Source organism: Sander lucioperca, chromosome 12, assembly GCF_008315115.2.
Source record: "Sander lucioperca isolate FBNREF2018 chromosome 12, SLUC_FBN_1.2, whole genome shotgun sequence".
Lineage (NCBI taxonomy): Eukaryota > Metazoa > Chordata > Actinopteri > Perciformes > Percidae > Sander > Sander lucioperca.
Window position 1 is genome coordinate 9,172,569 of NC_050184.1, and position 263,366 is coordinate 9,435,934.

General features: G+C 39.9%; 9 protein-coding genes and 2 long non-coding RNA genes across 42 annotated transcripts; 6 read left to right on the top strand and 5 right to left on the bottom strand.

The window, feature by feature from the left end:
- Nucleotides 1-4,690: 4,690 nt before the first annotated feature.
- LOC116040957 (transketolase) lies at nucleotides 4,691-22,202 on the bottom strand. Its single transcript, XM_031286704.2, has 14 exons — nucleotides 21,904-22,202; nucleotides 20,219-20,336; nucleotides 19,651-19,764; nucleotides 18,350-18,447; nucleotides 14,443-14,634; nucleotides 13,957-14,075; nucleotides 12,302-12,498; nucleotides 11,940-12,104; nucleotides 10,479-10,635; nucleotides 8,937-9,067; nucleotides 8,672-8,755; nucleotides 8,283-8,376; nucleotides 8,046-8,168; nucleotides 4,691-5,479 (listed from the first exon to the last, which is right to left on the bottom strand). The coding sequence occupies exons 1-14, from the start codon at nucleotides 22,008-22,010 to the stop codon at nucleotides 5,292-5,294; spliced, it is 1,887 nt and encodes a 628-aa protein (XP_031142564.1). The 5' UTR covers nucleotides 22,011-22,202; the 3' UTR covers nucleotides 4,691-5,291.
- Nucleotides 22,203-23,659: 1,457 nt separating this feature from the next.
- Nucleotides 23,660-35,649, bottom strand: dcp1a (decapping mRNA 1A). 3 transcript variants are annotated; one of them, XR_004102799.2, is made up of 10 exons: nucleotides 35,451-35,649; nucleotides 35,033-35,073; nucleotides 33,978-34,105; nucleotides 30,980-31,046; nucleotides 30,080-30,218; nucleotides 29,618-29,713; nucleotides 28,229-28,843; nucleotides 27,819-28,043; nucleotides 26,027-26,210; nucleotides 23,660-24,740 (listed from the first exon to the last, which is right to left on the bottom strand). XR_004102799.2 is itself a non-coding variant. In XM_031286684.2 (9 exons), the coding sequence occupies exons 1-9, from the start codon at nucleotides 35,580-35,582 to the stop codon at nucleotides 26,130-26,132; spliced, it is 1,524 nt and encodes a 507-aa protein (XP_031142544.1). In that variant the 5' UTR covers nucleotides 35,583-35,649; the 3' UTR covers nucleotides 23,860-26,129. The 3 variants fall into 3 exon arrangements, 1 of the variants encoding a protein (XP_031142544.1); XR_004102797.2 differs by having other exon boundaries at nucleotides 23,860-24,740; nucleotides 25,080-26,210; XM_031286684.2 differs by having other exon boundaries at nucleotides 23,860-26,210.
- Nucleotides 35,650-36,470: 821 nt separating this feature from the next.
- On the top strand, nucleotides 36,471-121,585 carry cacna1db (calcium channel, voltage-dependent, L type, alpha 1D subunit, b). 20 transcript variants are annotated; one of them, XM_036007733.1, is made up of 51 exons: nucleotides 36,475-36,625; nucleotides 39,792-40,257; nucleotides 40,973-41,078; nucleotides 70,784-70,923; nucleotides 71,647-71,789; nucleotides 72,936-73,088; nucleotides 74,289-74,485; nucleotides 76,867-76,970; nucleotides 78,392-78,561; nucleotides 84,007-84,081; nucleotides 86,202-86,286; nucleotides 86,405-86,431; nucleotides 86,939-87,099; nucleotides 87,231-87,456; nucleotides 88,243-88,450; nucleotides 89,957-90,077; nucleotides 90,244-90,358; nucleotides 90,502-90,562; nucleotides 90,643-90,703; nucleotides 90,957-91,101; nucleotides 91,325-91,454; nucleotides 96,171-96,230; nucleotides 97,760-97,866; nucleotides 98,056-98,143; nucleotides 98,243-98,350; nucleotides 98,438-98,490; nucleotides 98,595-98,741; nucleotides 99,047-99,248; nucleotides 99,627-99,785; nucleotides 100,227-100,337; nucleotides 100,727-100,804; nucleotides 101,474-101,557; nucleotides 104,491-104,532; nucleotides 105,373-105,501; nucleotides 105,934-105,999; nucleotides 106,441-106,532; nucleotides 106,656-106,815; nucleotides 106,947-107,074; nucleotides 107,332-107,428; nucleotides 107,621-107,723; nucleotides 109,221-109,322; nucleotides 113,625-113,761; nucleotides 114,803-114,919; nucleotides 115,575-116,017; nucleotides 117,469-117,495; nucleotides 117,806-117,946; nucleotides 118,700-118,857; nucleotides 119,257-119,369; nucleotides 119,546-119,680; nucleotides 119,990-120,175; nucleotides 120,645-121,585. In XM_036007733.1, exons 1-51 carry the CDS (start codon nucleotides 36,592-36,594, stop codon nucleotides 120,948-120,950), a joined length of 6,807 nt encoding a protein of 2,268 aa, XP_035863626.1. In that variant the 5' UTR covers nucleotides 36,475-36,591; the 3' UTR covers nucleotides 120,951-121,585. The 20 variants fall into 20 exon arrangements, with proteins under 20 accessions (XP_035863641.1, XP_035863626.1, XP_035863627.1 ...); XM_036007734.1 differs by lacking the exon at nucleotides 96,171-96,230 and adding an exon at nucleotides 96,317-96,376 and having other exon boundaries at nucleotides 120,645-120,950; XM_036007735.1 differs by lacking the exon at nucleotides 36,475-36,625 and adding an exon at nucleotides 37,388-37,681.
- LOC118496357 lies at nucleotides 116,027-116,761 on the top strand. The gene is made up of 3 exons (XR_004898909.1): nucleotides 116,027-116,451; nucleotides 116,483-116,620; nucleotides 116,661-116,761. It is a non-coding gene; the product is annotated as an uncharacterized LOC118496357 (long non-coding RNA).
- Nucleotides 121,586-125,534: 3,949 nt separating the features above from the next.
- chdh (choline dehydrogenase) lies at nucleotides 125,535-137,792 on the bottom strand. Its single transcript, XM_031286122.2, has 10 exons — nucleotides 137,683-137,792; nucleotides 134,857-135,298; nucleotides 134,111-134,341; nucleotides 133,115-133,281; nucleotides 132,877-133,028; nucleotides 132,622-132,751; nucleotides 132,173-132,307; nucleotides 129,812-129,954; nucleotides 128,295-128,397; nucleotides 125,535-128,185 (listed from the first exon to the last, which is right to left on the bottom strand). The coding sequence occupies exons 2-10, from the start codon at nucleotides 135,267-135,269 to the stop codon at nucleotides 127,767-127,769; spliced, it is 1,893 nt and encodes a 630-aa protein (XP_031141982.1). The 5' UTR covers nucleotides 135,270-135,298; nucleotides 137,683-137,792; the 3' UTR covers nucleotides 125,535-127,766.
- On the top strand, nucleotides 137,774-142,287 carry LOC116040628. Of its 9 annotated transcripts, none has more exons than XM_031286123.2 (11): nucleotides 137,774-137,986; nucleotides 138,078-138,102; nucleotides 138,396-138,512; nucleotides 139,167-139,270; nucleotides 139,435-139,564; nucleotides 139,835-139,876; nucleotides 140,003-140,020; nucleotides 140,114-140,221; nucleotides 140,684-140,967; nucleotides 141,061-141,599; nucleotides 141,776-142,287. In XM_031286123.2, the coding sequence occupies exons 1-10, from the start codon at nucleotides 137,921-137,923 to the stop codon at nucleotides 141,478-141,480; spliced, it is 1,314 nt and encodes a 437-aa protein (XP_031141983.1). In that variant the 5' UTR covers nucleotides 137,774-137,920; the 3' UTR covers nucleotides 141,481-141,599; nucleotides 141,776-142,287. The 9 variants fall into 9 exon arrangements, with proteins under 9 accessions (XP_031141983.1, XP_035863647.1, XP_035863648.1 ...); XM_036007754.1 differs by having other exon boundaries at nucleotides 141,073-141,599; XM_036007755.1 differs by having other exon boundaries at nucleotides 140,684-140,958; nucleotides 141,073-141,599.
- Nucleotides 142,288-155,566: 13,279 nt separating this feature from the next.
- actr8 (actin related protein 8) lies at nucleotides 155,567-160,796 on the top strand. Of its 2 annotated transcripts, XR_004899004.1 has the most exons (14): nucleotides 155,567-155,853; nucleotides 156,427-156,597; nucleotides 156,727-156,837; nucleotides 157,065-157,169; nucleotides 157,312-157,485; nucleotides 157,626-157,719; nucleotides 157,928-158,060; nucleotides 158,491-158,644; nucleotides 158,846-158,941; nucleotides 159,085-159,225; nucleotides 159,349-159,658; nucleotides 159,778-159,941; nucleotides 160,175-160,383; nucleotides 160,441-160,796. XR_004899004.1 is itself a non-coding variant. In XM_031286431.2 (13 exons), exons 1-13 carry the CDS (start codon nucleotides 155,719-155,721, stop codon nucleotides 160,316-160,318), a joined length of 1,932 nt encoding a protein of 643 aa, XP_031142291.1. In that variant the 5' UTR covers nucleotides 155,567-155,718; the 3' UTR covers nucleotides 160,319-160,796. The 2 variants fall into 2 exon arrangements, 1 of the variants encoding a protein (XP_031142291.1); XM_031286431.2 differs by having other exon boundaries at nucleotides 160,175-160,796.
- Nucleotides 160,797-161,160: 364 nt separating this feature from the next.
- Nucleotides 161,161-164,253, bottom strand: selenok (selenoprotein K). Its single transcript, XM_031286433.2, has 5 exons — nucleotides 164,122-164,253; nucleotides 163,509-163,593; nucleotides 163,079-163,153; nucleotides 161,760-161,855; nucleotides 161,161-161,520 (listed from the first exon to the last, which is right to left on the bottom strand). Exons 1-4 carry the CDS (start codon nucleotides 164,216-164,218, stop codon nucleotides 161,765-161,767), a joined length of 348 nt encoding a protein of 115 aa, XP_031142293.1. The 5' UTR covers nucleotides 164,219-164,253; the 3' UTR covers nucleotides 161,161-161,520; nucleotides 161,760-161,764.
- Nucleotides 164,254-165,523: 1,270 nt separating this feature from the next.
- On the bottom strand, nucleotides 165,524-170,570 carry LOC116040790. 2 transcript variants are annotated; one of them, XR_004102765.2, is made up of 4 exons: nucleotides 170,480-170,570; nucleotides 169,769-170,226; nucleotides 165,796-167,620; nucleotides 165,524-165,762 (listed from the first exon to the last, which is right to left on the bottom strand). It is a non-coding gene; the product is annotated as an uncharacterized LOC116040790 (long non-coding RNA). The 2 variants fall into 2 exon arrangements; XR_004899005.1 differs by lacking the exons at nucleotides 169,769-170,226; nucleotides 170,480-170,570 and adding an exon at nucleotides 168,093-168,517 and having other exon boundaries at nucleotides 165,526-165,762.
- A 14,802-nt stretch (nucleotides 170,571-185,372) lies between these two features.
- On the top strand, nucleotides 185,373-199,314 carry LOC116040959 (tastin-like). Its single transcript, XM_036008227.1, has 5 exons — nucleotides 185,373-185,616; nucleotides 193,059-193,203; nucleotides 195,791-195,895; nucleotides 197,172-197,276; nucleotides 199,110-199,314. Exons 2-5 carry the CDS (start codon nucleotides 193,166-193,168, stop codon nucleotides 199,216-199,218), a joined length of 357 nt encoding a protein of 118 aa, XP_035864120.1. The 5' UTR covers nucleotides 185,373-185,616; nucleotides 193,059-193,165; the 3' UTR covers nucleotides 199,219-199,314.
- Nucleotides 199,315-200,448: 1,134 nt separating this feature from the next.
- On the top strand, nucleotides 200,449-220,454 carry LOC116040941. Its single transcript, XM_036008226.1, has 12 exons — nucleotides 200,449-200,578; nucleotides 203,088-203,192; nucleotides 205,038-205,142; nucleotides 206,697-206,741; nucleotides 206,938-206,984; nucleotides 207,209-207,835; nucleotides 208,156-208,884; nucleotides 211,742-213,539; nucleotides 217,007-217,183; nucleotides 217,847-218,023; nucleotides 218,887-218,933; nucleotides 219,184-220,454. Exons 5-12 carry the CDS (start codon nucleotides 206,948-206,950, stop codon nucleotides 219,741-219,743), a joined length of 4,152 nt encoding a protein of 1,383 aa, XP_035864119.1. The 5' UTR covers nucleotides 200,449-200,578; nucleotides 203,088-203,192; nucleotides 205,038-205,142; nucleotides 206,697-206,741; nucleotides 206,938-206,947; the 3' UTR covers nucleotides 219,744-220,454.
- The last annotated feature ends 42,912 nt before the right edge of the window (nucleotides 220,455-263,366 follow it).

Sequence of the window (263,366 nt, forward strand, 5' to 3'; positions counted from 1 at the left end):
TAGATGGCCGTCAGGACCAGCCTGTCTGCACTCCCAGCACCTACAGTGTGCTGATATGAACATGCATACTATACATGCATACACAATCTGTCAGTCCCTTTTTCTTTTCTCCCTCACACACACTCCCAGCTGCCACACTTTGTGCACCTCAAAGAACAGACAAGCTCCTGCTGCGCAATAGGAGCGAGGTCAAAGGTTGTGCCAGATATCACATCCAATCTTCTGTGGTCCTTCTCACCAGCTGAAGTTCAGTCAGCAGTTTCAGTACAAAGGAGTGAAGTACAGGAAGACCACACTATTAGTCAGAAGAAGGTAAAGTAGTGAGAATAGTTGGAAAAGTGGGAATGGTTTTAATTAGAATGAATTTCATTGAAATGTTGAATAATACCAATAATGTACAAAACAAAAGTAGAATATTTTAAGTTATTTTTAAAGAAAAGTCATAGAACAGGTATGTCAAAAGAAGTGACAAAAAGTCATATTATAGCATGTTAAAAAAAGTGATGAAAAAGTCTTAGTATGGTTTATTGAAAAAAGTGATAAGGTCATAGCATAATATTTCGGGGAAAAACTCATAATATAGTATATAGAAAAAAAATGATAAAAATCATTGTATAGTTTGTCAAAAAAAGTCATGAAAAATAAATAGTATAGTATGTTCGGAAAAAAGTCATAAAAAAGTCATGGTATAGTATGTTTAAAAAAGTCATAGCATAGTATGTCCAAAATTGTCAAAGTATAGTATGTTGAAAATATTGTAAAAAACTCATAGTATAGCATTTCGAAAAAAGCCATTAAAAAGTAATAGTTGAAAAAGTCCAAGTATAGTATGTCGAAAGTCATAATAAATATCATGGTATGGCATGTCAAAAAAATTATAAAACAGTCAAAGTATAGTACGTATAAAAAAGTGATAAAAAAAAAGTCAGTATGGCCAAAATTGTCTTAGTATAGAAAGTTGAAAAACGTAAAGTAGTGAGAATAGTTGGAAAAGTGGGAATGGTTTTAATTAGTATGAATTTCATTGAAATGTTTAATAATATCAATACTGTATTAAACAAAAGTGGAATATTTTAAGGTTTAAAAAAAAAAGTCATAGCATGTCAAAAAGTCATAGTATGTCAAAAGAAGTGATAAAAAGTCATATTATAGCATGTTGAAAAAAGTGATGAAAAAATCATAGTATAGTTTATCAAAAAAAGTCATGAAGTCATAGTATACAGTTGAAAAGTCATAAAATAGTCCTAGTTTAGTATGTCGAAAAAAGTCATAGTATAGTAAGTCAAAAAGTGATGAAAAAGTAGCTTTTTGGTAGAGCATGATCCCCATGTAGAGAGGCTCAGTCCTTGCAGCAGCGGCCGCGGGTTCAATTCCGACCTGCGGCCGTTTGCTGCTTGTCATTCCCCCTCCCTGTCAAAGCTGTCCTATCAAATAAAGGCCTAAAATGCCAATACAAATCCTAAAAAGTCATAGTTTAGTATGTTGAAAAAAGTGATAAAAACTCATATTACAGCATGTCCAAAAAAAGTCGAAGTATATGTTGAAAAAAAGTGATGAAAAAAGTCATGGTATAGTATGTTGAAAAAAATCATAGTATAGTATGTTGAAAAAAGTGATAAAAAGTCATAGTATAGTATGTTGAAAAAAGTGATAAATAAGTCATATATTATGTAAAAAAAAGTCATAGTATGTCAAAGAAAGGCTGGAAGAACATGCAAACTTCACACAAAAAATCCCAGCCCGGACTAGGATTCAAACCAGGGCTCAGTGACAGCAGTCACTACTTGCTGGAGCAGTGCCAAAGTCATAGTATAGAATATAAAAAAATGATATATAGTATATCGAAAAAGTCATAGTATAGTATGTTGAAAAAAAGTCAAAAAAAGTAATTGTAATGTATATCATAAAAGGTCAAAAACAGAAGTGATAAAAAAGTCATAGTATTGTATGTCGAAAAAAACGTCATAAAAAGGGCCAGCCCGGACTGTGAATTAAACCTGGGTCAGAGTCTGCATTGCGTACTTTCTGGTTGCCTGTTGGAGCAGTGAAAACAACTGAGCCACTGTGCCACTAAAAGAAATGATGTTGAAAACAGTCATAGCATAGCATGTCAAAAATGTCATTAAAAGTCATTGAATAGTATGTCGAAAAATGTGATAAAAAAGCCAGTATAGCACGTCGAAAAAAGGTCATAGTTTAGTATGTTGAAAACAGTAATACAAAAAGCATAGTATAGAATGTTAAAAAAAGTGATAAAAAAAGTCATAGTATGTATGTCGAAAAAAATCATAGTATAGTATGTTGAAAGAAACATCAGCCCAGACTAGGAATCAAACCTGGATCAGAGTCTGCAATGACTACTTGCTGATTGGAGCAGCGCAAACCACTGAGCCACTGTGCCACAAAAGAAATTACATTGAAAACACTCATAGCATAGTATGTTTAATAAAAGGCGATTAAAAAGTCATAGTATGGTATGTTCGAAAAAAGTCAATGTATAGTATGTCAAAAAGTCATAAAAAGTCATAGTATAGTATATGTCGGAAAAAGTCATAGTAGAAAATGTTGAAAAAAATCATAGTATATATATTAAAAAAGTCATGGTATAGTATATCGAAAACAGTCATAGTACAGTATGTCGAAAAAAGTAATGAAAAAGTCATGGTATAGTGTATCGAAAAAGTCATAAAAAAGTCATAGTATTGTATGTTGAAAAAAACGTCATGAAAAGGGCCAGCCTGGACTGGGAATCGAACCTTGGTCAGAGTCTGCATTGCCTACTTGCTGGTGCTAGGTGGAGCAGTACTAACAACTGAGCCACTGTGCCACTGAAATATATTATGTGAAAACAGTCATAGCATGACAAGCATCATAAAAATAGTCACAGTATATAGCATGTCAAAAAAAACAGTCATAACAAAGTCATAGTATAGTATATCTATCTGAGATTAACTGAAAGAGCCCTGGAAAACTTAACATTGAAAAAGCCCGAAAAAAAACCTAAACAATACGTGGTATCAATATAATGACCTCACCGTGAGCCCCAGAAAGCATTTGCGGACACATTGATGAATCATTTTTGTGGATAAAGTAAAAAAATGTGGGCATATCAGCGATGTGAAAAACAGGTACTCTGTGCTATCATCCAGAAATGTTGAGGATGTTTAATAAGAGCTGTCAATGAAGGAATGCTTGTGGCTTTTGTCATTTGGAGGCTCACTGAGCCAAATGTATAAGTCATATGCTTAAATGAGCACATTGGCTGAAAGTAGACAAGTATATCTAGATTTTGATGTATAAATGGTGTGTGAGAAGTAAGAATTGTGGCCATGAGAGCAAGTTAAAGAGAAAGTTTTAAGGCAATGTTCTCTCTCTTTTGCATTGTAGCTGTGACATCACCCACACACCTTAAAAACGCAGAAAAAGCCTAAAGAAGCACTAAACTTAAACAGTGATAACACAAACTGTAAAATATATAGAAAAGCTGAATAATTGTCTACTAGCTGAAGATTTTGTGAATAGTTTAAAGTTTGAATGACATCTGTAGGTGAAAATTTGTGGGAGGAGTAGCATTTAGAAGAGGAAAAAGCTTGAAGAGGATTTAAAGATTGCTCCACTGACTTTAAAAAGAAAAAAAGCTTAATATTTGAAAAACTATGAATGGTGGAGAAAAGTTGAACACAAGCACAAATGTCTTTAAAGAGCTGAACATTTGATATTTGAATGGTTTTTGTAGCTGAAAATGTTCAGAAGTAGTAGGCGACTGAAAATCAAACTGCTGAATCAGCATTCACACAATAAACTTATCAGTTACTTGCTTTATGAAAAGAATTTATAAACAATAAAACTGACTTTTGCTCTTTTCAGTTTCACTCACAGGTTTCACAGCTACAGTCAGTGGCAGGGCATTATAGCTTCTGTTGGCTAATGTTACAGAACATTGCATGAATATTACTGCATAAAAGACCATACTGAGCAGTTTGCTGAAATCATGACTTTTTAGTATTTGTGCTAAACAAAATTGAGAACCACTTGTTAAAAAAACAGGTCATAGTGTGACTCTGGGCCAAAAACTCTGCAGGGAACCTTTAAGTGTTCAAAATATAAAAAAATGTCTTGCACATAATCTTAAACTATATTAAAAAAACAGGTGTTACTAATAACATTAACAATGGCTCTGTTCAGGTCAAATGCCCCTCTAAGTCATGGCAGGGAGTCAGCATGTACAGGACCCTGAAACTGAAGCATCATTTATTTTATTATTTACACCTGTGCTTTTCCTGCTGTGACAAGTCCAACCAGCATCTGGCACTAGGCATCTTCAATTGGTGCATACCTATTAAAGATTAAACTATTCTGGTATTCTTGTGAATATGCAAGTAAAACAAAATGTGTTTTTGGTGTACAGTTGTCCAACTGTTGTCATCACTAGAGCTACGCTGCTTGACTAAACATGAAGATTCTTTATCAAAAGTTTCAGCCATGGGCTACAGAAGCAATATTACTTCATGAGAAATAATGGATGTGGTTTAGGCAGTATATTTTCTTTTGAATTTTTATATAGGCTACTTGTATGCAATCTTGAAAAAAATGTTATCCAGATGTGAGCGAATAGGATGATGTAAAAATAAAGAAAACAGGTTTTGCACACTGCAACCACAACCTACAAGAAAGACTTCCGACACAAGTATTGTGAAGAAACCATCCCTTTATTGATGTGAAGCAGTCCCATCCAAGTCAGAGTCAAAAGGGTTAAAAACAGTCAGTGCTCAAACAGACCAAACCAGAGTTTCTCCACACCCTACTGGATCTAGTGGGGTGGGATTTACAGAGTCGTACTGGGTGCAGACGCACGAAACGCTGCGCTGAAGAAGTGAGAGGGGTTCCACTGAAAATATAAAAAGACTTCACTTTACTCCAAACCACGTTCACTGCTTTTACTGAAACACTACAGCAGTACCAGAACTTTCTCTGGGAGGTAGGAAGGGCTTAGAGGGTTGAGGTGCGGATGTGTGTGAAGGGAAGGGGTGTGTTTACACAAACTAATGGGATAAAAATCTGGGGTGTCAAAACCACATCGATGACAGTTAGAGAAAAACCATGTTATCTTTTTTTTTTTTTTTTTTTCAAACAAATGCTTTTTGTTTAATGAGAAGGAGAGCATGAGTGGGCTAGAAGGGCTTCCCCTCCTTCTGTGTCGGTTTATTTGTTTGTTGTCTCCATGGTGATCGCCAGTTAACCACGGAGTCCTTTACCATATTGTTGCCGGTGCTGCCACTGCTGCAGCGCTCTTACTTGGCGTTGGCGGAGCTGCTGAGCACCTTGCGGACTGCCTGAGTGATGGCGTCGCGGTCGATGCCAAAGATACGGAGCAGCTCTTGGGGCTTGCCGCTGCGTGGCACCTGGGAAACTGCCAGGCGGTGGACGGTGAAGCCGGTCTCGTTTATTACTGCCGAGCACACTGCCTCACCTAGACCACCTAAGGAATCAGAATATACAGTAGTCAGCACTATTGATTAAAAGGGCCAATTCCCCCAAATCACACACCAACAAAACATTGTTTTTGTTCTAGAATCTCTCCTAATATTCAGATTAAACTCTCTCATTTGTTATTTAATCCTCCTCCTTTTGATTTCCACCATTCTGTCATCTTGAATCTCATGAGCTTCACGGGTGATTGAGCTTTGCAGCGATGTGATGTAGACTGACAGGACGAACAACACCCTCCCTTGACTTGCTCACTCCTCCTCTGTCTCACTTTCACCCCCTTAAGTCTCTCCTCTCCCTCCAATCCTCCCCTCCTCTATCACTCTTTTTTTAACTTCTCACTCAAAACTGTCATTCAAACATTTCTGATTGAGTAAACATGAAAGCTGAGGAATGAGAAAAAGAGAAAGGCATTATATGTTCTTCACTACTACATTTTTCACAGCCCTTTGTTGATGTGCTGGCTGGCACTGGTGTTTGAGAGAGCGACAGAGAAAGTGACATCCTAACCTCATTATCTGCAAATTCTATCTATGCTTTGAATTTTTCGTGTGTTATGTTGGAATGTTTCTAAAATGCCTACATGTATATGGCAATTTCTCAGTTTTTTGTGTGTGCTGTTGGAAATCCAACACACATCTGGTGAAAACATAAAAAGTGCAAAAGGTGGTGTGATGGCTCTGGAGAAAGTTTGGAAAAGACAAATTCCTCGGAATAACACGTCTTGTAACCACGTTACAACCACGTTGTTACAATCTGTACTATTTCTAAAACATTTCACTGTGAACATTACAGTAGCGTAGAATGTAGTATGTAGTAGTATGCATTATTTATGGGTGGCCAAAGTCATGCATCACTTGGGTTAGCTTTGTGCTAGCTTTTACTGGTGAATGTAATTTCTCACAGAGGGCTTGTTTTAACAGTTTTTCTAAAAAGCTAAAAAAAAAAATTACACTGGTTTTCTGTTCATATTCTCACATAATCAGGTACCCACTACTGAGAGTAAAACCATCATTCATCAGACTCTTCCGAAAGACTGATGAAAGAAATCCTCTTTACATGATCTGACCAAGGAAAGTGAACAAGTTACCACGGGACCTCAGCTTCTACTTCCTTCATTTGACTTTCTCCAACATTGAATGAAATAAAATAAAAAAATCTGTTATGAGGAAACGGTTTGGAGATGCCTTCTGTTGAGAGGGATATTGCCCTCTGCACGCCATTTACCCATCTGTACACTACATCCCTCTGTTCCCTGGATACCACTTGGTTTTCATACTCTGCCAAGTGCCAACACACGCATACACCAAATAATGTTATGCTCTTGGACTGCCTTTCTTTATATGTGCAGCTTCCACACACATGGACATATTATCACTCCTGCAAACATTTTACATTTTCGCTTGCATGTGATCAACCACTCGCGTAAATCCAATTAAAAGTGTGTGTGTGTGTGTGTGTGTGTGTGTGTGTGTGTGTGTGTGTGTCACCAAACAACGGTGTCATCTCCCTTTTTTGTTTTTGCTCTATCGTGGCAAACAGGCAGATGTAATCTCAACGGGCAATTAAATCAGCTACATGTAGGACAAAAGAAAAAAACATACAAACATAATTCTAGACACTCGTTTTTGTCATGCTGGTACTGTATGTAGGTCAGCGAGAGCCCAAAGCCAGAGCTGAAATTAAGAAACCCTGACAGGCTCTCCCAGCTCCTCCTCCTTCCCCCTCCCCCTCCCCTCCCCCATTCTCTCCTCTACTGTTTTGATCCATTTCACCTTTTCTATATCTTCAATCTGTCTCTTCATACCCACAACTTTCACCCAAATTCTGTGCCACTTATAGCATCCCTATACCTCTGTCCTCTTCCTCCTCATGCTGCTCTTCCCTCTCCTCCCTTTCTCAGACTCCAGCTTCCTCAGGGCTTCTCTATCTTCAGACAGACCTTTGTCCTTTGCTGCTCCAGGCATTTTTATTCATGACCACAAACACGCAAGCAGCTGCATAACAATCCTTATGCCTGCTAGTTAAAGCTGTCGTGCTAATGTAGGGACCCCACGCAAATGTGACTGTCCCGATTCTAATTGGACATGATTCAGTAGATTTATGCAATAGAGTGTCACTTTAAATTGCTCTATATTATTTGAACCTGTCGAAAAGTATAATGTTTAACATATTATAAAATGTCACTGTATGCGACATCATGCAGCAACATTCTGTGTCCAGAAATTGAAATTCTTGGAAATTGAGATTACTTTGTGACCAATGTGTTTCTGGCATTTTATGAGAATAGTATATCTGTCAATAGGACAATATAAATCAAACCAATAGCAAATCATAATTCCAGGACTATACCACAGGAAACAAAATGTAATTATCACCAATATGGCCTCCCTGTGGTTTAAAAATCATTTAAAGTTTTCATTTGTAAATGTTTAATTTGATCTATTGGAGAGTGTGTAGTGGAAAGAGGATATGTGACACAGGTCAGAGTTGAATCCTGGGTGTTGTAGGCTGACACATTTGTTTTGTATTTGGACGGTCTATTTGCGACTCTTCACCTTCATAGTAGTGGTCCTCCACTGTGATGATGCGTCCTCTGGTGGCCCTGGCGTTGTCGATGATGGTCTTGGAGTCCAGGGGTTTGATGGTGAATGGGTCAATCACACGAATGTTAATTCTTTCTGAGGGAGGAGAGAAGAATGTGGAGGATGCACCTCAGTCCAACTGATGTAAAGACTGTATACTTTCATGCTGACATTGGCAAGTTTCTTTTGTTTTGTCTTTTTTTTTTATACCTTTCTTCAGCTGTTCAGCAGCAGCCAGAGCCTCATGGAGGGTCACTCCTGCTCCAATCACAGTCACATGGTCGTCATTGGTTTTAAACACGACCTGAGTGGGAAGGGAAGAGATATTTGTATGTGGACTCCATATGGAAACGTGCACACAGTCCAGTCAGAAGACTTTGTATAGGTATAGCATTTTGGATAATTAGCGAGACAAGGACACCATTACAAACTCACAGAAACTATACAAAACACAGCAAGACAAGACACCGACACACATTCGACCAACTGACAGTAGAAATTACGTGATGTCGCAGCAGAGCATGCACCGAGAATTAGTCATTTGTGATAATGAGGGAGTCCAAAGAGCATGAAATAGTTTATAAAACACTGCTACAAACCTTAGCCTGACCAACATGGAAGTCCTCATTGCAGCTGTAAATGATGTTGTTCTCTGGGCGGCTTGTTCGGATGAAACACAAACCCTGAAACAAACAAGAAATCTAAATGGCTCCATACTTTTTAACACAAAAAAAACTGAAAGATTGAATCCCACACATCTTAATATGATGGAGCTTTTACACTGCTCTAAACCTTTAAATTTATTTCTTTTAAGGATGTCAATTTTCAACTCTTTCATTTCTTACTGCAGGTGACTATGGGTACCTTTGTGTTGGCGGCGAGCTCCACAGCTTTCTCAGTGGAGACACCGTCGCTAGGGTAGAAGACAGTTGCCGTGGGAATGGCTCTAAACATGGCCAGATCCTCCAGACCCATCTGAGAGGGCCCATCCTCGCCTAAATGTACACACATATCCACACCAAACAGACAAAAGTCAAGTACAGTAAGACTCACATGTTTATTAATGTAGACTGGAAGATAAATTCTGGTAGACTGGCATGCATACAGTCTGGAAAGGTGTGCATGCAATGTACCTGAAGAGGTGGAGGAGAAGGAGAAAGAGGAGGAGGAGGAGGAGGAGGAAGAGGTGAAAGAGGATCAGGCTGCTCTGTCATCACCTCCATGACACAGAGAAAGTGAGAGGGAGGAGGTGAGGAGGAAGAGTGCTGATACCAGGAGAGGAAGATGGACAACAGAACAACAGAGGAGGTGAGAAGTTGGGGGGCAAAAGGTTTGGGATCAGGAAAATTAAAACAGACATAGTGAGGAGCAGTTCAACCCACTGCAGTGAATTTAAAGCAGCCACAAGATCTGATAAAACAATAAAGAATTCAATATCTTCTGCAGTTACAGATCAGCTTAGGTTGATTTTCATTTGACATGCATTGTGCACATGTTGGACTTTTTCTTTGACCAAGCTACTCATTTGAAAAATATTATCAGTTTGACTTTATATCTTTCAGTGCAGGGGTCTGCAATGTTTTTTTTAAACCAAGGACCCCTTAACTGAGAGAGCAGGGACCCCCTACTACATACTGTATATTGTATACAACGAAGTTGCATATTAAACTGGGCCTACAATTACAATACTTTTTTTGCATAGAAAACTAAGCTATAGAATTATAATTTTTGGCATGATTTAATTATTTATATGTTATAATTTATGATAAATCATCTTTAAATGTTAAACATCCATGTGGCACAGTGAATCCTTTGGGATATACTGTATCTGTGGGTGGCTATCTTAGTGACCACCTTTCCTATAGGCCAGTAAGCCTATCATCAGTGGGGATTTATATTTGCTAATAACACGTTGGATTCATTTTAAGACATTTTAATTTTTGAAAAAAACTTAAAAAAATTAACAATAATTTGGAGGCCCCCCTGCATTGACTCTGAGGACCCCCTAGGGGTCTCGGACCCCCTGTTGAAGAGCTCTGCTTCAGTGTGCTGAATCACTCCATAAGCAGAATTGTGTCAAACTGGATTGAAGAAAAAGGAGTAGTGAGAGGAAAGGCGGATCACAGTGAATGTCATAATGATATAATATCAGACAGTGGCTGGCATACAAGATCGCTCCATAATGATAACTCCTTCAAAGCACATCTTGCGACAAATGTTATACGCTAACAAAATGTTCACTACCCTAAGATGTAATCATAATATCATGTTTGTCTTCCTTCTCTCATCAGAATGCCATTATACAATCCTCCTAATCCTACAAAGCCACAATGATACAATGATGAGTGGGAAAAAGTCAGTAAAAGGACTTTAAAATGAACCGCTGAAAGGTCACAGGTCACTGACCAATAGAGACACCACAGTGGGAGCCGCAGAGGTTGATGTTGCTCTCAGAGATGCTGGCCATGCGGAGCTGGTCGTAGGCCCGGCTGAAGAACGTGGCGAAGGTGCTGGCAAACACCACGTTACGGTCGCGCACGGCACAACCTATGGCCACGCTCACCTGCAAGAGAGGACAGAGAGATAGAATGGAGGGAAAAGGAGGAGGTACAAAATTGGCATGGTTTGACACAACATTTTGTACCGACATTCATAATCCCAAGAGGATAAATCCTGTTTACTTTGGTGATACTCTAACACTTCCTCTAGCGCCACCATTAAATTGTATTTTGGTTTTTAGTGAAATGTCTAAACTTTACTAACTTCCAATGTGCATGGAAAAGTGAAAAAGTCTTGTCACAAGTTCAGCAACACTTGTAGTATAAAGAACAACTTTATTGTGAGTATTTCGACTTGTGGCCAATTGTTCTCACAAGTGTTGCAAATCACATCATCAGCCTCAGCTGTACTTTGTGTTTAGTAATAATTAGCAAATGTTTGTAATGCTAACACGCTAACTAATGAAGAATATGGTAAACATTAAACATGCTTAGCATTGGCCTGTCAGCATGCTGACGTTGCCATTTAGGCCAAAGTACAGTCTTAGGAGAGCCTTGGTGGCAGAGTGGTTACAGAGCATAGCATGTCATACCCCCCCAACAAAATGCAGTCTTACAGAGATGCTAGTGTAGCTGTAACTTCTTTATCCTATTTAAATAAGCCATCAAAAACAAATATTATTTGATGTTTTACATTCAGTACATGCAAAAATTATTTACTAATTTATGAGGTTAAAACCAACCAACTCTTTGAAATGTCAAGAAGAATCATGACAGATAGAAATATGTACATTTTAATTGAGAAGGCAAAAATTTCAAAATTCATCACTCAAACCCCTATTGCAGCATGATAAGAACATTTGCAGACCACACTTTCATCTGTAACTGTAAGTAATTTAGCAGTACACAGTTAGCCTTACTGTTATTAAAATGCTCTGAAAAACTCAAAGAGCACAATGACACTTATATTTCATGGTTAATCATGACAATGCACATTTTTAACTAATCCCGACAGACAATGACACACTGTGATTGGCCTGTTGTTGCTGTGTGGAAGGACCCTTCAAGTATTCATAATGATGCTGATGTTAGTAAAACTAGAATATGTACACTAGAAGGTGGTTATGTTAATGCTACTCAAGGGATGACGTGACAGCAACACCACCTCAAATAAATTGTGACATAGCGGAAGGTAAACAAATATTAGAAAAAGTGATATTTATTTTAATACTTACGACATAAAATGAACCTGATATGACATATATTGCCAGAACCAAATGACCTTATTTTATTAATTATATGGAAGTTTTAACAGCCTGTATGATCCAAAATCTCTCTAGCCATCTAACTGAAGAGGTCTCTTTCTCACCATGTTCTGCTCTGCGATGTAGCACTCCACGTAGCGGTTAGGGTGTTCGTTCTTAAAGAGCTCAGAGAAGGTGGAGTTTTTGGTGTCCCCATCTAGAGCCACCACTTGGTCGTTGTAACGGCCCAGCTTGGCCAGAGCCATGCCATACGCTTTCCTCGTAGCAATCTGGTTACACAGGGACAAACAGACAACCAATCAGTAGTAGATACTCCAGCTTGGCGGAAGCTTCGTTGTATTCCATCTGAAAAGTTGTGCCATTAAATCAAATTTGTTTATGCCAATTTAACACAATTTAATAGCCAAATGATGGGTTTTTAAGGTTATTCAAGACATCTGAGCTTGTCTGCCACCACTGATCATACCTTGTCTCCAGTTTTGTAGCTGGGTGCACTTGGCATGCGGATGTTGCGGAGGCTGACAGGTGATGCATCCTCAGTGGGCGGAGCAGGATACAGGCGCTTGTTGCAGCTGATGATGCGGCTCTGCATCTCCTTGATCACGCTGTCGGCCATGTCTTTGGGCAGGGGTTTCCCGTGCCAGCCCATCTTATCCTCAGCCGCTGAAAGACACACAAACACAACTGAGGACTAGAGCAAACGAGTACATCTGTTACTGTGCAGTATAAGACATGATAATAACAACATATTACAGCTTGGAGGTAACAAAAACAAACTTTTTATTAATAAAATAAGAATGGTGACAAACAAGTCACAAAGAAAAATTGACTGCTTACGTGATCAAAATTGCTTCATATATGCTGTCAAATTTTCACATGTTAAAAGTGGCAGATTTTAACTGATAAAGCATAATCCCGTGAGGATTAACAGGCTCATAATTGCACCTTCAGAGATGACCTGTATTTGCTTTTGGTTATTAAGGAAGTTTAGATACTTTTTTTAAAGATTTTTTTTTTGGGCATTTTTAGGCCTTTATTTTCACATGACAGATGAAGACATGAAAGGGGAGAGAGGGGGAATAACATGCAGCAAAGGGCCGCTGGTCGGAGTCGAACCCGCGGCCGCTGCGTCGAGGAGTAAACCTCCATATATGTGCGCCTGCTCTACCAACCGAGCCAACCCGGCCACGTTTAGATACATTTTTGACGCACCTGAAAATATAAAATACATATACTCTATAAACTAAATTCCTCCTGATATCCTTTACAGTATACGTATCACCTTCACATTTATGCATGTGCATAAAATAAACCATGGCCAGCTGTCACACTCATAACCGTTCACTTCAGTGGGTTCCAACAGGCTACTTCGAAGATCAAAATGTTAGAATGAAGAGGCCACAGGTCTATAACAACACTCACCATTTCTGACAAAATTGTATGTATACAAAGACGTACTCCTCTCTTAGACACACACATGTTGCTTTTATAACAACTGTCTTTTTACCTTTCTCTCTCCATACGCACATGGTCACACACACACACTGCCCCTTACCGTTATCACAACACAAGCACAATGGGCTGTTGCTGTGAGTGTATCCTACACATTCTGAGGGATTACTGAGCTGCAGCAGCTAAAACACTGAAGCGCTGCCTGGATTACAGCGAGTTAGGGCCACTCTGCACTGGCGGCGGGTATCCAGGCAGCTAAAAAAACTTCTGACAGAAATATTATTCCCAGTGAGTTGCCACCGTTTTACCTAGTCATCATTTAGAAACTGGTTTTTGGAGCAGGTTCGTGATAAACGCCAAATGTCATGATTATGAAATATGGTGTGTGTTATGATTATTCTGAATTGTTCTGCTTGAAATATGTTAGGTCATTGATAGATTGATGTCCATATTTGAAAGAGAGACATCTAGGCACAAAAAAGTAGGTAACTGATCCATGGTGCACACTCAACAGAACAACAGTCTTTTTTTTTTTTTTTTTTTTTTTTTTATAAAAAAAGGACACACATGTGAAAACTTTACTTAAACTCTACACATTACAGGATAAAAACACACTGATATTTGAATTCACATACAGTGGATCACTGCGTGTGTTCCTGATTGTTGTACCTGGGATGCCCTTGCCCTTGATAGTCTTAGCGATGATGGCAAGTGGCTGGTGGCGGGGCTGACTCAGCACCTTACACAGCTCCTCCACACTGTGGCCATCCACAATGATGGCATGCCAGCTGGGAAAACAGAGGAGATCAAACTTTAAATGCAGTCCTACAGGTGCGTTTTTTATGAATAAATATAACTCTGGGTACCGTTTTCTTTATGGAATAATCCTACTGGAATTCCTGCAGGCCCCTAAAATCAACACCACCTGCCAGCATGTTAGCATTTTAGCTCATATCAGTGCTCTGCAAGTGTTGGATAGAGGGATGACATGCAGCAGGCCAGATTTGACACCAACCCATGGATTGATTATCAAAGTCAAAAATTGTCTGAATATTTTGGCACTAAAGGATACACATTCGCCTGACACTTAAGATATTCAGATGCACAAATAACCACCAACCCACCCACCCTCGCCCTCTGACTCCCCCTTCTCACCCAAAGGCCTCACAGCGTCGCTGGTACTTCTCTACATGGTGCTGGAGTGGAGCCGGGTCGCTCTGACCCAGGCGGTTGATGTCCAAAATGGCCACCAGGTTGTCTAGTTGGTAGTATGAGGCGAAGGCCATGGCCTCCCACACCGAGCCCTCGGACAGCTCTCCATCACCCAGCAGGCAGAACACCTGATAGCTACAAACAAAGAGAGATTTTGACAAAATGTGGAACTTATTAAGACAGACTAAGAGAGAAGAAAGAGATTCATTTTCCATATCAGCTCCATTATCCCTCTTGGCACATTCTCCCATCTACTGACCCTATAGGGCTCAATGTGACAGCTGACCCCCACACCTAAACACACACACACACAGATCAAACAGTCACACAAACACACACTCCACTCCCCCCCGCTGAGCTCTGATCATCCTCACTAGTTGTTCCTGCGGCGTAACGACTCCTGACAGCTTTCCAGTCAAACAGACACATTCTCATTAAAGCTGGAAGATAGGCTGAGTCAAGCTGCATTACTCCACGCATTCCAACCTCAAGAAAACACACGGCACAGAAAGAAAAGAGAGGAAGGGAGGAATGCCACAGAGGTGGAGATGGAGAGAGGGGGAGAAAAGAAGTAGAGATTTGTGGCTGGAGGGGGAAACATTAATAACCAGATAGACTGATCTCTAAAGGTCGGTTTCTGAAATGTGTCCGCTGAAACTATCCGTATTGAAATATACAGATGCTTTGAATTAAATCTGGAAAAAAGTGGCAGCTTGTGTCCATTATCTCAGGAAAGATATATTATATATATAGATATATTATATAAGATATATATATATATATATATATATCTATATATATATCTATATATATATCTATCTATATATATATTAGTGCTGTTAAACGATTAAAATATTTAATCGTGATTAATCACATTAATGTCATAGTTAACTCGCAATTAATCGCACATTTTTATCTATTCTAAATGTCCCTAGATTTGTTTTTGTCCCATTATTTTTTCTCATTTTAATGCCCTTATCAACATGGAAAAGTGGATCGGCTTGCTTTGTGCTTTTGTCGAATTCGCATCAGCTGTGTGCTTGGCCATCAAGTGGTATTTCAGACAGGACTGTTGTTTTGTTTCCGGTCTAGCTAGATCCGGTGTGGTGTTGTAGTTTTTCTAATGTTACTAGTTTTTGCAACAGCATGTGAAAAAAACTAAAATAAAAGTTTTCTATGCCAAAAAGAACGTTAATCTCGCGATAAAAAAATTGAGGCCGTTAAAATGGGTTTGCGTTAACGCCGTTAATAACGCGTTTAATAACGCGTTTAACTGACAATGTCAGTTATTAACGGCGTTAACGCAAACCCATTTTTATTTATATATATATATATATATATATATATATATATATATATATAGTTGTAGTAATAGAGTTCTTATGGCTGATAATTTCAGCAACTCAGTTTGTACAGTGAGACCAGATGTTGAAATAAAATGACGGATAACTCATCTTTTAGATATTTTTGAAATGTTTAAAATCTTTAATTAACTGAGAAAATTCAGGATCATTGCGAATGCAGCTAACATTGTATTGGTCTAAAGGAACAGGATAAAAAAGGTAAGGCTCCTCTCTATTCTAAGTTTGGATTCAAGGAATCTTTAGCTACTTCAGTTCACTTTACCTTATCTGGGGATAAAAGCATATCAAAAGAGAGTGTGAAAAATGACAAAGTTCAGGTCACCTTAAGGTTTGGATAGAAACTAAAATGTCGATCTTTGTCATATTTTTTATTAAAATATAGAATGCTTGCCATTTGAAGGCATTTGTTGCATTCCTTTTTTCCAAATATATGCATGTGTATAATAAAGATCTAATGTTTAAGCCACTGTGTAAGTCAACGTATGAAGTCGGCTTAGTCTTCATTCTTTTCAATTCTGAGGTTTTCAAATTTTTAAGTATCAGTGGTAAAAGTTGCAGATTCTGTCAAAGGTGAAACCAATATGGTACAAGATCAAGAAGTCTGAAGGGCATCCTGCACAACTACAGCAGGTTGAGCCAGTGCTTCAGCTACAGGAGTAAAGTAAAGTAACCCATAAGGAGGTGTGAGGAGTGTGTGTGTATGTGTGTGTGTGTGTGTGTGTGTGTGTGTGTGTGAGTGAGAGTGTGTGTGTGCGTGCTTGTCTTTTATCCTGTCTTTGCAAGGTGAGAATAACAGATCAAGACAAGGCGATACCTCTCCTTGAACACAGCCCAAACCCGTCCAACTGGCGCACACGATCGCACGTACGTACGCACGCACGCACGCCAACACAAAGCCAACGTAGAAGAAACTTCCAGCCAATACACTCTGTGATGAATTGCATTATCTCCTGGGTTTTGGAGCAAAGCATGAACAAGCATCAGGAGGAACCCTGCATGAGTTTGAGCCAATAATCTCATAGTTACACATTTACAACTACACAGTATTGAACCAGAGTCACATCAAGCATGAAGCAACAAACAGTGTCAGTCATTTAGTTTCTGCTGATAAGTGAATTTGACGGGTTCATTCATGTATCGTATTTTAATAAACGCCACCCTAAGAGAAGCTGAGGGTTGTTTGCTTGTTGATTCATTTCCTTCTACAGTGTGACCAGAAATAATATAAAATGAATAATAAATAAGACATATTCCTGCTGCTCCACTCAGCAGTGTAGGTTGTGTGTATGCGTGTATGGCTCTAGGATGGTTGAGATAGTAGCCACTCAGCAGTTTTTGTTTCAGATTATGTTATGAGACCAGTAATGCAGCCTTCTAAATTGAGTGCTGAGCCGTGTTGCAGTGAGTTAGCTTTACAAGCTGGGCAATGCGTACGCCCTTTTGCATGCATGCACAACCACACACAGCGTCCACAATCACATGTACGGTGTATAAATATAATCTAACTTGAATACATAGATGCCACAGAAGCACAGTGCTGGATTTTGCCATTTTTTTGGCGAGAGGATGGGTGAGGCAAAGAGATGAGGGAGGAGCTGTGCTCTTGCATGTGTGATTATTAGAGCAGAAACAATCGAGTGCACACAGAATGCAGAGAGAGAGATATCAAGGCCAGCCAACTCAGATTGCAAGTACGGCATTCCCTATATGCCTGTTTTACTGTGTCTGTTATGTGTAAAAACAAAAACAGTCCAGTCTGTCCACAATGAAATTTGTCAAACTATGTGCTTGGATTTTGGAGTTCAGCTTGGACGCCTTTGTATTATATCCATTTTCTATGAAAATGTGAATGGCATTCGTTCCCATCTCTCTCTCTCTATTGTTGGACTGTTCACCATGTGGCACTTTCTAGATCACATCAGAACAAAAGAGACACGCGAGGACTGATCTGCAACCATGCTACATTTAGCTGAATAGTAGATGACCACTGTGCATTTCAGGCCTGTTAATCTATTTTGATACAAGTATGTTCGAAACCATCAACAGTGAATATAAAAGATTAAAAAAAAATAAAAAAAATAATCAATTTAGAAAAGAAAAATCTATGATTTCTTTTACCACTTGATTTCTTCCTGGAGTCGTTTCTGATCTCAGATTACTGAACAGATACCCTCATTCAATCCTGATCTGAAGGTAAAACTGATCAGAGGTCAGATCTCCTGGCTCTCTGACTGGCTGCCTAAATGTCAACCCAGACCAGGCCCGTCAGGTGGGGTTTGATCCAAAGTTGAAAGACTGAAATGTAACATGTCAGCACGGCTCACTGCAGCGTACATTATGTCATGCATAATTTCATACCGTCTACCTTAATATGTGCAGATGCAAGCAGGGCTGCTGTGCTCCTTCATGTATGTCTTCCGCATGTTGGAGAGCCTCTGTGTAACAATTTGTGTGTGTGTGTGTGTGTATTTTTGTGTGTATGTTACCTGGCCTTGTCAAAGTATTTTCCAGTGTAGGCCATTCCACAGGCAGCTCCCAGCCCCTGACCTAGAGATCCAGTGGCCACATCCACAAACTGCTGCTTCTGTTAAAACACACAGAAATTACAGTGGATGGATTTTTTTATATTACTTAACATGAAAAAGTCATGTCGCTACACTCTAGCAGTGTGTCAGTATCTGGGTTTATGTGAACACAGTGACTTATTAATGTCTGCAGCAGAGGAGAAAGGAGCCGAGGACGGACCATCTCTGTCACACAAGAACATCTTTGTCACCATGTCTCTGCCTGCATACAGTTTGTCTGTTATGTGTGTTCATGTCTCTATACAGTCCTTCCAGAAAAATGTGGAGTATTTTTGTGATCGTTGCAGGCAAAAATCCTTGATTATGCCGCACATTTTCTTAAAAAATGCAGACTTTGGCTGATATGCAGTGAATTATGCATTCGCATAATCGCGTTTTTCTGGAGGGACTGTCTTTATGAACCGAATGTGCAGCAAGTATACATGTTATGTTCGAAAGTAGTCATTCACAAACTTTTTGTCTTCAAGAGGTTAAACTATTCAGTATTTTAGAGGGCCAAAAGGCAAAGATTACAGTAGAGGCTAGACAACCGAAACTGGATTTTTGTGTGTTGCAGAAAGATATTTATTATTCTTTTTCACTGTTGGATGGTCTTAATCCCCAGGTTGGAAACCACTGTTCAAAAGCTCTTTGCCTCTATTTTTATAGTGAGAGAAATATTCAAACCATTTCTTGCAGGAAAAATTTGACTACGCTAAATTGCTAAGAGAAAGACAGTGAAATGCTACTGCATATATGAACGTTTTAGTATGGCTACATCCAGTAACGTACGTATTTCCTTGGTCATGTCATATCAATATTTTAAGATTCTTAGATGCCGTCAAAAGGTTTGCCAATAGCCCAAGTAAGCTCCAGCAAGCAGAGTATGACAGACGGCTACATGTAGGAGAAGGCCGGGAGCAAAGTAAAACTTAACTTGCAATATTATCTTTGAGTTGGTAAAATATATCAGGAAACAGCTTAGGGAACTGTTTTGAAGTCAAATCAGAAAGATTCTGATGTGTTAATGGGTAGAGATCCGGCTATGAGCGTTACTGGCTTTCACAACATCTATTTAACATCTAAATACCAGTAAAATATCCTGAATTAACACACAGAATGGTTGTGTAAGGGTTTTAATGCATTCCTAATGCATATATGTGTAAGTTGGAATAAATGACTTTCAGACCCAGAACTTCCTGCAGGTCTGAACGTCACCTCACCGGCACAGGGTGTCCCTCGAGGATGGAGTCGACCTTGCGGAGGTTGAGGAGCTCATTCTCCTTCAGATAACCCGTCTCCGCCCACACGGCGTACAGCACGGGGGCCGCATGGCCCTGAGGAGGCAGAGGTGAAAGGTTAAGAGTGTAAAATCACATACTGTATATCTGATTTGCCTGTGCTGGAGATATAACTGTTATCTTATAAATGTAAGGGAGCTATCCTGTTTTTACATCTCTAATTTACATTTTTCCTCTGCACCAAGAGTTTCCCGCTAAATTAATTGTGAGAGAACAAAGAATAAAATTTCATTCTGAAGTGTGTGCGCGTCAAATTAGACATGACAATTGGCAAAGTCTGGAATTTGCCACTGGCACCTTACAGACATCAAACAATATAATAACGAAATATGCATTTAAACGTCTAAACATGCGCACATTTTTCCAATATGTGTCACTTTATAATTAGTAAATCAGTTATTTTAGCTGTTCCTATGTGTGTTGTCTCTGTGCGTGCATCAGAGGAACACCTGCCACCCATACATCTACAGTATATGGGTGTGTGTGTTACCTTGGAGAGGATGAAGCGGTCGTTGTTGGGGTTACGGGGGTCTTCAGGTCGGTACTTCATGGTATGAAAGAACAGCACAGACATGATCTCTGCCACGCTGCAACATGATGTGGGATGACTGCAACAAAAATGATGGCGAGAGAAGAAATAAATAAACAGCAATCAAATTAAAATCTTAATGTGCCTCCTGATTCCTCAGTTTAAAACTATAAGCATGTTCAGAGCATACTGTCCATACACAGATACAGAAAAAGGAGAAAAAAAGGCAAAGACAAAGTGGCAATCAGAAGTGGTGTTTGACTCCTTGTGAACTTGGATGCCTGGGTTAATTCATGCCAGACCAACTGTAGTCAGAGAGTTATGTAAGACAGACAGTACACTAGTGAGACTGACTTTATCAGGGTCAGTCAGTAAGTACATAATACAGTATCTCTCACTCTCAAACACACACAATAAGAGTAAATGCCCCCCTCCCACTCTCCCTCATACATGCACACACATACATACAGCACAAAGGCATAATTCAATGTGTAGTCCCAAACTGTTAAAGTCAAGACAATTTAAGACAAAATAGGTTAGGATGACATTTTGTCTTAAATGTTTTTAATCTCTTTATTTTCAAACCACATGCCAATAATACCTCACTCAGGCCTTCTCCATAATGGCATTTCCCTTACTCTCCTGAAATGGAAAATGTGATCAAATAATCATAAATGAGTAAAAGCAGAAACCAGGTGAAGATGATGAATAAGCATGAAATTAGTTTCACGTATCCTACAATTACTTTTTTATTTTAATCTGTTATTTTCTATCACTCTAGCTTTGCCGCTTGGTTGTCAATTGTGTTTTTATTTTGAAATTTCTCACCGGACGTAGTTTCCTATTTAATTCTAGCTACTTAACATTTCTGTGACAAGCTGCACCTGCGCACGCTCGGACGCAGACGCTGCGGAAGAAGCGAGTCCGTACCTTCCCGTCTCATTCTGCTTCCACTACATACCAAGTCGACCACCGAGCTGGCTGCACGGGATCAAGCACCGATCTAGTCTCTGCTCCTCCTCTGTTGCATAACCGATCACAGAGTAGGCTACGCAAAGGGTTAAGGGAGAGCGCGCAACACCGGTGCACATGCTGCAATTTATGCCGAACCTCCAAATCCGACACGATTTAATAAATATGTTATGATTTGTGCAAAACAAACACGCATGTTAATTTAATAAGTCCCATTGTTTTCAGAAACTTAACACGTTCGTAAACTGAAATACAGATGCGAAAATGCCAAACAAAAAGACATTTACACCTCACACCTTTCTTGAGAAGTGCCTAAATTACGCACAACGCATGTTGGCACAGACTTGTTTTACGCTCAGCGAAAATAAATAGGACAATCTAGTAGGACAATCTAGTAAAGTTCGTCCGTTTTGGCACACCACACGGGACGCAAATATTGTGATATTCTGCATCTGTAGCTTTATGCTGCTGGTCCTCCTGCACGCATCTGCTGGGGACAGTCAGTCCATCGGGGAAACAGGCTTCGTGTTCCGTTTAAAAACGCGTCCTGCTTTATAATTTGACCTTTAAACAGACAGGTGCATGAATCATACAGCAACTGGCCCAGGGCAGTAACCTTGTTTTGTGTCATATTTCCAGGCTATATATCTCCAGCTCTGTTCAATTTCTCTTACCCGCTGCCCGCTGCAGTTGTCGCCTTAATGGAGTTGATCCGGAGCCGGGTGGCGATGTTCCTGAGCGCCTGCACAGTCTGCTGGTCCGGTTTATGGTAGTCTTCCATCTGGCCAAAGAAGATCACACGCGCACACAAGCCGGTTAAATAGTTAAGAGTTAAAAGTCCGCGGTCTGCTGTCCTGAGAATAAAGGCGATGAGTGTGCAGTGGAGGATAGCAGGGGTTAAAAAGAGGCAGTGGTGTTTAACTTGAGAGACTGACAGGAGGGCGGGGGGCGTGTTTATAAGCCTATGAATATGGCTAATCTAATCTACAGTTACTCCAAACTGTCACGCATGAGCACAGCCAATAGGAGGAGGGCTTTGGACTGCGACCAAGGCCACACGCACACTCGCACGCTCCGGCACACTCTGGTCAGGGACGCTCAGGTTCAACCTCAATAGCGGCATAGCGCCATATTTTTTCTACTGACATTTTCTGAGGGAAGTTAAGACACAGACTTTCATCAATTCAGGAGTAAAAATAATAATGCAAACAACTTCGTACAGTGTTGTGGCCATCTCAAGATTAATTCATTTCAAACAGACGGAATTGTAAAATATAAAAGCAAAGTAGGCTGTATAGTTGAGTCATAAAAGGTTTATATAGGAACTACAGGAACATAAATCCACACATACGCTAATGGACTTTTCTTGTAGTTGTCACCATGAAACTAAGTTGTAGTCATACATCACATGCACCTGTATCACCAAGAAATCTCCTCTACTTTCAGTGCATATGGTATTTGAACAAAGTGCAGAATTATATGGTATGCTTGGCTTGAGTATTAAAAAGGATAATCCATTTTTTAAGTGGATCTAAGGATGTTTTTCAGGAGAAAAAGTGATCAGCAGAGGGTCTATGGTCTAATTTAAATGTATTCTGGTGTGATTTACATGAAAAAGCATGAAGACCGAACATTATACACATACATAGATACAGTTGAGTGTAATATAAACACATCCCTCATTAAACAATTAAGTGTACCTGTCCCGTGAAGCTATGGCATTTACATGAAGAGAGGAAGGAAGGGTGACATGCAAAAGGATTCTTTTTGCATGTCACCCACCCTTCCTTCCTTTTAAATGAAGGATCACAAATGGCAGTAATCTTACCTTAATGACATTTCCCACTGAGGCGGACCGGATTAGCTGCAGTACAAACCAGCTACACCTGCAACACGCAAGCCATTCAGGTCAGAACTGACACAGCTCTTAGACAGCAGAGGACCAGGGAGGGTATTTTAAAATGGAAAATAATAACCTTCTCCTTGTCAATCTAGTTACTCAATATCTGAGAAGTAGACATTTGTTTTGTCACTTAATCCGAGAGAGACTCACAGATCAAGTTATCTGATGAAATGAACCCTTGCATGGCCTGATACCAACTGATAACAATTTAATGTGGACAGAGTTCTATTAACACTAGAGTACAACAGATAAACAGTGAGCACCTAGTGACATCTGGTGGTCAAAAAGAGAATCTGCATCAGAGGAAACCATCTGTCAAAATGGAGGGAAAAATTGATTCTCTTAATTGATGCTCTATTAAAAGACTGGCAGAAACCTTCTTTAGAAAATGTTAATTTTGAGTCACAAGATTGTCCAGTTTATAACATACAAAAATTTATAAATCACATTCCAGTTTAAAATCGTTAAAGCTTTTTTTCGAAGCTGACAGCGGCTGTTTGCAGCAGCAAATTAAAAACAAACAACTCTATTATCAACTCTTTAATATCACAAAATAGTCAAAATAAACCAAATTATGTACAGTGGCAACAATCTTGGAAAATGTATATAATTTGCAAAGACTTTCTCAATATCATATATCTGGCCAGTAAGATAAATTATACCAAAGCGTAAAATAACCTTAAAATGTTAAATATGTGACCGGGATTAAAAAAACTCTACATTTCAATTATTCTTCGTGTGTGTGTTTATTCAACCAACACATGCCAGAAGTGTTGGCAAGATTACATCTGCAAATGAAAATTATAACGGGGAAAAGAAGTGTACAAATCATTTGATTTGCTCCCATGTCTTTAACAGTTGGTACTGAAAACATGTGTATCTGAGTTCAACCTAAATATGCTGGACACAGAAGAAAACAAGACTGGCACATACATACTGCGAGTAATGAAATACATTCAAATAGCAGGACCAAATGCAAGTTGTGGTATCACAATCAAGACCGGTATTAATGCAGGAATTCAAATCACTCCTTCAGTTATTTACACATGTTGATTACATTACTTTCTGCATATTCCATGACTGAAATGAAAATATTTAAAAAGAGCCATAATCTCTGCAATTCATGTTTGCAAAACCTAAAAAAAGAAGTACTTAGTTTTCCATGTGGAATGACTTGGTATATTGATTGCTTAGATAACTATAGTATAGACATGTGATCAGTAACGTGTGAAAAAGTAGCCTCATGATCATCCATGAGCTGACAACTGATGTCAAACATCACTGTACCATTTGTTGTTCTCATGCGTTTACATTATTTTTAGACTTTTGTAATGGTCTTGTATGTGCTGAACATTTTGTGGTAAATGAAACATATTGGTAATCTGTGTGGGTGTTCAAAAATGCCCACAAGCCACATAAACCTTTTTTTTCTAAATCTTTGAAAGCTTATTTTCTGATGTACATTAGATCAGTTTTCTTTGTTCACAAACTGCATTAAAAGCCACACAGCGTTACACAGCGTTGCACATGATGAGGAGACAGATGTGCTTCTTCCTGTTCCCACTGCGGTCTGCAGGGTGTACGGTTTTGTGCTGCAGTAGCCTTTTACTGCAAAAAACGACAAGTTACCACAATTAATTTTGCCTTTGAGTCTTTGTGACTTTAAGACTTAACTGTGGGCTGGAAAAATAAATTTAGAAACAGGAATGGAGGTAGTATATAGATTTCAACATTAGGTGGATTACTGGTATAAACTGGTTTGAAACATACTGAAGCTATCAAAAGCACATCAGTCCCCTATGTTTTAAGCCATTTACTATTAAAGGTGTAAATGTAAACAATAATCCTAAATTAATAGCAATTTGTGTATTTTTTCTCATGACATAAAATTATACATCATTGCAGAACCAAAACCCAGAGGTTCAGATACATTTAGCTCTACTGTACCATCCTAAAGTATCCCAAAATGTCATCTATTGCACGTTCCCCTCCAAGGACATCAAGCACTGAGCTCAGCTGGTGGAGGAGAGATGAACGGCACAGACGAGGGGAAAGACAAAAAGAGAGAGAAAGAGTAAGGACAGGGAGAAATGTCGAGAAAGGAAAGGGAGCAAAGAACTTGGCTTGTGCGTTCGTCTCGGTGTCTTCATGAAAACGTCACAGTCTGTAACATAACATTAAAAAAAAAAAAAATCAGCCGAGAGGAACTGATTCTTAGAGTGAGCTGCAAGTGCTTCTCCAAAAAAGAATGGTTCTTTATCTTCCTTGGACAAGGGCTGAAAAAAACCTCAACAAAAACAAATGCCACAAAAACGATGATGGCTGTTCGTACAGGTCTCAGCATTACTACAAGGGAGAAGGTTAAAAAAAAAAAAAACGCCACACAGTGGGACAGACCCCCAAAACAGTTCTGAGGTCCCCAGCACAGAGGTATTTCTCTTAATAAGCAGTGTTAAGTGTGTTATCACTGTTCCCATACATTCGCACTGCGAGAAGTCCAAAGACGTGAGATGAGTAAGAGAAACAGCGTCTGCGATTCCAAAAATTGTCTTTCCCAAGGCCAAAAGTCAATGACGGTGGCTCCGTCCTCAAACCAGCAGCAGCTAAATCTTCCAGTATGTGGCCAACTGTTTTATTATATTTATAATGTAAAAATGAGAAACCAAGGCCACACTGGGAAGTTTTATCCCATCCTTTTCTCCCACAGTAGCTCTGTTTTGACTAAGCAGACATAAAGTTCATCCAAGGTAACGCAAGTAGCCAGGAAAGCATCAGTGTTCAGGTAAGTTCAAGTTCGGAGTCAGGAACAAAGGATTAAATGGCACGCTGCATGCTATAATAACCCTTAGAACAGACTAGTTTTGAAGAGTTGTGGTGTACAGTGTGTAAAAAACCTGTTATCTGCACTGCTTTTAACTCCCATTAACTTCTGGATTCTTCAAAAGGTTACAAAGGGGCGGTAGCACTGAAAGTGTCAGTGGTGATGGTTGAAGTAGACTATAGTTTCATGTTGCTGAAGTCCTTGGACAGACTCTGCAGGTAAGCATCATGAATGGCACTGAGGAACTCTGGGTCATTCTAGACGGGGAGGAAGTAAACAAGAGCAGAATGAACAAACTACATACAACTGTTAATACGTCCAAATTATTTTGAAGGTGGGACTTTTAAAGTAAAAGATTCACATTGAAAGACTCCAAACGTAACAGCAGCATCTCTACTCAGAATCAGGGTCACCGTTAGTATTCACACAACACCGTCAAATGTTTTCCTTGGAACCGTTTCTTAATAAAACTGTATATAGTGAGGTCTGTAGATTACCCTGATTAACATGGATACTGTTTCTGGAAAGACAAGTTGCTATTGCATTATTTAAATGTCATTTTTAAATTATCTGAGCACCATAAATTACATTACATTCACCATATTAGGGCAGAGGCAGAAAGACAGAACTCTCTAAAACTCGACTTTGCCACTTTCGACCAAAAAGTTCCAGGAATTATGGAACCAGAGGAACTAAACCACGGACTAAAAGTCCCTTTTACGTATTCTTGTTTGAGTTTCCACAGCGTCCATGCATTCAGTTGCTGAACTATCAGTTAGTACTAGCTCTAGAGTACCGACTGTTTGGAAACCATACAGGAACCAAATTTAATCCCTGGTTCCTCTGGTCTAATGGCAGCTTTAGGGCGTTTTCACACATACCTCATTTGGTTCGGACTTTTTTGTTTGATCCGAACCAAAATTACCGGTATGAAACCTCCCCCGGACCGGATCAAAAGACCAAATTTTGGTCCGATAAGAAGAGGTGGTCTCGGTCCGGACCAAACTGATGGTCCGGTTCGTTTATAGTGTGAAAGCATTTTTTGGATGGTTCGGACTTACGGACCAAATACAAGAAGCTCTGGCTGACTCTCCTTGTGTTACAAGACCGGGGAAGCTCCTTTATGGAATAGTGGTGCTTAGTGTGTAGGCTACATGAGAGAGTGAGAGTGACGGTGAATGCGCTCAGAGCAGACAGCTGTCGGCTATAAGAGCAGAGAATACATCAGCAGTTTACTTGTTAAGTGGTAGTAAATGTACAGTGTAGGTTTCCGTTTGTCTCTGAATAAATGCTCCGGAAAGAAAGTTCCTGTGTCTTGCTTTTCAACATCACAACAAAACAAAAAGAGCCGTGGCAGTAGGGGAGAGCAGCAGTCAGTTGAAAAACCTCCGACACAGAGAGGATACGAGAGGACGGGGAAGCCCGTCAACAAACCAATCAATTATAAGTATCTGGAGACGCAGCTCACGTATGTGATGACGGCAGGACGTAGTTTTGTCATGTATAGATCTTTAGTGCGCTTGCATAACTGCAGTGTGAAACCAAAACTTACCGGATAAGATGTACACAATGTAACAAAAACATGAACCTAGGTTCTGACTTTCAGGTGTGAAAACGCCCTTAGTTTCTGTGTTCCTCAAAGGATTCTTGGTCCCATGAGAAAGTTCTACGCTCTAAAATTAGAGCAAAAATCCATGTTTACTAGCTCTTTTTGTAATTTGGGTGACTGACCCTTTAACTTTACACTAGAGTCTTTTCATTTTGAAATTGTAATGTAAGGTAATGGACAAAGCTTTAGCTTCCAAGTTTTTCCTCTGCAACGTGCCAACAGTAATGCTTTTATGTATTTTACGCCCTTTGTGTACCTTAATAAGGTGTATCAGAGTATCTTGCAGCTGTGTTATGCTGCAGGCTGCTTGTGGAGGCTCTAAAGCTGCTACAGAGGAGGAGGAGGAGGGCTCGGAGGGGGCAGGAGGGACCACTGATGCTGCTGCTGTCGTCTTATTGATGGACTGCTGGAAGACGCTGGGGGAGAGGAGCACAGAATTTGCCGGCCTTGGAACAGCAAGACCTGGACTAATGGGGACAGCCTGAGAATAGAAAAGGAAAGATGGGGAGAGACAAAGGAAAATAAATGATACAAGAACAAACAATATGCTGGATTATAATCTAATTTGTTGCAGTATAAAGTATACCTGACAGACAAAACACTGTTGAGGGTAATATCAACAAGCAGATCCACAAAAACAGCTGCTTAGAAAGTTGTTGAACTCACAGACATTGGTTTGATCAAGTTTGGAGGCTGAGAGAAAACATCCATCTCCTTGCCGTGCTGAAGAATATGTTTCCCCATTGGCTCTTGGAAGCTGCGGGGTGGGAACAGCATGCTTGGCAGGAAGTTTGGTGCGAGGATGGGTTTGTGGATGTCCGAATTCACAGATGGCACTGCTGCTTTGAGGGTGTTGAGTATCTCCTGTCCCAAATAGGTCGTAGGAGCTGCTGATGGGGCTGCAGGACCAGGGAGAGCACGAGGTTCTGAGCCAGCTGGAAGCACCATGAGAGGGGAGACTGAGCACTGAGGTTGGGGGTCTGACCTGGGGACCACTGACTGAAAAACAGGGCTGGGGTGTAGCGCGTACGGAGCTGGGAGCAGGCCGTGGACTTGGTGCCGCTGACTTGAACCAGGGTCCTGGGATGTGACATGGGGAGGAAAGAGTGGGTGTTGGCGGGCTGGAGAGGGATAAGACTGGTTCTGGAGGTAAGCAGTGGAGGGGTCACTGGAAGCAGTGGTGGTGTTCTGAGTGGGCATGGTGGGTAGAGAGGGGTCCTTAGGGAGGGACGAGCCAAAGAGCTCCTCAACTGTGATCTGCTTCACCATTGTATGAGCGCTCTGGTGGGTAAAAAGAACAAATCTGTGAGCTGTGGAACTTAAACGCATACAAAACAGTGCTGAAACAATGAGAAATCCTCAAAGAAATATGAGGATGCAAAATTGAACTCCGAGAACTTAAGATGGGCATTGTTCACCATTTTTTGACATTCGATATATTAAGCAATGAACTGATTAATTAAAAAAAAAAAAAAAATCATATGGGGAGGGAATAATAAGGGGACCCCATGTGGTTTAGGGGTAAAATGCAGACAATGAATTGTGTAATAACGGCACAAAAATGAAAAGATCTGTTAATGGAAAATAGAACCAACTATCAGGAGCCAACCAAAAGTAAGCAAGATCAGTATCACGTATAAACTCTCCACTTAACTGAAATCTGAACATAAAAAGGCAGTGCTCAGCTCCTTCTTGCCTGAATTTCTAGGTATTCATCAAGAAAATGCATTTTGCATTCCATTTTCTGCTCTCATAAAATAATCTTTGTCAAACTAAATTGTCAATAAACTGTTAAAGTCAGCCCTTTGCCTGATATAAAACCCAGAGACTGGGTGAGTGTATATATATATCTGTTTGCAACATAACCTATATAATCAGCAGCTTTCTGTTGCCAAATGCTCAACCGTATATGGGGTGACAGTGACTCCTGAGATAAAAAACATGCACCATCTCTTTGTCCTCCTCAACAGTCTTCATATGTAAGAGTAAAATCAACGTATATAAAAAATGAATAAATATCAGACCTTTGCACACATGTTTGTGTAACGTAGGTACCTTTTCTGGTTGCGGTGTGCTGTGGGCATGCTCTGTGGCGTTGATGGCTGATTTCACATTAGGCTCTGCGGACACATCTGTTTCACCTGTTAGAGCCTGCATCACACACACACAAAAATGAATGGTATTTCTAATTTTTCAAGGCCAGAGGATAAATACATGGTCTAAAAACAACTGGACAATGCATACATTTTAACTTCAACCCTCGATGCTTAAACAGATGCCCCCAGACCTGAAATAATCCCAGATTTAGTACCCCTGTAATCTCAGATATGCGTATGTGTGATTCATGAGTCTGTCTCTGTTGAGTCAGACCTGTGAAGTATTTCAGTCAGTGTTTAAAAAAGGTATGGATGCAATAAAAAACTTCAAATGCTAAATTTGTATTCAGGCCATGGAAAGTCTGTGATCCAAGGTCACGTTTTTGTATGTATAATCTGCACTGTGTGTTTGCCTCCTCACTCTCTGGTATTCCTCCTTGGCTTTGCTGAGCAGTTCTAGGATGTCGATGGGCCGTGGTTCTGCGACACCATTGGTCTTTCCAGGCTCTGCCCTCTCTGGCGACTCTCTTCGGGCATGGTCTGCTTCTTGTTTCATAATCCTGGGGGAGAATTAAAGCGTGACATTTAGTCTGAATCAGAATCAGCTTTATTGGCCAGGTTTGCGTAGAGAAACAAGGAATTTGACTCCAGTAATCACTGAAAATACTAAGAATAAAAACAGAGTTGACGGTAAGAATATAAAAAAAATAGTGTACAGTATAACAATACAATTTACAATTTTACAAAAAATATACAAAAGAGAGGGAAGGAACAGTGCAGTATTGGTCAACAGACTGAGATTTTAGGATTTAAATATGAGTACAGTGCAAGGCAGATCAGTGCAATGGTAATATATTAATAACAATATTGTAATTGTAGGACTGAAATAGACATGAGGTAGATGAGCAGTACAGTGGTGGTTGACTTTGTTCAGTGCGAGGGTTGGGGCTATTTCTGAGTGTTCAACAGAGTGACTGCTTGGGGAAAGAAACTGTCTCTGTGTCGGCTGGTTTTGGCGAACAGTGCCCTGTATCGCCTACCAGAGGGACGGAGGTTGAACAGTTTGTGACCAGGATGTGAGGGGTCTGCAGAGATTTTTGCTGCCCTTTTCCTGACCCTGGACCGGTACAGGTCCTGGATGGAGGGAAGGTCAGTTCACCCAACTGTTATTTGCTTTGTCAAATGCGGATTTAAATACTCCTTGTGATGAAGGTAGAGTTGCTTCCAAAGCTAACACCTAATGGGTGAAAAAACTTTGACGTGCTAACAGTGTACTGTCCTATCTGAAAACACAAATAGGGTTACATGTCTGGCTACTTACTTGGCCATCAGCTGAGCGATGCGTTGACAGTCCCTCTTGTCATAGAACCAAATACTGTAGATACCCACTGCAAAAACACAAATGCTGTATATTACAATGCATGTAGCGGAGGCAGCATTACATTAGACAAAACTCTTACACATAGAAAAACCTTATAACCAACCAAAATAATTATACAACCTTCTACATTTTGTTTAAGATTCAGTTTTAAAACAACACAATAGGATCATATCACAATACAATTAGACCAAAAGTCAATATATGATAATATATAGTTATTGCCCAGGCCTACTGTAAATGGCTGGAACTAAGCATTTATCACTATGATTAATCTCAATGCAGCATATCAACTGGGCAGCGTGCCCAGCTGCTGTATAAAGTTGTTTTAAAAACAATAATTCTACCAAGTGCAAGAAGCACTGTACAAAAACCAAGCATCACTTCAACTTTAATGTCTGTACTCATTTGAACCAGTATATACTGAATCAGTATGTTTACATGCCCACCCATATTCCACTATTATTCCGAATATGACAATATCCTGAATTGATACAGGTCATGTAAACAGCATACATGTATTCCGGTTGGATATTCCGAATAAGGCCTTTATCCGAATATATTCCGAAGACACGTGGGATATTCCGGTATTATTCAGGTTTTAGAGGCATTCTTTGGACGTGCATACAGCACATTCGGAATATGCGTCTCAATCTGGGTTTTTAACCACAGGCTTATGGTCAGCTCTGTGCGTTGCTATGGCTTCTGTACACAAACCAACCAGCCAACAGTTTGCAAGGCTGGAGACCCGATAAGAAGGAGAAACACAGCTACTTTTAAACATCATCAAAGACTTGGATATCAACAGGTTTTTGATATGCACAGACATCACTACGCCGACCTTTTTAAGAAGCTGGTTGAAGGAATGAAAGTGTTGTTTTGCACGGTTACATGTAAACAGGAATATTAGTGGAATACTCACTTTCATTAGCCATGTAAACAGCTTAGTCAGAGTATCGTCTTTTTCGGAATTAGGGCAAAAAATTGAATATTATGTGCATGTAAACGTAGCCAGTGTGTCTGCACTGGGAAAAACTGAAAGATGAAGTCATCATCACCCAAAGGGAAGGGACTACTTGTTAATAAAATGTACAAATAAAAACAAACTGTATGCCTGCAGTTTTTGCTCAAACAATAATTATTTATTTTACATTGTTTGTGTGTAATGTGTGTCTGTGTGTGTGATGAAATACTGACGTTTTCAAGGTCCCTCAAGAGGCTGAGGTAACCTAGCTACCGGAGTGTTTGCCTCCCTGTAGCATCTAGTGCTACCAAGGGGAATATTGAGAGTTGTAAACAGGTGTGTGTTTCCAAGTACACTGATCTCTCTAAAACGGCATTCTAAGTTTGAGTACACTTGTAAACCTTAGGCAGTGAGTTCACCTGGACACAAACATTAATTATCAAAATCTCTCTGAAGAACCCATCCTCCCTGTGTTAGACTCTTCCATCAAGCTTTTATCTTGCTCCTGATCAGTCTTCAGCTTTTCTTCTTTGCACTTTCTAGTTCATAACAGGAGGAGGAGTCTTAGAATCATCTTGAAGATACATTTCTCTCTCTCTTTGGACCTGGAATCTATACCACAACAACCACACCTTCACAGGAGCACAATCGCAAAAACAGACACTACATGCTGACCAATTGATGTCTGAGAACTACCAAAAGCCAGTAAGTTGCATTACTGAAGAGCACTAATGGACTGAAAAACAATCTGGGTGACAGAACTACACAAGCAATAAAAAAACAGCCAATGGAATAAAAACCAGTGGAGGACACCATCAGTGAAAATTTACTTTGAGCAGTCTTCCAGAGGTGACGGACAGCTGGCAGAGGTTGGAAGTGCCTCCAACAAAACCTGAGGAATATCGTCAACCAGTGTTTTACGCAACAACTCTGCGCAGTTCTATTGGTCTGCAACTCAACCCACTCGGAGGAGTTAACATGCTAAAAGCACTTGAACTCAAGTGAAGCTACCGGAGAAGTGGCTCTGGCCTGAATACACTCAAGAAATTACATCATGTCTTCCATACCAGGCAGGCTGATGGGCAAACCAAGTCCAAAAGGGGAGCAATCTACTTTGACGTTGACCCTGGCCATGTTATTTTTTCTCATAAGCAAACAAATGGGGAAACAGTCTAATTCCTTATTCATTGCCTTGATGAAACTCCTGCTCAGACTTCTTATTGATTACCTCGGTGGCAACGCTGTCAGTTACTTTCTTAAGATGTGAGGTTTTTCATCAACCCTTTCTTTTTCCCTTACTTCCTGCAGAACCCTTATCCATAAAGGCTAGAGGGGTTTGTCGGCAGCATTGGAACCTCACTGGATAACGCCATCAGCAAAAGCAAAACTTAGATAATTAAATAAATATCAAGAAGTAGTCAGATTCATAATCAAACCAATAGGTCTTTTTGGCTGTTGACCCAATGCAGAATAACAACTGTGGCCAAACCGAGCTGAAACTGTTGCCGTCTGGTAGTCCTGCGTAAGGGCCATGAGTGGAAAAACCTCGTCACAAGAACTTTTCTTGCTAAATGTGACTCCCAGATGCCAAAATGACTTCAAGCAAAAGGGAAAAGAGATGTTCCAGAGAACGTTGGGGAGTTGTTTGTTCAGCATTTTCAGAGGTAACATTATTTTCTGTTCCATCTTGTGTGTGTGATACTGAATGTCATCAACACCTACACAGCCGCCTACTTGCCAAATATGCACAGTGTGTACATTTATTTGACAGCATCTTCTGTGACACAGCAGTGTTTCATAGCAGTTGAGCAGACACCTAACAGACACAGCTTCTGTAGCTAAAAAACACTACACGATATTCCCATTGACAGTAGAGGATTTTTGACACACATTACAATTACAGTCCACCCAGACATAAATATGTCCGTACTCTGTGTGATAGCTACCGTTTTAGAGCCTATTCTACTAAATACTCACAGTTGCCGTTCCTATAGAGCAGGAAGGGATCCTGCAGCTGGAACTCCAGGTCTTTGTTGATCGGCTCCACTAGGTTCTCTGTGCTCAGTCGGTTCATGATGGTGAAACCATGGTGAGGCGAGGCAGACCTTGGATGAACAAAGATTGTAAACACTAAGATAATACTCTGGCAGTACAAAACATAACCATCACCTCCCTGATAGCACTTTACAACACCTTGCGCACTCTATTTGCGCACTATTTAGTAAAAGCTTTAAAATCTTACTTTTTCATGACCAAAAACTAGCAAACCTTTTTGACTTGCATCATTTTGAAATACAATAATCTAAATGAATATATGGAAAGGTAAAGTAATCTTTTATAAATAAATATAATCACTATTAAAATTGTATTTACATTTTCTGGTAACTGATGAAACAAAAGTGTTTGGTTGTGGGAGATGACTGTTGGTAAACAGTGATGATATACAATATATCCATTATTGATTAATCAACTATTTGGTTCTATAATTAACTGATGCATTATTTTGTATATTTATTTAGACTTATTTAGTTTAACCAAGCCAAAAAAACTGAACATAAAGAGTAAGGCAAACAAACAAATCTATCTATCTATCTATCTATCTATCTATCTATCTATCTATCTATATATATATATATATCTATATCTATATCTATATATATATATATACACACACACACACGTCTTACACACACACGTCTTTTCTTTCTAAACAATGTGCTTTCGATCTCAAAACTATAGACAAATATACAATCCCATGGAGTCTAATAAATAACCACTGTGTGCACAGGGCTGTAATAAAAAGCAAACAAGAGTTAATAAGATACGTCTCTAAACCATAGACTGTATAAAATATAAAATAGCTCTAAACGAACCACAGTAAATGGTTGTTTACAAAGACTGCGGCCTACACACGTGCGGCGTGCGCAGAATACGTCAAACGGCAGCGCAAAAAAACGTAACTCTAGTCAAGTAAACAACCTTCATGGTCGTTGTGTTAAATTGTTAACATCAAAAACAAATGAAATGCTTACCTTGCATAAACAAACAGGGTGCCCTCGATTTCGGTCTTCTCCTGAAATGACAAATTACGTTATGTGTCAAAAAGAACAATCCGCTAACGTTAATCGAAAACGTGCTAAATAATAGCAACGACCGCAGACTTTTAGCGTCACTAGCTAACTTATGTTAGCTCAGGTAAGATAACGTTACTTTTTAACAGGAAAGTAATGGAAACACTGACAGAAAGACACTGGTATCAAACCGGTATGCCAATTAACATATATGGATAAATTACAGTTTGACAAATACTAACAATTAACACAATTCTTAGTGTTTTCTAATGTTTTTATCAAGGAGCTAGCATTAGCATGCTAAGTGAATAACGTTACTTAGCTAGCATACTTTTGATGACTATTCACGAAACTGTTCCGGGTCTTTTGACAAACTTACCCATTCGTTCGCTTTGGAGTTGAAGTTGTAAAGAGCCACCTGGCCGGTAACATCGAGCAGCCTGTTAATGTACGGGTCTTGTCTCTGTAGAGCTGCTAAACTCATCATTTGTCCAGCATTTACGGTCTCCATCTTGTATGTGATTGTTGCTCCCGCACGGACGGATTTCTGGAGACACACGCATAACTTCCGCTGTCCCCGGAAATGACAGCTTTCAAAACATTTCTGAGAGATTTATTTATTCCGCAGAGATTATTTTATTATATAAAATCTGAAACATAATATAGGCCTAGGTCATTCTCAATTTGTTAGAGTGCCGTTTAAACGAAATATTTGTAGGAAATGATGGCCATGCCTTATGATCTTAGCCTAAGCCAGTGTGCTTTCTAAAATTAAACAGGTTAGCCTATATTACAAATAAACAAAATAAATGGAATTAAAATAATGATGCTCTTTGTTTTAGGTGCAAAATTAGCAATAATGTACAATAATTTGGCCAAATAATTTGCTAACTGCTTGGTGTGTGTAAACCTAATTAAATTAGGCTAAATTAAATTAAATTAAACCAATAAAACTAGCTTTACAATTCAGAAAGACATCGTATTAGTCAAGGGGACAATCAGCTGTGGGAGATAGCCTAGTTCTGATGATTTTTAGACACATTTGACTTTCATAATAATAAGTGAACCAAAGACAGAGATCATGTTTCTAAGAATTAAAGCTAGGCCATGTCGAAGTGAATTCCCAAAATCAAAATACCAAAAGCTCGTGACAAAAATATAAAATCAAGTGTGTCCATGGGCTTCCCCCCAATGCTTTTGTAATTATTTGAATATTTTACTTTAAAACCATCATCATCAAGATATAAACTTCGAAAGATAAACATACAATTCTCTGCTCGGTTATTTGGTCCAGTTGAGCTGCAGCTGCCTGCCTCATCTGCCTCTGTTGAGGGAACATTGGAGCAGAGATTATAATCGGAGGATTACGCGCTACCGTGAAACAGTTATCCTGCAGGCACAGGTAATCCAATCACTGTAACCTTCCAGCACAGCTCCGACAACCCATTTCCTCTCGAATCGCCGCGGAGTGAGGGCAGAAAACGGCGCTATGAGGCCCCAGAGAAGAGCCAGGTGACAGAATGCCGTTTATTATAAGGGGAAGACCCCTGAGGGGTAAGTCCAAGGACCTGGAAGAAACTCTGTAGGGCTTAAAGGATAGGATGAGGACATGGTGTTTATCGGGCTAACCAGAAATTACCCTGACAGGGTATAAATCAGAGTAATATAGCCTACAGAGCCTACTGTGTAACTACTTTTTTCACTGATCTGAATGATTTTTTGCATCATAATGAGACTGTGATATGGCTGCACGTAAAACATTGAACGAAAACATGGGCAGACATATGGATTAGGCAGATTCAGTAGGCCTAGGCGGCTACGTGTTGTTAAATGCTGTTTTAGCCATTGTTTTTAAATTATGTTTTTGTCTTATAGGCCTATACATTTAAAAAAAAAAAAAAACAGACGTAAGGTTTAATTTTGAGAGACCAAACTTGGACGTGACGTGGCCTTAATTTGTGAGTGTCTCTCTGTGTCTGGCACTGTGTCACATGCTTAATGTAGCCTATATAAACATTGTTAATATAATATATGCAACTAATTATTAGTAAAATGGCTTTACTGGTTTGTTGTAATCTCCCCAGTTTTTTATAAAGATGGATTTCTTGTCTCCATTCACATCATAATTTATTCGTGACTATTTTGGAAGACTTTGTCCGTCTAAAAACATTTGGCAATGCTGCCAGACTCCATTATTGAGTTGAGATGTTTAATAAAATACGCGCTTTCGACGTATAGGCTAGTGGGCAGCAACAGGTGCATATCCAGTTTGGATGTGATTCCAGTAGCTGCCGTCTGTGATTGCTCTAACTTGTTTCTGTCCATCTCCAGACTGTGAGAATAATTGACAGCAGTGGATTGACTGCTGCTGTCAGCGCGTCCCCTCGGATCCGCCGTGAATCTGCAGGCGGGCACCCGGATGTGGCGAAAATGTTTGGCGCTCCTCTCTCAGGGTTTGCGCTGAAAACATTTTATAATTCAGGTTAACGGATCGGTTCAGGCTCGCGCGTTGACACCTTTGGATGTTTTTCTTCCAACGATGAGTTGGATTTAAAACGAACATTTTCAATGTGGATTCGAGGATGCAAGAAGCAGATGAACAGTCTGAAGGTAAAAACCGTGCGTGGAGCGCAGGAGGAGAGTTGGAGCGCTGCGAGAGAGGAGAGTGGGCGAGAGCGCCCGTTTGGTTTATTCTATTGATGTCTGTTAATTCTGTGTAATTATATGATCTAAGTTGTGTCTGCGTCCAGGATTTCCCCCCAACTTATTGTAGTCAACAGATTGAGAATTGACATTATAAGCGCTTGTTCTAGCTGCGTGATTGTAATGACAGCAGGCGTGAAATCCATTGGGAAACGAGTTGCTGCTAGTTGTCCGAAAAATGGTTGACTATGTTTGGTCTAATATTTGTCAAGTGGTCGTTTTTGAACCATGCAACAGCTTGGGGAGGATGCTTTAGATTGGTGCGCCCTAGACGTGGTGCAAACAAACACATAGTGACATAGGTCAAAGTAAAGTCGAGCACAACTGCAGATAGTCAACAGTTGTTGTACAGCACCATGACAGATGTGCGACGTCCAGCAGAACTGCTGAGATTATTCCTGTTACATCCCAGAAATGGCAGAGAAGCTGAAAGATTTCCCTTGCTATTTTACAGCTGTTATGTCGTGGAATGAGGAAGGGCGGCTGCCCTGCAGAGTTATTATTCTCCTAATTCAATTTGTGTTGAAATAGCCTATGTTTTCAGTAAAACAGTCAAAAATAGATAAATCACTTGAATTCAGGCAACAGATCAACATTAGTTTTTAAATCTCATTTGTTCACCCTTTGTTCATGAGGGGCTTCATTCAACTTTCCCTCTCTCTGTCTTTCTCCGTCTTTAACAGTTATGGTGTTTTGAGATACATTTCTGATGAATGATCAGTGTTTTTTTTTTATTGGATCATCTCAGTGTGAGAGCTGTTTCAGTCAGATGACATAAAACGTTGGTTAGCTGTGATAGTAGTCTGATGATTCTGCTGTAGAGCTGCAGTGAACCAAAGTGACTGTGTCAAGGGCACTGTCTTTTTCACTCGTGGTTTGCATTGATTTTAATGACTCTGTCTGTCATTAATGCAGGCTGTCCTGCTCTCTCTCTCTTCCACACTCTTTCAAACCAATCTTCTTCTTCTTCTTCTTCTTCTTCTTCTTCTTCTTCTTCTTCTTCTTCTTCTTCTTCTCCTCACTTTTTGTCCATCTTGTTTCTACATATTTTCCTTCAAATTCAAATTCAGCTTTCATCTTCTGTTTTCCTGGTAGACAGTTACATACATTGTCAGCACATATTAAAGTTGTACAAGGCAGTATTTTAATGGGAAATTACACTGCTCCTATGAATAAATGAAGTTCTTTCACTCTGCTCACAAACATGGAAAACTTGTCATCTATAAAAATTGAAATACAGTATACATCCTTTACCTCACAACAAGTTACTTATTATTGCATCCCTATAGGCCTATTCTAATACAATTTCAGCAGTATATGACATTAATTATTTTCATTGTCGATTAATCTGTTGATTATTTTCCCGATTAATCGATTAGTTGTTTGGTCAATAAAATGTCAGAAAATGGTAGAAAATGGTGACATTTTTTCCAAAGCCCAGGATGACGTCCTCAAATGTCTTGTTTTGTCCACAACTCAAAGATATTCAGTTTACTGTCATAGAGGAGTAAAGAAACTAGAAAATATTCACATTTAAGAAGCTGGAATCAGAGAATTTCTACCTTTTCCAATAAAAAATGACTTAAAATCGATCATCAAAATAGTTATCGATTAATTTAATAGTTGACAAATAATCCGATAAATCGTTGCAGCTCCAGTTAAATGACACCTATAATTTTGAGTTGTTAATGTTAAAGCTGCTATGTGTAGAATTTGGGGCCTCCTAGTGGTGGCATTAAAACGACACAGTGGCAGACAGCAATGTACATAGCAATAACTAGGGAGGAATGGACTGAGAGCAATATATAGACTGCATTTTCAGTAAGGTTGTTTAATTATTCTACAAATAAAACTGTAGGTAGGCCTAATCATTAACAGCTGGTTTCCTGAAATGCAGACACAACATCAGCAGTTGCCATGGGGACATGATGTTGGCACATGTTTTTGTTTAAACTCACACATTTACAGTCTCAAAATGTTATCACCATTTTGTCTGTTTCCCACCCTCTCCCTCCAGGGGCACAGCATGCCAGCAAAAGGACCACTCACTCCACCGACGCCTCGGCTCTCTGGTCAGAAAGCCACACCCATCTGCACCAGCTCCATCCAACTGAGCCCTTGCAGGCCCCGCCCAGCACTGGAAAGCCCGTCGGCTCCTCTTGCGGCCTCCTCGGGTCCAACAGTGGCATTCAGGACCCCGATGGCACTGGTTCCGGTGTTAGCCCCGTCCTCGCTTGGCATACCGCCATTAGCGCTGCTCGCCAGGCGCAGGGCGATGTTGCAAAGCCCGAGATAAGTTCACAGCCCTCAGTGTGCACCACTGGACCAGCTCCTGTGGGCTCACTAGCACAGAGGAAGAGGCAGCAGTACGCCAAAAGCAAAAAGCAGGGAGGTTCTACAAACAGCAGGCCACCCAGAGCTCTGTTCTGCCTCACCCTAAACAACCCGATCCGCAGAGCTTGCATCAGCCTGGTGGAGTGGAAGTATCCTTTAGCCCTGAGACAGAGGCTCTGGTTAAATGGATGGATGGCAGATGCTTTGGGTGTCTGCATGGATTATGCTTGTTTGTTTGGATAGATTGCTTCATAGCTTAGTGAATGGATGGTTGGGAGGTTAATGAATGAATGTATCCTTAAATGAACTTAATCTGCCCTGGTACCTTGGACCATAACTAATATTGTTACAATAAATATGGCCTGTAGGCTACAAGTGCTGAACTTTAAATACATAAAAGATAGCTTTGTGCGAAAGATCAGTTGGGTTGATCGATGAATTATTTAATGAGATAGGCATACTGATTAATGAATGAATGGATGAATTAGTAAATTAATAAATAATGGAACAAATATGCTTTATTTGTTAGCTTTTGATATTTTCTTAGGCTTTACACCTTATTCAATTGTTATCAGGTGCATTTAATTGCATTGTTATATTACTTTGGTGTGTACCACAGTAGGTTTTTCTCTACCACTGTGAGAAAGACAAGGAAAACAAGAAGACTTTTTCAGAGAAAATGCAAGGATTCATCAAAAAAGACACAAAATACACAATATAAATAAGCACAGCTGTTATTAACTTAATCACCTTAAATGTACGATGCCCTGCTAGGTCCAAGGATTTACTAACTTCTAAAACTATATATATTTTTTAATGTCTTTGTTTGAGATAACTATGTTCCTTAACAGTTTCTTTTTCCAGACCATTTGATATCTTTATACTGCTGTCTATTTTTGCCAACTGTGTGGCCTTAGCCATTTACATCCCCTTCCCCGGAGACGACTCCAACTCTACCAACCAAGAACTGGTGAGTGGCACTGGAAAATACAGAACCAAGGCTTGGTGATGTAATGGATAAACTGGGGTTTGCTGAAGTAAATTGTACATCCCTTATTACACACTACTGCCATGTTTATATCCCTGTTGTTGTAAAAATGCAAATTTTTTCACATCTGTAAGAGTAAAATACATACACATAAAAAAAGCAGTGGAAATAGGAAGATCAGCAAAAATTTAATTAAAAAAGTGCCTTTTTAGTTTACTTTAGAAGCAGTGAGAACATTCAGAACAAGCTTGGTGTTGCCTGTCATTGATGCCACAGCACTTGAATTTGTTTGAATACAAGAGATGCCTTCACATTTTTCTTACTTAACCCTAGTGGTATCAAGCCATACAGATAGTTTAGTTTTTTTCACACATGCACTGTGCTGCTAGCTGCTCGTGCCTCTATTTGTCATCAGCCAATGACACACAAAGGCTATAGACATAACACCTTTGAATGAGTGTGACTGGCTTGACGTGTCCGTTGCGTCAGAGGGCTTTCCCAGCAATATTTGGATAGATGTGTCGGGTTTCACAGTTTTGTTGACACACACAATTAATGGTGCATGCACACACACACACACACACACACACACACACACACGCACAGCGGGTCATCCCTCTGTGTTTCACAGCAGCTCCCCATGGTGCGAGAGCAGCACTGAGGTGAAAAGACAGAGAGGCAGTGAGAGTAGAAATGCAGTTTGTTTTGGTGCCTCCATAATTACAGTGTATTCTTACAGCATTAAACCATTAACAAAATAATAATATATAACTTTATTTTACAGACTTAAGGTCCAGATAAAAAAGTACACATAACATATTACAATTATGACAATTATAATTACCAGTGAATACAATATGAATATATATATATATATATATATATAGATTTGATTACGTGTTACACCCAAATGATATTCTTTTTTAAATCTACAGCAAAGCAAGCAGTTTAATATTTCTTTACTAAGACTATTGCTGTGAAATACAAGAGTACGAAATCTTGTTCTAAGTATGTATTTGTATGTGTGAAATTCATGAAAAAACGTTTTACTCAGAGGCCTTTTTCACAGCGGACATTTTGACTTGTCATAGTAGAAAAAGCACAGGTGTTAGTAATGCCATTAACGATGACTCTGTTCTATTGAAGTGTCTTAGTAAGTCATGCCAGTGTGACAGTGAGTCAGCATGCATAATACCAGGATCCTGAAACTGAAGCAGCTAAATGGAATTTAGCCATCATCACTTGTATTATTTGCACCTGTGCTTTTACTACCACGACCTGTCAAAAGGCCAGTTTGGTAGGACAGGTGTTGTCACTTATCTTTGCTTGATTAGACCTCTTGAGTGTGCTTGATTGACATTTCCCCCCAATGTCCTGTTAGGGTGGTTGCATCTGTTTGGATGGGACGCGTATCATTCTTAAAAATTCATGAAATCTGAGCTCACTTAATTCCCAGCATTACTCTGCCACATTTCAACTGGAGCAGAGGTCTAATTAGCCAGAATAACGGTACACCTGTGTGGGTGTGTCTTCAGAATCAGGAACATTTTGCTCATGACTAACTACCCGTCTTATGCTGCATCATACAATATTGGCAGAATGGGAAAACCTCCTATTGTTTATTATTATTCCAAGATGGTTTAGCCTTAAAGTCACATCATATAAACACAATAAATTCCCTGTTTTGTTTTTCGAGTAAAACCAGATATAAACAAATGGTGTTTAGCTTCTTTCTAAATTTGCTGTAGAGACTAAATTAGAGTTGCAGTTGGATTTTACTTGAATGTAATTGCAGTGATGGTGACTTTTCAGCTTTTTGCCAGTAGTTTGTTTACACTTATGTAGTTATTTTCATCAAGAATATCAGAAATTAATATCTCCAACTCAGAATAAAAACTCAGAGGTTTTTGCCCCTTGGCTGCTCGTAATTACGGTCGGACATAAACGCTGCATTACACACAATTCAGGTTTTTGAGAAAGACATTTGTAATCAGCATGTAGTTTATTAGCTAGGTCAACAGTTTATTATTGGATTCTCTTTTTGTTGTTGTGTTGGTGTGATGGTCAACAAAATGTGGGACTTTGTCACTGGGGTCGCTCCCGTTTCCAACCGACAGTCAACATTGGTTTCTTTTAAACATAACCACCATTTTTCCAATTGTAAAAAAGTAGTACCTTTAACCCCAAAATTGGGCTTTAATGTCCTTGTTGTTGTGTGATGTTTGTGTTTGTAATCAGAACAAAAGTAGACAGAACAAATAAAGTCTAAAAAAAAGACATTGAGACCCTGCATGTGCTTGTGCTGTAGAGAATTTGTGGGTATATTCACTTTACTTCAACAAAAATCATTTCACCGCAGATGTTTTGCCAAAAGAGCAGTTTCATTTCTTTGTTAGTAGTTTAATCCTGCAAGTGTAGCAATGTCCTCAGAAAACTTGTCATGCAGTGCAAACATTTGTATTTTTCTTTGAGGCTGGCAAGTGACTTCATATGGGATTGTGTGTGTGTGTGTGTGTGTGTGTTACAGTGATAGACGGAAACCGAAACGTGGCATTTTCCCTCAACAGATGGGGATTATTCACTGTCCAAATCATCACTCACTGCTCAATGTACAGTGTGTGTGTGTCTGCGTGTGAATGTGCAGCTTTGTTTGGTCACCGTAAATATTTTATCAGTGGTGTAAATAATGTATTGTTTTACTAACTATGGTAATAATTATATGTACTTTAGATAGAGACTGACCTTGTTTCATTGTGGTCGTTGTTGATATACTGTGGTTTTACATAGAATTGGTTATTCACAGGGTAGGTGCTTGTAGGAAATCTTTCATTTGATTTTATGCAGAGCACAGAATTTGAATCTCAGAATTTGATTGATTGTGTCCATTCAATAAATGCAATCTTTGGCATTTGCACATTTAATGGCAGCCACTGTGTGAAATAGTTAAGAAGTTAAGAAATAAATGTTGCTTTTTAACTTACTTCTGCAAAATGCTTTGAAAATGCTATGCAACATTATGCTCGATATTCTGCTCAAATTTGAAAAGCTTATGAAGTGGTCCTTTGGTCCAATAGCAATTAATTGAAAAATGTAAAGTAAATGTTCCACTCAAACCAGTATTTCAAAAGTATCAAAGTGTCCATAGCACTTTCTCAAACCACTTCTGCAACATAATCCATTTCTCCTCTGTTCACCCGCATTATGTTCCAAATATAGCTAAATGCACCACTTAAATTGGTTGCTATGTAAGCAAACATATTTTAACAATATACATTTACAGACCATTAACAACATATTCTAAAGAGGCCAAATGTGTGTTTCCTTTTAATTCATTCAAGTTCTGGGGAACATGGGTTGTCTCTCTCACCCAAGTAGTATTTCCACAACTACAGCTTCATCCTTTTTTAGAGAGCGTGTAGGAGTTTGATCGGCTCCTTCATAGCAAAGGATGGGAAAGAGGAAGAGAAATAGACAGCTCGGGGACAGCTACGGCAGCTAGAATAGGTCCTCACATGAACTTGCTATGAAAATGAGTAGAAAGTGGTTTTATTATTTGTTTTCTGGCATCAACTCGTATTGCATTATATCCATATGCACTTTAGTAATTCTCCAGGTTATTAAGTCAGTTGTGGATTCTAGCTGCTTAGCTAATTCAGTTTTATGCTACAGCTTTCAAAATGCCATGGCATACAAATAACAAAATCTTCACTGTGTTTGATGACCTTATTATGTTTATGCTTGATTTTCAAGCTGAACTTGGCGACTGCATGAATAGTAGGTACCAAAATAATCTAAAAATATGTGGGATGGTTTGGAAAAAGGTCTGCAGTAAGTGTATTTGACCTCTAGCCATTTCTGCTCCTTTGTTTTAAATAAGATTTTGTATCCCATTCATACAAGTAGAACATATCATTTAGGACTGTTGGTAAACTTGTGTGTTCAGTGAAGAAATGTCACTGCTCGTTCTGAGTTTATGGGTCTGTGCTACCGTTTATTTGAGTATGTTTTATTTTATATAAGAGATTGTGTGCGAGTGTGGGGACTGAGTGTGCAGGAGGAGAGAGAAAGTGTGTGTGTGTGTGTGTGTGTGTGTGTGTGTGTGTGTGTGTGTGTGTACGAGTTGTGTGTGTGAGTGTCGAGGTTGAGGGATTAAGCTGGGCAGTGGATTAGTCGTCAGTAAATGAGTGGAGGTTGCAGAGAGAGAGGGGCGAAAGAGAGAGATGGATGGATGGATGGGAGGATTGGTGGATGGGTGGAGAGATGTAGGGCGGGAGCTTATAAGTGGGAGGGTCCATCCATCCATCCATCCATCCATCTGCCAAATTAATGTCTTTATATGTTTATTTCATTACATTTATTTGTCAGGGGCCATGTTCAAAACCATTACTCTTGAACAAAAAGCAGAGATGCTCTGTATCAGTTAGCTATGAGTTACTTTTCATCAGGTGTAAAACTAAACGCCCAAATCAGAATTTGACAACATGATAAGTACATGATTATCCTTGCAAAAGGCTTAACATTTTTTTCTTCAGATTTTCACAAAAATAATGAGTATAACAGATTTTCATCTTGTTCTAGCCACCATCGTTTAAAGGTCCAATGTGTAGGAATTTCTCCCATCTAGTGTTGAGATCATATATCGCAATCAACTCTCTCGCACCACGCAGTTCAAAGTACGTATTACAGCTACGGTAGCCTTCACGCTTCAAAAAGCCGGTCTCTTGCTCTTTTCAATATCCTTCTTTTTCTGGGCGAAGAAGAAGATTCCTGTTCCTGAAATTTGGATTTTGAATATGTGTGGTCCTCCATGTTTCCTTCTTCAAACTTGGCGGGGCCGGGAAGCAACGATACCCATTAGCAGCATTAGCAGCACCTGTGAGTTTATCATTGTTATAGCGAAAACGCGAAAGGCGGAGCAATATGTCCTGTATGTCCCTTACCGGCTAACGTATTTCAAGATGGCGCATGAATATGGAGCGTCTACCCATAGACAGTATATAAGAGTGGACCAACAGATCCCGTTGCTCTGGACGGAGACCAGTGAAGGATATTAGAAGCACTTTTCCAGTGAGCGCCGAGCGTTACTGCGCAGCCTCCAACTGAGAGAGACGACGTAAATGTGACGTGAGCAACCTGTCTGAAAGTTGTAAGTCTTCTGGTAGCTGTGCCAAGAGAAATCTCAATCATTCCCAATCTTGCAGAGATGGAGAGCGTAGGTATATGTAAGGAGATAACATAGACACAGGCTAATTATTGCTAACTAAAATGCTAGTTAACATTAGTAATTAAACTTAAACAGCTAATGTAAGTCGAAACTGTCTGCGAGCTTCTCCTGTACTATACGGTAATTCCTCTACTATGCGCCAGTACGTCCCATGGTTATGACACAATCGTTAGCCTATTTTTACAAAAACGTCTGCTACGGAGCCATAACGTGAGGTACAAGGTAATGGAGATTTTTATACATTGTCGTGTTTCTTTAGAAATAAACAATGGACAAATGAAGTCTTTAAACGCTTCAGATGTAAAGTTATTCGCTGTCAAAGTGGCGTCAAAATTAATAGTCAATGGAATGCTAACGGGGGGTGAGTGCTTATTAGCATCAAAATGGCGCCATAGGAGGTTCGGGTTGTGAGGAGACGCTTACCCCCTTGCGTCTACCCCAGTTCATGTGAATGCAAATGTAAAATTTCATGAAAAAGGACAAGTTTGTGAACGGGCAACACAGATTTTGATAATGAACAACTAAACACTTTACACACTGGACCTTTAAAGTAAGCAGGTAAAACAGCTCAGAATAGGATTCCAGTTAAGAGTTAAAAGTGGAGAAATAAGTTGGGGAGAAACCACAACAGAGCCTCTCATTATGCAACAAAAATAATTAGATAAATAAATAAAAAAATAATAAATAAACAAAACTGCCAAAAAAAACAGTGAAACAAAATATTTGTGCAAATGGCATTGATGCAATCTGACCAGTTTAACTTGGAGTTATGCAAGAGGACATTAACAAAAGAAAGAAATATGTGTAGAACTCGATTAGCTTTTTTTGTAGAGACTCCTCACTCAGTTTAGACTCTCAAGCACTGATCGTAACTGAAATGTGTTCAAACAAACAGGAGAAGTGCAAGTTCATCAAAATAATGTGATATGTTTTGTTATTCTGCATGTGTTTCTGACATACTGTAGCTGTCAGCTCATGTTGATTTTGCTCATGAATTACATGCTAGGATAGATATCGGAAGCCATTCAAAATATAACATGCCAGAAGCAATTTGAAATTGATCATGAAGGCCTCGGTTTTCTTACATGTGACCTTTTGTTTTGTGTGTTGCTCCCACTCTCGTATCATGCTCTCTCTTCATCTCTTCATTACTCTCAGATTACTAATCTGTCTTTCTATCTACTTAACTGGCTCAGTCTCGTCCTACACTTTCCATTCTTGTTTTCCTCTCCGTCTTCTCTCCTCTATTTAACACACCCCACCTCCTTTTCTCTCCACTCCCCCACCCCCACCTCCTCTTCCTGTGCAGAGTGGAGAATGATTAATTTCCCATTAAGCCGGTTAGTGATTTAGCAGACTTATGACGGCCCATTTGACCGCTAGCTGACTAACATACACGGTTGATCAGCTCACAGTCCCATAAGAGTCCTATATTAATCTGCTGTATGAGTGTAGTAAGAGGCGGTGTGTGTGTGTGTGTGTGTGTGTGTGTGTGTGTGTGTGTGTGTGTGTGTGTGTGTGTGTGTGTGTGCACGCTCTATCTGAGCACCTGCTGTATATAGAAACCTGGCATGAAGTGAAGGGAGCAGCTGTGATAGTCAATGAGAAATGTATTGTAAGTGCTATAGTGCATTGAGGATGTTTTAAATTGATACACTAGTCTGTGGATAATTAGCAACAATAAAAAGAAGTAGAATGAAAAGACTGACTTGTAATTATAAGCAGATTTGTTTATATTCTATACATTAAAAATGTCTTCAGAGTATCATAAGATGAAGTCAGTTACCCGTAACTGGTTGTGTATGCATTCTGTCCTCATCTATGGAATCCATTTTAACTGCATGTTGGTGAGCCTTCACATGAACAGCATGAGTCAGAGATCAAAGGGTAAGTAAGATTTTGGCTAATGCAGGGTTGGATATCGGAGTTGAAAGCATGGTAACAAACCACATAATTGTCTGATTAAAACCATAGGCAGACTCTGCAGCAGGAGTGTATCACTGTGCCTGAGTCATGACGTCTAGTAAAGCACGCAACAGGAAACATCCAGATTCAGACTTCACCTAAATTTCATTTACTTAAAAAAAAATGTTATAGCTAATTCTTTTAAACCTGCCTGCAAAAATGAAATCTCCATGGTAATTCTTCCAGCCCAATTTCAGCTCCAGTTATGCAATTTTGAGAAAATTCCAGAGTCCTGGTTTAAGGTCTTACTGTTTTGTCTCAATCAATTATCAGATGAGATTATATATTAAACCTTGATGATTGTCAAGCAGTGCCGTTTTGTTTCTCATTAGTTTTAGGTTTTTGCCTTGAAGGGATTCATTTTGCAGGAGATTTAGCATTGTACTTTTGACCACTGTAATACTGCCCAAGAAACAAGCCCAAGAAAAGTACCAGTACCTAAAAAACATACTGTACACCTTTTTAATAATATGAATATGAATATATTTTTCAGACATACAGCTTTTCTTAGTGTTACCATCATGAAAGTGAGGACAATCCATCAAAACAAATACATTAGAGCACAGGACATGGTGTTGTCACATAATGATTCTTTTGTCTGCACATTCCTCCTTACTGTGATTCCGAAACATGTTTGAGTTGGTTGTATAGCAGCAATCATAAGACCTGAATGCTGTAAGGTGGGCCAAACGGGTTGGGTGGGCAGGGTGATCTATGTATGACGTGTGTTTTTTTGTTTGCGTGATTCTGAGAACAGAATGTCAGGTTGCGTCATTTTTCTCTTAGTCAGGGATTAAAGGTTTATAGAGGAAGGGGAATAAGAGTCACACTAAGCAGCACACTGCTCTATCAAGCATGTGTGTGTGTGTGTGTGTGTGTGTGTGTGTGTGTGTGTGTGTGTGTGTGTGTGGGCGTGTCTTTTTCATGCGCGTGTTGTTAAGAAAGACAAAGAGAGATAAAGATACAGACTTAGAAATCATAGGTTGTGTTTTGCAGTGAGGGTTGGGAAATAATGAAATATTACAGACTTTCAGTGAAATCAAATTGAGATTTTATCACACAAAATTCTGTTGACAGTGGAAACATGGGATCACAACAGTTTGTTTATTTATGTGATTCTGCTTATGTTTGCCATATTGTGATGCATCTATATAACATTTTATTGTGAGGCGGATTTCAGTCATATTTGTATTGTATTGGGCTCACAGTATCAGCTGTCATTTTAAAGCATCAAAAACGAGCGCGAAAGAGGGCGAGAGAAAGAGAGAGATCAATTGATTGTATTGGTGATCAGACTAGGGCAGCGTGTGACTGGTTTTTGACCTAGCAAGTTGTCAGCCTTTAGGGCAGTATTTTGATACAAACTACACAGAGTCAAACACTATATATGCATCCCCACACACATTCACTTCCAAATGTCTGTCATTTTGTAATAATTTTTGTCTTTAGTCTGTTTGCACGTCACCATTTCTATGTGTATACTGCATGTGTGTGTGTGGGTGGGTGTAAGGAAGGATGTAGGTGTCTTTATGTGCGTGTGCAGTATGTGAGGTGAAGTCCTCTCATTAACAGCCAGGCATAGGAAAGCATGGATGGTGTGTTTGTGTGTGTGTGTGTATGTGTGTGTGTGTGTGTGTGTGTGTGACTGGTACATCTTTGGAGATGAGATGGATTTTTTATTAAAAGATTGTTCTGGGTATCGGTGAAGACAGTCATGTCTCATCTGTAAGTCATAAAACTCATAAAATAAACATGCGTCTCGCTATTCCTGTTATAAAGTTAAAAAAATAAATGAACACTTTCCCAGCACATGTTTTGTATTCAGTGGTCAATGTTTTATTGTATTATTCAAAGTCAAGTATTACATTCCTGCCATTGCCATTGTTTAGGGGGGGACGCATATTCGGCCATGTTGGTCCATTGCTGTGTGGGTCAGTTGGCGTTGACAGTCAGGAGATAACATCATACAGTGTGTAGTGTTAAAAGAGGCTAATCGCTTTCCTTCTGATCAAGTAGCTGCTTGTTCTCGTTCATATTGTTATGAACATTAAAACATTTTTACAACTGGAACCAGGATTGTTAGTCAGCCCATTAATCCTAGGCTTTTATCCAAAACAGGCCAAAGTCAGAGTGAGGGAACATAGTTTTTAATAAACGTTTTAATCAAGTCCTCACATTGTTTTTCATCCAGATGTCCACCAAATGAGAATGTGATAATATGGGACTGCATATGCTAAGACTTAACACTGTTTTGTTATTTCATTGATTATATTTCAATAAATCTATCTGTAGGAGACTTTTGAGCATTTAGCTCACGTCTTGATTTACCAGATTGGCAGAAACCTGCAGCATTAAGGGGATGGGGAGATAAAGGGATGGATAGTGGGTGGGATAGTGTGTGTGTGTGTGTGTGTGTGTGTGTGTGTGTGTGTGTGACACCGTTAAAGTAGCCCCGGGACATCTGTGACCATACAGCTTTATTAGAGTACTTACATCAATGTGAGTCATTTCCTTTCTTCTCTGAGCTGTCACTCCTTTTCTTCATCATTATCATGTGTTAAACATAGATTCTCTGTATAACTACAACAAACATGCGCACAAATGTACTGTCTGCTAAATCCAACCTCTCCTTGAAACATTTGTTTTAGTGGGTGAGGGCATACTGCTCATCAGTAAATGCTTTTCTGTAACACCACCTGGGAGGCAAAATTATATTACTTTTAATGAACAATATACTAAATTCTGATATATATATATACACACACACACACACACACACACACACACACACACACACACACACACACACACACACACACACACACACACACACACACACACACACATAGTGGTTCCAAAATAAATGTATGCTGCTTACAAAATTACAAAACACTCAACTGTGCAAACTTACAAAGATCCCACTTAAATATTTATTTTAGATAAGAATTTCCTAATTAAAAAAAAGGTTACTGAATACTCTCATTACTTTCAGGCACACAATCACTAGGCCTGAAAATAGTGATACGGTTTTATTAATGACCTTTTGCACAGCAGACATTTTGACATGTCATAGCAGAAAAATCACAGGACTTGTGCGGGCATGTCTGAGCGTTATGCAAGTGTTTGTGTATTTCAAATGGAGCCAGGAGATTTACAGGTTTTTAGGACGTTGGGTGACAGATGCCCAGATGTCAGGAGGCCTGTTGGACAGACTGCTTAGCACCCAATGGCCCAGGAACCTCTCTCTCTTACTTTCTGTCTCACACAGTCACATACACACACTACCATTTTAAAGCTTTATACTCCAAATCCACATTTTGTTAAGACATTAGCCACAGAGCACACTTAATGTTAAGCCTTGTACACCAGAGTGAGTGAGTAAAAACAACAGTGTTCTGCTGGACTTGACCCAAATCGCTGTCTGCTGAGTAGAAGCTGGATTGAATTTCAACGAAAAGATGAGGAACAAAAGGCAAATAGTATTCATTTTATACACATTTGGGCACAAAGTGAGGCACGTTAGTATACCACACTCCACATGAATCTGCCTGTGATGGGCACAGCCAGGTGTGTTTAATATGAACAAGGAAAATAAAATAATATTTTCACTGCATCTGTCTTTAAAATAAATTTAGTTACAAGGACGTTTACTTCAGCTGTTATTTTTTGTATAAAAATAGCAACTAATATTAAATGACGTAAAAAGAAACACAAAAATCTGTTATTGTCTCGATTAATCACAGTGATTGATTACATCACATTATTCAAACGACACTGTTCAAAATGAATAATTAAAGTGGCATTAGATTGAATGACCAGGATATGATGAAGGGGAGATTATCTGTTACAGCTAAGCAGGTTTATGGCTTGTGGGATAGATGAGAACTTAAATCTCTTTGTAACGTGCAACAGTTTTCTCCTTTACAGTTGGATGCTTGGCTGTGCAACTCATGAACTAGCATTTAAGATGAAATTGAAAATATTTGAATTTGAAACATGAATTGAAATTGAAAATATGTTACTGTTCTGTCACAGCAAGAAAGGCCTGGATATGAGTCTTCAATACAACTGTATTCAAAAATGACTCTACTATTGTAAACAAATAGCTTTTATTATATTTTGTGCAATAGGACTTTTAGCATCTCAAATGGAAGGGTTTTACCTCTATCACCATGACCTTATTCTCCTCTTCAGCTCAGTATAGTACACTTTGGCTGTGTAACTCAACTTGGCCCTAAAATATTGCAGACACATTGTATAACTAGGCCAACTCTTGACCTCCAGACAGTCGGACCATCTTCAGTTGTAATTTTCATTTCAAATTAAACACTATATATATACAGTATCTCACAAAAGTGAGTACACCCCTCACATTTTAGTAAATATTTCATTATATCTTTTAATGGGACAACACTGAAGAAATTACACTTTGCTACAATGTAAAGTATTAAGTGTACAGCTTGTATAACAGTGTAAATGTTCTGTCCCCTCAAAATAACTCAACACACAGCCATGAATGTCTAAACCGCTGGCACAAAAGTGAGTACACCCCTATGTTAAATTCCCATAGAGGCAGGCAGATTTTTATGTTTAAAGGCCAGTTATTTCATGGATCCAGGATACTATGTATCCTGATAAAGTTCCCTTGGCCTTTAGAATTAAAATAGCCCCACATCATCACATGCCCTTCACCATACCTAGAGATTGGCATGGTTTTATGTCGGTTAGCCTAATAGCTGGTTTGATTTGCATTGAGAGATGATTTTATGGAAAGTACCCCATGCCAATCAGCACATTTACACTGTTATACAAGCTGTACATTTAATACTTTACATTGTAGCAAAGTGTAATTTCTTCAGTGTTGTCCCATTAAAAGATATAATGAAATATTTACTAAAATGTGAGGGGTGTACTCACTTTTGTGAGATACTGTATATATATATATATATATATATATATATATATATATATATATATATATATTAGGGCTGTCAAACGATTACATTTTCTTAATCGCGATTAATCATTGAATTTCTATAGTTAATCGTGATTAAAATTCTATTATTTTGCATTTCAGAACTGTTTTTAAGTACATATTAACAATGGAAAGCCATTCTTACCAGTGTATCTTGATTGGGAATCAAATTAATGCAAAGAAAGTGACTTTATGAACTTGATTTTTGATTTTTGATTTGAACGCACCGTCTGTGTTTTTCCAACAACAGCAGCTGCATATTATTACATCCCGGTGTTGGAATCCTCTACAGTGAAATACAGACACACTTTACACCGATTAGCGTTAGCTGTCAGCATTGTAACCGTGTTTAATCCAGCTACTAGCTAGCGGTAGGCTAATGTTAGCTGCTGTCGAGTATAGTGTTAACTAGCGTCATGTGCAGCGATGTTTCTGTTTCCCGTAACGTCCGTTTTCAGAGCATCAGAGAGAAGTGCAGGCATATCAGTGGCACCGGAATGAGGCACCGAAATCCGCGTTGCTATTCCTGCAGCAGCAGGATGTGTTACAAGGAAGTACGGCAAAATAGTAGCCTGTTAGGCACGACGCAAAGCCGAGTGAAGTGAAAATAAATTAATAAATGGCGGCATGCGATTAATACGATTAAAAAAAATTAACGCATTATGCTCGACCCTTAATCGCATCGCGATTAACGCGTTAATGCTGACAGCCCTAATATATATATATATATATATATATATATATATATATATATTTACTATGCATGTACTCTATATGTATTTTAACTAGCTGAGTCTTCACATTCATTGTGTTGCTCCTTCACCTCATTTTACATACAGCGCAGCTGCTGCCGTGACAACTGTGGCCATGGAGACTTGTGGAGTATCCGATGAGTAGGCTCTTTAGAGCAGAGGGAAAAGATGGAGAGGGGAGAACAAGGGGAACAGGAAATTGAGGAAAGAGTGTTCAACAGAGGGCACAGGGGTGATGGGAGAACAAGGAGGAGATGAGTAAGAAAAGAGGGGATGACAGAAGGAGGGAGAAGAGGAGAGGTCAAGATGAGAGGGGATAAAAGAGGGAAGAATTAAAGAGGAGGAGAGAAGGATGGGTGAAATTAGAGTAGGAAGGATGAGAGGAGAGGAGTAAAAAGAGAGAAAGGATGAAGAGTGTAGAGGAGAGATGGATAAATTAGGGGAGACGTGATAAAGAGAGAAGATTAACTTGCTTTCTTCTTTGTCTCCCTCTGCTTTGAATGAGCCCCTGCTGTTTATCTCTTATTAACATGTTTAAACTCACTCAGCTGCTAATTGAAGTAATGCTGTTTTGAGCAGCTTTGATCAGCAGCAGTAATGTGTGTGTGTGTGTGTGTGTGTGTGTGTGTGTGTGTGTGTGTGTGTGTGTGTGTGTGTGTGTGTGTGTGTGTGTGTGTGTGTGTGTATCATCACTTACAGACGGATGAAGCCATGTCACCGTGTACATCACTGTTTACTTTTCATAGCGAGGCAGATCTCTGCTGCTGTCGTCAATCTTAATTCCAACTCTGGATTAGTAAGTAGCTCTTGGTGGTAAGCCAGTACCGACGCGGGCTGCTTTGACTGTGTTTGTGGCCATGCTCGCGGAGTTGACATTGGGATTATGAGAAAAATAAATAGACACTAGAATTGTATCGGCTTGATTGGAAAACCATTCAAGAGACAGGAAGGCGTAGAGGCTAAACTCAGCTGCTGAACCATCAATATATGCTGTCTAGTCTGATGCTGCCACAGAGCTAGAAGAGATAGAAAGGATCAGTGTTGAACATTATGGTCATCATGATATCATTTGTTGAAGTGAAGCTCCACAGGTGAATACTGAGATATAAAATATAAAATGTCAACATTCAAATACAAATAGTTTTGTGATTTGCATGCTTATTTAGTTTTTTACTGATTATTAACCAATGATGATAACAAAACCTGCATGCGTTTTCACTTTTCATTCTGATGAATAACTAAGTAAGTAAGTAAGTAAGATTGTATGTGATAGTCTTGTTAATAGTCAACTGTACACCCATCAATCTAAATCAGTAGTATAGCAAGGTAATCAATGCTTCATGCTACGTTACCAGTAGGCTGTAGGGTAAAAATGTGGTAGATGTCTTCTGTATACCTGAAAAGATAAAATGATTGCCTGGAGTGAAACTAATACATAGTACTATACTAAACAACATAGGGCTATGTTACCAGTTAACTTGTGAAATCAACCATGGGTTAAACAAACTAAAAACAAACGGTAGAAAATGGATTACAGCCACAACAGGCATCCTTCCTGGATTTTTCTGTGGCTAATGGCTGTGATATAAGCCTGATGACACACTCAAAGGTGTACTAAAGTAATATGGAAAATATCAGGACCAAGGGCGTTTTCTACTTTCCATCTGTGGTGTTCTGTCACAACAACAACAATAATAGAGTTGCATTTAACATCTTTGCACATAATTTTAACCGTCTATTGTGGGATCGAGCTATGACTCTGGTCCTTAAGAAGAGTACTGTAGAGTATATGTCAGACTGGTTTTCAATAATATACCCAAATACACTTTTTGTATGACAATGTACAAGTATGACTTAATTCACCAGAGCTCCAAAGCTCCTGTTCTCTGATGACTCTTTAAATGTTTAAATTTTTTTATTTGATACATCTAAAATCAGTGTCTTAACCCTTAAAATTGAAAATTAACATTTTAATCACTTATTTTGCTGCTTTTTTAAACGTTTTTGTCTCTTCAACGGTTTTTTGCAACATTTTCTGCGCTTATTTTCCACTACCACCAGTATACTGTACACTAACAGCAACTTATTACTACTATTTTTTCACTCATTTTTGGAATTTATGGTCAATAAACCCCATGTAGCCTATATGAAATTATATCTAACTTTTGAGTTAAAAAAAGCAGAAAGTATGCATTATTTTGACTAATATTTAAGATCAGAGGATGTTGATAGATAGACTGTCAGACTGTCAAAGTTTAGTCAGAATAATGCTATGAAATTAAATAAAACACCCAATATTCAGTAAAGGTAGTGAACTGATCCTTAATTTTACTTGTGAAGAGCGTTTCATGGAACCTTCTGTGTTACTTTTGGGCAATTTGCTTAAAAGAAACCCAAATGTTCTCATATAGAAACTTTGAAAATGGGTCAAATTTGACCCAAAGACAACAGGAGGGTTAATTTCCTCTAAGTGGTAGTGGTAATATAGAGGGATGTCACAATCTGCAACAGATAAAATGGGTATTTCTGCAAATCTGATTTATTACAGGTGTGGTTTTGGCATTAGAGAATATATTTATTTACACAATTCACCTTTCTATAATAAGAGAGAATCTTTTCGCAGCAGCTAACAACCAGACATCATTTAAAAATCTGATGTTTTTCTTTTAAAAAGTTTTTCAAAGACATTTATACTGTCTTTGAACCACAAGCAGAAAGGGTATTTCAGTTTAGTTTGAAGTGCTCATATTATGCTTTTTGGCTTTTTCCCTTTCCTTTATTGTGTTATATATGTTTTTTGTGCATGTTAAAGGTTTACAAAGTGAAAAAGCCCAAAGTCCACCCCGAAGGGTGAATGAGTGATTAGATGGGGTTTGACTCAATGAAATGTAAAATAGATTTGATAATATATTAAATTCAGCAAAAATATACACTATGAAATATACTGTTGTGTATATTTTCACTCATGAACACTAAATGGCAAGAATTATCAGCTTAGTAATTAGCAAGTAGCAATTACAGTGTTCGCCTCTGTATTCACATCATATATCATCTACATCAAACACAATATCACAGGACTGACCCTTTAGGCCTATATCCGGAGATGAGAGAGATGTTGAGAAAGGAGGAAAAAGAGAGAGGCAGACAGAGGAATAGGGACGCCAAAAGGCAGAGACATGAGGGAAGCAGACATGCTTTAGAAAAAAGGCGGACAACTGACAATATAAATCATATCTGCATGTTTCTCTACTCCTGTCTGCTGAGTGCTCAGGGAAAAAGTAAGATAATTAACAGTCTTCTTCCTTCCTTTCCTGGAAGAATTTAACAGAAGGTAACATGTAGAAAGTGGCAAGTTAACAGTAGGTTGCATTCAAAATCTACGCAAATGAGCACCAACGTTATGCAGTTTACAACAGCTTTGGAAACTTTTTCTTGAGCTGATTTTGTAAAACAATGCAGGTATGCCAAGTGGGAAGACAAATGATTCATAGTATATATTCTAATTTATTGCTTTGTGTACTTCATATACCTCCTGAAAGTGTTATGTCGGCTGCTCAACCGATTAGACCAAACCGGGATGTTTTAAAAAAAAAAAGAAGAAGGATTTCATGTGCACTCTCTTGTATCTTGACAGGAGAGGTGAAAATTTAATGTCCTATTGAAGCATCCGTATTATAACCATGTCAGTTTTTCTAATGAATAGCGTGTGCATGTGTGTGTGTGCGTGCGTGCGTGCGTGCATGCGTGCAAGACACACGAGTTTGTGTGCGTCATGATAAACCTACCTTACTTTTTGATTTAGATTTTACATTTTTAGAGAAGCTTAGAATATATTATAAATTGTGTGAGAAAAAAAGTGTGTAAAAGGGCGTTAGCATTACTTCCTGACACGGAAGACAGATACTGTAAATTTAAGAAAAACCATTAGTCTTCTTGTAAGAATAATAAGAAGCACACTAATGGTGGGGAAATTGGTGACTCTTTTGTTCAGCCTGTGTTCGTGTTTTGTAGCAATCAGCATGAGCATCCTCAGCCTCCATGGCACTCATTAATCTTATTAAGACCAATGGGAACACAGGCTAATAGGAGCTGATTAGCCTGCTTCTGGTCGCCTGGCTGATTCATGCACCCGTTCACATGCACATGGCCTCACGCACACTAGCACACTGACAGAATCACACTGACACACTCTTGTATGAGCATACACCGACATCCACAAAAATATATTAAAGCTTAAAAACCTAAAGGGTTTGGTTGGTTGGCAGATATAGAAAGAGAGGCAGAGCTGAGGCACTGTGCTTCTCAGAGTCCTCATACCAACTCAAAGGTATTGAGGTGAAAATTGAAGCCTAGTTGGCAAATATCAAACTTCAGACTATATCTCAGTGCTTGACAATCAGAGCTGCTTCTTTGCGCCTGTGTGCTGAGTTATTACTCACACGTCCGCAGCTGATTATGACACATTAAGTCAACCTGGTTGGTTTTTGTTTTTTACCCAATGTTGCTCTGATTATTTACCATGATGTGAATATAGGAAGTCTGATCTACAACGTATCAGTCACTGAATTTATGAATATGTGTTTTTTGCTGTGTGAAATAGTGTGTGTGCTCTGGTTTTTAGCCATGCTAGCAGCATGGCTCAAAGGATGGCAATATCATTCTGTCAGTCGGTTGTTTGGTCGGTTGGTCAGTTGGTCCACTATTTGGTCCACTATTTGGTCCAGATTGAAGTTTCTAAACTGTTTGATGGATTTTCATGAAATTTTGTGTTAGTATGCTGACTAACCTGGACGTAGACTCTTGGTCTTGTTACATTTTTCTTTTCATAAAAGTGTATACATTTCTGTAGTCAGCACGTTAGCAGAGGAGATTGTTGATTTAGCGTAGGCGACCCCTTACTCCACAATAAAGAGCTGAAAGAAACCTTGATTTGACAAGGCAACACAAATATATGACTATTATCTTTGGGATTAACTGTTTAAAGGATGGTGCTCACTCTACTACAACAATATGAAGTTTCAGCGACTTAGGCTTAACTGCAAAAATACAGTGCATCTGTATCCCAGCATTTATTACACTGAAGGATACACTGAAAAATAAATTTACTGTCACTATTTACTACTAGTTACATTTTATACAGCCTAATAAAAGTATTAGTAATCCTGTATTGATTCATTTCAGTGGTGGAATGTAACTAAGTACATGTACTCCAGTACTGTACTTATGTACAAATTTGAGGTACTTGGACTTTAGTTGAGTCTTTTCTTTTTATGCCACTTTCTACTTCTACTCCACTATATTTCAGAAAAATATTGCACTTTTTTGTCCACTACATTAATCTGACATCTTTAGTTACTATTTCTTTATAAATTAAGATTTTTGCACACAAAACACGTGTCTATGAAATACGTTGTTTTATTATAAATTAAACCACCCAACAATATACAGGTCTACAAGTTCAGCTGAAATGATTCGCCGATTAAACACTTAGTTGATTAACAGAACTGTTTTGATCGTTTCCAGTCCCTGAAATGTGAGGATTTTTCTGTATTGAGTACTTTTACTTTTAATACTTTAAGTACATTTTCCTGATGATACTTACATATTTTTACTTAAGTAACATTTTCAATGCCGGAATTTTACTTTACTCTTTTAGAGTATTTTTACAGTGTGGTATTTGTACTTTTACTTAAGTAAAGTATCTGAATGCTTCTTCCACCACTGGGCCATTGTCTTATCAAATGTCCTTAGTACACATGACCACCATTTTCAAGATTCAAAGGCTTTATTTGTCATATGCTCAAACAATATGTGTAGTGAATTGAGGGTGGCATACTCGTGTAGACACAAACATAATTATAAGAAATAGAGGAAAAAAGAAATTTATATAATATATAAGATTATAAAATGTAAAGACCAAGAACATTTTGCACACACTCAAGTGCAAATATGCAATGTGCGGAGCAGTGCAAAGGATTCACAGAGGACAATGTAGTAGACAAGGCTGAGGATATCCAGAGGTCATAGTTCAATATTCTGGTGGCTTGAGGAAATAATCTTTTTATATAGATGTGCTTTCCTGAGTGTAAAAGCTGGAATAATCTATTGCTGGGCTGGTGAGGAGCCTACATTATCCGACTTGGTCTTTCTCTACCTTCTGGTCCTCATGAGTGGGAAGAGTAGATCTCTGCAGAGCTCTGAGCAGAGCCGACAATCCTCTGGTCTTTACTAGTAGTTAATTTAAGGTGCTGTAGGATTTATTCATGCCTAAGAAACTAGTTCATGGATAAATATGAATAATGTTTTGTTTAAAAAAAAGTTCTTTATAAAAGCAACTTCCTGTTTACATCATGTGACTCAGGCTGACATCATTCCAGCTCTTGGTCACTCTCTCTCACACACACACACACACACACACACACACACACACACACACACACACACGCACACACATACATGTGCGCACGCACACACACACACACACACACACACACACACACACACACACACACACACACACACACACACACGGCATTGAGTGTTATGTCAGCTCTTGTTATTGTCAATGTGGGTAGTGACATCGAGTGACCCTTCATCTGCTCTGTGTGTGTGTGTGTGTGTGTGTGTGTGTGTGTGTGTGTGTGTGTGTGTGTGAGTGTGTGTGTGTGTGTGTGTGTGTGTGTGAGACAAGATGGTGTTGCTGGGCCATACGACGCGCACGCACGCACGCACACACATTACATAACACAAGTTATATGTTAGATGTTGTATTCAGTACTGAAATCAGAGTGTGCATGAATTATCAGACAGAAGAGAGTATGTCAGTATAGCAGTCATCTGTAGAGCGTCAATTTTTTTATGGATTAAGGTTCAGTTAGCCATTTTACTAGGAGAACATACTTTACACAGTGACATGTAAAATTCTGATAGTGTGATAAAATTCAGATTATTTTATTATCTTTACTAGTAGAATGTGTACAGAGGTTGTATGGACCAACCTCGCTGTGTCTTTTGACACTACTGGCAATATAAATTGATATATTAATACACATTCTTTACACATTGAGTAAAATCAGATTTTTATTAACTTAAGTATTTAAGGGGTTTAACTTGAGTCTCAATTTTAATGTTCACAATACACTTCAGTATATTGACATATTTATTTGCTGTAGATGCCAATATATTTAAAATATGATGTAGTAATTCATGTGGTCACTGCTGCTGCTGAGCTGCACAAAGAAGGAACTAATGCAGAACAAAGATTTTTGTAATGGCAACCACTGTGTGCGCATCTGTTCAAAATATACAGTGTTTGTTCATTTCTGTGTATGTGTGTGTGTGTGTGTGTGTGTGTGTGTGTGTGTGTGTGTGTGTTTATTTCTGTGTGTGCTTACATTTTAATCAACAGTGACAGCCCTCCTCAGCTTCAGTGAATCTGTGGCTCAGCTTGCCTGATTCATGGTCCTGTTTAAGACACACTAACACACATGTTTGTACTTCCATACTTGTGAGGATCCTCATTTACATAATGCACTCTCCCGCTCTAACCATAACCATCTCAACTACATGCCTAACCCCAACCTAACCTAAACCTTTAGGCTGATGGGAAGAAGGGGTGGAGGAGAAGTAAGGATGGCAGAGTTTTCTCTTTCTTCAGGCTAAGAGCATAGCAACTGAGAGGAACAAAATGAGGACCTAATACATCTGGATTGAAGCAAGCTGAAACTCAGCTGGTGAACTACTTTGCACGTTGTTCAACTGGTTGTTCAACTCAAAATGTGTAATGGCTCCAATAACAAATCATTAGAACGCAGATAATAAAAAAAATGTAGCACAGAGTGATTCTGGTAGACTTATGATATGATACTTCGTTGTATCGATTTGCAGTTTGTGGTCACAAACAAATATTGTATTGTTGTGAAATACAAATCATGCTGCATAATTCATATGGAGGGTTCAGCACTTATCAGCTCCTCATTATCACAGAGAGACAAATAAGACCTTTGCAATTGTTCTCCAAGAGACCTCAGAAGGGACTGAAGCTGCTCTGGTGCTTAATTCATATGTTTTAATTTAGTGTTGTTATTTTGTAAGATAATCCCTGAGGCTATTGATGAGCACATTGTTTGTGTCCTATAGTTTCAGTCTTTGAGCGAGATAATAGAGGAAGGAGAAGAAAAAGAAAAAGAAAAAGAAGCACTGTCTTAAATGTTTTTTCACTTCACACTCACACTGATTTAATATCACAGATCTGAAGGACAATGACCTTTTTTTTTTTATAGAATAGTTCAACATTTTGGGAAATACTCTTTGATCTCCTGCTGAGAGTCAGATAGGAAGACACTCTCATGTCTGTAGGTTAAATATGAAGCTCGTTAGCAGCCAGGTAGCTTAGCTTAGCACAAAGACTGGAAGCAGATAGAAACAGCTAGCCTGGCTCTGTCCAAAGGTAAAATAATCCGGCTTGCAGCATCCCTAAAACTCACAAATTAACACATTATATCTTATTATCGCTATGCAAAAACCTGTAAAAGTAAGTGTAAAAACTACAATTTACAGTATCTCCAGTGGTTGCCTAGCAACTCCGCACCATGAGGACGAGTCACTGCTCTCAGCCAAGAAATATGCTGCGTTCATGTGGTGTTGGACACATCGGAAAAACAAGTTTCCGAGTTGGAAAATGCACGTGAACGCCTGCTGAAGTCAGAACAATAACTCGGAAACTCGGAAAAAGGTTTTGGTGCCCGACTTGCTGATTTAATGTCATATGAGTCATCAACATGGCGGGCAAAAATAGATGTTTTATTATCGGTAAGAAACTTTTTATGAATTCACATATTTTATATAACCTTTTTGCTCAAATGTCATTTTTAATATGGTATTACCGTTAGTTGTTGTCAATAAAGAGTGACCTAGACTAGGTAGAAAGATTATTTATTAAAGTTAGTACAGTATTTAACTCTTAATAACAAGTCAGGTATATTAGCTGAAGCAATATTTTAGTATTTATTAGCATTCAACCTTGATTAACAAGTCAGTTAAAGTTAAACATGCCTTAAAATACTATGAAAATCTATCAACATTGAGTTTTAACTCTCTGAGTAGTAACAGTCCACACATCTTAGTTGCATCCATGTTTGTTGTTACAATCAACATTCCGACTTTCCGACTTGAGAGCTTGTGAACACACCGAAATAGGAAGGACGACTTCCGATCTTGGAAACTTGGACCATCCGAGGAGCACATAATGTCTCAATAGTCCAGCATATAACCCCCCATAAAACCACTTTTAAACTTTGGTTTTAGTACAGATCAAACATAGACATTACATTAGTTAGCTTTACAGATGCTGGTACTTTTTGTCTTTGGACAGAGTTTTTTTTCTCCATCTCCTCTTTACTCTCCTATCCTTCCTTTCCTTCACTTCTCTCTTTTTTGCAGTTTCATAATCCGTTCCTCATCCTTCTTCCTTGTTTTCCTACTCTACTCTTATTTTTGTCTCTCTGCCCTGCTGTGATTTAGTTACTCTAATCCCTTACTTCATCAAATGATCGGTTGCAGTTTTCCAAGCCAAAGTTAAAACCCAGATAATAGTAGTTTAATAATGTTTATTAATGAACATTATTTCTCCTCCATCACAAAAAACTGTCCTGTGCAAAATGTACATGTACCCATCTACATCTCCTGATGAAAGGCATATGGTTCAGGTGTTATGTGGCAATCTCATAAGTGGTGCTTGTGGTTTAGCCAACTAGGCTAATAGGTCGATCAATAAAATGTTAATGATAGGGAGGATAAGGCTTATTGGCATGTCTCAGATCCCTTAATATATTTATATTAACAGCACAACTATTGTTTTTTTTTTTTTTACCCAAACCATACAGTTATTGACTCCTCCTGACTGAAAACATGCTCCACATTCTCTATGTATCCGAAAACATCATCTGGGTCATTTTGTTTGTCCTCTGTACAGAGACTGTGAGCTCTCTTGGCTTCGTCCACCCACATTTCTTGTCCAGCTCCCAAAAGAGGGGATTTGGGAGCTTACAGGATGCACTGCTCCTCCTTAAATCAATTAAGCTGCTTCGTTTTCTCTCTGCTTTGTGTGCCTGGGCCTGTGTTGTGCTGTGGTAAGTAAAGACATCTTAAGTTCAAGTTTAAGGGAATGGAGGACAAATGGACACTTCACATCCTCCTGCCTTCACTACAAACGTAGCCATTGGCAATTAACTAGAAGAACATGGACGTACAGTGTTTGTATAGTGTTCATGCAATTTTCCATAGTTTTCTTACAGGACTTCATTTAGGCCTATGCTTTGGGATTACCACTCACACGACACCACTCAGCGCCATGTTGTAAGCTGCTAAAGCCAGTAAAACCAAATTTAGGCAGCATGGGTGGAACCTGAGCGGAGCTGTTGCTGGACAAGCATTATGTCAATCAAGGTAAACCCCCAAACATGTTTGCGACTTTGAGGCTAAATGTGGTTTTAAAGGAGCAACAATTTTAAAATTGCCATCAAAATACACATAAGAAGAGTTTAAATTAGCTATTGAGACCCTAAATACTTACAGAAAGAAATGTAGGCCTACTGGAACTATCTTTTTATATTCAACAAAAATGTGAACTTATAAAACCTACTTAAAGAGTCGGTTACACTTTACTTGAAGGTATCTACATAAGAGTGACATGACACTGTCATGAACGTGTCATAAACATTATAATCAAGTCATAAACGTTTATGACATAATGCTTCTGTCATTAAGTGTCATTCGGTTTTTGTCAGTTACAGTTAGAGTTCATGTGTCATGACAGTGTCATGTGTTCATGACAGTGTCATGTCACTCTTATGTAGATACCTTCAAGTAAAGTGTTACCAAAGAGTCTTTAACACTGCTGCTCACTCACCCTATTATGTGTGGTGCTCTGATTTAAAAGGCATTTGCTGTGTTTTTTTTATTTTTTATTTTTTTATAGATTTATGATGTATTATTTTGATGTTCCAGTCAAAGGATTTAGCATTCACTGGAGTGCATCAGTGATAAATCCTATTTATCTGACTGGGTATGCTGTACCACAGGCAGTTGTCTTAAGTATCCCAACTCCAAGTCTCATTCTCTGCCCACACATGAAACAAGCCTGATTTCCATGGCAACGCTATTCCTATCACAGCTGTATCACAAACACAGAAGGAGATTACCATGATGCACTAGTATAGAGGATTTCACTTAGACATGGGAAACATGAACAGTTGTAACCTATACCTTTTAACCTCATTCATCCTTTTGGGAAGCAGCTTACATAAAACAAAACCAAACCAAACACAACAACTCTCTAGCTCTTCAGAATACCAGTATGAGTATTGTATTTCCCAGTCCATTCCCCAGTTCCAACAGAACAAAGGGTTGTCTAGAGAAGAGGGTTGACAGGGTTCAGGTGTCTCTCTCTTTACACCTCCTGGTCAGCACTCAATCCCACTATAATTCTCTCACACAGCACCACGTGTTACTCTCTTATACTCACTTACTATCCAGAAACCCTCTGGGGATGTGAGAAATAAAAGGGATTTAATATTTATTATGTAACATCATTCCATGTGTATTAAAGCTATCATGAGGTTTGTAATAGGGCAGAGGGCAAAGTCTTACTTTTCTGCCTATACTTAATCCACTCCTGTACCCTGCAGGGAGGAGGGGAGTACAGCGTTACAGCCAAAACTAAACTATGGGTTTAAGTGCAAAATGAGTTTCTGATGGGTCTCCATTTAGTTGCTGAATAAGAAAAATTGCATGACTGAAACAATAATTATGTATGTATTCATACTTAAAGGGATAGTTCATATATTGAGAAGTAAGGTTGTATCAGGTACTTATCCATAGTCAGTGTATTACCTACAGCAGATGGCGGTCAGCACACATGGCCTCCCTTCCTGCACTCTCTTTTTCTCAAGCGGCCAAACAAACGCCCTCCTCTTCTCTCTCCCTTTGTACTGACAACCAGAGGCAAACAAGTACATGTAACTCTCGGATTATATTATTTTTGATACGCTGTGTATTCACTATCATCTGATAACTTCACCGCTAAACTCTCCTCTGCTCCGAACGCTAACACCCGTCAGCTCACACAAATCCGCAAAATGTTAAAATTACTTAGTTAAAACTAAAATAATCCAGGCTGAGCTAACCACAGTAATTACAACTCTTCATGTAGCAGCTAAATAGTCAAGCCATAATCCAGTCCTTTCACTGGAAAGCTTTCAATTTGAAGCGGTGGCAGGAAGCGTTTTGTTTTCATTAACAGCATTGCACACATGCACCTGCCCCCAGAAAACTGCTGTATGCTGCTCTTGTTCTTGTCTCCATGATTCATTGTGTCAGTTTAACTGCATTTGTATAGGTAGAGACAACCCAGGAATATAGTGGACTAACAGTAGATAAAGTGGGGCATTTAGGAGGGTCTGCTGATGTGTGTGAAATTAAACTCAGTCTGGTCTAGATTTTTTAACTTTTTTTCATATAGCCCTTAATCAAGTACAAAGTACATCTTAAAAACACAGAGAATAAGCATCACTTGATCTAACTTTTCAACAATCAGTCGAAAAACCCAATTATAAAATACAGTATGCCTTGTGCTGCAAGTAAATTATACAGTATATGCAGGAGCAACACACTGTCTCGACGTAATGAAAGCAGTGTGTAAACTTCCACCTAAATAAATGCATTTAATGTTATCTCTGTAGTTTTTGAACACCTGACAGTTTAGTTGTGTGTTCATGTAATTGCTTGCTCTTCCATGTGCATTGTTTCTATTATGTGTGTGTGTGTGTGTGTGTGTGTGTGTGTGTGTGTGTGTGTGTATGTATTAATTCAGTATTTAAGATCACATGAGCGCTCCCTTTGTTGTCTCCATTGTCCTGCAGTAATCTCCATTCTTCAGACACAACCATGTTGATTATAAGCTTTACTCCTGGGTCACAACCTAAATGCAGTTAGCGGAACTCCACACAGACAGATACACACACATAAGCACACACTCTTTGTCAGCTGTTCACTTAGCAGAGGAGTGGACATTTCAGACCTATGTAAACAACAGGAGGATGGAAGAAGAATGTTGGATTGGATGGAGGCAGGTGTGTGTGTTCATGTTTGCTTCAGAGGCTCTTATCAGTGTTAAACAGCTCTGAGTCGTGTCGCTTGTTGACCTTAACATGTCATCACCCAGTTACTGTGATGGCCCACCTCTCAGCTTACACCAGTTAACAATTAGGAACCAGACAAAGACATGACCATTGTAGAAAAATCTATATTTACATGGCAGCTGAGTTCTTCATCTGAAGCAGCTGGGCTATTTTGCAGTATGAAAGGACCATAGCAGTGATTTTGCATATTTTGGTCTATTTACTAAGAATCAGGAACATTTTACATTACTGCTGAATATTTTGCAAACCATGCTGAAATGTTTCAAATGTTTTAATGTGTTTTTCCTACCTTAAAGGAAGGGATGCACAGTAGTAAAATCTAATTCCAGGCTCTTGTTTGAATTTTATAATTCATCACAGTAGGTTTGCTGTTATAATTGTTTTGCAGTCAGCGCTTTTTAAATCAGTTTGAACTTCAACTGCATTACTGGGGCAGTATTTAGCTCAGGCACATTGGTGCTAAATGAAAAGTCTGCAGATTATCAAAGTCAGTGGGATTCATCGTCTTGAGAACCATACATGTCTGTACATCATTTCACGGCAATCCATCAAATAGTTGTCGAGATATTTCAGTCTGTAAAATATAATGTGTGACACAGTAATTTAGTCATTTAGGTTTATGACAAAATAAGTGCAAAACCCACCACAAATTTCAACATCATGGTGGTGCTAGATACACTGTATAGTCAGTGTATCGCTAAGTCAGTAGGATTCATCCTCTGGGGACCACGAATGTCTGTACAGAATCTCTGGACTAAAGTTGTGGACCAACATTTTCTCTAGAGCCATGGCGCTAGCATGGTTAACATGTATGCAGACTTGATGTTCATTGTGATGGATTACAGAGCAAATTGATTTTTGTACTTTATGGAAATAAATGAAAGCCAGTGGCTGCCTGAAAAGAAAATGCATTCTAATGTCTAAATTTGACTGCATGCAATAATAAATTGTCAGCATTTGAATAAAATATACAATACGTGCAATTATAAATGTAAATGGACTGCATTTATATAGCGCTTTTCTAGTCTTAATGACTACTCAAAGCGCTTTTACACAGTACAGGCACCATTCAGACACACATTCATACACTGGTGGCCAAGGCTGCCCTACAAGATACCACCTGCTCATCAGATAAACATTCACACACATTCACACCGCTATGGCACAGCATCGTGAGTCATTTGGGGTTCAGTGTCTTGCCCAAGGGCACTTCGACATGGGACTGCAAGGCCAGGGATCGAAGCACCTTTCCGATTGGTATATGATTGCTCTACCACCTGTCTAGTAGTTATGGAGCTAAAGCTTGCAAAAACAAACTGGTGGTAGCTGTGTTTTTTTTTACATTGGCTGCTGTTTATTTACACATCCTAACTGTGGCCTAAAGTCGCCATTGCCAGGGGCGTCTATAATCCCTGTGTGAAACTGTCTGTCAGGTTGGCTTGCTGCCTTTCAGAAGTGTGTGTACTACTGCAGGTCTCTTAGCCGCGTGTGTGGGTGTGAAGTCTGAGTGCGTGTGTTACTGTTGTCGTCAGTGTCTCACAGTGGGCATGAATGTGTCTGTTTGAGTCTTTGTGCATGCTGTCCATGTGCACCTTTTGTGTTTGTGTCCTTTAAATCAACAAGATAAGTGCTTAGCTTAATGGGCCTTAAAACCTGCCAACTCACTAACCTTTTGAATTGTGGGAGACCGAGAGAGAGACATACACAGAGAGAAAGAGAGGGAGTTTGTGTGAGAGAGAGAGAGAGAGAGAGAGAGAGAGAGAGAGAGAGAGAGAGAGAGGGGAGAGAGAGAGAGAGAGAGAGAGAGAGAGAGAGAGAGAGAGAGAGAGAGAGAGAGAGAGAGAGAGAGAGAGAGAGAGAGAGAGAGAGAAAGGTGGAGAAAATTCATATGTAGGAAAGTGCAAGGTGTTTCTGTGAGAGAGAAAGAAAATGGAGGTGAGAAAGTGAAATAATGTGTGTGGAAATGTCCAAATTCAGGGACCTGCTTCTGTTACAAGACACAGTGTTGCCATGGAAACATGCTGATGATGCAGCAAGACATACACTATGACTGAAGAGTTTTCGTCTCTTAGGTGAGGTTTTTCTGGCCCTGAAATATATTTTTTGGCAACATCTTTATTGCATATTATTGCTTTGATGTTTCTGCACTACATTTCCCAGAGATCATCTGTCAATCAAACTACTGTGACAATACTGTGAGATCTTTTGAGTTTCTTTCTGTGTGATAATCACTGCTTATGCTAAGTACCCAGTTCTTCTTTTTATTCCAAACTACTAATGTAAAATGTATCACTTCCTGTGCTGTGTTTATGAGCAGGATATGCATAACATTGTGGCCCCACCGTCCAATTTATAAGGGCTATAATTTCATACAGGTCTTCTCCACCAACATACCTCCATAAAAGGCCAGTGGTGTCATGTTTCACAATGCTGCTGCTGAATGAAAACCTTGAGCTCTCAAAAGATATCTTATGAGTTTTAACTTTGCTTTACAAAAAGTTTTTGTTTGAGGTTTGAATGTTTTTTTCTGTTAATGCTACAGTTTGACCATGACATGTGCTAAAAAAAATAAAGAGCAAGGTACATTTTTAAATGAAGAAAAAACATGAAAATCACATCTTTTGTGTTTTTCCAGCATCTGTGAAAAACTATGACTTTAAGACGCATATCATATCTTAAAGTATGCACGATATACCAATGTATTCAACAACAGAATATGTTAAATTGTATGTATATGGCTATTTTTACTCTTACAAAAAAATTACATTCTCCCTCTTATCACTTAAAGATTTGCATTAGTTTGTAGTAAAAAACATGGGATGCACACAGATGAAAGCAAACTTGTGGTTTACACTTTATAAATGATTGTTATTGTTTTCTTTAAAAAATTAAATATATTTATATAGATAGGTTTTATATAGATCGTGTTGTTGAGTCTCAGAAACCTGGACCAAACCAATGACATATTAAGGCTCCTACTCACTAAATGGGACATGACACAAATATACCTACAGCCAGACATTTACTCCACCTACTCGTGAGATTCACTTCTGTCCTTGCATTTAGATTTCAGATTTCAGTATTCCAGTCAGTATGTCTTCTCGTGGTGATGTTTAAATCAAATCTCACAGGTGACATTTCTTGACAGTACCATGCTTATGTTTTATGTTCAATTTAGGTTTTTGCAACAGGATTAGATCAACATTGAAACTGTGGGTATTGTGAAGCGTGTGTCATGAATAACAGCAATGCATTCTTAGACATTTTTTGACACTTTGTTGGAGACCTGATTTTACTTAGTCAGCAGGAGGCTGTGGATCTGATCAAAGTCAAGTCAAAGATACTTTTCTGTTTGCTTTAACAAAAAAAGAAACTGGTTGCCATGCCAACTGTTGTAATAACCAAGGAAAATGTTTTCTTTGTTGTGGTTATACCTGTTTGCCTACTTGCCTCTAATTTTGGCAACCCTGTGCACATTATTTGGCCCACAGTGAATTTCTTTGGTAAAGTATGGGTACACTTAGATGGCTAAACTTTTCTCTTTCTTTTATTTTCTCCCTCTCTCTATACAGGAAACAGTAGAATATGCCTTCCTGATCATTTTCACAATAGAAACATTTTTGAAGATTATTGCCTACGGCCTGGTCATGCACCAAAACTCCTACGTCAGAAACGGCTGGAACATGCTGGACTTTGTCATCGTCATAGTGGGGTGAGTTCATAGGTAGCACATAATATGTATGTGCAAACATACACAGTCAAAGGCATAAACACACACACAGACACAGTTCAATTATTTCTTCCATACTCATAAGCTTAAACCATATCGCTTATACAGCCCCTCATGTACACACACACACACACACACACACACACACACACACACACACACACACACACACACACACACACACACACACACATATATGAATTGCCCAAGGATCTTAACTCACATTTAGCTGTTCATCATTTGCGTGGCTCATCAGCTTATCATTCTCATCGTGTCCAGTAGCAAGATGGCAGTAAGATGGCAGTAATGTACTCGGCACATGCACACATGGGCACATGTGCAAGCACACACACACACACACACACACACACACACACACAGTACACACACATGGCCTTGTTAAGAGTGATGGTTTATCAGTAGACCACCTGGCCCCAGTAGGACTTTGATGTAAACTGTGATGAGGTGTGAAAAACTAAAGGTAAATATGCACAGACATAAAGGACACACACATAGAGCATGTATATAAGAACACACACAGGGACATGTACACAGAGACGGGTACAAAGATGACACATGGCTTTATTTTTTACTTTTTGTCCCTCGCTTTCATGTTTTGCTCTGTTTTCACGACAGCTCTATCACTGCTCTCTTCTCCTTTATTCTCAAACCTCTGCCTCCCTTTCCCTTTCTTCTCTCCATCAGGTTGTTCAGTGTGGTTTTAGAGATGATAACTAAGGACGCTGACTCTGGCGGTCAGTCTGGGGGCAAACCTGGGGGGTTTGATGTCAAGGCCCTCCGAGCCTTTCGCGTGCTACGACCCCTTCGCCTTGTCTCTGGAGTTCCTAGTGAGTTTACGCAGAGCTATTTTTCAGTCTTAAGCTTAAGGTATTAAACAGTCTCAAGTCAAGACTTGGGTCTGCATACTGCAAGATGTGAAACATTTACAAAGGGGCCATGTCACCAAAACTCTCTGTGTATTAATAACAGCAATAACAGTGTAATACAGCTAACAAGAGAGTGAGATAGCTGTCAATCAAGTACGGTGAGTATTATAAAGAAATTGTAAACTTCCCTTCCTGCAACGAAAACATCAGCTTAGTCCCTACTGTTCTGCCTGATTCCTTTATCACCTAGGAGATAGTGCTCGCTTCATAATTTCTGTTCAGGTCATATTTGACCTTACATAAAGTTGTACTAACGTGTCTGCATTCTTTGAGTTGCCATAGCAATGGATCATCCACCAGTCTCTCGGTGGAAAGGACCTCTGGGAAAGATTAACTGAGCTGAGACAACATTTACAGTTTTATTCTGGTTTAACATTTGTCTTTGACGGACGGTATGCGCAGTTTAATTAAGCTGTGATATTTCGGTGTGTTTGCTGATGCCACAGAAGCCGGTTTGATGGCTTGGATGCCTACTCAGAGATATCATGAGGCTTTGAGAGATATAGATAATGTTCTGGAGTTAGAGGGGAGAAATTCTTGCAAGGCTGTTGACTGAATAAGGAAAACATTACATGTCATTTAGCAGACACTTTTATCCAAAGCGACTTCCAATTAAGTGCTTTCAACCTTGAAGGTAAAAACTCCAGACAACAAGTAGTAAGTGCAAGTACTTCTTAGCCTCAAATAAGCAAAACTACAAAGAGCCATATGAAAGTGCAGCTGTAAAAATATACATATAATATAATAATATAATGTTATTTTGAGTGAAGTATTCTGGTCTTTTGGTATTATACTTGTATTCTTCTCCTGCTCTAATGTACACAACACATTTGAGCAGGAGTACATTGTAGAGATGTATTCAGCATTGAGCAGAAATGTAATTTCTTGCTGACATAAACACATATTTAAGGTATGTTTATTAATTCAAATAAGGCACAAGTATCCTTTTGCTGCTTTACTTATATGGGTGGCAACTCAAATTTGGGAAACCCCATCTATATTTCTGTCTATGTTCCCTCTGACCTGGACATTTGTATGTGTCTGCAGGTTTACAGGTGGTTTTAAACTCCATTATTAAAGCCATGGTTCCCCTGCTTCACATTGCTCTGCTGGTCCTCTTTGTCATTATCATCTACGCCATCATCGGCCTGGAGCTCTTCATTGGCAAAATGCATGCCACATGCTACGTGATACAAACAGGTATGGTAGTGCCTATAGTTTTAGTTTTTAGTTTTAGGTTTAATTTGAATTTGTTATCATTCTGTCTGAACCCTGGTCTGGTTTCTGGACCCCACGAATATAGTTAAACAAGAACACACACACACACACACACACACACACACACACACACACACACACACACACAATTTATTCTATTTCTTACCCCTTGAACACATTTTAAATTGAGTCCCACATCCAGGCTACATTATGAACAAACATCTCTTCTTATGATAGATACAGGACTTATTCCCTGAGTAATGAATGGACACATGTACCTTGTATGTGAATGGTGGCAAGCTGCTGAAAACAGGACAGAACAACAGCTGGTGGATTAAATCCAGTGATTAAATGACTAATATCTGGCTATTATGTAAACAGGCTTGACCTTTACTCCAGCTTCCAACATGGCAGAATTATTCAAGAAGTACATACTGTATATACACACACACACACACACACACACACACACACACACACACAGTACATAAAAATGTAGGTAGTTACTGAGGAATGAATGAGGAACAAATGAGGAATGACGGGTTAGTTCCTGTATTACTGGGACTCAAGCACTAATGATTAGTTACTGATAAACAGACTGGGAGTTACTGTATTAATGAATCATGAGGTAACAGTAAGTTCATGAGAGGTTACTGAGGAACAAATGAGGAATGACTGGTTAAAGATAAGAAGTTCCTGAACTTATTGACTAACCAGTCGTTCCTCATTCGTTCCTCAGTAACTTCTCATTAACTTACCATTGCCTAATGATAAATTAATACAGTAACTCCCAGTCTGTTTACCAGTAACTAATCATTAGTGCTTGAGTCCCAGTCATACAGGAACTTATTGACTAACCGTTCCTCATTCGTTCCTCGTTCGTTCCTCGTTCGTTCCTCGTTCATTCCTCAGTAACTACCTACATTTTTGTGTACCTTATTTTAAAGTGTTACCATAAATTCAGTTAAAAGGGTTTTGTTTGAAGATTTAAGAACAGAAAAAGATGTCATTTTAAATCAAAGACTGTTACAATTCAGAGGCATGCAGGGTGAAATATTTTAAACTATGGGGATATTATTGTCAATGGTTATGATTCAGTTTAAACTTTTTGATAGCCTTTATTATACACCAATAGAAAAACTGTTGATCAGTAGATTCATCTGTCTTACTCTGTGCCCCCAGGTGCCCTCGCAGAAGAAGAGCCCACACCGTGTGCTGTATCAGGGCACGGCCGTCATTGCCTGCTCAATGGTACATTTTGCAGAGAGGGCTGGCAAGGCCCCAACAACGGAATTACCAACTTCGACAATTTTTTGTTTGCCATGCTCACAGTGTTCCAGTGCATCACCATGGAGGGCTGGACCGACGTTCTCTACTGGGTAATCTGCCACTCTGCATCAAAATTACTCTGATGATGCCCAATTGGGGCGGTATATGTTTTGGTTTATTAATTCCATGTGTGTCACTTATCAGGTTTTTGACTGTGACAGAACCTTGTAAAACATTGTGTGACTTCCAGCATATTTAAAGCTATGCTCATGTCATCTTGGGCAATTTTAAGATTGCAGCTGAAAACAAGGTGAGATATTTATCATGATTACCCCATGTAGAATTGCCTTATTTGCTTGAAAGGGAATTCAATTTTTCCTCATTTTATATGAAACCTATTTTAGCTCAAAATATTCATTTAAAGGATGGTCGTATTTCAATATATTGAAGTCTTAACTTCTTCACATGATTAAGGTCATGTGCATTATATGGGCAAGGCAACTACCATTGTATTATTATATTCACATAGCAAATCACTGAAACATGGACACAATGAATACGATGATATACAAAACAAAGGTGTTATGCTTAATACAATCACACAATCACAATAATAATGTCTAAAGATAAATTAGAAGGTTTTACTGAAAATGTGCAGGCTACAAGCAACATACTCATTGAGGCCTTTAATATATAACATCTTAAATTACATTCTGTCTTTTCTAAAAATTAATTTTTTTTAATTACAAAGTAGTCCTCATTGAGAACTGTAGCCTGACCCTGAAACATCACTCTTCTTTCAGTTGATAACAAGTGTTTTAAAACTAAAAAAGCCAGGCTCACTTTAAAACCATCAGCTTCTCATTAGCAAAAATCACCAACAGCTTTTAATTAGCCAAAACACTTACAGGATTGAAGCTCAACTCACAATGAGTTTTCATCAAAATCCACCCACATCCTTTTATTGATGGAGACCCTCGTCTATGAAATAATGAACCTCTCTCCCTCCTTCTCTGTGGTCCTTTCTCGCTCTCTCTCACAGACTCTTTACTTCTCTTATGCATGTATTTGTTACCATGGCAATCCAATGCTTTTACTGCTGTTAAAGTGGAAGGAAGCAAACTCGACAAACAATAGCTAGATAGTTAGCCAGATGGATAGATTAACATCTGACCTCTGACCTTTCACAGAAATCAATGGAATTTCACTGCAGGGTGGGAGGCTGTTTATTGTGCTGTGGCTGGAGGCAGAGTTAGGGCGTTGTGTCGTCTCTACCAGCCGCATTGGGTTTTTTGGGGGTTTTTTTGCAACATATTTTACTGAAAACTGAATCAAGTTACATAGAAATGGACATTTTGTACAGTTTACATTTAAACAGAGAAAAGACACAAAAAACAAAGTGACACAGAGCACAATAAATTATACACAGAAGGCAAAGAAAAAGGCATTGGGTTTTACTTCAGAGGGAATATGAGTGTTTGAGCAGAATTGCATGCATGTACATGGGGCAAAGAAAAGTAAAGTCTCAAGTGTGTGGATGTTATTTGGACTGCGTAAGAAAGTCAGTTGTGTGGTTATAAATGGACAAACTTCAACTATCAATTGTCTCTTTGCCAAACAGCTCTACTAAAAGGCACTTTATCTCTGTAGTGTTGTCATTTGCCACATCTTCATCACTAATAAACATCCCATCTTCTAATACCTCCTCTACTCATTACTAACCCAGTTCTCTCTCACATGGTGCCCTCTAGTGGTCACAGTTCCTGCTCCAGTTTTAGTTGTAGCTTTCCCACCGAGGGACATTATGGGCTTTGAGCTGCCTTCAGTCGATTACATTTTATTTTAAATACAGTACTGGAAAAGTGGCACCCTTGAGCTAAGCAAGATGGACGTTTCCTCCAAAAAGTACACAAAAGCCTACACAATTAAACTAATGACAGTACATCTGATTACTTACTTTCAAAATTTAAATTTTTAAGGATGTGCCTGGAAGTAAACTGTAAATAGCTAGAACGTTCAGAAGCACTAAATACTGTTTTTGTTTTCATTAAATCAGGTCATAGGTAATACTATGTGTGGTGCATAAAGGTGCAAGTGAGTAGAGGTGTTTTTTACTGGCAGAAGCTGTGAAAAATAGCAGCAGTACCATCATCCCATTGGCCAGTCTAAACGAGCTGTCAAACCAAACATTTGGTAGAATAATATACTCAGTTATGAATGAATAAATGAAGTGTTTAGGACCTTCTCTTCCTCTTTTTTCTGTCCTGTAATTTTCGGAAGTCTGTCTTTTCAAGAGTTATCAGTCTCTTTGGGTTAACTCGAGTAAAACAGTTCAACTCAATAATACAAGTTTTATGAAACAGGAAAGAATTTAGAATTCAAAAAAGATTATAAAAAAGAAGAGAATATGTGCACAATTATGAAACATGAATGAAACATATGAATAAATCATGTCTTATATGTCTTCTTCTCTACTTGTGTTTCTATTTAGATGAATGATGCAATGGGCTTTGAGCTGCCGTGGGTCTACTTTGTCAGTCTGGTCATCTTTGGATCCTTCTTTGTTCTCAACTTGGTTTTGGGTGTGTTGAGCGGGTAAGTGTGCTTGTGTTTATTTGTGCTTTTGAAAATATGTTGTCCTTTTGTCCTTTTCATTAACTGGTCACTTTTATGACTTGTTTTAATGTGCTTTAATGTGCTTTTAAATGCGCCGAACTCAATCAATACACCAATTTGTTTCAAACACTAAGAAGTTTCTATAAATAATGAATAAAAACTGTAAATGACCCTGAAAAGGATAAGCAGTTTTAGAAAATAATCGATATAATGTTCAGTGTTTGTTCTGATCCTGTACGGTATTATCTCACTCAGATTTGACAGTCATTATAGTAAGTAAGTAATAAAAAATATAGTATAAATACATTTATAAATAAAAGTTAAAAAAAATAAATAGCATAAATAATTTCTTTTTATTTCTAGAGCACATTTAAACACAGCTTAAGCTGACCAAAGTGCTGTACAAAAAGTGCTAAGGTGCTTAAAAAAGAACATTGAAATGTAAAAATAAAAAGTAGAAAGAAAAAATAAAAAGAACATCCCAACGACAACAAAAAGCAGCAAATCACAAATACAGAATCATTGACATGATAACAGATTGAGAGATTAGTGTGTTAAAAATGCCAGTGAGTAAACATGTGCTTTTAACCTAGAGATAAAAACAGAAATGGAAAGAGCACATCTGATATCTAACAGCAGCTGGTTCCACAGTCGTGGCGCAGCAACTGCAAAGGCCCTGTCACCTTTTAATTTGAGCCGTGATCGGGGGACGTACACAAGAGATTTGTCATCAGATCTAAGAGACCTTGGGGCTGAGTGCTGGTGAATAAGATCTGTAATATAAGATGGTGCCTAACCATTAAGAGCCTTGAAGGCAATCAGCAGGGTCTTAAACTGGATTCTGAAGTGGACGGGGAGCCAGAGAGGCTAGCACTTGGGTGATGTGGTCACATTTTTTAGTACCAGTCAACGTCCTTGCAGCTGCATTTTGTAGATGACTTAATGAAGACTGGGGAAGGCCTAAATAAAGGGAGGTGAAATAGTCTAGTCTGGATGTATTGAAAGCATTACTTTTTCCATATCATGGAAGGACAGAATTGGCTTGAGTCTGGAAATGGTTCTTAACTGATAGTAACTAGTTTTAACAATAGAGAGTTCAGAGTCAAATATGATACCAAGGTTTTTTGCATGTGACTTCACATGAGGTGACCTAGCATACTGGTGAGATGATTTCTGGACTTAGAGGGACCAAAGATAATTATTTCAGTTTTGTTATCGTTTAGTTAAGTTATTTTGCCGTCCAACCTTTAATGTCTATGACAATCTAGAAGAGGCTGTGAGTCCCTAGTTTTTAGCAGGAGATACAGCTGTGAATCATCAGCGTAGAATTGACAGGACTTAAGCAAACTAGTAATGCTGTACCCTTAATACCTCCACCAATTATTCTCTGCCCCGTCCAGAGAGTTTTCCAAAGAGCGAGAAAAAGCCAAGGCTCGGGGAGATTTCCAGAAGCTACGTGAGAAGCAGCAGTTAGAGGAAGACCTGAAAGGCTACCTGGACTGGATCACCCAGGCTGAGGACATCGACCCTGAGAACGAGGAGGAGGGTGACGAGGAGGGCAAGCGAAACCGTGAGTTTCCTTGATTTAATCTATTTTGTCCCTCTGTCCTCTAAAGGAGGGAAATGAAGAATACAAACAGAACTGTACGTTACCAAGCCTAAGGTTCTTCTGCCTTTAAATAATGTTGCACATCTCTTTATCTCATTGATAGTAAAAGGAGGCAAGTGAGGAGGGCAGACCATTACTCATCTATCTGTTGTTATTCCACTCTGACAAGCTCACTGATGCTTTGCCTTAAATGTATCATAAAGGAAGTGTTTTATGTATGTGGGACAAATACCCTGGCTCAGCTAATACTGGTAAGACATGACTTTTCCCCCACAATTAGACCGACTTTTTCAAGCACATGAAGAGTGACCAAATAAAACTGCTCCTTTACATTACATGTCATTTAGCTGACGCTTTTATCCAAAGCGACTTACAGTTGCTACATATGTCAGAGGCTGCACACCTCTGGAGCAACTATGGGTTAAGTGTCTTGCTCAGGGAGACATTGATTGATGTATCGCAGTGGGAATTGAACCCAGATCTCACACACCAAAAGCATGTGTCATATCCACTGTGCCATCACCACTCCTCTGACATACTGACAGGTTACACTTAGAAATTACATGCTGAACAACAAGAAGGGACAGTATGACATGTTGCCAATTGTAGACAACACGCAAATGTCACCTCATAAATTTTATAAAATACATCTTTTTCCTGGCATCATCTTGCGCAGTTTGGCCATTTCAATAAGAGTGAATCATTCCAGAAAACAGTTACATATTGTACCAAAATGAGACATTCACCACCAGAAAAATCACAGAGACTCTTTTTCTGGCAAAATGTCTGTTATTGAGTGAAGCACGTAATGGTTTAGTATTATAGTAGTACTCTTAAAACAATCTTAATTTCAATGTTTTTGCTATATTACATTGCCTTTATATTTTATATTTCTGCCGTTAATTAGGTCAATGATAGAAGTAGAATATATTTTCTTCTGTTTGCTTACACCACTTGTATGTGAGACACAATGTCCTGCAGTATCACATTGTGTATATAGTTTCAAAGTGAAGTAGTGAAGTAAGCGAGTGTTTTCTATGGTGTGGCCTTGTGTGTGCTGTCACCATGACAACACAGGGGTAACTGTGGATGTTAGGTTGTGTGTGTGTGTGTGTGTGTGTGTGTGTGTGTGGTATGAGAGAGACGATATTGCTTATTCTGATCTGGCGGAGGCTTATTGTGGGAACAGGATGTTTGCATCCTGTGTGGTTTTCGGGTGAGAAATCAAATTCAAATACCTAGAATCCATTCACATGTCATTTCTGACTAGTCATTTGACTTGTACAGTAAATGGGATGTGGCTGCTGCAGACTGTTTGTGTTGACAGTGGAAAATTAAGAAATCATTCACCCTGATGCAAATTCAAAAAATGCACAACAGGAATGCACTACTGTTTTTTTCTTGTGTAGCATAAAGGGACTACAACTGAATTTTGTTGTGCAGCCATGTCTTGTACAATGAAAATACACGATCCTTAAATAAATAGGCTGTAGGTGGTTGCATGAAGCATTGTAAGAGTTTCATTAAATATGCAGTTATGATTTACTTATCTGACCACTTCCAGGAGTCTCTGAAAAGGCCGGTCCAGACTTTTTGTCTTCCAGACTTCTTGCGGCTCTGGGCTGCAGTTATGAAGGTAAATATGGTGCAAAAAGGGAGAGCTTGTAGAATACAATGTGAGAACTTGCAGAACAAAAAATCTGAACTTGTATGTTAAAATTTGCACTTGTAAAAATTTAATTTGCACTTGTAAAAATAAAATTTGCACTTGTAAAAAATATTCACACACATGTGATCTGAATTTGAAGTCATACAAAGAAAAAAAACATGAGAGCTTGTAAAAAAAATCTGAACTTGTAAGTTGAAATTTGCACTTGTAGAAAATGTTCACACACCTGTATTCTGAATGTGAAGTTACAGAAAAAATATTCACAAATGTGTAGATTGATATTTACATGAACACAATGACAGCTGCAAACTTATAATGCAACATTTACTCGTATACTTTTTTTTTTACTCTGGTTCATTTTCAATCACAACCACAACTCCGTGATTACAACCTCTGGAATCTGTCACTGCAACTTCACATATGTGCTCTCTCGCATCACAAAGTGGCGAATCTGCGCACCTCGACTTTCACAACACTCTTGACGATACATTTGGTGCAGAACTAATTTGTACCTGTGGACTTAGGCTGTGGAGCTCTGAGCTAACAGAACGGGAAAAGCCTTCTTATATACAGTCTATGGGAAAAGCAGGGTTTCTATCGCCAGATGAGGGACAACTCTGTCCGGCTTATTTATGTAGCATGGAAACTTGGTGGAATAGCATGCTAGCGTTAGCTAACTATCAGCCAGCCCGCTTCTAAATAAATACCTTTTAATTGTCTAAACATTTTTAACAGTCAAACTAAAACACTGGCGGTGAGCTCCACGGCCTGCAGCCGCAGACGGACCGTCATCAGTGGGTAACAGGTGCCAAGTTTCGCATCCCTACCGAGAATTGCATCCACTAGGGAAAATAATGATTTTATAAGGCAAAGTACTGTTTAAAAACTAGGCAATAGTAAATCTCTTTGTCATGTTCATCAATAATGATTAGGATTTTAGAAGGTTTAGAGACATCAATGTTTTATCATACTCTGTAGTAGCATTTCCTTGCTACCTAGATGCAATTTTCGGCAGCAATGAATTCTGCAGAAATTATTGTTTCTGCCCAAGCGGGTGCAATTCTTAGCAGGGATGCACAACATCAGCAAAGCAAGCTCTGGTCATGGCCGGGGGATGGGCCGCTGCTACCGGATGTGGGGCTCTCCGTGTCCCGCTGGAGCTCCGACTGCAGGTCGAGGTCGGCAGCGAAGCTTTCTGGCAAAAGCAGTGTTGCTACGCTGGTCGATCCCCACTGATGACGGTCCGTCTGCGGCTGCAGGCCGTGGAGCTCACCGCCAGTGTTTTAGTTTGACTGTTAAAAATGTTTAGACAAAAGGTATTTATTTAGAAGCAGGCTGGCTGCTAGTTAGCTAACGCTAGCATGCTATTCCACCAAGTTTCCATGCTACATAAATAAGCCGCACAGAGTTGTCCCTCATCTGGCGATAGAAACCCTGCTTTTCCCATAGACTGTATATAAGAAGGCTTTTCCCGTTCTGTTAGCTCAGAGCTCCACAGCCTAAGTCCACTGGTACAAATTAGTTTTGCACCAAATGTATCGTCAAGAGTGTTGTGAAAGTCGAGGTGCGCAGATTCGCCACTTTGTGATGCGAGAGAGCACATATGTGAAGTTGCAGTGACAGATTCCAGAGGTTGTAATCACGGAGTTGTGGTTGTGATGGAAAATGAACCAGAGTAAAAAAAAAAGTATACGAGTAAATGTTGCATTATAAGTTTGCAGCTGTCATTGTGTTCATGTAAATATCAATCTACACATTTGTGAATATTTTTTCTGTAACTTCACATTCAGAATACAGGTGTGTGAACATTTTCTACAAGTGCAAATTTCAACTTACAAATTCAGATTTTTTTTACAAGCTCTCATGTTCTTTTTCTTTGTATGACTTCAAATTCAGATCACGTGTGTGAATTTTTTTACAAGTGTAAATTTTATTTTTACAAGTGCAAATTAAATTTTTACAAGTGCAAATTTTAACATACAAGTTCAGATTTTTTGTTCTGCAAGTTCTCACATTGTATTCTACAAGCTCTCCCTTTTTGCACCATATTTACCTTCATAGCAGTCCATGTCATAGTGTTGTAAATGAGGACAAATATTTCATTTGGCCCTGTAAAAAGAAAGAAATGTGCTTTCTAGCTACATCTATAAAAACGGAGGACATATACTGTACTGTATGTCACTTGCTATCCATTGGTTGAGCAAAATAAAACAATATACCAAAATTACAAAGAGAAGCAGAGAAAAAGAGAGTACATGCAGATGAGTAGGGGAGAGAAACTACTGCAGACTGGAACAGAAACTTAACATTAAAGGCACATAACAAAGGATCAGTAGTTAAAATTCTCACCTCTGACATCAAAGCACACTGCTGTAAAGGGGTTTTCGCAGTTTTCATCATTCCATTGTCCATTATCATACATTTGTGTGCAGTCACTGTTTTTATCGTTCGGTTCTTCGAAAATGTTTACAGGTCTTTGGGAGTACTACTGCATATGTGCATATAGGTCCAAAAATGAACAAATATCTAGGGTTGTGGAGTTAGAAAGACCTCCCTGCTCCTCATCTCTGCTTGAGGCTCGCGGCTACATTAGCAGCTACTAGCGTAACACACCTGAATCTCCAACCCAATTATGGGTGGTAGTGTTGCATTGTGGGTAATGTGGGCGGCAGGTTTTTGACATATATTGTTACATACAGTGCCTTACAACCATTCACATTTCGGCTAGTGCACATGCACCTGTCTTTATATCCTCCAGCAATTGTCCTGCTTTGACCTCTGCTGTCACTGTTTTAGACTAGACACCCGAGACAACACACTAACTTTCTCTCCTTGATTCCTGCAGTGACTGTGTGCCTTGTAAAAAACTCTTTGTCTAACATTAGTTTTTTCCCTCTTCTTCTTCTCCCTCTGCTTCCTTTTGTTCTTATATCTTCTTCCAAATTTTTTTGTAGTTCTCTCTCTGCCTTCTATCTTTTTTCTCTTTCTAAAGTCTCATTAATTGCTAATCCTTTCCTGTCTAATATTGTATTAATAGTTACTCTGTCCAGAAATCATAGACCTAAAATTAAGCCTGGCTGATTTTTGCGCGGATTTAGAGAATTTTTGAGGCCGATGTTGTTAAGAATTTAGTATGGTTAGTTTTTGCAAAGAATTTTGAACATTGAGCACGAGTCTGTTTAAAAACTACATCAGACATTCTGTACTGCACTTATTATTTGTCTGCTAACATAAAGTAACCATGGCTAATATACATATTATTAAACAACCATTGTCTACTAGATACTACTATCATACTTCACTTAGAAAGTGTCTTGTGTAAAATGTCGTTTTTATTGGCATGTCAGCACTTGTGCAGCATGTACAAATTATTATGAATACTAAAAAACTATTTTCTTTACTGTATTGTCTCAAGGCCTCTTTAACCTTTCTATTTTGTTATGTGCCAATCCCATTCATGCTAGAAGTGAATAATTTACTGAAGTAAGACAAGATAGTCCAGATTCTACAGTCAATCTTTTATGGCAAGAGGATATTACTGTATGTCCTGTACATTTGTTTTGTAGCTTTTCTGGACATGGTAGCTGTGTTTGTGGTGTAGTTTGTATTGCAGCTGTCTTTTGCTGTACATTCCTCTCTTTCTCTCTCTCTCTCTCTCTCTCTCTTGTTCTGCTGTGTACTGACTCACTGCTTCCTCTGCTGTCTGGCTGTGTGAACTGCATGTTGGTAACACCAAGGGGTCACGCTGGCTGACCTCACTGAGAAGAAGAAAGGAAAGTTTGGCTGGTTCACTCAGTCCACAGAGACACAGGGTAAATGCGTTTGTGTGCGCACGAGTGCCTGGGAGTGTGTGTGTGTGTGTGTGTGTGTGTGTGTGTGTTTTTGCACGTTCATAAGGACAGTTCATCGTTGTCCTGGAGGGCTCCTCTGCTTGCATGTGCTTTGCTTTTGTGTTTGCCTGCCCTTTTCTTCATTGATCAATGTCTGACCCCTACCATCCTCATCATAAGCAAATCCATTTCAGTGAACAAATAACAACTTTGCATCACATTGTCCTGTACCAGCAAAGAAAGCCTATCTAGTGAAATGAATGAACACTTTGCACAACAGATGAAAGGCTAATGGAGGGAAAAAGGTCCTCCTGCCTCCATGTCACAATACAGGAGGCTTTTAATTTAAGGAACAATAAAACTAATGTTACGAATAACACACTCAAAATAGAAAGATTGGCATTCATCTTGAAGGGCATCACAGGCTCAGTGGTTAGCATTCTCGCCTCACAACAAGTAGGCACTGTTAAGCACTCGGTTCGATCCCGGTCTGGGCAGCCTTTCTGTGTGGAGTTAGTATGTTCTCCCCGTGTTAGCGTGGTTTTCATTGGGTTGCTCCGGTTTCCTCCGTGGGTGGTTCGTGTGGGTTTCCTCTGCGTGGACCAGTTTCCCCTCACCACCAAAAACATCTATGTAAGGTTAGTGCTCTTGTCAGTGCCCAATGTCCAAAAGGCACTGGCAAAAAGACTGGAGTTAGTCCTACTGCTCCTATGTAGGCATATAGGATGGGTTAAATGCAGATGACACATTTTCATTTCTCTGTGATTGCCCACAAAGGCACCGTTAACCTTTTTGTTTTGTTTTTTATATTTAGCATTTTAATGACACAGAAGCACATGTACAGTAGCACCTTCAAAGACACTGTATAAAATATGTTTTTTAAACTAAAGTTGAATGTACACCTCTGTTACTATACATAAATATATAGTATCAAAAGCTATAACTTTAAATGAATAACACGTCTTACAAGTAAACCATGCACGTGTGAATTTAGATGTTTCCAGCCAATTCTTAAACGTTTTTTTTGCCAGCAGCATTTTATTTTAGTATCGCTTTAATTATTACATCCTGAAACACCTTGTAATGTATAGAAAAGCATAATAATGTTTTAGTCTCATGTTTACTATAATCAGAAGTAAAACAGAATTCAAAGTCAAAGTATTTGTGTTCAGAACTCTCATCCAATCATCATCATTTTCCTTTCATTTGTCATTAATAATGACCATATTTTATGCATGTACAGTATACATGATTTCCAATATACTGTATGCTGTAACCCTGTGACTATGTAACTAATACTTGTTGCAGCAAACTGACCTTGACCAAATAGTCTGATCATATATTTCAACTGGACAATGCACTCAGTACTTAAAATATGCAACATTTTCAAGTAAACTCTTTTATCTTTTATTAACAATATTTGTATTTTTGATGTTTCCAATTGATAAATGTTTTTTTTAAATGACAAGAATTATTTACAAAGTCCAATTTGACTCAGGTCTGGCAGCATGTACTCACTGTGACTTGATCTATAAAGAAACCTTCAAATTCATAACATTTTGGATAATGTCAGTCTCTTTCTTTGAGAACAAAAATAATTTGTGTCATTAATGTCTTTGAGAAGGAGTCACCCAGTATTTTCTATTTACACCTGCATTTTGGTTTCCGGTGGTTTGGCTTGGCCTGTAAGCTTTGAGAAACATGAGCTGACACAGCAGAAAAGGTCAAATTGTAGATGATCTAAAAATACAGGACGAGTTTATTGTAAAGTGAAGGCTTACAAGAACCGTGTTTGTTTATTTTGCAGTTGAGTCTCATAATAGTTTCAGTCTAATGTTTGATTCTCTATGCATTTGCTCTATATATTTGGTTATCTATAATCAGAGAATTGTTATTTTTAATATAGAACCAAGCCAAACCAAAAATGCATGTGTATCAATAGGAAAATCTATGATTATGTGATTTTCATTGGTGAAACCTGTTTCCTTCAGGATACAGTTTTTTATGTCCTGAACCTCTTTGTTAACTTGGCACCTTATCATCTCACATTACTTTTTCTTGTTTATGTGTGTGTGTGTGTGTGTGTGTGTGTGATACCGCAGCGAGCATGCCCAGTGAGACAGAGTCAGCGACCACAGAGAATCACAATGGAGAGGAAAACAAGTCACCCTGCTGTGGGCCGCTGTGGTGAGTGTTACATATTGTTGTTCTGACGAGCCAATAAAAAAAAAAAGGTTCATAAAGGACAGTAAGACACATGTTGTTGCCCAGTATTTAAAGTTGCCTCATCTTTTATTTTCCCCAGTCAAAAAATTACTAAGTCAAAGTTCAGGTTAGTACCTTGGTACTGTATGCCACTGCATGGTAAATGCCTTCTTCATTCATGTATTGATTAATATCATCTTGCATGGTTAATTCTTACCTCATATTGGAATTGCTCAGATCCCCAATGTTTTCATCTAATATTTTGCGATTGATCCAATGTCTGTCATGTTTTATATCTGATCAATCCGTCTTTATCCTGATCTCGCTACTTTCATCATTGTGTTTTCTTCCCTATTTACTCACCTAAAATCCAATCCAGTCATCTTTGTACTGTAATTAGTATGTGTCCAGTTGTGCTTTCATGTTAACTGTATATGTGAGAAAACATTCTAATCAAATTCATATACACATGAAGTCCAAAGTCAGCAGAGTTAAGTTAAATTCAATGAAATTTCACCACTAAAGAAATATAAGTTTTGATTGTGTCCTACTAAGTCTTATTTTGGAAGTCACTCTGAATATGACCGTACGTATGCTGAGCATTGATCCTAAAGTAGAACTATTTGTCTGTCAGTCGTCAGTCGCGACGGTGGAACCGTTTCTGTCGCAGAAAGTGTCGTGCAGCCGTGAAATCGGTGACGTTTTATTGGCTGGTCATCATCTTGGTGTTCCTCAACACTCTCACCATCGCCTCTGAGCACTACAACCAGCCGGACTGGCTGACGGAAGTACAGGGTATCTATTTTTTGCTCTATTCTGTTCTATTTGGTTGCTAAACATGTATTCAGTTCCGTTTTCTTGACTTTGTTCAACTGTGAGATGTTTGATAATATGTTCTTAAAATAAGTCATCTCCTCTCCTTCCAGATGTTGCCAACAAAGTTCTTCTGGCGATGTTCACCATGGAGATGCTAGTGAAGATGTACAGCTTGGGGCTGCAGGCGTACTTTGTGTCCCTGTTCAACCGCTTTGACTGTTTTGTGGTGTGTGGAGGCATTGTAGAGACCATCCTGGTGGAGCTTGCCATCATGTCTCCACTGGGCATCTCTGTATTCCGTTGTGTACGACTGCTTAGGATCTTCAAGGTTACACGGTGAGCAACAGAAAGTCATCGTGTCAGTGTTTTCTGGATGAGATAGAGATGACTGAAATGTTTCAGGCCATATTCTTTCCTTTATTCTTAAATAGGGAACATGTGTTGGCAGCACAGATTGTTTTCATTTTTCTCGCTACTGACAGCACTCCAAATTTACAAACAACAGAGCTATGTGTTGAAATTGACCGGAATTCTCCTTTAAGCTTATTGATGGGGCATTACGTTTGCAGCCAGGCTGTACTGTAGGGAACTGTTGTGATCTAAATAATGTTTCAAAAAGTAAACAATTAGTTATTAGGTCAGACAGAAGTTTACGTCCAGTATCTGACTGCCATGATGCTTGCCTTATTATCCAATCCAGAAAAAGGTCCCCATTGTAGTTTGTAGAAGAGTTCATAAAGCTTGTTGCTCCTTCCTTTGTTTCCTGTCATCTCTCTATTTTCGCTATCTAATAAAGGCAATGTCCCAAAACGTCCCAAAAATAATAATAAAAACAAACTAACTAACAAAACACCGGCCTAGTGAATACAGCAGGTACAGTACCATATTTTCAAAGTGAGTATATTGCAAGACATATTGCCTGATGCAGGAGAATATGGTCTTCATGCCTTGTCTAACCAATATTATCATTTCCATATTTTCCCCTCATTACCTTCACTTGTGTGTGTGTGTGTGTGCGTGTGTGTGTGTGTGTGTGTGTGTGTGTGTGTGTGTGTGTGCGTGCATGTTTGGTATTCCGTGTGTCTGTCCGTTTGTTAACGTTTTATATTTCTTCTTCTCCAGTCATTGGGCATCTCTTAGTAACCTGGTGGCCTCTCTGCTTAACTCCATGAAGTCCATCGCCTCACTGTTGCTGCTGCTCTTCCTCTTCATCATTATTTTCTCCCTGCTTGGCATGCAGCTTTTTGGGGGCAAGTTTAACTTTGATGAGACTGTGACCAAAAGGAGCACGTTTGATAACTTCCCCCAGGCCCTGCTCACTGTGTTCCAGGTGAGTGTTTGCAAGAATTATAACATTCAATCACAGTGTCCAACACGCTTGATAAGGAAATCATACTATAGTCTGGAGGGTGCAGAGTGGCACAATACGTGTTGTTGTTTTTTAACTGTTAAAAATGAATGACGATAGAAATGAATCATTTAAAACAATTCCTCTATTTACGGAAACCATGATCTAGCGATGATTAAAATTAGGGCTGTCAATCGATTAAAAAAATTAATCTAATTAATTACAGATTCTGTGATTAATTAATCAAAATTAATCGCATACATAATTAACGGTGCCTGAACCGATACTTTTTAAGAAAGTAAAAAAAGAAAAGAAAACAAAGGGTACTAAACAACAGTTGGTGACATTAAAGAACGGCTTGTTTATTGCTAAGGCCATATGGTCAAAATTAAATGATTTAATAATAATGTATAACAATAACAATAACTTATTTCACTAGTAAATTGCTGTTGAACGACAAAAACAACCACCAAGGACATTTACAATAACTTCAAATGCACCACGAAGCTGTAGTTTACCAGTTTCATTGAACGCACCATCTGTGTTGTTTTTCCGACGGCAGCTCGGCAGCTGCAGATTGTTACATCCCGCTGTTGAGTCAGTCTTCTACAGTAAAACACAGTCAAACTTTACACCGTTCAGCGTTAGCTGTCAGCATTTTAACCGTGTTTAATCCAGCTACTAGCTAGTGGTAGGCTAACGTTAGCTGCTGTCGAGTATAGTGTTAACTAGCGTCGCATGCAGCGGTGTTTGTGTTGCCTTCAGAGCACCAGAGGGAAGTGCAGACATATCAGTGGCACCAGATTTCGGTAGCCAGGGTTGGCAGGAAGAAGATTTTTACAAGTAAATGTTCCAGTTAATGATCCAGGCAGCACATTCTCGTCTCCCTCCTTCATTTTACAGTCGAATGGTGGCTAGAACGGCTCCGGGTCAAACGTCAATATGGAATGGATTAATCCGCGTCAATTTTTTTTTTTTTTTTAACGCGTTATTTTTTTCTCAGATTAATTAACCGAAATTAACGCGTTATTTTGACAGCCCAAATTAAAATACATATGACTATAGTCAAAAGAAAGACATGGTAGTAATGTTATATAATTTGCTAACATATGAAGAAATTAAAACTCACCCAGAAGTAAACATGAATGCTTTTAATCCTTTTTAGAACATGGGGTAGTGGTGCACTTCAGCCGCTGGTGGCCGAAATGAGTAACAAAAATGTACCTGCCAAAATTGTTTTTTTTCCTCCTGTTTTTACTAATGAAAAGGCACTTAGAAAGATTGTCCTGGCAAAACCTTTTTCTTCACCTGGTCTTAAGTCATATAATCAAATAATTAAGGTCAGACTTAGAAAATGGACCATTGGTTTTTTTCTTCTTCTCATTTGCCTCTCATGGCTTCCGTTTTGTACTCTATCTTAGTTGTTAATTGTTTCATCACGGTTAACATTTTAAATGAATGGCTTCCACTGTAAATTGGGTTGGCCAGATCTTGACAGGAGAAGACTGGAATACGGTGATGTATGACGGTATCATGGCGTACGGCGGTCCGGCATCCTCTGGAATGGTGGTCTGCATTTACTTCATCATCCTCTTCATCTGTGGAAACTGTATCCTAACACACACACTTGTCACACACAACTAAAAATACACATTTTCACGCTTGCGTGTGTAAAAAACTTTTGTTAATATTAAGCCAGTTGATGTTTCATATTCTTAAAGCCCAAGTGCGTCGTTTATCTTGGTCAGTCCTTCCTCCTTAAGTCACATGAACAGACATCCTGCTAAACGTCTTCTTGGCCATCGCTGTTGACAACCTGGCAGACGCAGAGAGCCTCAACACAGCACAGAAGGAAGAAGAGGAGGCCAAGAAGAGGAAGAATAGTGTCAAGTACAGCTTGGGACATTTCACATTTTAATTTCTGTTCACATTGTCTGTTTGACATTCACACATTTGTTGCAAGCACTTTCTATCTGCTGAAAAAGTAGCCTTCTGCCTTGTTAGTTAATCCATGTTTTATCTGTCCCTAACAGGGACGCAAGCACAGATAAGAAGAGAGTTGAAATAATAGACGTCAATGATGGAGAGACCAAGGTAAAAGACAAAGACTCGCTCTAGTTCTCTTCATAATACCTGCAAACGGTGTTATTAACAGACCACCTGTCTTAAAGGTGGTGCCAGCGGAGGCCTTGCTGGAGGAAGACAAAGAGTCATATCCTGCCATCCACTCTTCAGGTAAAAGTCACGTGTCTTGAGTGAGAAGGACTCAAGTACATGGACATAAAGACTGCACATTTATCAAAAGTGCATCAGCTCAGTCTTTTAAAACAGCTTTTTGGTCAGTTTAAAGCAGTTCATGTAGCAATGACATGGCACTGAATTTGGTTTTTAAATGTTCAGTTGTCATGAGCATCAGTAAGGAAACTACAAATACAACTGAAGGATTGTTTTCATATTAAAAGGGATTAAAATGACTTCTGTTTCCTAGCGTGTGATGATGACGACGATAAGGGCGTTCTCCCAGAAGTCCCGCCAGGGCCTCGCCCTCAGAGGCTGTCTGAACTCAGCATCAAAGAAAAGACTCTGCCCATCCCGCGGGGCAGTGCCTTCTTCATCTTTAGCAGCACTAACCCGTGAGTCTCAAACACGCTGTTTGGTGCTATTGATACTGAGGCACAGGAACCAGTCTACTTGTACTGTCTACCTGTACTAACAGAAACAACTTTACAATCAGCAATCGCAGAGGCACAAAGCTCAATAAACGATGTGTCTTGTTACACACTACACACTGTGCATTATCTTCCTCTGTGCCTCTTTGTGTCTCCATTTCTGCTTCTTTGTTTTTTTCTGCTGTAGGTTTCGTGTATTCTGCCATAAGCTGATCAACCATCAGATCTTCACCAACCTCATCCTGGTCTTCATTATGCTCAGCTCTGTCTCTTTGGCTGCTGAGGACCCAATACGCAACTTCTCTGCTCGCAATATTGTACGTAGACAACCACCGGGACTTTAGTCTTTAACTATCCTAAAAGGCTACACCGCATCTTTTACACATCATATTTGGAGGTTTTATTTGTCTCAACACTGCAGACAATCAGCCTTTATCACAGCAGACATTTTGACTTGTCACAGTAAGAAAAGCACAGGTGTAAATGAGAAAAATAAATCAGAATCAGAAAGGGCTTTATTGCCAAGTACGTTGCACATACAAGGAATTTGTCATGGTGTTATTGGTGCATGTCACACATTCAAATATAAGAAGGATAAAAATATAAGTATAAACATATACACACAGTATGTATTAATAACGATAAAATAGATGTAAATAAATAGTAAAATAAGTTAAACCGTATTAAAAAGGAACACTACAGCAGAGAAGGTACAGTGGCAATGAGGAGCCAGAGGTGGGGTGTTGAGAGAGTCAGGGTGGGTTCCGGGCCTTGTTAATAAGGCTAGTGGCGGAGGGGAAAAAACTGTTTGTGACGTGTGGTTTTGGTCCTGATGGACCTCAGCCTCCTGCCAGAGGGGAGTGGCTCAAAGAGTTTGTGTCCGGGGTGGGAGGGATCGGCCACAATCTTTCCAGCACACTTCAGAGTCCTGGTGGCGTATAGGTCCTGGAGCGGCGGCAGATTGCAGCCAATCACCTTCTCTGCTGACCGAATGACACGCTGCAGTCTGCCCTTGTCCTTGGCAGTGGCAGCAGCGTACCAGATGGTGATGGAGGATGTGAGGATGGACTCAATGATGGCTGTGTAGAAGTGCACCATCATTGTCTTTGGCAGGTTGAATTTCTTCAGCTGCCACAGGAAGTACGTCCTCTATTGTGCTTTCTTCACGAGGGAGCTGATGTTCAGCTCCCACTTGAGATCTTGGGAGATGGTAGTTCCCAGGAAGCGGAAAGACTCCACAGTGTCAATTGTGGAGCCACAGAGGGTGATGGGGGCAGGTGGGGCTGGGTTCTTCCTGAAGTCCACAACCATCTCCACTGTCTTTAGAGCGTTGATATGAAGGTAAATATGGTGCAAAAAGGGAGAGCTTGTAGAATACAATGTGAGAACTTGCAGAACAAAAAATCTGAACTTGTATGTTAAAATTTGCACTTGTAAAAATAAAATTTGCACTTGTAAAAAATATTCACACACATGTGATCTGAATTTGAAGTCATACAAAGAAAAAAAAACATGAGAGCTTGTAAAAAAAATCTGAACTTGTAAGTTGAAATTTGCACTTGTAGAAAATGTTCACACACCTGTATTCTGAATGTGAAGTTACAGAAAAAATATTCACAAATGTGTAGATTGATATTTACATGAACACAATGACAGCTGTAAACTTATAATGCAACATTTACTCGTAGACTTTTTTTTTTACTCTGGTTCATTTTCCATCACAACCACAACTCAGTGATTACAACCTCTGGAATCTGTCACTGCAACTTCACATATGTGCTCTCTCGCATCACAAAGTGGCGAATCTGCGCACCTCGACTTTCACAACACTCTTGACGATACATTTGGTGCAGAACTAATTTGTACCTGTGGACTTAGGCTGTGGAGCTCTGAGCTAACAGAACGGGAAAAGCAGGGTTTCTATCGCCAGATGAGGGACAACTCTGTCTGGCTTATTTATGTAGCGTGGAATAGCATGCTAGCGTTAGCTAACTATCAGCCAGCCCGCTTCTAAATAAATACCTTTTAATTATCTAAACACTTTTTAACAGTCAAACTACAACACTGGCGGTGAGCTCCACGGCCTGCAGCCGCAGACGGACTGGCCAGAAAGCTTCGCTGCCGACCTCGACCTGCAGTCGGAGCTCCAGCGGGACACGGAGAGCCCCACATCCGGTAGCAGCGGCCCATCCCCCGGCCATTACCAGAGCTTGCTTTGCTGATGTTGTGCATCCCTGCTAAGAATTGCACCCGCTTGGGCAGAAACAATAATTTCTGCAGAATTCATTGCTGCCGAAAATTGCATCTAGGTAGCAAGGAAATGCTACTACAGAGTCTGATAAAACATTGATGTCTCTAAACCTTCTAAAATCCTAATCATTATTGATTAACATGACAAAGAGATTTACTATTGCCTGGTTTTTAAACAGTACTTTGCCTTATAAAATCATTATTTTCCCTAGTGGATGCGAAACTTGGCACCTGTTACCCACGGATGACGGTCCGACTGCGGCTGCAGGCCGTGGAGCTCACCGCCAGTGTTTTAGTTTGACTGTTAAAAATGTTTAGACAATTAAAAGGTATTTATTTAGAAGCGGGCTGGCTGCTAGTTAGCTAACGCTAGCATGCTATTCCACCAAGTTTCCATGCTACATAAATAAGCCAGACAGAGTTGTCCCTCATCTGGCGATAGAAACCCTGCTTTTCCCGTTCTGTTAGCTCAGAGCTCCACAGCCTAAGTCCACAGGTACAAATTAGTTTTGCACCAAATGTATCGTCAAGAGTGTTGTGAAAGTCGAGGTGCGCAGATTCGCCACTTTGTGATGCGAGAGAGCACATATGTGAAGTTGCAGTGACAGATTCGAGAGGTTGTAATCACTGAGTTGTGGTTGTGATGGAAAATGAACCAGAGTAAAAAAAAAAAGTATACGAGTAAATGTTGCATTATAAGTTTGCAGCTGTCATTGTGTTCATGTAAATATCAATCTACACATTTGTGAATATTTTTTCTGTAACTTCACATTCAGAATACAGGTGTGTGAACATTTTCTACAAGTGCAAATTTTAACATACAAGTTCAGATTTTTTGTTCTGCAAGTTCTCACATTGTATTCTACAAGCTCTCCCTTTTTGCACCATATTTACCTTCATAGTTGAGCTCTAGATTGTTTTGGTTGCACCAGGTCACCAGGTGGTCAGCCTCCCACCTGTAGGCGGACTCGTCTCCATCAGAGATGAGTCCGATGAGGGAGGTGTCGTCCGCAAACTTCAGAAGCTTGATGGACTGGTGACCGGAGGTGCAACTGTTGGTGTACAGGGAGAAGAGCAGAGAAGAAAGAATGCAGCCCTGGGGTGATCCGGTGCTGATGGACTGTGAGTCGGAGACGTGTTTCCCCAGCTTCACATGCTGCTTCCTGTCAGACAGGAAGTCAGTGATCCACCTGCAGGTGGAGTCAGGCACACCAAGCTGGGAGAACTTCTCCTGAAGCAGAGCCGGGATGATGGTGTTGAAGGCAGAGCTGAAGTCCACAAACAGGATCCTGGCGTAGGTTCCTGTGGAGTCCAGGTGCCGGAGGATGTAGTGGAGGGCCAAGTTGACTGCATCGTCTACAGACCTATTGGCTCTGTAGGCAAACTGCAGGGGGTCCAGGAGGGGGTCGGTGATGGCTTTGAGGTGTGAAAGCACAAGGTGCTCAAATGACTTCATAACCACAGAGGTCAGGGCGACGGGTCTGAAGTCATTAAGTCCTGTAGTCCTTGGCTTCTTGGGGACAGGGATTATGGTTGAGGTCTTGAAGCAGGCTGGCACATGACATGTCTCCAGTGAGGTGTTAAAAATGTCTGTGAACACTGGAGACAGCTGATCAGCGCAGTGCTTCAAGCTTGATGGGAAGACAGTATCCGGTCCAGCAGCTTTCCTGGGATTCTGTCTCCTAAAGACTTTGTTGACGTCCCTCTCGTGGATGGAGAGAGTCGTCACTGAGGTGGGAGGGGGGGTGGAGGTGGAGGGGACCTTTAAGGAGGGCATTGGTGGGGGGGCCCAGGCCCCTGTTGAGGTGGGGAGGTGGAGGTGATGCACAGTGTAGCTGTAGGGAGGTGTTGTGGGGGATGGTGTCAGGACTGTCCTTTTGTCTTTCAAATCGACAGTAGACAAATGATGGCTGAATTCCATTTAGCTGCTTCAGTTTCAGGGTCCTGGTATAGAAAGACAGGTCGCACTTAAGTCCTGCCCACACCGGAGGGGGAAACAATTCATCACTCTCCATTGACTTTGTATTGCATGAAGGGGCCTCCTTCTCAGTTCCGTCTGCTAGCAAACAACAGAAAATTGCCAGAAAGCTGCTGTGTGGTGGGATGCACTACCAACAGGGTAAAGAACCCATAACTAAGTTTTTATAACCCGCTGAACCGAAAAACTAAGCCTTTGAGAAGACAAAAGGGGATACAAGATAAGATATATAGACACGAGGCATCAGCAGGAAGAATGGGAAAACTGTGGGATCCTGACACTTAGGAAGTCAAATATCCAAATGTCAGTTTTAGATAACTTATTTCTGTAAGTTATCTAAAGCATTTGGACAGTATGCAACTTGTGTTACAGTGGAATGTGACTGAGCCATCGTTAATGTTACCTCTGCCTTGACAAGTCAAAGTGTCTACTGAGAAAAAAGCCTATGGAAAGCATGATTGGGCAAATGACACTCAAATAACATTACATTTTACCTCCTGCCTTAGCTACATAAAAACACAAAGTACATTGTGCATTTTTTGATGCCAGGGAGTTAGTAATATTAACCAATATGCGTGACCAACAGTAGTTTTCTTGTTTTGTTTTTTTCATAAAGCCACAACACATTTTCTGCTCCCCTACTTACCAACATATATCACTGCCACACAATACTGCATCAGAATCTTGCCCCGTGCACCTTTAATATACCAGTAGCGATTTTCCATCTGTGTTAGACTTACTGTATAATGCATCTTGTTGTGCTGTTATCTTGGAATGACTTGAACTTGTGCATTGCCTCTTGCAGATACTTGGTTATTTTGACTATGCTTTCACCGCAATCTTTACTGTTGAGATCCTGTTGAAGGTAAATTACCTCTATGCTGTGTTGTGCTGTGCTGGGTAGAGCTTCAGTAACCCTGCGTGCTTATGTCACTCTGATTGCCTCCTCAGATCCTAGGCTATGCAGACTATGTCTTCACTAGTATGTTTACATTTGAGATCCTTATTAAGGTAAACAATAATAACTGTTGCCTCAGCAACAACCCACCACTTCCAAGCTTGCTGCACACGTCCTCCTTCCCCTCATTTTGGTCTCTATAATTTTTGGTCAAAATGGCCGTCTGCTTGTCTTGTTGTCATGACGCCTATCGGTGGAGATCATGCATTTTCGTCAGATATTCTTTTGTCTGTCAGTCACATTTCCATCACGGCCCACTTCCCCCTCTTCATCCTCGACCAGTTTATGGACCAGTGGCTCTCCAGAGTACAACTACTTTCTTTTCCTTTTTTAACATTCTGAAGAAAAAAAAATATATGCCACTTGAATCTCTGTCAGCACCATTGACTAATAGATTTCCACATTTTGAACAACAGACATTTTTGATTTTAATTTGAATTATGTTGAATTTGAAATACTCTGGACTGTGGAGAGATGAACTTGAACTTGAACTAACAAGCTTTATATTCCACTGCCTGATTACATCCTGTAAACACAGATATGCCCCTTCTTTCATGTCTTTTTTTTTACTAATGCACTCCCAAGTAATATGCTTGAAGAAATCAGTACCAATCTATTATTTTTGCTGTTAGAATGAAATCCTCTGCCTTACCCCTTTGCTCGCTGCATGCCTGCACCAGGCAAATCTCATGTATTATGGTTTAAGCCTATATAAGCCTAAATAAGCCTAAGAAAATTCGATCAGGAGAGGATTAAATGCTCTGCCTCTGGCTTAATCTGCACCGGAAATGAGTGTAGTGGCTTTTGAAAAATGTTCCCCGTGTCATGTCGACATTTTGCATTGTATATGATCTATCTATTTTTGTGTGTGTGTGTGTGTGTGTGTGTGTGTGTGTGTGTGTGTGTGCATCTTTGACCACAGTATTTTGTGGTATTTAAGTGTTTGTGAGTGGAAGTCAAGGCTTATCTTGTCTATTCATTTTTGTTTCAAAATGGTTTAAATATTGAACCAAACATATAAGAAATATTGCTTGAAACTATTGTTGCTTACGCAATATTAGAAGTGCTAATCTGTTTGTGTGTGTGCTTGGTCTAAGTAACATAATTACCTGACAAAATGAACATAGCAGATACATTTCACGCAGGACCATCAACTGGGAAACTGCAGATCAAATGAAATTGTTTATTGTTGTCATGAACCCTCTGAAATGCAAAAGCAATATGAATGTAAGGGAATATACAAAGAAGAAAATGCAACATAAAACTTTTTTTTTTACAAAATGGTCTTTTGAAAATTGACACTGTAAATAGTTTTAAGTAACAGATCATTTAAATAGTAATAACAGCCATTTAAATCCCATTTCAGCTGCCCCTTGTATGTGTTTGATGGCAGATATGTCTTCTTTAGTCCTGACTGTTGTCTCTCCTCTGTCCAGATGACAGCGTTTGGAGCGTTCCTTCATAAAGGGGCGTTCTGTAGAAACTACTTCAACCTTTTAGACCTGCTGGTCGTTGGTGTGTCTCTGGTCTCCTTTGGCATTCAGTATGTATCGATCAATCATTTTTTAAATGTTGAAATGTAGGATTGAGCAACTGTGTGGCATTTTTGCCGTAACATATAAACATTTCTCTTTGCTCTGCTAGTGGCAGAGCTGAAAGGAATGCCTCCATGACACCATGCCCTTACAATTGCTTAGCTGAATCCACAGATGTGTTCTTCTATCTTCCATAGGTCCTCTGCTATCTCAGTGGTGAAGATTCTCCGTGTTTTGAGAGTCCTCCGTCCACTCAGGGCTATCAACCGAGCCAAGGGACTTAAGGTCAGAATGACAACACAACATGGAGTGTATCTGCGCCTTTGCTTCTGATAAAGTACTGTGTATTGCTACTAACAGTGTATAACTGTGTGTCCTTTGCAGCATGTGGTCCAGTGTGTGTTTGTGGCTATCAGGACCATCGGCAACATCATGATCGTCACTACGCTGCTGCAGTTCATGTTCGCTTGCATCGGAGTGCAGCTCTTTAAGGTACAGTGAAAAGATGGAAAGAGAGATGGAGAACAAATAAACAAGGAGCACCTCTGACTTTCTCTTCTGGTTTTTTTGTTTATGTAGGGGAAATTTTATCGCTGCACAGATGATGCAAAGTCCAGCCCAGAGGACTGCAAGTAAGTTTGATTTAGATTCTTCATGGTTTCCAGCTTTGGACATTGGCCTTCATGAGTGTCTCTGTGTATGTGCTTGTGGTTGATATTTCATCTTTAAATCACAGAGGTACCTACATTCTCTACAACAACGGGGACACAGCACTGCCCATGGTGAAGGAGAGAATCTGGTACAACAGCGACTTCAACTTTGACAACGTCCTTATGGCCATGATGGCTCTTTTTACTGTCTCCACGTTTGAAGGATGGCCCACGTAAGTAATGCTTTGTGTCTGAGGTAGAATTCAGATTTGCCTATCATTATAGAGAATAATAAGATTTATTTAACATTTGATAATCATTCACCTTTATCTTAGTCTGAATTAAAATTCTCCATTTCCACCATTTTCAATAACCAAAGGTAAAGCCCTCTCCAAATTGTTTATAATTTTACTATTTTGTGTGTATAAATGTGCTTAAAGTACACTATGTAGTATCATTAAACAAACAACATCAGCAGAGTTGATATGACTAATTACTGTTCATTATCTTGACTTTCTCTGCGTTTTCGACCCTGCAGTCTACTCTACAAGGCCATCGACTCTAACAAAGAGAACATGGGTCCCATCTACAACTACCGCATTGAGATCTCCATCTTCTTCATCATCTACATCATCATCATCGCCTTCTTTATGATGAACATCTTTGTCGGTTTCGTTATTGTCACCTTTCAAGAGCAGGGGGAGAAGGAGTACAAAAACTGCGAGCTGGACAAGAACCAGGTAGGAGGGAGGTGTGGTGTTTGTGCATGATATTGCTGTGTATTGGTGCTTTTATTGAACATTTTAAATTCATTAGAAAAAAAAATCTGTTCAAATGATCAAGTATGTGTCGTCTGTTGATTCCAACCAAATGGATATGGTTAAATAATGATGTATATTTTCCTTCTTTCAAAAATAAAAGCTGATGTAGTAGAAATGGATACAGTAAAAGCTACAGTCCATTTTTGCTCAAATCTGATGAAACATCTACTGTTACTTATTACTGATTGGTGCAAATAGTGCCTGCATCTTTAACAGATGACATGTTACACTTGTTCAAGAGTCTGTTTGTTTGTCTGTTTCTCTATTTGCCCCCACCTACCCTGACCACAACTGCAGCGTCAGTGTGTGGAATATGCTCTTAAAGCTCGTCCTCTGCGACGCTACATCCCCAAAAACCCTTACCAGTACAAGTTCTGGTATGTGGTCAACTCTACTGGCTTTGAGTACGTCATGTTTGTCCTAATCATCCTGAACACCCTGTGTCTGGCCATTCAGGTAAGTGCTTTCTATTCAAATTCAAATTGACATAAACTAGCCGGTGAATCTGCTATCAGTCATCATAAGTGTCTAATTTATTCAATTCTTTTTTTATATATATTCAATATCTGCGGTGCTGCATGCAGATAAAGTGATCTAACTTCCTTTCCTTATAATCTGAATAAAATTTGTTGTCTTGTTTTCCTTAACAACCACCAAGACATAACTACTAATATTGTTGTTTTTATCACTTAAAAGATCTAATCTCCATGTAGTGTACATTCTTTTGTTTGTAACAATGGGTATCATGACCTTTCTTGCAATGATTTATTGCCGAGGATTCACCCTCTATCTATTACACAGTGCATGGCAATTACTTAATACAGATACAGTACATGTATTATTAATAAATGTTTGTTGTATTATTTCTGATCAGTATGTCTGCCTGTCTCTTTCCAGCACCATGGTCAGTCTCACCTGTTTAACTATGCCATGGATATCCTCAACATGGTCTTCACTGGGGTTTTCACTGTGGAGATGATCCTCAAGCTCATCGCCTTCAAACCCAGAGTAAGTCTCCTCTCCTCTCCTCTCCTCTCCTCTCCTCTCCTCTCCTCTCCTCTCCTCTCCTCTCCTCTCCGCTCCTTTCCTCTATATTTAACAAAATATATCCAAAACTACCACCAGTTCCTTAAATCATCTTGTTTACTGTTTTTCCTTTTAGATCTTCCTTTATATTTTATCCGTAAAAGAGTATATTTTTTTAGTTTTTATCTTTACCCAGCCTTCATACACTCTTCCTGTCCCTTTTACCTCCCCTCTTGGCTCTTTGCCAGTCGTCTATCGTCTTCTTCCATTAATCCACACTGTAACCTCTCTACCTCTTCTACTTTCCTGCATCCCCCTCCTCTCCTGCCTCCCCCTATCCTCCTGCTGGCTATGCATGCTGCCATGATCAGGGCTATGTCGGGGACGCCTGGAACGTCTTCGATGCTCTGGTCGTGATTGGCAGTGTAGTCGACATCATACTCAGCCAGGTAGAAAGACGTTAGTATATACAACTCTTGCTCTCCCACTGCTGCTGCTGCCACGTTTTTTCCGCCCTTCACATCTTTCCTCCTTTCCTTCCTTCCTTCCTGTCTTAATTTTGTGTCATCTTTTTAGGTTGGCTTGAGCCAATTGCTGCTCATGAAGCAAGTCTGTTGAATCTGTTGTGGACTTAATGGTTGATGAGCCCCATAGACCAAATACATGCTGATTGGCTATAAAAATGTCAGCTACCTGTGTGTTAAATACCAACACATGCATTACATTAAGCCACTGCTCCATACCGATTACATCTTGTTAAATTGTTTAGTTTTAAGTCTATGGTGGCCATTTCTTTTAGCCTGCCACTAAATCAGTGGCAGTAAATGACTTTGGAAATGGAAGAGGAATGATAGATGGTTAATTTATAATATAGTATAGCTAACTTTTTAAATGAATCTTTCTATAAATTAAATATTTTTATAAATTGAACAAGTTAGTACCATCACAGACTCAGTGGCAAGAAGGATTTGACTTTCAACCTCACTCACTTTTAAATATAATCACAGCTTTTTTAATGTTCTTTCTATCTTTCATAATCTTTCTTTTTTACCTTTTCTTTCTTGCTTTGTTGTCTTTCTCTTTCTTCTTTTATGTGTCTTTGTTGCTCGTGCTTGCAGAACTATTTTGCTGATGCATGGAACACGTTTGATGCCTTAATTGTTGTGGGTAGCGTGGTTGACATTGCCATCACTGAGATCAATGTAAGTAATCATTTATCACACATACACACCTGTTTTACTGGGATGCTCCCAGCAAGAGGGCCTTGCTCTAGCAGCACAGTTGCATTCAAGATCACAAAGTTCATTTTTTATGCAAAAATTGATTGCTCTTCTTCACAACTCCAGCATCTGTCATTAAACCAGAGTTTCATTATATCGTAAAATTGTGATGATGTTGCGCAACTAATGTAATTTGAGTTTAACAGCTTTATTTGTTAATTATGAGAACCATGACGCTAACCCTATCCACATTAAATAATTATAAACTACAGGTTGTGAATATACAATAGATGCATAGTATTTTTATTTTTTATATATTGTTTTGTTGATTGTAGTTGTATTTTTTTAAACATTCATTGCTAATTGTGTCCCAGTTTTAATTGATTTTCAAAATTCAAATTGATAAAATAATGAGTAAAAAAAACCCGTCTAAATTGTAATTGGGAACTGATGTTTTTGAATGCAGCTCAGTTATTATTTAAAAATCTTGAATGTAATCATTTTGTGCCTAACTCTTTTTGCTGGTAACGCTTTTGAATCCGCTCTACTGCTGCCTCAAGGCCACTCTGTATTCTGGTTTGCAGCTGTGGTTAACACTGACTCCATGCATGCTGCAGGCTTGTCCATATGAATGTTTGTTTGTCCTGTCCGTCTCTTGCTTTAAATGAATGTTTGAGGTAAAGAACACACTGTACACCACCGTTGATTAAACCCTAGCGTATGATGTAATGTACAAAATAAACATTGCAGACAAAAACCTGGACATTACCATATTATTAGTATGAGTTAGAGCAAAAGGTAAATATATCCTAACAGCATGTCCGCATCTTGCTGAATATGTGCTGTACGGTTCTGCAACTCAGAAAATGCCAGTGCATTTAAAGATGTTTTTTGTAGTTTTTTTAAAAACAAGACATAACTAAATGCAAGCAAGGGTTGTTGAAATGTAGTCTGTGGCAGAAGATAGGTAGTGAGGGCGCCTGGGTAGCTCACCTGGTAGAGCGCGCGCCCATATATAGAGGTTCACTCCTCGACGCAGAGGCCGCGGGTTCAACTTTGCCCTGCGGCCCTTTGCTGCAGGTCATTCCCCCTCTCTCTCCCCTTTCATGTCTTCAGCTGTCCTATAAAAATAAAGGCCTAAAAAAAAAAGAAGAAGAAGATAGGCAGTGACCAAACTGTGCTGACTTAAGTGGGAAGCTCATTCTACCACTGTGGAGCCAAAACAGGGAAGAGCCTTAAACTGAGATAAGTGACCACTGGGTGATGGGACGGCAGAGGGTTACGCTTCCGGGCTAATTCTGTGATGTTTGATGAGAATGACAGTTTGTCATTCAGGGTCATTCCCAGGTTCTTCGCTGTCCAAGTTGGTACCACCACGGTGTTGTCATTAGTGATGGGCAGGTCTCGCTGAGCGGACCCTTTTCTCCAAAGGAACACATTCACTCTGAGATGTCAGCCAGTCAAGGAGCAATGTCTGCATCCACCTGAGTGTCAGATGTGGGGAATGACAAGAATAGCTGGGTGTCATCGGCATAGCAGTGGTAGTAGAAGCCATGCAGGTGTATGACAGCACTAAGAGTCCTTGTGCAGAGGGAGAAGAGGAGAGGGCCGTCAGGCTGCGTGGTTCAGACCAGATCCTTTCATGTTACCTGGTAGGGCCAACCTGCTAGGTAAGATGCAAACAGAGAGAGTGCAAAGTCTGAGACACCCAATCCTTTAAGGGTGAAGAGGAGGATCTGGTGTTTTACTGTGTCAAATGCAGCATACAGGTCTAGCAGCAGAGGTCTGAAGGCAGCATGGAGCACTGTCCCTGTCGCCTGTTATAGGGCAGTGGTGGCTTAAAGGTTAGAGATGCGAGCTTGTGACCGGGAGGTTTTCGGTTCAATCCCCAGACTAACAGGATAAAATCTGGGTGGGGAAAGTGAAAGAGCAGCGCTTGTCCCTCCCTCATTACCACCACTGAGGTGCCCTTGAGCAAGGCACTTAACCCCAACCGCTCCAGTGGAGCTGCTCAGTGGCCAGCAGATCAGACTGTGGTTGTACTGGGCAGCTTCCAGGTATGAATGTGTAACTGTGTGGATGTGATCAGGGCGTTCCTGCAAAAGAGAGGCTGCCTCTCAGTGAACCTTCCCTGAATAAAGAAAGAAAAAAAAAACGCAAGGAGGGCCTTATCAGTTGAGTGCCCTGCTTAAAAACCAGATTAGTGGGGTTTGGAAGTAAGAGGGAAGCAGTTGGTTAAAAACAGCACGTTCTGGTGTCTTGAAAAGAAAGCTACAGTAACTCTCAATAGGGAAGAGATTTCTGTGTCACTAACAGAAAGAAAAAACTTTTTTAGTTATATAAATATATTTTTTATTTAGGATTAGTGTTAGCTAGGGCAACAGTTAATTTCAATCAGGCTTGACATTGAAAGATTATATCATTTTAAAACACTGAAAAACACAGTTTTTTTTAATTACATCCAGCATGAATTGCAAAATTATTAGGTGAAAGATAAAATGTATTTGGGAAAGTAGTATGTAGACACTAGTAATGATGAAGCAAAACCAACAATATCAGCATTTCCCTTCCAGAAGGTGTATCAGTGCTTTCTCCTTATCGTCAATGTCAACAGCTAAACTGTATGGTATTTTGATTAAGAAGACATTTTCCTTCTGCACTGAATGCTTGCATCTCATGTCTGGTGTTACTGCTAAGAATATGTGGTAAAGCTTTTGCATGACAGGCTTTATGATAACAATGTTCTTGTTTGTGGTATACATTGTAATGCTGTGTTGTTTTTAAGTGAAGGTGCTTCTGAGCGTTTTTAATGCATTTACATGTTGAATAAATCAAAGGTAATGATGACATATAAAGCATATAGCTGTACAGCTGGTTTGTGTAACTCGGATTAACCTTAGGCTTTTGGTTTCAAGTCGGCAGCCATTCCTGTCGTCAAGGTGATAGTGGAGCCAGGGGTAAGAAAATGAATAACCCAGCATCAAGATGTTTTTGTTGTCACATTCTGTCGCTAAATTTCTGATGAAAACATTGAGGTGTTTTATGGTCTCAATTGTGTGATGGTTTGTGATTGAACTCTTAATGTTTGTCTTGTTTTGAATCCACCTGGTTTGTTGCATTTTGGCTCCAGTTTCATAGTTTAACTGACATTTTTTCTGTTGACACCTTGTCCTGTCTGGGTGCATGGAATGACGCAGACGAACAGATAACACTGTATGGTCTTTTGTCTGATTTCGTCATTTCAACATAGCTTGCCCAAGTGTTTGCAACTAGATTACCAACATTGTATAGTCAATATTTTGAGTTTGCATTTCTTGTCAAAGGTCTTGTGTGATTGACTGTAACAAGACAGTAAAAGATCCACCTTGATGTTTGTATCAGTTGTAAAAACTCAATGACAGTTTGCCTTTTGGTTTGTTTGTCTTTGGACTGCACATTCTCTGTCTGTTGCCTGTTTTGAATCACTCATCCAGAGTTAAATGTATTGTATGTGCAAGTCCTCCAGGTCTGTTGTTCATGGAATGGTCACAGTTAGACACAGACACAGTTACCCTGCATGCTCATTGATTGTTGTAATTGCAAAGATGCAGAAAGATCACAAATGGGAAGATTTCCTCATAAAGATTGTCTTCTACTTTAATGTTGCTTGTTCTAATATGACTCATACATGATTGAAAGATTGCATGTATGACTGCATGAATGAATGAGTGGGTACAGAGATTTGATCACTGTGTGTGTTTGGATGTTACACCTTCTGCTTTTTACCCCCTAATCACTCTCCATGTCCTCCACTTTAGAACACGGAGGACAGTGCTCGCATCTCCATCACCTTCTTCCGTCTGTTCAGAGTGATGCGATTGGTCAAACTTCTGAGCAGAGGGGAGGGCATCAGGACTCTGCTGTGGACCTTCATCAAGTCCTTCCAGGTGAGACTGTAACCCAATGCAGCCATTCAACCCCCCCTTTTGAATCTGTAATATTAATATAAACCAATGAGATATGAGAGATTACACTTGTTATCACAAGTTAGATTTTAGGCGAGAGGTCTAACCTTCTGAAACGGGTTGCTGGTTAGGCAGTCAACCACAATTCATGGGTAGCATTTTGTGAGATGTAATACAAAAAAATGACAGGGTTGTTTTTTAGGCAGTTCTAATATACAAGGTCTAAAGAAACTGTGTAGCATACCAAAATAAGAGAACATACAATTTGCAACAGAGGCTAGTTGTACAAGATTTAATCAAGGTAACCAGCGGATCTGGTGGTGTAGCTGTGGTTTGACAATGCACTCAAATTAGAGACTGCAGATTCCAGTGTTACGTAGCTGTCTCACTCTTTTTTCTTTTTTGCCCACCCAGGCTCTACCCTATGTTGCACTCCTGATAGCCATGCTGTTCTTCATCTATGCCGTAATTGGGATGCAGGTAATATGGTCTAACCTATTTGAAATGTGTGTTGTCTTCTGTTCTTGTCTTCTTCTGAAATAACTGTTCATTTCTTATACTGAAGCATTGTGCATTGTTGACACTGTATGACAATCTATATAAGTATAAAAAGAGAAATTCCTATTTTATCTGCTTTTATATATTTAACTGTTTTAACTGCTCTTCAATGCTTAATTTCTTATACTGCACTGTAACTTTTATTCTCGTATTTTATCTGTTTTAAATTTTTTAATCTGTTTTCATGTAAAGCACTTTGAATTGCCCTGTTGTTGAAATGTGCTATACAAATAAAGCTGCCTTGCCTTGCCTTGCCTTCAGTGACTGTTTTCATTGTGTTTAAATAGTCATCGTTTATTTGTCTTGTATTCTTGTCAGAATTTGAGAACTGGCTAGCTGATGTTTTTTTGTCTTTTTTTTTAGGTGTTTGGAAAAATAGCCATGGTGGATGGAACACAAATCAACCGCAACAACAACTTTCAAACCTTTCCTCAAGCTGTCCTGATGCTTTTCAGGTGTTTGTGTAGCTTACATTGTTGGCTACAAGCCATTATAAGTCATCACAAATGCATAAATACATGTGGGGGGAAATCCCTCATTCTGCTCCTGTGTTAATGTTGATTCTTGTTCTATGTTAGGTGTGCCACAGGTGAGGCCTGGCAGGAGATCATGCTGGCCTGTCTGCCAGGGAAGCTGTGTGATTCAGAGTCGGACTACAACCCTGGAGAGGAGAGAACCTGCGGAAGTGGCTTCGCCATTATCTACTTCATCAGCTTCTACATGCTCTGTGCTTTCCTGGTAATCTTCAGACATTTCTCCGTGCACTAGTAGTAATGTTTTAGCACATACTTGAGCATGCACATTCCTGTATGAATTAAATACCAATGAAATACCACAAAAAAAAAGATTAATGCATTTCCTGGTTTCAGATCATAAACCTGTTTGTTGCTGTCATCATGGATAACTTTGACTATCTGACCCGTGATTGGTCCATTCTTGGACCACATCACCTGGATGAGTTTAAAAGGATCTGGTCCGAATATGATCCTGAAGCAAAGTGAGTACACATTTGGAGAGAACTATCACCATTTTTCCCCTGTTACTCATACTCTATACTGCATTATACTGTTTACTGTATATACTGTACTACTGCTAAAAGATATTTGTGTCAGCAAACATGAGAGAGGGATGGTGATTGTTTTGTAACAGCCATACCCTCTGAAGTGCACTAGCTGATTTATCAGGACCTGCAGTGGCAGTGAAGACTGTGCTCAGTGGAATAGTGCCTAATATTTGAATGCATCTTGTTGTCAGGGGCAGGATAAAACACCTTGATGTGGTGACTCTGCTGAGGAGGATCCAGCCTCCGCTGGGCTTCGGCAAGCTCTGCCCTCACAGAGTGGCCTGTAAAGTGTGTTTCCACAACATAACGACACGCTCACACCTATACAGATAGAGAAATGCGTAAACACTACTGTGGTGAATGTTTAGGGTGCCAAACATACAAGAGCACTTTTGTAAATCATTAACATATACATTCATATATTTCACAGTACTAATTTCACATTTGCTGCCTTCTTGTTAATCTGAACTTCTGTTGCAGCGTCTGGTGGCGATGAACATGCCCCTCAACAGTGATGGGACAGTCATGTTTAATGCCACCTTGTTTGCTCTGGTCCGCACTGCTCTCAAGATTAAGACTGAGGGTGAGTCTGCACCTTCAAGCAATGAGAGATCTGTAATATTATTAGTTCTATTCTTATGGATTATTCATATTTGGTTGAGCTTTTTTTGAGCTGTGCATTGCCATTCTATACAGTAAAAAAGAGGCACTTACAGTATGAAATAGATAATTAATTTTAAGTCATCTGACCATGAGGTAGGAAGAGGGATCACAAGGGAGTTACTGGGCCAGAGTGTGGAGCTTCCAGGCATAAAAGCTACTTGAGATGACAGCACAGAGAAACCACTACAGCAGTCCTTGTGTTTGTTATTTATGATCCGTTATTTATTTATTGATATGATCCACAATGTCATGAACAGAGATGCTTTAGCACCTTGGCAAATCCTTATACCAACAATTACCTTTGACTGTGGGCCAGATGTTATAGACCCTTTTCACAGCAAACATGTTGACATGTCATAGTAGGAAAAGCACAGTTGTATTCAAAACCATTAATGATGGCTGCATTCCACTTAGGAGAGGCCCTGGTATTGTGCATGCTGACTCACTGAAATAGCTTACTGGGACACTTGATGGAATTGAGCCATCGTTAAGGTTATCAATTTCAGCTGTGCTTTTCCTACTATGACAAGTCAAAATGTCTGCTGTGAAAAAGGTCCATTAGGTCATATTTGAGATTAGCATGAACCTTGTATTTACATTGTTATCTATAGATCGGTGAAAAATCATGCTTTTAATGTAACACAGTGTCCTTCTGATGGAATTACTCTGGGAAGCCTCATGCAGTATGTTTTTAATAAATGTCATGTCATGCTACTTGACTTTCAGACTACATTTACACATGGCCAGCTATTTTCATAAATGGACATTTAGAACCTCTACGTTTTCAGAAAAGTGTTCGTTTACATGTACCCGTGTATATATGCTGTCAATGTCATTAAGAGCATGCCACACCTGTAAGTGGCATTGTAACGAGAAGCTCAAGCCCATGTTAGCCAATCACAATCCCGAAAATAGCAACAACAGCAACGAATCACTTCCTCTTTCTCTCTCTCGGCTGCCTAAACCTCCGTTTGTCTCAGTTTACATGCAAACGTGCAAAGGAAGTTTTCCAAAATCTCCACTTTGGCCGGAGTTTTTAGAAATAATCGTTTTCTGTGATAAAAACAGGGTTTTCGTGTAAATGAGAGGCCAAACCGCAGGAAAATATCTGCGTCTTCCCTTCGTGTAAACGGGGTATCAGTATAGTAGTCTCCTATTCCCAACTGTGTCAGTGTCTTGGACTCCTTTTGGTCTCAAAGCCCATATTCTAGTTCAACATTTTGCCACAAGAGGGAGTCAAAGATGTTCAATAAGTAGTCCCTCCTCCAAGGTCAACAGGGCTCATAACATTTAATACACATGGCATCAAAACTACAAACATAAACCACCTAATACACCACTATATTGATCATCACTCTGTGCTTTTAACCAAAGTGACCTTACAGTTAAACATTCCACCTTTTCTGCCATTTGTAAGGTAACCTGGACCAAGCCAATGAGGAGCTTAGAGCTGTGATTAAGAAGATCTGGAAGAGGACCAGCATGAAACTGCTGGACCAAGTGGTACCCCCTGCAGGCGGTCAGTGGTCATTAAACACACGAGGGCACATGGTCAACTTTGCATAAACATGAATCAACATTTGCTTTTTACCATCATACACAGTTCAAACAGTAACCTCACTGCGTCCTTCTCTTCCTTTGTACTGTTCTTTCATTAGGTTGATTTGAATACACGTTGCTTCTCATTTGTATGTTCTAATAATGGCCTAATGGCAGTGTATTAAGAGACGGAAGGATGGACATGCATTTGAATGCAAATATATTATTACCTTAATTTTAATTAAACAAGGAAGTCAGTGCTATTTACATACTTTTATTTTTTCTGAATTACACTCACTATGTCGCTATATACTGTGCATCAGCAAGGAATTACGCCGCACTTTTCAAATACGTTTCAAATACGTTTTGATGTCAGAATCATTCTGGTTTCAGAGAGAGAGTGAGAGAGTAAAGTGATACTTCCCACAAAATCTGAAACATTTTGACCTACTCCTGGAAAAAGCTAATAACAAAGTTTTCAAAGCCACCTTTCAAGGCTACATATTGGTAATGTTCAATACACAAGATTGATTTTGGGAGGCGTATCACTTTAAGAAACAGGTGTTAAGGGTTAATCCACCAGCATCCTGTTTTTGCTTTTCTGAAGTGGAGAGGCCCAGCTGACCAAAGCCCCAAACCAGATAGACAAGGTTACTTTGTAGAGTACTTTCACTTCAGTTCACGGAAATTCTCCTTTATCTTTGTCAGCCAGTCACAGTTGAACTGCGGCCCCTCTGTCTCTCTCTGTCATAGTTCTACAGTTTTGTTTATCGTTAATCTAGCTGTCTCTGGTTTTGTATTCTTTGTTTCTCTCCTCTAGCTCTTCCTCACTGTATAAAAAATATATATCAGATAAAAAAGACTGCGTAGATGTTTGAAATTAAATGCTCAGGTTTTCATATGCACTTTTTCAGCAAGTTTTTTTTCTGTGCTGAGGATACATACTTAAAATGATCTTACAATCATCTTTATCAACAATTAAAAGGGAAACCCGCTGCCAGTTAGTTGTAAGAACTTTAATGTAGAATTAGTTTTTTAGGTGCAAGTGAATTTCCAGCTGGTTTTGTTGAGTATACCAAATTTGGATGTTTGGATCAGCATTAGTTTGAAGTGCTTCAAATACATTGTTAGTTGCATTACTTACAATTATGCTCCTAAATACATACATAACTTGTTTTGCTAAATCTTTTTTTTTTAATGTGACACTTTAAAAATGTTCTGCACCTTCTTTATTGCCAGGTTTTATTCATGTCATCAAAACCAATGCAACATCTGTTCCTGTAACATTAGCCAAGCATGATAGAGTTGTGCTCTGTGTGGTTTTGCCATTTGGTTTCATTTGTGGTGGTTGAATTGAATTCTCTTTTCACCTTACACAAAGAATTCTTAGTAAAAGAGGGCGAAGGATAGGCACACCTGAGTCCAGCAGGCACATACAGCATCCTCTAGTTGTGTTCATGTAGTTTTTCCAGTGTTCTTCTATGCTTACAATGCTTCAGCTCTGCTGTGTTTTACAACTTGTCAAATTTAATTCAACTGCATGTCTTTGTGTGCATTAGATGGCTAACCTCTCTTCTCGTTTTGTTGAATCTTTTCTGCCAAGCCTCTCTCTTCCACAGCTTCCTCTGCTTTCAGTAGTGCTCTGTCATTTGCTGGCCTGCTTATCTTCTCTTTCTGCCGTCCTGAGCTGTCTGGAGCAGTTCTGTTTTAGTCTGGTGGCATGAAACTACTAATGACCTATTTCTTAAAAACATCATCAGGCTCTGCCCAGAAAGAGAACCTGCTGTCACCTGTGGGCACAAAATTGATCTGCCCATGCCAGGTTGATGCATTGTGAAGAAAAATACAATTTTACCAGCTTATCAAGTGAGCCAGTTAAACACAGTCAAAAATCACTTGTGTCTACTCGGTTATTTTGTTTTAAGTGAAAATATGTCAAAATGATGCAGATTACTTGCTTGAAAAACATAAATCATGAAAATCCAAACTAAAGTGTGTTATGAAGATATGATTTATTTGATAAATTATCGGCCCACACATTCATGCACATCTGACAGTCTGAATTCAGTGACTCTAAGATGTTAGATGGTCTTTGCATTTTATGTAGTTTAGTGAAGATAGTAGAGAAAAACATCATTTTTAAGACCTTGAATATGCTTTTGGTCACAGGTTTTCTTTCTGAACAGAGCCTTTAACAGTTTCTCTCTGGCTGTGTCGGGTGATGTAGAGAAATGTGTCAGCTGCTTTAAGATGAATCATCCGATCAGGATGGAATGGTGCTTCCATCTTAAAGCATCCATCCTACTTACATTTGTCACCTTTACTTGATTCCCCTCAAGCTAAAATGGGTTCGAGGAAAGGTGAAGATGGGAAAAAAACGCCCACATTTCCTACGCGCCGGGCTTCCGCCGCTTGTTTTCTTGTTTAGTCTCTCCCCGTTCTGCTTCAGCAACCTTATCTGAGGGAATCAGACCTACGCTTGAGTAGTTTACCTGCATGGCAGATAGTGTGTGTAGAGTCACTACGTCCTCTCTGGCTTAGTGTGTAGTTTGTGTGTTTTCCCTCCAAAGGGGAGCTGTAGATCTGACCCCTGCTGCTTCTCTTTGCTGCCTTTTTGCATGTGCTTCTCGCTACAGATCTCGTTGTTTTTCAAAGATATATAAAGATGTAAAACACCTCGGCTCGTCTGTCTCTGATGGTGGTGATCAGAGGGTTTATATAGTACATGAGCAGCTGTGTATGTATGTGTGTTTGATTCTTTTTGTGTGCGAGAAGAGTGTTTCATAACCACGCACATGTATTCAGATGCAAGCTGCAGGCATAGATGTTATCTGTTGTCAGGTTAAAACCTGCTGCACATGTTGTGTGCGTGTGTGTATAAAGGTCATTTGCAGAGTTTTATAAAAGCCCCGTCATCCACTTCACACACATTCAGCTCTGATATTCAAACAGTGGCATTAATGTTATGTTGGTAACACTTTATTTGAAGTCTTACTTTATCATAAGACTGGTATTACACTGCAATAACCACAACTTGACACCTGTCATGAACATGAAGGAGTCTTGATGATTTTTTATGATTCTTGAAGTGATTCATTCTGTAAAATATGACACTTTAAATGCAATGTTGACATAGTTTGAGATGTTTATGTTATGACAACTTGTGATTAACCAAGACAACATAACCCGTCAATACCTTTGTTGTGACAACTTGACATTAACAAGACAACAATGTCTTTGTTATGACAACTTAACATTAGGCAAGAAAACATAACCTGTTAATGTCTGTATTATGACAACTTAACGTTAACCTAGCCTACTTATTAACCTGCAATAAATATGTCAACTACAAGGTTAGCAGCATTTAGAGGTTACTTTAGCAACAAGTTAATCCGTCCAAAATTCAATAAATCACCTCAGTACTGTACTCACTGTCGTCAAACTTTCCTTATAACATTTAATGACATCTTAATGAAAGTCCAAATGGTTCCACTTTACTTGAGATTGTTGTATCTTAGTTGCGATGCTGTGTTGAGGATGTGTGGAAGAGACTCCGCTGGACACTGTTCTTGATCATAAAGGTTTTATTACATCAAGTTTTCAGCATCACTTACAGACCTGCGCAGAGCCTGGAGAGTAGCTACACGACATTGCATTAAAAGTGTCATAATTTACCTGATGAAAATTCATGACAACAGTCAGATCATGAGATGTGTTATGTTATGGTTATGACAGTGTCATGTCAGTCTTATGCACACCCCTTCAAATAAACCATAATGGGTTACTACAACTATGTTTTTTTCCCCAGATAAATCATTATAAAACACAGTTTTTTTATGTGCTCTCGAAAAATGACTTTATGACGCGGTGGTCTGTGTGTTGGTCCGTTGTGATCCTTTTGAAATAGTGTTTTCCAGACTGGACAGTTCTGATTATGCTCATGCAGCAGGGGTTTATGGTAGTTCATTTACATGTCTTGGTATTTTTTTTCATTTTGATTGTTACAGAAGTATTTTGTTTTTATTGACAAGATATTGTCTTGTTTTGGTGCTTTTTACAATTGTGATGTTTTACTGTTGATGGTCTTCAGTTTTGATACTTTTAGTTTATTTGACTTTCTTGCCTAGATCTGTTCTCTTAGATGGCGAGATTGTGGTGGTGGGTAATATCTCTATTGAGGGATTTTATGTTTCAAATGTTATGGATGCAAAAAGAATTTCCGTGTTGAGATATTTCCGTATTTTGGTGTTGATCTGGGAGGCTGTCTGGTCTGTTCACTCAGATGACGAGGTAACAGTGGGGAAGTTCTATGCCACCTTCCTGATACAGGACTACTTCAGGAAGTTCAAGAGGCGCAAAGAGCAAGGTCTTGTAGGAAGGCACTCATGGGAGAGGCTGAACACAACCATGGCTCTACAGGTAAGTGAAGTACAATGCATCATGCTTGTGTTCATGGGAGTACAATCCCACATAACTATTCCACCAGTGCATTGAACAAATCAGTGATTGAATGTTACTAAACATCCTTCATCTACATAAGAGCCAACTTTGATTCTCACATCATCAAAATCTACTTAGAAATATTAGTTTAATATTAGACATGCATCTAGATTTTAATAACCATACACCAGTATAATCACCAGTAAACACAGTGACTATCAGAGGATTCATATACAGGCAAGGTTTTGAAAAAGTTGCTTACGCTTTTAGAAGATGCTGATTGGAATACTGTTTTTAGGTCTCCCCAAAAAGCCCCTCAGGTATCCTCAGCTTAATGATTTTGTTGTTATAACAAAGACATCACACCAAACTGAGGTCCCTTCCAATATCGACTTCCAGCGGGTCATTGTCACTCATCACCACCAGTGATATCATGCCACGCATACAGTTTTGATGAATTCATCTATCTTTTCAAATATCAGTCTCTGAGGGTTGTGGTGCTCACAGCATTGAAAGATAACATTAGAAACATTAAAAAGCAACATCTCTATCTGCAAAAACAATCTCCCAGTTATTCTGGATACTCCACAGTGCAGTGTCACGTTTTCATTGGAACTGTACCAAAAAATTGTTTCTAGGAAAGCTTTTATCCAGAGTAACCTGGACAAGTAAAACCAAAACTATCTGCATGCTGGAAACCACAGTAGGTGAGAAGATGTGTTTAATTTGCCATTTGCCAAGTGACCCTTTAAAAGTAACTCTGCTTGTTTTACTTTAATGCTTCACAGAGCTGAAAACCTCCAGAAGATGCGAGATTTGCTCTGACTACCTTTAAAACCATGCATTTATGAAATACTCATACACTAAAAGTGTAAAAAGTGACATGCTTGCACCTGACAAAACTGGAATGTTTGCCAACATTAATACCCATCGTTATTCTCAACCAGATAGAGATACAAATGTACATTAAAAAGCCTGTGATGGCTGGCAGGTCTGGTGTTATAGCTGCTCTCTTTGCAGGCCGGCCTGCGCACGCTGCATGACATTGGACCAGAGATCCGGCGAGCCATATCTTGTGACCTGCAAGAGGCAGGGCTGGTAAATGTTGATAGAGAGGAAGAAGAGGAAATCTACAGGGTAAACATCCTTGAAGATTTGTTGGTGTGTTTATTTTTTTTAAATTTGGTTTCAGAGATCCCAGAAAGCCAAGTAGCTGTGCTGTTACATAATTTAGTTTTTTAATTTTGTTATTATTTAGTATTATTTATCTTTACACGAGAACACATGAACTGAAAGAGTGAAATTCATCATTAAGTTTCATGCAGTACTGTGCATCTTACACATACATACAATGCAGAGAAGAACCTGGTTCACATTCAGATATGAGATGCAATATATTGTACACTTTTTTCAGGGGTAACTGTATAAATGCTATTATTAACAACAGGCTCTGATCTTCTAGCCTGACAAGCCAGACCCACATCAAGATGTGGCTGCAAATTACATTTGCTGCGGATAGGGTGTGTCTAGATTTCTAGGCTACTGATCTTCAGTATGAAAAACAGAAGGAAGATGTGTAGAGCTGGGCTGGATTCACATGGCCAAGTCTTTTGTTAATAATAGTTCACCCCATTGTTTTAGGTATTTTTGAAACATTTGATTGACCGTGTATGATGAGTGTACTCCTGGTTGAGATTCACTGATGTAAACATTGTTTATCTTTGTGAGTTGTAGCTTACTGTGTTTATTTGTCTCAATTCAGGCCTCATTGGTTTCTGGTTTCTCTTTGCAGCGTAACGGCAGCCTTTTTGGGAACCATGTCAACCAGGTCAGTGCTGAACAGCAAGGCTACTGCCACCCAACCACTGTCACCCAGCGGCCGCTACAGATCCTGCCCTTCTGTAGTGCCTCAACTGAACCCACCCAAACAGGCAGGAGAGCCAGCAATGTGGACAGAGGAGGGGAGACAGAGATGAACTCTTCACCCGTCCTGTATAACCATCATTATCACTCTCCTCATCCGTATAATTATCCTCACTGTATTTCCACTTGCCATCAATCGCCAATACCCTCCAATGCCAACCTCAACAATGCCAACGTGCCCTCACTTTTCTCCATGACCAATGGGAGGCAGCAGAAGTGTTTGTTAAGGCAAGACCGTCCGTCCTCCACCAAAAATGGATCATCAGTGTCCACTGACAGCAAGAGCAAACTTTGGAAGTCACACTCCACAAGGTCAGTGAAGAATGGATTCATACAATACATATGCAGTTCAGTCAGACAACTCACAATTGAAATGTTTATTATAACAGCAGAACATTGTGTTTGGCGGCCAGACTCCAACCTCATCACTCCACGCAGTTTGGGTTTACATGAGCTATTTGGGAGTGATAATAAAGTAGCTTCCGCCTGGCCGGAGCCTGCAGGTGGATGCTGGGGTGGTGGTGGGGCTAACAGCAGGCAGCGATACAGGTGCAGGGCAGCAGTAGCATTGACAAGGAAGAGATGGGGAAATTGTACAGCTTAAATAGACCGCCAGATTGAGGGGGTGTGTTTGGTAAATGATACGGGGAGTGAGGCATGTCACGTGTGTGTACAGCGGTGCAGCTCGAGTTGGCTGCCTGAACTAGCTCGCAGGCGTCGCCCCATTAGTACTCCCCAACACCTGCGTACAATCAGTGCAGTTCCCCTTTATAGGAGAATCTTCTTTTGCGTAAACCGAAGCAGCCTCAGAAGCATCTCATATTATAGTTACAGATGTATAATCTATTTTTTGATGCTCACATTTTTACATGATTCAAGACCTGACATAGAAATGTAATTGAGTAAAGAAACAAAGTATTTTTGATAAGTTTTCAGCAGTTTCAGAGGAGCAAAGCTGATAAACTATACTGTGGGACTGGGTGATAATTCAATATTATTAATTCATCGTCTCAGATCTCTGACATGAATATGAATATCTTAAAATATTCTTAGCAATATTGTGATATTGAGTGAAGCCAGCCCGGCTGCACTGCCAACTATCCTTTGAAACTCCCAACAGATGAAGAAGAACAATTGGAAATAAAGGACATGTTCCATAGAAACCCATTCTAAAACTACCCCCGAGCCTCCTGTTCAGCATGACGGGATGTCATTGTTCCACGTAAAACCTTGTTCATCCCCCCACAGTGCAAATATCTGCCCACACAGCTGTTTGCACAAGAACATCTTAATGGGTAATTGTTTCCTGTCCCAAAGGTTGCAGCGAGTAATGTTTAAATTTAGACATTTCCTGGTAGTAATGAACATGACAACAAATAGCTTTTGTATAACAATATCACCTAATACCCCTCTCCTGCTGAGGGAGTGCTTTCCCTTATGTTCTCAGAGATTTGGGCTCTACAAATATACTTGTCTTAACATAATAAACAGAAAAAAACAAAACAAAACAAAAAAAGCTTTGGGATATTACATGTAATGTCACTACAGTTTCCCCCTGTATGCTTTGGGACAGAAAGTTTGTAAAGTAGTGAAACCATTCAGGTACTATTCAGCCTGGACAAAAATCTATTTTTGAAAGCACCTTAATTTTGTGTCATCTTGTCTTTTGTCATTGCATGCAACCTCTCTTCCTATTCCTTTCCTGCTCTCCTGTTGCAAATAATCCTGTCTGTCTGACTGCCCACTTCCTCTCCTCGGAGCAGGACACGCTACTATGAGGCCTACATTAGGTATGTGCATGATGTTAGCTTCATTTCACAATAAGCTGTTTATGGTGGGTGTCTCACAAAAACATGCTGCGAAAGCTTCGGAAATGTGTGCGTTTCAAAGCCTGTGATAGTGAATGAAATGCAGCTTTAGGGCCTCATGTTTCAGTAAAATTTGTGTTTCACTGTATTATTGTGTGTGCTTTATTATATGCACTAAATGTACATAAAAACGCCAACAAACAGCAGACAAAATGATAGGGACATGTAGTATAATTGTCAAACGTGCACTGATTAATATTTGTGCTCATCGTCTTTAATGTTTCGATGCCAGGTCAGAAAGTGGCGGTGGGCTCTACCCCACCATTCGCCGAGAAGAGCCAGGGGGCGGGGACAGCGATGATGAGCGAGGCTCGGGAGAGTACTTCAGCGGGGAGGAGTTTCACGAAGACGACATCATGCTCCCAAAGGACAGGTACTGTGACGGCAGCTGTCAGTCTAAGGATGTGAAGAAACACTGACAACAAAACACTTTAATGCAACAGTGGCCACATGCACCACATGTGGACTGCTGCCATGTTTGTATCTTGTTAAAGGTGCAGTAGGTAAGACTTATAAAATATGTCATATTTGCTGAAACTGACCCTATGTTCAAGTAGAACTACATGAAGCAGGTAATTTAAAAAAGAAATCTGTCTCCTCTGGCACCACCTACAGCCTGTAGTGTGATTTGCAAAAATCCACCGCTCCCTGTTCAGATGCACCAATCAGGGCCGGGGTCTAACTGCGTGTCAATCACTGCTCATTCACACGCATTCATTCTCCCTTGTGGGGGGAGGGGCTTAAGAGACCGTTTTGGGCTTTTGCAGAAAGGGGGGAGGGACTGAGAAGTTGTCAATGTTAAAATTTTTTGGCTAAGTCCTGGATCGTTGCAATCCTACCTACAGCACATTTAATAGGACTTGATAGTATTAAAGTATTCTCTTTTTGAATGGCAGATAATTTATCCAAAATGAGCACTTGTGGTTTATGGTGCATCACCTGCAACATGCTCACCAGTAACAACATAATAACAATAAACTCACCTGTTTGCAACTTTTTCCCCCTCCAAATATCTTTATTCATTATATAAGTGTTACATATTTACTTCTTTTTTTTGCAACACTGAAATAATTCTTTGGGCCTCTAAGATAAAGATGTGATGTTTTTTTATCTTTTCATTTCACAGGTTGCCCAACAAGGAACACCATGATGCAGAGGGAGACTTTAACCTCGAGGTTTCCAAGGGTGACCACCAATCTGATGGTTACTATGATGATGACCAACTGCCCATCTACCAAGATGGCAGGCGGTCACCCAGGAAATGGATTTTACCCTCTCCTCGAGGTGATTGAGTTATTGAGAATAAATTAGATTCCTCGACACTTCAGATTGAATGTATAACAACTTTACGTGTTATTCAGATGAAAGTTTGTTGGAGCTCCTTCATAATTGTATTGCACATATTGATAAAGTGGGCTGATTCATTCACTATTGAATTAACCAAGTTGTGTTACTGGCATTCCGATTCGGTAACTTAATTGTAATAAATAAGTACTAATGTAAGTAAAAGATGAATTAGATTAGTATCTAGTATCGTATTATATTATATGAATGTTATAATTGTGCGTAAAATTAGCTTATCTTGTGTTTCATCTAAATTTATTCTTGAATACTTGAATACTGTAAGTAACCATAGTTGGAGTCCAGAGAGTTATCATTTTTGGTTCTTGTTTGTTCTCACAGCCTCCAACAGGCCAACATTCAGTTTTGAGTGTCTTCGCAGAAAAAGTAGTCAGGAAGGCGCTCCTCCCTCTCCATCCTGTACAGCTCTTCCACTGCACCTGGTGCAGCAACAGGTACACACACACACACACACACACACACACACACACACACACACACACTTGTAAATATCGTGATGAATGAATATACAGTATTGTCACAAAATGCAGTTGTTACAAAGCTAGAAATACAACTTGTTTTGTCTCTTCTCCCTACCCCAAAATGTCGGCCTTAATTGATTGAACCTCAGGTAATGGCAGTGGCTGGTATCGATGCGAGCAGAGTTCACCACTTGTCCCCTACGCGGTCGCTTTGCTCCTGGGTCACGCCTCCTGCCTCACCCATCAGCCATGACTGCTCGCCGTGCTACACACCACTCATACAGGTCTGGTTCACTGTGTGATAAAAGGCCGCATGTTAAGATAAACCACAGATCATCTAGCGTTAGCACTAAGAAAGACAGAAGAAATACCAGAAATACAATTAGTTTATGATTATTTTTACTGTTGATGTTCTTATCAAGCCTCTGATGGATATCAATCAACAAACCTGATACCAGCACTTCATTAAACAAGCATCTCGATCAGTGTCTTGTAACAAAACTTGAAGTTTAAAAATGCCTTTGTGTGTGTGTGTGTGTGTGTGTGTGTGTGTGTGTGTGTGTGTGTGTGTGTGTGCGCATGTGTGTACTCAGGTGGACTGGCGTAGTCCCGGCAGCATCGGCAGCATCCCCGGAGCAGTGAAGAGGAGTTCATGGTATACAGACGGCCAGGACGGTCCTACCAATCCCAGCCACTCTCCATCACTTCTGCAGTTACCTGCAGACAGCTGCTCACACTTCCTGCCGAAGAGAGGCAGCGCCAACAGTGTGGTGGAGGCTGTGAGTAAAAAACATGAACCTCAAACATAAGGACAATAGACCACTTTAAGATTTCATTGAAATGTCTGTGGAGGTATGATAGTTTTAAGACTGACATAAAAATCACAGTCACTCTTTTATTATAATTTGTGAATTAGAGTTGGGATGCAATGCAATACTTTCTAATACTAAGCTCTTGATAATTGTGTAAATGTCAAATTATGATGATATCAAACCAGAGAGCAACAAGCTAATCGTAGCACGCACGCACGCGCGCACACACACACACACACACACACACACACACACACACACACACACACACACACACACACACACACACACACACACACACACACACACACACACATTCAGATAGCCATAAATGTTCCTGTGACCTCCAGAATCTCACATTTAGGTGAATTCTGATGTGAATTTATTGTTACAATCATCTTTTCAGCTTTGATTATGTTTTACTTGCTGTCCTCAGGTGTTGATCTCTGAAGGTCTGGGGAAATTCGCCAGGGACCCCAGGTTTGTGGCAGTGACGAAACACGAAATCGCAGACGCCTGCGAGATGACCATCGATGAGATGGAAAGCGCTGCCAGTAACCTGCTGAACGGGAGTGTGGGCAACGGCAATGCTGGGGAAACAGCGAGCGTCAGCTCGGACCTACATGCCATCGCACATCTTAGAGACAGCAGTATCCATGACTACAGCGACGAGGAGCCGTACGTTGCTCTGAAGTGCGAGGAGGACCTAACAGACGAGATGATATGCATCACGTCGCTATAGCAGAGACTCACACTGGATTATTTAGGTTTTTTCAATTGAAATTCTACAACTATTCCACAGTAAGGTGATGTCTTCTCAGGAGTACCCTGCAATAGACAGAACATGTTTAACATGGATGGATAAGAGAACAAAGTGCCTTGTTTTCTCTTTCTGTGGATTGATGAATGGAACTGTAGGAGAGATGAGAGAAACGGATGGCAACATGGAAGAGCTGAGTTAAATTAAGCAAATGTTCAAACCAGAGGGAATCTATTTACTCGCCAGCCTGCCTGTCATTTAGCAGGAATTCAGGATACTTCTTTAATATTGAAAGTGGTTTGATACAGCTAAATAACCTGCCAGCCTCAAAAAGCCAGTCCAGAGCCCTTGTCAAGTTTTGTATATTTTTATTGTTTTAGCTCTGTACTGCAACACATTGGATTAAACAACTTTAATGGCTTTGATTTGAGGGTGTTTGCATCCATATTGAGTGAACAATGTTGTCATTGTTCTGCAGCACTGTCCTAAAATTGTGTGACTTTGTACAAACAAAGCCATGTATCGTACACTGTTCGCTCAATATGAAGTCAATGAAACAGAAAATGTGTCACCTTTTTGAACACATTGATAAGTGACTGAAAGAGTGATGCTGGCTTTGAAAAGCTGCATTTATCCTGCAAATGCTGCAAAATGTCCAATGATTCCAACATTCCCTGTATTCAGTTGAGTTTCATGTCATGTATATATAATGTGTTATTTTAACCTTTAGTGGTCATGATAACAGACGCTGGTTATTTACATTACATTTTGGCCTCCATGACTCATAACAAAAACAAGGTGTATGTGTATATATATATATATATATATATATATATATATATATACATACATATAGCCTATATTATATATTATTTGTTAATTTATTTCAGCTAATCTCAGTGCAGGGTGACGATCAGGCTGATCTCGGTTCAGGGTTAAACGTTGCTCGTCCCGGTACTTGACTTGAAAAGAAAATCACATATCACTGATAAAAGACTTTGTTCTCAGGCATATCCTTCAGTTCACGAGCCTGCTGATATGACACTCTGACAGTGTGTTTCTGTGTCATATCATCCTCCCCCCTTCACACCAACAATAGACACTATATTTACACCCATTTTACTGACTTGGTTACTTTAAATACCCTGAAAATGATGGAAGATTTAGGATTGTAGAACACTGTCACACTTGTTTCCATAGTGATCCTTAACTTTTATCAAAGCCCTTTTGACAACTGTGAGGAAAGACCATTTCATTGTTACGAACTTACTCAGAATATGCAAAGGTTCACTTCACTCAGACCTGCTTGAGACTATTTAAACGCGGACTTATGAAAATACGACAAACTGCCTGAGTGTTTAGACTGAGAACATGACTGAAAAACAACTGTAGAGGAAATGTTTGACACAGTGATTTCAATTAGTAATAAAGTACTCATCAAGTTGATAAAACAAAGAGGATGCAGAGTTTTTTGCCTGATTGCTCAAGCACAAAATAATCACGACAGGATCACCTGCGTGACATCTTTTAGTTATGCGTGGCTCCACCTTGGAAAAGATTTGCTTCCAGGCCATTTTACATCCTGTCCACATAACCAAATTTGATTGGTTTCATCTGCTGAGCAGCAATGACATTTGGAATTTCTCTATAGTCATCTAAAGTGCTTGTTCATGATGAGTCAGATTTAGTACATAGATCTTAAACAGATATTTGCTGTCTGTCACCGTCTACATATTGTATATTTATAACACCACAACAGAAAGAGAAACTTTCCTTATAATATATAAATTCAGTATATTTGTGTTTTTGGAATGAAATTAATGATGTCAACTGTTGCCTTTTATTTGTAGGATTTCCTTTAGTTCCCCCACCAGTTTAAGTGCACAAGATGTCCAAAAACAGCTGCTGTCTGTGAAGGGACAACTACACATCCCACTAACCAGTGTTCGTCTACCACTGCCAACTGTAATCATGTTTTCATGTCAGCTTTTACAAACCAACACTGGGTCATGGCAGAGCAATCTTTTTTTTTTTTTTTTCTCAATCTAAATACTGTTGTCAGGGCAACATATTTGATATGTGCAATCAAAGGGCTTCTTCAAATATAAAACCAAAACAAAGGATCATTAAGTGCATTTACACGCACATCAATATTCAAACATTATTCCAGATATGTTTTTTTTTCTTCATTTTTTTAAGTTGTTGTTGAAAAGTACACCTTTTCTTGTGTACAATAATGACAAAAGGTTGATGCCAATATTGGAAAGTTTATTTTCTGCATACACTTAACAGTGAATATATACAGTACATGTTACTTTAACCTGAGCTGGTATGTGGAATACTCTTCATATGTACTGTCAGGATACTGTAAATGCACTCATTCCTTCTTCATAAATATATACAGGTTTTAGTGGCCAAAACAGCTGAAATATATGACTTATGCATTTTTTAACTGCATGTGAAGTGTGTTTAACTACAACTTTTGTTGACAAATTACCTCTGTACCTATCTGGGTGTGTTGGTTAACTTGTCAGGGAAACTGTGGCAAAGACTGCATTTGCACAAAATGGAAAAAGATATTTAAAGTTGTAATAATTAATCGGAATCAAAATTCTGAGTTCTGATTGGTTAATGGTGATCTGCGACGCTCACGTCGCCTCGACGTCACCTCAGTGTTTGATTGACAGGTGAATAGGTAGCAGTGAAATCTGAACAACCAACATCAGAAGGGAATCAAGATTTAAACAATTACCTCTTTAAAATCTCTTAATTTTGTGCATATACAACCAAAAGGCTCTATTATACTGTTTTGGATTCTACTGACTTTAAAAATTTGTATTTATTATTTTAGAGTAATATATTTTATTATAGCTTGTCCTTTTGGTAGCCCTAAAGAGATAACCTTCGCCTCTCTGTCTACAGATGAGCTAGTTACTCGGTTTAATACCACTGTCACAGATGTTCTTGATATTGTTGCCCCTTTTAAACTGAAGCGACCCAAAGTCAAAGCCCAACCTTGGCTTAAAGTGCTCATATTATGCTTATTTTCAGGTTCATAATTGTATTTAGAGGTTACATCAGAATAGGTTTACATGGTTTAATTTTCAAAAAACACCATATTTTTGTCGTACTGCACATTGCTGCAGTTCCTCTTTTCACCCTGTGTGTTGAGCTCTCTGTTTTATCTACAGAGTGAGACATCTCACTTCTGTACCATCTTTGTTGGGAGTCGCACATGCGCAGTACCTAGGTAAGGACTGCTAGCTAGTCAGAAGCAGAGTATGAGGGCGTGCCATGCTAGCAGCTAAGCGAGCATTATAATGTGTGTTACAAAGTGACGCACGTTCATCACGGAAGTAAAGGCTGGACTACAATAGAGCTGTTTGGAGCAGTTTGTGAACAGTGTTTTCTGTTGGAGATGGTAAGTCCCTTTGGGGTGGACTTTGGGCTTTTTCACTTTGTAAACCGATTACATGCACAAAAAAGACATATAACACAAAAAATTAAAGGGAAAAAGCCAGAAAGCATAACATGAGCACTTTAACAGTGAGACTAGTGCCCTTAGACAAAAGTGTAGAAAAGCAGAGGAAATGGAAAAAAGATAAACTGCAAGTGTCCTATAAGATACTGAGAGATCACCAGGTATCCTACCAACGCCATGTCAAAGCATCTAAAGCAAAGCATTTTTCTGATATAACTAAAAATGCACATAGCCCTAAAATGTTGTTTAGTGCAATAAATACTGCACTAAACTATGCTATTGCCCTCCCTGATGCTACGTTTGAAATCACAGAACAATTTTTGAGCTTTTTTATCAACAAGGTTGACACTATCAGATCTTTTATTTCACCTACTGATCACGACCCTTTAAGTCAATCCTATGCCCATTCTCTGACTTGTTTTGTGCCTGTGGCCCTGTCAACATTGATGGATATTGTATCACACATGAAACCTACCTATTCATCTTCAGATATTGTCCCCTCTCGTCTTTTGAAAGAGGTATTTGATACTATTGGTCCCAGCCTCTTGTCTGTAATAAATAGCTAACTAAGCACCCTGAAGAATGCAGGGCTGCAGCGGATTGATATCTGGTTGTTGACGGGAGAAATATATACTAATTACTAGATCAAACCCAAATTCTTTATTTAAAATCATAAGTCATCACTGTTTTTTTTTTTTTCCAAGATTATTTTTTTGGGCTTTAATTTTTGACAGGACAACTAGGTGAGAAAGGGGAGAGAGAGGGGGAAGACATGCAGGAAATTGTCACAGGTCGGATTCAAACCCTCAACCTCTGTGTCGAGGCATAAACCTCGAAGTATATGTGCACAGTCATCACTGTTTTAATGAAATCAGAATTGATTGGCCAACACTGCATGACCTCGTATATTCCAGATTTACTTTTCGAGTCCATAAAACCAAACCTTGTGTATAACAACATGTCAGAAACTCCAGCAACACCAGAACATATAATAATCTGCTGCTTATTTACAGTACAAGTAACCAAATGCATTACAATTCTGACTTTTATCAAAAGAAACATAATGACACAAACCAACACAAAGCTTTGTTGTGCAACTGACAGCTTTATTTTGTTGTACTGTTCCACTGCTTCACAGGTGTTTATGAAACAACAGCATGTATACAATCTGTACAGTGTTTGTAAAAAGTAAGTGATTAAGATTTCTGCTTTCTACCCATTTGTTGTATGGGAATTATAAAACATAGCTCTATCTACTTCGTAGCACAAGTACTAGTACCTTATAGATTTTGTACCAATGGAAAACAAAACCCCCCGTTTTGTACATTTGAATTCTTGGCAATGAACCCGGTGAGGATTTTTGTAAGGATCAGTGAATAAAGTCACAAGGTCAGGACGGTTTCTAGCGTTTGTTTACAATCAATACAAGAATAAATAAAAACATGCAAACATTAAGGCTGTAAGAATTTCCACAATCATTTTCCCTTTACGATCACGTGTTACTCCTTCATGACAAATCCCAAATTATTTAAACATTCAAGTAATATTGTACAACACTGCATATGATGTAAACAATTATTGTCACTGTGATGAAGATACTTCATAGAGTAGTGCAAAGCTTATTAAGACAATTAGAATTCATTCTAACACTCGGCTGCATTAGAGCTGATAATAAAAACGTGAATATAATTTGAAATCAATACTTCATGTATTCAATAAAATTGACTATGTTTCAGTCCTGGCTGAACCAAACGTACACACTCATCAGAATATAATGATCTTACAGGACCAGATAGTATTATCAGACAGTATTATCTGATCAGTTCATCTTCAAAAGCTTCTTTGTAAACATCCACGACACATTTAGAGTATTTAAACACAAGAGCTACACTCATCAGATATGCTGAGCTATAATTCCCATGTATTGCTACATGGATAAAACAGCTACCAGACGGTCCTGAACCAAAAGCCAAATGAAAGCTGTGAGCTGTAATAATGCAAGTAGGGTGCTATTACATCTGCTGTGACTTTTGCCCATGTTCCTTGTTCCATGTTAGCTTTATTTGATTGTTAAAATCTTTCCACTGAGGCTTGTTAAATGTACGTCCGTTAAATCAACAACTTGATAAACATCAAGTCTCAACAGGGAAGGGGGGGGAGGGGAGACATACCTTGGAATTTACAAACGTTGTCAGCCTAAACAACTAGGTTAGTCTCTACTGTGAAACAAGACAAGAGGCTAAATTACTCTTTTTTTTTTTTCTTTCTTTTTTTTTTACTTAAAGTGGATTTAAATCAAACCTATTAGTTTCTGTAGTCCCTTAGCGGATTTAAATCATGTTCAACAAACCAACAAAAAGAGTATTTTGTCTGCAAGTTTCCAGGAAGGAAGAGGCATTTTACCTTGGTGACAACTTATCTGACAGAAGAGACAAAATTGAAAAGTGCTGGTGAGGCAGTTAACAGAGAGGGTTAACAGTCTACACGAAACCCTGGCTGCTGAGCTAGTCACTCTTATTTTTGCAGCTGTGTGAACTCAATTGATGAAGAGATATAATCTATGAAGGCTGATGAGATGACACAATGGGATGAAAATGTTTTTTTTTCTAGTCAACACTTTGTCACTCTGTGACTGAAATAAATGGATTCATTAGTGGATTCACATTTTACAGTATATAGCTGTTTTAGTGTTGAACCCTTGGATTATTACTTCAGGAGAACAGAGTGTGGATGTAATGTTATCTAAGCAATGTTAGTTTCCATGGCAAGGGAGAGTGAAGGCATTGTTTACGTCAGAGAAGTTGGATTATAAGGCTTACAAATTCACTGTAGTCTTGTGAAGGTGTGTACTTTGTAAGACATTTGAACTTACACTCACACAAACATGTCAAAGTTGATGCATAGTCAAGTTAATGCCAGGCAAATTAAGTGAAATGTTGCAAGGAGCAATTTTCCATTGCGTTCACAGTGCCTTTGCAAATGCTCAGCATCTTTCCCAGCAAACATGATGCCATCATGGAGCGCCAGCACGCAACTGATCGTAAAATCTAAATTTAGAACAATGCAGTAAAAGTGTTGATCACATTAGCTTTAAGGTTACTTAAGATGGAAAATAACAAGTGACAGAGCCCCTGTTTCCTAATCAGAAGACTCCAAGTAATCTACTGAAAAACTGAATTTTACATGTAAACTGCTCAAATCAACGGTATTATATGATCCAGGGCAAAATAATCATAACACAATTAGCTGTTCACTGCTGTTGTTGCTTGATAATGGATTGTGCTGTAAAGTGTTTACCCTTTACTCACTCTCTCTGTTCATCTCTGTGTGTCGAGTGTCGGCGGTTGGTACACGGGAACCTCCGGGTCAACCAGAGGAGGGCGACCTCTGATGATGTCAGCAGCCTTCTCTGCCATCATGATGGTCGGAGCGTTCAGGTTGCCGCTGACGATGCTGGGCATGATGGAGGCGTCGACCACACGCAGCCGCTCCAGCCCCAGAACGCGCGTGTTGGAGTCGACAACCGCCATCGGATCGGATGGCGAGCCCATCTTGCAGGTGCAGGACGGGTGGTAGGCGCTGTCAGCTTTCTGCCGAACAAAAGCGTCAATGTCGGCATCGGATTGGACCTGAGGACCGGGTTGGACTTCGGGACCGCGGAACGGGTCGAAGGCCTTCTGGGTAAAAATCTCTCTGGAGAGTTTGACACACTCCCTGAACTCCCACACATCAATATCTGGGAGGAGAGGAAAATAAAAAATAAAAATAGATTTAATATCAGCAGTTTAACCCAACCCTAGGTCTCATAGAAAGTTTGTTCTCTTGGGAAATAGACTGAATCTTACCGGTGGAGAGATAGTTTGGCTGGAGAATCGGGTGATCCAAAGGGTTGGCGCTCTTCAGCTTCATCCAGCCGATACTGGTGCTTCTCATTGGACCAACATGAACCTACAGCAAAAACACAAACACTCATCTATGGTATGTTTTTTATTCGAACTTCAAAGCCATACTGTACTGTTAGACTTTCTTCTCTCCACACTGACGGTGAGAAGATCTCTTCCTAACGCAACTTCACTGTAAAAGAAAACTAAACCAACATATTTTTAACCTTATTTGTGCAGTGAAAGCCCTTCTGGTGCATCAGGAGCAACCACACAGATAAATCTTAGTTTCTTCCAAAATATAATCCCTGAAAACTCTGACTCAGTGTTTTTTTCTGGTAAGTGACAAATGAAAAGTGTTGCAAGTAAAGCAACCACTGTGTTTTTGACTATGACAACATTCAAAACAACCGCTCTATTGTTTTGTTCAGTTCTACAGATGTTACCCAATATGCCATTTCCTGTTATAGAATTCGGCATGCATGGTTCCCACACACATTAACTCATGAAATAAACCCACCCATTCTTCAAACACCAATAACCCAAAGCCTTTAGTAGAGCTTCTAATTTACATACAGTACCTACTTACTCACAGGTATACTTCTCTAGAAAACAGCTCACACACACACACACACACACACACACACACACACACACACACAAGAGGATGGATACCTGAACCAATATCACATCAGTGCGATAAGGCATTGAACATTTTGAATTTAAAACAGCTTATTATGTAGGTGCGCACCTGTGTTAACGTGCACTTGTTGCCCCGTGTGCGCTCATCTGTTGACATTTCCGAATGCCTTCCTACAGTTGCTTAATAAAAGCGGGCTTTCCACACAAACAAACATATGTGTCATTTGTATGAGAAAAAAAGATTTTAACTGTGTCGGGCTCGGGCATAAATATCTTAATTCCTGTCGGGATCGGACCGGGTTCGGTTACTGCTCTGTCGGACGCGGGCTGGCCTCGGACAGAAAAATGCGTCCCGTTCCGCAATCTAACATACACACACACACACACACACACACACACACACACACACACACAAAATGAAGAAACTGTTGTACGACTTCTAAAAGTACTGTGACTTTTTGTCTCTTTTTGGGCTCATGGCACGAAGTCTGACAGCCACTGCCAGCTGGAACGGGTTAGAAGGAGTGTGTGTGTATAATGTATAATACAATTAAACCATAAGCTGTGGCTGGGTTGGCTCAGTGGTAGAGCAGGCGCACATATACTGAGAGGTTTATGCCTTGACGCAGAGGTCTAGGGTTCAAATCTGACCTGTGACGATTTTCTGCATGTCTTCTCCCCTTTCTCACCTATCTGTCCTGTCAAAAATTAAAAGCGGAAAGCCCAAAAAAACATAATCACACATCCTAAAAGCTGCCACACACACCCATGTGAAATAGAACCCAAACATGTGTTTCCACTTGCACAAAAAACTGCCACCATTCCCGACACACACACACCTGATATGCCTCGACCTTGGAGGCAACTCGTCCGTGGTCGATGACTTGCGAGGGCAGGAAGTGAAACTGGATGTCAGGGTGTGTGACGTGTGGCCGGCTGCGGATGAACCCTCCACTCTCCAAGTGGGCTGTTGCTCCATAACCTAGGGGACAGATACCAACTCAGATACTTCACATACTTGATACAGATACTTCATATGCAATCTCTGAGTGTGTAATGGTGGTTTGTATTGACAGACTGTGTTGTGATATTTCTGCCTTGTCTTTTCTGTTGGTGTGTCTGATGAGTTGCCAGGGGTGTGATCTATTTAGTTTGTGTTTGTGATTGTGAAGGTGTGTGTCTAGACTTATGACTGTCTGGCTGCCACTGATACACCACCTCACACAACGGCAGCATTTCCTGCCATGACCACCTGTACCAAGCTCACCCACCAGCCCACAGTCTGTATTCTGTGCCAGTTAACATCACATTTCACTACATGATTTGTCATGTAGTTTATGATTAAGAAAGCTCTTTAAAAAACCCTGTGGTGAACCTTTTGGAGGTCTGTGGGCCAGCCACACTTTAGCATACTTTCAAGAGAGAGAGAGGCTGAACTAGGCTTTAGCATCTGTGTTTAGGCGACTGCAATATCTTTGATCACCTTAAAGGTTCAGCTAAACATAACGCCTCCAGCATGAGTTTAAATACACCTTCAGGAGGACAGGAACTTCAGAGAGTTGGGATGGCACTGCACAATAACACACCATGGTTAAACTGTACTGCCTGCTTAATTGTCTCCTCAAATGAGTGTTATTGTTTATGTGTTATTAAATGCTTCTGTGTAAGTCATAAGTCTCCTGAACCTTATTCATGTATGTGAAATGAGTTGTGCTGCTCCTGAGTTTTTCCTTAACAACCCCCATGATCGCTGTTGTGATATAAATAGCGGCCCTTTCTAACCCGTATCTGCTCACCTGCAGCCTTTGAAAAGAACCAATGCTGCAGGCCGGCACGCCGTTAACCCCCGGGCCACACAGCCTGCATGAGCAGCGCGTGGCGGCTTCCTCGCTGAAACTGCTGCGGCTCGCACGTGTGTGCAGTCCACACAGACAGTGTTGCTGCTGAAGTGCTACTTAGGGACTGTTATTATGTTTTATTTATTTCAGTGGCCACCGGAGGAGTTTTGGGTAAACCTGTTTGAGTCGTGATTCACTCGGCTCTTTAACCCGAGTCTTTAAATTGACTCACGAATCGCGAGTCTCTAGTATCATTAACCCAGTTCAGTTGAGTCCTACTACAATTCAATCTAAAATGATAACAGCGCCACACACAAACCTCTTGCAACGTTAGCCTCTACTATTCCTAGCCATCTTAGCTGCAAAAAGCTTTATAACTTACAATTTCGTAGGCAACAGCAACTCCACAAGTCAACTCAAGCGCCTGAGTGAGCAGAGAGACAGTCCCGACCCGCAGACTCAGAGCCGGAAGCTCGCAGACCATGGGATTCACTCGAGAACTCACGAGTCATCGAGGGCTTGTGAGTTGTCGTGATTCATGAGTTGTTGGGTGATTCGTCGGTGATTCGCGAGTTGTCGGTGATTCATGAGTTGTCGGTGATTCATGAGTTGTCGGTGATTCATGAGTTTTCACGCGAATCAGCCGGCTATATGAGTGGATCTGATTCAGACGAGCGAGTGAAGTCTCTCCTTGAGCTCAGAGTAAAGCAAATCAACAACAAAAGCCATTCTTTCACTTCTGAAATAACATACAATGTTCTGCACGTAGCCTAGCTAAGCCTACTGTAGGTTTGGTTTATAAATGTAGTATGTTAAATTAAGTTTTCATACGGTGTTTTGGATGTTTTTGAACTAAACAGTACGGCAATCATGCTAATTAATAAAATTGATGTTTTCATCAGATGTCTTAGTTACAACACAATGGAGCTAGCAAAGCAGTTTTGTGTTTATATGTGCAAGCGGGATTTATTCAGTTAGGGAAATCCCACGGTCTCTAAAGCTACAGTTCAAATTGTCTGGCTAACTAAACAAGGAGGGATCCATCTGCTAGCGATAGGGGCCGAGACTGAGAGAGCTACATGGATAAATATGCACCAAACAAGCCACTTTGAAATGTTGCTGTTCTCATGAATACAAAAGTTGGGTGACCCTCCCCCCTAGACTAAAAAAATTGGATGACCCTCCCCTTAACAAAGAATAAAAAGACATGACCCTCCCCTATTTTCCTCCGGTGGTCCATTCCATAAATACCGAACGGTCCCTTACCTTTCTACATTGAGTTTGCCTATGGTAATGGCCATGAATGAAAGAAATATGCTATTTTTTGTAGAACATTTGGGAGAATGTGTGTGTTTTGGTTACCAGTAAACAGAGCGAGCCACTCCAAGCCTATCTTGACCATGTGGAAAGGTTTCTGGGCCTTGTACAGGGTGATAGGCTGAGTGCACTGCTGCTGGACGTACAGCTCCAAATGATCCTGCAGGTTACTGCCAACACCTGAGAAACAACAGAGACAAGAGAGGAAGGTAATGAGAGAGAGAGAGACATTATTACCAGTCGTCATAATACAATGCACTCCAGGCCTGGTCTGTTTGTAAGCATGGAACAGGTGGAAATGAATCACTCTTTTAGTCTGTATTTTATGTGTTTAATGTGGTCATGTGCTCATATTAAAAAAAACCTGTGAAAACTCTATAAAAACGTGCATCTTTATTTTAAAAAGCCAAATCATTTTTCCCCCATTTCAGTTTGTTGAAGCTAGGCATTTTAAATGCTTACATTGTTAAAAAAAAAAGGTGCACAAAATGTACCTGGTAAGTGCTGAACTACAGGGATGCCGAGTTGTTTCAGGTCATCAGCGTTTCCCACCCCAGACAGCATGAGAAGCTGAGGGGAGTTAATGGCTCCTCCACTTAATATCACCTCTTTATCTGCAAATGCCTGAAGAGTGACCAGTATAAACAAATGAGTGAATCATTGAACAAGAGTCTACATCCATGTTTGCAGCTATGTGATTAGGCACAGTAGTGCTTTGATATAAACGCTAATGTCAGCATGCATCTTACCCTTTTCTTTTGTCCTTTCTGTGTGTATTCCACACCCACGGCGCGGTTGCCATCAAACAGGATCTTGGTGGTCAAGCAGTGCACCTCTGTCTTCAGGTTGGGTCGACCCAGGACAGGTCTCAGGTAGGCACTCGCTGTGCTCCACCTCTTTCCTGGACAGATTTGGGCAATGAGATGTAGACTATACTAAAATATGTATCAATGCTTATTGGTTATAGAAGTTCCTTTTTCTTTTGACCTTTAAAAATTGTCATGTCCATCCAGCCCAAGCCCTCCTGTTGGTGTCCATTCATGTCATCAGTGAAGGGGTATCCTGCCTGCTGCCCTGCCTCAATGAAAGCTTTGTGAAGGGGATGGTTGGTCTTCCCTCTGGACACATGAAGAGGTCCGCTGCCTCCCCGGTACCTACGGTACACACAAGAAACACAAATTGAATGAGTCCCAAAGATGAGGGCAGTTCCATTTCAAAATGTGACAATCTATCTATGGGAATCGTGTATAGGTATTCAATGATCAATACTGCAACAATATTAAAAATGTGTATTACCAGCAGTGCTACCTTTTGTAGAAAGCTGTGTACATGTAGTTATGAGATAACAATAATAATAATAAAAACCCGACATCACTCAGGCTTGGCATTGACATTATGTTGAGAATGTTGAGTTATGAGTATGTGTTTTCCTTCCTGCTTTTAAGATTTGGTTATGCAGTATTCGGTGGAAGCATTATGTTAATCTACCACTGCAGGATCCGTTTTCAGTGGACGCATGGGATGATAATTCCAGTCTCTGATAAATTACACAACATAGAACATAATGCAATTGTTGCAAAGACAGAATGTCATATTTGTTTCCAGACCACACAAGTATTTATCATTCTGGTAAACATGCAGGTTAATATCTGAGCTGCCATCTACCTTCTTCATTTGCATGTTTCCCAGTTTCATGTGCTGAAATTAGATTGGTGACGCACTGCATTTAACCTTTGATGCTCATGGACAGGCAATGTGAGAGCTTCACTGTGCCCCTGCACGTTTACAATACATTACATTTACCACCCAGGACGCATTCTAAAGCCTGGTGAGTCTGTAGGACTGAGGCACTAGCACTGCCAGAGTTAGGGTTCCCCTCAAACTCGGTCCATGCATATTAAAATTATTTGATAACAAGTCAAAGGACACTCCAATGGCCTTTGGATAAAAAATAAAAGTCCTGCAGATATTCTTGTTAGGTACCTGTTTTCTCCCAGCTCATGACACTGAGCTTTCCTAAAGTAAGGCAGACAGTGTTCATAATCCCAGCCCTCTGCCCCCTCTGTCTGCCAGCGATTGTAGTCTTCAGCGTGTCCACGAATGTACACCATGGCGTTGAGTGAAGAGGACCCACCCCAGACACGGCCCCTCGGCCAGTACAACACCCGGTTGTTTAAGTGGGCCTGAGGTAAAGTGTGGTAGTACCAGTTATACCTGATGAGAGAAGAAAATGAAAAGAAATACAGCATGGCATCAAAATGGAACCAATATCTGTCTGCTTACCGTTATTATATTGAGACTGATATGAAAATGCTGGACTAATAAATTGCACCAATGTGATACATAAATCATTTGTTTAAATGACTTATATCTAGGTTTCATTTATTGTAGCTTTAATAGTCTAAAATAGCATAAAATCATTTTTGACTTTTTGTGCATTTCTAGAAGTAATAATTCATTTTCTTCTGTAACGACAGAACGGATTTCCTTCTTTCATATTTACAAAACCTCTAAGTGAGTAAACTGTGTGAAAGCATTTTACAGTGGAGTTTTAGAGTGGGTGTTGGCAAAAAAAAAAGTCACATAAAATTGTAAAATTGTACACGTCATCTGTATTTGTGCTGAAGTTGTGTATGGATTTGCACACACTTGGGAACAGTGTGTGTAGAATGGCAAGGGAAACACATCAGCACCAAGACATTTCAAGTGGAATTATTTAGCTACTGTACTTGTCATCACAGAGGTTGTAGGTCAGCGCAGCTGGCATGTGGATCTTCCATGAGAGTCGTAAGTTGCCTAACACCATGTCCTTAGGCCCAGCCTCCAGCTGCAGCACAGACTCATGGGTATCCTCACTGAGACGGTTGGCAAGGACGCAGCCTGCTGACCCTGCCCCAACAATGATATAACTGTAGGACGGTGTTTTGTGATTGGCTGTAGGTGATGATGAAGCATTCAAATGAGCAGCTGTGGCACTAAAGAATCTGTATGATGATGCGCAGAAGAAGGACTGGCCCATGTTTCTGGTCCTGGGGACAAATTCTAGCAAACCGGTAAACAGGCACCTGCCATCCCTTGTAAATCTCCCTCGAGTCACAACTCGTCGGGCTCCAGTTTGGCCTAAAGTGGCCAAAAACAACATCTTGGTTCTGGGAGGGCTTTCTTCATTCACTGAAAATCACAACAACACACATTAAAGGATGCACTTGAGGGGACAGACTGGAACTCTACTCAAACTAGTATCTGACGGTGTTGAATTAAATGTAATAATTACAAAACTACTTTAGGGCTGTCAAAATGTTTAATGAAAAGGTAAAACACTGGTTGAAACTAGGGCTGCACAATATGAGGAAAATATCTAATTGCGATTATTTTGACTGATATTGTGATTGCGATATGATTCACGATATTGGAGGGAATGATTGTTTTGTATCATTATTCTCATTTTCATTGAAAATTATTAACATCGAAATACATTAAAATGATTATAGTGTGATTTTTGCGAGGATCTGTACCAAAAAAGATTTTTTTCTTTAGTCTGTAGGATATGATTTGTAGGCCGAGACATCTCTGCAGCACCACAATACTTAATTCAGAATGGTTTGACGCATATTTTGCCATTAACAAATATTGCACCCCCCTGCAATTTGGATATTGCACTAGTCCATATTGCGATTTCGATACAATTGCGATTAATTGTGCAGCCTTAGCTGAAACCAAACCAAACTAGCAATCACTGATCTCTGATCATGTACTTGTGCAGGCATTCTCGCACATGGACATGTACACACAGTAGGGCTGCCACCTCTTAGTCGATTAGTCGACTAATCGGTCGTTTTGGTCTTAGTCGACTAAGATTTCTTTAGTTGATGAGTCATTTTTTTATGCTTATTCATGCTTAATTACTCATTTCCAAGAAACTTATGAGCACATTTCTGGTAAACACAATATTTAAAGTGGTGCTTTTGCAGGATTAATTGTGGAGAAAGTCAGTTTTACAGATGGTTAATTAACTACATTTATATTGTGCTTTTCTAGTCTTAACCACCTCTCAAAGAGCACAGCTCTGTCGATTACATCAACTAATCGATTAATCGACAAAATCATATAAGTGTTAGTCGACTAAGAATTTCTTTAGTCGAGGACAGCCCTAACACACAGACAGAGGAAAAGATACACATAGATAACCATACATACTCATAAAGACTATGTGCATGCATGCACACAGACACACCCATTAAGTTATGCACATACACATTACCATTATTGAGTAAAATACACATGTGCACACATACACATATAAAATGATTGTAATGGGATGTAAATATTGTCATTTATATGCTCATGCCACATATATGAGACTGTCACTTTTTATTATGTGATCAATTTAACTAATGTACTTTTGTTAAGGATGATGTGCCTTGGCTAGAAATTTTATATGCAACACATCTCTATCATGTTATTGTAACCTGTTAAAATGCCTTTGGCATTGTCCCTGACAAAAAACTAAATAAATATAAACAGGTCCAAAAGTTCATCTGTGTACTATCCTGCTAAGTGTGCAGACTGTGGGTTACAGAGAGGCTTTTGGTTGATATTTTATTTACTATTACTTCAGCCACACCTTGTCCTTCTTATAATATAGTCCTAATTCATTCTTTTAAAATTACCGGCAGTTAAATGAACAACTAGAAATACCTGATCTGGAGCCCTAGTTATTTATCATCAGGAAAGCTTTTGTCTGCGTGTGTGTGTGTGTGTGTGTGTGTGTGTGTGTGTGTGTGTGTGTGTGTGTGTGTGTGTGTGTGTGTGTTTGTGATGCATGGTGTGATGTCTACTCTGTGCAAAATGTTACAGAGCAAAGGTTGCAATCAAGCTAATCTTGACTGCAAATGTTTTATTAAAAGGGCAATAGTGCATTTACTCCATAGAGAGTTTAGTCTTCCTCATTCAGGAAAAGGCAGGAACGTAGGTCAGGAATAGGTCATTGCAATAAGCCAGCCAATGCCAAGATGAACTCAGCAAACAGCCTGAAATGTCGGCAAATACCTTCTCATAAACGGAGACACCACACTTATGTTCAACACATTTTACGCATGATGTCTCCAACTTTCACTAACTTATTTTGTAAGGCCAGTCTGAATTAAATGTTCACGATGAAAGGCCAATTTCGCAACCGTTAGCTTATCAGTGTTACAGTCTGGAGTCTAACTGCTACAGTAGGCTACCGAGCTACATTTTAGACACATTACTGCTTGCTGCATCACCTTTTAAAGGCGTGTAACGGTTTTAACACGTTTAAAGTGTAGTTATTATCGTTAGAGGGATAAGGCTTATGTTGAAATCGCTGTTGAGACTTTTTTAGGGACTTACAGTCAGGTTTGGATAGATTGACCATTCACGTCGTGGTTTATAGCAGTGCAAGGAAATAACTGCATGTAAGTTAACTTAACTTTACAAACTTCGTTTAATTTAAACCGAGGTGAGGCCGGAGTAGTTTAACGCCAACGCAGACGCGAGCAACTGAATTAAGCAGCAGAAAAAACAGAGCTTACCTTGCCAACTCTTCTTTCCAATGAAAGTAACGTAGCTGAGCTAAAAACGGTCGTGGGCGGGACTTAGTGGGCTGTAAAACAGAACAAAACCAGCGGTTCACTGACAGTACGTTCAACAAGTACACTCGATAACCAGGCAGACGCTGTGGATTGTTGAAGTGTAGGCTACGTAGCTATCCCTTATTTTTCTATTTATTTATTCAAGTTATACTTTTTTCATTAGGTCCAACAGGTGCTGATGATGTGGGGAGCCTCACTGTTTTTTTTCTACTATGTCGTGGCCCAGGGGACATCAGATGAAGTTGTAAGTTGTCGACTTTGGCGACTGAGCCATCAATTGTTTCTGTTCAAGTTAAACGTGATTTCAGTAATCTATTTCTGGCATTTCTTTGCAGAAAGTGGAGTGTTCTAAATATACTGGTAAGAGTAAAACTCTCAACTCTAATAGTAGCCTAATATCATGATGGTTTTTGGTTTGATCCAAAACAGTGTTTTAAGCTATTCTGTACTGTTTGATTTGATTCTATTCTCCCATGTATTTTGCATAAAAATGTGGAAATTCCATTACCTCTAAATATGAAGACCAACGAATATAAAGGAAAGGGCTGATATGAAATGCAATTTAATTGACATCTGATTACTGTAAATATCAGAGAATAATAATATACACATTATAAAGTGGGTGCACCATGCACCGTTGTCTCATGTTCCAGGGACTCTTCCTCCTGCCAGTGATACCTCTCCATCTATCCTGGCGGACCTGAAAATGGAGCTGGTGACAGTGGGAGGAAAACATATGATGAACATCAGCTGGGCAATCAACATTGATGGTAGGAGACAACGCATTTTATTTTTCCACATGGAAACTTATAAAACCACTTTTATTTAAAACCATTGTGAAAAATGTCCAATTTCAACAACATAACTGTAATGCAGAAGTGAAGATCTCAAAAGGAATCATTTCATTAATATAGAAAATCATCAAAATTAAAATGATGAATCCTCCATAACTAGAAGGTACATGAAACACTGAAACCAAGGATAATCAAAAGCTTATAGCAGGTATGCGACAGGAAGAGCCCCCTTATGGTAGAGAAACAGCAACAATTTTATTTTTATTGATGAAACATGACATAATATGATACGACACAACTGTAAACAGTGGCATGTACAACAGAAAACATTCACCGTGACAATCAACATATGGACATTGTTAAGCCTAAACAACAACAATAAGAAGGGTTGTGGGTGAGTTATGAGGATACAGAGGTGCATGTCTTGGTGTACGCTTTGTCTATGAGTGGTAGGATGTTTATATTTGTGTTTAAATGTATGTTTGTTTGTATGTGTGTGTGCTTGTGAGATGGTGGTGATTAGAGATATGAGAGGAAAAATAAGATGGTATATACAATATAGGCCAGTTATTATTTATACAAACTGTCTTTTGTCAAACAGGATCTCTGACATTTTCTCTCTCTTTGTAGCTAGTATTAGAGCTCTGACAGGCACTCGGATCAAAATTTCAGGGGAACAGTACTACTGTGAATACAACCCAGTTTTGGCCACGGCAAGCCTCAGCTCAGAGCAGGTATCATGGATTGCATCTTGACTCATACATATCTGTAGGTTTAATCAGCGATTGTCTGCACAGCATGAGTTGAAATGATGAAGTGAATTGATACACCTACCAAACGCTATGTGAGGTTGAAAAGATTAAATTCAATGCAATTTTTGTTATCTTTCCAAATCTAGAAATGGTTTCATTATTTAGTAAAAGCAAGCTATGGCCACATCATGATCGAAGCTGCCAATCTCCCTTTGCCTCCACCAAACAGCGGTTTTGCTTATAAGTATATAAGTACCGAAATACCTCGTCCAACAAGTAAGTTAATTTTTTTATTCTCAGTTTTTTGATACTCAAACAAAAATTGACTATGGTTTGTTACCCACACTGTAAGGCATGAAACTCAGTACCAGTCAAAAGCATTTACGTAGGTAATATCTCATTTTTCAAGGCTTATCGTCAAAACATGTGACGGGTACGGGATAAAGATATAAATGTGTTTTGTAATCTCAATTATGGCTGCTATGTTGTTTCCATACAGGCAGCATGATGTGGAAAGTATTCAAATGTTTAAAACTTCTTTTGTTGTTACTTCAGGTGTTACATCAAAGCCTACTACAGGTCCAATAGGTAAGCAATCTCATTTGCTGGTGGATGTGTGTACAATATATGTGTATATATAATGTATAGTACTTTACAACAACGATGTTGATAATTCTATTTTTACAATATATATTTTTTTATATTTCACTGCAGCAGAGATCACATCTTTAAGTAAGAATCACAATTATATAAAGCACTGTTAGTACAATCTCAATACAATGAATCGGTGTAATATGTTTTGTGTGTTTGTGTTTGTCTGTGCAGGCTTAGTGAAAGTAACTGTCACTGATGATGTCGACTTCACGAGCACGGTGGGGGCCATTTTTGGAGGACTGGCCAGTTTGATGATTCTAAGTTCCTGCTTCATAATCTGTAAATACAACACTTTTTTTTAAAGAGATTTTGATGAAAGAACGCCTAGGTAACAAAATACAGATGTTGAATGGAAAAGATGCTCAACTTAATGCAGATGCATGGGCTCACTTACCAATCTTGCACTCATGATTTGGATAGGTCCTCAGTTACTAGCTACTGGACCAAAATATGTGAAACTTGCAAAATGCTTCCCAACACATTAAGAGCAAATTTCTGTCACATTGCAAAGGAGCTTAGCTGTAACTACTATAGTGGCTAAACGTTGTGTTATCTTGCAAAGGAAACATGCTTCCCCTGCTAGATTTGAAGGTTGGATGAAAAAAGTACTGAAATGTGTCAAGCTTGGGCTCACCACAGACAAATTCAGAAATCCCCTCTGGGTTATATCAATTGTTTGCCACTGCTGCCTGCTGCTGAATATAACTAACCTGTCATTTCCAATGTTTTCTTGCTCTCCAGATAAAAGCTGTAGAACCAACTTTGCCAACTCATTGGGTTTCAAAAAGTTGCCCACATCTCCCATGGCTTCCATCCCCGTCCTGATGGTGTACCCTGCGGAGAATTCAGCCTTCCAGCAGGCCGTGGTAGCACTGGCAGAGTTCCTGCAGTGGCACGGTGGCTGCAACGTAGCTGTCGACATGTGGCAGCAGGGGAAGATTGCAGAGCTGGGGCCAATGCGCTGGCTGGCAGAACAGGCCAAGGCTGCACACAGAGTGCTCATCGTCTGCCCACAGGTAGATATTGTAAGTTGTATGTCATGCTTATCATTTATTTATTTCTTGCTGTCTGACCAGGAGTGATTTAAAAAAGAAAAAAACTCTCTTATCTTCTCTCAGTCCTCTTCACAGACCAGCCACTCTCCTCCCAACCACACCTTCCCAGAATCCTCCATCCCAGCAGCAGCTCATGACCTTTACCCACTGATTCTCAACATGGTGGCGAGCCATGCGAAGAGCGCCAGCGACTTGGCTAAGTTCTGGGTGGTGCAGCTGGGCGAGCAGCAGGACAAGAATCCTAGTAACCTGGCGCCAGAACTGAGTGCCTGCAAGACTTTTTGTCTGGTGAAGGACTTAAACAAGCTGCGCAGGGGTCTGCATACCCAGAGTCAGATATCCAATCTGATCTTCAGACCAGGGAATGCATACAGTGAAAAGTGTACAGTGAAGTTGAGGGAAGCTGTAGAAAAACTAGGTGGACATCAGCCAAGCATTTTCAGAGAGGTGGAACCGTTGAGATCTGTGGTCACTGTTGTTTGAACATCTTTAATGAAAATGTTTAGATTGGCGGATAAAGAGGATGAGTCGGAATAGTTGATTAGTGAATAGTCTTTTGTTACGCTTTCTGCATTTATACTATATCAGTTTGCCTTTAGTTATATATGATTATTAATGATTAATGATACTCATCTATGTGAAGACACTGATTACGTTAATGATTTCTCACAATAATTATCAACAATGACTTAACAAGGTGGGAAACAGATAATGTCAATATTCAATTTTCATTTTTAGAACAGGCCTGAGGGCTACTCATGTGGTCCTTGGTGACCCTTGGCATAGACCTATGCTGATTTTGGTTACCAAAACACTGGCGTGGACACTGCAGAGTGGATATGTGTCTCTGTCAGTATTTCATCTGTGGTTTGAAGCACTGCATACTGTATTTATCTATTTTGTAATAACCTGAAAGTTTCTAATTTTTTGTTATCCACCTCAAAGATGCTCTGTTAGTGTTTTATCTGTCGTCATCATCATGCACTGTAGACATTGTAAACTGATGAACAGTAGTACAAAAAAAGAAAACGGGCAACAAAGACCACTTATCCTTTTGTGTAATAGGTTTAAGACATAATTAATTTGATGTATTTGTTTGTTACGTTTATTTAATCTGCAATTCTTAAATATCAAAGAGAAAGAGGTGGTTGCTACTCCTTCATCGTGTGTCTCTGAATGGGATTAATGGGTATAGAAATTGATGATTAATGCCCTTTGTATTGTGTTCGTTGTTGAATTTTTCTTTAAATGGAATGACAAATGTTGATTAAAAACATTTTTTTAAGACAACATATTGTAATTTAAAAATAAAACTATTTATTAGAATATGAATATTTCGGTCAACTGGCAAAGTCAGCTGATGATACTGTGCTCTCTGCCAAAGCTATAAGCAGCAGCATAAGCAGCACTATACAGTTACAGTACAGTATAAATACATACACAGACAGGTCATACACATTTGTCCAGGAATGGATGACTAAATTATCATACTGGGGATAGGCCAAGGGGCCCAGCAGACCAAGGGCTCAGTCACAAGTAGGAATGTCCCAATTATTTACTTAAAGGTCACATATTATGCTTTTCCATGTTTTCTGTCATATCTACAATGTTATGTTGGATTTTCATGTTAAACGTGTACAAATAATGAAGTAAAGGTATTTTAGACAAATCCCTGTGAGCTAAAACGTTCAGATTTCCAACTATTCTGAACGGTTTCAACAGTTTTTTCTACTCTCGGCTAAGTCTTTACTCAACTCTAAGCCAGCCTTCTATGATTTGTCATCTGCTCACAGTAGGCAGGACTCTCAGTGTTGATGTAACTGCCTTTACCGAGTCGGTTTGCTGACTTTTAAGTGACTATTCTCTACTTTAGCTTCTGTTATGCTACATTTTAGGATTTACTACCTGAGGCCACCCACAGTGGCTGGTGTTTAGCAAAAGTTACAGAGTCATGTTTTACTATTGAGTATCTGAGTAAAGTTCGTATTTAACTTTTTTCCCTTTCAAATACTAACACTTGAGTTCACCTCCACCACTTGCATTAAGCTGCGCTAAACTAGCCTGTGTTTAGAAACATGACAGCAATTCATTTCTTTATAACTAATTAACAAAATAAATTGGATTAATAAATGCAACCACTCACCTGTTTTCACCTTCTCCTAAATTAGAAAGGCCCGCCATGTCGCCTTCACGCTAGCTACCAAGTGTCATCCAGATGTGGCTGACAAAAACGTAGTCATCCGCTGCTTCTCTTTTGACCATTGTCATTCTGTTCAGTTGGTTGGTTTCCTCGTTTGGGAATTGCAGTCGGGTGGAGTGCATCATTAGTATAAGTATAAGTATTAAATAAATCTATCATAGTTATTAGTCATATTAGATCAAGACACCATTTCTGGGACTATTTACACCACGCATTAATATTGCCGCCACACCAGGGGTTATGGTCACTTTTCCAACTCACACTGTAGACTTTTTTCACGGCAAACATGTTGACATGTCATAGTAGGAAAAGCACAGGTGTATTCAAAACCATTAATGATGGCTGCATTCCAATTAGGAGAGGCCCTGGTATTGTACATGCTGACTCACTGAAATAGCTTTACTGGGACACTTAATGGAATTGAGCCATCCTAAAGGTTACCAATTTCAGCTGTGCTTTTCCTACTATGACAAGTCAAAATGTCTGCTGTGAAAAAGGTCCAAGTTAAGTTGACATATTGAAATTTACATTTCACTGAACTGGCTTACAAACTTGAGTTGGAATAGTAATAACTCATGAAACTAAGTCGAAATTTCATAACTCACTAGAAAATGCATTTCCTGCGGAAAATGCGTGGGAATGCTGAATAGCTGAATTGCTAAAGCTAAACTGGTTGAATAGCTTAAATCATTAAGAAGAAGTTGAAGTAGTGAGAATAGTTGAAAAAGTGGAAATCGTTTTAATACGTATGAATTTCATTAAAAAGTTAAAAGCTTATGCTAAACTGAACTGTTGGCTTCAAAAGTTGAATAATGACAAAACACGTAGAACATTGTGAGGTCTGAGTTCATTTTCTAACCGATAATCACTCACAAATGCAGAAATATGAAACAAATAGTACGAAAAATCTTAAAGCTCAAATGCACTACACGCTAAAAAATCAGGAAAATTGTTAGAGTTGGAAGCTAAACTGCATTAACCAAGTGAAGAGCTAAAATACATTTTAGAAAAGCTGGAAGCTAAACTGTAATACTGTCAAAAGTGGACGTTTCAATGAATTGACTAAGAAGACTTATTATCAGCCATATCCGTTGCATAGAACAAACAAGCAGAAAGAGAGAGAGAGAGGAAAAAGAGAGGAAAGATAAAACGAGAGGAAAAAAGAGAAAAGGAATCAACTTTCAATAGCATATATGTCAGTGGTAACACACCTTTGGAGCAAGTATGGGTTAAGTGTTTACTTCAGGGACACATTGATTGATGTACCTCAGTGTGTGTATATATGTGTGGCTGTGTGTGTGTGTGTGTGTGTGTGTGTGTGTGTGCGTATGTGTCTGTGTGTGTGTATATGTGTGTGTGTGTGCACGTGTGTGTGTGCACGTGTGTGTGTGTGTCTGTGTGTGTCTGTGGGCGTGTGTCTGTGTGTGTGTCTGTGTGCGTGTGTCTGTGTGTGTGTTTGTTTGTGTGTCTGCGTATGTGTTTTGGTGTGTGTATGTCTGTGTGCGTGTGTGTGTGTGTGTGTGTGTGTGTCTGTGTGCGTGTGTGTGTGTGTGTGTCTGTGTGTGTGTTTGTGTGTGTGTGTGTGTCTGCGTTTGTGTGTGCGTGTGTGTGTGTGTCTGTGTGCGTGTGTGTGTCTGTGTGTGTGTTTGTTTGTGTGTGTGTGTCTGTGTTTTTGTGTGTGTGTGTGTGTGTTTGTGTGTGTGTCTGTGTGTGTGTGTGTGTCTGCGTATGTGTGTTGGTGTGTATCTGTGTGTGTGTGTGTATGTGTCTGTGTGCGTGTGTCTGTGTGTGTGTTTGTGTCTGTGTGTGTGTGTGTGTGTCTGTGTGTGTGTGTGTGTGTGTGTGTGTGTGTGTGTGTGTGTGTGTGTGTGTGTGTGTGTGTGTGTGTGTTTGTGTGTGTGTCTGTCTGTGTGTGTGTCTGCGTATGTGTGTGTGTTTTTGTGTTTTTTTTTGTGTGCGTGTTTGTGTGTGTGTGTGTGTGTGTTTGTGTCTGTTTGTGTGTTTGTGTGTGTGTGTGTGTGTGTGTGTCTGTGTGTGTGTTTTTTTGTGAGTGTGTGTGTTTGTGTGTGTGTGTGTGTGTGTGCTTGTGTCTGTGTGTGTGTGTGTGTGTGTTTGTGCGTGTGTGTGTGTGTCTGTTTGTGTGTCTGTGTGTGTGTCTGAATAGATAGACAGAAAGAGAGAGAGAAAGAGAGAGACAGACAGAGAAACAAACAGACAGACAGACGGACAGAGACAGACAGAAGTGGAACACTAAAGCTGTAGACTAATGTTCATATTACTGCCTGTAGTATTCAAGTCAACTGTTTGTGAAAGGGTTGTCATGGTAACGTATGACCAGTGAAAACACCCTTTGAAGTCTGTGATGAGATCTCTTTGATCTTTAATCAGGTTAACGACCGTGTCACCTGCTGAAACTGTCAGCTGGCCACACTGGAGCTGTTCAAAGACACAGAGCAAGCTCTCAAATAAAGCCTCAGACTGCTAAAACGATAAGTTCTATCGGTGAAATGATGTAATCGTGAGCACCACAAGACCTTTGTGAACGTATTGATGTAAAATTTATGTTGATAAACTTAAAAATGTGGGCATATCAGCGATTTAAAAAAGTGGTTCGCTCTGCGTTTCGCTGGGAAATGTGGAAGACTTTTAATATGGCAGTGGATGGAGGAAAATGTGGAACTGTCGTCATTTGGAAGCTCATCGAGCCAACAGTATAAGGCATATTGCAAAAGTGAGCACACTGTCTGAAACTAGACAAAAATACCTACGTTTTGATGTATAAATTGTGTATGACAAGTAGATATTGTGGGCGTGAGAGCAATTTATAGAGAGGGGACAAAGATTTTATTCCTAAGCTTCTGCACTCTAACGATGACATCATCCACTCTAGGACACGCAATACACACTCCATAGAAACGCAGAAAAATCCTGAAATGATCACTAAACTTAAACAGCTTTTTCACAAAAAATGTAAAAGATATCAAACTGAAAAGCAATAGTTTAATACCTGAATATTTTGTGAACATTTTAAAGTTTGTTTGGCGTCTGTAGGTGAAAGTATGAAGGAGCTGAAAATTTTGGGAGCGGAAGAAGATTTGAAGGATTTGAAGCATGCTCTCATTCACTTCAATGTTAAAAAAAAGTCATAAAAAGCTTAATATTTAAAAAAGTATAAATAGTAGAAAAAAAGTTGAAGAAGTCCCATCATTAGCTGAAAGAGCTGAACATTTTAAAAGTTGAATGGTTTTAATAGCTGAACATATGCAGAAGTTACAGAGAGCCAAAAAACGTACGGAAGAGGGAATAAAAAGAAAAATAAATAAACAAAATGGCCGACAGGAACAACAATAGTTGGAATGCTGCTGAACAGCATTCCCACTAATAAATAAAGAACAGAATAACAATAGTTGGAATGCTGCTGAACAGCATTCCCACTAATTATGTTAAAGGTGCCGTAGGTAGGATTGGGAAGATCCAGGACTTAGCCAACAATTTTGAACAACTTCTCAGTCCCTCCCCCCTTTCCGCTAAAGCCCAAAACGGTCTCCTAAGCCCCTCCCCCCACAAGGGAGAATGAATGTGTGTGCATGAGCAGTGATTGACATGCAGTTAGACACACCCCCTGGCCCTGATTGGTGCATCTGAACAGGGAGCTGTGGATTTTTGCAAATCGCACTACTAGGTGGTGCCAGAGGAGCCAGATTTTTTTAAATGACCTGTTTCATGTAGTTCTACTTAAACATAGGGTCAGTTTCAGCAAATATGACAGAAAGTTAGTTTTATAAGTCTTACCTACTGCACCTTTAAGTGGAGTTAAATTATAGAAAACAGTTACTATAACTTATTCATCAGATCCTGTGGCTTCTCCTTAATGGAACCTTAAAGAACAACAAAATAGCAAAGTCCAAATAATAGACCAGACTTAAATTGAAATAATTTGAAGTTTGTTATCAGCTAAAGTAAGGGTGAACTTTCATCTATAGAAAGCCTAGTGAACAAAACCTTTGAGTCTGTTTTGGACACACATCTGATGGCTGATGAAGGACACTTTGCACCCAAACTGTGATGCTCTGCACTAAACTGTTTCTACAACACAATATGCTTTGAAGGATTTGTTTTGAAGACTCCGACTCATGAAGTACCTAATGTCCTGATGCTCCACTCAGACTAAACGGTAGTGATAATAACAATAGACTCTCAGAGACAGACAGATTCAAACAAAGCAGCTCTGGTTTCAGTTCAAGTCAGTTAAGTATTAAACTCATCAGCCAAAGACTTTAAATATGCAGCTTTACTACCATCTGGTGGTTATTTATGATAAAGTAGTTTACTATGGTGCAAATTAGGGGATTTTGGTACTTTCACAGCTAAATATGTGTTTTCTCAATTAGCTACTTACTGTTGGCGATGGGGTTTTACATGAGCACACATTTTCCACACACTTTATAACAGTTTGGGTTGTTTCACATGAGAGATTTCTGTTTTTGTGTGTTGTTTGAGTTTTTTTTTCACTTAAACCTTTGTTACTTATTTAGTCATGAATGCTTATGTTTTCAGGTGTTTTAAAGGATCAGTGTGACATTTAGAGACATATACTTTGTTAAAAAACAACAGTGCTTGATTTGATTTTTGATTTTATTAGGATCCCCATTAGCTGGTGAAGAACATCAGCTACTCTTCCTGGGGTCCACACAAAACATAAAACATTACAACAGATAAGACGTTTTCTGTTCCACATTTCGCATATTTTTTTAATTTGAAAATAAGAAAACGCAGACGTCCAAAAAGGCAGAAATGTAATCTGTTTAACCCTCCTTGTTGTCCTTGGGTCAAATTTGACCCATTTTCAAAATGTCTATATAAAAAATGTGGGTTTCTTTCAACAAGTTGTCAAAAAGAAATAACGTGGATGGTTCCACATAATGTTCTTTTTGTGTAAAATAGCTAAATGATCAGTTCAATACTTTCAATTAATTTGGGTATTTTATCAGATTTTATAGCATTTGTTTGAAAGAAGGTTGAAAAAAGTGACAAAAATGCTTAAAAAAACGTGGGAAAAAAAACAAGAAAAACTTTTTCTTAAATAGACAGACATCAGAAAAAGTGACAAACTTGGTAAAAGTGACAAAAACTTGGGGGAAAAAAAGCTTATTTTTTTGAGTAAACACTAATGTTGCAGAACCTGCCTACACATTCATTCTCTAAAATAAAATAAATGTTGTATCAGGCAGATATGATATGAATGACAGAAGAGTTTCAGAGTTTTCAGCAGCAGCAGTTTCATGTTTACAATCAGTCTGCATCTCAAAAGTCCAGTTTTCATTTTGCTGCAGCTTCAGAGAATGAGCTGAGGTGCTGGGTAATGTACTTTGATTCAGTGTGTAGTTCATCATTTGTACTTTTTTTTTTAACTTACATAAAGTTTTTTGAATTTAATAGCATGTATGCTTAACATTAAAACATGATTTATAAAATCATGCCAACAATTATTAGACTATTTTAATAGCTTTGTATTTTATGCACTAAAAAGGTATGTATAAAGGCTTTAGGCTGCCCTACATGTTATTACAGGCCCAGTTTTATATACAACTTCATTTTATACAATATATGTAGGGGGTCCCTGATCCATCTCTCTTTCAGTTAAGGGGTCCTTGGTTTAAAAAACGTTGAAGCCCCCTTTTCTAAAGACATAAATACATTGATGCTGATCCTGCACAGTGTGAGGAGACAGTATACCAGTGTTCTGAACCTTTTCAGCTTGTGACCCTTTAAAATAAAGCAGCATGCTCTTGTGTCCTCTAATCACAAGGTTTTTAGTGTGGACAGAGATGAACAGTGCCCCCTCTCAGATAGCTTGATGTATTTGAAGGTTTTGTGGGAAACATGATTTTGTGCCACATTTCTTTTCTTTTTGTCCCCCTATTATGACTCAAAATTGTCTTGGGACCCCATGGGAATCACTACTGCATGTTGTGGTGCAGAAGGCCTGTCGGTGGATGAAATTTGCAGTCCACCATCTGCAATTTAGAAGTACACAAATAAAGGTATCAGTAACTGATAGACCTGAATATAAAAAAGTAATTTAAAAAACTGTATGGACACTTAGGCTAGATTCAATTAATCTAAGATACTCTGGCCAATGTGTTTCTCAAATGCACTGATCAATATTTTGTATTATTAACTATGGAAATAAATAACTAGGTATAATGAAAAAGGGGTCGCTCGTAGTGACAAACAAAAGTTGTTCAGTTCTAAAAAGCGTTTTTAGCAACTTCCAGGTCAATTCTTATGTTTTGTAGCCTACAACTTTAATGTTTTGGTTCACTCTCACTGCTCTCTTCAGCACAGTTTCCATCAGCAGCAGGCAGCTGTTTTAAGTGAAAAAAGTTCTGATAAAGCCACCTAACCAACACCAAATGACAGAGAGAAACAGTTACAACTAGCAGGTGAACATAGTTGAGCATTCAGCAGCTAAAAAGCCAGATATTGCTCTCGCGAGTAGGCCTGTCGTGATAGTCAATACATGGACTTATCGCACGATATATGGAAATGAGCTTGGTAGCTTTTGGTGACGCAATATATTGCAATTGATCATTTGTATAATTGAAAATAAAGATTTATTCATTTTGACATACAAATGAATGTTACCAACATTTTAATCGTAGATCGTCTGCTTTCTGTATCAGAGGAAGAGACATATCATTAAAGGTGCAGTAGGTAAGACTTATAAAACTAACTTTCTGTCATTTTTGCTGAAACTGACCCTATGTTCGAGTAGAACTACTTGAAGCAGGTAATTTAAAAACAAAAGCTGTCTCCTCTGGTACCACCTACAGCCTGTAGTGTGATTTGCAAAAATCCACAGCTCCCTGTTCAGATGCACCAATCAGGGCCGGGGGGGGGGGGGGGGGTGTGTGTCTAACTGCGTGTTAGTCACTGCTCATGTACACGCATTCATTCTCCCTTTTTGGCTAGGTCCTGGATCTTCCCAATCCTACCTACAGCACCTTTAAACCAAAACCTCATGTATTAAAATCATAGGATTTATTGATTATTCCTAAAAACAAAAAAGTAAACTGATAATTGATCTTACCAAATAATTCAAGTGTGCAGCTGATTTGACAATAACCAGTGTATATTCTAAAGCATTTCTTCTTCATAAAACTTTGAATTGCAGCTATGTTTGAAAGGCTCTGTGACACTAAATAAACCTGTTTGGTCTTAAAGTCTAAAGCTACATGAGACTGTTGTTAATTTAATTATTTTCTTTGGATGACCAACATGTACCTCCAGACAAAAAGCTATATTTAGTATATTATATTTAACATATAAAATAATTTGAGCCAACTTATATTTTGGGGGTTTAGGATGCAAATGAGCGTTTTTCCCCTGATTTATACATAAAACTATATTACACATGACAGTAGTGCAACTTAACATTTAAAAAACAATAGACTAGCTCAACTTAACCAAATTGCCTCAACAGCAACTAACTAGGATTAATTAAAGAAAACCACAAACAAGGTCCTGGTTTTATACTCACGGCAAATGAACCCCTAACTTGTTACGACCGGCTCACAAGCCACAACAAAAGAGGGAGATGCACAGCAACATAAATAATAAAGTGACATTTATTAAATAATGATGCAAACAAGACAACGATGAGGTGTGATTGTCAGTATCAGTGATGAATGAAGGTGTATGGATGTAATGGGGAATGTGAGGTGCATGTTGTCAGTAGTTAACAAAGGGAAAACTCAAACAGAGAGAAAATATGTTGGTGCGCGGTTGGGAGAATGCGGCCGTCTGGTCTCGGGGCAGGCGGGGTTAAATAGTCTGGGAGGACCGGCCAGGTGATCACAGTCATCTCATTATCGCCTCCGCTACACCTGCAAGTTAACAAGACAAACCACAGTACACATGTACGACAGGCCCAGGGCTGTCACACCAACAAACAGACATAATTTTTATGCATTTATTTTAACAGATTATTTGTGTAACTAGTGTTTGTGTGTATGCAGTAGTTAGTATATAGTTGTGAGGACTAGTTTCAGTTTTCTCACATCGCCACAGGGTTTGCTCCCCTAGCCACTGTACCCTCCTGAGTTAACCACACGTGGCTGTGGGGTTACCTTCTTTCTGCCTTCCCAGGCATTGTGGTGGTTCTCACACCAACATCTTCCGCCTGCGCGGCCGTTGGGGTCATCACTATTTACCCATAACTGGGGCTATTTACCCATAACTGGGACAGTGGTTGACGGGCATCAGGGCGTTTCCACTCACCGATGGGCCTGCATGCCACGTCTCTGGGGCCCACTGCTGCTCCGAGATCCTGTACAACTTAGCCTGGAACCACAAGGGACCAGTTACCATGTGTGCCACGGGGAGGCGTGTACGAGATCTTGGCAGTGGAGAGGCTATCTACCGGCTGAGGAGGCTTACACACTCGGCTCCTCTTTTTGCCCCTGAAAACAAAGGGCTATCCGGTGGCAGTAGCTGAAAGCAGAGAGTGGCAAGCAGAAGCAGCATGCAGCACTACAAGCACTACTACTCCAACAGTACTGCACTGACACATCACACGCCTTGCGTGCAAACGCGCACACACACACACACACACACACACACACACACACACACACACACACACACACACACACACACACACACAGACACACACACACACACACACACAGACAGACCCACACACACACAGACCACCCCACACACACACACACACACACACACACACACACACACACACACACACACTCACACACACACACACACACACACACACACACACACACACACACACACACACACACACATATCCACACACACACACACACACACACACACACACACACACACACACACACACACACACACAGACAGACCCACACACACACAGACACACACACACACACACACACACACACACACACACACACACACACACACACACACACACACACACACACACACACACACACATATCCACACACACAGACCCACACACACAGACCCCACACACACACACTCACACACACACACACACACACACACACACACACACACACACACACACACACACACACACACACACACACACAGACAGACAGACAGACAGACAGACCACCCACCCACACACAGACAGACAGACAGACAGACCCACACAGACAGACAGACAGACAGACCCACACAGACAGACAGACAGACAGACCCACACAGACACACCGACAGACAGACCCACCCACACACAGACAGACACTATACAAGTACAAATGTATTTGCTTTTCTTCAGCCAGGCAGAAGCTTTTTGTACCACTTCTTCTTCTTTGGCTTTTGCATTATCTGGCTCTGAAGATCTACCAGCTGGGACCTCATGGTGCTCTCAGTCCTCTCCCACTCCTGCTCTTTTTCCTGCTGAGTCAGCTTCAGGCTTTCTGTGGCCTGAAGGAGGGATGCCTTGTCCTCCTTCCACTGGTTGAGATTACTCTCCAGCTGCTGCTCAGTCTTCTTCAGAGCATCCATGAGGTTCTTGTTGCTTTTGTCCTGCATCTCCAGCTGGGCTCTATGGGAAGCCTGGGATCTTTCCAGTATTTCCTTTGCCTCCTTGTCCTGTTTTAGGAGAGCTTCCTCCATCTTGCTCAATTTATCCTTCAGCTCCTGAGCTTGAGCCCTCTCAATCTCCAGATAGCTCTCCAACGTCACGTTGGTGGTCTTACCTACCGCGAGCATCTGTTTCTCTTTACGAAGCTCGATCTTCTGAGTCTCCACATTGTTTTTAAGGGCCTCCTTCTCTCCGTTCATCTGCTCCAATTCAACTTTCAGGTCTTCAGTAATGAAGTACTGCAGGTCGAGATCTTTTTGGGCTTTTAGCAGTCTGTTGCTGAATTTTCCCAGCTGGGTTTTCAGATACTCTGTTTCCCTGGGTGGGGAGTGGACACGTTCAGCCTGAGCCTCATCCAGCTGGGCTCTATGGGAAGCCTGGGATCTTTCCAGTATCTCCTTTGCCTCCTTGTCCTGTTTTTGGAGAGCTTCTTCCATCTTGCTCAATTTATCCTTTAGCTCCTGAGTTTGAGCCCTCTCAATCTCGAGATAGCTCTCCAACTCTAACTCCACGTTGGTCTTAGCTACTGCGAGCGTCTGTCTTTCCTTACAAAGCTCAATCTTCTGAGTCTCCACATTGTTTTTAAGGGCCTCCTTCTCTCCCTTCATCTGCTCCAATTTGACTTTCAGGTCTTCAGTAATGAAGTACTGCAGGTCGAGATCTTTGTGGGCTTTTCGCAGTCTGTTGCTGAATTTTCCCAGCTGGGTTTTCAGATACTCTGTTTCCCCGGGTGGGGAGTGGACATGTTCAGCTAGAGCCTCATCCAGCTGGGCTCTATGGGAAGCCTGGGATCTTTCCAGTATCTCCTTTGCCTCTTCTGCCTGTTTTAGGAGAGCTTCCTCCATCTTGCTCAATTTATTCTTCAGCTCCTGAGCTTGAGCCCTCTCAATATCCAGATAGCTCTCCAACATCACGTTGGTGGTCTTACCTACCGCGAGCATCTGTCTCTCTTTATGAAGCTCGATCTTCTGAGTCTCCACATTATTTTTAAGGGCCTCCTTCTCTCCCTTCATCTGCTCCAATTCGACTTTCAGGTCTTCAGTAATGAAGTACTGCAGGTCGAGATCTTTTTGGGCTTTTCGCAGCCTGTTGCTGATTTTTCCCAGCTGGGATTTCAGATACTCTGTTTCCCTGGGTGGGAAGTGAACATGTTCAGCCAGCTGAACTTTCAAGTCACACATCTCCCTTTGCATCAGCTTTTTGTCATGGCTCAAAGTGCTGCCCTCTCTCTGTTGTTGGAGCTGATCGAGGACATTGGCCAGCAAGTCCTCTCGGATTATCAGGTGAACTCTTCCCTCAGATTCACATTGTGTGAGCCTCGCCTCGCTGTCCTTCAGTTCACACCGTACTTGTTCTTCAAGTGAACTGAGATAGAAATTAATTTGCGGTTCAATCTCTCTGGAGTGGAATTCCATGTTTTCCAACTTTGTATTCTGCTGACCAGTGTCTTTTCTCTTGTTGCAATGTGCACCTTTGGATTGTCACAGTCAAATGACTCTCTGATACAAACTGCTCTCTGAGTGAATTTGTGTCAAAACTAAAGTTGGGTCCCAGTATTCATAGTGTGTCGTTATGACAACAACAACAACATGTATTCTTATGTTTTCAATCCAAATGGTTATTGATTCTATTCCATTCTATTTTTGATTATATTGTTGCTATCGTATACCAGTTTGTTTATGTTTGAATATACAGTATGAATGTAATGATTTCTGATGATTCCTAAAATATGGCAAAGAAAGAACACTTTACGAAATATGGAAAGGAAAAAGATGAATGTCTTTGCACAAGAGCAGTACACACAAGTATGTGCCAGTTGGGACGCCATTTTCTCTAACTCCAATAACCATGTGCACTCAGCAACTACCTATTATATAAGATGTGCATTTACCACAATAAATTTTTTTTTTTTTTTACTTTTATTCAAACTGTCCAATACTTTTTATGTTGGATTTGAAAAGCCGTTTAGCCCCTGCTCATGTTTATTTTGCACATGTAAAAAGTTGTCGTAAAGGAAGCGAAATATGAAGCTATCCCTATCCCATGCTGCTGCAATAGTGAGAATTTCCCAATTGTGGGATTAACCAATTACGATCAACCAAAAGGTCAAACAAATGATAGAATTATGTTATGCAGTTTCACAGTTTTTCTTCTATTTGCCACACAAGCCATTTACATATGGGTGTTTCCGTGTACCGTCTTCCAATACCACCCTGCCAAGACCTTTCGCCACCCCTTTGCCACCCCATGTCAAATTTTCTAGATCCGCCACTGACTTGAGCTACACAGGGGTCACCAACCCTTTTGAAACTGAGAGCTACTTCATGGGTACTGAGTCATACGAAGGGCTACCAGTTTGATAGACTCTTCTGAAATAACAAATTTGCTCAGTTTGCCTTTAGTTATATATGATTATTAATGATTAATGATACTCATCTATGTGAAGACACTGATTACGTTAATGATTTCTCACAATAATTATCAACAATGACTTAACAAGGTGGGAAACAGATAATGTCAATATTCAATTTTCATTTTTAGAACAGGCCTGAGGGCTACTCATGTGGTCCTTGGGGGCTACCTGGGTCAACCGTGTTGGTGACCCCTGAGCTACAGTAATTCTACATTAAAATTAGCAAAGCAATTTAATGTTTGACCATAGGCTAAGAGTCAGAAAAGAGACAGAGCCCATGAAGAGCCAAGAAAAAAATAAACTCTTTTGACAAATAGAAATCGCTGTTTTGTACCACGTGATCAAACACGGAAGTAGAATCTACCGCTGCTGCTACAACTTTCCATTCAGAGGAAGGTGCTCGCTTGTTGTTGCGTTTTGGGGCACTTCACAATCACAAGGAGGTCGCGACTCATTATTTCTGTCTATTTTCGTCGACTAAATGTATCAGTAACCATGACTCAGGCTGAGAAAGAGCAGGACAGCGGGAAGGAGAAAGAAAAGGAACGAGATAAGGAGAAAGAGAAGGAGCAACAACGTGGGGTGAAAAGACCCATCGCTCCTCCAGCCATCCCAGACCCTCTTCAGGAGGTGAGAAATGGGAAGTCAAATGTTTTAATTGTTGTTTTGTTGCTCATTTTCCCAAATATCCTCGTCTCAATATCTATTATTCAGCTTATTAAGCTCCCACGAGCACAGACAGCTCCTGTTCTGGACAGAGGGACGTTTAATTACTTGCGTTAATTTACTTGAGCTCATCTGTTATTTGGAGGGGAACACATTTAGTTAAGTAGATTATTGTAACGTTACTTTCTTTCCGTTAATCGTATACTCAAAAAGGTTCTACCGAAGCCCACAACAAGTTACAATAGCCCCAAAGTGTTACAGGCTTAAAACCTCAACGGTGCTCAGTTTACATTAGTATGGAAAGCTACAGTGATATAGACATATTAGAAAAACCTAATATATAAATATATATAAATAAGAGAGTGGAGGTTGTTATAGCAGAATAATAATGCACGGTTTTTGTTTGAGATATTCAGCAGTCACATGTGGGTGTAATGGTCAGGTGTCCACATACTTTAGTGATTTTTTGATTTGTTGTGCATGACATGGTTATGTTTATGCCGATCATCTCTCTGTCTGTATATTCCTCTTTTACAGCAAATACAAAGCAATTTTATAGTTGTCATCAACCCTGGTTCAAGGACACTCCGCATTGGCCGAGCAACAGACACTCTTCCAGTAACACTCCCACATGTGATAGCCCGCAGACACAAGCAAACTGGACAGCCCAGATATGAAGATGCCTGGCTATTGAGAGATGGTCTAAATGTCAGTCACGTATGACCACATACACTCACAATACAGTGTTTTATCCTTTTGTCTTACTCCACTGTACTCAAATTTCCAATTTATGTCATTTTTCATTTACCCTTATTGCTTCTACTTCCCGTTCGACAGAAAGCAGAGAGTAATGAGCAGAGGCAGAATGGGCTTAAAATGGTCGACCAGGCCATCTGGTCCAAGAAGATGTCGAATGGAGTGCGGAGGACACCTGTGTCCGCTGAACAGGTGTGTATTATGAAATAGAGAGAGAAGAGAATTGTTGCATATATATTACTGCAATATTCACAGACAGCAGCTATGTGATACAATTACATATTTGCTTGTTTGGTGTAAGTAACATTTCCCCTTTTTGAAAGAAATGTTAAGCACTTCGGGCTGCATCACCTGTATGAAAGATAGTAAAAAAAGAAAAAGGGTTGAAGAAATTCATAAAATAATGTGTGTGTGTGTAGGCCAGAGCGTATAACTGTCAGATCCGGCCAGCAGTACTGGACAGCAGCTCGAGGGTGAAGTGGACCAACACAGCTCACCAGCCTCCTCATCTGGTGGGAGAGGAGGTCAGTGCAAGTGTCTGATAAGTCCTACAAAATAAAACTGTATTACCTAAACTCTTTGTCTGTTTTATCTATATTTCTCTTTCTTTCTTTCTTTCTTTCTCTTTCTCTCTCCCCCCCACCTTTCCATCATGCCATAATGTAGGCTATTTATGTGAATCCATCTGACTGTTACAACATCCACTGGCCTATAGTTAGAGGTCAGCTTAATGTGCACGCCAGTCCTGGAGGCTCACTGACCGCTGTCCTGGCTGACCTCGAGACGATCTGGAGTCATGTTATTCAAAAGCAACTGGAGATCCCCCTCAAAGACTTAAAGGTATTACGGTTCATATCTCCCTCTTCTGTGGGCAAAGTTCAAAGTACTCTGCAGCATGTAGAGAGTAGAAAATAATGAAAACGAGATCAAAGTAAGTTGTTAGTGGAAATTAATGGTTTGCTTTTGTGACTGGTTGCCAGTATTACAGATGCATCCTATTGGTCCCTGACATCTACAACAGGCAGCACATCAAAGAAGTTGTCAACATGCTGCTGCTTAATATGGGCTTCTCAGGTATTACACACATTTATACATATATGGCTAAGCACACAACAAAAACATACCTATATGTCACTGTTATATTCTTCCATAGCCTATTCAGGGTAGGCTCAGGAACCATCCAATTTGTCTCTCTTGGCTTCACCTTACCCTCTGTCTTTGTGTGTGTGTGTGTGTGTGTGTGTGTGTGTGTGTGTGTGTGTGTGTGTGTGTGTGTGTGTAGCGATCATTGTGCACCAGGAGTCGGTGTGTGCTACATTTGGCAGTGGGCTGAGCAGTGCTTGTGTCGTAGATGTAGGAGACCAGAAGACCAGTCTTTGCTGTGTAGAAGACGGAGTGTCCCACCGGAACTCCAGGTGGAACTGAGAACCACTTTTATGTTTATTTTATGTCTATGAAATATTTTATTTATCGAGGTTATAATTGCAGCTATAATCATGGAACCCTTTTACACATGAGACCCAGAACAGTGACATAACAAAACTGACTTTCTTTTCTAAAAATAAAAACATTTTGATGTCTGTATTATGTGAAGCCCCTGGAGGGTCAAGGTGGGAATTTTGTTTCTGAAATTCTCTTGAATTCCCTTGCAATAACTTTTGCATTACATTTTGCTTTTCTTCACAATATCCCTCTAATACATAGGCACAGTTATAGTGTGTTGGTCCAGTTATAATACACTGCCAGTATGGGAAAACAAATAGTTTTAGGAAACCAAATTCCCACTGTGATGTTTTGGAGGTTCCGAGGTGTTACATTCAATGTTCTGTCTGTTGGACTTTGCAGGTTGTGTTTGGCATACGGTGGCTCAGATGTGACCCGTACTTTCTTCTGGCTCCTTCAGAGAGCGGGCTTTCCCTACAGAGACTGTCAGCTGTCCAGCAGACTGGACTGTCAGCTTCTGCAGCATCTGAAAGAGACCTTTTGCCATCTAAACCAAGTATGTGTTGGTCAGGGGGTGTGGTGTGTGTTTACAGGGAGTATTGGGGTACTGTAGCTTATACATTGATCAGTTTTAATCAAGCCTTTGCACCTTTATGACAGTTTAGGTTACCATAGTCGTTCTAAAGAAGGGATAGAGAAATCTGCAGTTATTCAGATGAATTCCAAAATGCGTCTTTCCTCCACTTATTCTAAATAGGACATATCAGGATTACAAGATCATGAATTCCAGACACGTTTCCCAGAAGCCCCAGCTCTTCTCTACCAGGTTCGACTCGGGGATGAGAAATTACAGGTACTTTGTTCCAATTGTAATGAAAAACTATACTTTTTGAATGACAATGTTCTGTCTCCAGCTTGTGTACTGGAATCACTTTTCATTTATTGCTCTATTCATGTCTCCCTCCCCCCTGAAATATGTGTGTATGTACATGTCAGGCACCTATGGGTCTTTTCTACCCGACCACATTTGGCATCGTAGGTCAGAAGATGACATCACTTCAGTACCGTTCCCAAGGCGACTCAGAGGATCCTCATGATGAACACTACCTGCTGGCTACACAGAGCAAACAGGACCAGGTAACACACACTCAAAGATTATATAACAATAATAAACATTATTTCTTCAGATAGAGGCTATGTGATTCTTCTGTCTGTCTGTTTTTTTTTTTTTTTTTTTTATTCTTCCATTTTCTTCACCAGTCCTCCAAATCTGCTGCAGACCGGAAGGGTATTTCCAGACCAGGTGGTGGTTTGGATGGTGAGATGAGCAGTCAGGGAGGGATTGGGGAGCTCTCTGACCTCACCAGGGGATGTGGGAGTGGCGGTGGTGGAGGAGCGATGAAGGTGGAGATGGAGTTTGGGCCTGCCCAGGGGGAGTGTCTGATGGGGGCAGGAGAGGTGGAAGAGCCCCTGTCTGCTCACCTCTCCAGGAAGACTGCTATCATGAGCCAGTTTGAGAGCAAAGCACTGGGCCTGGATAAGGCCATCCTGCATAGCATCGACTGCTGTGGTAAGGGATGAGGATGAAGTGAAGTAAAAAAAAAAAGAAAAAAAAGAAGGGATCAGAGGACAGATGTTTTACAGTGCTCAGTATGTCATGTCTTAGCTCATCTGGCATTTTTTTTATAGGATCAGATGAAACCAAACGCAAGATGTACAGCTCCATCCTGGTAGTGGGAGGAGGGCTCATGTTTCACGGTGCTCAGGAGTTTCTGCTTCACCGCATCATCAACAAGATGCCGCCCTCATTCAGAAGGCTGGTAGACAATGTGGAAGTTATCACGCGGCCAAAGGTAACCTGGGATATGTTGTACATAGTCATAGGATAGGGATCTGTAATGCATGCAAAGTAGCATGGTGTTCAGTGGGCTTCATTTTCTTATATTTCCATGTATGTCAAAGGTTGGGAGTTTATGAGGTGAGTGCTACACACAACATACTGTATATACGTCCTGGAGAGACAGGGAGCACAATGCTATACACAGCTCCTCTAATGTACATGTGTATTGATGTGCTTGTGCTCTAGGACATGGACCCTCAGCTGATATCGTGGAAGGGAGGAGCTGTGCTGGCGTGTCTGGACACCACTCAGGAGATGTGGATTCACCAGAGGGAGTGGCAGCGCTTTGGTGTCCGAATGCTCCGCGAGAGAGCTGCCTTTGTCTGGTGAAACCAACCAGATTAGACTTAAATCTAAGATCGTTTCTACACAGGAGGAGTAGCGTGAGCAGCATGTCAGCAGAGGAGCCGCTTCAGTGCTCAGTGTCTACACATGATGCTTTTGGGCACAATTAAACATGCAGAAAAACTCAAAATGATACTAATCTTGAATAAAAAAATTCACACAGCAGATATATTCAGGTTGTGGAATGAAAACCACAAGTGTTTTACAAGAGGCAAAAATTAAAATCAGGACATCATCTCTGTGCATAGTAGGAAAGTATGTTGACAGAACCACTTTGACATAATGTGCAAATACCAAATTGTTCAATTTTCATCAAACAATCTTAGTGTTTGCTGTATGTTTTTATCCATCAGACACCCAAACATTGTTTAACTTTTGAACGGTCTTTAATAATTATTCTGTAAATAATACTGCAAGTCTCCCATGTTCATAAAAGTTTGGTTGTGTGTAAATAAACCTGTCACCCTTGGATACACAAGAGTTACATTTGATTTGGGACAAACAAAATCCATTTTTGGAATTATGAAGGTATTGAATTTAAACCCAAGGTTGCCTCTAGTAAGACCCAAATCTTCATAAACTAACTTAATGCTAACCTAAAACTTACAGGCATTATGCAACTGTTTCAGCTGAGTTAAAAAGAGACAAATGCATCCACCTTATAGTTCAGACACAAAATCACCCACTTCTTAGATTGAATATTTTATATCTTCACATTATCAATATTGAAATACAGAGTTATAAGTATGCCTTCTAATTTTTGCACTATATAGACAAGTTGTGTCATTACTGAGTGTGATAGTAATGGAACAGGACAAATGTAGTAGTAACATGTTTAAACATTGCACATTTATTGATCAGACAGACAAATGCAAAACAAAGACCAACTTTATTATTCCCAGAAGGGATGATCAAAATCGAGACATCAGTAACACACATCTCTAAGAGACTGGTGTGAAAGGAAAGGGTTGGGGCCGAAAGAGGAAAAATGGAGGAAAAGATGTGGATAGCTGCTGTATCAGCCATTCTGGCCCCTATGTGTAGGAATTCCCAGAAAGGCATCAAAAAACTGCTTGTGGCAGCGGCAGCTGATGAAGAGGGGCTTCAGCACTGTGACATCACCATCGTTCTTAGCAAATGAACACTGTGCCAGGCCCCACGCCTACACAGTCAGTGTAGGCATTTACCTACAGAGTGAGGGGAGTACAATAGTTACGTTATACAATGGAGGAGTAATGTCTTCACATCATGTCCAAATATCTGTTGATTCAATTAAAAAACAACTTTGAAATGTTTACATTCCTAACTTATACTTTTAAGGTCACTTGTTATATTATATCCCTAAACTCACTTTGTGATACAGGCTTCAGAAATAGAAGGTACAAGATAAAGGAGTTTATCAATTAAAAAAAAAAAAAGTCCTTACCTTCCTCATCCTCCTCCACCCATTGGTGGAGCGCTGGGACCTGCACCGTGGTTTACTCTTCCCATCCGTCTTCTGCCACCAGGGGGACCTGGAGGACTGAAAAGGCAAGCAACAGAGAATAGGGAACTATGTTATAAAATTAGGCTAGATGCCTCAAAAAAAGGTCATAATAAGTCTATTATTGTTTTCATCATTTTCTACTATGTCAGGGGTCCGTTTCAGGAAGGAGGTTTAACAAACTGAGTCTAACCCTGATGTCTGAGTTGATTTACCCTGAGATGGGAAACTGAGTTTTCGGTTCCAGAACAGCTGATATGAGTTGGTTCAATCAACTCCGAGTATGTTCACGCGCGTGCACCGCAAACAAACGGGTCGGCGGAAATACTCATGCGCACAAATGAGTTTGAACATCTATTTTGTTAAAAAAGCAAGACAGCGGTTGCTGCTGCAACAGAGAGAGAATTGTTGTGGGAGACAATTGCTGCTCGAGTCAATGCGTAAGCATTAACAGTGTATTAATTTCATATTTAATCACAGTTAACTTATAATATTATGGGATCGTCGACAAAAGGACATGACACGTTTGAGAAAAAAAAGTTTTATAATCTGCCTAACAATAAGTTTTATTTATGAAGTTTTTATTCATGCAAATAACAAACTGCATTAAAATGCGCCTGATACAGACTGAATGAATGAGGAAATGAGAGAGAAGAAACCACGAGTTTCTCTCAGTTTCCTCCATCTGACACTGTCAGTGTCAGATGTCTGTGTTACCATAGTAACTGACTGAGGTTAAGTTACCTCTCTTTCTGAAACGGAAAACCCAGAGTTTCCCTCATCTCAGGGTTAACAAACTCAGAGTTTTCACTAAACCTGCTTTCTGAAACAGACCCCAGATATTTAACTGGAGTACAACGGATTGGCAACATAAATGAAAAACACTCCCTTCCTGAAATACACTTAACTCACTATGCTGCAATTCATTTACAACTTTTGTAGTGGGCAATAGCATACAACTATATTTAAACTCTGCAGTTCTAAGACCCTTGGATTATGAACCATTTTTTTAATAAGATTCTTGTAACCAGTGGATTTCATACATGGACCCAAAAGGACAGAAAAAAAGCTGGTTACACATTATACACCAATGTGTACCAAATAAAATTCTGAACTAGTTCCTGCATATGACAAGTACATGCTACCACACAGACTACACTGCCACCATCAGATCAGGGTACCTTCAATGTTTAGGATAGAGGGACATGTAGGGCATGTCCCCCAGTGTGTGTGTGACAGTACAGTGCTGCCCAGGGACCTACCCTCTGCCATCAGTAAAGCGTGACGAACCACAGTTTCCATCCTTTGTCATGTCAGGGTGAATAATTGACTTAAAACTGGTAGAGGACAAAGAAAGATCAGTCATGTGGTGATACAAAATCATTGTCCTTAATTCTTTGGTTTATGACAAAATACATGAAAAACACATGACATTCTGATTCGCCTCAGTATCAACCCCATTAGCAAAATGTTAGCATGCGAATGCCTTAAATTAAGATGGTGAACAATACAAACATTATACCTGCTAAACATCAACATGTTAGCAATGTCATTGTGAGGTTGCTGACATTAACATTTAGCTCAAAGCACTGCTGTGCAGCCACACAGAAACACCAGCTAGTATTGTAATTATCTTACTATTTCACCACTTTGTATGTTTTACTAGCAAAACGGTAACAATATAGCACTTACAACAGGCCGATGAATTCCACTGCTCCCCAGAAGAGATCGACCAGTAAGGACAGTCGCCATGGTGACCTGCTGTCCAGGACCTGACCTGAGAGAGACCGGGAGAAGTGGAGGAGACAGCAGGGATCAGGTGATGGTAGACAGAATAGCCTGTGAGGTTATTCACATTGAAAACCAAGAGTGTATGTACACATTCCTCCTCAGAGTTAACATACTAACAGCTAACCAGAGCGAGACACAACACAGGTCCCAGGTTTGTTACTTCGCCTGTTGATCAACATAGCACACTCAATAAACTAACGTAACGGTAACTGCTTTTAACACTGATATGTGCTGAGCAATAGAGGAAACACTGGCAGAAACCCCCTTGTAGAAGACTCACTGGTTTAATTCAGCATTTATTTCTGCTACGCGGGGGCTAATCTTGCTATCAAGCTAGCTGTTAGTTAGCTAGCTAAATGTAGCCTACGCTCTGCTACAACTACACATAATATTATTAATAGCAAGTGGTGTGTTTTAACGGAAATGTTTGGCAGATACAACTATATCAAGAAGAAAACTATATATTCCCTCTGAAGATGAGAAAACGGTTGAAAACACAGGACAAACCACTCACCGTTGGACACGTACACCATCTTTCTGAAAGTAACGTCAACAGCCAAAGCTTCACAGCTGTGTTTACAACTTGCGCACTTCCGGGTCCGCTGTGTCATTATTCTTCTTTTTCTTCATGGTTTATTGGCGGTTGGCAAAACAACATTACCGTCACCAACTGGACATGTATGGGAACGAGAGATAAATTCAGAAAAAAATAAGGGTCTTTCCCTGGTAGTATTATTGCTTGTTCAGACACTCCACACTAATGCAAGTTGACCCAGTATCTGTTAAACAGTTTTAACACTATGGCTAGTGACTTCTCTGTCGTGTGTTCCAACATACTGTAGCATACACGATCTTTCCCAGAAGTGGTTTGACGAGCACTAGTAATGGACCTTTTTTCACAGCAGACATTTTGACTTGTCATAGTAGGAAAAAGCACAGCTGAAATTAATAACCTTAACGATGGCTCAATTTCATCAAGTGTCCCAGTAAGCTATTTCAGTGAGTCAGCATGCACAACACCAGGGCCTCTCCTAAGTGGAATGCAGCCATCATGAATGGTTTTGAATACACCTGTGCTTTTCCTACTATGACATGTCAACATGTCTGCCGTGAAAAAGGTCTATTGCTCTTCTCAGCTCAAACGTACTAAAAGGCCAGTCTAATGGATCTCCTGACACTTCTGCTTTCTCCACTATTCTGGGGTTCTTCATTTGGGTGAAGGGGGGGTGGGGTGTTTCTGCACTTTCTGATGGCCTCATCTGAAAGATTATCTGAACTATGAATTTTCCTAAATGTTGGAGCTAGAAGCTCAGCCTTTTCTAAGTTGTTGACAGCTATTTTGTCCCCATTGTTCAATACTGGAATGTAATAATTCTGTTGCATTGTCCCATGTATGTCGACGCTTTTTATAAAATAAAAACATAGTTCACTGACATTTCTATTATAATTTTTAATATACAAAATGCCATTAAAATTAAATTATGTAGTCAGTTTTTGTTGAATCTGTTTAGTGCTCATTTGAACTTCATGGAGTTTTTGGAGGCTGTAGTTTGTCATTGTTTTTTGCATATTTTATCTTTTATGCAAATATACTTATGCAGAATGAGTAATCTCACTTCACATACTTAAGTCAATTTTGCTGATAATACTTAAATAAGGTTTTGAATGCAGGACTGTCACTCGTATTGGAGTACATTCAGTGAGGTATTAGTACTATTACGGGGTTTTTTTAAGGATCTGTTGACCACTACTGTTGACTTGTAATTTGTTGTAATGGGAGGTGTTTCTAATATATTGTCGAACCTTATTGATATAAATGGGGTGGATAGAATATTAGAAACATTAAAACAGAGCAGCGTGTATTATACTTAACAAAACATACATGACAACTTGTTTTTTCAGTGTAATGTTTTAAAATTACAATACAAACAATCTAAACTTTATTTAAATAGCACCTTTTGTACAAAATTGCAATACAAGGTGCATAACAATACAACAATACAATAAAAATACAAGGAAATTAAATAAAAAATGGATGAATGCTAAACTGAAAAGGTAAATTTTCAGGTTCCTTTTAAAGGTATTTACAGATTGTAACTCCCTCAGCTCTTCTGGCTATTCTAGAGGCAAAGACCATAGACACTAAATGCTTGTCCTCATAAATGTTGTCTAATACTTTGTGTCCCACTACCATCCCTGCATGAAGGTGCTACAAAACGTGAAATTTGGTATACAAAAGCAAAGGTAGCATGGGAGTTGATAATACAGATACCTTATGTTGGGGTCATCAATTGTCACTCCATACATTTGCAGCAAAGAGTAAGTAGTGCCTGTGAACGTGCCCAACATTTAGATTTATCATATCATAGTGACATTATAAAAGTAGACGCAAGTGCTTTTTCTGAACCACCCTATAGTTTGCTGAAAGAATGTTCTAAAACCTGGAGTTTGGGTTTGGGTAGTCTGGGTGAAGCTGAGATGGGATGAGCAAGCAGCAACCAGTTGAGCACGATAACCTGAGAAGCTTTCGCCCCAAAACACACAGTACTTCTCTTCAAGTCTTAATGTCTTCGTAATTAAACATTGCATATTTTTCAAAATCACAGCCAAGACATGTTAGAAGACACATTTTAGAGACACACAACTAAGAACTTGACATCTCAGGAATAAAAAATGACTTCATATTTAAAAAAAGTAAGCATTTATTTTTTCTACAGTGGCAGTAGAGGAACTTTATTTTTTGAGACCCTTATGGGATTATGGTTGTTGCTTGGTTTCGCACCTTATCCACAATAATATATATTATAACCTCAACAAGGCCATGCTTTACAGTACAACACAGACAATTATTCTGCATGACATCTGCCTACAAATCAGGAACAAACAGTATAATTTACATTTTGGACATTTTTCACTTTTTAGTCTACCGTTAAGTTACGTTTGCTCACAAACCACACAAACAACAACGCTTGGGATATGCCGGAATCTTGCACCCTTTTAAATTCATACAAAATAAATAATAACATATTGAAACGGAAATCCATGGTCACATTTAACAGTGGGCAACATTAAGGGATGTAGGCATTCTGTGGTTTTCCATTATTAATATGACCAATCTGGATGCATAAGAAAGGCTGAAAATACAACACGTTATTCCTTTTCACTGGTCTGAGGTTTAGGTTGGGTGCTCTCTTCACCAGGCTTTTGTGTGATGTACTCTTCTTAACTGACTTGGGATTCAGGTTGTATTCTCTCTCCGGCTTTTTCTGTGTTGGACCCTTCGACACTAACCCGGGATTCAGGTATTGTTTTGTCTCCCACGGGCTTTTGTGTGCCACACTCTTTGTCATTTGTTTGTATTTCAGGTCTTTTGCTCTCGTCGCCATGTTTTTGTGTGTCACGCTCTTTGCCAGGTTTAGGTTTAGTGTTCTTTCCATCTGGCTTCTGTGTGTCAGTCTCGGTCTCTGGTTTCCGACTGGCTGCTCCTCTAAAAATACCAGCTTTGTGAAGCTCACGCCGTATAGTTTTGACTGAGACGGTGTGAGAGAGTTGTCCATTCAACTCTGTGGTTATTTTTGAGGCTGTATACTCAGGGTGCTCATCGACTATCCTGAGAAGTGTCTGTCTATCCGTTTCGGTGAGCTTTGACTTGCGCCCGCTGTTCTTCTTTGCTGATGCTGTTCGTCCGTGTTTGACGTACACAGTCATGACTCTGGAGACTGTTCCCCTTGCCACGTTAAAAAGCTGTGCAGTTTTTGTGACAGATGCCCCTGACAGCCGCGCAGCGACTATTTGGCATCGTTCAAACTCTGTTAAGTCACTCATATTGCTTTAAACACTATTTAAGTGTTGACTGTCTCTTTTGGTGCCGGCAAGCAATCCCAATTTACAGGCAGGCAGCAGGCCCTGTAATTTCTACTTAGATGCTCCAATGTCCTCAGTCATATGGTGATTCCTTTATTTTGTACACTGAAGCAGAGATATCCAGGGTAAGAAAAAATTCACCACTGTGTCTATAAATGGATATAAAAAAAAGAGATAATAAGAAATATCAAAAGTTAACATTTAAAAACATATTTGTTTGACACACCAACACTCAATTGCATGCTAAGGTAGATGTTCTGTGCTCAACTGAATCCAGTAACTTATCAAGACACCTACAACTAATGGTCGGGCTAACAATACCTGAGACATTCACTTTAAAAGGGTCTGGACAAAATAAACGAAGCATTTTACAGTACAATTACCCAGCAGTAGATAAAATACATTTAGAGAAGCTCATTAGCATTTGTTCGCTTTTTGTTGACAGTCAAAGGTTTTCGATCAACTCGATGGTAATTTAGATGCTGTAATTTAGGCTAGCCAGGTAGCAAGCTAACGTTACTAGAATAGCTTTCATCACGACAATACGTTTACAGAATATAGTGTTAATATTTTAATGCCAAATGAAACACGTGTGTGCATTAACTATGACGTTTTACTTACAACTAAAAGTATACAACGTAGGCAGACTGTCCACCGCTACTTTAACACTGAGCTGTTTGTGGTTTCAACGGAATGAACTAGTACTTCCGGTTATAGGTTTTCAGAATAAAAGGATCAGGACTATGCTTTACATTAGTATTTTTTTTTTGCAATCAGCATATTTTGCATAAAAAGAAAATTGTCCATAATGTTTAAGTTGGACAAAAACATTTGACAGCTGCACCCAAACACAGAGTGTCACTTGTTTAAATTGATCTTAAGTGACTGCAGCTTATAAAACATAAATCAAGAAAGCTTGGGGAAAGCCTGGAATTGTACTGACAGAATATACACATATTCCCTGTAATAAAATAAATGAAGAAACCTAAAAACTAGAGCCAGACCGATATATCGGCAGGCCGATATTAGGTATTTTCCAAACTATCGGTATCAGCATTTATAATGGCCGATAAATGAATATTTAAAAATTAAATAAAAAGGGACGAAACACCCTTCAACCATGTTATGAATGTTGGTGTTGCATAGTTTGTCCAGAGGGTGCTCTACAATGTCCCTGTTGGCAACTCTCTGATTTTTTTGTTGTTGTTATTATGTTTTTGTTCAAAGGACTTTAAGTTTCATATCTTAAGTTTGTATTTTTATACATTTTATTTATCAGAACTTTAATATATATTTTGATGTTCCTCTGTTCTGGTGTGACAAAAAAAATATTTCTAAACTGCATTATCATATTATTTTAGTGAGGACTCAAATAACTAATGTCAGGGAAATCTGTTTATGTTTTGTTACGCATTTCTGTATTATTATTTTCAAAAAAATATATATATTGGCCGATATATCGGAATATCAGATTTTTAAATCACCAAATATTTGTATCGATATCGGCCTTAAAAATCCTTTATCGGTCGGGCTCTACTAAAAACTAGTGCTGTCAGTTAAACGCGTTATTAACGGCGTTAACGCAAACCCATTTTAACGGCGTCAATTTTTTTATCGCGAGATTAACGTTCTTTTTGGCCTAGCAAACTTTGTAGTTTTTTTCACATGCTGTTGCAACAACTAGTAACGTTAGAAAAACTACAACACCACACCGGATCTAGCTAGACCGGAAACAAAACAACAGGCACGCCGCACACACTTGTTTGGGCTTGCGAGCCGGCCAAAGAGTAGTAGGATAACGTTACGTTTTGAGTGGATGGCGAGCGCGAGATGCCGAAATGGATGCCAGTAAGATTCTGAACGGAAAGTTTACTTTAAAAAAGTTGCCAAATGGTTCCATTGACAAGACCAAAGTGGTCTGTGTGTTTTGTCATTGTGAACTGAGCTATCATCGCAGCACGTCCAGTCTGAAATACCACTTGATGGCCAAGCACACAGCTGATGCGAATTCTCCGCCCCCTCGTCAAAGCCAGGCGACAAAAGCACAAAGCAAGCCGATCCACTTTTCCATGTTGATAAGAGCATTAAAATGAGAAAAAAAAAATAATGGAACAAAAAGAAATCAATGCGATTAATCGCGATTCAATATTTTAATCGTGTTGACAGCGCTACTAAAAACTAAACGAAAATGTTCAAAAGTGAGCAACATTTTGGGTTAAATGAAGCTGTGGCTTTATGAAAACATTAAGCAGTCTAAATCTAATGGAAAGTCTGAAATACAGCACATCAGATTACACCTTGTCTTGGGTCTGGGATTCAGGTATCTGGCTCTCTTCATCAGACTTGGATACTGGTTTCCCACTGGCAACTTCTCCATTAGTTGTAGCTTTCGTCAGTCTTCTCCTTTTCGTCTGTGCCTTGTGCCCACAGTTCTTCTTTACTGATGAAGTGTGTCCGTGTTTGTTATAGTCACTCATGACTTTGAAGACAGTTTGACTTGATACATCACATAACTGAGCAGTTTTTCTGACCGACAGACCTGCAACTTGGGCACCAACTATCTGGCCTCTGTCAAAGTCTGTTAACTCACTCATACTGGAAGTAGATGTGTCGACTGTCTCCTCTGAAGCTGGCAGACCATCAACCCAACAGCTGCCTCTGTAACGTTAGCTGTGACAAATTCAATGTGGTGTTTCCCTTATTTTATCCGTTGAGGTGCAGAGTGTGTTAGGGGACATTATCCGTCCCCATCGGTCTGTAAATACATTTAGAGAAGCTCATTAACATTTGTACGGTTTCTGATGACAGTGAGTCAAGCTTTACAATCAACTCGATGGTAATTTCCAATGCTGTAATTTAGGCTAACGTTAGCCAGGTAACGTTAGCAAGCTAACGTTAGCGTTACTAGAATAGCTTCCATCAACACACAATGTACAGAATATAGTGTTAACATTTTAATGCCAAATGAAACACAAAGGCATGTGCATTAAGTCTGATGTTTTACTTACAACTACAATTTTACAACGCAGGCAGACTGTCCACCATGAATGTATCACCCGTGAAGTGAGGAAAACTAGTACTTCCGGTCAGAGGTTTTCAGAGTAAAAGGGTCACGACTACTGCGTCACTGCTCGATGTGAGTCGAGTGCAGATGTGAGTTGCGCATGCGTCACTTTGCGACTAGACCAACCTATTTTGCGGCTAGATCAACCTATTTTGAATGTAAAGATAGAAATTGATGTAATATTGTAAACCTGTTTATCTTATTAGGAAAGTTCCATATTCACAAAGCAACATTTTCTAAATCAACACCATGTTTTAAACTATTCCAAATTAAAACTGATATATAGTCAAAAGTATTTAATTAAAAAACTCCTGCTGTCAATAGCATTAATGAAGTTTGCTTCACTTGAAGATATGTCCATTTTAACTTTTAGTGAAAAAAACATGCTTCATGATTCCTTTAGGAATAGTTTCCACCTCTGAGACACCAGAGGGCAGCAGTGACATTATAATGAAAAAAAAAGAGAACTACATCTTTTTCCGATTGCTAAACGACAATGGGCACAACTGAAGCCTCATGTGCAAAACTCAAACTACACTCTGCACTACCAACAGTCACCTGAGCTAAACAATTCACATCACCTGCAAAACTCATTCCAAACAACACAACTCTTAACACATGTCTCAAAACAGGCTCAGAGCAGCCAAACACTATGAACAATTGTCATCTAGATAACACACAGTTAGTCAGAACACACAGAGTAAAAACACTAGCATCAAACAACAATACAGAAATTACAAACTTTTCATCTTTACATTTTGAACAATTTGAGTGACTTCACACTGCTCAATAGTTTCTTTAAAGAAAAGATACAGATTTTATAATGTACCAATTTTCAAGTAAGGTAAACAAGAAGGAATGAAAATCAGCAGTTTTCTTCAATATAGTATTTTGTCTCTAGTAATTTATGGAATTACTGGGAAAAAACTAAAGGTACATAACAGTAACAAAGAATAGTGTGACTAATCCTGCCTCTCTCCAGCATCATGCGGCAAGTTTTCTTCATCACATTGGATGTCTGCATCATCTCTAAATACTAATCAATGTGGTGTTTCCATTGCTTTCACCTCCATTACTTTCTGAAAAACAGTAAGAACGCAGTTTTACTATTGTAAAGATATAGTGTTTTTCACATTTTATTTATAGCTGTGTATGTAACCTCAGACATCTTACCTGGACATGTTGGTATCTTTGCTCTTTTACCTGTTTCTCTCAAACAGTACAGTGTATAATTGTTTCCTTCTTATTTGGTGTTTGTATACAAAAAAGGCTTTTTGAGCTTTCTCTATATAAATACCATATATGTTCACTAACTAGTCTAAAACAAGACACCTGCTTAGGCTTTCAGCTAAAATTGCAATCAGCAGTGTTTGATAGGCACTAGACTGAAATCTATTCTGTTTTGAATGTGTGGTTAACAGTTTAGACAGTAGTGTGTTCCACAGTGTTGTGCACGTTGTGGTTAAAGTCATGGGATAAGTGTGTAGAGTTTTGAAAACTGTGTTCAAGCAATGGAAAACAAACTAGAGTTTGATCCACATGAACTGCTGCTGTGCAGACTGGAGTTAGAGTTTTGCACGTTACTCCAGTTGTGCCCACTGTTGTTTAGCAATCAAAAAAACTGTAAATGAGATATATAGTCTGGCTGTGCTGCCTTCTCATAATCAAACAATATACTATTTCTTATTTAGATAAGGACCTTTCTGACCCCACAAGGAGCCCTTTAGGTTCCCAGACGTCCCGTTGAGGAAGACTAATGAAATAAAAAGAAACAGCTCTACAGCTTGGAAGGCTGTGCGTCTTTGAAGCAGCTTATCACCTAACTGGTGTTCCTCTGCTGCTGCTGATGGCCAAGACCCCAGACTGAAGGTCAAAGGTCAAAAGTTCACACAAAACAGGGCTGTACTTCTGAGGGCTGACCCATGCAGAGGGGTCAAAGTTCAGACATAACAGGTAGATGAGAGATCACTGATCCCACAGCAGGAGTGTGTGTGTGTGTGTGTGTGTGTGTGTGTGTGTGTGTGTGTGTGTGTGTGTGTCCTATTGTGCCAGCAGGTCATCCTACAATTTTTCTGTTTTATTATTAACAGTGGAAACAGCTAAAAGACTGTGGGCACATTCATATCTTTGCAACAAACCTCACTTTAACACACAAACGCATATACACACACATTTTGCATATACACACACACTTAACATACACACAGGTGTGCATTCAAACACTCATTCATCAGTTTGAGAATCAATTGCTGGTCACTCACACACACACACACACACACACACACACACACACACACACACACACACACACACACACACACACACACACACACACACACACACACACACACACACACACACACAAGCAGACCTCCGTTGCTAATGTACCTCCACTTAGTCTGTGTTTTTACAAAACTGTAATGGATGAGTCCATTAGTGTTGAATAGTTTTCACACCCTCACTTGGCTAAAGTGGGCCGGCTCTCTCACAATAAGAAGAGCTTTCAACACTGTCAGCACTTGATGAAATATATGGAAACAAGGTCACCACTCTCTGTTTTCCATTCTCTCATCTCATACTTTCATTCGTTCACTTACACTTACATATATTATCATACAGTACATTTTAATTTTTGTGTGACATAATGAAATAAAAAATGCATAAATTAATAAATATGTGATCTGCTATATATAGCATATAAAGAGGCAACCGAGCTGAGCATAAGATGTTAAAATGCACCACACTGTAGGAAAATAAGTGGAAATACTTTTCCAACATATACAAATGACATTTTCTTTCAACATCTGAGTGTTAAGTGGGTTTTGACAGAGAGGCAATAGTCTGAAAAAGAAATAGAAAGAGTGTACATTGAGTGTATATGTTGAGCGTTGGCACATCTAATCATGTGTCCAGAAATAGCGTGTAGGTGAGAGTTTGTATATTTTGGGCTTTCTTCAGAAGGACTGAATGTAATTACAGATGAGATTATTTGTCTAGTCTACATTTTATAAATGGTCTTTCAGGCCTGCTGGAGACATATGGATGGGGTTTAGGATAAGAGGAAAATAATAGAGAAAAGGGGGAGGAGGAGTTAGGATCGAAAAATTAGCAACAGGGAGAACATGATGAGGAGCATGAAGGAATGTTAGCAGGCTTTCCCTCTTTCTTTCTTTCAGCCCTTCCATTTCCCTTTCTCCCCTCCATAATTACTGCAGCTAAGTGGGTTTCAGCTGTTAATGGTTATTGGAGATTAGATATGAGACGGTGCTTGGCTGGTTGATCTGTGTATCTAGACTTAACAGTAATATTTGGCTTCAGCTTATAAGGGAAAAGAAATGAAACCGGAGGGAGGGACTGGGACTGGGACTGGTCTGTGTGTATATATATATATATATATATATATATATATATATATATATATATATATATATATATAGGCTATAAGGGTGGATTATGATAGCCTATAGGAAACAGTGTACAAATTACTTTTTACAAGTTAGGAGGAGATTAGAAGGAGAAAATGCAGTTAGAAACAGAAAGAGAAGAAAGAGGAACCAGAGAAGGAAAGAAAAAACGTTTTGTTTGGGCACAATGGGAACATGCTGTATTTGGCAAAGCATATTAGTAGTACATGAATTGGAGGCAAGGTTGGCACTGTAAATCTTGTCAACGCCCTCAAAAAAAGAAATACCTTTAATTTCACTGCTTATATTTTTATTGCTGCCTGTTGCCTGTGCGTTGCAACAGACTTGGGTTTTTTTTTGTCCATAAAAGTGACAAAACGATCTCCTCAGGCTCTTTGGTCCTTACTCCTTTCCGACCCTCCCAGTTTCAAGTAAACTAATGGACATATGTTGTCCACACAGCAGTTTAAAAGGAGACTGAATGTGATTTAGAGCCTAATGTTCAATCAGAATTACAACACAGCTATCAATGTGCGGAATATTGAAATTTAACATTTGTCTCTTTTTAGCCAAACCCTATTCATCCACATAACAATTTCCCAATAGAAACTTCTGAGTTGAAGTTGAAGAGGATCATAGATGTGGGGAGAACAGTTTACTCAAGTGAAAGTATAGCTGTAAAAATACTCCATTACAGGTTCAAGCCCGGCTCTCAAAATTCTACATTGTAAAAGTACAAAATATTACCAGCATATAGTATCAAAAGATAGAAAAATATTCATTATGAATATAGGTTATAGTATGATAGATTTTGGATTATTAATTATTGATGTGTTCACATGAAAGTAGCATTTAAATGGTGCTGGTTGAGGTGGAGCTTAACTAAGTTAGGTAGGTAAGTTTAACTAAATGATTATAGTGTTGGGAATTTTCACATTTTATAATGATAAAATAAGATACACCTCTATTGATCGGGAAAATTCGGTTTTATGAGTTTTGAATAAAAAATGTTAATTTGTAAAGTAACTAGCAACTATAGCTGCAAATGACATGTAGTGGCGTAAAAAGTACAATCTTTCCCTCTGAAATCTTGTGGAATAGAAGTATAACATGGCATAAAATGGACATATTCTAAAGTAAAAGTGCTTCAAAACTGTACAGCACTTGAGTAAATGTACTTAGTTACATTTCACCACTGGGAGAGGATTCTCGTATGTTCAGTTATTCTGTCATGAATGTCTTGTGTTTATGGTCACTTCATCCATCAAGTCAGTCAACGTAATAAAGCAAGCGGATGCAGGAAATTACTTGTTAACTTCATGAGTAGCCGTGAGTTTCTGGATCACAAACCAGAAAACATTCCAATAGCTCATAACTTTGATCAACTCTTTGTTTGGTAAGTGTCCTCTTTGAGGAGGTGTAGTGGCGGTGAAGAAAACGTCATGAAGAAATTTGGAGAAGGTAAAGAGTAAAGGTGAGAAGGAGGTGAGGAGCGATAGATGGGACAAACTGAGGTGAAAGAAGAAGAGGACAGACAACTGTAAGGATGTGACCTCTCTGAGGGAGAACTAAACTGCCACTGGTCAAAGGTCAGAGTCTGGCCTTCAGGGAAATGATCACGCACTATGACCTCATGAATCATCATGGCAGCTATAACTAAGTGTATGTGTGTGCTGTATTCCCATATGTGCTTAATGGTGTGTTTGCTCGTGACTGTATGTGTGTATGTATTAGAGTGTGTCCATTTTCTTATTGATGAATGAAAAGCACTTTCCTTTGGAGTTCAGAGGTTAAATTATTCTACTGGAAACATTTAGACACTCAAACCTCTTTCAGGCACCTGGAAACACACCCCCTACACACACACACACACACACACAAAAGGAAAAAGCCGAGCAGCCTGCTAGCAACCCCCACAGTTGAATTATGTTCTGGATGTGAGTAAATGCAGACCGGCTTCAACAATTGTCCATCAGAGTTGCTCCACCTGACACAGTATGGGACTGCAGGGGCAGATATAGTCCACTAATCGCTGTGCAGTTCACCAGAATAACTGCCAGGAGCCACATTCTCAATCTTAAAGTGCTCATGTTATGCTCATCTTCAGGTTCATAATTGTATTTAGAGGTTGTACCAGAATAGGTTTACATGGTTTAATTTTCAAAAAACACCATATTTTTGTCGTACTGCACATTGCTGCGGCTCCTCTTTTCACCCTGTGTTTTGAGCTCTCCGTTTTAGCTACAGAGTGAGGCATCGCGCTTCTGTTCCATCTTTGTTGGGAGTCGCACATGCGCAGTAGCTAGGTAAGGACAACCAGCCAGTCAGAAGCAGAGTATGAGGGCGTGCCATGCTAGCAGCTAGGCGAGCATTATAACGTGTGTTACAAAGTGACGCACGTTTGTCTCTGAAGTAAAGGCTGGGCTAAATAGAGCTGTTTGGAGCAGTTTGTGAACAGTGTTTTCTGTTGGAGATGGTAAGTCCCTTCGGGGTGGACTTTGGGCTTTTTTACTTTGTAAACCTATAATGTGCACATAAAAGATATATAACACAATAAAGGTAAGGGAAAAAGCCAAAAAGCATAATATGAGCACTTTAAATTTATACTGTTCCAGAGATGTGATCAGGTAATAAAAAAAGCAGGATCCAGGTTGGGTGGTTGTTTTGTCAGTATTGCTTGTATTTGACATGCATTTTAAAAGGTGAAATTATAGACTTTAGACCAGCTATTTACAATACATAATATTACAGCCTCAAAGTGTATCAATAGCTACCTGGATACATTGGATTTTTTGTGATTCCTGACAACAGAACAATTTTTTTAGTAATTTAAAAGTAATTTCAGACATTTCTCTCAGGGGAAGATAATCTCTGCAACAGAAACTATTTGCTCAAACATGTCAGCCAAAGAAATATCAATGGTAAAACTGAGGTGAGAATATGAAGACATTTTGCAGTTGCTTTGACTTTAGAAAAGCAGCCAATTCTCAATAGAAGTGCACCTGTCTCACATGTTACTATGATTATTTTTCATGTGAGTGTGATTCTGATTCTGAGTGTGTACACCTTTGGTTTTAACATGAATATCCCCAGGTGCAAAAACAAAACACACTCTTGGAGTAAAAAAAGCAGAATTGTATTGTATCAGTCAATTGCTCTGCATGAAGAGAAATGCATGAATGTGATTTTTGTTTTTTTCAGTAGAAAACTTTACTCCTCCTGATCTAATTTTGAGCCTGAGAGGGTAATAGCTACATGCTAGATCTGCAGGAGCACATTCTTGAAGTAATCACAGCTAGAGATTGCTGTACTCCAGCCTGTGAAACGTCCTTTAAAGAAAGCAGGATTTAGTTAATGGTTTACTCTCCTCTCAGAAAACAATAAAGGCGGACTACTGATTCTCCTAAAACCTCTTTATCTGGAGCTACTGGCGCCTCTAGCACACACCTTGTCACACTTCCTGATTGTACACTCTGGCTGACACAGATAATTTACAATACAAACATACGAGAGCTGTGTCAATCACTATACTAAATATGTGAATTACAAATACATTCAGACTACTTATAATTTCTGTCAAATATAAATAAGGTTTTTAGTATATATATATATATATACTGTATATTTAAAGCAACGAGAATATGGTAAAATCTGTTTCATGTATTACAGACGAGATATTGCTTTAAATGACAATTTAACAAACTGACAAATTGGATTTGACAAACTGATCCAGGTTAGGAAGGGTGACTAGGGAAATAATGTAGTCACTGAAAGTCCCCATAAGGATACCAAAGATTGTGTGCGTGTGTCCAGTTTCCAGGTCACTACCAGCCACTAACAACGTTCTCTTCTCTAACAGGATCTGACAGGTGAGGAGTCAAGTGTGAAGTGTTTTTATCGACTAAGTTACAGTAACTAGGGCAGGTCTCACTTCCTTTGTCTGTCTCTCTTTCACTTCCTTCCATCTTTTTCACTCTTACCTCTGTCATGTTTCTTGTTCTCTGTCTTTACTTTTGTTTCCTCAAAGTACATGTTTACTTGGATGCATGTTAACAGCCAAATTGTGGAAAACATACAGAGTGGAATGTCTTTTAGGCGGTATTTGATGCACAGCTGTATCCCAGCAGTGCTCATCCAGGCCAGGTAGGTAGTTCACAAAGTCCATGAGTCTCTGTGGAATGTTAGCTGATGTGCTGTCTGATTCCCTAATCCCATAGTGAAGGCATTCTTTGTTCCTGAATATTCATATCACCTCCATCAGTCTGTCAGCGCGAGCGTGCACACACACACACACACACACACACACACACACACACACACACACACACACACACACACACACACACACACACACACACAGGTTAACAGCAGGCTGCCAGGTAATCTGTCACTGCTGGGGGGGGGGGGGTGGTTGCTAACTGGCGATGAAAGAGAGACAAGAAAGGGATTATTAACAAGCATGAGGATAAAAAAAGTTGAAAGGCATGACAGAGAGGAAGAGAGATTGAGAAAGTGAATGACGGAAGCAAGGATATCATGTACTTCATAAATGTATCTTGTCTTGTGTATATTTATATATATACATATACAAATATATGTCTAAAGTTGAATCTTCCCCTCTGAAATCCATGGTCATTCATCACTCTTAATCCTTTAAAACCCTATTTCACCTTAGAGTCAAGGCATGAGCAGAAAAATACCATATTTCACAGCACACAACTGGGTTCAGCTCTCTGATAAGCTTAGTCCTGTCAGCGTCTTGGCTGTGAAACTGTCCAGTTTGTTCGTCTGATAACATGTGAGCCTAAAACTCATGTGTGCTCACTTTTTCTCAACATGTGTATGGGACATAGTCTGATAAGTGCTCAACAACATTTTAACAAGTGAACCTAAATAACTAATTGTAGTTTTCTAATGTTATAGGTGATAAACTGCTAAATGTAAAGCCTGTAAAAGTGATGGTTACTATTTCTTTTACTGGTGGAGGAAGTATTCAGACCAGTTACTTAAGTAAAAGTCCTGCATTGAAAATGTTACATAAATAAAGGTAAGTTGCATCAGGAAAATGTACTTAAAGTATTAAAAGCATGCCGTCACAGCCCAAAGTGACATATTCACAATGCTTGTTTTGTCCAACGAATAGTACAAAATTGATAAGCGATTAATCAACTACGATATAAATACAATAGTAATCTGAAAAGTGACTCGTAACTAAAACTGTCAGATAAATGTAGTGGAGTAAAAAGTACAATATCTCCCTCTGAAAAGTAGTGAAGTAACTAAAGTCCAGTAACTAAACACTAAATAGTACATACATTTGCCAAACAATAATTATGTATTCTAGCTTTTTATTTTCACTTTTTGTTCTTACATTTACTAATGGGTCTGAGGTCTCTTTTCAATAGAAACAAAATTCCATCATTGGATGTGTGGGCAATTTGGAGCTTAACCCAATAATAGTAAAAAATAACTAAATGTCAATATATCCCAGACCCAGCTGCATTGATTTTGACCATTCTTCTTTTAATTTGTGTGAATCCACATTTCTGGATGTTCAATAAAATGACTTTTTTATTGGTGGTAGGCAGAAGGTTGAGAATAGCAGATGTAAAGGGATGGAGAGAGAGAAGGAGGAGCTGGAAGGATTGAGTCAGGGTGGAAGGGTAATGAGGGTTCAATGAGCTGCATTGGGTAATAAAAAGACATGGATGGGAGCAGTGAACAGGTGCTGACCATGTGGACACAGTGTAAAGGCAGTGAAAGCGCACACACACACACACACACACACACACACACACACACACACACACACACACACACACACACACACAGAATCTCTGGCTCTCCCACATACCCACATACACACTGTTGGACAAGACACAGCGCAGGTCTGCAGGGTCATGTGTGTGTCTGTCATTTGGTATGTTTGCATTGTGTGTATGTGGACCTTATGAGGGGCGATGCGTGACGGAGTGAGATTGAAGAGGTTCTAAATTCCTGCATTTCTATGGGGAGTCTTCTCAATTATTTACCTTCCTTGCCCCATGCTTTAATTCTAAAACAGACACACTCTCAAAATACCTGACACACACAAAAACACCACTATGATTCATCACTAAGACTGCACCCTTCATTACAGGCACACACACACACACACACACACACACACACACACACACACACACACACACACACACACACACACACACACACACACACACAAACACACGTCCTTAACTGAACCAGCACCATCCCTGAGCCTAAATGTAACCTAACCAAAACCAATGTCTTAACACTCAAAAAGCGTTTTGTTTTCTACTCCTTTTCATGCATGTGAATTAAGGAAATTCGCTAATGAAATTAATTTTTGTTAAATCTTTTTTACTATCTTGTTGGATATGTTTTCAACGACTGCTGTTGTATTTTCTATGTTAAATGCTGCATGCTAGAAACAAATACAATAGTTGTAGGAAGGACTAAACATTAATACAAATTCTGCTGTTTTACATCGGTATCATCCCCTTGCTTACTTTCTCTTTTAAGTTAGATTACAACATATTTAATGATAACATAGCTACACATCAAGGTCAAGGTCCACATATTACAGTTATGCTATTATTCTGACTTTGCCCTCTCACAATAACTTTGGAGGAAGTCATGAGATCCTGTATTCATCAAAGAGCAGAAAACAGGTCAAACTGCCACTAAAACCAACATGTCTCAGCAACAGGCCGAGGCCACATCAACTGACAAGTAAGTTTATTTTTTCTTTTTTAAACGTCAAAGTCTCACCAAGGATGTGAAAGTCAAATTATGTGAGTATGTAATCCTTCCTCCTCTTTATATTAAATTTACTACTTTTGAGAAAGTGACATAGTCAAAGTTATGTCAGAAATGCATTGTGCCTCCAAGCAAGAGTGATGTTACAGGGCTCCAGACTGCTACCAAATGGTCACAATTTGCAACCATTTTTTAAGATAGCGCAACTATTTTTTACAACTACTCGCACAATTTGATGGCATTTCTTTTTAATTTCATTTTGAAAAATGACCAGAGAGCGAGTCCGCCAGACTTGAACAATGTGCGTGAGAGGGGAAGGGTCCATGAGTAATTAGTCAACTGCGTGGGTAACGTCATCTACACTTGTGTGTCTCGCTTTCGTGGCATCACACTCATTGTCTGTAAAATTCAACCATGGCGAAATATGCACATGCTGTTGCACAGAGCTGTTCTGCACAAGTCTGTGTCATTTTATGTGCAAGTACATGGTTTGAGGTTATGCATCTGTGTATTTGTGCAGCACATACTACCACAACATTGGTCAGGCCATATTAGATTATTAATGCCCAGTGAGTACCACAGAGCTTTCACAGTCAATATGTCATAGTTAAAAATAAACCGTCCTGGTTTCAGAAGGTATTTGGCTGTATGTGGAAACACTGTGGATAGTGCTTGTGAGGTCTGCATGTTGACCCACTCAAAACATTCAAAACAGGCACATATGTACAATTAGGGGTGGGGGAAAAAAATCTATTCTTAGATTCATCGCAATTTTATCTTGAAAGAATATCTGGGTTTGAAAATTGTTTGTTCAGATAGTGTAAGTACTCAACAAAATATATAACATACATAGGTATGGTCATTTTTAGACATTTTAATGCAGAAATGTTACATATTGTACCTTAAAAAGGCCGTTTTCTCAAAATGGGCTTTTCTCATACTCTGAGCCAAATGGAGTGATAAAAAGAGATATCCCAAAAAAACTTAAAAAACCATAGACATTATAAATGGACCAACAGATCCTGTTGCTCTGGACGGAGACCAGTGAAGGCTATTAGAAGCACTTTTCCGGTGAGCGCTGAGCGTTACTGCGCAGCCTCCAACTGAGAGAGACGACGTAAATGTGACGTGAGCAACCTGTCTGAAAGTTGTAAGTCTTCTGGTAGCTGTGCCAAGAGAAATCTCAATCATTCCCAATCTTGCAGAGACGGAGATCGTAGGTATATGTAAAGAGAAATGGGCACATGCTAATTATTGCTAACTAAAATGCTAGTTAACATTAGTAATTAAACTTAAACAGCTAATGTAAGTCGAAACTGCCTGCGAGCTTCTCCTGTACTATATGGTAATTACTCTACTATGCGACAGTAAGTTGCGTGGTTATAACACAATATGTGTTATAACCGAAGTGAATATATACGGTGTGATAAACTAAAACTTGATAGAGGACGTTATGGAAGTTGTGAAAGCGGGAGATATGCACTCATATACTAACACTGACTCAGAAGTAACTCCACTCCCAGACTCAGTGCCAAGTACACCTGCTACAAAAAAAGGGAAAACGGAGCCCACTCTCTCTGAGATGCAAGATAATATTGTAAGTCTTGTGGCCGAAAAAATTAAAGAAAATGCCGACGGTCTCGCAATAAAAAGAATACTGATACAACTGAGGATTTGAAGAAAACATCAGAATTTCTTTTCCAAGAAGTATGTGACACGAAAAAAGATATTACAGCGGTCAAACAAGTCAGTGATGACCATCAAAAGAGAATAACAGTAATGGGAGATAAGATAAACGAGATGGAACGTTACGGCCTACCAGAGCAAGAGGGGGAGGATGTGAAGCAGCGTGTCGTGGACGTGGATCGACGAAAGAAATGCTGTGGAAATGGAAAGGAAAGGAGTCTGAGTTCCTCAAGATAAAAAAGCTGAAATTTCTCAATGTTAGAAAAGCACAGTCTCAGGGGTCAGATGTATATAATCTTATGCCTGTTTGTTACAATTTATTAATATTCAAAAGGTGAAGAAAGGCATTTTGCACAAGGTTCATTTAACACTAGTTTTTCTAGATACTTTTTTGTTCTATTTTTCAACCTGTCTTTGTCACTTTGTTCATTTAGTGTAAGGGGTATACGAGAACAGGTAAAGAGGAAGGCTATTTTTTATTTTGTAAGAGTTTCAAGGCAGATTTTTATTTTCTTCAAGAAACGCATGCCTTAGCTTCAGATTTCAATTTTTGGAAAAGTCAATGGGAAGATAACATATGGATGGCTTATGGTAATAAGAACTCTGCTCGTGTAGCTATTCTGAAAGGATCCTTTCTTAAAACAGTTGCCAGAGTTCCAGATCAAATCCAGTTCACTTGGAATAACAAAGATTTATCAATAAGATCCAGGATTGACTTTTGGCTTATATCAAATGAATTAATAGATAAAGTAAAAGAAGTCAAAATACAACCTTCAATCTTCACTGACCACAAAATTATATCTTTGCATACAAAGAACCAGTTAATTAGATGTAATCCAAATTTCTGGAAATTGAACAATACACGTTTATGTAATAAAATCTTTAAATAAAAAGCAAAGGAAATTATTAATGAAAATTGGAGGAAAGCTCAAGAAGAAAAAATGTATGGTCAACAATGGGAATATGCAAAATTTCTGATTTGGAATATGGCAATTAAAAAAGGTAAAGAAATAGCAAAAGAGAAAAGATTTAAACAAGATAGAATACTTAAGAATATAATTTCTATTTATGAAAAAGACAATATGTCTCAAACAGATATCAATAAATTAACCGAATTACAATCTGAGTTGGAAAATGTATATCAATATTTAGCATGGGGGGTTTTTATCAGGTCTAGACGGAGATGGCTGGAACATGGTGAAAGGAACACTAAATATTTTCATAGTTTAGAAAAAACAAATGCCAGTCTTAATAATATACATAAACTTAAGATTAAAGAGCAGATATAAACATCCCCTTGAAATTTCAAATTTTGTGGAAGACTTTTATAAAAAATGATATTCCGAGCAAAATGGCAGTCTTAACACATTTGATTTTTTCATCTCTATAACAAACGAGGCACGAGGTATTGACCAAACTCAAAAAGATATCTGTGATCAAGCGCTGTCACTCTATGAATTAAAAAAAGAATGTTAGTAAACTGAAAGATAATAAAGTCCCAGGTAATGATGGCCTTACTGGTGAATTTTACAAGGAATTCCAAGATCATATTTCTGAATTTTTACTTCACGTTTTCAGAGAGGCTATAGGCGTTGGCAAACTTCCACCAACTATGTGTCAGGGTATAATTGCCTTGATCCCTAAACCTAATAAAGACAAACTTGTGCTTGATAACTGGAGACCCATAACCCTAATTAATAATTATACAAAATTATTCTCTCACATTTTTGCACAAAGACTCAAGGCAAGTCTAGACACAATTATAGATGACTGCCAGTCTGGATTTATGCAAGGAAGGCACATCAGTAACAATATTTGTCTGATTTTAGATTTGATTGACTATAAGGATTACATAACAGACAACAGCTACATTTTATTCATAGACATATATAAAGCCTTTGATACTGTAAAGCATGTTATTTGATGTGCAAGATTTTTTTTGGTTTTGGTGAATACTTCAGCAATACAAACTTTGTATAGTGACTGCAATAGTTCAGTTAAACTTCTGTGGGAACAACTCATAGATTCAACATATCCCGTGGTATAAAACATGGAGATCCTGCAGTCCCATTCTTTCTAAGTTTCTCTTAGTAATGCAAGTGATGGCCCTACATCTGTACAATGACAACTTTCAAGGCATTAACGTTGTAGGGAAAGAAATAATATGTTGCCAGCTAGCTGATGATACAGCCATTTTCTTAAAAGATGAATTTCAGGTTAAAAATGTTATTGACTGTCTTAATGTGTTCTCTAAAATTTCAGGATTGGTGTTAAATAATAAAAAATTTACCCTTTTTCCACTCAAACAAAGCAATATACATACAACCGAATTTGAGGGTATTCCTGTTAAAGAGGAAGTAACATACTTAGGAATTAATATTTGTAAAAATCAGACAGAAAGGATGAATTCCAATTTTTAACCTCTCATTCCAAAAGTCAAAAATAAATTTGATAGATGGCTCATGAGAGATTTATCACTCAAAGGTCAGGTACTTTTATCCAAAACTGAAGGATTATCCAGATTAGTTTATCCAGCCAAAGTCTTAGATGTTCCAAAACCTTTTATTAAGAAAATTGATTCTACATTATTTAATTTCATATGGAAAAATAATAAAATACTTTATGTAATCCTTACAATCAAATAGGTTTGAATGTTCTTGATTTCCATACATCTAATATAATTTTCAAGGTGAACTGGATTAAACATTATATAAAAAATAAAGATAAAATGTGGTATTTTCATGTTTGTATGTATGTATGCATTTAATGTTTTCAATGTATTTATGTTTCTTTACTGGAATAATAAAGTTTTTTGAAAGCAAAAAAAAGAAGAGAAGCTTACCCCCTTGAAAAAAAAAATGAAAATGAAAGTGAAAGTATGTGAAAGTGTAGCTGTGTCAGCTTTGCCTTAGGATGGCGAAGGCATATCCCGCCCTACTCTGCTTTCCTCTGCTTCTGATTGGCTTACCCTGTTATTCGTACCCTTACCTTAACCAATCACACTCCTTTTTCCACAACATGACCAATCCAACCAACGAAGGCACGAGTACCATGCAATCAGAGGCACAGTAGGACGGGTTATGCCTTCGCCATCCTAGATAACGAAAAGTTGCTGCCAGCAAGGAGGAGAGCACAACTACGAGGATAAAGCCTGCAGCCTGTGTGAATTACAAACAGTTGAAGGATTTCAACTTCACCTAGACTGATAAGAGTAAGATTGATGCAGTCTGTGTACTTAATCGTGTACTTATATGTGTGTCTGATTTAGTAACTTGCTATTATGTCGGCCTGCATGCCATGTCTTTTGTTAGGGCAAGCTGTAGGCTATGGGTTTCCACCATAGACAGTATATAAACTGGACCAACAGATCCTGTTGCTCTGGACGGAGACCAGTGAAGGATATTAGAAGCAGTTTTCCGGTGATGGCTGAGCGTTACTGCGCAGCTTCCAACTGAGCTCGAAGACGTAGATGTGACGTGAGCAACCTGTCTGAAAGTTGTAAGTCTTCTGGGAGCTGTGCCAAGAGAAATCTCAATCATTCCCAATCTTACAGAGACGCAGAGCGTAGGTATATATATGTAAGGAGATAACATAGGCACAGGCTAATTATTGCTAACTAAAATATGGCGTTATATATGTGTCACATTCCTGAGCGAGTAATTGTATGTTTTGAGCACAGAGAACTATATTTTGCAAGCGCATTACATTGCATTTTGAACAGAAATGTACACTCGCAAAAAATAATTCAGTTTGAGTAAACAAAAACCTATTTCGTGCACAATAAATGTATTTGCATGTCTTTCTCTGCTCGCAGGTAGACGCTGCTGCGCTCCGGTCATGTCTCCCTCGCTCTCAACCTCTTCTCTCTACGCGCTCAACTCTAGACACGCTCGCTCAGATTTTCACAGCGTTACAAGTGTGCCACAAAACCAACCAATCGCAGAATCAAAAGGTCAATTCTGATTGGCTGTTCATCTCCAATTAGATCCAAGTAGCAGGAAAGACATCTACAGGGAAACAGTCTTTGACGCAACACCTGCCGTGATGCCCCAGCAAGGGGTATCTCTGCTGTAGCCAGGGGGTACTTGGAAAGATTGTGGAGCAGCTTAACTAATTAAAATAATTGAATTATGATTGATTTAAAACAATATATCAGCTAAAACAGCTTAACATATGTTTAAACATATAGCGAAGTAATCAATGGTAGAAATAAACAGCTAAAAGTGGCCTACTGACTTAACTAACAGTTGAAATGATTAGCTAAAAGTAATGGATGAATTTTGAAACATTAACCACACTTCAAGTAAAAGGCCTAGCTAGCTAGTAGAATTTCTGACCAAACCAACCTAAATGTTTACAGTTCAATTGCATGAAAATGTAAGAATATTCACTTTAATATGATAAATAGTGTGAATACATTGGGAATTGATAGGGCGGGGTATGTGAGTTTATATGACAGGGCTGTGGGGGGACCTCAGACCAGAAGGGTTGGAAAGCACTGACTACAGTATTTTATATTATTGACCGACCGGTATATTACAGACATGCCTTAATAGTTGTGTTAATCACAATACCGTTGTTTGAATTACATATCTCCGTGTGTGACTAACGTCATCCTTCACAAGCAATCTAACATTAGCCCAGCATGGATAAAGTCCAGCTATGCATCCAACGTATTCATCCGAACACACCTAAAATGTCACAATCCAGCCACTTGTAAGAAGTTTGTAATACTGGTTACATAGTTATCGTGTTTTATTAACCTTAATTCTGTTTGCCAAGGCTATATATTTTATTGGCTTGCAAAGTAGCTATCCGATGCTAACGCTAACGTTAGCTAGCTAATTTATGTCAAAAAGCAGTAGCTAACTAATGTTACTGCCAAGATATGGTTTCATTGTAAGACAGCGTAAACACATGACAACACTTGACGAGTCTTACAACACCTCTCTGGTCTCTAGTGAAATCATATCTTGGCAGTAGTTAGCTAACGTTTCTGCTTTTTGAGATAAATTAGCGTTAGCAACGGATAGCTCCTTCGCAAGCTAATATAGCAATATAATTCAGGTTAATAAAATACGGTAATGTAACCAAAGTATTAAAAACTACTTAGCTACATGTGGCTATAGTGTGACAGGTCTACTGCTGTTCAGTCTCGCATTGCGAGACCTAGCTAACTTAGCTAGTTATAGTGCTGCGAGGCCTGTTCAGATGACATGTCGGCTGCAGTGTGTGAGCTAGCTAGATTGCTTGTGAAGGATGAGTCAAACTAACGTTAAACACACAAGGAGATATGAGTCAAAGAAAACAACGGCATTATAGTACACACAAATATTAAGACAGGATGACAGGATGTCCTGACATTTCTGTGATATAAGTCAATAATACAAAATACTGACCGAAATGTGTTTTAATCCAGTAACATTAGTCGAACAGCTCCACTGTAGTCAGTATTTGCTGTACCAACAGGTGTAAACTGAAAAAGACTGTTCCTCCTAGATTTTTGTTTCCTGCTACTTGCGATCTAATTGGAGACGAACAGCCAATCAGAATTGACCTTTTGATTCTGCGATTGGTTGGTTTTGTGGCACACTTGTAACGCTGTGAAAATCTGAGCGAGCGTGTCTAGAGTTGAGCGCGTAGAGAGAAGAGGTTGAGAGCGAGGGAGACATGACCGGAGCGCAGCAGCGTCTACCTGCGAGCAGAGAAAGACATGCAAATACATTTATTGTGCACGAAATAGGTTTTTGTTTACTCAAACTGAATTGTTTTTTGCGAGTGTACATTTCTGTTCAAAATGCAATGTAATGCGCTTGCAAAATATAGTTCTCTGTGCTCAAAACATACAATTACTCGCTCAGGAATGTGACACATATATAACGCCATACTAAAATGCTAGTTAACATTAGTAATTAAACTTAAGGAAAAGTCTGTGTGATGTTGAAACCTGCCTTCAAAGGGGGGTGTTTTTAAATCCACATCCAAACACACAGTGGTCCCACAAGGGCTCACCCACATCCAATGTGTGGAAAAGCATCCATCTCTGTTTCCTGTGGCGGTCATTGGGGTTTTAGTGCATGTTATAGCGCGTTTTGTCAGCAGATGCCGGCAAAGTGCCATTGTCCGATCCGTTAAACAGCTAATGTAAGTCGAAACTGCCTGCGAGCTTCTCCTGTACTATACGGTAATTCCTCTACTGTGAGACAGTAAGTTGCATGGTTATGACACAATCGTTAGCCTATTTTTACAAAAATGTCTACTACGGAGCCATAACGTGAGATACAAATGGTAATGGAGCCTTTTATACATTGTCGTGTTTCTTTAGAAATAAACAATGGACAAATAGAGTCTTTGAACGCTTCAGATGTAAAGTTATTCGCTGTCAAAGTGGCGCCAAAATGAATGGCAGTCAATGGAATGCTAACGGGAGGTGATGGCTTGTTAGCATCAAAATGGCGCCATAGGAGCTACGCATTCCGAGGAGAAGCCAAGGGGGTAAGCTTCGCTTCAGAGCTCGAACCTCCTATGGCGCCATTTTGATGCTACAAAGCGATCACCCGACGTTAGCATTCCATTGACTGCCATTCATTTTGACGTCACTTTGACAGCGAATAACTTCACATCTGAAGCGTTTAAAGACTTTATTTGTCCATTGCTTATTTCTAAAGAAACACGACAATGTATAAAAGGCTCCATTACCTTGTACCTCACGTTATGCCTCCGTAGTAGACGTTTTTGTAAAAATAGGCTAATGATTGTGTCATAACCAAGCGACTTACTGTCGCATAGTAGATGAATTACTAATATGAAGTAGCAAACCATGTTTTTTTGAACAGTTAACACGAATTGAGGGCTTTCAAATGCTATCTTAATACTTGACAACTCTGAGACTTCTTGAAGAAGATATTTTTCTACATCTTTCCTTACTTTTTCGACTTTTTAAAAACTGGCTAAAGTTAGTGGCTAACGCAAACCACTTTCTGATACCCTAGCTAGCTGACTGTTACTTCTTCTATTCGGCCAGTAGCCCTCGGTTGACCCACATATTCTCGAAAAATAGACGAAGAGGAAGATATTAGCAGCATAATGCAATCATACGCCAAGAAGGCTCCGCAGGTCGAAGAAGGCGAGATGGAGGTAACTTTACTGGAGCAGGAGGGCTCAGACTCGGCGCTACCGGTTGCCAAATGCGCCGAAGCTGCGAGCCGCCAAGAGAAGTAAAACAATTGATGACAACGGTCAGTCTCTACCCAATTCTGTTCTGCTAACAGTAATGGAGAGGATTGAAAAGATGCAAGAAGAGTCACTGAGGAGGTTGCAGTCGTTGGAGGAGACAGTTAAACATAATACTTGCTCCATAAAAAGTGTCACTGACGCTATGGAATGTCTGGGGAAACAAATAAAAGAAGCAACAGACAAAGTGAAAACTAGAGAAAAAAGTTGGATTCCTGGAGAAAGAAAACGGTGTGCTCCGTGACAGGTGCAATGAACTTGATAATTACAAGAGGAGGTGGAATCTACGTGTCGCTGGGGTCAAGGAACAAGCAGGAGAAAATGTAAAAAAAATTATGGTGGACCTACTCAGCCAGGTCTCACCAGACATCGCAGACCAACTGGCCTTTTCCGTGGACATCGCTCACAGAATGGGACCCCGCTCGGGAGAGGCACGTTCCAACCGCCGTATCATTATGCAGTTTCTATCACGAACCCACAGGGACAAGATTTGGAAGGATGCCAGAACATTGACTGTACTCAAGGAAAGGAAAATCTAAATTTTCGAAGACCTGACTCAAGATGCCAAGGATGCCAGGAACAAATTGTGGCCGCTGGTCGAACAGACGAGGAAGGAGGGGAAGAAAGCGGGCTTCAGAGGACATTTCGCACATATTGATGGTAAAAGGGTCACAGTGAATGACATGTAAGCGAGAGCTCTGAGCTGCTCTATATGCTTAGGCTTAGGCTTGCACATGTGAGTCTTAACTAAGGTAAGAGCAGGCTTGGATAACAGATTTACAGTGGTCATGACTTTTAACGTTATCTGCTCTACCTCTGGGTGGATTATTCATATCAGGAGTAAAAAAAAAAAAACAACTACCAGCCAGGTTCTACTGTAAAAATTAAACAGCAACAAAAATCTGATTTAAAAAATAAAAATAAAATAATAATAATAATCTAAAAAAAAAAAAAAGGATTTAATTCCCAAAAAAAGTAAGTATTTTCAAAGGGTTTACCTGCTGTATTTACAAAGTCACCTAAGGTTATCTACGTATTTATTTTCTACTTTTGCTAGTGTGAATAATTCACACAGAAAGCTTATGGGACAAATTGGGAGCTTCTAAAATATGAGTTGGGAAAGTTTCTCAGGAGGTTTGGTGCTGATTTGGCCAAGAACAGACGAGCAGTTGAAGACGAGGTTATTGAAAAGCTAGCGTTTCTTTCTCAACAAGAGTCTCTATCTAATGAGGAAAGATGTGAATATACAAATTTACAAAATAAATTAGATGACATTTATAAATCAAAAGTTAAGGGAGCCTATATAAGGTCAAGAAAACGATGGATGGAAGAGGGTGAACAAAACTCAGCCTACTTCTTTAGACCTGAAAAGAGTAAAAATGTACTGGCTAGCCTACTGTAGATCAAATTAAGGTGGAGGGAAAAATTATTGAAGATCCAAGAGAGTTAGCTGTCCACTGCTATAATTTCTATAACAATCTATACACATCTAATTACTGCGAGGTAACAACTAAATAATTTATGGACTCTATCAGCCATTGTAGAATTATATCCCCAGAAGATAGAGACTACTGTGATGATAGCATATCCCAAGAGGAGGTGTTGAAGGCGATTAAAAATCTCAAAAACAACAAGAGCCCAGGGTGTGATGGTATAAATGCTGAATTATAGTTTTAATAATTATTAATTTATTGTGGATAATTATTAATTTTGTGTGGAAAAACAAAACTCACTTTGTCAAAAAGTCTGTAATAATGAACACAAATCAGTGTGAGGGCTTACATTTTTTGGACAACTTTAAGCAACACCTTCAAAATCAACTGGCTCAGACAATTCATTAATAATCCAACATCACTATGGAATTTTATTCCAAACTATATTTTCTCTAAAATCGGTGGCCTGAATTTTCTGTTATTAAGCAACTATAATATTAGCAAAATCCCAATCAAACTGTCCAATTTTCATAAACACATGCTTTTGGCTTGCTCTCTCTTATTTAAACTTCTCACTTCATCGATATTACATTTGGCATAATAAGGACATTCTCTTCAAAAACAAATCTTTATTTTTTGAAAACTGGTACAGGAATAATATTTTACTTGTTGGCCAACTCTATGACACAAATGGCAGACTGTACAGTTATTCCGATTTTTTGCGGAAATGTCAAATTCCTGTTTCGGTTAAGGAGTATGCAATTGTCTTTGATGCAATTCCTTCTGGAATCAGAATGCTGCTGGGAGGCATTCATTTCCCATGGCCACTGGCTCACAATATGGATTTATCTGATACTGCTGTGGGGAGTTTATGCTTTTCGGTGGTGCGCCGGACGAAAAATAAAACAATTAGGACTTTATACGAAAAAGATATTGTTACTATTCCTTATATCATCCCATATTGGAACAGTTTAATAGAGAATGTCTCTTGGAAAAACGTTTGGTCTTTGCCTTTCAAATATATGCTTACTAATAAAGTGAGAGAAGTTACGTTTAAATTAATTCACAGATCTTTTATTTCTACTCGCTAAATATCACATCCATAAATGTAAGTTCAGGGGCTCTAAACCTTTCTTTCCTGTGTTTGAAAATGAAGTCAATGAATATTTGGACTCTATAAGATAGTCAAAGAACTGTAAAGCTCTTAAGACTGTGCAGTTATATTCAACAGTTTTGACATCAAGTGACTGAATGATATTGGAACTCTTCTAACTGTAAGTGATGCTATGAATTGGACTGCTTGTTGATTAGCCTCGCTGGACTTTGCAGACTCCCTGGGATATGAGTTGCTTATGTATTTATTTTGTAGTTGTGTGTGTATTTGTATGTGTTGTTTGTAACTGCAAATGCTCTCAATAAATGAATTGAAAAAATAAAGTACCAATGGTTGTGTAGAAACATTTTAATCACATGCACATTTTCATGATACAGCGCTGATAACCTCCGCCATCTTGGTCAGACTTTTTTTGTAACTCCCGCCTCCAAACACAAACACGCGGACCTGATTGGTTCTCGAGTGGTCCTCATTTGAATAAAGTTAAATTTTCGTCAACTTTGTTTCGCTTGCCTCTGTGATTCGCTCTCATCTCGCCCAATCAGGGTGATTTTCGTCTCCATTCAACCTCAATGAGAGCGAAGTGAAATTTCGCTGTGTGGAAACCATAGACTGTATAATATTAACAGTCTATGGTGGAAACCTACCGTAAGTTTCATTGACACGGGCTTGCATACAAATTGGATATCTCCATGCATACTGGGACATATTGCTGATCAAGGTCAAGGTCCACATATTACAGTTATGTTATTATTGATTAACTACTGACTTTGCCCTCTCACAATAACTTTGGAGGAAGTCATGAGTTGCTAGAGTTTGAACACGTTGATGTACGTAAGTCAGAGGAACTGAATGATTTTCTGTATTTTTCAGGGAAATTCTTTTCTGGTTGGTGACTTGTTGACTGTTTAAATGCTTCAAATGAGAGTCCTGTATTCATCAAAGAGCAGAAAACAGGTCAAACTGCCACTAAAACCAACATGTCTCAGCAACAGGCCGAGGCCACATCAACTGACAAGTAAGTTGATTTTTTTTCTTTTTTGAACGTCAAATTCTCACTCACATAGGATGTGAAAGTCAAATTATGTGAATATATGTAATCCATCCTCCTCTTTATATTGAATGTACTACTTTTGAGAAAGTTACACAGTCAAAGTTATGTCAGAAATGCATTTTGCCTCCAAGCAAGATTGATGTTACAGGGCTCCAGACTGCTACTGGTCACAATTTGCAACCATTTTTTAAGATAGCGCAAACACAGCGGCCTATGGCGAAAATATGTGACGGATTCAACTTTTGGAGAAATGCAACCCAAAGTCATGCTACAGAGGCGAATCATGCAACCAGTAATCAGACTTGTCAGTCCATTTTGAGGCGGTGTAAGCGGCATACAGTTTTAAAACACTATGGAGGGTAAAAACAAATCACAAGCACCTAACTTCCCAGGAGTTTGTGACAAAGACTGGTACAGCTGACTGTTTCCTGCAACAAGCTCCTGCACCAAGCACTGTGGCTCTAAGATATTTTGGTTATGTTGGATGTTTGATACAGAGTGAAATTAAATTGAATCAAATGACTGACATCCAAAGAGAAGAACTGTAAATACCATTTTAAAACTCACCAATAATGTTAAAGATGTTTAAAGTGTTACATTTTGTAATTGTAATCTGTGTTTAAGGCTGCCTGAGCCACAAAGACCAGTCTCTCCTGCACCCAGCAATGATTCCATAAAAAGTGACTTGTCCAAGAATGTACCTCTCAACTTCCGTAAAGAAGAATCAGGGTAAGACATTTTGGTTATGTTGTATGTTTGATAAAGAAAGAAATTAAATTTGATGGCATTTCTTTTTAATTTCATGTTGAAAAATGAGTAGAGAGCGAGTGTGCCAGACTTGGCCAATGTGCGTGAGAGGGGAAGGGTCCATGAGTAATTAGGCAACTGCGTGGGTAACGTCATCTACACTTGTGTGTCTCGCTTTCGTGGCATCACACTCATTGCCTGTAAAATTCAACCATGGCGAAATATGCACATGTTGTTGCACGGAGCTGTTCTTACAATGTTTTTGTGAAAATCATGATGTTGCAGTCCATAATCCATTTGAGTGGTGATCCGCAGCCGAAGATCATCCATTTTGTTTGCTAAAGACCGAAAAAGAGCGTGGAATATTCTGCGCAGTGATAGCTGATAAGGAATTAGCCTTAGCTTAACATTAGCTGTCCTCTTTCCCCCCACCTTGTTTACGGTCTCACCCCGTCTGCGAGCACTTCCGGGCAGCGGAGACAGGTTGGTAGTCCTCGTCAGTGTTGTAGTACTCGTTCTCATCACTAAATCAACCGTATTTTTACTCAGTGTTGACTTGGTTTTGCATGGAAATGCTGACAAAAGACGCATACCATGAGGCTGCGTTCACATACAATCAGGCGGTTGTCAGGCGGTCGTCGGTCGGTCGCCAGGCTGTCGCCAGGCTGTCGTCTGGCGGTGGTCTGGCGGCGGTCTGGCGGCGTTCGGGCTGTCGTCGGGCGGTCGCCAGGTGGTTGGCAAAAACGCAAGTCTTCCCATTAATTTTGAATGGGGGTAGTGGGTTTAGGCTATGGTAGTGGGGATGCAGGGTGGAGCCAAAAAAAACACAGCGGCCTGTGGCACAAATATGAGACGGATTCAACTTTAGGAGAAATGCAACCCAAAGTCATGCTACAGAGGCGAATCATGCAACCAGTAATCAGACTTGTCAGTCCATTTTGATGCGGTGTAAGAGGCATCCATTTTGTTTGCTAAAGGCCGTACATTGGTGTGGACAATGCTGCGCAGTGATAGCTGATAAGGAATTAGCCTTAGCCTAACATTAGCCGTCCTCTTTCCCCCCACCTTGTTTACGGTCTCACCCCGTCTGCGAGCACTTCCGGTCAGCGGAGACAGGTTGGTAGTCCTTGTCAGTGTTGTAGTACTCGTTCTCGTCACTAAATCAACCGTATTTTTACTCAGTGTTGACTTGGTTTTGCATGGAAATGCTGACAATAGACACATACCATGAGGCTGTGTTCACATACAATCAGGCGGTTGTCGGGCGGTTGTCGGGGCTGTCGTCGGGCTGTTGGCGTAAACGCAAGTCTTCTCATTAATTTTGAATGGGGGTAGTGGGTTTAGGCTACGGCGGTGGGGATGCAGGGTGGAGCCAAAAAAAACACAGCAGCCTGTGGCAAAAATATGAGACGGATTCAGCTTTTGGAGAAATGCAACCCAAAGTCATGCAACAGAGGTGAATCATGCAACCAGTAATTAGACTTGTCAGTCCATTTTGAGGCGGTGTAAGAGGCATACAGTTTTAAAACATTATGGAGGGTAAAAACAAATCACAAGCACCTAACTGCCCAGGAGTTTGTGACAAAGACTGGTACAGCTGACTGTTTCCTGCAACAAGCTCCTGCACAAAGCACTGTGGCTCTAAGATATTTTGGTTATGTTGGATGTTTGATACAGAGTGAAATTAAATTGAATCAAATGACTGACATCTAAAGAGAAGAACTGTAAATACCATTTTAAAACTCAACAATAATGTTAAAGATGTTTAAAGTGTTACATTTTGTAATTGTAATCTGTGTTTAAGGCTGCCTGAGCCACAAAGACCAGTCTCTCCTGCACCCAGCAATGATTCCATAAAAAGTGACTTGTCCAAGAATGAACCTCTCAACTTCCGTAAAGAAGAATCGGGGTAAGACATTTTGGTTATGTTGTATGTTTGATAAAGAAAGAAATTAAATTTGATGGCATTTCTTTTTAATTTCATGTTGAAAAATGAGTAGAGAGCGAGTGTGCCAGACTTGGCCAATGTGCGTGAGAGGGGAAGGGTCCATGAGTAATTAGGCAACTGCGTGGGTAACGTCATCTACACTTGTGTGTCTCGCTTTCGTGGCATCACACTCATTGCCTGTAAAATTCAACCATGGCGAAATATGCACATGTTGTTGCACGGAGCTGTTCTTACAATGTTTTTGTGAAAATCATGATGTTGCAGTCCATAATCCATTTGAGTGGTGATCCGCAGCCGAAGATCATCCATTTTGTTTGCTAAAGACCGAAAAATAGCGTGGAATATGCTGCGCAGTGATAGCTGATAAGGAATTAGCCTTAGCTTAACATTAGCTGTCCTCTTTCCCCCCACCTTGTTTACGGTCTCACCCCGTCTGCGAGCACTTCCGGGCAGCGGAGACAGGTTGGTAGTCCTCGTCAGTGTTGTAGTACTCGTTCTCATCACTAAATCAACCGTATTTTTACTCAGTGTTGACTTGGTTTTGCATGGAAATGCTGACAATAGACGCATACCATGAGGCTGCGTTCACATACAATCAGGCGGTTGTCAGGCGGTCGTCGGTCGGTCGTCAGGCTGTCGTCAGGCTGTCGTCTCGCGGTTGTCTGGCGGCGGTCTGGTGGCGGTTGGACTGTCGTCGGGCTGTCGTCGGGCGGTCGTCAGGCGGTTGGCAAAAACGCAAGTCTTCCCATTAATTTTGAATGGCGGTAGTGGGTTTAGGCTATGGTAGTGGGGATGCAGGGTGGAGCCAAAAAAAACACAGCGGCCTGTGGCACAAATATGAGACGGATTCAACTTTAGGAGAAATGCAACCCAAAGTCATGCTACAGAGGCGAATCATGCAACCAGTAATCAGACTTGTCAGTCCATTTTGAGGCGGTGTAAGAGGCATACAGTTTTAAAACATTATGGAGGGTAAAAACGAATCACAAGCACCTAACTGCCCAGGAGTTTGTGACAAAGACTGGTATAGCTGACTGTTTCCTGCAACAAGCTCCTGCACAAAGCACTGTGGCTCTAAGATATTTTGGTTATGTTGGATGTTTGATACAGAGTGAAATTAAATTGAATCAAATGACTGACATCTAAAGAGAAGATCTGTAAATACCATTTTAAAACTCACCAATAATATTAAAGATGTTTAAAGTGTTACATTTTGTAATTGTAATCTGTGTTTAAGGCTGCCTGAGCCACAAAGACCAGTCTCTCCTGCACCCAGCAATGATTCCATAAAAAGTGACTTGTCCAAGAATGAACCTCTCAACTTCCGTAAAGAAGAATCGGGGTAAGACATTTTGGTTATGTTGTATGTTTGATAAAGAAAGAAATTAAATTTGATGGCATTTCTTTTTAATTTCATGTTGAAAAATGAGTAGAGAGCGAGTGTGCCAGACTTGGCCAATGTGCGTGAGAGGGGAAGGGTCCATGAGTAATTAGGCAACTGCGTGGGTAACGTCATCTACACTTGTGTGTCTCGCTTTCGTGGCATCACACTCATTGCCTGTAAAATTCAACCATGGCGAAATATGCACATGTTGTTGCACGGAGCTGTTCTTACAATGTTTTTGTGAAAATCATGATGTTGCAGTCAATAATCCATTTGAGTGGTGATCCGCAGCCGAAGATCATCCATTTTGTTTGCTATTGACCGAAAAATAGCGTGGAATATGCTGTGCAGTGATAGCTGATAAGGAATTAGCCTTAGCTTAACATTAGCTGTCCTCTTTCCCCCCACCTTGTTTACGGTCTCACACCGTCTGCGAGCACTTCCGGGCAGCGGAGACAGGTTGGTAGTCCTCGTCAGTGTTGTAGTACTCGTTCTCATCACTAAATCAACCGTATTTTTCCTCAGTGTTGACTTGGTTTTGCATGGAAATGCTGACAATAGACGCATACCATGAGGCTGCGTTCACATACAATCAGGCGGTTGTCAGGCGGTCGTCGGTCGGTCGTCAGGCTCTCGTCAGGCTGTCGTCTGGCGGTTGTCTGGCGGCGGTCTGGCGGTGGTCGGGCTGTCGTCGGGCTGTCGTCAGGCGGTTTTCAGGCGGTCTGCAAAAACGCAAGTCTTCCCATTAATTTTGAATGGGGGTAGTGGGTTTAGGCTATGGTAGTGGGGATGCAGGGTGGAGCCAAAAAAAACACAGCGGCCTGTGGCACAAATATGAGACAGATTCAACTTTAGAAGAAATGCAACCCAAAGTCATGCTACAGAGGCGAATCATGCAACCAGTAATCAGACTTGTCAGTCCATTTTGATGCGGTGTAAGAGGCATCCATTTTGTTTGCTAAAGGCCGTACATTGGCGTGGACAATGCTGCGCAGTGATAGCTGATAAGGAATTAGCCTTAGCCTAACATTAGCCGTCCTCTTTCCCCCCACCTTGTTTACGGTCTCACCCCGTCTGCGAGCACTTCCGGTCAGCGGAGACAGGTTGGTAGTCCTCGTCAGTGTTGTAGTACTCGTTCTCATAACTAAATCAACCGTATTTTTCCTCAGTGTTGACTTGGTTTTGCATGGAAATGCTGACAATAGACGCATACCATGAGGCTGCGTTCACATACAATCAGGCGGTTGTCAGGCGGTCGTCGGGGCTGTCGTCGGGCTGTTGGCGTAAACGCAAGTCTTCCCATTAATTTTGAATGGGGGTAGTGGGTTTAGGCTACGGCGGTGGGGATGCAGGGTGGAGCCAAAAAAAACACAGCAGCCTGTGGCAAAAATATGAGACGGATTCAACTTTTGGAGAAATGCAACCCAAAGTCATGCAACAGAGGTGAATCATGCAACCAGTAATCAGACTTGTCAGTCCATTTTGAGGCGGTGTAAGAGGCATACAGTTTTAAAACATTATGGAGGGTAAAAACGAATCACAAGCACCTAACTGCCCAGGAGTTTGTGACAAAGACTGGTATAGCTGACTGTTTCCTGCAACAAGCTCCTGCACAAAGCACTGTGGCTCTAAGATATTTTGGTTATGTTGGATGTTTGATACAGAGTGAAATTAAATTGAATCAAATGACTGACATCTAAAGAGAAGAAGTGTAAATACCATTTTAAAACTCAACAATAATGTTAAAGATGTTTAAAGTGTTACATTTTGTAATTGTAATCTGTGTTTAAGGCTGCCTGAGCCACAAAGACCAGTCTCTCCTGCACCCAGCAATGATTCCATAAAAAGTGACTTGTCCAAGAATGAACCTCTCAACTTCCGTAAAGAAGAATCAGGGTAAGACATTTTGGTTATGTTGTATGTTTGATACGGAGAGAAATTAAATTTGATGGCATTTCTTTTTAATTTCATGTTGAAAAATGAGTAGAGAGCGAGTGTGCCAGACTTGGCCAATGTGCGTGATAGGGGAAGGGTCCATGAGTAATTAGTCAACTGCGTGGGTAACGTCATCTACACTTGTGTGTCTCGCTTTCGTGGCATCACACTCATTGCCTGTAAAATTCAACCATGGCGAAATATGCACATGTTGTTGCACGGAGCTGTTCTTACAATGTTTTTGTGAAAATCATGAAGTTGCAGTCCATTATCCATTTAAGTGGTGATCCGCAGCAGAAGAACATCCATTTTTTTTGCTAAAGACCGAAAAATAGCGTGGAAAATGCTGTGCAGTGATAGCTGATAAGGAATTAGCCTTAGCCTAACATTAGCTGTCCTCTTTCCCCCCACCTTGTTTACGGTCTCACCCCGTCTGTGAGCACTTCCGGTCAGCGGAGACAGGTTGGTAGTCCTCGTCAGTGTTGTAGTACTCGTTCTCATCACTAAATCAACCGTATTTTTACTCAGTGTTGACTTGGTTTTGCATGGAAATGCTGACAATAGACACATACCATGAGGCTGCGTTCACATACAATCAGGCGGTTGTCGGGCGGTCGTCGGGCGGTCGTCGAGCGGTGATCGGGCGGTCGTCCGGCGGTCGTCCGGCTGTCGTCCGGCGGTGGTCGGGCGGTCGGTCTTAAGGCGGTCTGGCAAAAATGCAAGTCTTCCCATTAATTTTGAATGGGGGTAGTGGGTTTAGGCTACGGCGGTGGGGATGCAGGGTGGAGCCAACAAAAACACAGCAGCCTGTGGCAAAAATATGAGACAGATTCAACTTTTGGAGAAATGCAACCCAAAGTCATGCAACAGAGGCGAATCATGCAACCAGTAATCAGACTTGTCAGTCCATTTTGAGGCGGTGTAAGAGGCATACAGTTTTAAAACATTATGGAGGGTAAAAACGAATCACAAGCACCTAACTGCCCAGGAGTTTGTGACAAAGACTGGTATAGCTGACTGTTTCCTGCAACAAGCTCCTGCACAAAGCACTGTGGCTCTAAGATATTTTGGTTATGTTGGATGTTTGATACAGAGTGAAATTAAATTGAATCAAATGACTGACATCTAAAGAGAAGATCTGTAAATACCATTTTAAAACTCACCAATAATATTAAAGATGTTTAAAGTGTTACATTTTGTAATTGTAATCTGTGTTTAAGGCTGCCTGAGCCACAAAGACCAGTCTCTCCTGCACCCAGCAATGATTCCATAAAAAGTGACTTGTCCAAGAATGAACCTCTCAACTTCCGTAAAGAAGAATCGGGGTAAGACATTTTGGTTATGTTGTATGTTTGATAAAGAAAGAAATTAAATTTGATGGCATTTCTTTTTAATTTCATGTTGAAAAATGAGTAGAGAGCGAGGTGCCAGACTTGGCCAATGTGCGTGAGAGGGGAAGGGTCCATGAGTAATTAGGCAACTGCGTGGGTAACGTCATCTACACTTGTGTGTCTCGCTTTCGTGGCATCACACTCATTGCCTGTAAAATTCAACCATGGCGAAATATGCACATGTTGTTGCACGGAGCTGTTCTTACAATGTTTTTGTGAAAATCATGATGTTGCAGTCAATAATCCATTTGAGTGGTGATCCGCAGCCGAAGATCATCCATTTTGTTTGCTATTGACCGAAAAATAGCGTGGAATATGCTGTGCAGTGATAGCTGATAAGGAATTAGCCTTAGCTTAACATTAGCTGTCCTCTTTCCCCCCACCTTGTTTACGGTCTCACCCCGTCTGCGAGCACTTCCGGGCAGCGGAGACAGGTTGGTAGTCCTCGTCAGTGTTGTAGTACTCGTTCTCATCACTAAATCAACCGTATTTTTCCTCAGTGTTGACTTGGTTTTGCATGGAAATGCTGACAATAGACGCATACCATGAGGCTGCGTTCACATACAATCAGGCGGTTGTCAGGCGGTCGTCGGTCGGTCGTCAGGCTGTCGTCAGGCTGTCGTCTGGCGGTTGTCTGGCGGCGGTCTGGCGGTGGTCGGGCTGTCGTCGGGCTGTCGTCAGGCGGTTTTCAGGCGGTCTGCAAAAACGCAAGTCTTCCCATTAATTTTGAATGGGGGTAGTGGGTTTAGGCTATGGTAGTGGGGATGCAGGGTGGAGCCAAAAAAAACACAGCGGCCTGTGGCACAAATATGAGACAGATTCAACTTTAGGAGAAATGCAACCCAAAGTCATGCTACAGAGGCGAATCATGCAACCAGTAATCAGACTTGTCAGTCCATTTTGATGCGGTGTAAGAGGCATCCATTTTGTTTGCTAAAGGCCGTACATTGGCGTGGACAATGCTGCGCAGTGATAGCTGATAAGGAATTAGCCTTAGCCTAACATTAGCCGTCCTCTTTCCCCCCACCTTGTTTACGGTCTCACCCCGTCTGCGAGCACTTCCGGGCAGCGGAGACAGGTTGGTAGTCCTCGTCAGTGTTGTAGTACTCGTTCTCATCACTAAATCAACCGTATTTTTACTCAGTGTTGACTTGGTTTTGCATGGAAATGCTGACAAAAGACGCATACCATGAGGCTGCGTTCACATACAATCAGGCGGTTGTCAGGCGGTCGTCGGTCGGTCGTCGGTCGGTCGCCAGGCTGTCGCCAGGCTGTCGCCAGGCTGTCGTCAGGCTGTCGTCAGGCTGTCGTCTGGCGGTGGTCTGGCGGCGGTCTGGCGGCGTTCGGGCTGTCGTCGGGCGGTCGCCAGGCGGTTGGCAAAAACGCAAGTCTTCCCATTAATTTTGAATGGGGGTAGTGGGTTTAGGCTATGGTAGTGGGGATGCAGGGTGGAGCCAAAAAAAACACAGCGGCCTGTGGCACAAATATGAGACGGATTCAACTTTAGGAGAAATGCAACCCAAAGTTATGCTACAGAGGCGAATCATGCAACCAGTAATCAGACTTGTCAGTCCATTTTGATGCGGTGTAAGAGGCATCCATTTTGTTTGCTAAAGGCCGTACATTGGCGTGGACAATGCTGCGCAGTGATAGCTGATAAGGAATTAGCCTTAGCCTAACATTAGCCGTCCTCTTTCCCCCCACCTTGTTTACGGTCTCACCCCGTCTGCGAGCACTTCCGGTCAGCGGAGACAGGTTGGTAGTCCTTGTCAGTGTTGTAGTACTCGTTCTCGTCACTAAATCAACCGTATTTTTACTCAGTGTTGACTTGGTTTTGCATGGAAATGCTGACAATAGACACATACCATGAGGCTGTGTTCACATACAATCAGGCGGTTGTCGGGCGGTTGTCGGGGCTGTCGTCGGGCTGTTGGCGTAAACGCAAGTCTTCTCATTAATTTTGAATGGGGGTAGTGGGTTTAGGCTACGGCGGTGGGGATGCAGGGTGGAGCCAAAAAAAACACAGCAGCCTGTGGCAAAAATATGAGACGGATTCAGCTTTTGGAGAAATGCAACCCAAAGTCATGCAACAGAGGTGAATCATGCAACCAGTAATTAGACTTGTCAGTCCATTTTGAGGCGGTGTAAGAGGCATACAGTTTTAAAACATTATGGAGGGTAAAAACAAATCACAAGCACCTAACTGCCCAGGAGTTTGTGACAAAGACTGGTACAGCTGACTGTTTCCTGCAACAAGCTCCTGCACAAAGCACTGTGGCTCTAAGATATTTTGGTTATGTTGGATGTTTGATACAGAGTGAAATTAAATTGAATCAAATGACTGACATCTAAAGAGAAGAACTGTAAATACCATTTTAAAACTCAACAATAATGTTAAAGATGTTTAAAGTGTTACATTTTGTAATTGTAATCTGTGTTTAAGGCTGCCTGAGCCACAAAGACCAGTCTCTCCTGCACCCAGCAATGATTCCATAAAAAGTGACTTGTCCAAGAATGAACCTCTCAACTTCCGTAAAGAAGAATCGGGGTAAGACATTTTGGTTATGTTGTATGTTTGATAAAGAAAGAAATTAAATTTGATGGCATTTCTTTTTAATTTCATGTTGAAAAATGAGTAGAGAGCGAGTGTGCCAGACTTGGCCAATGTGCGTGAGAGGGGAAGGGTCCATGAGTAATTAGGCAACTGCGTGGGTAACGTCATCTACACTTGTGTGTCTCGCTTTCGTGGCATCACACTCATTGCCTGTAAAATTCAACCATGGCGAAATATGCACATGTTGTTGCACGGAGCTGTTCTTACAATGTTTTTGTGAAAATCATGATGTTGCAGTCCATAATCCATTTGAGTGGTGATCCGCAGCCGAAGATCATCCATTTTGTTTGCTAAAGACCGAAAAAGAGCGTGGAATATTCTGCGCAGTGATAGCTGATAAGGAATTAGCCTTAGCTTAACATTAGCTGTCCTCTTTCCCCCCACCTTGTTTACGGTCTCACCCCGTCTGCGAGCACTTCCGGGCAGCGGAGACAGGTTGGTAGTCCTCGTCAGTGTTGTAGTACTCGTTCTCATCACTAAATCAACCGTATTTTTCCTCAGTGTTGACTTGGTTTTGCATGGAAATGCTGACAATAGACGCATACCATGAGGCTGCGTTCACATACAATCAGGCGGTTGTCAGGCGGTCGTCGGTCGGTCGTCAGGCTGTCGTCAGGCTGTCGTCTGGCGGTTGTCTGGCGGCGGTCTGGCGGTGGTCGGGCTGTCGTCGGGCTGTCGTCGGGCTGTCGTCAGGCGGTTTTCAGGCGGTCTGCAAAAACGCAAGTCTTCCCATTAATTTTGAATGGGGGTAGTGGGTTTAGGCTATGGTAGTGGGGATGCAGGGTGGAGCCAAAAAAAACACAGCGGCCTGTGGCACAAATATGAGACAGATTCAACTTTAGGAGAAATGCAACCCAAAGTCATGCTACAGAGGCGAATCATGCAACCAGTAATCAGACTTGTCAGTCCATTTTGATGCGGTGTAAGAGGCATCCATTTTGTTTGCTAAAGGCCGTACATTGGCGTGGACAATGCTGCGCAGTGATAGCTGATAAGGAATTAGCCTTAGCCTAACATTAGCCGTCCTCTTTCCCCCCACCTTGTTTACGGTCTCACCCCGTCTGCGAGCACTTCCGGTCAGCGGAGACAGGTTGGTAGTCCTCGTCAGTGTTGTAGTACTCGTTCTCGTCACTAAATCAACCGTATTTTTACTCAGTGTTGACTTGGTTTTGCATGGAAATGCTGACAATAGACACATACCATGAGGCTGTGTTCACATACAATCAGGCGGTTGTCGGGGCTGTCGTCGGGGCTGTCGTCGGGCTGTTGGCGTAAACGCAAGTCTTCCCATTAATTTTGAATGGGGGTAGTGGGTTTAGGCTACGGCGGTGGGGATGCAGGGTGGAGCCAAAAAAAACACAGCAGCCTGTGGCAAAAATATGAGACGGATTCAACTTTTGGAGAAATGCAACCCAAAGTCATGCAACAGAGGTGAATCATGCAACCAGTAATCAGACTTGTCAGTCCATTTTGAGGCGGTGTAAGAGGCATACAGTTTTAAAACATTATGGAGGGTAAAAACGAATCACAAGCACTTAACTGCCCAGGAGTTTGTGACAAAGACTGGTATAGCTGACTGTTTCTTGCAACAAGCTCCTGCACAAAACACTGTGGCTCTAAGATATTTTGGTTATGTTGGATGTTTGATACAGAGTGAAATTAAATTGAATCAAATGACTGACATCTAAAGAGAAGAAGTGTAAATACCATTTTAAAACTCAACAATAATGTTAAAGATGTTTAAAGTGTTACATTTTGTAATTGTAATCTGTGTTTAAGGCTGCCTGAGCCACAAAGACCAGTCTCTCCTGCACCCAGCAATGATTCCATAAAAAGTGACTTGTCCAAGAATGAACCTCTCAACTTCCGTAAAGAAGAATCAGGGTAAGACATTTTGGTTATGTTGTATGTTTGATACGGAGAGAAATTAAATTTGATGGCATTTCTTTTTAATTTCATGTTGAAAAATGAGTAGAGAGCGAGTGTGCCAGACTTGGCCAATGTGCGTGATAGGGGAAGGGTCCATGAGTAATTAGTCAACTGCGTGGGTAATGTCATCTACACTTGTGTGTCTCGCTTTCGTGGCATCACACTCATTGCCTGTAAAATTCAACCATGGCGAAATATGCACATGTTGTTGCACGGAGCTGTTCTTACAATGTTTTTGTGAAAATCATGAAGTTGCAGTCCATTATCCATTTAAGTGGTGATCCGCAGCAGAAGAACATCCATTTTTTTTGCTAAAGACCGAAAAATAGAATGGAAAATGCTGTGCAGTGATAGCTGATAAGGAATTAGCCTTAGCCTAACATTAGCTGTCCTCTTTCCCCCCACCTTGTTTACGGTCTCACCCCGTCTGTGAGCACTTCCGGTCAGCGGAGACAGGTTGGTAGTCCTCGTCAGTGTTGTAGTACTCGTTCTCATCACTAAATCAACCGTATTTTTACTCAGTGTTGACTTGGTTTTGCATGGAAATGCTGACAATAGACACATACCATGAGGCTGCGTTCACATACAATCAGGCGGTTGTCGGGCGGTCGTCGGGCGGTCGTCGAGCGGTGATCGGGCGGTCGTCCGGCTGTCGTCCGGCGGTGGTCGGGCGGTCGGTCTTAAGGCGGTCTGGCAAAAATGCAAGTCTTCCCATTAATTTTGAATGGGGGTAGTGGGTTTAGGCTACGGCGGTGGGGATGCAGGGTGGAGCCAAAAAAAACACAGCAGCCTGTGGCAAAAATATGAGACAGATTCAACTTTTGGAGAAATACAACCCAAAGTCATGCAACAGAGGCGAATCATGCAACCAGTAATCAGACTTGTCAGTCCATTTTGAGGCGGTGTAAGAGGCATACAGTTTTAAAACATTATGGAGGGTAAAAACGAATCACAAGCACCTAACTGCCCAGGAGTTTGTGACAAAGACTGGTATAGCTGACTGTTTCCTGCAACAAGCTCCTGCACAAAGCACTGTGGCTCTAAGATATTTTGGTTATGTTGGATGTTTGATACAGAGTGAAATTAAATTGAATCAAATGACTGACATCTAAAGAGAATAACTGTAAATACCATTTTAAAACTCAACAATAATGTTAAAGATGTTTAAAGTGTTACATTTTGTAATTATAATCTGTGTTTAAGGCTGCCTGAGCCACAAAGACCAGTCTCTCCTGCACCCAGCAATGATTCAATAAAAAGTGACTTGTCCAAGAATGAACCTCTCAACTTCCGTAAAGAAGAATCGGGGTAAAAATTTTCGTTATGTTGCATGTTTGATACGGAGAGAAATGAAATTGAAGTGAATGACCGACATAGAAAGACAATAACTCGAAATCCCATTCTGAAACCCAGCAACAATGTTAAAAATGTTAAAAACGTTACATTTTGTAATTGTAATCTATGTTAAAGCCCATTTAAGCCACAAAGGCCAGTCTCTCCTGTACCCAGCAACATTCCCCAGGATGATCCTCTCAACTTCTTGCCTGAGCAAAGGCAGGATAAATAACATGTGTGTACATACTTACAGCTATAACAGAGAAAAAGATAACGTAACGACATGTGAAAATGACGAAGTAGTGCAGTGAAGCCTGAGAGATACATTTTACCTAAAACATAATAAGTATATTCATTTTTGTCACAGTAAATGTATCTCTCTGTATTGACACGAACATGTCTTGACTGTGTCCAGCAGTGCTTCCATGGAGACTGGCCAGGATGGGCGTAGCCACAGCAAAGGTACTCAAACAAGAAACTTAACTAGCTTCACAATCAATGAATTTAAAAAAAAAGAAGCAATTAATTAAAATTTCAAATTCATACTTACATTTCTTTATTATCATTCCATATGCATCTTGGCTTTAACTGCAGGTATAACACAACACATCATGTTGCACTTGTCGTTATATTGTGCAAAACTAATTGCATTTGGCTTTCTCTGTACGTCTTTATTATTTCTTTAGATAAGGATGCCAAAGGCAAACTCACAGCAGACCTGAAAAGCAGAGTACTCCGTCAGCATGAAAAGGAACTGAGAAGACATGAACGTGACACAGCAATATACAATATATCAGCTGGTGAAAGCGAGAATGCTAAACCACAAACCTTTGATGCATTATTTTCTGAGAACAAGAAAGTGCGAACAGTGCTAATGAAGGGAGTGGCTGGCGTTGGTAAAACCTTTCAAACAAAGTTGTTCATGGTAGACTGGGCAAACAAAATTTCCAACAAAAAAATAGACTTCATAGTGTCATTACATTTCAGCGAGCTGAATTCAAGAAGGGACAAAGTTCAAAGCATGACAGATCTGCTTCATCATTCCCTCAATAATGATAAACACAGGGTTTACAAGTACCAAGAGTCTAAAGTAGCTTTTGTTCTTGATGGCTTGGAAGAATGTGCACTTTCTCTGGATTTTGCAAAGAACGAGGACTTGACTGATATGGAAGAGCCAGCCTCAATGGATGTGCTGCTAACAAACCTCATCAAGGGGAAACTGCTTCCCTCTGCTTGTCTCTGGATCATCTCTCAACCTTCAGGAGTTGATAAGATTCCTCCTGATTACATTGATAAAGTGACAGAATGTCGAGGTATGAAACTATGACTAACATATTTTCATAGCTCATTCATAACTCATGTATCGTGTAATCTGCATGTCTCTTACTATTTTTAGATTGGAGAATTTGATTTTAATAAGGAAATACTACAAAAAAAATGCATCCATGACAAATGACAGTTTTATGGAAAATGTGACAAACTTTACTAAACTTCATTTTTTTTGGGGAACAAATTTGTTTTAACAAAAGTGATTTTGTTTTTGGTTAATTTAAAATGTTGTTTTGGTATTACTTGCTTGGTATTCATGCTGTTTTTATCCTTCATCATCTATAACTTTTTTTTGTTTATTCAGAGACCTTGCAGCGACGGCAGAAACTGGTGTCAGCCCTGAAAGAAAGATTTCGTAAAGAAACCACTCAAGATGAAGACATAAACCATCCTAACCAGAAAAACACAGAACACATCATGCGAGAAGACAAAAGTGGTGAGGTCAATGATGAAGAGAAAAATGGATGCACTGCGGCAAAATCAGTAATACGAGTGAATGCAGTGTCTGACATCTTCAAAGATACAAAAGGACAAAAAATCAGAACTGTGCTAACTACGGGAGAAGCTGGAATTGGAAAATCCTTCCATGTGCAGAAATATATAAAGGAGTGGGCTAAAAAGGACACAAAGTCAAAATTTTCTTGGTTGAAAGATGCAGCAAAAGAAAAGATATGGGGCAAAGACGAAGAAGAAGTTTTATTTCCACTTAACTTCTCCAAGCTTAATTTGATAAAAGAGAAAAAAGTCAGTTTGGTGGGACTGCTTAATCATTTCTTTGAAGAAACTAAAGCATTTGTAATCTCTAACTTTGAACAGCTAAAAATTGTATTTGTCTTTGATGGATTGGATGCGTATCAACCTCCTCTTGACTTTGACAACAACGACACATTGACTGATGTCAGAGAGCCAGCTTCCGTGGATGTGCTGCTGACAAGCCTCATCAGAAGAACCCTGCTTCCCTCTGCTCTGCTCTGGATAACCTCCCGACTGAAGCTGCCTGAAACATGTGTCGACAGGACGACAGAAATACGATGTAAGCTTATGGATGCGGATGATGGCAGCCAGGGACACTGCATAGCAAAGAGTGCAATTAAACCCAGGCCTGTTTAAAGTGTCTAAATCAAAATCAAACAGTGGCCACAAAGTCGCAAAAATAAGTAATTTTAGTATTGAGTATCTGCCAATACAGAGCCTGATATTCATTTATCTTACTGTTGATTGAAATGTGTCTGACACAGTGAATAACACATTTGGACACTATTGGAGCTCCTGGTTCAAAGCTATAAAGTGTCTCAGCTTAGATTACTGATATGATATTTAACTTGGAGAATGCAACTCCTGAAATTGATGTGACCTGATCTGCTAGAGAGAAGACGAATGACTTGAAGACAAAACCTTTACGATTGTACAGCGGCGTTACAGAATGGAGCCTTCTACCTCACAAACAATCTTTGACAAGTACAGACACCGGCTTGTAGAGAGCACTTAACTAGACAACCATTTCATTTTGGACTGTTTTATCAGAATTACTTTTAATTAAGGGACTGTTCGGTATTTAATTAAGGGGCCACTGGAGGAGTTTTGTGGCCTCTAACCTAAAAAGATGTGACCCTCCCCTCATCAGTAATAATATTCCTATGACCCTCCAAAATGATTTGAAAAAGAGGCATGACCCTCCCCTCGCGTGCAAGTTTGCCCCTAGCAAATAAGTACAGACACCATTTGATTTTTACAGCTATGACATACAAGACTTAACCTCTGCATTCTCATCTTACACATCCCACTCCTCTGTTATGGTGTGGTGGCCATTTCAGTAGATTTACTCACTAACATAGTTGTGGAAACACAATAAGCATGGAAACTAAATGCAAACTTCCTGCATTACTGCATTACTTCAAATACTAAGTTACTCATCTAGTAAACTAGTATTCATATGAAATAAAACAATAAAACATTGAGACCATTCAGCAAAGGACACTGGGATATAGGCTAACCAATTCAACACTGGTTGCTATAGACTTGTCACTAGGCTTCGTCATTGTATATTTTAGAACATAGGTAAAGCTACCAAAGCTGAACGTTATATTCCAAAACATATATGTTTATTTTTAAAGCAGATTTTAAGTTACATTGTAACAATTTAACAATTCGCCTTTATGAAATCCAATCGCGGCACGGCTGTTTTGGAACGCAATAGACAGACGGTGGCGGAATGCCCCAACACTTAAATTCAGCTAAAATGTAACAGTGAACAATCAGTGTTCAACCTACAGTCTGTTGAAATGCTTCTCCAAACTCACCATAAAACGTTAAGACAAGTTGAGAAAAAAAGATACCTATTTTGCCGTAATCCAATGACACGAAAAAAAAAGTAGCCTAATCCACAGCGATCAGTAGATCCACAAAAGGGGTCATGGTGTATCCAGCAAGGCCGATACGAGCGTCACATTCACCAGCCAGCTCCAAACAGGTGAACGAGGCCTCTCCACTTCACCGTTTAAACAAAGTGGAATAAACATATACAAGTCCAAATCTACACAAAACCCGCAATCAATTAGTAAGCTGACATCACATGTATATACATGGCATTTAGGAAACCTTTATTGCAAGGTTGGCACGGCAAGATGTCCAGACTAGTGCAACAGTAACTTTCGTTTTTTGCGTCCTGCTGCTCCCATCGTCAGCCAGGTAATATTTTTTTTACTAAAGCAGTATATGAACTCTGATGTATTACCTATCACCATTTAGTTGTTTTGTGTTATTTAAGATATTTATAAAATATCTGGTCATGCCAGATGTAATTATTCCACTCATTTTTTAAACAATGCAATTACCTGTTTGAGCCACCAGGGGGGCAGTGCTCCTCCTGCCCCCCAGCAAACTCCGCGTATGCGGTCAGACCATCTGCTAGGGGGCCGAGACTGAGAGCTACATGGATAAATATGCACCAAACAAGCCACTTTGAAATTTTGCTCTTTTCATGAATAAAAAAGTTGGGTGACCCCCCCACCCAGACTAAAAAATGTTGGATGTCCCTCCCCTCAACAAAAAAATACATGACCCTCCCCTATTTTCCTCCGGTGGTCCATTCCATAAATACCGAACGGTCCCTAATGCCGTTTTATTGAAATGAAAGCAACAGCCTGTGCTGTATAAATGAAACCCTGCTACCAGAATGCTGCACTTTGCTTATAAGAGAGAGAAAGGAAAAAAGTTGTTAGCATCTGAGTTTAGCGACTACGTGTATTTTGCCAACTTAACTGTCAGAACTCAGAATCATTTGCACCATGTGCGCCCTAAATAATTTTCACTTGTATATGTAGCTAAATGCTAGCAATGTAGGCTATCATAAAGGAAAACAACGTTGCAATAGTAGAGTACAGTAAAGAAAGGATTGGACTTTCATCTTCTTTATTTTAGCATATAACATTCCAAAAAAATATGATTGGATCAGCCTATATAATAATGGATTACTTTGGATCAGCTTGGTACATATTGATAGCACAATGTCTTACAATTAAATATTCATGCAGTTGCCGCCAGTCAACAGAGGGAAACCAAATTTACCATTATTTGTCCGAAATAAATAACCTTGAAAACAGACAAGCAGGATGAGGAGCAAAAATCAAACTCTAGTTCAGACTCAAACCAACAAATCAGTGTCATGATGCTCATATTCAGTGTCTTATTAGGCAGATTGTTAAATGTTTTAAACCCTGCTTCACTTTTAGTTGACCAGTGTGTACCTAAACAAACCATAATACAAAAAACGTAATTTTTGATTCTGTGGTTTAGATTTGATAAACTGCAATGTAATTGGACCCCAAGCATTTCATCACAAGTATTATGTAATTTCTGTCCACAATAATCTACAAAATATTTTCCTACAGGTAAGCCTGATGTTGCAAGTCAAGGGATAGTCAAATCTCAGCTGACGGAGGAATTTACCCATGTGGCTGAGGGGATTGATATGCAGAAAACCTCATCTCTTCTGAACGAGATCTACACAGATGTCTACATCATAGAGGGAGAGAGGGGAGAGGTCAATGTTCAAAATGAGATCAGACAAGTTCAAGACGCAAAATTCAAACCAGCGGGACAAGAAACATCGATTAAATATCATAACATCTTCAAACCTGCATCTGAAAGTATACCCATTCGAACAGTGCTGACGATTGGAGTGGCAGGCATTGGAAAGTCGTTTGCTACCAAGAAGTACATGCTGGACTGGGCTGAGGGTACGGCGAACGGGGACATATTCTATATGTTTCCACTTTCTTTCCGGGAGCTGAATTTGAGAAAAGACAAAGAACACAGCATGGAGGAACTCATTCATCAGTTTTTTCCGGGTATGAAGACATCAGAAATAGAGGACTATGACAAGTACAGAATTCTGATTGTTCTGGATGGTCTTGATGAATGTCGCCTCGATCTTGACTTCAATAAACATGATTATTGGACAGATGTGAGAAAGCCGACCTCGGTGAACGTTCTGCTGACAAATCTCATCCAAGGAAACCTACTTCCTAAATCTCAAATCTGGATCACCTCCCGACCTGCAGCCTCCAACCAGATCCCTGCTGATAAAGTTGACCGGGTTACAGAGGTGCGAGGATTTAATGATGAGCAGAAGGAGGAGTACTTCAGGAAGAGATTTAGTGACAAGGATTTGGCTGAGAAAATCTTGTCACATGTCAAGAAATCAAGAAGCCTTTACATCATGTGTCACATCCCTGTCTTCTGTTGGATCACTGCAAAAGTTCTGGAAGACTTCGTGGACACAAAAGAAGAAGGAAGGATGCCCAAGACCCTGACTGACATGTACATATACTTCCTTGAGTTACAATGCAGACAGGCTAATGTGAAGTATGGTGCAGATGAGACGGGTGACAGTTCTGAGACAAATTCATGCTGGAATACTAGGAACATGAAAACTATAATCTCTCTGGGGAAACTGGCTTTCGAGGGGCTAGAGGAAGGAACACTTCTCTTCACTGAAGACAACTTGAAAGACTGTGGTCTTGACATCACAAACACTGCCGTCTTCTCTGGATTATTCACTCAGATCACACGAGAAGGATGTGGGCTGTACCAACAGAAATTGTTCTGCTTTGTCCACCTGAGCATTCAAGAGTTCCTGGCAGCTTTTTATGTCTTTCACACATTCAATAACACAAGTGAAAATCTGTTTAGCAAGCCCACTTCAACAGTTGGAGACTTGCCAGCATTGGACTTCTACAAGACAGCAGTGGACAAGGCTTTAGATAGCAAGAATGGAGACTGGGATCTGTTTCTCCGCTTCCTGCTCGGCCTCTCTCTGGAGACTAATCAGAATCTACTGCAAGAGCTGCTGAGGAAGACAGAAAACAACAAGGAGACCAACGAGGGAACCATTGAGTACATCAAAGAAAAGATTAGGGAAGAGAACAGCGATGCGGATAAAAATTGCAATCTTTTCTACTGTCTGAATGAGCTGAACGACCACTCTCTGGTAGAAGAAGTGAAAAAGTACCTGCGCTCAGAAACACACACATTTGAAAACTTCTCCACCTCCCAGTGGTCCGCTCTGACTTTTGTGCTGCTGACATCAGATGAGAAGCTTGATGTGTTTGATCTGAAAAAGTACCTGAAATCAGAGAAAGTTCTTCTTGGAATGTTGCCGGTGGTCAAAGTCTCCAAAACTGCTTTGTAAGTACTTTCAAATGCTACATATATGATCTTGTTGTTTTGCTATTAGGGTTGCAAAATTCTGGGAATTTTCAAAGTTGGAAACTTTCCATGGGAATTAACGGGAACATATGGGAATTAACGGGAATAAATGGGAACTAATGGGAATAAACTGGATATTTTTAATATTGCTTGTTATAATACTGTTAGAGACAGAGACAGAGAACTTAAATGTAGTTGGAAATAACCCATCTTGCAGCATAATCTTGGTTAAAACAATGTTCTATATCTATGTTGAAGACAGTACTGCATTTGAGCCCAAGGACTACATCCAGTCAAGTACAAACTGTATATGCTTGTCTGCTTTTTACAAAACAAAATGTTTATATTTATGTTTGTATAAGATGGAGTTTGTATGAATTACCCAACATTTCCAGTTAATTCTCGTAATTTCCCATTAATTCCCATAATTTCTCATTAATTCCCATAATTTCCATTAATTCCCATAATTTCCATTAATTCCCATGAAAGTTTCCAAATTGGTATATTTCCCAAATTCCCCAGCTTAAAGTGGAAATGGAAAGTTTCCTGAAATGTACCGGAAAATTTCCGCCTCTTTGCAACCCTTCTTGCTACACATACACAGTATATATATACTGTATATATTTCTTTCAAAACTGAAGCCTGTTTGCCATTTACAAAAGGACCCCAAAAGGGCAGTGTTTCCCAAAGATTCGAAAGCAATTTGGGGGGGGGGGGGGGTGTAAGAGTAAAAGATGACATAACATTATTTACAATACGTTTATTTGATTCACAGCTGCTATATAGTGTTTTGACCTCGACAACCCAACTGCATTTTACCGCAAACTTGCGACTAGTTAACTTTCTAAAGCAAGCGCAATTGCTTGTTTGCTAAGAGTCGGGTCGGTGATTGTGAATGTGTGACTGTGTAAAGGTATTCACCAACCAGTAACCAACCTTTAGTGAACTTGTGAATATCGCCAGCCATCTTCTCTTTATGGAGACAGACGCTGTGTGCACGGTGGGCTTGATGGTGTTTTAAGCTTCCAATGTTGCCTTACAGGCAGCTAACCCTCACCTTAACACTAACATAACTTCTTTGACATAACCATTGCTGCCTGGAAGGTGACGTTGGGGGTTAAAAACGGCAAACACCGCACGGTGGGAGGAGCTGTGTGTGTATGTGAGCGAGACACAAGTGACAGAGAGACGGAGGAGAGCAGGGAAAGGAAATGCAGAAGAATGTGTTTTAAATAGCGTTTAAAAAAAAAAAAGAATAACGAAACGCAGTGTGTGGCGGCTGGTGTTGATAGGGAGGTGCACCGCCACACATTAGTCTATGTGTGGGAGACACTGAAGTGGGATATAATAAAGTTTGAATGAGGATAGTGCGTTTAGGCTGGAGCAGGGGGTGGCGGGGTTTGCTGCAGGGGGGACACACAAGAAAACGCAGCAGGCCTGGCGAAAAGGTTGAGACCGACTCAACTTTTGGAGAAACACAACCCCACGTCACGTTGCGGTGGCCAAACATGTAGCCGGCGGTTAGACTTGTCAGTCAGTTTTAAGGCGGTGTGAGAGTCCTGTACAGTAAATGGGAAATATTACTGCCTCAGTCGCTGCCACAAGAAAGTTTTAAAACATGAAACAAAAGCACTGAACTGTCCAGGAGTTTGTGTAAAAGCTGAATGTTTGTCAAACAACAAAGCACAGTCGATCTGTCTCGTTAGTCTCTTTTCTTTCTCTTTCTCCATGAAGCTGCCTTCAAGTGCTGTCGGAAACGTTGAGATCTATAAACAGAAAACAGTAGTTGTGAAATATAAAGTCTACTTGTTTTACATTGGAGGGTTAAACAAAACAACAGGACAACACAGAAATTGTCCGGTTCATTGACACTCCCCCCCCGCCACACAACCCTGTGGCAAATTGCCGGATCGCTGTTTCCCTGTCTGAACGCAGCTTTAAGGACTAAAATCTTAGATTGGAGACTGAAGAGTCAGATCCACCTTTATGCAGTGGGATGACCTGAGCTGCTTTCCATACTGCTGGTGTCTTACTACTAAGAATTGTTGTGGTAGTACTGTGATTTAGCGAATCTTATCATAAAATCCACGTTTTCAATGGCTACTTTCAGACTGCAGATCAATAGATCTAAATGTAGCCTGCTGTACTTAGACCCACAAAGGACACAATAAATTCTTCAGGGTTCGTTTATTTTTGTAACATTGGCAGTTCCTTCCTTTTGGCCTTTCCTTTAACAGAAAGGCCAAAACCAAAAATAATTAAAATGAAATAATCCAAAACATACGGCAGTGGGATTAGGACACTGACATAGAAAACAAAATAAAACAATATAAATATACCTTCACAATAAACTCCAGCTGATTCTTAAATGTACAGTTTGACTTAGAAAACACTCACATTTCACAGAATACAGACTCTGAAAAACAGGCTTCACCAGGGAGCGCACAACTTCACACACTTGTCACTCTGATGTCTAAATACAATAAAAAACACAAACAGTTGTTGTACTTTACCAATAACCACATACAATAGCATAGGTGAGGCTTTATGCATGCTAACAATACCTTGCTAACACATGGAAACACTGGCGTCGGCCGCTACACATGAAATCCATCGACATCCATCCAAAATCAATCTCATCTATAACATATCATCCAGTTAAAAGATGAACAGATATAATTTTAACCTTTTGTACATACATGTTTTTAACCAGTTATGCAATATTTACCTATTTATTTCACACAATGTACTCTGGCATTCTCCACTGTGCTGCTTCTCTGATTGGCCCAAAAGAAATAGAGAGCGACCAAGAGACACCCCGCAACTCTAGTGGCTGGAATAACTAACTAAAAATACACCTTCTGCCAGCACACAAACAAACGTATGCACATTTCTTTCATTTTTAGAACACAAAATACATACTGAAACAAACCAGAAATAAATGTGATGGGGGTGTTACAACAAATTCACCACCCGGCTACATAAATGTGTCTTAAATCAGATCTTTAAGACAGACTGTGGGTCCATCAAAATTCATAATTTCAGCCCTCCAAACAATCGCGCTGTCAAGTTGCAGTGCAGAACTCCTTTGTCGGACTGCTGTTCTCCTTCATGTTCTCCTCCATAGCCCTCAGCTAGTAGCAGCATGGATTCTGCCCAGCATTTAAGTCATTCTGGATTTGACGTTGTCGGCATGTGTCGCGTTGCGAGTGATGCAAAAGACACTTTGAAATCTGATTTGAGCAGTCAGAGCGCCCGGACTGAGATGCATTTCAAACCACCTCCAAATGTGGTTTTGACCTGATTTGCATTTCATGTTTTTTTTTTGCTGTCCAGCCCTAAACAAGGCCAATGATGTCTAAATATTTTTCAATAGACCATGTTTTTGTCTGTGAGTCTTCAATGTAGCGTGCCTATACTGTATATGCTTACAAATATTTTCACAGACTGAGTTGGTGTGAGCTCTCTGAGCAATCCTGCAGAGGCCTGTCATCCACAGTCCTCAGCTCTGCATCCTGTAATCTCACAGAGCTTGACCTGAGTCACAATGACCTGCTGGATTCAGGTGTGCAGGCGCTTGCTGATAGCCTACAGAGTATACACTGTAAACTGGAGAATCTCAAGTAAGTGTACAATATATCTAAATGGATCATGGCTAATGCTGTTTGTTGAAGACCACTGAAAACAAAAAATAAATAAGTAACCAATAATATTATTATTAATGAAATCATATATCCCTATCAAAACCATAGCCAAGATAAGGCTGATACCAACAATATTTATGTGCTTCTAAATATGCCCATTTATCAAAATTGATAATTAAAATGATCCTTCTAAATCAGTAAATCAAGTATATTATACTGCAAGGAACCATAACATCACTACTTACCACGTAACTCTCACCGGTGAAAAATAACTTACCATGAGTTCAAATGACAACAAAGAAACTTTTATCAAGTGTATGATGATTTGAACACAACCTATGTTTTTCTGTGGTCATATGCACTTGTAAATCAGAGGTGTCCTGATATAGAAACTAATGGACTTAGAGGAAATTACACTCTCCTTGATTGTGGTGTACTTGGCCTTGTCCATTATTTTATTATTATCATGCTTCTGTATGACGGAATTTGAAGAAACACATTTCTCAAAATGTATAATCAAAAAGAGAAAGATGATAACTAGGAAGAGAAACCTGCAAAAATAATTTCTTAAATTAAGGAGTGTGTGTGTGTGTGTGTGTGTGTGTGTGTGTGTGTGTGTGTGTGTATGTGTGTGGTCTGCAGGCTTTCAGGTTGTCAGGTGACAGAGAAAGGCTGCTTATTTCTGGCCTCAGCTCTCAAGGCCAAACCGACCTCCTCCCTGAAACAGCTGGATCTGACTTACAATCACCCAGGACCAGAGGGGGCAAAGATGCTCTCTGATATAGCTGCTGATCCAAATACGAGCCTGAAGAAACTCTGGTAGGTTAGGATGTCAGGATATATGTTTACATGTGTACATTTGTAGTGATATAGCTGGCTCTCCTAGTTATAATAAGGCTACATCAACACAAAGGCAAAATCTAAACTAATTATTTTATCTTATTAAAATAAACACTCAATAATGTCCCCATTTACATTAGTCATTGACATGTAATCTGTATCTGGATATACTATGTGGATGAAGAAAAACATATGTTAACACAAGGTGTAAATGCATGCAGAACACATTGTGACAATCTACTGTCTGCCACATTCTTAAGAAAACAATCAATCCAACAAGCTGACAAATCCCCTAACTCCCCCTCTTACTGATAGCTTATACAAACCTAGCAAAAGCTACAAGTTGCTAAAGTCCCTCACAAAAACATATTCAAAAATGAATGATGCCCATCCATGGCATAAATTTCCTTCACCTGGGACATGCCATGTTTGTTGAAGAAGAATTGAGATAATCAGAACACTTGTTAATTCCAGGTGTAAATGCAAAGGCCCGTGGATCAGATGTCATTATCCAGGTAGTGTATTCAGATTCGGATCACGTATTAATAAATAATAAGGTATATATGGGGCTGAGGAGACAATCCTTTTCTGCTGTATTAATTCTGTCCATATCAAATGCACTTTACTACTTAACACCCAGCAGCACTACAAAGTAAAGCTATATATTCTTGTGAGCCCTCATCACAGGTTGCAAATCGCTCAGAGGTGGCCTGTTCCACCAAAGAGCAGTTTTTATTTATTTTTGTTTTTAAGGGGATATAACATGTAAAACTCACTAGAAGAATTATTGTATTAGAGTTGGAAACTTCTGTTTGTGACAACACTATCTTCATTTTGTACAGTCTGGACTACGGTGGGGAGCATCGGTTAAAGCCAGGGCTGAAGAAGTGTAAGTCTTTATTATTTTTTTATTTTATTTTTAATGTTATCACTTCAGTAGAGCCTTAAACTCTAAGCTAATGCCTGATAAATGAAAATTAGGTGTAACTTTCAAATCAAATTGAAAATCACAAATTTATTTACTTTGCTTTAGATTTTCATCTTGAATTTATGTTGTCATCTAAACAACATAAGATAAATGTATAGTCTTTTAACTACACAACAAAACACTAAATGATGTGTTCTTGTTTCTCTTTCAGATGATGCAGATCTGAAGCTTGATGAAAACACAGCAAGCAGGAGGCTTGTTCTGTCTGAAGGCAACAGGAAAGTAAAAACTGTAAAGAAGGTGGAGGAGAAGGTAACACGTCCTGAACACCAAGACAGGTTTAAAAGGACTCAGGTGTTTTGTGAGGAGGGCCTGAAAGGCCTTGGCTACTGGGAGATAGAGTGGAAAGTGAATGTCGGCATCGCAGTGGCATATGGAGCAGTGGGGAGAAGATGGGATAGAAGTGGTGGCCTAGGATGCAACGAGATGTCCTGGAGCCTGCTCTGCTCGAGGAAGGGATACACTGCCATACATGGGAAGACATCCAAACGTATTCAAGTGCCCCATTGCCAAAAAATAGCAGTCTTTCTGGATTGGGAAGGTGGTACGCTGACCTATTACAGTGTCGAAAAAGGAGAGCTGAGGCTAATACACACCTTCCATGCCAAATTCACAGAACCCCTCTTCCCATGCTTCTGGCTTAAGAAGGGCTCTGTGACTTTGTGTAAGATAGACTGTACCCCTCTGAGATATGGGAAAAGTGTGCTGTGATGTTCTACCAGGTGCATTTGAGTAACCACTGAGCTAGACAACTATCATGCTAGCTAAACAGCCCTCTTCTTCACCGACCTGGCAGGACTTCCTCTACCTCCTCTAGCCTCACCTGCACCTTGTTGCCTTCATTTTTTTCCATTTGAAAAAGCTTCTTATATCCATGCCCTTATAGCCTTGCCTTAGTGAATTAGCTAGCCAGCTACCACCAGATGCCAAGAATAACAAGCCCTGTCATCGGTGTGCTTTCTCTCTCTTCCTCTCTTTCATGCTTGCACAAAATGCACGCGTTTCAAGTAGTGTGAAGTAGATCTGCTGCTTGAATGAAACACAGATGAAACCCACAACATACTTGCAGTTTTTGATCAATGATGTTATATTATTTTTGAGGGCTTTAATGCATGATCAGAATGAACAATGATTTTTTAGATCCGGGGCTATTCATAAAACATTTGGGGCTGTAGCCTCGGAGGACCCCAGGCCTAACAACGTTTTTTCTTTACCTGTTCATAGTGTAAGTCAATGTATTATGTAACAATGTGAAAAGAAGAAATGGTGAAAAATAAATCCCATGTTAAGTTAATGATGTGATAAAGAAAACAGATACACATTTTTATAAAACTGTGATTGTTTTCCCTGCTTCTCATTTGTTGTTAAATTGTCAAAAATGTACATACTTTTTTTTTTAAATATGTTGTACTACTGTGTAAATTGTGTTTGTACTATTAAATTCATTCTGATACTGAGGACAACGATTTAAACACTCCTTTGTGGCAAGTTGTTTTTGTGAGCTGATTAAAATTGCTGTAAGATTTTGTAATACATTTAATATACAGGTATATCAATTTATTAACCTGCCTGAATTAATGAAAACATTTAGAAGTACCTCATAAACTTATCAGAGCAAAATGTACAATCGTGCTCCAGACATATGACTATTCATACAGACAGGAGCAAATGTACAGCACTCGGTCAGCTTTACTCCTGTCTGCTGTTTTATTTTAATTTTATTATTATTATTATTATTATTTTTTTTTTTTTACAAATAATCAATTTCATGTTAAAATGTGTAAATGTGGGTTGGACTGTAAACAAAAATGAAAAGTGTCATAGAAGAACTGTTTGTATGCTAACCTGCAGTCTGTTAGTACTGTAGAAACCCACAGTTGTTCTACTGCCTTAATGTTTTCATTTAATGTAGAGTATGGATGTTGGAGGTATTTCATTTTTTTTTTATATGTTTGTGCCCAATAGTAAAGAATGTATCAAATACGATTTATTTTTAAGATTGAAATATGCTAACTAATGAGATTCTGATGTAAAGATACGGAAAAGGTTCATCAAATGTCATTCATATTGTTATGCCTATAAAAACTAAATAAAGCTTATTTTATTAAAACTAAACTGACCTGTATGTGTATATATAGAACATGTATTATGTATGCATACGCATAACTGTATATCTTCTGTTATATATATAATATATATAAATATAATATATATATAATTATAATTATAGTTTGATATTATTCTGTTTTTCTCATTCTACAATGTTAATATTCATTTTCTTGTGTGTTATTTATAACATTCTGTGTGAAGATGAACAAGATTATTTTATATGAAACTGAACCTTAAACCAGAAGGACATAAAATAAAGGTTCACATTTTTTCATCTGTCATCTGTCTTAAAACAATATTCACTTTCTCATATGTACATTAAAACAATGTTCACTTGATGTAATTATTCCTCCTGTTCGCGCTCGCCATTAAAAGATCCCTTCATCGAAAAAAATCCACAGGTCTTGTTTAGGGCAAAAATATATTCTGAAGTTTATTAATCATGTGGGTATCTTCCAAAATTATTTGTAGCTGTTCAATAAAGCATCAAGTCGAAGTAAAGTCAGAAGTAAAGTGTCAGCCATCATAGAGATGGAGATGGAATGTATCATTACTTTGTTACGAATTCTTGTTTGCCCCTTTGCACAGCTGGCCAATTGCTCTATCTTCCTCTTTCTGCCTTCTCTCCTCATCTGAGTCTTCCTCACTTGGTGTCAATCTATCACTCTGTCCAAGTTGTCTGTCCCTTCATCCACATCTCTCTCTCCCTCTGTATGTCCTACCCCCTTTTTCTGTTTCTCTAACTCAGTACAGTCTGTCAGACACAATTTATTGACCTTTACCTCCATCTGGATCCAAATGAAGAAGTGCCGTGGGTTTTGTTGTACAGTGTGACGTCGTATAGAGAGGAAGCCTGGTCAATGGAGATACATAAATGGGTGAGTGAACGCAGCTTCAGTGTTCATTCTCCAGACCCAGGATGTGATGTTGAAACAGCACATTTAGACTGACAGATGGGGTTATTGTCGTGGTGATGTGTCCTGATGGGAGAATTATTCCCATTAATATCCATTACATTGTAGAGAGAAGAGAAAAACTGAAATAAGAGAAACGACTGGCCCTTTATGAATGTATTTATTCTGTAGGTTTACTGGTGTTTTTCAAAATGTCCTAAGCTTTTCAATATTTTAATTGGCCTCTTTATATTTTATTTTATCCATTCTACTTTCATCTGCAGGTTTGCTATGGTTACACAACATAACCAACGATTTTGACACCAGTTTCCTGAGAATAATTTGGGAACCAATTTTAGCCTTCCCACAGCTAACTGTTCAGTCTCCAAACCAAACATTGAGAAACTAAATGTCAAATATCCTGAACATTTCAGCTCAAATAAGAAACTCTGGTTCTCATCCTGGGACCAATTCACATACTACCCTAGACATACAGAGTGGTGTGCTTAAATAGGCATGGGACCAACACACAATTTTATATCATAGATAACAAAAGCAGTGAAAACTATATTTGATTCCTATAACCAAATGTATACGCATGCTGGGATGTGTGTGCAAGTTTGTGTGCATGTGTGTGAGCATCTGAATGTAGGTGGTAATGAATTACACCCGTGAAGGACAGCCCCGAATGAAAGCTGGAGTGAGAGAAGGAGCGCAGCGAGGGGAAAACTGTACTGAAAGGAAACGTCCGGGATAATGCAGCAACCAGCACACTGAGGGCCTCTTTGCACAAGCTGCCTCATTGTTTCTATAAACCTAATTCTTGACCAAATCTTTGAAGAGGCTTGAAAACTCACAGTTAAACATTTAGTTATGGGCCAACATCAGAGACCTCATAAAAACAACAGACCTGTTTGATTCATTCAGGATCTTTCCTATTTCGGCATCTTTCACTCCGGACCATAGAGCTGCTGCTACTAATTGACAACACATTCAGAGCGCCTCATGCTCTTTCTGTCTCTCTGTGCCTCTGTCTCTGAAGATTTGTTTTGATTAGAGAGCTGCCTGTGCAAGCCTCGAGTTGGATGAATGAGTGTTTGTGTGGCTTTGCTGAATGGAGACAAGGCACTTCCTCTGAGTGTGTGTGTGTGTGTGTGTGTGTGTGTGTGTGTGTGTGTGTGTGTGTGTGTGTGTGTGTGTGTGTGTGAGACAGTCACTACTTTGGAAGTGAAAAACTTTTCCTCCTTCAGCAATGAAGAAATGTTTTTAAATGTATGTTTCAACACCACACACACTTTGTTAATGCTTTTTATTTTTAGTAATTTACATCACCCTGTCTAATGGAGCCTTTACTCATATTTAATTGGCTATAGTGACAGAAAATGAGACTCAGATGTGTTTACTTGGCTACCTACAATTAAACACATACTGTACACATCTCTATGGTTTCTTACACTTTCTTAAAATAGGATAAGAGTAGAAGTTGTTATAGGTCTGCAATTCTGAGACCATTCTCAATGGGTGCCCGTCCAGATTTACAATGTATAATGACTTAACTGGTTCGACATTTTACACCCACTAATTGCAGCACAAGGTCACGTCTGAAGATTTACTGTTTTCCAGAAAGTTCAAGTGTATGGGTTTTTTAACCATCTACGACTACGTTCCAAACCCTAATCCTTATTCTAACCCTAACCTGAACATATCATAATCTTGAACTCTAAATATAAGTTTAAACATTTAGAGAAGTAAAGATTGTCCGGAATATCCTCACCTTTCCGAAATGTCTTTACTCTTAAAGCCTAAAACTTGGTCCTCACAAAGATAGAAATGCAAGAGTACTACATGTAGAGACAGACGCACACAGAAACCACTAAGCTGGCTGTAGAGCTGTGATTTACTGTCCTCTACAGCTGACTTTCTCTTCTTTACCTGTTTGAGTCAAAACTAAATATTTAAACTTTAAAGTATCTAAATATTAACCTACACATTCATGTAGAACAGTGATTTATGACTTCACTGTCTCATTTTACCCATGTGTTTGGTTCCTCGCCATAAACCCTATTCACCAGCAAGGTCAAATATGTGAGGTGCGCTTGATTTACATCGTCAGGAACATCAGAACTGCTTTAACAGTTCAAAAGGAAGCTGTAATGGCGCCGTGATTTAGTAAAGCGAGTGCAACTCAAGCATTTTAAATATTTCAACTCTGACATTGTGTGAATGAATGAGAATAACGGCTTTCAGCACCCTTCACTTCCACCACTTCAAATGTCTGCCCTGCAGCCTGGACAGACAAAGTGAATTAGACTCTGATAGCTGCTGCTTTGCAGGTATCACATGTTTGTGTAATAATGTGTGTGTGTGTGTGTGTGTGTGTGTGTGTGTGTGTGTGTGTGTGTGTCAGTATGTGTAGCTCTAGGGTCCAAAGTGTTATGTCATTAAATACTTTGGCCAACAGAAAAAAACATATTGTGTATTTGCCTTTATGTCTGTGTGAGTTGTATTAGCAGAGTTTGTACATCTGTGTGTGTGTGTGTGTGTGTGTGTGTGTGCGTGTGTGCGTGTGTGCGTGCGTGTGTGCATGTGTATACTAGCTGTCATTTAATCCATCCTCAGGTTGCTCCGCTCCCACCCTGTGCGTCCACTCTGCCTCTCACAGACCAATCACATTCCACATTCCTCCACCTTCCCAGGATCCCAGGGACCCAGGGTGCATGGCTGCGGGGCGTTACCATGGCATTGGGGTGATGAGGTCACCCCCCTTTGGTACTTCAATGATTAGATGAGAGCTGATGCGGGGAGATAGGAAGGGATAAGGGAGAGAGAGAGAGAGAGAGAGAGAGAGCGACGGAGAAGGAAGGGAGAAGGGAAGGGAGAAGGAGCATTAAAGGTCCTATGACATACTGCTTTTTGGATGCTTTTATATAGGCTGAAGTCTCTTTCCCGAAATTCAGCCTTGGTGCAGAATTACAGCCACTAGAGCCAGTCCCACAATGAGCTTTCCTTAGGATGTGCCATTTCTGTGTCTGTAGCTTTAAATGCTATTGAGGAGGAGAGAGGCGGACCAAGCTGGAGAGGTGTGGGTTTGGCCTTGACCAACAAGCCATGATGTCTCTCTCTTTCTCATGGGTGTGCCAAATTCTCTGGGCGGGCAAAGCAGAGAAAGGGGAGGTAACCTTTCCCCTTATGACATCATAAAGGGAAGATTCCAGATTGGCCCATCTGAGCTTTCATTTTCTCAAAGGCAGAGCAGGATACCCAGGGCTTGGTTAACACCTATTGCCATTTCTAGCCACTGGGGGACCATAGGCAGGCCATGGGAACTCATTTTCACGCTATGGGACCTTTAAAACACCCTCCATTATGATTGCGCGCACACACACACACACACACACACACACACACACACACACACACACACACACTACATCTATAATTGTGAGAACCCACATTGACATAATGCATTTACTAACATAATGACTGACCGCCTTAAACCAGAACCTACTTCTAACCTTAACCCTAAAACCAAATCCTAACTCGGTCCTCACAAAGATAGACATACACAAGGACACACACTTGTCACCCCCTGACTCTTTAACAGCCTCACTGATGTTGCTCATTCAGTACACACTTGACATGCTCTATATTTGCACCATGAGTGAGTGTCCAAATTGATCACCTGTCAAGCATCATGTAAACAAACAGTGATGGTTAACATTACATGCCTTGCAGCAGCCATGCATTCACGGCTAGTAAAAGAGAAATGTTAGCATTTCAGAAGACAGAACTATGGAGCTAAAAGAGTCTCAATAAAGATAAATGCACACACTGCATTCACATATGCACACACAGGATTCATACATGCACACACATGATTCATAAATACACACACAGGATACACAAATGTGCACAAAATTCACAAATACACACACAAAATTTAAAAAGCACAGAAGATTCACAAATGCATACAAAATTCAGAAATGCACACAAAATTCATAAATGCACACACAATTCAGAAATGCAAACAACATTTACAAATGCACACAAGATTCAGAAATGCACAGGACAAGATTCAGAAATGTTTTTTCTGATGCACACACAAATATATCTTGATTTACAAACTGCTTGCGGTCTGTGAACTTCACTGCATTTGTGTGTGAATTTTGAGACTGCCCTGACTTGGCTCGACACACAAATGCCTTTTTTTAAACAGGGAATGATCTACAACCAATCAGATATCTCCCTTGTTTTAGCCAATCACAAGAACGCACCCCACGTGGGGGATTGTTAACTTATAAGCCAATCACATGAACGCAATCACACAGCGCTATATGAATGTGGGTGGAGTCATCCATTCTCGTAGTAATTCACGTAATGTTTTGCTCAACTTTAGGAGCTCCACACAGTCTGACGAGAAAGCAGGCAATGCCGGCAGCTGGCTGGCTGCCAGCTGCCGGCATAACTTTCGTATATTTACAGTTTGAATTTCGTCATGCCACTTATAGAACATCTACCCCAAGGTCTTATAAAGCTATCTATGGTGTCCGATTTCAATTTAATGCTTTTTGTGAACATTAGGGGTTTCGTTTCAGAGGTCTAAGAGGAGGCTAGCTAGCTCTCATTGATAGAGCTCCATCCAGCCGCAGGCTCTATCAATGAGACTCGCAGACAAGAGGCGTATATTTCCATGATCGTTTGTTTAAATAACTCAACACACATACCATTATGAGATTAACTGGAACCTGTGGTAAAAGATTGCGGGCGTAACAAGCTCGCTGACCGCGCTCTCACTCACACACAGTGGCCATTTAGCAGTAAGAGAGGAGCTGCAGGCCCTGGAGCTCTGTCAGGGCAGTGGCGTTTGGTAGTCCATTAACCCAAAAAACGGTGACTTTGCGCGGGTATGGAGTGCCATGGGCTGCCAGCCGTGACGGAGCTCCATCTACCTCCCAGCAGGCCGGGCGGCGAGGCAGCAACACAGGCAGCACCGGCCGCTGAACTCCCGACACACAGTCGGACAAAATTTGCAATTAGCCATCAATTTTCGTAAAACGGCCCATATTTGACCTCTACATAGTTGATTTCTCGCCTAAAATGTTGTCAGAAGTGAATTTAATGATGAATAAGATGGTGAAAATTGTTAAAAATGTCCCATTGTTGGTTGTTGCTCCGTCTGCAAGTTCCGAGTTGGCAGTGGGCGTGACTTATAAGTTCGACCAATGACTCCTACACCACATTCATATAGCGCTGTGTGAACGCGTTCATGTGATTGGCTTATAAGTAAACAATCCCCCACGTGGGGTGCGTTCTTGTGATTGGCTAAAACAAGGGAGATATCTGATTGGTTGCAGAACATTCCCTGTTTAAAAAAAGGCATTTGTGTGTCGAGCCAAGTCAGTGTATCCTGTGTATGTATTTATGAATCATGTGTGTGCATGTATGAATCCTGTGTGTGCATATGTGAATGTAGTGTGTGCATTTATCTTTATTGAGACTCTTTTAGCTCCATACAGAACCTCATGGTTTAGCTCATCGTTGTGTCTGGACTGCAGCCAAGCCCCCAGGAAGAGCGCCGAGTCTAAAAGCCACCCCCATGGTGGATAACGGTGGTACTGCACCCCATGGCCCAGAAAGACTTTTCACATAGACTTTGCATGGCGAAAGAAACGTCTATATATCAGCGGATAATATAATAATAATTATTGTATAATAATAATAAATAGTAAATAATAATAATTTGTTTCTGGGTATATCAACTTACCAGCCCGAACACTGAAAGGGTCCTTGTTTAAAACGTTACGTTTTTAACATTTTTAACATTCACTAGAAGCGAATCCAGAATTATTAAATTTGGCATGATGAACGCGCATAGTGGATGCGAGCAGAGCCGCGAGACTGCGCCCGCCCGCTCACATGACTGTTCTCCCGAGCTCATGTAGCTAGCTGTAATAATGGATATAGCTAATGGTTGTAATTCACAATGTGTTCTATGAATACATCCATGGTATTATCTTATGAAGTCATGATACATCCCAGGGATGTATGTAGCTGCTGTAAAGCCTGTTAGCTACGTGGATGTAACGTCATTAGCGTTTCCCAAACTAGCGGGCTATCGGCTAGCTACATAGCTAACATGGGTAGCTAGCATGGCTGTATTAAGATCAATACATAGCTAGCTATATGCCTACATAACGTTACTACAGACATAGTGATTACATCGCCTTGGTTCTCTCTTATGATACATCCGAGGGCTGTATGCTGTAAAGCTTGTAACGTGGATGAGAGCTGAAGCCATGGATAAGCTCTGTTCACAAAACTGCAGGCTAACTGCTAGCTAGCGCTAGTTAGTAGGTAGCTAGCTAGTAGCACAACATAATTATTAAATCTCCTTGGTTGTCTAGCTAAATACATCTATCATTTATTTAGCTAAGCATGTAAACGATAGGGAACAACGAAGACACAGTGTTTAACGTTAGTGAATATTTTAGACAATGAAAACGGCAAGTTCATGAGTTCGCCACTTGTAAGAGACACGACAGAGAAGCTCATGAACGCGCATGTTGCTACCGGTTGCTACGACAACGCAAACAAATTGTTGCTAGTGCGCATGCCCATCGTGAGCCAACCAGCGTTATGGGCCAACAATGCGGAAGAGCCGAGCTCCATGTTTGCTTTATGCGCTTTTGAGCATTCTCATTGGAACGTACGGGGCTTCCCGCCGAACACTGTATCCAGTTCTCTTAATACATCCATGACTGCAGCACTGTAAGACTCACTAAAGAAGATGTATATCTCTGCCACCATGTTTTCAGTGTCCTGTTGAAATTCTAGAACATGGCATGGTCAATGCTTTGTTCCATTTACCTTGGAAGTCGAAGGTTTGAACTGGGAATGCCATAGAGTCAACAGTGTTCCAGTAACAAGTAGAAAAACCATTATATAACTCTAACCAGGTTAGCCATTTTTAGAAATGCCCGTTGATAACATTATGCGTTATTTTACATGTACAAACACTGTGGCAACCAGGCCGCCAGGAAGTGCACCGGGCTTTGAAGCCAATTTGACATAGCGGTGGAAGAGTGTAATTACACCTTCTGTGTCCATCACGTGATACCATGGGGCCCAAAAAGATTTTTTTCCCATGGACTTACATGGCGAAAGAGAAGTCTGTAAATCAGTGGATACACAGTACAACACCCGCGAAATGACTTGTTTCATGATCAAAACTGTATTCATCCAGTCTGATAACATTTGGAAAGTCTAGAAGAGCTGCACGATTGAATCCTTTAAATCCCATTAAAGTTAATTGAGTGCAAAACCGGACGTAGCCGGCAGAGGTCTCTAGTGCTTCTGCTGTTTTTGCGGTTTTCCTGACTTTCCGAGTTGAAAATGGTTCCAGTTCCAGAAAATTCCGACTTCCCAGTTCAATTGGAACGCATCTTAAGGTTGCCAGACATATTGCAGCCAATGGCTATGTCATCAATTGAGGCCCCAGTGATTACAAAATTAAACTTACTACCAGAGTAAAGCACGCTGAGTGAAAATATTAGCAGACTTGTCTTGTAGCTTTAACATGCATTTTAAACCTGTATCTCTCATTTAATCTACCTTCTCAATCTTCCCTCAACCCTAACAAACCTAAAATCCTGATTAAATGCTGAACCACTGCTGGCTCCTTACATTTCCAGTTCTACTCTGCTCTCTGAGCTCATCTCCCTGTCCTTTAATGTTACATCGCTGAAGAACTACTTGAATGAACTAAACTGAAAATGCTGTCTACATGTTGGCTCAAATCATTTAGCCAAGAGTGTCTGGAACACACATGATGGTACTCAACATCAGTAATCCTTATAGACAGATAATGGGATGGACTGTGCATGGCTGACTGTTGTGATTTTGAATTTGGGTTCAAGCCAGAGAAGCACTTAAAAGATCGTGAAACTGTTGACAGTGCAAATAAATCTTTTCTGCCTCACTTTGTTTTTTGTAATCTATTGTATTGTACTGAAAACTCTGTCTCTATTTCTTCATTTATCTTCTATCAGACACATGAGTGGGGAAGCTTGCATGTGTCTGTGTCTGTTATTTGACTCACTTGAGCTTTTATAGGCTCATCACACGCATTTAATCTCTGGAAATATCTAAATTATGATTGATTCATAATGAAATAGCGGCATCTGCTTCTCTCATGTCACTCATCTTCTCTTCTCTTCCTTTTTTTTTTTTTTTTGCACCCTGTTTTCTCTGTAAATTGAAATTTATGACAGAGGTTATCACAGAGCCAACATGTGTTTCTATGTAACAGCTCCCCCTTTCATGTAAGGCACACGCTAGGAACATACAGCAGTGACCTTTTATTTATGATCCACCATCGGCCTGTTTTCTCTCTCTCTTTTTTCACATGCACGCACGCGCGCGCATGCGCGCGCGCGCACACACACACACACACACACACACACACACACACACACACACACACACACACACACACACACACACACTTGTTGAGAGACTGAGTGCAGACAGGATGGAGAAGAGAGGCGACAAGTGTTGAAAGATATATGGCCAGTCCTGTCAAAGAAAAATACACAACTTACTGTTGTAAACACACACACACACACACACACACACACACACACAAACTATTTTATTGACTGAAAATAAAAAGAATGAAAAAAATGTACATGACAACAATGTTGCAAATTATATTTGATCAGTAATTACCGTAAAAATAAAGGACATAAATAAATTCACAGAAATAAATCTAAAACTGTTACTAATTGGGAACTGAAGAATTATTTTAGTATTTTTCAAGGTTCTTTTAAGCAAAAACTTTCGTCGAAGACAGATTGGTGTAAAATCTGACAAGTTCACTGACAGCAGGCAAAAAGACATGGGAGTCACTTGATCACACGGCAGGTTGAAGATCATGTATTAGACAAATGTACGAAAAACAATGATGACTCTTAGGGAGGTTGTATTTGGGGAGCATGCCTCATATCCATCCAGCAGTGTCATATTTACGTAGATATTATTTCCTTAGCTCGTCTGATTCTCTTTGTTGTGACTGGGCTCATTTCATCCAGATAGCTCTCACACGTTGCCTATCGCGGACAAACTGACCTGCATGAATGTCTCCTGGGGAGAGATGCGTTGTACAGTCTAGTCAAGGACAGGAAACTCCGGAAAGAGCTCATTGTAAAGTTATGTCTTGTGTCACTGAGGAGAGAAATGAAGAAAGACATATGGTGCATGATACTGTTTTCCTAAAAAACATAAATGTACAGTGAAAGCTTGTAATAGTTTCAGTTTTTTGTGTGAATGATATGTTTTGTCAGTAATGAGTAGTCAAACTAAATGTTATATAATAACAATAGACAGGTGCATCAATGTTGTCTCTGTGTTCACTGGAGAGTCTGGTCCAGAAAATATAATGTATTTTAGAGCAATAAAACCTTTGGCGAAAAGTTTGGCAGTCAAATTAGATTGAATTCTGAACCTCTTGGAGTGAAGTTTTGCTCTAAAGTTATATGGATATTTTATTTGACTTTTGATTAAATATTCTTTGATTTCAGTGCCAAAGGTTTACATTACATACATTAAATTTGACTTGAAAGATCGGGGAGGCTGCCAGCGGAGGAGGAATATGCCTTCTGGTAATCTCAAAGTTCCTTACGTGTCTTCTGACCAGTGGTTTGTACCCAGGCTGAAGCTTTTACCCTCATCTCTGCTCCAGGCAGACATGATGTGTGTGATCTTGAACCTTAATCACCCATTGTTAATTTCAAGATGAGACAATATATTTGTGCAGAGTCTGACTCCAGCCAAAACTATGTTCCAAGGCCAAGTAAAAACAGAGACAGGTCAAACTTGAGTCAGTGTCAACAGCAAATCCAAAATAGTGAGCGGTTAGTTCAAAAGTGGTTTCAAACCTGATATCTAACAGTCATTTTTTAACATAAGAGCATGTTGTGATTCTGTTGCAATTCTTTGAGTTTATTTGTGTTAGCCTTTGGCTGAAATACGAGTCAAGAACACAGCAAATATCAGAGACCAGACCAAAATAAATTTGTATGGAGACAAAGAAAAATCCACTCCATCTATGTGGTCTCGACATGTTAGACTGCTGTCAGAGTCCTGTAGCGTGCGCTCAGTAATCTGTCTCATCTCCCCTGTGGTCGGACATGATATCAACGTATTTACATTAGCACGGCCACATATTGTAGAGTCACGGTGAGGCCGTCTGTATTTGTGGTGTCAACACTTTTCGCATTGTGTGTGTCTGTCTTTGATGCAGGTAGTTTACTCAGACTTAACAACTACAGTGTCTTCTACCCATGGCCACTGCTCTGTGGACGCACGCACTCCCGCACTCCCGCACGCACGCACGCACGCACGCACGCGCGCGCGCACACACACACACACACACACACACACACACACACACACACACACACACACACACACACACACACACACACACACACACACACAAAGGGAAGTGTTGATTACCCGTGTCTAAACGCAGCATGTTCGATAAGGGTCGCCTGCAGCCTGCGGGTAAAGAGTTATTAGTTCCAGATTGTGTGTATGTGTGTGTGTGTGTGTGTGTGTGTGTGTGTGTGTGTGTGTGTGTGTGTGTGTGTGTGTGTGTGCGTGTGTGTGTGCGTGTGTGTGTGTAGGTGTGTTGGTGTCTGTGTCTGCTGGTCAAAAGTGCAACAGCACTTAATTAACACACCAATAATGGAGGCTGATGGTGAGCTGTAACAACAACTGTTAATGTTTTAAAAATGTTTTTCTTTCTTACCTTTCTTTGTGATACTGCTACCGTCTTCTCTTCATATCTCCCTCCTTTTCTTTTACCCCTCTTGCCAATCTTTTGTTTTGTTCTTCCTGTTTTCCATCTTTTATTCCTCTATGCCGTCTATTTTCAATAAATCTATTGTATCTTTCTTGCTTGGTTTTATTTGTATATTTGTATTCATTTTGTGCAATCTAGTCAACATCTGAGCAACATACACTTCCTAAAACATAAAAAAAACAAGCGTGTGTATCTTTTTTATTTCCTCGTTCCTTTCCTCTATCATACACTTGGTGGATGTCTTTATCCACAGTATCATAAATTACAGCCACTACGCTGTTTTTTGATAAATGCGACCCATCATGTAACCTTAACTGTGTTACTCTCATGCCATGCTTCCCCCATCAAGCTACACCGAACCATAAATTTAAATTTCAAACCTGTCACTTAGGGAATCATATTTGACTTGACCCAGACTGTGAACTGACCTTTGTTCCTCCTGTTAAAATGTGACCTTGGGGCCTGTGGATACACACGTGTCAAAACAACATTTATCACCTCTGAAACGGCTGCTGTTCCCCCAACGCTGTCTTCGTTTCTTCTCATCCCTCCCTCCTGCCGTCATCTATTCCCTTGTGGATTTTCTTTTTCTTTTTCCTTATCTTCACATCTATTTTTGTCTTGCCCTCCTCTTATGTTCCTCTTTGACTCTTTACCCAAACTGCAGCGACAAATCTTGTGATTCTAATGTCAATCTATTGCACTTATTTAATGGTATCACTTTTTTTACCTGAGTAAAATTCAACATTTTTCTGTAAATAAACATTTTTTTTGCTAATCTCTATACAACTCTATAGGAGTCTTTTTTTTTTACGATTATTTTTTGGGCATTTTTAGGCTTTTATTGACATGGCAGCTGAAGAAATGAAAAAGGAGAGAGACAGGGAATGGCATGCAGCAAAGGGCCACAGGTCGGAGTTGAACCCCAGCCCGCTGCATCAAGGAGCAAACCTCCTCTATGTACGGGCCCCCACTCTACCAACTGAGCTATCCGGGCACACAACTCTATAGGAATCTTAATGCATTAACAGCTGTTGGTTTAGAAGAACTGTCACACAAACTCAAACTTCATTAACACAAAATTCAAAGAGACCACTTGATCACTCTGGATACAGATTACAATCCCATTCCGCTTGTAATTTTTCAGTGCTCATCAGTTCTCCTCCTCTCTCTACTCTTCTTCTCACTCTCCTTCTAATCATGGACATGTCCCTCTCTTCTTCTCCTCCTCTGCTGTGGAAAGACGGATGATGGGGTTATAAATCAGAAGAAGTGAAGCGGTGTGGAAGAACAGTGTTGAGGGTCAGCGCCTTGGGAGCCCTCCTTTCTATTACTCCCATTGGGACCTCCAGATTCAATATAGCATCGACAGTCCTCTGTCTCAGTCTCTTCATCTCTCTTTTTTTCTGTCTCTGTTCATCTTTTCTACTACCTCTCCCTTTTCTCTCTTCAGCTGTTTTTTATTTAATCTTTAACAGGTTGCAGAGGTCAGATACATGGCAGCTGCAGCCTCAGCTGAAGACCACTATCTTGAAAAAGTGGTGGTTTGATTAAATTGTAGGATAAAGATTTTGTTCAGGCTCAGTTCATTCCAGCAAGAAGTGCAAGAGTAGGCCAAAATCAACACCAGCTCATGTCAAGCAAAACATTTTAAGAGCAGAACCTGAAGGCATTGTAAGTTTTTATTAGCACCTGGATGGGTGAGTACAAACATCTTTTCAACTTTTATTGTGTTTTATTTGCCACCAATTTTCAAATGTGTTGCCACTTCATTTAATCAGTGTCAACATAGTTCCGGGGAAACCAGTTATTTATCAGTGACTGAATCATTCCTTCATTTGCTTTTAACAGATTACGAGAAAGCAAAGAGATGAAGGAAAGGTACTTTGTATCATCAATTCTGTGGATAGAACAGGACAATACAGGAAAAGGATATTCAATTCAATTCAATTTTATTATCTAGTATTTATATAATAATTATATATTTAGTATTTTATTTACAGTAAAGAGAGAGTGACGGAAGGTATTTCTTGAATACCTCATGTCTTGAAGAGCAGTGACTCTGCTGGAAATCAACTAATCTTTATCATAAAAAAACAAATGCACAGATTTAAAGAGTTAAATAAAAAATGGTCACATAGATGAAAAGCAAGATTTTTCGCAATAAATTCTGGCCAAAAACATTTATAAATGTAACAAATCAAAATACAAAATCCAATGCGAAAAAGTTCAGGAAAGACGCAGAGATTTAAATCAGAGTTGACCGGCAACAAACCCCTGGAAACAAAAGAAATTTGTCCAATATGTCCGACATAAATTCTCTGACTCTTGGGGCATAAATCAACTAATCTTATCACTGATTCAGTATGCAGGACTAAAATCCCACAAAACATTTCCCAAACCTTGTACAAATTCCCCCGCAGAACTGACCGACGTACCCAGGGAAGGATTATCATGTTTCTGAAAGTGTGATTAATGTTCAAAATGTCAAACATACACTGCAAATCACTGCCCGGCATACCTGCAGGCTTAATGCAGAAGTGTGTGCTGTAGATGGTTTAGTTATAACAGAAAGAGTTTGTATCTGGAGGGCACAGTTTAGTATATGCCTGCTAGGTGCAGGAGCAGGTCAGGTATTTTCATTTATGTCTAAAGAGAGAGAAAACATACAGAGTCTGATTCTTCTGTGCTGGACAGACTACAGTGAATAGCTTTTCTGTAAAATCAGAACCCCAACAAAATCGACTGGGCTTATAAAATGAGCTATGAGACTATCCTGCTCTGTTCATACAAAAATAAACTCTCAGGGAGGTTTCTGCCCTTCTGCAATTTTGTATATATAAATGCTGGTAAGAGCTTAAAGCCAAATACCAGCTGAACTTAGAAAGGCACATACCAGCTTTGAAATTTGTTATTCCTGCCTCTTTGGGACATGAACGACTCTCTTCCAAAGCCACAAGCCAGAGGAGAGGAGTGGAAACATGTAATGTCATTAAGATGTATAACCTGGAGCTGCTCTGCTGATGCTAAACGGGAGACTGAGTCTGTGGGAAATGCTTGTCTAAACTTTACATTGAGTGGGGCTTCTGACCACAGCTGTAGTTTGAGTTTGGAGACTGATCCTCAGAGAATCATCCTGCCATCTGTCAGAGTCACCTCCTTCCTAATTAATGTCTTCAGTGGGTGAAATTACCAGCACATGCTCACTTCTAGCTCGTCACATGCGGCCGCTTGGTCAGGACCCCTTGGCATTACGTTTCTAGCGCTCTGGGTACACCTTTCTTTATTTTTCAATGTGCAGGGTAGGGTTAGGTTTAGGCAACAAAACTACTTGGAAGGACGGAAGGACAAACAAATGGAAGAGCAAGTACACCATACATATGCAAGGATCCCATTCTGAAGAATATCCTCTCCTCTGTAGTACATCAGTCTAAAATAAAAATGTGTGTTTAATCAATGTACTGTATATTGGATTTACTGAAAGAAATCAACCAATTTACATGTGTAGTTTGGCATAAATTGCATGTTTTTAGCATTTCCCCCTGTCAATGCCAGGCAGTGTGTAAGGCTCAGTGTTTGTGGATGTGCTAGACGATGTGAAAGTAGTTTTAGCTGGATTTTCCCTTTAAAGTGCAGCCATGGGAAACCTTACTGTGACAACAGACTCCCTACTGAGCGGACCAAATCAGAGAGCTCTGTTCCAACTATAGCATGTGTGTGTGTTAGCATGTGCAAGAGTATGTGTGTTTTGCTTTTTACACACGCACACACACACACACACACACGCACGCACGCACGCACGCACACACACACACACACACACACACACACACACACACACACACACACACACATACACATAGACATGACTCTGGTCTGGATCATTTTTAACACGCATTCCTGTTCTGTGATCTGTGTATCGGCTGCAGGTTCGTACGAGAATTCGGGATGAGAATCAGTTTTGAATCATCTGAGGCTACTGTGATATTCAATCTTCATCATAACACAGTGGGTCTGTGTGTGTGTGTGTGTGTGTGTGTGTGTGTGTGTGTGTGTGTGTGTGTAGGCTTGATGGATTGCCTCTTTGGCAGAAAGATTTGTCACTCAGCAGGGGAGGGCATGGTGAAAACACACACACATTGAACCAAGTTGGGTTCAGTTCTGGAGGTGATGAGAGAGAGAGCGAATGAAGAGTATGTGTGCTGCAGGTCATGATGGGACCCTCTCTCAGGATGTGTGCATGTGTTTGTAACATGAAATGTCGGGTTGATTGTCTGGGAATGCATTTACTCTAAGTGTGAATGCTGGATATTGCATATGAAAATACTGCACACATATATTTGTGTGTGTGTGTGTGTGTGTATGTGTGTGTGTGTGTGTGTGTGTGTGTGTGTGTGTGTGTGTGTGTGTGTGTGAGTGTATGTAGCTTGTAATGTGTAGTGACAGTAGCGCATGGCAGAGTGATGGGGATGTAATGCTTGCTGTCACACTGCTGGACATGTAAGGAATCCTCTTCATGGGCAAAGTTGACAATAGACACAGACACACACACGCAATGTATTTCAATGTAGTGGTAAAAAATGGTTACCAATGTATCACTTCTACTAATATTACTAGTACTACTAATTTATGTTGCATCTGAGAGTTCACCAACCCATCAACCACATTGTTAATCTTAGAGTTCCCGATGCATTTTATTTGAAAGGTAATTTTTCAATATTCAGAATGCTTTCCTAGAGATGTATCAGGACATGTTTCATATGCCTGCAAAAGTGAATCACATGGACACTTTAATTGTGAAAAAGCAACAGGAAAGTCATTGTTTTTGTTATTGTAGTTAGTGGTGTCAGTGTGCATCACTCCTAGTGTTCGCTATAACTATATAAAGCATCAGATTTAAATATGGCAGTGAGTTACTGTACAAGGAGCAAAATATAGTGACGTCATGTCACTAAAGTTAGTGTGTGTGTGTGTGTGTGTGTGTGTGTGTGTGTGTGTGTGTGTGTGTGTGTGTGTGTCTGTGGGCTAATATTTCTGGTAGATCTCATCTGGTAGGCTATATGGACTTCAAAGGAGATGTTTGGAACACACTCACAAAAAATCTTATATGTTCAATATAAATATCTATCATACACATCTCTATCAAGTTTGGATTTCATTTTATAAATGATGATTATTATCAAAAAAATGGTAATTGACATCTACAATGTAACTCACTGCAGACTCAGTTCAGATCATTGTGTGATAAAGAAGTATAAACTACCCCAAACCATTTAAATTAAAACAGCTCAGTGTGGAAAATAAGGATAACGTTCAACAATACTGCATAAATCCTTTAAGCATGTGTGGATGAATTTGTGTGGATTTGTGTGGGATTGCACTTTTAGTGATGGGTCTGATTATCCTTGCTCTAAATGGGGATTAACCCCGCTGACCCCAAAGTGAAGACACATCCATTATGAACAACACACAGACATTCGTATGTCTGGTGACATTTCCAGAAGGTTTATGTGGAGTCAACCTGTGGTTTGACTCTGAAGTCAATCCAATGGTATAAACACGCTTAAATCATCACATGATCTCATCAGCACCCAGAGAGAGAGGGAGGGAGAGAGGAGAGACAGTGTGCGTGGTCGTATCATCACCTAAGCAGCCCAAAGGAATTTTATAACAGTGGGATCTGGGAGAGAAGGAAGTGAGGGGGATGAGGAGGTTTAGAAAAGAGGGGTCCAAGAAGAGGAGCGAGGGTTAAGGCAACATATGTGTTGAGAGGAGAGAAGGAAATGAAGCTTGGGGGATACTGGGCAGAGGAGGATTGGGAGCTGGTTTGGTCTGTTATAAACATCCAAATTGAAGAACATGGACAAATACCTTCCACAGTAATGTTATGTTAAAAGGGTGTATCAGTTATGGGTATGAATACGCACTGGGGAAATGAGCGTACAAGGCCATTGTGAGAGCAAGCTAGTGAGTTCTTCCTCAACACTGTGATTTTTTAACAGGATGAAAGAGACAAACTCACTCTAGCCTCACTCAGAGCACTGGCAGAAGTGCAGAGCGTTCACAGCCTACTTTGGAGTTGCTTTCAGCTTGTTGTTCTATTATCTGAACAGATAAAACCGAGGCAATACTACTCTGTATAAAACTGGGCAGCCACTCACAGTACAAGAGATAACAGTATACTCTACCTGCCAAGCATTTCAACTAAACACTTGGTGGACTAAACCAGAGCTATAAAGCTATAAAGCTACAAGGCCAGAGTATATTGGACTCACATTTAACAGAGGGCCACAAAGAGAAGCCCATAAGGATGTCTATATTGCTCTGTTTTTGATTGATGATAAGCAGGTGGTTGTTTCGCCATCAAAGCTTGATACCTGTTCATTGCTTAGTTTGTTTTGAAGTATTCCCGCCTCCTAGTGGTCAAAATGTTTTAACGTTACTTTAAATCAAATTCTTCTTATTCTTTCTTTTCCTTCTTTTACTTTTTCTTCTCTTCTTCGTCTTTAACCTCTTCTTTCTTCTGCCTTCTCTTGCTCTTCTTCCTTTTCCTCTTTCGCATCTTCTTCTATTCTTCCTCCTCCTCTATTTAATTCAAATGGTGCATTCCCTGATTTGGTAAGAGCTTCCAATAGGGCCACACAATCAGCAGAATTTGAAATTCAGTATAGGTTGCAGTTGAGTGTGCAGCTGTAAACTTTCAGATATGCCTGCAGAAAATAAGTAGATCAAGATCATCAGTAGGACATTCTCTGACAATTTTGCTGCATAGAATTAAAAAATTAACAACATCACATATGGAACAAATAAAGTTAATGAATAATAAATAAAAGTATAAAGGTCACACAGGGGGGAAAACAGCATTTACATTCCTCCAGAGAGGCACAGATATCAGAGAAGCTAATGTGTGTCACAGATTAGCATTTTATTCATGGCATTCCAGACAGAGAGAGTCAAAAGGCAGACATGTCAGTAATTACTGTTTAATCATTAATGACCGTCTTGGATCTGCTCCATGAGGAATGAAAAAAAATCTTTTCTCTTCTTATGTAAATCAAGCCGAGATTAATTCATACATGTGTGTGCCGCCGGTTGAGAGAAAGGCAGGAAGGATTTCGGAAGAGAAAAGGGAGTCGGCTAAGAGGGGCACGGATGAAAACAAGGGGGAGGGGAGAAGAAGAGGAGGGGTGGAATGAGAGAAAAGTGGGACGCTCTCCTGGAGGCCCCATGTCATGAGATTCTCGTTATTTACCTCCATGGATACCAAGAGCCCTCCCACTGTCTTTATAGTCTCCTTTCTCATCCTTCTTTTCTCCTCTATCAGTATTCTTATTCCTTCTCTTTTTTGACTCCCCTGTCCGATCCCAAATCTTCCCTCTGCACATTTTGTATCTCTTCCTTCTTTTTCACTTGTTCTCTCTGTTTTGTGACTTCTCTGCTTCTCGCCTTCCTGCTGGTTTTTATTTTCCTCTCTCCTCTCATTGTTTTCTTTCGTTGTCTCTAGATGGGCTACTGTGAATCAGGCTGGATTTCACCATTATCATCTTGATGCAGAATGGTAATCAGTCAGTCATTGCAAATAGCCAAATGTTAGCCTTCTAAAGTGGTACTTTTGCTTGCTGAAGTGTAGAGTTTTTAAAAGGTCAAATCACACTGGCTTTAAGGTTGTTGAGGTTGCACTGTATGGTCAAGAGTTCATACAATCAAAACAAAGTGTATATCAAACAGGTGCTGGAACATTATCAAAAATGAAGTCACAGAAAGCTTAGCTTAGCATAGAGACTGAAAGCATGGTTAAACAGCTAGCCTGGCTTTGGCTTCCTGGTGTCTTGTCATCTCCATGAGTTTGGGATGACATCAATTAAAAGATAATATGTTACATTAGAAGAGTTGGAGGGGCTGGTAGGCAGATTGTATTACCTTTGGAAGGAGCCAGGCTAGATTTTCCTCTCTTTTTTTGTCCATTTAATTTTTTTCCCCAGTTTTTATGCTAGACAAGCTAATTGGATGCTAGCTGTAGCTTCAGTGTACAGCATGATAGGCTATGTGTCCAAAGACACAGTCCAGAGACTAAGTGTTGCAATGGAAGAATAGAACAATTACATAATTAAAATTTGAACATAAGCATCTCTGGAATGGTCAGGTTTTAAAACAGACCACCAACAGGCCACCAGAGAGGTGTAATGCAATGATAATCCTGAAGCTAAATCTGTAGATTCTTGTTAGTAAACCCTAACCCACAGGGCAGATTCTTTTCTTCTTCTTGGCATTGTCCATTTTTCAAGGCACAAAGGTAATCCTTTAAAATTGGAAGGGTATCCCTTTCTTTCTTTAGGGTCTAAAACCAGTAATCCTTTAAAAGTGGTCCGACTCTTGTTCTCTCTCTATTCATCTTCCTGTTTTAAGAAGGAAGTGTAATCTGCTTTTAGTTTGGTACTGGACTTTTTCCCCAATAGGCATCTGGGGATCTGAGAGCCGGTCCAGATGATGGATTGAGTACACAAGTGGATGAATTAAAAAGCCTGTTGTAAAGAAAAGAAAGTGACAGAGAGAAGTAGAGAGCAAGAAAGAAAGAAATACAATGCAAGTGAAGAGAGAGAGAGAGAGAGAGAGAGAGAGAGAGAGACAATTTAGATGATTTTAATTTAAACATCTCACACAAAACTAGCAATAGAAAGGAATAATAATATGCGGATTGAAAGAAACAAGAGATGCGTGAAAGAATGACAAAGTAAATAAGAAAAAAAGTTTTTGGATAGAAAGAAGGAGAAGAAAAGAAGCAAACACCTCTGAACCAACATCCCGAACCACACAGGATATTGGGTTGGTGGTCAGCGGGAGGAGAGTTATTGTTACGGTGTGTTGAAGTGGCTAAACAAGGCACACACACACACACACACACACACACACACACACACACCTTAGGAAACTGAATCTCCCAGTAGGAGCCAGTGTGGTTTTAACCTCTGACCTTGTGACCTCGTCTTAGTTACGGCGCAGTTAGCTTAGCCGCTGTGAAACCATCAGATACTTGTGGTAAAGTTGTAACCAGGGAGTGATTACGTGTCGTTAAACCACCCAACTGAATGAAGTGCTGTAGAATAACTGTAGTTAATTTAACACAGTGCATTGCATCGTATATTTCTCGATATTGTGACTCTTTTGGAAATAATGAGACTTATGCATGCACTCATCCATGTGTTGGTCAAAGCTTTTTTAAACGTTTCCTGCATAATACAGATAAATAAGACGTAAACCTAGACGTGTGATTGTTTTTTACTGTAACATACCTGTGCACTTGCAAACAAAGTTGTGACTACCCCAGCATGCATATTATTCTGGTGACCTCAGACACAAACTCTTACAGTGGGCCAAATCTTCCCTTCGCATGCTTCCTGCAGAGCATTGAGAGGACATAAATGGATATGGATCATTGATTCTGCTGATGCGTCAGAGACTAATACAATTCAGAAGGCATTTAAAGTGTTTCTTCTCTTCCCTACATGGGTTTCTTCAGATGGCAGAAAGAACAGAAAGGTTAAAGGTAGAGCACAGTGGTTTCAGTAAACCCTCTCGAGACAAACCCCCTCACCTCTCTTTCTCAGTTTCCATCCATTCTGTGTGTTTGTGTGATTGTGTGTGTGTGTGTGTGTGTGTGTGTGTGTGTGTGTGTATGTGTGTGTAGAAGACCACTCTGAAGTTGATCCCACTCGCCTTTCAGTGACTCGTTTGAATGAGACTGCATGTGGCCAGCACAGGGCAGAGGTACTGACTGAGGCTGGGCTTGGTTTTCTTATATGTGTGTGTGTGTGTGTGTGTGTGTGTGTGTGTGTGTGTGTGTCCATGTGTGCATGTGTGTGTGTGTGTGTGTGTGTGTGTGTGTGTTTGCGTGTGTGTGTCTGTGTGTGTGTGTGTGTGTGTGTGTGTGTGCGTGTGTTTGCGTGTGTGTGTCTGTGTGTGTGTGTGTGTGTGTGTGTATGTGTGTGTGTGTGTGTGTGTGTGTGTGTGTGTGTGTGTAGGTATGTGAGTGGATTAGTGGCTTTGGCCAAGGCTAATCTGCAAGTCCCCAGGGAGTCTGCAGAGCCCACCACTGGACTGAGTTTGCGGAATGAATTGAATGAATTATGTGTGTGTGTGTGTGTGTGTGTGTGTGTGTCAGACCTACTACTGTGCACACCAAGCTGCGCCTCGCACTCTGACTGCTCCATTGAGTTGTGATTAAGACTTATCACATCGGGAAGTGAAATACCAACTCTTGGTGTGTGTATTTGTGTGTACAAAGTATGTGTGTGTTATTTTCTGTATATTTGTGGTCTCTATTTCAGGGTCATCAGTAGTGCCTTCCCTTAGCAACAGACCACATTTTGCGCTTTGATGTTTTGGACCAAATCAAATGCTTTTGAATCTGTTTCATAAATGGTGCCTCTTTTTTCACTCACTGTTGAATGTGCAGATTGGGTACTGTCACACTGAGCACTGCTACACGCCCGTCATTTTCAGTGTTAAAAGGGAAAAAAATGTCAGGTTATAGTATCTCATTCAAATCATCTGTAAAAAATGATTTTCACGATTCTTTGATGTTTCTTTTGGTGCTCTGAACTACACAGAGTTAACCTGTTAATTAAGGTCTTTATGGATTGTATCTTCTTGTTCCATGAAATGTTTGTTTAGGATGGGAATGATTCATTGTTCAGTTGTGGTGGCTATTGTTTCTCACTGCACTTTCTCAAGGTACTGTTGCTGCTGGAAATCTAACATTTATTATTGCTTCCTTTTCACTAGATGATCTGTCTAAGAAAAGACCTAAAATACCACCAGACACTAGGATGCATAAATGATTGGTATGCACTTAAAGAATGAATGTGCCAGTTTACAAATAGAAATTGCATTTATAAAACATACCCTAAAAAGCATTTGCTTTGGGAATATGAATGCCAAGTTGCAGGCTTTTACCCTTTATACACTTTAGCTAGTGAGTGGAGGTAAGTGTCTTAAATCAAAAGACAGATTCTGGGTGACATTGTGTTTGAAGCCAAACATGTATAGGTATGTGTGTTTAAATGTTGCAGTTATTTATAAAGACAGGATTTTTAAAGAGAAAAATGCATTTGAAACCATACAATAATATGCTGACAGATCATGAATTCTGGTTTCCTCATGCCACCAATTAAAAGACGTATGGCTCACATCATCTATTGGTGCACAATGATAGTCGCAAACAGCTGCTTTGGCCGTCTAGGAGGAAGTTACCAGTGCAAGACCAAACACAGACTGACAGAGTCTGGTTTACATACAAACAAGAATAAGAGCATGCCAACATCTTTGGATAATTGTGAGCTGGGCATCAGATGTGTGTTTTATATGGAATCATACATGTGAAGGGGTTTATAAATCTGACCCAAATATTATGTATGCATATTTCTGTTTTTGTGCATGCCCATCCTTATCCTCTGAACTCACATGTACTTTTCTATACTTTTCTGTGTCCCACCCCAGGTGTCTGGCTAATTATAATGGTTGAATTACTGTTGTGTGCTATCACTGTGCAATAAAAAAAAAATAGTTGTATAAAAATAATTGTGGATTATTATTTTGATATACTGTATCTTCAGAAATGAGATTGAATGAATTTAAACAAAGTTTAAAAAAAGTATATGATCATTAATCAATAACTTTCAAAGCAAAGTCCATAATGATTTAAACCTAAAATGACTTCACAACCCGAGCACATCTGCATCCGTGAGCGGAGGTTGAGCAGGCCTTCAGGGCGTCCTCGGGGCTTCTGGTGGGAAGGCTGCAGTCTTTGTGTGTGTGTGTGTGTGTGTGTGTTTGTGTGCGCAAGAGTGTGTTTATGTGTGTATGGTTTAGCTTGGGGAGTCATTTCAGCAGAGTCAAACCAAGGATTAGGACAAGGCGCCGCATGGAAATAGGAAATTAGCCTGAGGGCTGAAGAGGGGCGTGTGCGCATTCATGGAAATTGTGTGTGTGTGTGTGTGTGTGTGTGTGTGTGTGTGTGTGTGTGTGTGTGTGTGTGTGTGTGTGTGAGTGTGTGTGAATAGAAGCCAAAAAAATATGTTGCCTCATAAAATCTTTAATACAGTGGAAGAATACAAACATGTTTCTTGCCATTCCTCTACTACACATGAAGATAGTGTATGTAAATCACCTCACACATGTTTTATTGAGGGGCTGCAGACCTCTCACCCTGCTGATGTTTGTTTAGTGTCCAGGGCTACTGTTCGTTCTGCATGGAAAACAGACCTGGAGCCAGTTTTACAGCTGTAGTGTTCTGCATCTAATTTATCTTCAGTGAACACCAGCATGTTTTCATGTGTCATCAGGTCTTACTTCACAGACATTGTCTAATCATGCAATTAAAACATGCAAGGACATTGAGCTGTGGAAGCCCTGTTACAGTTTGCCTGGATAATGAAGACTATCAACATACATCCAAATAAACAGAATTTCATGTTTTTCAGTCATATAATGTTCATACAGAACATACCTCCAACATCTTCCCCACATCTGTGACTATTTAACTGACAGAGCATTTAACTTTAACTTAGAGCAGCTATAACCTATATTTTATGATACAATTATGTCAAATGAGGTGACAATGTCAAAGGTGATGAATCTACAGAGAATTATTACCTGAATCTGCAGTTCTCCTCATTTTCACATAGCTTGATAGTGAGTTTCGGCTCATTGTTTACAGTTAGCAATGAGCTAAACTATGTTTATAGTGGAGTAAGTATTTATTAAATGACGCCAAAGGGGTCCTGACCAAGCATTTGTATGTGATGAGTTGGGAGTGAGAATGTGTTGTAAATAAGCAACTGTTCAACAGGTTCAACATAAAACGTAATGATCTATCAATGTTGTGTTCATAACTTGCTTCCGTTGCCCTCAACTTGCCAAAAACAATCAGTTATTTCAGGTTTAAGACCCTTTAGAATGACATTTTATGATCTGCAGTGCACCACACTATCAAAACTGTACTGGAGCATTCTTCATTTTTCATTAATTTCCATCTAATATTGTATAGCATCAGCCAAATGTAAATCATGCATAATTTAAACTGTAAGGGCTAAAACCTGATAACATAATGGTAGTTTCAGTATAAGACCAAGGGCCAAAGGCCACTCACACACACACTCATCCACCAACTGTTTTCACTGCTCCATATGAACATCACACCAATTCTATCCTAAATCACGAATGCAGAATAGTTGCTTTGTAGCAGGCAGCATTGGCTGTGGGTGTTTATTTTGTGCATATGGAGAGTGTTTGGGTCTGCATGTATGTTTGATGTGTGTGTGTGTGTGTGTGTGTGTGTGTGTGTGTGTGTGTGTGTGTGTGTGTGTGTGTGTGTGTGTGTGTGTGTGTGTGTGTGTGTGTGTGTGTGTGAGTTCTCTACAGCATTAACTTCATCCTGTGACCTTCTAACAGGGATTAAATGGTCTTCATTCATAGGAAGAAAACATTAAGCATCCGGGCTGTGAGTTGTGTTTACTATAAAAGCCCAACTTGAAGGTGAGGTGAGGGTCTGTGAGGGATTAAAGGGGCGGTCTGTGTTTCATCAGGACTCAGAGTGGCAGGATCAGAAGAATTGTCAGAACCGCCCCCCCCTGCCATTAAAAACACATTTATGTTTATAGGTAATGCTGCTCATTAAATCCCCACACTCATGTATAGATGGGTACAACCACCACCATTAAACACAACAGTGAGGCTTATTTGATTAAAACGTCATTAAAACACTTTCATCTGTGTTAAAGGGGTTTGAAACAACTAATCAAGGATGCTGCTCGTTTTCAGAGCCTGCCATCAAAAGGACAAGAACACAGTTGTTTTTATTCATTTCATTGTTTAGAATGATCACAACAAGTTCCAGTCACAGTGTTACATTTCAGGTGACTGGTGTAACATACTACAGTTTTTATTTCAACACACAGTGTACTGTTATCTTTCAGAAATTACTTAAGTTTATCATCTATCCCTGTAGAAATAAAATTAAAAGTGAATGATTATAAAATCTGAATTTTCTCATCCGTCGATGTAAATCAGCAGGTGGAGCAGTGCAGTAAAATTTCATTACAGTGGATGTAGCCTGTTTACTTTGACTTCATTCTGTAAAAGAGGTGTTACAAAATATATAAACAAAATGGGTACAGAATTACTTATCAGTGATAAGTAATCAAATGACTTTTGGTATAATTGATTGTGTTTGCTAGTTTCTATCACTTTAAGAGAGTGAACAAGCAGAAAAAAAGCAGAAACAAAAGAGTGGCTGTACCTCGGTCTGTTGGGACTTAGTTTGGGAACCAAAGGGTCACCAGTTCAAGTGCTGGTACGGACCAAGTACAGAGTCCACCTGGCCACTGCCAAGGTGCTCTTGAGCAAGGCACTGAACCCCCAACTGCTCGGGGTGCCTGGGTAGCACACTCACTTTGAAATAATCTCTCCAAAAAGTGCATGTATAGGTCCTGTGTGTTTATTTCAGGCCTGTGTGTAACAACATAGTGTAAAATGTAATTACCCCTTGGTGTTTAATAAAGCCTAAAAAAAAAAATGTCTTCTTCTTTTTCAATGGTTTAAAATATTTGGTGTAGTTCAGCTTTGCTTGATTTATGTTACTACACTTTTTGTTACTGTCAAACTTGGTGAGCAGCATGAATCCTCTGGGATACATAAAGGTGAAAATTAGGAATGTCCCAATCAGATTTTTTGACCCCCCCGATCATATTTTTTTAATAATGAATATCTGCCAATAAAAAGTCCCGATCAGATACTTGTTGCCTATTTGCTCAGATAATAGAGCTGCACACTGTTTTTTTGTTTACAAAAGTAACAAAGTAAACAAAGTAACTAAAATATGCCTTAAGCTTAATTCATTTAACTTAGTGCAGCAATTGAGTCTTTTCTCTCAACACCAAAACAGTTGTCTTTAGGATCCCAGCAAACACCCAACCAAAAAATAAACAGTTTCAAGTTCCCCGCTGGACAATGAAAACTAAACTTAATGACGCCTCTTGCGCTTAATAGTCAATCTTTGATTTTCTTCCCGTGTTTACCGATGTTGGCTCCAGGGAATAGCAGCCTGAAAGCGTGGTTTCCTGGTGGAATCACGGAAGAAGTGTGGAGAATTGGAGTAATCCGCTTCTGTAAGAAACAGGTGCAAGAAAGACGAACTTTTTTACATGATGACAAGGGCTGGCAAGCTACAAGACACTCTGTGGACAGACACTGGTAAGTGGCGGCGCTATATCTTGGTTTAAAAGTGCCGGCATCCAGGCAGTCTGGCGGTGCGTTTGTGGAGCAGGGCGTGTGTGATTAAAGGCAGCGATCACTAAGCTGATGTAAATGATCGGAGTAAGGTAATCAGGGTAGGCTAAATGCCGATCACCGATCAGTTAAAAAAATGCCCAAAATCGGCTGCGATCCGATACTATGATTGGGATCGGGACATCCCTAGTGTAAATAGAAAGCTCTGAAGCAGCTGGAGAAACATGTAGGCGGGGAAATGCTCTTGACAACCAACTTTTGCAGTGCCCTTGAGCAAGACACTTGACTTCCGAAATCTGAAACATGGGAGTTTGAAGTTACTGGAAGTACGAGAATGAAAAGATGACTTATAATACAATACAATAAACTGTACACAAGTTCAGTATTCAGCCCTCTGTGCTATCAGTTGTGCACAGAAACAAAAGCCTTCTGCTTCATGGGGATTAGAAAATGTCAAGTTGAAAGTTTTACCACAAGTTTGTTTTTTATTCAACATTTTATGTTTATGTTCAACCAAATGAAGACTCATTAAACGTTTCTGAGAGTGCAAAGAAGACACAATATCTCCATGTGTCTTGGAAAGCAGAAGAAAAATCACACTTCATGCTGCTGGTTATAAACATCCCTCCTCCATTCATTCTTCTTTCTTTCAGTGTTTCTTCCCTCCCTCTCTCGTCTTTTTTCTTTTCACGCCCTTCTCTCTGGCTCCATTTCTCTGCTCTTTCATCTATCCTTTTTTACCTCCTCTCTCGATTCTCAGGTTTTACCTCCATTCACCTTTTTTCACTGTTCCTCTGCTCTGCCATTCCTCTCAACGCCCCTCTTTACCTCAAGCCATAAACCTTGTGACCTAGGTCTCTCAGGTGTAGTGAGAGGTGTAGTAAAGTTTGAGTGTGTGTGTGTGTGTGTGAGAGAGAGAGAGAAGTAAGGATATGGAAGCGGTAATTGGACTGGACACCTATTGTAAATCACTGAGGGTTTAAGTTCTCATAAGGGGAGTACATTTCTTTTTTACCATCTCACTTGCAGAGCCTGTATGTGTGAGAGACACACACACACACACACACACACACACACACACACACACACACACACACACACTGGTGTAATGTTTCTGGATGTTTAAATGGATTGGTACCATGTGGAGCAAATGATGCAGGTGGACAGGAGAGACAGCGGCAGGACAAACAGAGAAAGATCAGAGATAAAGAAAAGAAAAACTAGACATGACAAACACGTCAACATTATGTAAACATGACAAAAATTGGAAACTGTAAAATCATTAGTTTCCTGCCTAACTCTAGGTGTGCTTTCATGTTTTGGAAAAAGAAACAAAGAAAAAGCAAGAGAAGAAATATGCAATACGTAAGAGACTAGACTCATACATGAAACAGAAAAAAAGATTGACAATAAACAAATAAAATTATATATTGCATTCAATGCAGTTATAGACTTTCACCATGTGCACTTTAATTCCCGTGTGTGTGTGTGTGTGTGTGTGTGTGTGTGCGTCTGTGTGTGTGTGTGTGTGTATGTGCGTGTGTGTGTGTGTGTGTGTGTGTGTGTGTGTGTGTGTGTGTGTGTGTGTGTGTGTGTGTGTTCAGACAGACAGACAGAGCTGGTGGATGCTAGACGGGGGAAGAGGAAAACATTGAGACAGGCTAATAAGAACAGAAAAAAGGAAAGTGGGGAGATAAAAGAAAAAGGAGAGGAAGGAAACACTGAATACATCAGTGACAGAGGGCTAGCTTGTGATGAAAGGAAAGAGGGAAGCTATAGATGAATGGGGTCATAGAGAGGCTGGCAGAAAGAAAGAAAGAAAAAAAGATTGCTTTAGAAAATGAAAAGGAGACAACAGGAGATAAAGAAGATAAACTTTTGGCTTCAAAAGAAGAAATTACAGAGACAGAGAGACTGATATAAGAAGGGGTGAATGAGCCAGATAAGACCTAGAAGTTAAAAGTGCAACGTGAAACATTTGTAAAAGCCAACGTATTGAGCCAACATACACTACTGATATAATTTGTCAGCCTTTGTGAGTTTGACACAAAGGCGAACAGTGGTATAAAATCAGAGTTTCTCAAAAGAAACAATACATTTCCTAAGGCCTGTTCTCCTGTATATATGGTGACAGTAGTCTCACATTGCCAGACCTTCCTCCACAGTGCTGCGGAGGAGGGTCTGGCTAGGCCACACAGCATTCCGGGATGGGAGGAAAACGTGCTCTGGTTTATTGGCATTTCTTTAAACCAATCACAATCGTCTTGGGCGGTGCTAAGCGCCGGTCGGAGAAACAGCGCCTCTGCAAAATAGCCTCTGCAAAATAGCCTCAGGAAGGAACTTGTTTTGGTGGAACATGTGTACATTCAAAGGTTGTTTTAGTCGTGCAACAGAAAACTCAGATTGGACAGATAGTCTAGCTAGCTGTCTGGATTTACCCTGCAGAGATCTGAGGAGCAGTTAACCAAAGTCCTCATAAATCCACCAGAGTTTAGAATGCCAACACAAAGAAATTGGAAGGCCGAAGTGAGGGACATCTGGCGGAATTTCCGGCAGCACCTGAACAATCCCCAAAATGAAACGTCGTCGATTTAGACTATGGTTACTGTAGATTCGGCAGGTTAAACAGGTGTTGCTATTGAGGTGATTGTTGATTTTATTGATTTATGAGTTTATGATAAAAACTTTGTCCATGGCAGCGTTATACTTAGCAATGCATAGTTATACTTCTGCAGAACGCAGAATGCTGTGATTGACCAATTAGAATCAAGTATTCAAACAAGCTGTGTAATAAATATATTGAATGTGCAGTTAATTATGTTAATTATCATCCAAAGAGAATCCTGCTCTTTACAATAAAGCTTTTAGCAATATTAGCTTGACTTTTCCCCCGTATACATCTTCCCATCGCACATTGACAATACTGTGTGATGACAAAAAACTAAACAAGCAATCCCAATAGGGTCCAAATCAGACGACGAAGCTGCCAACTGTGGTAGGAGCTGACATAGACAGCACAAAGAGTTACACTAAAACTATAACTCTCACTTTGGTGAACTTGGCCTTTCCTTCACTGTATACATAGACTACTGTCAAATGAAGCGCCTGAACACATTGAACAACACCATGAACATTCAGTTTTCTTTTCTTTGGAGAACACAGGTTAAAGACCACACTAGGTTTCACTACTTCTTTTCTGCCGCAACTTTTTTCCGAGAGATCGGAAGCCATCTCTTTTTGTATCAAAAAATATTTTGTTGTCAGACAAAAAGGAAACACATCACACTTTAAAGCAGTTACAGCATATTAACATAAACAGATTTGGTTATCTCTGTAATGTTAGCAACAGAAGAGTTGATTCAGCTGTCATTTTAAATCCCTGTTATGAAAAGTGCCAAAATGCTGAACAAATGTGCCGGGACTTTTGGCAGGAAACGTAGTGGTGAGGACTCTGAGTTGAGCTTTAGAAAGTGTTCTCATTTTAACTTTTCAGTGAAGCTGTGATCTGCCAGGCAGAAACCATTGGGGCACTGTAATCGGGCTCCATTGGGCACGCTCTGTAGCATCCGCTGGCTCAGTCTGTCGACAGGGAAAGGCGGTGCTGGCTTTTAAGAGGAGAGGAAAGACGGGGGTGCTCGACTGAGTGTCAGCGAAGCATAGAGTCTTTTATTTAAGTGTTTAGAACTGAGAAAAGAAGCGAGTCAGAGGAGGGTGGGAAAGTGAAACATGAAGAGATGGAATTATATTTCTTCATTAGATCACCATCAGTTACCACCATCGTTCAGGGGTCCAAAAACAATGTAGCCAAGCCACCTGAAAGCATGTCTTTGGACTGTTACTGCTATTTAATGCAAACTCCACTCTGCCCTGTATTTTATATTGTGCCAACCACTGAACCTGAACATCAGATGGAGAGATGAAAAGTAAAGAAGTAGGTGATTCAGCAGAAGTAAGATAGTTATATAAAGCTCTGGAGTAGAAAATACATTTAAAAAAAAGTGATGCACCCTCCAAAATTTGTCTTTGTTCTGAATGTTTAAACTTTTTCCATCTGCCTTTTCATCTGTTGTTCAGCACATTGGTCCTGCAAGAACCACTCGTAAGAAGGAATTCATTCTTAAGTGGCACATACGTAACCTGACAAGAAGCCGTCATTGACAACTGTTTGGAAAAGGGCAGACACTTTAAAAAAACAACAACAACCTGGCAGCTGATTGGAAGAACCGTCTGTATTTCATGTCTGCCAGTGTTGTTTTGAATAAACACAGCGCTGTCACACATACCTAAGCCATGCCGGTAGATGCCAGGAGCTCTTCGACGGAAGCTGATTGGTCTGGTGGGCTGGTAGTTCAGACACAAACGCATTACTTAGCTTACTAACGCCTAGTCTATATCGACGACAATTAATTTACAGGATTGCTCCGGTGCCACTGGAAGATCCACCGAATGTCCCTCATTTTCAGACGGATGTCTGTTACCTTTCGATTGATGAGGACTATGTTTACCTGTTTCTCAGATCTCTGCAGGATAAATCGAGACAGCTAGCTAGACTATCTGTCCAATCTGGATTTCTCTCCCATCCCGGAATGCTGTGTGGACTAGCCAGATGCAGCGCTGTGGAGGAATGCGTCTCGTTTTGCTACTCCACATAACATTCGGGGATGGGAAAAAAACGTACTCTGGTTTAATGGCATTTCTTTAAACCAATCAGAATCGTCATGGCTGGTGCTAAACTCCGCACAGAGCCGCTGCAAAATAGTCATGCGAGAGAAAACTCAGATTGGACAGAAAGTCAAGGTAGCTGTCTCAATTGCAGAGATCTGAGGAGCAGTCAACAATAGTCCTCATAAATTCACCAAATTTAAATTTCCAACACAAAGAAAGTGGAAGGAGACTACTTAAAACCTGACAAGATGGATTTTTGTGTGATATGTGATCTCACAATTCAGATGTGATTTTGTGATATTGCAAGAATCCAACTTTCTCATACTTTGAAGGTATGAGCGAAATTCACGAGTAACCATTCAAGTCATGTAGAGATAGTTCCCTTGACCGCCTTCCATCTAAGTCATATCATCAGCATGTTAAAAGAGAAGAAAATATGTGAGGTGTGTACTTTAACTCAACATGCACACGTGGATAAATTACCTGCTAATATCAACAAATGACAATATGAGGGCTTTACATTCTGCAATGTGCTGTGGTTGTATTGTTGTGCACATTTTTTATCATAATTTTTAATATTATTTTTATGTCTCAGGAGGTACTTTGTTTATATACATTTCACCTTATATGTCTGTCTGAGATCTGTTCTCAATAATATGCTACTTCTATCTGTTATTAGCTCAGTTTCCTTGTAGGAAATATTCAAGTTTAATCTAAATTAAAAGAGTGACTGTTTTTATAGCTGGACTGAGGTTGATATAAATGTATCTAATGTGGAGAAGAAACGGATAAAGAGAACAAAAACCTCATATCATCACGCGTTACAACATATGCTCCACACACACACACACACACACACACACACACACACACACACACACACACACACACACACACCTCTTTCGCCTCAGCTGAAAGACTAGTTTAGTTGTTTTACAGGCTTGGTGATTATTTTGATAAGCCTTAATGATGATGGATTGACTGAGATTTAATGGAAAGAAATTTAATGTCTCATAAATTTTAAGATGGCACTTTGTTTTTCCTTGTTTCAGAGGTCTGAAAACCATTACGCTGTGAGGGTTACAGGACATTAAACAGCCCACCTTTAAAGCCTGGAACAGGGCTGCAGCAGGAGCAGGGCTGGTGTTTATCATCTCCAGGCAAAATAATATATTTGAGAAGAAATGTTAGAAATTTGGCTTGCGATTTTCATTTAATCGAAAGTGAAAAGTTTGTTCTTAATTGAATGTTTTCTTTTGTCAATATGCTCAGCGAGTTTGATTTAGTTGGCCAGCAACCTCTGACGGTGTGTTGCGTCTGGAGTGTGTGTTCACCGTTTGCAAACCATTTCAAAAATGCGATATGCAACTCAGTAAAATATTATTTCAGTCAATCCACTTTAGTTGCTAGTTTTGGATATGTGACTTCCAGACACCTGGAAATACACTAATAGCAGGCTAGCAGGTGACATCACTGCTCATTAACAACAGAAACAATGTTAGTGCAGACTGTTTAACTAATCATATAAAAACACAAGTACTAATAAAATATATAAATATAAAATAATAACAGAGACATTAATATCACTTTGATGGTGATATATTTAATGAAAAGGTAGTAAGTATACTTGTTAATGGACGCATACGCCCCAAATTATTTCTGGCCAAATTTTGACAAATTAATGGCATGTGGATATATTTCCATCACAGCCACAACAGAGTGTAATGGCAGTATGATTTTCAACCTAAAGCACCTTTGCTAACTCTTGCTGGGTAAGACAAATTGGTAGAAACCACTGAGGGATTGATACAAGTAAATACACTGTGCGTTGAAATGAGACGATATTCTTCACATTTTGTATGGTTTTGATTTTTGTTAAATTGACTGCTATAGTGAGGAGTCACAGAACTAATTAAACTATTGCACGGTATATGAAACCAGAACCAACTTGATTTCCATGAGTTTTAGTGGTCTTGTGTTGCTTAAACCTAAACTGATCAGAATCTGAATTTGTGGGTCTCTAACCTACAAAGTATCAGGTTTAGAATCAAAGCCAAAGGCATCTTTCAGGACCTCTGCATTCAACATTATCAATCATACAAACAGAAAATCTATAAACGTATCATTTTGCAGTTCAGAGAGATCAAATTCTTCTTGTCCTCCAATGTAGCCACAATACACGATCAGTAAAGGGAACGTCTGACTCTCATCTTCTTAATTTATACCTCTGTTCAACTTCTGGCTCCACCTACACAAAAATCCATCAGATGAATACTGGAGGTTGCTATACATAACTTGGGGAAATGTAGGAAATCAGTGATTTAAGTACATAGATGAGCGTAATTGATAAAATGGTACACAAGAAACTTCCAATTAAAAGTGCAAAATACAACATAAAATGACATAACAGTCCTAAGAGTGAACAAAAGTGCTGTTTTCTTGACATAATGACATAGTGTTTATTTTTTATTTCAGTTTGTCAGTGTTTTTTATTCATCTTAAGGGAGTGTTAAAATTTCATGAGGAGTGTGTTTAGTCTTCTGGGAATGGGTAGACTGTTTATGTGTATGTGTGTTGTCTGCAGGGGAGTAAAGGTGACACTGCTAAATGAGATTAAGATGTACATGTAACCCATCTATCTTACATACATATACAAACACGTGTACCTTTTATTTTTATTTTTTTATTTAGTTTGTTACTTGTAAGGACCTTCACTGACATAACACATTCTCTAACCCCTAACCCTAACGATCACAACCCCAACCTAAATTTATCTTAATTTTAACCCTAAATCTTTCCGGAAATACCCTAAAACTCAAATTAGTGTAGTACAAGAACACATGCACACGCCACGACCACCCATGGCATCTCTTAAATTTTATTAGAGCTAAATATTGACACACAGCATATCACTCAGCACCTATATATTACAGTCACACTCACATACACAAACACACACACACACACACACACACACACACACACACACACACACACACACACACAGACACACACACACACACACACACACACACACACACACACACACACACACACACACACACACACACACACACACACACACGTCCACCCTGACAGTCAGTGATGATGGATGGAGGGAATCAACAAATAAACATCTGGCACCGTGATCTATGGGTCAGGAGGTTATAGACCATGGCCAATGTCTCTGAGTCTGTGTGTGTTTGTGTGTGTGTGTGTGTGTGTGTGTGTGTGTGTGTGTGTGTGTGTGTGTTTGTTAATGACACCATCATACTGATCAACCACATTAAGGGATCGTAACCTTTAGTGCAGGGTCACGACCCCAGCGTGCTGTAGGAACCATGCAACAGTCATCACGTTGTCCTTACAGAGTGGACGCACACGACCAGGCTGTTTGTTTTAATTTAATGATTATTGTTTAAGACTTTTCTGCTTTAGTAGATGCTAAACAGTGATGAGTGAAAGTAATGACTGGAACCACTGGGAAGATAGAGTAAGGTGATTGTATGGAGGTAAAAACAAACAAAAAAAACATACGGCAAATGACTTTGTTAAGAAATACTGCTTGGCTATTATAACCACACAATATTTAATAACGGACTAAATTTATTCCTTTCCTGCAGAAAGTCTATTTACAATGCACACCTGCAATAGTGTTGTAAATACTTGTGCTAAGGAATGCTAGGTACATGAAAACTTCTCCCAGCAAACTACATAAAGACAATTTATGTTGGCATTTCAGTTGATAAGGAAGTCACTGGTAGTTTTTTTTTCTCCCATACAGGCTGTTTTATATATTTGACTGTAAACTAACTAAGTGCTCATTGTGGGGGAGAGAGGGTCGATGATTTAGATCAGGGGGAGGAGAGTGAAGACAGGAGAGGTTGCTCAATTGGGATTAAACCCAGGATAAAGCTATGTATGTATGTGTGCATGTGTGTGTGTTTGTTCTTGTATTTATATCTTTACAAGAACCAAGTTTGCTCACAGAGATAAGACATGGATATTTAGTGAAAATTGTTTCTTGGTTCTCACTTTTAAGGGGTTATTTAAAGTTGGGAGGATTAAATAATGTTAAAGTGTCCATATTATGAAATCCCTTTTTCTGGGATTTGGGGTGTTATTTTGTGTCTCTGGTGCTTCCACACACATACAAACTTGACCAAAAAAACATCCATGCTGTTTTGAGTGAAATACGGGTTTCTGAATGTATCCTGCCTTCAGTCTCCGGGTGAGCTGTTCAAAATCGTCAGGGCCGTCTATGTCAACGGCCGAAACATTAGCATTCTCTGAGTCTCAGGTTCTGCAGGAGACTCCCCTCCTTCTTCAGGATCCGATTCTGGTTCGAACATGTATGGTTGAACTACTGCCGCCATGTCCGTAACTTTCACACGTAGTTCTATCTAGTCATGTTAGTCTACGCTCTCCCCATTACTAATGTCTGTGCCCAAGCACGACTCCCAGCAAAGATGGAGCAGAAGTGAGATGCCTCACTCGGTAGCTAAAACAGAGAGCTCAACACACAGGGTGAAAAGAGGAGCTGCAGCAATGTGCAGTACAACAAAATATGGTGTTTTTTGAAAATTAAACCACATAAACCTATTCTGGTATAACCTCTACATACAATTATGTAACTGAAAATGAGCATAATATGAGCACTTTAAAGGACAGTTGTCAAAGTATGTGTGTTAGTGTTTTTTGTAAGTGTGTAGGTGTTTGGCAGCAGAATAAAGATGTTGTTCATCTTTCTTGACCTGACTTTGTTCCTCCCACCACAGGACACAACCCAGTTGGTTTCTGGGAAAACATGACAAAGGGGCAGTTAACATTTCTTTCAGTTTTGCAATGTGGAGTGACAGTACAAGAGAAACAAAAAACATGCACGCTTTATAGCATGCATTTTCAGCATATGTTGTTAGTATATTAAGAATATTTCCAACTGTGCAAACATAATGCCAATAGTAGGGCAAGGCAAGGCAGCTTTATTTGTATAGCACATTTCAGCAACAGGGCAATTCAAAGTGCTTTACATGAAAACAGATTAAAAAAAATTTAAAACAGATAAAATACAAGAATAAAAGTTACAGTGCAGTATCCATTTTTACCAATAAGACAAACATCTCAAGCAGTCCGGTCCATATTTTTCCAACCATCTCGCCCACAATGGGCCCCGATACCTGGCACGGCTTTGAGCTTTCATTACTCATAATAACAGAAGCTAGTATACTAGTATAGTATAGGGCAGACATTAGAGCAGAGCAGAGCATTAATATACAGTATAATATATAATCAATTTATATTTATTTAATAACAGCAATTCCACATGACATTAAATCAAATTAAAATTACGTATGTTTTTCCCTTTGAAGTGGTGTCCACTAAGTTATGGAAAATATTGTTCATTTCGAGCTGCAGAGGATTTTCCAAATATTTATTCTAAGACATTGAGCAACAGCAGAACTGCAGCAATCACATAATGCACACATGGGGAACTTCTATGGTGGCGCCATCTGTATTAAAATGACCACACTCACACTTGTGATTTGTATTTTATTGACTTCATTATTAGATTTACATCTAACAGAACAAAACAATGAACAAGCAAAAACATTAAAAAAGAGTAAAAGAAGGATAAATAATTAAACTATGTTGTAACACAAAAGGGTTCAGTACAGTAATTGATATTTAATTTTATTCCAGCAAATGTTTCGTAAGAGCATCAAAGGTCAAAATGTCTTTATAGTAGAACACTTTTGAATCGTCCCTGCTGTAGTGAACTAAGATGACGCCCAGTTTGAGCAGAAGAAGGCGCTTTAAATCACTTCCTCATGCAGTTTCACAGCTTAGTTTTTTTTCTTTTTTCTGCATAATGGAAGTCCCCATGTGGTCTCTGCAGTACGTCAGCTGTGGTCTGGGAGTGTTTATTGTCCAGTGGTCAGTGGCAGGGTCACAGCTTAATCAGGGCAGGCAGGATTCTTGTGAGTTCACTGCTAAGGTCAGGCTCTAATCAGTCTAAATTGAAACTTGGGGCACATAAAGGTCCTAAAAGTGTGCGTGTGTGTGTGTGTGTGTGTGTGCGTGTGTGCGTGCGTGCGTGCGTGCGTGTCTTCACTTGCACAAAAGTACCAAACCAAATTTAATGTCCTCCTTTACTGCACAGGCCACATGTTTTAAAGACCAAATGTTTGTGCGAGTGTGTGCGTGCGTGTGTGTGTGTGTGTGTGTGTGTGTGCGCGTGTGTGTGTGTGTGTGTGTGTGTGTGTGTGTGTGTGTGTGCATCTGTATTCCCCCCTCCACCCACACTCCTCCTTTTTTTCTGTCATTCTCTCCTTGTAGTTTTCCTCTTATTCCCTCCTGTCTCATCCTCGTCCTTCACTTTGCGCTGTACCTTTTCCATTACTTAGTGTTCTCCTCTTATTACTTGCTTACCTCATTTCTCCTTCCCCTCTCGCTCTTCCCCTACAGTATTACTTCCCACGTCTGTCATCCCTTCTTCTTCTTCTTCTTCTTCTTCCTTATCATTCCCTTCCAGTTTCCATCCTTTTTTTCACATCTCCCTTTTTGCCTCTTTTCCTCCATTGCTCACCCTGTATTCCAACTTCTCTGTTGTTCACTTTCTTCTGTCTTACTCTTTTTCTTTTTTCCTTTCTCTCTTTTCCTCCTCCCATATCTCTCAGTAAGTGTGTTGCTCCACATAGACTTTGACTGAAAATCTTTTTCTTTGGAGAAAGTTACATCTCTCTGTTATCTCCTATTCTAATGCACTGCCCTTTATCATCTGTATATTCAGCGTATCTTGCGGCTATAATCACATATCTCTTTTTAAATTTTGAATTTTAGCCATGTTTCTCTGACATAAATTTTATTAAGACAGACTATATAAAATATGCTGTCATTACATCATGCTTTTATTATTGTAGATACAGAATTCCAACTCTGATATTCCCATTGAAGACAGAAAGTATTTTTAAGAGGCAGTTCATTTTCCCTCCTTGTCAGTCCAAAAAAAGAAAAAGTAAAATGCTACAACAGAAAATAACTATTATGAACACAAAGTAAAATACATTACAAGACTAAGAGTTAACATACTAAGAAATGGGTGAGTTTAGTGTGTTTGCATGCTTACAGCAGACAACACAGCTGGGGATGGGATGTCATTAGTTCTGCAGGTATTTGGACAAAACATTGCACAAAGTAAAAAAAATGTGACACTAGAGAAAAGGTGAGATCATCCAAGTATTTAGGATTCATCCTCCATGCATATCTGTTTTAAATTTCACAGTGATCCAGTCAATGTTTGTGGAGATATTTCACTCTGGACCAACCAACTGACAGTGCCACCCTGCAGCCCTGCTGTGATAGCGTGACTTAAGAGTTCAAGTTTACTGTTGTTATGGTGGTTGTGATAACTGCAGCGCATGGAGCATTTAGACAGTTCTTCCAGGAGTATCTTAGTTATGACTTCTTGTTCAATTTCCTCAACTTGGAAGATGCAGGAGAGAATTATTACAGCAGTGTTTGTGGTGGGATTTCTTAAATTTTATGACCCATCCCTAACAGCATATAAAGTTCATGAAAAGCCAAATAATCCTTGGAGGAATGTGATGGTGGTTGTTGGTCCTTCTGGTGTGTAACCTTTTCTTACATATATACTGTATGTGCACTGGTAAAATAAACTCTAGTCGAATATTTTTTTAAAGAATCACTGTTGGCTTGTTTCCCTCCCTATTTCATCACATCTAAATAGCTGTCCACTCAGCCATTATGCTTTCCTTAAACTGGCTCGCTTAAGCAAAGCATTATTTCAAGATGACGTTTGGCATGCTATTTGGAACGCATGAAATTAGGAAGATAATAAAGTAGAACACAAGCGAATGATGTTTAAAATGATTATTATCATCACAGATGCTTGGCCCAAGACATCGGGTGAAATACTGTGAGCAAAGTTGTTGTCTGTATGCATTTGCTATTAGAGTAGAAACAACATAACGAACAAACAAACAAACAAATAATAACCATGAAAATACAACAGCACAACACACAGTATAAGGTAGACGGCTGTGTTTCTGTGGCCAAACGTGTGAGGCTGTGTGGAAACTGGGTCAATACATTCCCCTGCTCACAGAGGCAGCAGCTGTTGCGAAAGCATTTTCTCAATTGATTTCTTTTTATTTCAATAGATGGAAAATGTTCCGTGTTTGATTGCTGTTCATTCTTGCTCAAGTACTTCTCATGTAAAACTTTCAGGCAACTTGTTCCAAGTCAGCTGGCTGTTTAAAAAATATTTCACTGGAACCTGAAGAAATTATAAACAAAGTGTAGCCTTCGTTTGGAATAATACAAGTTTATTTTACTGTAGTCTATATCGACGAAGTTCCACTTCCGGGATTGTTCCGGTGTTACTGGAAATTCCGCCAGAAATTGGAAATTGGATTGAAGAAATGCCAATAAACCAGAGCACATTTTTCTCCCATCCTGGAATGCTGTGTAGACTAATCCTACCTTAAAGAAGAACTCCGGGCAATGTTTACATTAATCTTGATCGCTATACCTATGTGAGTACTGTCTATAGCAAAAAAAACGAGCCGAAATGATGCTAGCAACATGGAGCTGCTGCAGCTAATGCCGAGAGCTCCCACTTAGCTAAAACGGCAGTTATGGGAGCATAAGATAAAGAGTGCCTTTGTGCGTCTTAACAGACACAAAATGCAATTAAAATATCTGTGCAACATGAACAGGGCCCTTACATGACAACAAGATGCGTTTAGCAACTTAGCCATTGTTGAAATTCACCTACCCTGTTAGCTGCTAGCTGCCGTCTGGGATGAGTGAGTGTGTCCAGCCTTCAACACCATCATCCCGGCTCTGCTTCAGGAGAAGCTCTCCCACCTTGGTGTGCCTGACTCCACCTGCAGGTGGATCACTGACTTCCTGTCTGACAGGAAGCAGCATGTGAAGCTGGGGAAACACGTCTCCGACTCACAGACCATCAGCACCGGATCGCCCCAGGGCTGCGTTCTTTCTCCTCTGCTCTTCACCCTGTACACCAACAGCTGCACCTCCAGTCACCAGTCCGTCAAGCTTCTGAAGTTTGCGGACGACACCTCCCTCATCGGACTCATCTCTGATGGAGACGAGTCCGCCTACAGGTGGGAGGCTGACCACCTGGTGACCTGGTGCAACCAAAACAATCTAGAGCTCAACGCTCTAAAGACAGTGGAGATGGTTGTGGACTTCAGGAAGAACCCAGCCCCACCTGCCCCCATCACCCTCTGTGGCTCCACAATTGACACTGTGGAGTCTTTCCGCTTCCTAGGAACTACCATCTCCCAAGACCTCAAGTGGGAGCTGAACATCAGCTGCCTCGTCAAGAAAGCACAACAGAGGATGTACTTCCTGCGACAGCTGAAGAAATTCAACCTGCCAAAGACAATGATGGTGCACTTCTACACAGCCATCATTGAGTCCATCCTCACATCCTCCATCACCATCTGGTACGCTGCTGCCACTGCCAAGGACAAGGGCAGGCTGCAGCGTGTCATTCGGTCAGCTGAGAAGGTGATTGGCTGCAATCTGCCGCCGCTCCAGGACCTATACGCCACCAGGACTCTGAAGCGTGCTGGAAAGATTGTGGCTAACCCCTCCCACCCCGGACACAAGCTCTTTGAGCCACTCCCCTCTGGCAGGAGGATGAGGTCCATCAGGACCAAAACCTCACGCCACATAAACAGTTTTTTCCCCTCCGCCACTAGCCTTCTAAACAAGGCCCGGAAACCACCCTGACTCTCTCCAAACTACACCTCTGGCTCCTCATGCCACTGTACGCTCTCTGCTGTAGCGTTCCTTTTTACTACTGTTTAACTTATTTTACTATTTATTTAAATTTATTTTATCGTTATTAATACATACTGTGTGTAAATGTTTATACTAATATTGTTTATATTCTTTTATCCTTCTTATATTTGTATGTGTGACATGCTCCAACAACACCATGACAAATTCCTCGTATGTGCAACGTACTTGGCAATAAAGCCCTTTCTGATTCTGATTCTGATTCCATGCTTCGGTAATAATCATCACGCAGCAGTTCTGCAGTGTCGATCGTTGTGGTTTCCTTAACCGGGCTAGCAGGCCCGGCCGGCGTCCCAGCTTCTGCTTCTTTCCCGCCCTCCTGGCTTCACGCGGCCGACAACAATCCAACAAGCGCACGCTGGTCTGGTGGATGTCTTCCAGAAGACCGTTCAAGCTTTCGTGGTGAAAAATTTTATTTTATTTCACCCTCAAAAATAGGTAATTGAGCACTGTAGTGGTTATGACCATATTAGTGGCTATGTAACTACATGGCAACGGACCAAATTATGTTTGTGCCCTGTACAGTAAAATAGTGTTTTAGACGGCTAGCCGTAGTCTCGCGCTGAAGTCCCATGGGAATTGAGTTGTAGCATGAAAAAGGTAAATAGCAGTGTGCAGGTTGGAGGAGCGTAGTGTGTGAAGAGTGAAGATCGGAGTTGTTCACAA

Coding starts and splice junctions, on each gene's coding strand:
- LOC116040957 (XM_031286704.2), bottom strand. CDS start 22,010: ATGGAAGACTACCATAAACCGGACCAGCAGACTGTGCAGGCGCTCAGG. Junction 8,169..8,282: donor TGCTGAACAGCTGAAGAAAG/GTATAAAAAAAA, acceptor CTCCTCCCTCAG/AAAGAATTAACATTCGTGTG. Junction 5,480..8,045: donor GGAGGACCACTACTATGAAG/GTGAAGAGTCGC, acceptor CTGATTCCTTAG/GTGGTCTAGGTGAGGCAGTG.
- dcp1a (XM_031286684.2), bottom strand. CDS start 35,582: ATGGAGACCGTAAATGCTGGACAAATGATGAGTTTAGCAGCTCTACAG. Junction 28,044..28,228: donor ACTTGATCAAACCAATGTCT/GTGAGTTCAACA, acceptor TTCTATTCTCAG/GCTGTCCCCATTAGTCCAGG. Junction 26,211..27,818: donor CTCTGATACACCTTATTAAG/GTACACAAAGGG, acceptor CTCCCCGTCTAG/AATGACCCAGAGTTCCTCAG.
- cacna1db (XM_036007733.1), top strand. CDS start 36,592: ATGCCGTTTATTATAAGGGGAAGACCCCTGAGGG. Junction 117,496..117,805: donor TACTATGAGGCCTACATTAG/GTATGTGCATGA, acceptor TTTCGATGCCAG/GTCAGAAAGTGGCGGTGGGC. Junction 119,370..119,545: donor TGCACCTGGTGCAGCAACAG/GTACACACACAC, acceptor ATTGAACCTCAG/GTAATGGCAGTGGCTGGTAT.
- chdh (XM_031286122.2), bottom strand. CDS start 135,269: ATGTTGTTTTTGGCCACTTTAGGCCAAACTGGAGCCCGACGAGTTGTG. Junction 134,342..134,856: donor TACAACCTCTGTGATGACAA/GTACAGTAGCTA, acceptor TTCTCTCATCAG/GTATAACTGGTACTACCACA. Junction 128,186..128,294: donor GCCAAACTATCTCTCCACCG/GTAAGATTCAGT, acceptor CTCTCCTCCCAG/ATATTGATGTGTGGGAGTTC.
- LOC116040628 (XM_031286123.2), top strand. CDS start 137,921: ATGATGTGGGGAGCCTCACTGTTTTTTTTCTACTATGTCGTGGCCCAG. Junction 137,987..138,077: donor AGGGGACATCAGATGAAGTT/GTAAGTTGTCGA, acceptor ATTTCTTTGCAG/AAAGTGGAGTGTTCTAAATA. Junction 138,513..139,166: donor CTGGGCAATCAACATTGATG/GTAGGAGACAAC, acceptor CTCTCTTTGTAG/CTAGTATTAGAGCTCTGACA.
- actr8 (XM_031286431.2), top strand. CDS start 155,719: ATGACTCAGGCTGAGAAAGAGCAGGACAGCGGGAAGGAGAAAGAAAAG. Junction 156,598..156,726: donor TATTGAGAGATGGTCTAAAT/GTCAGTCACGTA, acceptor CCCGTTCGACAG/AAAGCAGAGAGTAATGAGCA. Junction 156,838..157,064: donor CACCTGTGTCCGCTGAACAG/GTGTGTATTATG, acceptor GTGTGTGTGTAG/GCCAGAGCGTATAACTGTCA.
- selenok (XM_031286433.2), bottom strand. CDS start 164,218: ATGACACAGCGGACCCGGAAGTGCGCAAGTTGTAAACACAGCTGTGAA. Junction 163,594..164,121: donor GATGGTGTACGTGTCCAACG/GTGAGTGGTTTG, acceptor GGTCTCTCTCAG/GTCAGGTCCTGGACAGCAGG. Junction 163,154..163,508: donor GTGGAATTCATCGGCCTGTT/GTAAGTGCTATA, acceptor GTCCTCTACCAG/TTTTAAGTCAATTATTCACC.
- LOC116040959 (XM_036008227.1), top strand. CDS start 193,166: ATGTCTCAGCAACAGGCCGAGGCCACATCAACTGACAA. Junction 195,896..197,171: donor TTCCGTAAAGAAGAATCGGG/GTAAGACATTTT, acceptor TCTGTGTTTAAG/GCTGCCTGAGCCACAAAGAC. Junction 197,277..199,109: donor TTCCGTAAAGAAGAATCGGG/GTAAGACATTTT, acceptor TCTGTGTTTAAG/GCTGCCTGAGCCACAAAGAC.
- LOC116040941 (XM_036008226.1), top strand. CDS start 206,948: ATGGAGACTGGCCAGGATGGGCGTAGCCACAGCAAAG. Junction 206,985..207,208: donor TGGGCGTAGCCACAGCAAAG/GTACTCAAACAA, acceptor TTATTTCTTTAG/ATAAGGATGCCAAAGGCAAA. Junction 213,540..217,006: donor AAAGTCTCCAAAACTGCTTT/GTAAGTACTTTC, acceptor ATATTTTCACAG/ACTGAGTTGGTGTGAGCTCT.